The sequence below is a fragment of the Pleurodeles waltl genome, chromosome 6 (assembly GCF_031143425.1).
Source record: "Pleurodeles waltl isolate 20211129_DDA chromosome 6, aPleWal1.hap1.20221129, whole genome shotgun sequence".
Classification (NCBI taxonomy): domain Eukaryota; kingdom Metazoa; phylum Chordata; class Amphibia; order Caudata; family Salamandridae; genus Pleurodeles; species Pleurodeles waltl.
In genome coordinates, this window is record NC_090445.1 from 999,004,038 (window position 1) to 999,260,338 (window position 256,301).

Sequence of the window (256,301 nt, forward strand, 5' to 3'; positions counted from 1 at the left end):
CATAGGGCAGGGTGCTACGTAAACAAAAGTTAGGACATATACTTTTAATGTTCATGTTGGGGTAATGAAAAACTCCCCAAAGTCGCTTTTCATTATTCTGAGGCCTGCCCCTCTTATAGATCAGCATTGGAAATTTCTTATAACATCTTTAAGTTGTAATTCCTGATCTGAAAGGAGTAGCTGCATCATGTTTAGTACCATTGGAATAGTAATAATAAATCCTCTTTACTGAAAAAGTCAGCTTTATTATTACTTTTTTAGAAATTAGACTTTTAGAAAGTAGCCATTTTTCTGCACTCACTGCCCTGTGTGCCCACAGCCTATGTCCAATACACGTCTGACTTGGGCTAGGTGACAGCTACAGTTCCGTATTCCCCTAAGACAATTACAACACAGAATACTCAGCTACATCTGCATACTGATGGGTCTTCCTGTGGAGGAGGATGGGAAGGGCTCACACTTACACATAAAAGGGTAGTGACTAGAGTCCACACAAGGGGACTTATTACCTCCCACTGATAGTCTGGAGCTGACCTGAAAGGGGGACTGTGCACTTCACAAGAACTCTTTGTGGTCACCCCCTACAACAAAGGCACGTTTCAATATAAGTACTGGGTCCATGACCCACTCAAGTCAGATCACTCCTGGACCTGGATGAACCTCTGCTGGAGTGAAGGATGCTGCACTGAGAGGATTGCCCCATTTCAGGAACTGACTGCTCCACGAACCGCTGCCCTGCGAAGAGGGGCTACAGAACAGCACCCAGACTGACTCCAAAGGCATACTGGCTTGACCCCTGTTGAGGTCTCAGGGACATCAAAGACCTTGAGAGCTGCTCCTTTGGAAACACCGTACTAATTTTACCAGCTCCAGGAGCCTGTAGCCTTCATTTGTCAAATACCCCTGGAAGCAGCCTCGTTTGGGATTCTTTGACCCTTTCATCCCCCCATTCAGGGAGCAGCTTCATCTGAGCCTGCCGCCCTGCACAATTAACATCCAGAAAGCGGCTTCATTGTAACACGCACCCCAGCCATTCCAAAACCTGTGAACAGCTCCGCTGGCACTCACCTACTCCTAATCTGGGGAGAACCTGCAGGTGTGCCAGCCGGAGTGCAGCACGCAACCGACCTGCAGGACCCCACACTGAGGATTTCCCTGCAAAGCACAGCACCTGGACTACTCTTGTTTCTAGCTCTGCAGCCCGCAAGGCTGGTGCCTGGTCACCATACCAATGGGAATGCGCTGCATTCTATTAGCTAGAGAGCAGCATCCTCACATTGCTTTACTTTTCCTGGCACAGTGCTGGCCCCAGGGGTGTCTGTGTGTGGCCTTTGTCCCCATTCCCACAGAACTCGATCTGCAGTATCGGAGCAATTTGCATAACTACAAGTTACTTGTCAGTTTATTTTGTTTTTTAGTCGTGCTCACGGCGCTTTTATTTTTTATATAGCGGGAACTCGATCTGCAGTATTGGGGCACTTTATGCAAATCACTCCAATACTGCTGATTGAGTTACCACTGTATAAAAATGTAAAGTGCCATGAGCGCAATTCGAAAACAAAAGAAACAATAACAAGTAACGGTAGTTATGCACATCTCTCCAATACTTTTGATCGAGTTACCGGTAGGCAGTATTCAAGCGATTTGCATAAATACAAGTTACTTGTCAGTTTCTCTTTGTTTTGTAGCCACACTCATGGCGCATTTATTATTTATACAGCGGGAACTCGATCTGCAGTATTGGAGCGATTTATACAATTCACTCCAATACTGCTGATTGAGTATGTGCTGCATAAAAATTGAAAGCGCTATTAGTGCAACTCAAAAACAAAAGAAACAATATGAAGTGGTAGTTATGCACATTGCTCCAATACTGCTGATTGAGTTCCCGCTACTTGTCATTGTTTCTTTTTTTTTTTCAGTTGTGCTCATGACGGCCATGGCGCATTCGAGTTTTTCACAGGGCAAAGGGCAGTATTGGAGCGCTTTGCATGACTGCCAGTTACTTCTCATTATTTATTTTGTTCTCATTTGTTCTCATTGTGCTTTCAAGTTTTACACAGCGCAATAAGCACTTTTGGAGCACTTTGCATAACTATCAGTTACTTCAAATTTTTTTCTTTTGTTTTTCCTACGCGCTCATGGCTGCATTGGCACGTTTAAGTTTTACATATTGCGATGGGCTGTATTGGAGCACTTTACTTGACTACCAGTTACATCTTATTGTTTGCTTTGTTTTTCTTTTGTGCTCATGGTGCCCATGGCGCTTTCAGGTTTTGCACAGCGCAATGGACAGTATTGGAGCGATTTTCATAGGTAGTAGTTGCTTGTCATTGTTTGCTTTGTTTCTCCTTTCACGCTCATGGCGCTTTCAAGTTTTACACAGCGCAATAGGGAGTATTGGAGCATTTTGTATGTCTATCAGTTACTTCACATTGTTTCTTAGTTACCTCATGTCACAGGTATGGAGAGGACAGTGCATGCCGTTCGCACACAGCTAACAAAATGTCAGCACAAAGCTTCTTTAACTATAGTTAAGCACTTCAATTTTGTTCATCATTGTATAGAGCTGTGATACCTCATCCGACACAATTCGTTTCACTGTTTCTCAATAAAAGTTCACTTTTGTCACACATGATCTTGCAGAGCTGCTTGCTCAGTGATATTATATGGCAGGAAAGGACCAAATTATGTGGCAATAAAAGTCCACGTATCCATTTGAAATGCCAATAGCTCTAACTCTCACAAATGCAGGGCCTATTGCATTGCAAATGCTTTATTCATACATACCTGTACTAGATCACTTATATGTAAACGTACGCAGAATATCAAGTAACATGCAGAATGTATGTTCTTCTATGTGATAATGATCAATCATTGTTTCTGGACTATGTAAACCTTTATATATCTTTGTACGTGATTAGGGCTTGAATATTGTACATGATACATAAGAGATATACTTACTGGTACTTTGGAAAGAAATAACTGTCCCAGTATAAGGGATATACTTACTGGCAACATAGAAGCAAACAACTGTCCTAGAAACCCTGATATTATGGGTACTGGTATTGTGAGAAGAAATAATTGTCTGATTAAAAAGGTACTTGTATGTGATGTAAGGCAATTGACCTTTGAGGATTCTTGAAGCTTGTCTTTTCCACCTTTCTTTTATACTTTAGGGGAAGTATGGCTTACTCTACTGACTAATGTCACTAATACATCCGGGCACTCTCTCTGTTCATCATGGGTTTACTGATAAATTTAGGTACACTCTATATCATTCTACAATGACTACACATGTTGGACTCATATAACAATGGTAATGGACTCACACAGCTCTGATACTGGTTAATGATAGACGTTAGAAACCAATCGCATGTAGGTACAATATGTTATGATATAGGCAGAATTACTTTTAACATGCAGGATTTCCATGGATAATGCAAGGTATGAAGAATGTATGCAATTGCAATGTGGCATCTATGTAGACTCTGGTTGTGAAGTCCTTCCTCTACTGTGGGACTCATGACTGTGGAGTCCTCTTTGATTTTAATAGGACTTGTGGTCTAGTGCTTAATACAACATGTGGCTCTTTGGGTCCCAGGAATGTAGCATCCTTTCTTTATTTCTTTATTTTTAGTGAGCACATGGTATGCAAATGCAGTATGAATGGGTACTTTAATATGGCGCCCATCCGGAATGCGAGATAGCATCAGGGACTGGGAGTACTCTCCCCAGGTATGTTGATAATCTACTTATGATGCTTACAGATTAGTTTCACCTTGTATGTTTATATATATATATATATATATATATATATATATATATATACACCCACACACATTTAGTTAATTCCTGTGGTGCCGCGAATTTGGTGCCATTCGGATAGCATTAGCTACTGTCATTCAGTATAATCAGAGGGGGGTGAAAGAGAGCAGAGCAACGGTGTTGAGCTTTATCGGAACATGAGTTGTATTCAAATGGCAATAGGTCATCTCTGTTATATGGTACCCACACGTGGGGATTAGGTTATAATCCGGATGATGTGTCAGCAGTGCTTATGATTTGGGGGACTCCACTGTACAGTTGCTGTGCATAATAGATTTTATGCACCCCTAATTGGCTCACACAAACAAGCGAGTAGTACCACTATATTCAATATTACATTTCCTGTAATGCGGTTATGCCACACCGTGTATACAAACAAGATACTAGTGTTCAGTGGCCTCCCTACTTAGAGGGACAGGAAGGAGTCTAGGGAGGGACGCTTACCAATACTCGGGGAGATAATGTAATTTACTGAGTATGGGCTTTGTGGGACTGGGTAATGGGCTATATTGTTTCCCCAGACAAGAGTTGTTGAAGATATAAGACATTGCTACAAACGTTTTGAGAAACTCTTTCCTATGACTAGCACTCTGTGACACAAAGTATATCGTTCAGCATGGCATACATATATCTTGTGTATAGTGTTATTAGGATGATATAAGTGCAAAAATGAATTTGCTTACTCATCAGGGCATTCATTGATTTAGAGCAACTGACAACTGACCTTCAGAGTGAAACCTGCATAACACTCGAGGTACACAAGGTATGAGAAAAGCAGTTCAAGAATAGATGACTTGTTTTTACTATTTATGTTACAACTCAGTGGGCCCTTCTGTTTGGTTATAGGAGATCTTTTGTGTAGATGAGATGACAATCAATAATTACAGACAGAGGGAGACCTAATAGGTGAGCCCAACTGAAATCATGACATTGACACTGGTGGTTGTCTGTAATAATAATTCTATACGACTCAGCAAGAGGGAAGAATGGGTGACAGCTACATGTTATGGATGAACTGGTATTCCAGAAGGTTTTACTATCAGTACCAATACGTACAAATTTACACAGTGGGGTCAACTTTATTTCTTGTGCACCTGGTGTCTTGGGTCTCTTGGACCTGGGGAGGGCTCTTTCTACAATACTTGATATCCGGACTCCTCGTTAAAATCATGTATTTTTTCAGTTAAAACCTTCAAGAAGTCTGTTGAAACATTGGCAGGAAAAGACGAAACACATGTTGGCTTGAGTGAAATTGTGGAACTTTTGCGGAAATAAAGACTTCTGACATCATGAGCAGCAGACACTTGGGAGTAACATTGGATATAGATTATTTTGAGGGGTTTTGAGACTAAAGTGTGTGCACCTACATCCCCAGCCGCCAGCATTGTTTGTTCATATATCTGACGAAAGTGTTAGGAGTCAGCCTGCTGTGTGGATAGCAATCCTCTAAGGAAGCTGTTAGATTAGTGCCAGCAGAGCTGCATGTCAAAAACAGCATTCATTCCAGGACGGTTGCGGCTGGAATGCCCTCTGCCCCTTCTGGTACACTCCACTGTATATATTATGAAACTATACTGTGTTGAAAGTACAGCTCTGATGCAATACTGTGCCTAGATGTTAGAAGCTATCTCCTGAACAGCCAGCATAAGAAATAGTAGATTGCGTACAGTGTTCCTAACCTTGAACAGAAAGTACTGATTACATGTGCAAAGGCTAGCTAAACAAGCAACTCGTACCATGTTTTCCTAGATGAATATCATACAAGAAATATGTGTAAAAGTCATTGTCAAAAGCAGCTTAGCTAAAACAAATAAAATATCAAATGAAGCTAAAAACTGGGAGAACCAACTCAGGTCTAAGGGGTACTTATAATACCCTCCCCTTACCAGTGAGAGAGACAGATTCTAAAAGAATGTTCATATAAAATACTAAAAGGCATTAAAATGTTCACACCAACAAGCAGAGCAAGCAATTTTAAATGAGCCACTTAAAACAAACCATTTGCTTAAAGCAAAGGCCAGTTTTTAAACATCAGTGGAGGCAGCCATGATGTCATACAACACAACAGTGGGACTGGAATCCAAGACGTACCCCACATTTACAAATGACATAACCCCAAAAGCATTGGTGAGTAAATGAAGGAGCAGACATGGTCCAGAGCCTCAGCTTCTGCTGAGGAAGTAGCATCCTATGCAATGCCCACAGTTGTTGGGCCAGATAAAAACACTCTTCAAGCCACAGCCCTAGCCTCCATATCCATGTGTAATGGCTCATAAAAGGCATCACAGGACATAGTATTCTCATAGGACAACTCCAGAAATTAGTCCACAATGAGAACATTACCAGACTCATATCCATAGATAGCACCAATTGCATTGCAAGACACACATCCAGTGCACATTCTAAAGGGCACCAAAGACAGCAGAAAATGGGCTGTGTGCAGTAGAATTGAACTGGTTGGAAAGACAAAGGCCAGTTGTTGTTTAGTTCCTCCAATAAGGGGACACCAAAGTACTGTATCATACATTCATGACACAGCTGAACGTGCAGTAGTTCCAAAACCATTTGACTTTGAAGTGGGAAATCTATTGCGGAGCAGAAAGAGGAGTAGAAAAATACCAACAGAAAAAACAACACAAGTGGTATGCCTCTAAATACACTTGAAAACAGAGAGTTTATAGAAGATGGAAAGTGCTAACAAAGTCAGAGGCAATCATCTTTAAAAAAGTGCATAACACCAAAGGTGTTGGATGCATTAAAAATGCAACTCACAAGTTGACCGAAGTGTCTTGGAAAGTTGGTGTTTAAAAGTGACTTTATGTTGGCAAAAGATCTTGCCACTTGCAATTCAAAGGTTTCACTCCAGATGTAAGCAGCACATGTTTTTGAAACAATAATGCTTTTAGTCAGGTCAGCTCAGCTTGTCGAAGTTAACATTAAAGGTAGGAATAGAAGGCCACAAACTTGTTACCCTAATCGTATGCCTGGGCAAAAAACTACATTACCACAGCAGGTCACTATTTGAGAAACAGAAATCACATATGGGCTACCTGCTCTCATCCCACAACATCCTGCTTCCATCCCACAACAGCCTTCATCACTCAACATCAAGTAACTTCTGTTCGAAAGTAACTGAAACACTGGGTGAATCAAGGGGACAGGAACTTCCTTCAAGTAACGTTTCAAATTGGCCACTGACTCATTACACACTCTGTGCAATATTACCTGTATACAAATCATTGAGTGTCTCTCTTAAGTTTCACAATCACTTCCAATGAGAAAGACTTGTTCCCCCCCCCTCATATATTTGTAATCAAAAGGTAATTCCCACACCTCATGTATAAAGCTATCCCCTAAAGCTTCAAATCTGTTTATTGGAAAATGTCTCAAACATGATCTAAACTGAAATGTGGAGACTGGCAAAGAGATAACTCCATGTACTAACCGCAATGCTAATGGAGTTTCAGCCACTGTGAAAGGCAACTTTTTCAACTTTTCTATGTTAAGTATTGTGTATGTTGCATTCTTCTTTGCTATTATCTGTTGTTTGCATGTTAAATTGAAGGGCAAGAACAACTCTTTGGAATTCACATGCTTCCAAGGCACGTGGTTTGAACCTGTAATGTCCAACTCAACTGCATTATGGATCTCAGCTGACTCTGTCTATAAAAGGACATGTCCATAAAAGGACATGTCATTCTGCATGATATCAGTTGCAAAAGACACAATATTGTTTGTGTGTAAATATGAGTGGGCAATGTATTCATTCCGTTATCAATGACAGCCATTGTTTTCTCCAAATTGTGCTCATCTCTTTGCCTTAAACAGTCAGCAGCTTCCATTTGAGAAAACCTCCATATTTCATTGTAAATGGCGTTCAAAAATCCTTTGGAGCATGGTGATCTAGGACCTAACAAGAAAATCTTGCAAATCCATGTCATCAGAGAGAAGAGAGAGGTGCTCTTTTACATCTACCAAAGTGGAATGTTGTAGCCATTACTCACATAACTTACCTACGCTAAGAGTGGTGACAATCCCTGCATGTTATGTCTCAGTGTAACAAGGTTCCGATCTCCTTGCTTTAAAACCCTGCAAAGAGTTTATAAAAATGTCCATTGGCCACAATAACCACCCGTTGGGACCTGAAAGTGTCAAATTAAATGTAACATTCTTAACCATACAACTGAGCTGATCTTTGGTGTAATTTAACTAACTTTGCTAATTGTCAAATTTTGCAATCAAAGGGATACTGGGCACATTTAGGGCCTTATTTAGATCTTGGAGAATCGGTCCTGTTGTTTAATTTCTGTCAGCTTTCCCACGCACTGATCTGGCTGCCTGCCGCTCTGTTTAGATGCTGGCAGTTCCATAGATAAAAGTCCATTGACAAACCATTGTCACTGCCAGAATTGTACACCTGTGTCGATGACGCCATAGGCAAAGGTGCTGACGGGACGACTCCAGCTAGTTTTGCCACTGACCCAATCATTCTGTTCCTTTCCACCAACGTAACTGTGGTAGCTAAACCTCCACACATGAGTTGGCAGATTGGAAAGTATATAAGCACAAAACTTACCTTTTTTAGAGTTTTCTCATTTTCTGCTTGATGAGTCCAATCGTACAAGTCCTACCTTTGCTTCTGCTAATGGACCAATATCAAAATCAACCCCATTGCAGCTGGAACTGAAGGTAAGTGACTGTTTTACCTGTTATCCTCGGAATTTTCTTTGTACATTAGCTCTGGATGCATGTTTGAAAAATACTTGCAAGCAATAGTACAATGATGTGCAATGCATATGTGTGTAATGTTGGAAGTTATAAAAACTTAAAGACACACCTCAGTTTATCATTAACACTCACCAATCTGGCAGTAACTGCCTTCATGCCAATGGACATCTACACAAAAAGTCCCATCAATCTCTAAAACAAAATCTGTCCATACAGGTATGTAATCATTTTCTCTATACTAACATGTCACATACATTAACAGTACACATCATTGCAACTACATAAATTAATTGTAATGTAGTAATTGCACTACACAATGCAACAAGTGGGTTTCTACAGAATGTACAACCAATGTTACCTCTAAACTTCAGACATGTCAGAGTGTATTAAGGTCACATGTCCCCTTGTCTTGTGCAATTTCTGTTAAACATTAGAGGACCAATGTACTACCTTTTGTTCTGTGACTTGTAATTTGCAATCTGTTTGCAAATCACAAATTGCGAGTTGCAAAACAAGCTATACAATAGTGTGAACCACACTGTTTGTGATTCCCAAATGGGTCGCAAGGGACCTGCCTCATCAATATTAATGAAGCAGGTCGCAATTCGCGACCCATTTGGGAATGGTAGCACTCGCAGGGATGATGGTCTGCTGGGCTCAGCAGACCACCATTTCCGTGGCTGCTTTTCAATAAAGCCATTTTTTTTTAATGCAATCCGTTTTCCTTAAGGGAAAATGGGATGCATTTCAAAATGAAAAGTTTTCTTTTCATTTTTTCAGAGAGGGCAGTAGTCCTTGCAACTGCTGCCTACTCTGAAAAAATATTTTTGCATGCATTCACAAAGGGGACCCATGGGGACCCATTTTCATTTGCGAATGGGTTGACATCAATTTTGAAATGGGTGTTAACTGCGATTGTTTTGCAACCACATTCAGAGTCATGAAATAATCATACATACCACTGCAACTCACAATTAGGAAGGGACACCCTTGGGATGCCCCTTCCTAATTGCGAGTCGCAGTGCCTCTTTTGCAAGGCAGTAACTGAGTACCGACTCACAAAATAAGGATGGTACATTGTTCCTGGCCATTTTGTGGTCGCAAATTTTCTACTGCAAAAAGGCATCATACATCTGGCCCTTGATGTCATTTAACTCTAAAGTGTAATTTTCCCTGTGTGATGCATATGTGTATATTATTAACATGTCATGTTAAAATAAACACACCTGCATTCTCAAGTTACAGAAAAATAAGCATGTATAATTTTGGTGTAACTGTCCGGTATCATGATGAATGCTTGCACCAAAATTAACATGTCCATCACAAATGTACAACACTAAAGATACACTATAAAAATATGTCAAAAATCAAACCTGTGTTTGTCACTGTCAGAAATTAGAATAAGTGCATGTGACACACATTTGCAGGAATAACATTTTCAGCCATCAATTAGTAATAATCTAAAATTAAGGCCAGGACAAAAGTGTTGAAAATAAATGACATTTTAATACAACAATGAGATAAGTCTCTCATATAGAAGGATAGATAAAAAAAAATATTAATATTGTTCAAATAGCCCAGTATGAGAACTGTGGTCTGCAGCCTCAGAACTTGTCTCCTAATTGCATTGCCAAGTGCAACCTCCTCAGGGAGGGGGTATCTATTGGGCACAGAGAAGGCACCTCAGTGATTTTTCTTGGAGGGGTGTTTGGGGTGGGTGGGCTTCATTTTGGGAGGTCTGGTTCCTGATTTGGGAGGTGTACTTTTGGATTTGGGAGGGTTGATTTTACACATGGGAGAGGTGGCTTGGCCCTTGAAAGGAGTAAGCTTGTGTTTGGGATGTGGAAGGGATCAAGGTAAGGAGAAATAAAATATCTTCTAGGGAAAAGCGGGTAGGATGGTCGGGAGGGAGGGATTAGGGAGGTAGTAGAGGAGTTGTAGTGGGTGATGTGCGTGTGTCAGAGATTGCAGTTGCCTGTGGGTTTGATGTATGTTGTGCACATTTGGGTGTGTGTTTTTCCCTAGGTGTATGTTCTTCGGGTGAGTGTGGGCATTTGTTTTCAGTAGGTGTTGTTTCTAATGTATGTGTGTGTGTGTGTGTGTGTGTGTGTGTGTGTGTGTGTGTGTGTGTGTGGATGGGTGTGCTGTTGAGGTGCTGGGTATGGTTGTGGTGCTTGCAGATGTGGTGCATGCGGGTGTGGTGGTGTCTGTGGATGTGCTGGTGGTGGCTGTGCATGTGGGTGTGCTGGTGGTGGCTTTGGTCATACATGCAGGTTTGGTGGTGGGGTGGTGTTTATGGGTGTTCTGGTAGTGGTTGTGCATGTGGGTGTGATGGTGGGGGGTCTGTGGATTTGGTGGTGGGAGGTGTCTGTGGGTTTGTTAGTGATGGTGGTACATGTGGGTGTGGTGGTGGGGGTGTCTGTGGGTGTGTTTGTAGTGGTATTGGTGATGTTTGTATATTGTTCTGTTTTTTGGTGTGCTTGTGTTTATGTGTGGGTAGGCTACTTGTCAGTGTTGGAGTGGGTGCATGCCAAGGATTGAGTGTGCTTGGGACAGGGCTGTGAATAGGGAATTGGGATGGGGTGGGGGGGGAGTTGGGGCACAAAGTTGGAATGGTTGGGAGGTTGCGGTCAGTGAGAAGGCTAGACCTAGAAATGACCTTTGTAGGCCAGATATAGCAGTGTGAATGCCTTCCAGGTATGCTACCATTTGTTGCATATGACAACTAAACCCCTGGATGGCATTCAGCAGTGCAGTATGGCCTACAGAGATGTTCCTTAGGTGGTCAATAACCTGCTCACTCAGCGTAGCCAGGGGAACAGGACAGATGGAGGTGCCTTCAGCAAAGGAGACGCCACCACTTTTAGGGGAGGAGTGTGTTTGGCCAACTGGAGAGGGGTAGGAGGGAGGGTGGAGATTGGAATCTTGGTGGTGGACAAGGATACAGAAGGAACAGTAGCTGTAGGGTCCGCCATCTATAGGGACTGGTCGTCTGTTTCTTTGGAGGCCTCCGAAGATGAAGATATGAAACTTGTGGCCTCCGTGTCAGTTCCCTCAACCTCTGTGCCACTGGGTCCCTTGATGTAGGTGGTCACACTATGTGTGAACCATAGTGGCCAGCTGCTTCTCCACCTACATGGCCAATGTCTCCTCCGCATTCTCCTGATAATGCTGAAATGACAGATTCAATTGTTTTATTGTATATGTGTAAATGAAACTGATCATGAATTTTGATCAAAAAACATTTTCAGGTTTTCATATTTTACCTGCTTCAAGGCTATCAAACGTTGGTTCTTTATTATCATTATCTCATGCATGTAGGGCATATTTTCAGAAACCATTTGTTCATAGTTTTGTAATTCGCCATGATAGCTTCCTTATCATGTATGACCTTGACTGTCATATCCATTTTAATTTCTCTGCAGGAACTAGTTAACACCTCTGAATGGACCGACTTTGTTGTTTAGAATAGGGAACCTATGTCACCAAAAATTATTTTAACCAAAAATAAATTTGTACATTGTGCTTACAAGGCCTAAAAATTGGCATTATTTTCAATTACAAAAAATTCAACCATGAATCAATGTGTGTCAACAAATGCAGCAATGCTGTACCAATATTTGTATAAACTGAAAGCCTGTTTGCTTTGTTTCACAATTGTAACACTTACTTTAAGTAACTAAGGTACATTTCAGTTGTAAAAAAGATTATATGGATTCTGTACTGAAGTAGCTTATCAATATATCTATCAGTATGTAGATACCTATGTTGTTGAAGAAATACTATTTTGTGGTGGATTGACAAACGACTCATACAACATAAGTAAATACATAGATCTTGATACATATCTAATCTACTTCAATCCAGAGCAAAAACATTTTCACATTTGACTCTTAAACACCTCTAGTTATTTGAAGTCTGTTTTACCATTTTGTAATTGTTTTACAAAAATGCTGGCTTTCACTTTAGTCAAAAATTGGTATAACATCACAGTAAATATTACATACACTGATTCATTTGTAATTATTTCATCAAAGATTCACATGCAATTCACAATATGCTACAGATCACACCTTGATGCATTTATACATTTACAAAACGAGTCATGATTTGGACCCGATATTGAGTTTTCCAGATGAGATACAACAACATATATGTGATGGAAACTTCCATCTGTAAAAGTCCCTTTAAGTAGGCCATTTTTGCCCATCAATTATTTATCATCTGGACATATCAAGGGATGGTATGTGGTTCTCCGTCATCAATCTGTACACATTCCTGTCTGGCTTGTACCAAAAAATGTATGCCTATCATAATTATGTTTCTCAAAACAGACTCGCTTACATGCACATTTGTGAAGGAGTAAGACATCATGGAAGTCTGTCACTTTTAACAAGAATGAAATAGTATTTTTGTTTTAAAACCCATCTGGGATGTGTTTTTAATCAAACATGTAGCCACTTAACCTGATATTACTAGCTATTTTGGCTCCCATTCTCACTCTTGTTTTTGTATAAAACCAACCTAACAATATGACAATTGGAACATGCACTGTATCATGATAGCATTTTGTGCTATGTCACCTGTAATAGTTCTAATGTAACATCATTCATAATAGTGAAGAAGCATCACACCTGACACAATAAAGACCATTGGTCTGTTTGGTACCCCTTGTCCCTTACAACATCACACTATCTGGTGTATATTTGTTGTTTAGGCAGGCATGTGTCTGTTCATACCAGTACTTTGGTAGGAAGCACAAATCAGGTGGTATCTTTTCCCGAAATGTAATCTAAAAAACACATCAACATGCACTTTGTGCAAAACTTTCACCTTTAAGAACTCTTCTTCTGGGTTGGACATATGTCAACCTTAATGCTGATAGCAGTATTAGTTGCTGTAACAAAAATTAGTTATTTAGCATATTGAACTCACACTAGAACTTACCCTCTTGATGCTGCTGTTTGGCTCTTCACTGCTCATCAAGGACCGGATAGGCCACAGCAAAGATGCAGGTCGTTGGTGGGAAGTCAAGGTGGTGCAATGCACACGTTTCCCACATTGGGTGGACTGGCCGAGCATGACTTTCTGGTATAGCATCGTATGTCCTCTCACTTCTTATAACAATGGATGCTACGCTACTTTTAGACCTCCCCTCCTATCCACCCCCCGGTCCGCACACTCTTGGTGATGGCCTTCCACTATCCTTCCTCTGATGGACGATGACCTGAATGGATAAGAAAAGAGATAGAGAAAAAATGTTTTGTGAAGTCTTGTTTGTCTGTATTGCTGTAAGACAATTTTGTAACATCTCTCACAAGCATATCTAAAAGTCAATACAGATTATTTACCAATGTTGTATTTTTCCTATGAAATAGTAATTTGTAGTAACCTGTTGAGTACCCTCAACATTTTCGATGTCCTTATGATACTAATCCAGGCCACAAACATAATCTGGACCAGGGGTCTGAAACGTTTCTTGTAGTAAGAGCCACGCCTGAGCAGTAAAAATCATTGCGAGCTACTAAAGGCTGAACAACTTGTAACAATATTAGCACATACCTATACACACAGATACATTGGCTTAATGCCAATTTTTTTAGATGAAGATACTATGGTTTGAAACACATACAATGACTAAGGGCTGTGTGGAAAAGCTACCATATGTGTCAGTGAGAGAATGTTTTTGGTGCTGTATGAACAAGTGTGTGCAGTATTGGGACACACTTATAAGGGTGATTGAGAGCCTGTGTCATTTATACTTGCAGCACAGGGTATACCTTTCCCCATATGTCGCAGCATTGTATGGCAAAAATGTACAGACATTTCTCTTTCGGAAAATAGAATGTAGTTTTATTTGAAACTAAAACAGACAACTCCATTTCTTGAAAGTTTATATTGCACTTTACATTTCTCTCATTTCAATATAGGGCTGTATTTTTCACTTCTACTACTGGTATAGTGTCTACTGGCAACTTGAAGTAAGGGGCAGCAGTAAAATGAACTGAAAAGTCAGCTTATTCATTCCTATGATTTTCTATTTCAATTTACAGACATTTCAAACATTCTCAAACTTTCATTATGTCTCCTGCTAAATTATTCACTTCACTCATGCAAAAAGGGAGAACTTAGCCTGTGTATGAAGAAGAAACAAGTTACTTAGAAAATAATTCCAATTCAAACATGTCCCTGTTCTTCTGGCTTCCCATAGAGCTGGTTGTACAGGGACAGGGCCTCCATGGTGAAGAGTTCCAAATCCTGAGGGGAGAAGTTAGGGGCCCTGTCACCTGCTTAGCCCAGCATCCTGGCTCCTAGAGGTTGGTCACAGCAGCAAAAGTAGCTGAGGTGTTTTTGGCTGCTGTGTTAGGAGGCAAGTGAGCCTCTTCTGAGATGCTGTTTACAAGTACGCATTGTGCGTGATCTGTGACAGAGACAGTTACAGCTATTGGCTTTCATGCGTAGCTGTCAAACACGTTAGCCTGTGGTTGTGTCTGTTGTGCAGTGTTACACATACTACGCAGTCAACGTTTGCTGACGGCAGTCGGATATCCAATGTCCTAAAGTCAAGGTCAGGCGTCCACCATTTTAGGATGTGAAGCACTATATTTTTTAATTTGATGTGCAACACCACCAGTCAAAATGGTGGTTCGATTGGTTAACAATGTAAGATACGTACAAACAGTTTTTTTTCTAAATTTGACACATTAAAATGTAAAACATTACTGTGTTTAACATCAAAAGTGATGCAGTGTATTTTATACTTCCATTGACAGGTTTAAACAAAATAATAAAAACATGCAAATAATACATTTAAAATACATTATCTACACATTTTTTAAAAGTCAGACGTAAAAAATTGTTATTCAAAGTTGTAACATAACACAAACATGATGTGTACATATATGGCACAAAAGATATGTATTTTTAATGACATGAGATGTGTGTTGATTATCAAAGTATTGTAGGACCATTTCAAGTGATAATTTGTTTTTTTCAAATGCAGACATATGAACCCAGAGAGGGGTAGAAGACGACAGCCTAAAGTCTTCAGACCTTTGCCAGCATGGAAGAAAGGGACATCATAAATTTGTTTTGATTGGATAGGCAAACTTTTCTGGATTTATGTCGCCAGCTGGAGCCTGATCTTCTGCCCCATGACAGGAATATACCAGCAATAACAACAATCGTGAAAATCATGGCAGTACTTTATTTTGTGGCCAAGGGATCTTTCCAATACACTGTAACAGTATCTGGAGGCATGTCACAACCAACCTTTAGTGGTTTGCTACAAGAAGTCTTTTTCTTCAATGATGAGGCTCATCAATAGCTTCATCCAGTTTCCATGACATCAGGATTTTGCCAATGTGAAGGGAGATTTTTATGCTTTGGGTGGCATACAACATGTGGTTGGAGCAATTGGTGGGATACATATTGCCTTGGCGGCACCACATGCCAGGGAACAGGTCATCTGCAATCGGAAGAACTTCCTTTCAATTAATGTGCAAGTTGTCTGCTTACCTGATTTGTACATCTCAAGTGTGTGTGCCCATTTCCCAGGATCAAGAAACAGATTACTTTGTACTATGGAGCAGCACCATACACCTGCAAATGTCACAACTTGGACCTGAGAGGACCCAGCTTAATGGTAAGTACAATATGACATGAGGATCATTTGCTTTATTCGTAGTTTAAGAATGTACAATGGGATGAGATATTTTTACTCAATATATTTTTTACTTTCATATAGGAGACTCTGCTTATTCTAGCCAACCGTGGTTGTTAGCACTGCTGAGGAATCCAACAACAACAGGGGAAGCTCACTTCAATGAGGCCCATGGAAGAACCCAGAGGCCAGTACAGTAGAGTGGGCTTTTGGGCTCCTGAAGGCCAGATTTAGATGTCTGGACAAGACTGGTGGCTCTCTTCTTTATTCACCCAATAAGGTATGTCAAATCACAGATGCCTGCTACATGTTGCATAGCATAGCCTGGCGAAAGAACATCCCAATCATTGCAGAGGATGAAGACCATAAAGAGCCACCATGTGAGGATTTTGAAATGGCAAATAAAGATGACATTGGTGAAGAGGAAAGAATTGACATATGTCAAAATGTTACTGACAACTTCTTCATCTAAGTGTAAGTTTACTTTTACAAATTGGAATAGGAAATCACAGAACAAATTGTAAAATAGTGAACATATCAGTCTGTGACGGTAATTTAGTAGTAATGGTTAGTACAGGAAATTCCAGGGCTAAGATGTTTGTTGATCAAAGATTCCATACATTGACTACTACGTTTATTGACATTATCTTTGCTTGTGCTAAGTAGGTGTGTCCTTCTAACATATCATTTGAGTCTATTTTCTCATGTGAAATCATTAATTTCCCCTTGTTATTCTGTTTTAGGACCATTCACTATGTCATCTTCATTTGGACATTTCAAAGTTGTGTCCTTTGCAGTGATATGTTGCTGTTGGAAAGTACAATGGGGACACTGGTTGTTCCTGGGACACACACTTTGGATGTACAGACCTTGCACAGAGACAACTTGTACAGCGATTGAATGGACATTCTTGAGATTTTATTAGACCTGTTTTTTTTATAGAATGTTGCCACCAAGGCAATACGTGCTACTTAACCTGCACTAACCACATGTATATGTCAAGCCATAGCAAACTAACCTCCCTTCACATTGGCTAATTCTTCATTTTGCATTACGTTTATGAAGCTGTTGATGTGTTTCATCATTGTAGAAAGATCTTTTGGTAGCACGCCACTGAAGGTTAGTTGTAGCATGCCTCCAAATACTACCACAGTGTACTGAAATGATCCTGTGACCACAAAATGTAGTACTGCCATGATTTTGACTATTGGTATAATTTATGTGGCATTTCTATTGTGAGGCAGGATATCTGGCTCCAGCTGATGACATGAATCGACAATAGTTTGCATATTTAATATGTTTATTTGGATTATTTGTCCTTCAATTGTGTCAAGGTCTTGGAGCGTCAAATTCTAAATGGCACAGACTAATCTGGTTATGTATGGTTTATAAAAATTATCTAACTTTTGGGCAAAGATTTGTTACTTACAAATATATGACACCAATACATTGAGATTTTGGGTTTTTTAAAACATTTTTTGGAAATGGGAAACACATAACCTAATTGTTATATCTTATTTTAATTTGAATATTGTTGATTAATAGCTTTATAAAATGCTGGTAGAAGGAAGACATACAAAAAAGGAAACACCTCTATAAATACACCAGTCTTTGACCTTGTGTTGCGTCAATTTATTTTATTAACAAAAATTAAAGTCCATCATGGTGGATGAAACTATTTGTGATGAGCTGAAATTGTTTGAAGTGCAATGTACAAAGCAGATCTATCCTCAAAAAAGTTAAATATGTCCATGAATTAGTCCACAGAGTGAATGGTAGACACACACGCTGAAGGAAATTAGGTTCAGTGTCTCTTGGAGTTGGAGGTCTTGCCATCCTCTCCTGGTGGTCTGGTTGAATATACCCTCCACGGGGCCTCACAGTTGCAAGGGGTAGATAGTGCAGAAAAGCCCTACACATATGATGGTAAGTGTCAAACATTACCTGGCATCTCTACATTGTGCTCCCTCTGTACCTACTTCATGTCCTGAAGCTCTTTAAGGACCTGGTCTGTCATGTCCTGGGACTGCTGTAGTGCTCCCAAGACTCAATTGATGGAGGTCAGGGTGACAGTGTATACAGTGGCCTAACTTTGCTGGCCTACTGATTCCCTCACATTACCCCTACCCCCTACTACCCTGTGCCCTTGAGGCTGTGTACCCCAGTGGGTCCTGGCAGAACTAGAGGTGTTGGTGGTGTTTGCTCAACAGCAGCCAGGACTAGTGGCATTAAGTTGAATGTAGTATTTCCCTGGACAAAGGCAGTTGAGGTATCTATTGACTGAAATGTTGTTGCAGCTAGGATGGATGGTGTGGGTGTGAGCTGAGTGAGACTCAATAGAGCTGTCTGTCCATGCAGACCAGATAGACCAAGTAGGTCCACATCATCTGGACTTGCAGGAGTGGTGTCCTCTCTGAAGGCTTGATCCTGGTCTGGATAGGGTGACCAGATTTTGAAAAGAAAAAAACCAGGACACGTTAGACATGGAAGTAGGACTAAAGCATTTAGGGGGTCATTACGACCCTGGCGGCCGGCGGTAAGTTGGCGGTAACACCGCCAACAGGCTGGCGGTGTTCCGCCAGCAATTATGACCGTGGCGGAAAAGCCACGGCCATACAGCCGGCCCCTCCACTTTCCCGCCAGGTTTCCGCCTGGCGGTCATAATCCCCAGGGCAGCGGTGCAAGCACCGCTGCCCTGGGGATTATGAGTCCCCGACCGCCAGCCTGTCCGTGGTGGTAAACACCGCCATTGAAAGGCTGGCGGTAAGGGGACTTGGGGTGCCCCTGGGGGCCCCTGCACTGCCCATGCACTTGGCATGGGCAGTGCAGGGGCCCCCAGGCATAGCCCCGTCGCGCATTTCACTGCCCGAATTTCGGGCATTCGAATTTCCGCGGCCTCGGCGGTCTTTTTGCAAGACCGCCGAGGTCGTAATGACCCCCATAGTCTCACTTTTATATCTGGCCTGTCCTGTAAAAGGATAGGTATATATATATATATATATATATATATATATATATATATACACCCATACATATACAAAAAGCAGGCAGAGGAAGTATTTAAGACTCTAGGGGTGCATGTGAACAGAGAGCATACCTTTCACTTCTGAGTCGCAGGTTGACCAGGACATTTATTTCAAATTAACAAAAGCATTTGCAGGTTGACCTGACTTTTGCCTCCAAAACCCAGTCATTAATGTAAAATGAACAAAATCGTCGGACACCGGGACAGTCCTCTGAAAACGGGGCTGTCTGGGCAAATATGGGGTGTCTGGTCACCCTAGGTCTGGAGTTGAAGTGCCTTCAGTTGCAGATGGTGGTCAACTGGCCCTGGGTGTTGGACCTAAAATGAATCACAAACAGTATGAAATTAAAAGTCTGGAATGTACCTCAAATGCGACTTCAGCTACAAATGAAGCAACCTAAAAGTGAAAAGTATGATTAATGGAATAATTAGATATTTGTGTGTTTTTTCTTAATTTACACATGCAGGTTAATTTACACAGATACAAACTTCAGTAAAAATATTGAGAGCTGTCCTGAAATGAAAGATGGTATTCAGAAAGTGTACCTTACGTGTACCAGACAATCCAACACACTAGACAGGAGAATTGAGAACTGTACCATTCCAGGGCCTAGCAGGCTGAAAAAAAGACTATAGTAAAACTTATTGCAATTAATAGCATTGGTCATCATATGATCACTGCAAAGTAAATTGTGTATTAATACTACTTATATTCAGCATACCACAGAACATGATTTGAAATCTTTGATTCAACAAACTATGAATTATGTAAGCAATTGCATCAATTCAATGGAGTAGAAAGGCAGTGCCAACATACTAGATCAACACAAAAAATGACATTTTCATATGTAGCATGAAATGGTAAATGCCAAATGCTTAACACTTTGGCATATGTGCATATATGGAAGAAAGGGCAGGTTGACCAACATCACATTGCACTATTGTTTGAAAAGACAAAAACATCTGCAAGATCTTCTCCTTCCAGGGAAAGAGTTGTAAGGGGGTCTTGGAGAACCAAACTCAGTCCTTTGGGCCTCCAGGTGATCCTTGGGGACCAATGTATGCAATCTCCTGTGTTCACAGATTGTTTGCTACACAATTCACTCTGTCGACTGCTCTGGTCCACATTTGCATTTTCTGAGATATGGTTCTATTTTGTACTTTGGCTCCAAACAATTGTGACTCTACTCTAATAATTTCATCCACCATGACTGACAATTCTCCCTCTGTAAAATGTGGAGTCCCCCCCCCCGCCATAGTGAGTAGCTAAAAAATATTCTCTAGTGCCCCAAAGATGATGACAAAACAAAAAACGTGAAAGGAAAATAAACAGAAGGTGAAGAAAATAAGGAAAACCTCACTCCTAAGTGGCAAATTCAGCAGCAAAATAGTGTCCTATAGTGGAATGGCAAATGATCATTGTCTGAAATGGAGTGTGTTTTACCTTGTAGTTAGCAGATGTTGACAGTTGGCCAATATACATCAAGTGTGTACTGTTAGCATACATCCAATAGCACAATGCTAAACGGGCCCTACGACAGACTCCCAACATCAGTGGCCCACTGCTGGTATACCGCCAGAACTACTGTGTTATCTAAATATGTTCGGCACAATTCCGTTGTCATGACATCGACAGTGTGCAACACCAAGTTTGGAGAGCGCTGTGTCGGCTGCGGGATACCATTCATGGGACAGAGTACAGTCTGTAAACATGGATGGAGGTTGAAACCACCATATGGTGGTTGGAACTGTCAGTTTGACGGAGTTCTTGGGACTGCCGCCTCAATGGGACAGCGTTAGTCCTGCCAAGAGCTAAATCAGGCCCTGAGTTCTTCCATTTTTGCTCAAGCAAGTCATCTACTGAACTGTGTCATTCAAGAATATCTTCTGTGATGGAATTAGATACTCTTTAAATAAGACATCCATGCCCTGCACTTGCCAATCTTTTGTTCCCCAAACTGATTTTGAATCATTTGTTTCTTTCCAAAGAATCTGGAGCAAGAATCTACAGCAAGTAGAATGTACTTGAATGCGCCAATCGAATTCAGAGGGTCTCAATGGTCTAGGTATACACATCGTAGTGGCGTGTTGGAAATTAAGAGAGGTGTCTGCTGTGGGTGCTTAACAGTAAAACCTTTAATTTGTTGGCAAGTGTCACCACTAAGAACATATTGCTTTATCATTTTTGTAGGGACCATGCCACCAATAGTGTTTCTGTAGCAAGGAAACTGTAGCCGCCACACCAGCAGAGGCAGATGCGACCCGCTCGTTTGGTGCTTTCATTAATTAAGAGTAGCCTGCAGTCTAGGTTGGGGATCACCCACCCCTTGAATGATTACATGTGGAATGTTTTGGGCACTTAAGTGGTAGAAGTATTTTGCTGGATATGCGTTTGGTAGCGGTGTGCAATTAGCCGAAGCATTTATGGAAGCAGTACTTCTTCAGCCACCCTTGTATGGGAACAAGCAATTACAGCTACAGTTGCAATAATGACTGCAGATTTGGCTGCTTCATCAGCCAGTGAATTCTCTACAGTGTGCATTCAAACATGGTGATGACCCAATGTATGTGTTACAGGGCAGACGATCTTTAAGTTCTGTCACCTTTCCCCAAAGCACTTTATGCTTGATAGTATTTCCTTGAGAGTCTCTGAATCCATTGAGGCACCAGTAATGTAAATTTTAATTTAAAGACTGGACACAATAGCAGGAATCACACTTTAAGTGTTGGGAATTCCAGATCTGTACGTTCCAGTGGTAGAATCAATTCCTTTGGTTTAGCTAGCTGTGCTGTGCAATCCCCACAGGGTTGTATAAAGTTTTCTTGAAGGTGGAACTCTCCATCCCTCATTACTCCATAATCAGCTGCCCAAGCCACAGGGTATTGATGTTTGGTATCCACAGCAGGTTGAGCTGAACCGTCAGTGTAAATCATACATTTATACTGATCAAGAGATATGTTAGTGGGCATGGGGTGTTCCAGTTCATACTGGAGAAACTCTTGAGCTTTCAATTTAGTGTCAAACACATAGGCGGTCATTACAACATTTGCGCTAAAAGCCGCATACCGCTGTGCAGAAGACCGCCAACACACCGCCGCGGCCACGGAAAACCGCCACAGCCATTATGACCCACAGCACGGAATCCGCTAAAATTCAGACACCCACACAAGTCCGCCACACCAAAGGTCAGTGATAAACTGGCGGAAACAAAACCTCCACCATCACGCCAACAGAAATACGCCCACGCTATCACAACACACGAATCCACGCGCCGGTCTTTCAACCGCGGTATTCCATTGGCGGTACACACCGCTGCACTCAAAATACACATTCATTTACAAAACACAGCCACATTGGACAAATTGAAATACACACACCTGATACACATACACACACCACTCCCACACACCCAATACAATATATAACACACAACCACATCACCCAAAAAACCCTACGACCAAAAATCACGAACGAAGGTCAGAGAGAGACACCACCATCAACAATACTAGCATCCACAGGCATACAACACCATCACCCACATAACTTCCACGCACCTCACACTACACACCAATCCATATCAGCACACTTATCACCCCACACACCACCCCACACATCACCTACACCACCCCAGGGCACAGCAAAGACACCCCAGAATCTCGGAGGAGTAGCTCAGGGTCATGGTGGAGGAAATCATCCGGGTAGAGCCACAGCTATTCGGATCACTGGTGCAGCACACCTCAATTGCAAGGAAGATGGAGCTATGGTGAAGAATAGTGGACAGGGTCAACGCAGTGGGACAGCACCCAAGAAATCGGGAGGACATCAGGAAGAGGTGGAACGACCTACGGGGGAAGGTGCATTCCGTGGTCTCAAGACACCACCTGGCGGTTCAGCGGACTGGCGGCGGACCCACACCTCCTCCCCCACAACTAACAACATGGGAGGAGCAGGTCTTGGTGATTCTGCATCCTCAGGGCCTCGCAGGAGCAGGTGGAGGAATGGACTCTGGTAAGTAAAATCTTAACTATTACATCCCCCACCCTACCTACATGCCAGCATATACCCCCACCCTCACCCTCACCACCATCACTCTAACTCCTCACAAATGTCCCAACACCACAAACCACACATCCTAACCCCAAGCCCTGCATGCAACAACAAAGCATGGACACCCATCACTAAAGCATGCCCACTGCAGATACCCATACTCCCCCCTAAACCATCGTCACACAAGGTCCCACACAGGAATGCAAGCACTGGGGTACACGATCACCAACCCATTGCACACCATGCCACACACAGATGTAATAAACATCCTTTTATACCCTGCAGGACCCCTACCCAACTACACCGGACAGGAGGGTCCACACATGTCCACACCACCAACCGAAGAGGCCCACAGTGATGACAGCACCTCTGTCCAACTGGATCTAGATGACCAGCCCGGCCCATCTGGGACCTCGGGACAGTCCGTTCCCCACACCCAGTCACAGGCCACCACAGAGCTTCCCCCCTCTGAAAACACCAGCACAGTACCCACCCAGCAGGCCCATACCTCCGTCCCCAGGACACGTCAATCAGCAGTGTGTCCACCACTACAGGGAACCCAGGCTAACCCACCACCCCAACAACAAAAGGGACCTGGGGGCAGTGGTAGTGGGCACACGGTCCAGGGGACGGAGGCCCAGGAACACAGGGAAGCTGGGAGGGCTGCTGTGCGACAGGGGGCGGACAGGCCCAGGGAACCCACTCTCCACGAGGCCCTTTCCTCCATCATGGGAGCCTACCACCACTCCCAGGAGACGATGGCAACGATACTGGCCAAGTTTCAGGAGACCCAGCACCTGCAGGAGGAACAGTATATGGGCTTCAGGGAGGAACTCAGAACCATCAATTTCATCCTGGGCACCATCGTAGGGGTGCTGAAGGAAGTACTCCACACCAGGAGGGACACTGCGGCACTACAAGGGGCCCCTGACACTAGCCTGGACGATGAACTGGCCACCACCTCTGCCGGCGCTAGTGGACAGGAGGCACCGCCACAGGACCACTACACCAGCACCCCACCCCTGCAGAGGGAGAACCACCTCACAAACGGTCCCTGAGATCCAGGAACAAGACCGAGAACGATGCCAAGACCCCCGCCAAGAAATGAGACCACCCTGATTGTCATCCTGCTGTCCCACTTTGTCACCCTGTCCAACCTTAAACTGACCCAGCTCCACTTCCTATGCCCATTTGGGCAATGCACCTGTGAGACTAATAGACAGGACTCTGCCATGGACATTCCTCTGCCATCACCCCTCACCATTTTGCTACCCCCTCCAATTTTGAGCACTAAAATAAACACCCTTAAAGCACAAAACAATCTGGAGTCAGTCTGTGATTTCGGAATACTGTATTAGCAATTACTGTGGCAAAAAGCTCTTTCATTTGTAATGTCAACATACCTATGTCACACAGCTCTAGTCCATGAGGAATCAAAGCAGATGTCACACTGTGGGACCCAGATCTGTGAAATCGTAAGGGAAAGTGACAACTCAGTGACCATACACTGGGTGAAAATGACAGACAGTAGAGAGGTAGTAGTGTTTAAGTACATGTAGTATTCAGGTTTGTATTCTTACCTGTGTTTCACTGGAACTATTGCTGGATCACTGAGTCCCTGTTGTCCATGTCTTCTTCCTTTGCTTCCTCGTCTTCACTGCCCACAGGCTGCTCCACAGCTGCAACAACACTGCCATCTGGACCATCCTCCTGCAGAAAAGGCACCTGTCGTCGCAAAGCCAAGTTGTGAAGCATACAGCAGGCCACGATGATCTGGCACACCTTCTTTGGTGAGTAGAATAGGGATCCACCTGCCATATGGAGGCACCTGAACCTGGCCTTCAGGAGGCCGAAGGTCCGCTCGATCATTCTCCTAGTTCGCCCATGGGCCTCATTGTAGCATTCCTCTGCCCTTGTCCTAAGATTCCTCACTGGGGTCAGTAGCCATGACAGGTTGGGGTAACCAGAGTCACCTGCAAATGGCGAAGGACAACTGTTAGACACACACTAACCTGGAGGGATATCCCCAGACCCAGACAACCATTCCCACTGACTAGCTTCCAGATGCTCACCTAATAGCCACACACAGTGCCTCTGGAGTTGACCCATCACATAAGGGACGCTGCTATTCCGCAGGATGTAGGGATCATGCACTGAGCCAGGGAACTTGGCATTCACATGGGAGATGTACTGGTCGGCCAAACATACCATCTGTACATTCATCGAATGATAACTCTTCCAGTTTCTGTACACCTGTTCACTCCTGTGGGGGGGGTACCAAAGCCACATGTGTCCCATCAATGGCACCTATGATGTTGGGGATATGTCCCAGGGCATAGAAATCACCTTTCACTGTAGGCAAATCCTCCACCTGAGGCAAAACGATGTAGCTCCGCATGTGTTTTAGCAGGGCAGACAACACTCTGGACAACACGTTGGAAAACATGAGCTGGGACATCCCTGATGCTATGGCCACTGTTGTTTGAAATGACCCACTTGGAAGGAAATGGAGTACTGACAGCACCTGCACTTGAGGGGGGATTCCTGTGGGATGGCGGATAGCTGACATCAGGGCTGGCTCCAACTGGGTACACAGTTCCTGGATTGTGGCACGGTCAAGCCTGTATGGGATTATCACATGTCTTTCCTCCATTGTCGACGGGTCCACCAACGGTCGGTACACCGGAGGATGCCGCCATCTCCTCACATGTCCCAACGGACAGTGCCTATGAAGGACAACAGGGAGCACAGAGTCAAACAACTCAGAGGTACGTACCCACAGCTTACACAGAACACCAATCATAATAAAAAAAGTGGCCTGTATGTGTGTTGAGTCTAGGCCTAGGTATGTGTGACGCAGTTGGAAATGATGCCATGTGGGCCCCTGAAATGGCGGCTGCCTGACCTGTAAAGTGGGACAATGGGATGTGAGGTAACTGCGCTGGCGTTGGACACCATCGCGGTAGGCGGTCGAAGACCGCGGCACAATGCTGCATTGGTTAACATTGGACCCTATGGGTCCCAGGAGCCAATGACGATGTACGCCGGCGGTGACGGTACGCACCGCTGCGGACGTGACTGCCATTTTCTATCTGTTCAATCACTCAATACCTGATCTTTGACAGGAGAGGACCTGCACTGCAAGTGCTGCGGTGACCTTGGTCTGGAAGAGACAATGGCTCGAGTACCTGGGGAAAGGGCCCCTGCCTTCACATCAGAGGAGTTGGAGAAACTCGTGGATGGGGTCCTCCCCCAGTACACGCTACTCTATGGTCCTCCAGACAAACAGGTAAGTACACTGGGAGCATGCTGCATGGGCTATGCCTGTGTGGAGAGGGGTGGATGTAAGAAGGAAGGGGGGAGAGTGCGGCGTGCATGAAACAACGGTGAGTGCATGTGCCACATGGCAAGGGTAGGGATGGGGGTCAATCACTTTGACGGTGCAGTTGGTAATAAGTTTCTCTTCCCTCTGTACAACTCATGTAGGTCTGCGCCCATCAGAAAAAATATATTTGGCGTGCCATCGCCAAGGATGTCCGGACCCTGGGGGTCTACCACAGACGGAGCACCCACTGCCGGAAAAGATGGGAGGACATTTGCCGCTGGAGCAAGAAGACGGCGGAGGCTCAGCTGGGGCTGGCCTCCCAACGTGGGAGGGGTGCCCATCGCACCATGACCCCCCTGATGTTCAGGATCCTGGCAGTGGCGTACCCGGAGTTGGATGGGCGCTTGAGGGCATCACAGCAGCCACAAGGGGGTGAGTACACTCTCATTCTGCTGATTTTGTGCGCAGTGGAGGGGTCTGGATGGGGGAGGTGGGCTGTGGGTTTCCCTAGGCCAGGGCGAGTTCCGTAGGCAAGGTCCCTCCGTAAGGCAGGCCATGTGGCACCCCACCGCACCTCTGTAGAGTGCCAACTACACCTAGTCATGCCCCTGTGTCATCCATGTGTGCAGATGTTGTCCATAGCTTAGTAGGCCATTTCCCAGGAATTGAACAGTGGAGCCCAAGAGCGCGGCAGAGTGCAGGGGGCTTCTGTGTCTGTTGTGTCCGCCAACGGTAGCGGTAATGCATGCACTCAACATGTTTTTTTTCTGGCTTTCCCCCCCTTTTTGTGGTCTCCCTGTTCTTGTGTGTATTAGCATCATCAGGCGGAGGAGCAGTGGCACCGGAGCACGAGGGGGCTGCATCCCACATGGCCATGGAGGGCTACACTACGGAATTGGACTTCACCAGTGGGACGGAGGGCGAGGGGAGCTCCACGGCGGGGACAGGAGCTGAGACCAGTGACACGGACTCGTCCTCTGATGGGAGGTCCCTTGTGGTGGCGGCAACATCTGTGCCACCCCATCTACAGGTACAGCTGCCACCCCCCCTTCCAGCACCGCCCTCCCAGCAGCCCCTCAGCCTTTGCCCTGTGCCCGGTCACCCGGGAGGGTGGGCATCACCTTCGCCCCAGGCACCTCAGGCCCTGCCCCAGTCACCCCTGCTGACCTCAGTGAGGAGGCCATTGACCTCCTCAGGTCCCTCACTGTTGGGCAGTCTACCATTTTGAATGCCATCCAGGGTGTAGAAAGGCAGTTGTAACAAACAAATGCATTCCTGGAGGGAATTCATTCTGGTCAGGCGGCCCTTCAGCGAGCTTTTTAGACTCTGGCCTCAGCACTGATGGCAGCCACTGTCCCTGTGTCTAGCCTCCCCCTCCAACTTCCTCCACCCAGACCCAATCCCCTGTACCCCAGCCTATCCCAAGCACACCTCTAGACCAGCATGCGCACACATCAACACACAAGGGAAGCTCAAGCAAACATAAGCACCACACATCCCACAGGCACTCACGCAAGCATCACACACATGCAGACACACCAACATCCACTGCCTCCACTGTGTCCCCCTCCTCCTCGTCTCCCTCCTCCCTCCCAGTCTCGTCTACACTCACACCTGCATGCACTACCTCTACAGCCACTACTACCATCCCCAGCACACCCACCACCACACCCCGCTCACGTGCAGTCACCACCCCCACTACCATTCACACGTCCCCTGTGTCCTCTCCCAGTGTGTCTGTGACGCCCCCTCCCAAGATACACAAACGCAGGCACACACCCACCCAACAGCCATCCACCTCACGACAGCCTCCAGTGCATGCACCTTCACCCAAAGTCAGCAAACGAACACCTCCTACAACCACAACCTCTTCCTCCACTCCCAAACCCCCTCCAGCTACCCGTCCCAGTGTCTCCCAAAAACTTTTCCTGTCCAACCTTGCCCTCTTTCCCACACCTCCCCCACCCCGTCCGTCTCCTAGGTCCCGAACTAGCACCTCAGCCACAACATCTCCGGGACCAGTGGTGCCTGTAGTCACCGGAATCTGGAGTGTACCGGCCACCAGGGCAGCCAGTCTGGCACGGAGCCACAGCACAGACAGTACCCCACCTGTGAAGCATCATAAGTTGGCCAGTGCCCGGCGGGAGCGGGGGAAGACTCCAGCCACCAAAGCCGCTCCCAAGGGGTACATGTGGGAGTGTGGAGTCAGCTGCGACACCTTCCAAGGTGGGGAAGGGGCACAAGAAACTCAGCAGGTCTGGGAAGTGCAGCACGGTGGAGAAGACTGCCATCATCCCCGCTGCCCAGGAGGCCAACGCCACCAGCCCTTCTGCCCAGGAGGCCACCGCCAGCACCAGCCCTGCTGCCCAGGAGGCCACAGCCGTCATCCCTGCTGGGACAGTGAGGAACGCCAGCACAAGCCCCGCTGGGCTAGAGAGGACAACCAGCACAAGCCCCGCTGGGCCATGAAGGACCACCAGCACAAGCCCCGCTGAGCTAGAGAGGACTGCCAGGACAAGCCCCGCTGGGCCATGAAGGACCGCCAGCACAAGCCCCGCTGGGCTAAAGAGGACCTCCAGCACAAGCCCCTCTGGGACATGAAGGACCGCCAGCAGCTGAGTCACTGCAAAGGAGCCCGCCGCTCCAGGCACCGCTGAACAGGGCACCGCCGTCTCAAGCACCGCTGAACAGGGCACCGCCGTCTCAAGCACCGCTGAACAGGGCACCGCGCACTGCTGAACAGGGCACCGCCATCTCAAGCACCGCTGAACAGGGCACCGCCGCCTCAAGCACCGCTGGCCCATTAGCGTCAAGGGCCCTGACGTTACTGAGTCCGTCACGGGCAGAATGAAGCACTCTGGGCACCATGCCCCCTCCAGAACCAGTGGAGACTGTCATCCACTACCACTGTCCTTAGCAGGATGAAGCACTCTGGGCACCATGCCCCCTCCAGAACCAGTGGAAAGATCCATCCTCTGTCCTTAGCAGGATGAAGCACTCTGAGCACAAGGCCCCCTCCAGGACCAGTGGAGAGATACATCCACTACCTCTGTCCTTAGTAGGATGAAGCACTCTGGGCACCAAGCCCCCTCCAGAACTAGTGGAGAGATCCATCCACTACCTCTGTTCTTAGCAGGATGAAGCACTCTGGGCACAAGGCCCCCTCCAGAACCAGTGGACACTGTTATCCACTTGCGAGATTGTGGCTTTGCACTCCCCAGGATGGAACAGTGGGCAACCCACCCACTGTAGAGACTTGAGAGACTGTGGCTTTGCACTCCCCAGGATTGAACAGTGGGCAACCCACCCACTGCAGAGACTTGAGAGACTGTGGCTTTGCACTCCCCAGGATATGTCAGTGGGCAACCCACCCACTGTAGAGACTTGAGAGACTGTGGCTTTGCACTCCCCAGGATCTGGCAGTGGCCAACCCACCCACAGGAAAGACTTGAGAGACTGTGGATTTGCACTCACCAGGATATGGCAGTGGACAACCCACCCACTGGAAAGACTTGAGACTGTGGCTTTGCACTCCCCAGGATATGGCAGAGGGCAACCCACTCACTGGAAAGACTTGAGAGACTGTGGCTTTGCACTCCCCAGGATATGGCAGTGGGCAACCCACCCACTGGAAAGACTTGAGAGACTGTGGCTTTGCACTCCCCAGGATATGGCAGAGGGCAACCCACCCACTGAAAAGACTTGAGAGACTGTGGCCTTGCGCTCCCCAGGATTGAACAGTGGGCATGTGGCCCTCTCGTGGATTTGGCGATGTGCACTCAAGCGGCTGAGGTGCCCCCCTTTCCCTCCCCCTGAGGTGCCTGTTTTCTTGCTCTCTGATGCCCCTGCAGTGTTCTCTTCGTCATGGTCGGGGATCTTGTGTGGGCCCAGTGATCCACGGACTTAATTGGAGCACTGCCTGGACTACTATGCTTGGTGTATATTTTGTTAATGGTCTATATATATATATTTTTGCACACTTGATTTTAATATATTACAATGGTTACACTCATTTTCTATTGTCTTTGCATTCTTCTGGGGGGGTTAGGGGTTGTAACTGTGATGTATCAATATGTATTATTGTGTGTGTTGTCGTGGGTGAGGGTGGGGGTGGGGGTGTTGCGTGTTGCGTTCGTGTGTCCCTGTTCCCCCCCGTGTCGTAGGTGCAGTACTCACCGTGGTCTTCGCCACCGGCGTTCGTGCTCCTGGTAGAGGAGCAGGAAGACTATCGCAGGGAGAATTTGGAGTTCCGGGTCCATGGTGTCCTAATTCCTCATGGGGTGTGTCGAGGTGAGCATTTTCCCTTCGAAATCCTGTTTCCGCCATGTTTATATCCGCGGTGAATCCGCCCCGGAAAAGGTGGCGGATTGGTAGGTTGTGATACTGTGGGCGGTACATTGTCCTCCGCCTGTCTGTTGCCGGTACCGCCGCGTTGTTTGTTTGTACAGACGTGGCAGTCGGATTGTTAAAGTGGCCGTCTTTGTTGGCGGTTTCCGCCACGGTCGTAATTGAAAAAGTTTTACCGCCGGCCTGTTGTTGGTCTTACCGCCGCTTTAACACCGACTGCCAGGGTTGTAATGACCACCATAGTCTTCATCAGTGGCGTTCAAGAAAAAGCCCATTGTATCCACCTAGGATGTAAGGCTTTTGCATTTGGAACACTAGCCTTTGTGATATTAGCCTCTGTGGCTGGAACTGGGATGATGACAATGATGCATTATCCAGGAGCCAGTGGTCTTTCCTTAATTACAGCCATCTGAACTGCAGTCAGTATATTTTCAGTGGATGCAAACTGCATTTCAGCAATGGAATATAAATGCAATTTATATGCAATAGCCCCTCTGTCACCTTCATTGAGTGCGACATAGGTAAAGTCAATTGCACCTGGAATTATCTGGATGACTAGGTTTGTTTTGTTTACACATGTGTGTATATGTTTCAATATGTAGTGATTTAAGTAGTTGTGTGTGTTCTGGTGTACAATGTTTGCTGGAAAAATCTGGATGAACTAAATCATAAAATGATTTAGTGTGTTGTGCATATTCTGGTATGTACGTTTTGCAAAAATTTAAAAATTCTAACAAGGACTGCAGTTTTTTTTATGGTGTTTGGTGGTTGTCATTGAGCGCACTTCTCTAGGAAGTGTGGTGCCAGGCTCTTCCCCTTATTTGATATGTGGTATCCCAGTAGCAGGACACTGGGAAAGGCAATTGTTTTTGTAAAATGTAATCTATAGCCATGTTCTGCAAATTCCCAAACAAAGCAATCTACTCTCAGTGAGGTTTTTAATTCAACAACCATCAGATATATGTCAGACATAGGACAAGGTTTCTGGAGCAATACCGTGTATATTGATGTTACACTGGCAAAGAACAGCCCTTGACTGTTCTTTACCCCTGGGGGAGCTGGCAAAAGCAGCACTAGTAGCAAAACACAGAAAAAGCAGTTAGATCCCTGCTTTGAGGTGCTATGTTTTGGCTGAAAAATCCATTGGAAATATCCAGGGTTGTTTTGTACTTTTTAGGGACAATATTGTTCATTAGTGCTGTACTATATGAATTTTGCATTGCAAATGTGCATGTGTGGCTATTTAAATGTCTGTAATATAAAATTATTCTATAGGAGTGATACAGCTTAGCTACAGGGAACAAGGGTTTGATCACTGGAGATATGCAGGGTTCAATTACTCCCTGGTACTCTAGTTGTGAGAGAATTTCTTTCACTGGAGCTTTTGCTCCATTTGTTTGTGGGTATTGTGATTGCACTTGTGGGCTGAACTTTATGGGTATTACATGATAAAGAGAGTCCCTATCCCAGCCCACAAGGTAGTGGTATAGTGCTGGGGCTTGCCCAAGTGCCCATTCTGCAGCATATGCTTGCTTTACTTGCTCAGGAATGAGGACTGAGAAAAATGGTAAAATCATATCTTTCCCTTGTGGAAGGGTTCTGACAAACTCTGGAGGCCAGTCAAGAGAATGTCATAGCTCAGTGTTAGTGTTTCACAGAAAACTACTTTAATTGTGCATACTTTGTCCCCCTCAATATGCATATTTAATTTATAGACTCGGTCTGGAGGGGTGATTCACCAATTTTGGGTTTCGACTTCTATGTAATCATTAATTGCTCTCACATCCAAAAACCCTTGAAGAGTCTAGCGAACTGTTATGACATTTGCCGCACTGTCTGGCAGAGTCACTGCCCAAGTCCTGGGTTGCAGTCACGTTTTCAGATGTGTGGCATATTTCGCCGACATTCCCCCAACTTTTCTTTTTTAATTGGTGTTTTTGTTGAGGAAGTTTCTCTTCCTTTTTTATGATGTCAGATGAGCGTTGTGAGTCTTTTTACAGTTTCATGCACTCCTCTTGTCTGCGTCCTAACCACCCCATTCTCCTGGACCATTTGTTGGATGAGTCCTGAAAGGAACAAGACGGGTATCTATCAGTGTACTGATACTTGTCAGGCTGTTTCAAATTATCACTGATACGTAAAATATAATGTTTCTCAGAGCTCCCTGGCTGTGGAGATTTTCCCCATGATTTATTTTTATCTTTATTTAATATTTGTTTAGCCCAGCATTTTTTTAGGTGACTCCTGTGCCTGCTTGGTATCATCCTTTTCAGGATTACATTTAAACTGTGGTTTATTTAGTCTGGCTCGTAGATTATAGCCACCTATGGATGTTAGGTTTCTGCCATAATATTTGGTAACTTGTGTTGCTGATCTGTTAAAGGAACTTTGCAAGACATTGGTGAACTTCCAATGTTGCTGCTTCCTCTTATATGTTCCCTAAAATAACTGAGACCTGCCTGCTTTGACTCATGGTACCCCGACACTTGCCAATTTACCGGAAGTGTTAAAACAAATTCAAAATGGACTCGGGCTGCTCCAGCCCTAGATTTGGGAATGAAACTGATGCATAACTTTCACACAGTCTCCTCAATAATACTCAGTAAGATTAAAGGGGAAGCGATATCGCTGGCGTATGCTCCAGGAGATTACACAGTTAGAACAAGAGTGTTAACAACCGAAAATGATTTCCAAAACCTATAATAGTATACAACAGGATAGTTTGGGAGTCAAGCCAGAAATTCAGAGTACCATCCCTAAGGATAAGTTGAACAAGCACAAGAGGGTTCTAAAAAATGCTGAGATGAAAACAAAAAAAAAATAATAATAATAAAGACAGAAGAAGTCAGAGAGTAGACTCTCTGCATCCAGAGAGCTCTGAAAGGAGATATAATCTCAGAAAAATAGAATTTTGAAAAGCTTGTGACATTTATACTGATACACGTCCCTCTTGTTCCTTTTAGAACATGCTGGACGGGTAGAGTGAGAGAGTGGCTCGGTAAGAGCCGCTCTGACTACATGAAACAGAAGAAAGACTCACAGCGGTCTTCTTGCAAGAAAGAAGACAAATCCCACAACAAAAGACACATTTTAAAAAGAAAAGAGGTGGCAGCAATTTCAATAAAACATTCCAACAAGCTTGAGAACATTGCAGAGGAACAAGACATGGACAGTGAGTACCAAGGATTAATAGAGCCCTGTGTCTCTGCAATGGATCATTTTAGGATTCCCCTGCCTTAGCATGTAAATTCAATTTTAAGAAAACTAAAATAGACTTTCTCAGTGTATGTATTGTTCCTGGGATATGAGCTATCAGATGATGGCAAGAGCCTGGCTTGCATTTTTTTTTAAACCACCAGACACGATCAAGAAGCTGCAGTCTTTACTTGGTTTCCTTAACTTTGGCAGAACTTACATTCCAGATTATGCACAATGCATAAAACCACTCTATGATTGGATTTGGCCCGATTTCTCAAGCAGACACTGGCCAGTTGAACACACAGCCATCCTTAGAGGATTTCAGTAACACATGCTAGAAGCAAAACACTTACACACATGAGACAACAAAACAAATTTGGTCATCAGAATAACTTCTGGTGCCATTGGGTTCAAATATGTCACCTTTAATGAAGGTGACACGGGGCCCATAGCGTACGAATCACATTTGTACCCAAACGAAAAAATTCTGACTGCAGTACAGATAGCTGTCATTAAGGAGAGGCCACTTGCCCAAGGGAAATGCAATCATCATTGCCCCGGTGCCGGTCTTAGAGGCTGTCACCAAACCAAGCGTTCCTAATGCTAAAGCATTACATCCACATTCGATTCAATGGGCAACCTCCCTAACTGCCACTGATTTTGATTACATCTTTGACCTAAAACTTAAAACACAAGAATTTCTCCAATACGAACAGGAGTATCTCACACCTACTAACATCTTGACACTTGACAGATACCAAACTGTCAACTACACTGATGGTTCAGCACAACCAGCTATAGTTATGAAACATCAATATTCAGCCGCTTGCGCAGCTGTGAGCGGAGTGATGAAGGATGGTGTATTCCACCTGCAACATACCTACAGGCAGACCCTGGGGGACTGCACCGCTCAGTTGGCTGAGCTTAAAACTCCTATCTTGGCACTGGAAGATGCAGATCTAAAACAGCTCACATTCATTGCGTGCGATTTGTATTACTGTGTCCAGTCCTACAATGATTATTTCAATCATTGGTGTTTGAACAGGTTCAGAGACTCGAAAGGGAACACCATAAAACACAGAACTCTGTGGGGGAGGGTGGCCAATCTTAAGGATAACCTACCAGATGCTCATGTAGTATGTACACTGGGCCACCAACGTGTAGGAGTACACATTGTAGGAAACACTTTGGCTGATAAAACAGCTAAATCCACAGTAGCTACTGCTTCTGTTGCTGCAGTGACTCATTCCCACACGAGATTGGGTAATGGGGTTCAGGCTGCCGTGAAAGCTGGGGCAGAAGGCAAGCCTCTTCCAAAAAGTATACCTTACTAAATATTCCTACCATATCAGTGGAGAGAATGTCACCTTTGAAAACATTCCTGGGGTGGGAGATCAAGTGATCCTCAACCAAGATCAGAGATTAGATCTCAAAGCAGCGGATGAGGGTTTCGAATCTGCTCATGCTGGTGTCGTGGCCACAATATCACTCTTACAGAAACACTTTTGGTGGCTGGGTCTAAACAAACAGTCCAAGCAACGTGTCCTTTTCTGTGACATTTGCCAGCAAATAAAGGGACCCAGCATCAAACGCCCACCACAGGCAACCCTCTTAGTGACCAATAGGCCTCTATAATGTGTGTATCTGGACTATTGTGGCCCCTTGCAACCTGATGGTGCATACAAATACATATTAGTCACTGTTGATACTTGTTCTATATTCCTGTCAGTATACTCGAACTATTCTAAAAGACTTGCTGGTCTTTATGGGAACATATGCAGTTGCAGCATTCCACTCGCACAAGGGCCCTGCTTTTGCCTCTGGGGAATGCAGGGACACCACGAGGATGATGGGTGTTGAACTCCACTACTCTTCCCCTATCATCCCAAGGATAATTCTGTTGTGGAGAGGAGGAATCATGACCTAAAGCAGTTCTTAACAGCTAGAGTATTGGGTTCAGGCCGCAAGTAGCTTCATCACCTATATGGGGGTCCAAAGAGCACTGAATAATCTGCCAAGACGGTCCTTGTGGGGTTGCACTTCTTTTGCAGTCCTCTTTGGGATACCTATGTATGTCCCAGATATAAATGACCACATAAATGAGTGTCTCACTGTCTTACAGAAGCTTTAACAATTTTGTGATAATTCATCCACCAGTGCTTCCCCCTTAGGAATAAGGGATTTGCCAACAGCTTCAATAGGCTGGATTTCTAAAGTTGGGGATCGGGTTCATGAGAAGGTTGCTGTGAAGAAGGAATTTGACCCATCTTACAGAGCACTGGTTCCAGTCCTGGGGATCCAAGGGACCAGAACGGTCATTCTACCACCACTGCCAGGTTCCAAAGGGAACAGATTTGTCTCCATTGACAACATCAACTTGCATCATTTGGCCGATCCTGCACAGTAGAACCTGAGGCCCCTTGGGTAGTTATCGGTCCCCTCTCACTACCCAGTAGGACATACCTCTTCAAAGAAGAAACAATGATGCTTCTGAAAACACCATCATGTACAACAATGTTACAAATACCTCTTCGATCATGTGGAGGGTGGAGAATGAGCTTCTGCTGATTCCTCTCACCACTTCACTGACAAGAACTGTCCAAGATGTGGATATTTTTTATTCCAATGCAACACAAACTGACAACATCGTCTACTATGAACCTCCACAAGAAGTGGATCCAACAACCAGTAACGCACTGGCTCCTGTGTTTGCAGAGACTGCCTCTGGTTATTTCATCGACCTTGAAGGCTTTTCTTCAACTTCATCTTCGCCTACAACTGAAACTGTTTCAAAGATACATAAGCTGTATATATGATTTAAAAATAAGTATTTGGCTTATTCATGGTATTATCTGTGGATACTACTGACATTGCTTGCCTTTCTGTTATGGATTGGTTTTGTGACGGATTTCTTTCTCTTGCTAAATGGTCATTTTCTTCCTGAATGCTCCTCTGTCGAGCCAGTGGATGAAGTTTTAACACCATACCTTTCCTCACATAACGTCCGAAGAGGTTTCTCTCTTGTGAAAATGTCAGCAGTACCAATTACGGTTGGGATTATTTGGAGTAAAGTTCTATTTGATATATCTGGGCCTACTGAGGTTATCCAAATTCCATCTGTATTTAAAATTTCATTAACTGATGGAATTACACCTGGTGTTGTTTCTGATGACTGGGATGTTAAAACAGTTGATTATGTGCTGTCTAAACTGCAGGATTATACTATATTTGTAAGTGAAAATGTGCATATTAATCAGTGAATTATGGGGAAATGTTCTGTTATCATTGGGGACATTACTTTCTACGCCAAGCAACTAGACATAGAGCAGTATTTAATTACACACAGTGGGAACATTGTTCAACTCCACCTGTGGGGAGCCCCAAAACATATGTAGACACATTTGCATATTTCTCTGGGCATGACACTACAAATACAGAGCCATTATTTTAAATTACCACCTTCCAAAATGAGAAAATTGTTGCTAACAGACACCAAATTAATCCATTCAGATTCCTTTGTTTCCGGGCTTGCTGTTGAAGGTTATGAATACTGGAAGAGCACTATTGATGTGAAAAGCATATGGGGAACATAAGTTTGGCAAATTCAGGGTAGGGAAGCTTTGTTTAGAGCATGCTTTATTCCTGCCCAAATGATATTTTTAAATGACACAGTTCAACAAAAATCTGGCTTAGGGTTCGCAAAAGTAAAAGAAATGAAGGCGCCCAGTATCCCCACACCAGCCAAATTCACCAATTGACAAACATTCCTAAATGTCACTGAGGAAGAACTGAATGTTTGGGTTCAGAATGGGACCTATAATTCCACAGTTTCAAGTCCTTGTGGGTGGTTATCGTGGCCTTTGGACACAAATGGGTTTCAGGCACGTTTTGTTAATTCCTCAGGGGGTTTCAAGATTATTCGGCTAGACCCTTGCTATGTCTCAGGTCATCACTATGGTATAGTTACTACATACAGTGTGGGTAAACTGTGCCAACAATGGTTACACACTAACACTGTAGCAGCAGTTAAAGAACATCTTAGTCTCCTATCAGAAGAAATAGACTTGCAGGATTTCTTGCTAGGTCCAAGAAAACCATTCTCTAAATGATTCCTGTACGCCATATACAATGAGATTTGGAAGCTTTCTCAAATGGAAGTGGCTGCATATTTAAGGCAGATAGGTAAGGACAATATAGAAAAGGCTGTAGCTGTTATCGATAATGGAATGAATACTCTGTCCAACAGAATATACACTTAAAAATATTGTGTCTTCTGCAATTGACATCATTCAGAATGACATGTCCCTTTTACAACATGGGCAAAGTCAGCTGTGTTCCTTCACGCAGTTGGGTTGGACATTGCAGATTCTGAAAAATGGCAGTGTCCCTTGGAAACACATAAACAGTAGTGAATTGTTGGCTGCTTTTATCCAGGAAGCAACAGGTAATGGCTAAAAGGAAGCAAGTTATGATATGCTACACATTGAAAAGTTAGAAAAGCTGCCTTTCACTGTAGCAGAGACACCTTTAACAGTATGGCTAATAGATTGGGTCATAAACCTGCTGATTTTCACCTTTTGTTTCACAAAATGTTTACAGCTTTTTGCTGTGGGCAGATATGAGAGGCTAGGAGACAGCTATATAAAAGAAGAGAGGAAGTTGCCTTCTGAGTTAAAATGTCTGAATGATGAAACAGAGTTCTTTCTGAACAGAAGCAAATGTGAGACTACTGTTAGTCATTTAATGGTTTGCAAGCAGGTGTCACTTTACCGTCTCAGCAATGCAGAGGTCACCAACTTGGCATGCTCTCTGAAGGGTACTCCCATGCCTCTGATTCATCCAGCATTTCATATACTTTCAAATGGAAATTATGTGGTCCTGAATGATCAGAGTTGCTGCAGAATGAGACCAGTAATTGCCTACGCAATTTCAGTTTCTTAACTTGTAACTTGTTGTGAACATGTTTTATTCCCCCCCCCCACCACAAGAGATAAGAGTAGCAGAAATGTGGCCTCACATTGATACTACTAATGTAAATTTTGACAAGCTGAGCAGACTAAAGGCGCTACTTTTCCAAAAACAAGTAGCATTGACATCAGCCAAGGAGATGTATGCTGTCCAGATAGCGAGATCATCAGCCGAGGTACATTCTTCATTAAATACCAATCTCCCCAAGCTCTGTGGAGAGCTGGTCTGCAGAATTCTCAGCCTCAAGCACTGCAGGGATTGTACATTTCTTTAAGGCTGTTGGGTCTGGATTTGTTTCTACCTTCCAGACCGTCCTCTGAGTCATTCCTTCAGCTATCCATTCACTCTTTTCAAGTGTGTTTGGCAGATTTCAGGTAACTTTGGTGCCGATTGGCTGAAAAATGCTGCTGCTATTTCTAATACACAGTGGTTTTGCTTTCTCAGATAAGCAGAGACATGGAGCTACCACTGGCCCAGCTGTGTTGTGATCACATGGTACAGTTCTTTAGTGCACCGTTGCTGGAAAAATTGGAGCATGATTGGTCATTGTCATTCTGACCAGTCCTGTGGTACATGCAACCTGTCTTTCATTGCATCTGGTGCCTCTTTGAGTGTCTACCATTGGTGTATCTTGCTATTCAGCCAGTACCTCCTATGTGTGGACAAGGAACTGCTGATGTTCCTGATGAGGGCTCTTTCACAGTCGTGCCCCATGAGACTGAGGTTGAATCGCGAGGCCACTTATGAGCCACCGCCTGTGAAATAGTTGGCTCCAACCACATCTGGCACTATGGATGGTGCTGCCTACATGGGTGATTCTGCGTCTACATCTGTGCACTTCTGGATCGTTCTGCCAATCCTGTGATCAATCTGAGATCTGCTGATGTGGAGTCCTTCCTGGACACCCTCCCATTTGATGACTTCGGAGACATTCTTCAAGGTTATGATAATTGTTAAATGATTCAACCATTGGCGTTATTCAAAATTTAACACCAAATTGCCTTATTAATTCGGTTCACATTTGGCCTACTGTGCTTGTCGTGATTGACATTTTGGGGGTCATTCTAACCCTGGCGGTCCAAGACCGCCAGGGCTAAAATGACGGGGGCACCGCCAACAGGCTGGCGGTGCCCCGCTGGGCATTCTGACCGCGGCGGTTCGGCCGCGGTCAGAAGTGGAAAACCGGCGGTCTCCCGCCGGTTTTCCGCTGCCCAAATGAATCCTCCATGGCGGCGCAGCAAGCTGCGCCGCCATGGAGGATTCTGACACCCCATACCGCCATCCTGTTCCTGCCGGTTCTCCCGCCAGGAACAGGATGGCGGTATGGGGTGTCGCAGGGCCCTTGGGGGCCCCTGCAGTGCCCATGCCAATGGCATGGGCACTGCAGGGGCCCCCGTAAGAGGGCCCCAATAAGAATTTCAGTGTCTGCTTTGCAGACACTGAAATTCATGACGGGTGCAACTGCACCCGTCGCACCTTCCCACTCCGCCGGCTCAATTCTGAGCCGGCGTCCTCGTGGGAAGGGTGTTTTGCACTGGGCTGGTGGGCGGCCCGCCAGCCCAGTGCAAAACCCAAAATACCCTCAGCGGTCTTTCGACCGCGGAGCGGTATTTTGGAGGGGGGAACTCTGGCGGGTGGCCTCCGCCGCCCGCCAGGGTGAGAATCACCCCCTTTATCTCTTTGCTTATTTTTAGCCTAGTTTTTAATTTGATTTTAGATTTTTTTAGCTCAGAGCATTTTAGTTTTGGACTCATGCACCCTAACTAGCGAGTTAGCATCCGTGTTTCGTCAATGGGGAGGGTAGGGTGAATCCATTTTAGTTCTTATTGGTACTCAGGAGTTTAGCTTAGCCTTTGGCCTGCAGACCAGTGCCCCCATCATCTAGCTACTTTTTACCTACTTAGCTTGCTCTCTTTTATTCCATTTATTTTATTACTTCTTCTAGCTGTCATTGTTTGATTTGCATTATCCATGCCACTTTGGGAAGGTGTCATTATCAGCATCATGATCAGTGATGTACGTAGGTATTGTCATCATGTCCCTTTCTCACTCATGTGTGATAGGATCATAATGTGCACTTGCTGGGGATTGTTTATGTAATTGCCGCCACACGTCTGCCTCCTTATCAGTTGTTTAGGAACATACCTGTGTCAGGGATCACACATGAACTGTATAAATACATCTCACACGTACACAGTCATTAGAGGGGTCCTTTCCAGATGCCATCTATGCTGCACGTCACCTTGCTGCAGAACTCAGCCTTTGTGTCACCACGAAGTCTGACCTAGAGACCTCATTCCAAGGTAAGAAGGTTTAGGGGCGCTTCTCATGGACATGGTACTGGCAGATTTGGTTTAATATCTAACCTAATGAGAGCTAGGTATAACAGATTATCTTTGCTAGGAATTTTAAATTTCATGTTTATTGTAAGATGGTGGGGGGTTTTATATTCACAACTCTCATCTTCACAATTTTGCTTTTATACCTGTTTAGGATCCTAATCATTGCAGCACATGTGTTTTATCGTGGATTGCAGTCTTTTCAATAAATATATAGAAAACTCTCCTTCATTGCCTTTGTGTGACAGAGACATATTGCTTACGAGAGAAGAGGGTAAACTTCAGTTCCACCACAACTTCCCTAAGAGGTCTTATCTAGAGTCCTTGTATAAGGCTGCCAGAAATCACCTTTGCTTTCTGAGTTTTGGTGTGGTACTGCTTCTGAGCCAGGAGGGGTGGGCCAACCATTGCGACTTGTTGTAGGAGTGACTCAGTTGCCTACAAGCAAAAGTGCTGCCATCCCTAAACCAGCAGTCTCGATTAGGATGGAGAGTCCAATCTACGACAAAAGTGTATGTGAGAGCGTCTTTCTGGGTGTGAGAGTGGGTGTGAGAAAGTGTGATTGCGCTCCAATAGATCAAAGATGCATTCACCTCCATGAAGGATTTAAGATCATCTTTCAGTTTCAGTTGGGGAGAACACACTTGCTTTGCCTTCATCAGGCCCAGGAGTGAGGATCATTTGTGCTTACCAGAAGTGGAGCTTCAACAGTGGCATCTGCTATATTTATAATTGTAAGTGCTTCCTGTTAAGGTTTAATTTCTGTGAAATGAGCATCATGGCCAGAACGAAAGCTCACCTGCTGGTTTATTCAACAAAAGTACACAGTTTTGCACAAAATGTGAATCCAACTGGAGCACTTTCTACTGGTTAGTTGGTAAGTGCTACCTCATTGGTTCAAAGTTCATAGTGTGGAAGGGGGGCCATGCAGCCCCCCTCCCCAGGCCGATTTCAACCCCTGGGACCCCATTCCCCAAGACCCACTACAATTCAATGGGGGACAAGCAGCCCTCCTCCCCGGGCCGATTTCGGGCCTCACATATCAGTAAACATGAGGTCCATTTCCTTGATTTTACTTTAACTGTTTTTGATAACACCATTAAAAGTGCAATTCTTGCCAAGAATGCTCTTGTTATTTCTGGTCGCTCATTAGCAGATAAACTGGGTCGGTGGGCTATTATGGAGTGTAAAACGGGCCCCGTCCACTTCACGTTATGTGTGGTTTATGAATCTAATGTGGATAAACCCGCCGTTTTCGACACACTAAACTGTCTGCTCTCCCAATGGCCCTTACCGGTGGTGGTATGCAGGAATTTCAACATTTATATGAAGGTTAATAGCAAAGTCACAGGAAGTCAGGGCTGTGTGGGGCATAAAACAGGAATGTTTAAAGCTGTAGAGCAACTGGTGGGTGATCAGGGACTTGTGGACATTTGGACTAAGCACAATGCCGGTCCCGGATTTTACCTTCCATTCAGTGTCACAAAACTAGTTGGTTCGGTGGACTACTTTTTTGTCTCCATTTCAGGGGCGGTGGGAACAGATATAAAAAAAAAATACCCCGATTACTGTCAAACCATAACCCCCTAGTTCTTGAAATCTCAGTGGGGCTTTGTCGACCTCAGGGGTGTTTACTATCGACAGGAAACTATTGATGGATGAGCTTTATATTGACCATATGCAGTGTTGGCTAAAAGAGTTATTGGCGATTACTAGGGCTGCGCCCTCTCTGAATAATATGTGGGATGCCCTGAAGGCAGGTATAAGGGGAGAGACTCTGAACCTGGGCTTGTATATGCAAAAGAGAAAACAAGAGGATCTGCAGAGTCCCTACAGGGATCTCCAGGGTCTCTATAGGGAGCTGGCCCAAGCCAAGGAGGAACTAACGATGGAGGTGTCAGATAGGCGTATTACTTGTGAAACTCAATCACATATAGCTAAATGTACAGCCAAAATTAATCAATACTTTAAAGTGGAAACAGCACAGAAGTACCAAGTGTATAGGGCACAATGCTTTGAATATGGGGAATCCACTGGTAGGCTGTTTGCATTATGTATTAGGCAGAAGGAGGTGAGGGGTCTATCAAGCACTTTATTCAGAGGAAATAGACTGACTAGGGGCCAGGGTTGAGGAGTATCTTCATGGGACAGACAGGGGTATAGTATCTGAGGAAGATCAGGATTGGCTGGACTTGCCCATCACAATTGAAAAGGTTTTGTCAGCAATTGACTCATTGGCAATGGGGAGAGAAGCCAGCTTTACCACTGGAACTTTATAAAACATAATTTTCAGAGCTACAACATAACATTCTCCAAATGTTTTGATTAGCACGGCACGGCGAGGCTCCCGGACTCCTGGAGATGAGCAAACATAGCAATTTTTAAGAAGATAAATATCCTCTACTGCCCGAGTCTTATAGGCCTATATTCCTACTAAATGTTGACGGGAAGAACTATGCAAAGTTTCTTGCATCTAGGTTAGCTAGAGCTATTTCCCCATTAGTCTCAGATAGGAAGCACATGTTTATCTCCGGTAGAGGGACGATCGATCATATTAGTAGGGTGATTACATTATTGGACATTGCTACTGTTCAGGATACATCCCAGGCTTGATTTTATTGGATGTTGAGAAAGCATTTGATGGTGTGACATGACTTTTTCTATGGGCAGTGATGGAGCATAAAGGATTTGGGGAAGGATTTATAGGAGCAATTAGGATGTTATATAAAAATGTGGTGGCTAGGCTACGCATCGCAGGCTTGGATTCAGGAAAGATATGTATTGCGAGAGGAACAAGACAAGGCTGTCCTTGTTCACGCCTGTTTTTTGCTCTCTATATCGACTCCCTTATTGCTGTGACAGCTCCTACCAAGCAAAAGCAAACACTCTGCTTTCAGCAAGCGGGAGCTTTAAAAATGCTCCCACTTGCTGAAAGTGGGATTTCATCTCTCTCTGCTTGCAGACATGCGGAGAGAAAAAGAGAGGAAAGTATTGCTCCCACATGCAGGGAGCTGCATTTACAGCAGGTCCCTAGGTGTGGGAGAAATGCTGGCTCCTGCAGGATCAATAAATGTGGACACACAAAAGAATAATGCAAGACCAATTTACAAAAATACTTCACATTTTATAACATTTTTAAGACCAAGATCTTCAAAATCGGGTAAGTACTTTTTGATTTTATAAAGTTTAGCTAAAATAGTCTTTGTGTGTAATTACACACCATAGAAATCAATGGGAGACAACTTTAAAAATGCATGTAAAATCAGGTAATGCGTTTACCAATGTCTCCTTCAACTCTTAAGTCGAGCTCATTGAGGAATCCTGTGGGGCAGCCGGAGAGGTTCAGACAGTTCCCGGTTCAAGCGGGAGCAGCTGCTAAAGGTCTTGGAGCTGGTGCAGGACAAGCAAGGGGAACCACTTGGAAATGCACTGCATAGGTGGACTTCAAGGTGAGTCTGGTGGGTCCCCTTGGAGTGTAGAGGTTGCAAGGGGTGGGGGACCTTTATTGCACAGCTGGTTCTCCATTGCAGGGGCCAGGGAGGCCGGGTGCAGAGCAGATAGGTCAGCCAAGAGCTGTGTGCAAAAGTGCCCTTGGAACCAGGAGGCAGGTCACTTGGAGAGTGGATTGCAGGTCAGCAGGGCCACTCTGGGGGTGGTTCTTATGTGTCCTGAAGTCTCTTGACTGGTGCTTACTTCTGGCCCTTGGAGAGTCCAGAGTGGACTTTTCTTCTGGGTGTCTGATGTTGGGGATCCAGTACGATGGGCTACTGCATGATTCAGCCACAGGAGGTTGCAGCACCATCAAACTTGGCACACTTGCAGGGTTTGTTCTCTGGGTCAGTTGGGTGAAATTTGGTCTGGCTGGTTTGTCCGGTTCCTTCATCAGTGGCCGTTCAGTGAATTGGACTTCACTGGTTTCTGATTCCTGGTTGCAGGTAGTGATGTCTTCACCCTAGAGGGAGGTTTGTGGCACTTTTCAGAAGGTTGGAGGTCCTCTGGGTTTTTGTAGAGTCCGTCTGATGTTCAGTCAACCCCTCAGTGGCGATTTTCGAGTCCTGGGTGCAGCAGCCAGGGTTTGGCACCTCTTTCCTAATGCATCAGGACTTCAGTTCTCGAGCCTTGGGTCTTCTTTGTTGCTGGCCTTCTTGTGTCTGTCGAATCTGATCCACAGGTCTAGGGATGCCTGCTAAATATTGTATTTAGTGGGTGTTTAGCAGAGTACATGGTAGTGGCCAATGGGTCATCTATCTTAGGGTGGCTACATCCACTTTGTGACCACTCCCTGTGGCCAGGAGTCACATCCCTATCCATGATTGGCTATTTTCCTACCATGCAAGATAGGGGAAAATGAAATAGAGAGGTCACCTCGTCTGCAACCCCTTGGGGGTGGTGCAGGTCGGGGTGGCTACTCCTCCTGGTCTTTGTGCATTTTCCCGTTATTGCTGCTACCAAAAGTGGTGGTTTGCAATGGGGCGGCCATCTGCTGCTAGCAGCAGGGCTGGGGGTTGAGTTTCAAGGGCAGCAAGCACTTTGAAGCTTGCAGGCAGGACGGGCTTAGTTTTCTGGTCCCAGACAGCAAAGACCCTCACCCCAGCGATCCTGGTGGTGGCAGGCTGGTTACGACCATCCAGCAACCATTCCAGGGTTTATTAGCTTTTGCAGGGGTCACCTCTAAGGTGGCCTCTGTGTACATTTTGCAATAAATCCACAACTGGTACCAGTTTGGATTTATTGTTCTGAGTTGTTTGACACCAAACAACCCAGGGTTCAGAGTGGCCATCATGTAGCTGTGAAACTCGTACTGGCCAGTGTTCAGCACATGCATTTGAACAGGCATTTCTGTACACTTACTATGTCCCAGGTTTGGCAAGGATACAGTAGGGGCATATTGCTCATGCACCTATGCCCACACATGCAGTATAGTGCACCATGCCTTAGGGCTGGAAGGCCTGCCAGAGGGGTGGCTTACCTATGTTGCACGCAATGTGTAGTGGACAGGTCACACAGGCTGTGTGACATGTCATGTTTGCAGTTTAAGACAGCACAAGGACACTAGGATGCATGGTCCCTGAGGTTGGCACAATCTGTGCTGCTGCCTGCAGGGGCCTACCCTTAGTACCCCTGTGCCCTAGGTACCTAAGTACCTTTTACTAGGGACTTATTGTGGTAGCTAAAGGTGTTGCCTGTTGTGCCAATGCATCACAACAGTTTTGGAAAATAGATATGGCCCAGGGAACCTGTTTAGCAGGGTCCCAGGTCAATACAACTTTGAATTCACATCAAATACCATGTAAAAAGTGGGGTGCTAACCATGTGAAACGAAGCCCTTTCACACACTACCCCCTCTCCCAAATGAAAGAGGATGAGACTACCCTTTCCCTAGTGAGTCTTCATCATCTAAGTGGAAGAACCTGGAAAGGCCATCTGCATTGGCACGGGCAGCCCAAGGTCTGTATTCCACTTGAAAGTCCATTCCCTATAGAGATATGGACCACCTAAGCAGTTTAGGGTTTTCACCTTTCATTTGTTGAAGCCATGTGGTCTGTTTGAACTATGAAGTAAAGGCCGAACAGGTTTGGCCTAAGCTTCTTCAAGGCCCAGACCACAGCTTCCCTCTCTATGGTTCTCCATTTTTGTTTGTTCCCTAGGAAGTAGTCTTCTGCTTATACAAGCAACAGGCTGATCATGTCCCTAGGAACGCTCCTACCCCCAGTTCTGAGGCATCAGTTTAGACAATAAACTGCCTAGAGTAGTCTGGAGCTTGTAGGACTGGAGCAGAACACATTGCATTCTTCAGAGTGTCAAAGGCCCCTTGACAACTCAGTGTCCAATTGACCTTTTTCGGTATTTTCTTGGAGGTCAGTTCTGTGAGGAGGGGTACTATGGTGCCATAATCCTTCACACATTTCCTATAGTACCCAGTCAAACCAAGGAATGCCCTGACCTGAGTCTGGGTTGTGGGAGTTTCCCCAGGTCTGAATGGTCTGGATCTTGGGTTGAAGGGGTTGGACTTGGCCTCCACCTACCAGGTGGCCCAAGTAGACAACGTTTTCCCATCTTACCTGACACTTACTGGCCTTGATAGTGAGGTCTGCCTTTTGCGGGGCCTCAAGAACTTTTCCCAGTTGAATCAGGTGATCCTGCCAGGTGGAGCTGTAGACAGCTATACCATCCAAATAAACTGCACTAAAAGATTCCAGCCCAGCAAGGACTTGCTTCACCAAACTTTGGAAGGTTGCAGGTGCATTGTTTAATCCAAAGGGCATAACTGTAAACTGATAATGCCCACTTGGAGTGGAGGATGCAGACCTCTCTTTTGCTCCAGGGGTCAGGCCAATCTTTCAGTACCCAGATGTCAAATCAAAAGTATTCACATACTTGGCTGCCTCTAATCTATCTATGATCTCATCGGCTCTTGGAACTGGGTGTGCATCTGTTTTTGTAACTGAATTGAGGCCCCTGTTATCCACACAACATCTAATGTCCTTATTCTCTTCCTTGGAGTGAGGTTTAGGGACTAAAACTACTGGGCTAGCCCAGGGACTTTGATGGTTCAATGACACCCAAATCCAACATTTTCTTGACTTCTGTCTGGATGCTCTCTCTGACATGTATGACTGTCTGTAAATTTTGTTTTTGGCAGGCAAGCTGTCATCATTGTCCACATCATGGGCACACCAATCGGTCCTACCAAGCATCAAAGAGAAAAACTCAGCATACTGGTTGATGACTTGCCTGCAATCAATCAGCCTGCTGTTGTTCTGTGATAGTGTCTGACAAGCCTACTCCATCCACAGAACCATCTTGTGGGTTGCTGTAGAGGAGATCATGGAGACTCTGTCTCTTCCTCTTGTCCCCCCTCTGTAACCATGAGCATGGAACATCAGCTCTGTCATAGTAGTGCTTTATGCGGTTGATGTAATTCATCCGTTTGGGATTTTCCCAATTGCCAAAGTCAGCGAAGTAGGTGACCTCCCCTTTCTTTTCAAGTATTGGGTAGGGCCCAGACCACTCGTCTTAAGGAGAGACCTAGGTGCCACAGGCTCCAATACCCAAACTTTCTGCCCTGGTTGGAATTCCACCATAGCAGCTTTTTGGTCATACCAGTGCTTTTGAAGCTCCTGACTGGACCAAAGGTTTTGGCTTGTTTTTCCATGTACTCAGCCATTCTAGAGTGTAGGCAAGTACATAGTCCACCATTTCTTGCTTGGGCTCTTTGTGAGGTCTCTCTCAGCCTTCCCTTACAAGACTCATTGCTCCCCTTACAGGATGCCCAAACAAAAGCTTAAATAGAGGGAATCTTACTCCCTTTTGTGGTACTTCCCTGTAGGCAAAACGCAGACATGGAAGCAAGACATCCCATCTGCTCCTGTGTTTTTCAGGGAGTCCTCCAATCATGCTTTTTAGGGTTTGGTTAAATCTTTCAACCAACCCATTAGTCTTCGGATAGTATGGGGTATGTAGACATGAAGTTAGAACCTCTGCCTGATACTACCTCCTCAAGAAACCCAATTCTAATAAAAATAACTAGGAGGCCTTTGGCTACTGCAAGAGCAGTGATGGTCCTAAGAGGAATGGCCTCAGGGTATCTAGTGGCATAATCCACTACCACTAGAATATATCTATTTGCTGATGCTATATGAGGGTCAGGAGGCCAACAATATCAACCCCTACACTTCAAAGAGCATCTCAACCACAGGTAGCGGGATTGAGGGGGCCTTGAGGTGGCCACCTGCTTTGCAAATGGCTTGACAGGTGCCACAGGACTGGCAAATGTCCTTCACCTCCTGGGACATTTCAGGCCAGTAAAAATGATTGACTTGCCTGCTCCAAGTTTTATCTTGGCCAAGATGTCCACCTAGGGGAATGTCATAGGCTAGAGAGAGGAGAACTTCTGTACTGCTGAGGTACTACCACCCTCCTGGTTACACCAGGCTTAAGGTGTCTGCCCTCAGTGAACAGGAGTATATCCTTCCATTGACACTACCCTACTCTTCCTGTGAAGCTTGCTGCCTCAGGCCTTCAGGAGTGGGACAGGTTCTTTGTTTCTGGAACAGATCCTCCCTAGAGGGTGCCCCTGGTCCCAAGAGCTCTGCGTGGTAAGGCCCAAGCTCTGAAGGCTCAGTTCCCTCTGGGAATAACAAGTCATCTTCCTGGGAAGAGGGGTTCTGACCTGTGATCTGTATAGAATCTGGCTCCTCAGTCTTCTTGCCTTTTCTCTTTTCTACACACAACCACTTCTTTCTGTCCAACTACTCTCTCCAGTCAAAGGTTACCATTGCCGTGGGGTGGATCTTTGTCTCTTTTCAGCATTGGTGACAGGATAAGACCTCCCTACCGGGAACTGATTTGAGTGGACCAGGTACTGGGTCACCATGGTAACACTAGTCCCTGTGTCCTGCGGGGCTGCTACGTTGTCCCCATTAATCAAGGGGTGCTGCCTGTATTTGTACATATTACTAGGCCAGGCAGCACAGGATAAACCTACCCCTCCCTCTGTCACTAATGTTGCCTCTGTGGGTTCACTGACATGATCAGGCCACAACTGTGATCTCATATGGAGATTATAAACTGCAGTTACTGCTGGTTGACTAGAGGCATTTCTCTTGTTTTACAGCTAGGGTCTCTAGTTTGGTTCCCTCAATTCTTGCAGTCATGGCACCAAGACTCCACCCTTAGGCTGTAAAGAGTCTTTGGGTCCCCCCTCCTGACTAGGTTTTTGGGGGCCTTGAGAAGGTGCTTTGTTATTGCTCTGGATCCCACCTTTCCCTTAAGGGGCTTTTTGGCTTCTTTCTTTTGGTCTCCCCCTCCAGTGGTGCTATTGTTAACCCTTGTCTTGACTCAGTGGTCTGTCTTCTTCCCCAAATCAAGAGAAGAAAGTGAACCTAGGTCTAACAGGTATTGATGGAGCTTCTCATTGTAACAATTGCTTAATAGAAGCTCTTTTATGAATAGATTATACAACCCATCATGATCTTGCACCTTGTTACCAGCTAACCAACCACCCAGCAGTTTTACTTAATAGTTCACAAATTCTACCCAAGTTTGGCTCTAGGTTTTTCAAGCCTTCCTGAATTTTATTTAATAACTCGCGCCATGCACTGCTAATTACCCCAGTCATTACAGCAATCATGACAACTTTTATAATGTCAATAAAAATATCAATGAAACATTTGAACTAAAATTATTGAAGACAAAACTGTGCATTGCAGGGACACAGTTTATAGCTACCTTAGACCATGAGGTATAGTTACTTGAAATAGCTTTAACTGTAACTGCTGTTCTCTGATTTTCTGTGACTCAATATCCCTGCAATATTTGTTTTTTAAGTGAATATATATATTTAACTAATTTTATAATACTGAGACACATTAATACACTGAAGTACAGATTTGTTTGCAGTTCTGCTTTATTCTTTCTTTTGTGATTGTCAGTGGAATCTCTTTATAGAGGACATACAGGCAACATGTGTTTTGTGCATACCGCACTGCTTCACGGCTGTTTTTATAAAATACAATTATTAAAAATCATACGACCATATGTATGAAACAACTTAAAAACAACAAAAAAATGATTTTCAGAAAAGTGAAAAAATCACTAATAGAATCAAACCAAAGCCTTTTGATAATTCATCATATATTGCAAATTTAACCAGACTTATATACCACCCCATAATACAGGGGACAGAGAAAATTGTTATCGAGATTACAGTAACCATATACATAGAAATAACTTCCGGCTGGACACAGCAAATTTGGTCTCTTATCTCTCATCAAAATTAATTTCTTCCTATACACATAAACTAACAATTATCCTTTGGAAATGAGTTATCCTTGTTGAGCCACATCTTCACATCTCGAATTCAAATAGTTAATGCCTGCAAATGATTGTTCACAGCATGTTATACTCCCATAGATAGGTCTGAATCTATAACTCCATGAAAAAAGGCAATCTAAATAAATGTTTCACTGTCATCACGACCTTTTTCACACCTAAAAATTATTAGGAAAAACAAAGTTACTCTTAAAACTACAATATTCCTTTAAGTTGCTTCCTCCCCAAAACATAAAAAAAGCCATCTCAGCATATCCGTGTCTGTACTACTTATTCTAAATTCTTGATCATAATTGCCATTTAATTAAAATACTTCACAGGTTAAGGGATCGTACAGAATGTAAACAAATATTAATATATATATTTAAAAATGTTAAAAAATGAAGGCCAGCACTATTTTAACGTTTTCAGTCTCAAATTCAGTAGTATGCGCTCTATCCTACTAGGGATAAGAGACCCAGTCTAAAATATGTACTGGCACCTCCAGTGTCTCCTAACAGCGTGACCCTCACTGCCCCAGAAAAATTAGTGATTTATACAACAATATTACCAAAAAAAATCACCCGTGCCTACGATAAATCTGCAACCACGATGCCCATCACTCACCTTAGCTATAACTTCCAACGGCGTACCCTGCATCACAGTGTTAGTGCATAAAACACATGCGCTTTCACTTCAGTTTATACCCTGATCATTAGCTAAATTCAGCTCACCAGTATAAGACTTCCTGCACCTTCTACTCGATAATTAGAATGGAACAAAATGAGAAAAAAGAGAGAAAAATGAAAACCACAAAATTATGAATCTAAGAGTAGTGAAATTTAATGGACTGATTGTTTCCTCCATCTACTGCCATCCTTGACAATGATTCTTACATTAAGAAAAAAAATAGAAATAATTTATTTTGCATCTGCCATGATAGGCTACAAGAATCATAAGACGAAAACAAATAAATAAGAAATACTCTTTAATGACTCATTATCGTCCCCGTACAGCAGGTTCGAACCAATAAACTTAAGTGTGCTGTCCATGATGCGTCTTATTCCGAGTGCCAGTGTTACCGTTCTACTTGACAGAAAGAAACCTCTCATTACTCCTCAACACCACAACAAAAAACAATGAAGTTTGATGAACCAAACCCCCAACCCACACTGTGTACTCGAACCCGGAAACCCACATAACATTATGTTATGTAAGCTAAGAACATTAATTAGAATATAAATCAGCCTTGGTAGGCAACCGAAATCAAACAAATAAGAATAACTTGTGTTCTATAATTCCTAACTGTCTCCATACTACAGTCTCGAACCCATAAACCTACATGCGAGGCATAATGAGCATTGCCCCTTATGCTACCATCTCTCATTTTCGTTTTCCAAGACAAAACCTCTCAATACATCATTATACTACAAATCTCCCGCAAAAGGCATGAAACTTAATAAACCAAATCCCTCATTCGTGCTATGTCCACAAACCCATAAACCTACTCAAACCGCACACAACATGTCATTTCCGTTCTGCAGCCATCTCTCATGTTCACCTTGTCCTGCTGCAAAAGTACCTTTGGATAGAGGATGTATGAACATCGAAGACCCAATATGAGGAACAGAGGAGGTGATCCATCTGTATTGATCCCTTTGGATGCAGGAGAAGTGTTGGATCCGACCCGCATCATCCTTTGCAATGAAGGTGATGCCTCGTCATCTAGCCGCGCAGCCGTCGATGTGAAGTCCTCAAGCAGCAATGCGCTGGCATCGAAGGAGATGTGTTGGTTCTGCCCAGCACAATGGCAGTGATGTGTGGATTTTGGCAGTTACAGCAGTACATACCCACTTCGAAGGGCCCAGAACTTTATTGGCACCACTTGGCCTGGCAAGACCTGCAACAACAGAAATCCAGGTGCTGTGGGTGATGATGGGCCAAAGTCTTTTGTATCCCTGAGACTTCAAAAGAACAGGAGACAAGTCTGAAAGCCCTTGTAGTCACTCTGGGTTCAAGTGAGATGGGGCCAGATCTTCTTCAGCAGGGTAGCACAGCAAATAAGCGGTCATTCGGAGCAGCAGTCCAGAGTGGCAGTCCTTGTAGCAGCACAGCAGTCCTTCCTTGCAGAGTTCTCACAGCTCCAGTGGTGTACTGATTTGGTAGGGTCAGAGGTCCAGTACTTAAACCCAGTTGTGTCTTTGACGTGGGGTGGCTTCAAAGAGGGGTATTTGAAATGCATAGAGGTCTTCACGTCCTGCATTAGCTCTAGATTCACTACAGTCCTTTGTGTGTGAGCAGGACACAGCCTTCCCATCCTGCCCAGGATGACCTATCATTATGCAGATGGCCACTCAGTCACACCTACCCTTCATTTGTGTGAGGCTATCTAGAGGAAATGCAGGAGACAAGCTATCACCCTCGTCCAGAAGTGTATTGGAAACAGGTTGGAGACACAGGGCTAGGAGCAAGAAAATGTCAACTTTCTACAAGTTGAATTATCAAAATTATAATAGGAAACCCAACTTTACTATTGAAGAGGATTTATTATTACAATTCTATAGGTACTAAACATGACAGGTCTACTCCTCAATCAGGAATTACACTTTATTAAATGTAATAAGAAATCCCCATTGTTATACTATGAGCGGTGTAGGCCTCGCGGTAGGGAAAAATGAATTTGATAGTTTTTCACCACCAGGACATGTAAAACTTAAAAGTATATGTCTTGCCTTTTACTTACATAGCACCCTGCCCTATGGGCTACATAGACAAGTACATAATGAAAATATTTATGGCATTACTTTTTTGGGAATTGACAGGGTGATGTCGACTCCGAGAGGAGGAGACAGGGAATCCACTCTCAGGAAGATGGAATCTGAATACATTATCAGATTAAACAGTAGACATCTGCGGGGGACTGAACCAGGATGGACAACTTTTTGTACATGTGGGTTGAGAATTTAAATTCAGATGGTGTGGGATTAAGTATGGTGGCAAACATTAAATAGGTTACAAATGTGGGTCCTTTCTCTCAATATTCTTGTAGTCATGAATTTACATTTTTATTTCATTAATTTTTATTTCATTAGTTATTATGTACCCATCATTTCTCGTTTCAGATTTGATATAAGACTAGTAGATCATGGAAGGGTGGGAATGGTTTGTTGCCACTGGGCAGAGGAATAAATGTATTAATGTTAATATTACATACCAAGACCTATTCAATTTGAGATACAAAGCGAACTGAGTGGCTATTTTGCAAATAATTTTAGTTTATTTTGTTTTATCTATTAAGTTGTGATGTAAATAAATGCTGATATCTATTTATCTTTGGTAAAACTGTGGGTGGTGTTTTGGTTTAATATGTTGCTGCCACTTGGCAGAGCTAGGCTGAAGTCCACGTATTAATATTAATTTTAATCAAGACCTTCTCAATAAGCTATTTAAAAATCAAAGAGAATGGCTATATCGCAAGTAAATGTAGTTCATTTTATTTTATTTTTAATTTACATTTTTGGTATAAATTCTGATTGATTTCTGTCTATTCATGGCTATATTGTGGGTGGTGCTTTGGTTTAATATGTAGAAATGTAAATTGAGAACAGTAGACCTTACATATTGAAAGTGGAGTAGCTTTCCTTATAGGTTTATGAAATTTATGAAACTGAAGGATATAGTTTCTAAGGGAGATGGGTACTAATTTCCAGCTATGAGGAAGACTGTAAAGGTTGATACACATCAGCTGAGTTGAAATAAACACCTTTTGATTGCATCGCTTGGAGTGACGGGTTTTCCTTTTTTCAGTATTAACAGAAAGGCTTTTGAAAGATATTTAGCAGGTTCTGAGCCCGCTGCCATGCACCGACCCCGCTTGGTGGAAGAAGCCGGTTGAAGCTGGATGAATGTCAGTAAGTGTTCAGTATATTTATATATATTTTGCCCAAGCCCCCCCAGCAAACCTTTTTTAGGGTTTGGGCTCCCTCATCACCACCGGAGGAACATTTCTGGACGCTGGTGCTTTACATCATCTACAGCCATCCCTACCTGCATATCCAAGATTATATCTGGCAAATAATATTAAATATAGGAGGCCGTATTTAAGAACCCCTAGTGCCTCCTTGCGCTACATTAGCGTAATTTTTGTTTACTCCATTTCTGGCCCAATGAGCCCAAAATTGCTGCGCCAGATTTAAAAAGTGGCGCAATGCATGCATTGTGCCACTTTGTAACCCCTTGGCCACATTATGCCTCCGCCAGGCTTTATGTATGCAAGGGGGTATTCCCCCATTAGGGGGACTGAAAAAATGGTAAAAAGAAATCTTAAAGATTTCTTTGCGTCATATTTTTCGGCATTTTTAATTCCTGCTCGGAGCAGGTTTTAAAAGGGGGCATGCCATTGTTTCAATGGGCCCTTATCTACTATTAAGGGTTAGCGTCAACATTTTAGTGCTAACCCTAAACAGTACATCAATACCGTCGGAAATCCTGATGCTATTTCCACCTACCCTACACCTGTGTTTCAAAGGCTATGAAAAAATTAGGATGCATTATGTGTATTGAAGTATTGTACGCTAATTGCATGTGACTGAAAGAGATTTAAGCACTTTAACTCACAAATCACCTGTGAACAAGGCAGCTATGCTGAAACCTGTCAGGAAGGAAAGTGATCTTTGCTGCCAATACCATTGAGAAATAAATGTGTGGTTTTCCTGGAATCGGAGCTCCAGCACTTTGTTTGTTGTATGGAATAATTTCACTGGATTCTCTATCTCCGTGTTTTGGAGCCTTCCTGCAGGTTTGGAGCCCCCCTTTGATTAAGATTGCAGTGTGTATATAAATATATATATATATATATATATATATATATATATATATATATATCTCAAAACAAGTCCCTTTCAGGATTAGAGTGATGCATAAATTAGGCAAAAAAGAAGCGAGAATTGCGGGTAGTTCCCAAGTTTAGGTGGAGAGCAGCTCCAATAAGGAGCATCCTGCAACACCAGCAACACTCTAGATTTGCTCACCTCAAATGTCTGTTTATCTAGCAAAGATTTTAAGCATAGGATCAGCACAGTGCTATGCACGCTGAGCGACATAGGGTCAAAGTCTTTTGCCATTTGTAGAGCAAAGTCTTTAGGAATAGGTTTGACGCAGTGTCAACCTTGTTGAGCTGTAAAATGACAAAAGCCATTTACCACTCCAGGCACAGTATTACAGCTTTGTACTGGTAAAATACCATCTAAGCCAACCTGGAATGAGTAAAAGCAACCCCTGACACGTGTTTCGTTCTCATTAGAGCTCTTCAGAGAGGTTTAGCTTTGTCCAGACACAAGGGAGCACCCAGTATAAGTCAAAACAAATGACTTTCAGGATTAGAGTGATGCATAAATTATGCAAAAAAAGAAGAGAGAACTCCAGGTAGTTCCCAAGTTTAGGTGGACAGCAGCTCGGCGTGGATAGCACTGTGCTGATCCTATGCTCAAAAACTTTGCTAGATAAACAGGCATTTGAGGTGAGCAAATTTAGAGTGTCGCTGGTGTTTCAGGGTGCTCCTTACTGGAGCTGCTCGCCCCCTAAACTTGGGAACTACCAAGAGTTCTTTCTTCTTTTTTGCACATATATATTTATAGTTCTTAATAGTTATTTTAAGGAGATTATCAATTTACTTAACAGTAACAACAACCAGCTGGCCATTCCCAAATCTTGATTGAAAATTAATTCAAATAATTAGATTTACATCTCATTAAGTTTTGAGTACAGTAGGCTTAAGGTTAATATTTGTTTCCTTACCCTTCAGATACATTGTGAGAGCAGACACAATATTAAATAGCACTCTGTGAAGCTAGATTGAAAGACTATGGAATAACCTGCATGAACACTATTAAACACAGCCTGATGTGGAGATGGGGATCATGAGGAGCCACAAGAAAAGCAACAGTGGTAAGGACCATCCAGATTTCTCTCAGCATTAATGGGCATTCAGACAGTCAAGCATTTTCTGCTGGGCTTTTAGTTAGTGTGTGCCTTTTAGCAAAGACTGGGCAGCCAAGATCCAAACCTGGGAGTGCCCATGGCTCAATCTGGAGAACTGCCACTTGCACCCAACGTTATGGTCTGCTTGGTCTTTTGAACAAAACAGCACCCAATACACATTGGGCCGGAAAACTGCCACTCGGTAATCCGCCCACCGGTCCCATTATGTGTCTCCTGCTAGGCCGGCGGGCGGAAACAGCATTTCCGGCCAATGGCCCATTGGGACACACACCACAACATTGACACCGGCTTGTAATCGAGCCGGTGGCAATGTTGCGGTGCGTCAGGTGCTACAGCACTTGTCGCATTTTTCGCTGCCCATAGTTTGGGCAGTGAAAAGCGCAACAGGGCTGTCCATGGGGTGCCCCAACACTGCCCATGCCAAGTGCCTGGGCATTGCAGGGGTCACTATAGTGCACCCTACTCCCCCTTTCGCCAGCCTTTGAATGGCGGTGAGACTGCCATGCAATGGCTGGTGGAAAAGGGACTCGTAATCCCCAGGACAGCTCTGCCCTGGCCGATTGACACCTCTGGCATCACCAGTCCGTCGGCGACCTGGCGGTGTCGGTGGTCCAACCGTGGCGGTCGGACTGCCACTTGCACGGTGGTCTGACCGACCACCGCGGCCCTGGTAGTCCTAGAACCGCCAGGGTCGAAATAAGTTCCAATGTCTGTTTTCAATGGCTGGAACAGCATTGTGCATGTAAAATGGTGGTAGAGGGCAAGGGCACACCTTCATAGAAGAATTCATCAGTGAATGATCAAAGTAGGACCTTGTAGCAGGAGGTTATTTCTGTCTGCCTGTAAGAGCAATAACAGAAGTACGGAAGAGGAATTAGGAATCTCAGACTGCTCTGTTTACTGCAGTGGCCCTTAGGATAGTCATGAGTGAACTGAATGCATATCCAAGTGCACGCAGCTGAAGTTCCTCAGACTCGTTACATCCCAGTTCTCTTTTGTGGAGCAGGAGGAAATAGGAGAGGTGAAAGTTGTGATTCATAGCATGCTGTTCATTGTTCCTGCTTCTATAGGGGCATTACAAATCAGGACAATTTGGTTTCTGGAATGACAGAGGTGCTGAATGTAATTTGGCAATGTGGACTGGCATAGCTATTGTAATGTACAAACTATGGCTTGCTTATATTATAATGGTGCGCACTTAATAGAGAAACATGGCTGCTGGCTTGGCAATGGTGCTTTGCTTGGTGGGTCATTGTGGATTCGTTCAGGTCAATAATTCTTGGCATATGCAGTAAAATTAATTCTGGCATGTGAGTGGTGCTTTCATTTACTGCACAGTGAAGCTTCTGGAATTAGGGTGGGGCAGGATTAATAAAGTAGCAGTGTTTTTTCACTGTGCTAATTTTAACCTCTGCTGCCTGAAACACTTAGGGCCTGATTCACAAAGGGCCACCCACTTGTGGAGGAGGCCCCGGAGTCATTGGGGCGTCTCTGCACTCGGGGTGGAATCAGTGCCGGATTACCAAATAGGCAAAGTAGGCACCGGCCTATGGGCCCGCTCCTCTAAGGGGCCGCCGCTGGAAAGAAAATTACAATCAAGCTTTCTTAAATTGTTTCCAAAAGATAGAAAGAAAAGCGAAAACGTTACATTAAAGACTCTATAGAGAAAATACTGTATTAATGTAACGTACCCATTAACAACTTAAAGTACATAAACCACAGACATCATATTTACACAACAGCTTGTCTCTTAAAAGCTTATCTTCTGTCAGCTGTCAGTTTGTAAAACAATTTGGTGCAAACTAGGTACATGTAATGTTTAGTTTTGTATAATACAATTGGTTTATTAAAATTGTTGGTTGGCAAAATTAAAACCTTATTAGGAGATAATTTGCGAGGGAGGTGAAATTTCAACTGCCTAGGGGACTCCACAGGGTTTAATCCGACACTGGGCAGATACTCTGCAATGAGAATTCTCATAGCAGAGATTTTCGTCACGGGGCGGAGACTCCCCCATGAATGTGGAGGCCCTTTGTGAATCAGGCCCTTAATATTAAAAGAAGACCCTAAAGTCAAGTATGTTCATGTGTTAAGAGATAAGCAATTCTACCTTCAAGTAAGTGTCCATTTAGTGTGCCATTAGCACATAATCATACAAGAAAATGCTGTGTACTCAATTTGAAAAATGCATGCACGTATTTGGTTTAGTCACTTGTCAGATTTTCTTTCCAGAATTTCACTCCACTAAATAATCGCACTTTGTTGGATTATTCAGAGTTTATCTGCCAATACTCCTAGAGAAAACAAGTTGCAACTAGGAAGTAATATCCACCAGATAAATAAGCACTTTTTTAAACATTTTAATAGTAAATAAACCCTAAAACCCAAGTACAAAAATCAAATAACTAAATGTGTACCTAAGAAGAAGCACCAATTAGCTGCACCTTCTAAAGTGAACATTTGATGCTAAAATATATTACACTATGAAACAGCAGCACAGAGGAAGACTTTATACAAGAAACTCGTTATTACAGTCATGCAGATTTCTTCAAGGAAATGTTGATAACCTGCCTTTATCCCCTTAGCTGCTGAGGATTTTCCACCCCTTGTGCAGAGCCCTAATCTTTTAATGTTTGGAGGACTTCACGCTTAGGCATTCATAACCTTTTTTACCATAAAATGTAACCGGGCCAAATATTCACCTTTTCAAACATTGTGGGGATATTAAAAGTACCCAGGGTTTGTGGATACCCCTGGAGGAAACCAAAAGAAATAATCAAATCATAACTAATTTTTTTATTTTGTGGGAACCAAATTGGAAAAACTGCTGTGCAGCATGGCCTTGTTTTTTTATTTTTATTGCATCAATCAAAGGTTTGCTATGCTAGACTCACCTTCTTACAAGCTTTAAAGAACAAACGAAGTTGTATCAAGAAACATTTATCACACTATAGCATTTTCTAAGAAGTAGTCAATTTTTCCTCATTTACGTGGTTTTAACCTACTCGCAGTTTGTGGTGGATACAGGTGTGAACCCCATGCTTAATCCCAGAAATCTATACATTTCTGAAAAGTAGACAAAAGTTTGAAATCAGCAAGGGTTTTTTTGTGTAGATTCCTGAAAGCAACAAGTGATAACATTTCCATCTATAATTGTTTGCCATGATGGCTGATTTACAAAAGCAATATACTATTATGTCTGTAAGACCCTTGTAGTCTCAAGGATACATAGGGTTTGTAGATTTTCTTAAAACATGCGCTACCCAGACCCAAGAAATGAGCTGCAGTTCATAATGTTTTTTCATTGTGTACCGACCATAAAATTCATATAGAAAAATCTAATGAAAGAAAAATGGGCGCGAAGGAAATGTATGTAATTATGAAATGTGCACAAGATATTGAGTCAGAAACAGTGGTTATTTATACACCTCTGAATTTAAGGTTATCCATACTATCATGAGGAGAGGACGTGGTCTAACGCCAATGGAGTGAGATGCGGCTTGCAGGAGCTCTCGGCGGGGCTCCCACACCTAGTCCCAACCTGGCATGTTTTTACACCATTGAAGTCTGGGGACCCTGGAGATGTTTGGTGCTCCACTGCGGGCTCCCCTCGGCTACTGAGGGAGCCTGGCGAGAGCATTCTATACCAGCTGAACAACCTGGGCCCGGCTGCGCCTTGGGGCCTTGTTAAGATGGTGGCTTCCAGACCTGATTTCCTTTGCCCAGAGGCCTGCAGCCTCTGAGGATGGCGAGAGGGGAGTAGCACTGAGGCCCACATGCATAACAGAGAACAGCCCTCAACATCACCCATGGCTGTGGAGGTCATGCAGTGCCTGTGACCTGAGCACTGTAGTTAAGATCACGGAGCTGGGTGCCCACGCTAACATGTGATAAGCTGTGCGGCCCCTGGGGGAAGCTGCCCCTTCGATGCCCTGTTAGGTATGCACCAGTTCGGCCTACCCCAGACATTATTGATAGCAGGGAGCCTCAGGAGGCCTGTGGAGGTGAATTGAGGCCCGGGAGTGAAGAAGATCATGGATCCTGCATGTCTGGAGATGGGGGCTGAGAGAGGGAGCCACCCCAATTTGCTTTTGTATGTGGCAATGGCACCATACAGAGGACTTGGAGGCCCAAATAAACTGCCTCGATGTCTACTGTACCACTAGAGAGCCATCATGGGCCTGCCCTGGAGACCAGTGGGGTGGAGCCTCCTCCTCATACTGGACTACTTACTAATATTGGCCCACAGTGAAAAATCAAAGCTGAAAGACTGTGTGGTAGGGCACTGTAGCAGCTGCCTTGAAGGTTGGGCCCCTGTTGAATCTGAGTGTAGGGACGACCATTGACTGGTAGCCTGTTGGATCTGTGCACTATCGAACTATGACCGTTGCAACCTATGACTACTTACCCTTAGTGCTGCCTGAGGTTCCCGCCGGCCTCCTGGTTGCTGCTGCGAAGATGCCCTGGGGTGCTCTGATACCTGGCGTGGTCCCTCTTGCTCCAGGTGGAGCACCATTGGGCCTTTTGCATTGTCCCTGTTGTGCTGAGAGACAGCTGATGGACTTCCACTGGGTGGTGATTTGTGCATGGTCACAGGAGTGATTCACCAGTTGTGCCTAAAGGGATTGGTGGTGTTCTATCGCCTGCTGCTGGAAGGCCCCATGTTGTCCTACTCACCTGACACCTTGCCCTGCCACAGCTGCTGGAAATAGGTGCTGTGCTGGAGGCAGAGAACACCCCCTGTACTCAAAAGTGAGACTAGCTCACTAGGAGGGTCGGTGCAGGTCCCACAGCACAAGTTAGACTCTATGCTGTTCGCTATTAGAGAATCAAAGGTAACCCTGGAACACAAAATTGACAAGGTGTTGGCAAACACTGACCTCCTCATAACAGACCGCTGTAAATTGGGAGAGTGCATTACGGCTATTGAACTTACACTGCAGGAGGTGGTCGAGACAACTGTGGATTTGAAAACCATTAGGGACGATTTCCTTGGGAGGATCTGAGTCCTGGAGCCCAAAGCAGTGAGGGAATGCAATGTGACCCCAGAATCGCTCCTGGACTGGGTGAGACGGTGTGGTGCACCCACTTTGGCAGAGGTGTAGCAAGAATGGCAGAGCAGAGTTGAGGTGGCTGCTAAACTGACATTCTTGAGCTCGGAGTGGCACCTGCCAGAGACTGGGGGTGCATCAGATGATTTGGAGAGAGGCTGTGTGGAATTTGGGGATTCTTTGTTTCATGCTTACGTACTGTTTTTGCATTTCCTTAGAAGCCACCTGGGGGAACGCCTATGATTGGGGGTGCTCTTTTTTGCTTCTTACATGGACGAGTGTATTGATGGCTTGCTGGGGCTCTCTCCTCTTGTAGGGGACTGTGTCTCTCTTCTGTCACCCCACAGGTAGTGCTGCACGTGTATTTGTGGCCTATTGGTTTGTTCAGTTGAGTATGTTATTTTGGATGGGGGATGTTGCCTTGCTGTCCTGGAGAGGGGGAGCTGAGCTGTTTTTGTTGTTTTTTTGGGGGACTAGCAGATGTCTGCTCCTACTTTGATCTCCCTTGGCCATGGAGGCCATGCTGTCACCCCCTACTACAGTGTCTGGGAGGTTACAACTGGACTCAGATGTTGGCTGATGACATTAGTGCCTTTAAGCTTCTCTCCTGGAATGTGCGGGGTTTGAATAGTAAGGTAAGTGTTACAAGGTACAAGCCTACCTGCGACGAAGGGGAATACATATAGCCCTGTTGCAGGAAACTAGTTTGAATGCTAAGAAGGAGGCTGCCCTGTGCAAGCGCTGCCAAGGTCAAGGGGTTTCATACCACATTCTTCGCCTTTTCTAGGGGGACACAAATTTGGGTGTGACCAGACATCTCCTTTCAAATCACCAGGTTATTTTGTCCTACAAGGCTGTGGGCCCCGTATTCCTCTGGCTTCCCACATAGGACCCTCCTCATGCAGATTGGTGGAGTGGAGGGGAGTTGCCTGTGTTGCGACCTTTTGATGAAGTATGCGCAGGATTTCCCCTCCCAGTGGGGCAGTTTCTGTTGTATGGTACCCTGGCAGCAGCGGTGCGTAGGTTCTGGAAAGGTGAGAAGTGGAAGCACAGCTGCTTCATAGCTGTCAATTCCTATTTGATGCCACAAATACACGAAGTTTGGTCTCAGGGCTGTATGAGGCGCTTCGTGCAGAAGTACACTCCCCTTGCATTACTGTGCAAACGTTCGGAAACAGATTTGGGTTTGTCTATGATTGACGGGGACTGGACTAAAATGTTGGAGGTTTTGCCCAAGATATCCTGCAACGTCTGTTTCAAACTCATTCATTTTTATGTGTTGCATCGTGCATACCTCACACCCCAGAATCTTAGCATCCATTTACCACTGACTTCACCAGAATGCCAGCGTTGTCATAATGCTAGAGGAGATCGCCTCCATATGCTGTGGAGTTGTACCCATTTGACCTCTTACTGGTCTGAGGTGGTGCGCCTCTTGGTGAAGGTTACAGACTATCCCCTGACCCCCCATGCCTAGGTTCTGTCTGTTGGGCCTCTATCCCTGACCTGCTAAACACAAAATCACAACCCGGTTCATTGACTTGGCCCTGATACTCGCCAAACGTACACTGAAATATATTAGAAACATACTGTGGGACCGAGAGTTGAGTGCTGGAGGGTGGATTTGCTGTGCAGTGTGGACTGGGAGGGAACTGCATTGCTCCAGGAGGCACGCCAGGGCAAGAGGCCCATATAGTTTCTGAGAGCTTGGGTCGCGATACTGGCTGACCTGCATGGGGTTAGGCACATGGAGATGATGCTGTTTCACACCAGGTGACCAACTGGTGGGCTGTTTTGGTTGCTTGGGGCTGAGCCCCACCTGGGGGGCGGCCAGAGGCACGGCTCCAGCACTGGCTGTCCCCCCCCCCCCCCCCCCCCCTCACTACTTCATTATAGTACATCATCTAGAAAGAGGGAAAGAACGATACGGAGTGAACACGGGTGAATGTCTCACCTTTATTTAGATCCACTAAGTGACTCGGTGGGGAAGGGAGGGTGCAGACACCGCAGGGAGTGGAGGAAAGAGTAGGAAGCTCTTATTAGGTAGTTTTTACTTGTTAGCTGAATGAGGGAATTATCCTGTCAATACTTGGTTGATGCTTCTGCAAACCTTTTCTGCCTGCGGGCAATGTCTGCAATGTAATTATGGGTGCTTACTGTTGCTTACTCTCTGTTATGGACTGACTTATCAGAAACCGTGATCCACAGTTGTACAACCTATTATATTGGCTCTGTAGGCATCATGTGTGACAGTTGCAGGCTCACTGCATGGTAACAATAATAAAATTGTGTTTTTAAAAACAATCCACACTATCATGTGGTTCACACATCATTTTATACAATGTGTTCTTTCTTCCACACTGCTTTAACGTTGGAAGCCAAAAATGCAGGGAAAACCATGTGATAATAACAAATGTTTAACTATTCTGTGCTACTACATGTCTCACAATAAAAATAATATCCTGCTTGTGTGGCTGACCCAAGCACCCATGACACAATACACCACAAAACATGACTTGGAGACATCACATTCCACTCAGCAAAATCAAGTGTTTTGTCAAATTATCCGTCAGCCAAAGAACTCTTGTATCCAGCGGAAAACTGATCCCACATCAATCTACTGAAGTAGTGGTCCATTTAGCTGAAGCCAAAGGCTTTCCTACCTTCCATCAAGGGGAGGCTGGTTAATGTTGTCATGGATACCACCACCACCATGTAGTACTGCAACAAGCAGGGCAGAGTGGAGACCTATGCCTCTGGAGTTGGCTGGGGCATCAGGGCAGCTCCCTTATCATGAACCACCTGGCTGGATATCTAAATGCCAGGGCAGATAAGCTCAGTCGATGTACCTGGTAAATCACGAATGGCAATCACATTCTGAGTTAGCACACGACATCTTCTAACAGTGGGGAAAACCCTAGCTGGAGCTGATGGAGAACACAATGTCAATAGTTTTGCGGGTTTGAGATTCAAATAAGGCTCTCTCTGGGAGCCACATTCCGGCTAGAATGGAGCAGCGGATTGCTGCATGTCTTTCTGCCTTTGCTTCTCTTGCCCAACTTCTGAAGGTGGTCAAAAACAACAGGGTCTAACTCTTCCTAGTTGATCCACATTGGGCTAGGGGAATGTAATAACTGAATCTTCTGGGCAAGATAATCTGTCCTCTAATCAGGCTACTGCTTCGGAAATATTGCCTGTCATATCAGCAGGACAGAATTATGCACCAGAGGCTGCACAATCTACATCCCCATATCTGGAAATTGAGAAGTAGCAGTTGACTGCATTCGATCTACCACCTGAGGTTATGGATGATATCTTTGCTTCGAGGCATTCCTCTACAAAGTCCATTTAAGCAGGGTGCTGGGACAAATTTGTGGCTTGTGTGGAGTCCACAACACAGACTCCTTATGTCCAATGTGTTATTGTTTGTATTGTCTTTGGCACAGCAAAGTCTTGCAGTGGGCACTGTTAAAGGTTACTTGTCGGCTCTTTCAGAATTTTTGCATCTGCTGGACTAACTGCGCTTGTTTAAATTACCTGTTCTGATGTAATCTATTGAGAGTTTGACACAAATGTCCCCTCCCAGTCCATTTGTGATGCCACAGTGGTGTCTTATTTTTATTTGGATGTTCCTCATGGGCACCCCCTTTGAGCTGTGATCCTACTTTTTGTGACATCTGACTCTAAAAAAACTGTCTTCCACATTGCAGTCACTTCAGCTTGCCATGTGAATGAGCTCCAGGCTCTCTTGGTGCAGCAGCCGTACACCTCCTTTTTCCCCAGACAAACTAGTGTTGAGGACTCGAGCTGCCATCTTACAGAATGTAATGACTCCTTTTCATGTTGGACAATCCATCACGGTTCCAGTGTTCTTTGCCCTGCCTTACCCCTCGACAAGAAGGAGAGACTCAATTTGCTGGACACCAAAAGAGTCTTAAGCTTTTATTTTAATCACACAAAAGACCATGGGGTGGACAATTAGCTTTTTGTGTGGTTTTCTCAAAAGAAAAAAAGTAAACTAGTGTAGAAAATGACTTTGCCAAGGTGGATAGGCTTCTGCATAGGGATCTGCTAACCACTGGCCAAGAAGCAGCCTCTGGCGGGACTGAGGGCCCATTCTGCCAAGGCTAAGGCTGCTACTGCTGCCTTAGCATGCGGAGTTCCTGTTTCTGAAATCTGTCAGGCCACAATGTGGACATTCAGTGATAGGCAGGTCCAACTGGAAGGCCATTTTGCCCTCTCCATCCTGCAGGACCTTTGGTCTGAGCCAACTTCATAGATCCTCCGCATTGGGAGGCAGAGATTTGGTATCTATTCTAAAGATGAAGAATATGCAGTTAGAAATATCCATCAGCAGAACAATTTACTCACCTTTGGTAATGCATGCACTTTCTGGTGGATATTCGTTCTAACAACAGATTCCTAACTGCCCACCCACCTCATCATTCTGTGGAGTCTCTTTTCACCATCTAAAAAGTTTCCAACTTAGAGATTTGCTCTGGTACTGACAATTGTTTTCTGCTCTGCATCCAAAAGCACTGAAAGAGTCAAGCATGAAACTGACGTTGGAGCACAGGGGTAGTGCTTACATGTGGCTCTGCTCCATCACTTCATGGACAGGTCAAAGCCAACACTGAGCCACAGTGCGCCACATACCTGCACGTAGGAGCACTGCTGAGAAACTTTCCAGATCCAGTCTGGCACTTGGGAGTATTCTAAAGGGAAGGAATCTGTAGTTAGGTAGAGTACACACCAGAAAGTACATTACCAAAGTTAAGTAACTTTTTCTTTATGAACATGGCTCCTATGCCCTAAAGACTTGCACTATTTAATTTGTTCCCCCTTAGAACTGCCTGTAAATCATATGGCTTTAAACCCAATAAGAAAGTTTGTGGTGGAAAATCTGACCATTTGGACCAATTTTTCCTGAAATTTCCTTCGAAAAGAAAACTCACCTAGGCCCACTGAAGAGAGAAAATTAGCTTGCGAAAGTAAATCACACTATGCAATGTGGGTCTGGTTTGAAAATCTTGCCAGGAGTGACTTAGATTCCTGTTTCAGAAAGGCTTTCAAAGATGCCATAGGGTCAGGGCGAGAGAAGGAAGGAGAACAATGTATTAGGTAGTATTGACCTATAAGTGATACGAGAAGGCAAAGGAAATTATTTAATCAGGTATGCTATGAACAAAGAGAACAGGAGTGGTCGGAGGACTGAGCCTTAGTGGACAAACTTAAGATAAGGGTAAATATTTGGAAAGAGCACCATGGGGGCGTAGCTACTAGAGGTGGGCGAGCCAACAGATTACCAAGGGGAGGTGAGCCAGTTCTGAACTAAGGGTCTAGTTGAGCTCCACAAGCCCAAGTGCAAGCCAAGTCCTGAATATATTTGGCATGTAAGTCATACAACAAACTTCATTTATAATTACGATAAAGTTTCTTCAAAATTCAAAAAAGTTTATTTCTTTAAAATGCAGAAGTGTTTTATCTTATTACATCTAATTATATCATTGCATTGAGAGGCAATTAGTAAAACTGAGTTTTTTAACATTCCTGCCCTCTCGCCCACCCTGACAACAATGCCATTGGTGAACTAAGGGCCAAATCTCGTCTCACATGTACACTGTCATATGTGTATGCAATAATAGCTGACCTAGATTCTTAAATGGAGCAACACTATATTCTATTAAATCGATCAAGCGGTTTTCGTACAGCGCACATCGTATATTTGAAGGTGCTCTCATATACGATAATTAACATATTTGCCAAGGATCACAGATTTACTCAATTTTATAATGCAGGAAAGCTGGGATTGGTCTCAAATTTCCTAGGAACACCTTGTACAGGTTAGCCTCTAAATTAATCTCTCTCTTGTCCTTTTTATATCAAATGCTACTGCTTTGCCTAGAATTATTGCTCATGAGAATACGTCGGAGCAGGGCCCGCTTTAGGATGGTGCAACCGGTGCGGCCGCACTAGGCGCTGATCTCAAGGGAGGAGCTGTGTTGAGCAATAACACAATTTTAAAACACCTGCAGCAGGGTTCTTCGTGCGACCAGCTTTCAGGCAGCAATAAAAATGTCAAGATAGGTCCTGTGGTTAATGTTCGTGCTTGAGAGACAGAGATTGGAGTTTTGCCTAATGACAGTTTTGACTACCATAAAGTAGCACAGAGGGGAGGGAGCAGGATGTCATGGGACGGCGCCAAAAAGATTGTCGCACCGGGCGACACCAGCGCCAAAGCCGGCCCTGAGTGTAAGTGGCAGGCAGAAGCCACGTGAAAGCTCGACTTGCTTTGGGCTCAAAGGTCCAAGAGGGAATCGAGCCGAGCCAGAGCCTGGTATCTGGCACGGGCCTGGGTCAATCTTTCGGGGGCTTTCTCGTCTCTATTAGTCACAACTGGTGCATCTGGTGCAGTGGCACCCGGGGACATTGTACCCCACTAACTAATCAGTCAAGAGTTGTTTTTCGTGCTTACACCATAGCTCAGCGCATCCTTGCCAGGCAACTGGTCACTGCCTGGAGCATCAAGGTGCTCGCAGTACCACACTGTTATCGGGTGACCGTCATTTTGAGGCGCCTGATCCTAACTTTACCTTCAATTTAGTTTAAATTAGCAGGTGTCTGCTTTGTTCCACCAAAATATCGATCTAGCCACCTAAACTACAAAAGACAGTATAAATGCAAACACGATTCCAACGTTAGAGAACCCTAAAGTAATCGTAGCAGGCTATGAGCTATAAAACAAGCCCTCTCTCCCATAAACTCATGTCATTACTAAGAGCCTCATCAAGAACTCGGAAATTACAGAGGCAAATTCACCAGCACAAATAGTTTGCGCACTGGGTCTGGTACGCTTTTACAACTAATTATAACCTTCACAAAAAAAACAAAGAGGGACAGTGTGGATAAGTGCGAAACGTGCCCGAGGCAAAATGAGTGGGCAAACCGAGAGGATGGGACAGGGAGCGGGCAAGAGCAGAGCAACCGCACGAGTGAGCCAAGTGCCGGGGGGGCGCGTTGGCGCAGGTAGGTCATGCGGCGGGAGGGGCAGGTAAAGCGGGCAGGGAGCACGGCCGAGGAATGGGGACTGGGCAGACGAGGCGGAAACAGAGGACCGAAGCAGCGGCGGGCCGGCCCCCGTGGCGTCACGCTCCTCCCCGCCGGCTCGCCCCTCTCCTGGCCGCCCTGCCCCTTCCCCGTCCCGCTTGGAGCAGCGCCCCTCGCACGTCTATCTGCTGGCGGCGCTGGAGGGGCCGGGGCAAGAAGGGGCAGCGGGAGAGGGGGCGGGGAGCAGGGGAGGGGTTCGGTGCAGGAACTTTGCGACGTGTCCCGAGCTGAGCCCTTTTATACGTCCGTCCTGCGGGCTGCCAGGAGTAGAGCCGGGCAGAGAGAAGCCTCGTCCAACCCTCCCTGTGTGCAGCGCCGCATCCTCCGTCCACCATGTCCAACGGCAAGACGGTAGGGGCTCCTAAGACACTTCCCAAGACTTCTTATTTTCTGAAACATTCCCCACACACACGTGTGGAAGCTCTGAGCGGGGGGCGGGGGTGTCATTGTGGCAGAAAGAGGAACGTCGTGCTTGATAATGGACTTGAATTTTAATGAATACGTTTTTAATATAGAGTAAGTGAAAACACTTTAATATATATCAGGTTAAAACTTTTGAAAGAAAAGTAGCAACGATTTTCAGCTGAAAGGAGAACATAATCCTTCAGTGGAAAGAGTTTCCTTGTGAGTTAGTCAATGAAAGTTGCAACCATCGATTGGGTGTACGAAGCTGTGAGTGCATCAACTTTAATGCAAGAAACTTTAGTAGTAACCAACCTGCTCCGGCCTCACAGCTGATGCCGTGACTGCACTTCCTCATTTCATGCCTGAGAGAACAGTAGGGATGGGGACAGTCTGATGCCTGCCTCTTCTGGCTGCCCGTTTACTGGCCAGAGGGGTGACTTTTTCAGGTCCAGCACCCGGACCCAAGCAGCCAAGACATCTGGGCCAGCCGAACGGAGTGATGCACACGGAAGTCCCCCCCTCTCTCAGCTCAGTCCCTGGTTGTTGCATTCTGATCTCTCTCTCTCACGCTAGGAATGTGTAAGTGACGCCCGCAGCTATGACTTGGAACTATACCGAAGAGTATGTATTTTTTCCACTTTTCTGAAGTACATTGCAGCTTCTTTCCGAGTGGTCTGTGCGGGAGCGCTGGTGTAACCACTCATGAGACGTAGAGCTGCATGTCTCTTTATTTAAATTCGACACTTAAGTCATCCTCAGGACCTCATGACAGTCGCAGCGGTGCACCTTGTTTTTGTCTTCCAAACTTTTTCTTAAATGGAAGTGTTAAAAGATACAGCAAAAACGCGTTGTACATTGGTAATTTGATTAAAATAGCGTGAGGGTGATGGCTTGGTGATCAGAAGTGCCACCCTGGTGGTAAGGTTCCGTTCATTATTGTTGTATTACTTAATAACACTTGTACCCGTGCCCCCAAGGACCTGTTCTATGAGGATATAATACCCGATAGTAACTACAACCTGGTTTATCTCTGTTCTGCACCCATCTTCTTTTTAGCGTGGCACGGTAAGGGAACCGATGGCTCTTATTCAGGATTCCAGCGTGGGCTCTTAAGTAAGGATCCATATGGATGCCATGATTATTGTAAAAATAGGTGTGCGCAAAACCAACAATGCCCATCTCTAAAGGAATGCATATGGAAATGAATATCACACAAGAAAGCGGACACTCTATCAACAAAATTCCACAAGTATTTGAGAGTAATCAAGATATTAGAAAACATACTTCCAAATAGGGAAGATACGTGGCAACCTACTCACAGAACAGTAAAGTGGGCTTCTGGTAGACAGGAGTTTGGGTTATTGGTCCGGCAGTTTTCTCCAGAGAGACAGTGAATTAGAAAGTGAAATATTACCATGAGAAAGTGTTAGAGGAAGAGGTAGTCCTGGGTAAGTGACAGTGAAGAGAAGGTTATGAAATTCGATATTTCATTAAAGCTGTACAACCCTTTTATCCTTTTGGTGACAACAGTGGTTGTCCATAGATGTGCCTGTGCCCCATGATGCTCCTGACATTATTTTCTTAATGCTTTTTTTGTTTCTCATTTGCTTTTTTGGGATCACACAAGGGGAGCAGTGCTTTCACCTCTGTTCGCCACAGTGCCTCTATTTATCAGGACTAGATATGGCATTCACACTGTCATATGAGTAATGTATATTCCCCTACTCACCCACCGCTTATCATGCAGAGACTTTGGAACTGGTGGTGAGTCTAGCGACTCGGACAATGACTCCGTTTGCAGCAACAGCACATCAGGGCATTGAGTGCAGGAGGCAATAAATCCGGGAGTAGCAACTCCTTGACAGCAAAGACCACGTGGAAGTTACTGAATGCAGGTTGAAGATCCTTGAACAGTGAGAGAAGTGACGGTTCATTCACAAGAAAATGAGTAAAGGAGGGCAGAAATCCATAAAAAGGGGGAATCAAGGCCCGTGCAAACTGTGGGTAAAGGGTAAAGACACCAAGAAAGCAAATAGAGAGTGGGGCCAGATCAACCACCATGACCATGCTTCAACCCCTTCCAACCCCTGGGGTCTTCTGGACGGTAATGTGGGGGAGGGAGAGACACACTGCAAAATGGAAGGATAAAGTATCCTAAGGTGCAGATTGCGGCAGGAGGGCAGTCTTCAGTAGCCAGTTATCTTATCCCTTGTATCTGTGATTTCTTGAAGGTTGCTTTCGCTCTTAGCTACTGAACTCACACCCCAGCAGTCCAACGCTACCTTTGCTTAGGATGTCTGTGCTTACCAAGCCTCATCTTTCATCCAGCAGCCCCCGTTTACGAAGCACAGAATCGATCCATACAGATCTGACTGTTACTAGTGTCAGGGCAGCCCCATCAGTGCTGTTGTGGTGTCCGCTTTTGCACATCTGTCCAGTGTGGACGATATTGTGATGCGACCAGGACTTGTCTATGGGTGGTTTTGCACATTGATCTTTCTCTAGGTTATCAGCCGTTTTTCTCCTAAATGGGTGATCAGCGCTTATCTGGCTCACGCTCTTGAAAAAGTGGTCTCTACCCATGTTGCCTGTATGTCTTCATGGGTGGCTGACCACATCTGTCCTCCAATGCCTCACTTTAGAAATCCACAGCAGAGTTTGAATAGGGTTGGTACAGTTTTTAGAGAATGTTTTGCCAGGCTCACTAGACGCTCGTTTTAATGTCTGAGCACCCAGTCTGCGAGAAAGCCCTGAAACCACAAGAAGCATATATCTACGCAGTCCTCTGTGGTGGGAGGCCGTACTGACGACAGCCGTGCACAGCACAAGTGATGATAACGTAGCATAGCGTAAAGGTGGTGTGAAGGAATCTGCCAAACTGCCTGGAACAGCTCACGCAGTCCCAGGATTATGCTCTGATCCTTTCAGCTTTGCTGAGGTTGCTTTCAACTGATCGAGGGCTTTCTTCACATCTTTCAGTATTTGTGTGGAGAGAAAGGACAAAGCGTACTTTGTGCAGCATTTATATCACATCAACCTGACTAAATGTGATATCATGGAATGTACTCCTTGCAATTACAGCTTAGGCAGAAAGCTTTAGTTTGCTTTCAAGAGTGATGGCAGAGAATTCAGTTTGATACACGTAAGCGTGCATTTAAAGTATAATAACTTGCTTTTACAAACCTTGATACTCTAGCTGTGGCAGTGATGTCATCAACAGGCGCTACTTTGACCCGATTCAGTGGTAGGTGTTTTGTTGATCTATGAATAGTGATAGACTCCGCCAGACCCTCGGGGATAAACACTGTGACATGTAGGCTGCACACACATCTCAGGGATATGCGATCTTTCAATATCTTCCACGATTTAGACCTTCCATTAATGGGGAGAAAGAATAGGGTGGGCAATTGAGTCACCGAGTTCGATAGAGGCTGCCCAACACCAAACCTGTCCCTAACACGCGGAAAGGACATCTCAGGTCATTCCCACAGTACAGCAGTAACTTCAGTTTCTCAAATATCTCAACATATTGCCATCAAAGATACACTTTTTTAAACAGTGGTTCTCTTTATGTCTGAGAAACATAACAAATTTAGGTGACATTGAAAATCACACAAACCTTTGACCAATAAGTTTTAGTTTTGACATTTGTAGGGCTGCTACTGTGTTGCCTCTCGTCCCAGAGAGTTGTCTGCAGGCCAGTGACCTGCACCATAGCTGCAGTAGAAGTGTGTGGGTCAAATTCAATGCTCAAGTGATGCAAACATGTTTAGTGATTTCAGATCTAGGGTCATCAAAGAATTGCACCAAACACTTGGCAATATTTTGGAATTTATTGTGGGCAATGTGCAGTCATTAAACAAATCTTGTATAATTTGCGTGTACAGTGCATGCTGCATTGATGAACACATCGTAAGAGGCAAGGTCAACTGAAATTCTGGGGTTCCTTGCATAGTGAGCATTGACCCTCTGTATAGTTGATGTAAAAATGATATTGGGTTTAATCTTAATTGTTGGAATTATCATTGGATAAACACGAAAAACACATCATTTTGTTTTACATCTAATAAGTGAAAATTTTGACTCATTTTAATCATCTGTCTGAGAAAGCTGTGTACGCCATTTAGCACCAACTGTGCCTCATAGGGTAATAATTACTAGTCAGAAAAGAGCCAACGGTATTTTGAGGCATCATCTTTATAAAGACATAGAAGAGCAGTGTCAGAGAACTTTGCTATGTTAAGGCAAGGTTTGACAGACTGCACAGTACTATCACCTGTGGGTTAACCAGTCGACATAGCATGGAGGGGGGCGTGATTTTTTTGTCTATTACTGAGGTTTTCTGAGCTTCTAATGTGAATATGGATGGCTTTGTGCCATTTTCTGCTGAAGAGGTTTAGCATGCTCTATCCTTTCAGAAGGTCCTGTTTAAGACATCTTGGCTATGGACTTCTATAAAGCCAATGATTAAGTCTTGCCATATTTTTAGGTGGCAGGGTGCGGCAATGTTGACACACTGGGCCAGAACCCAGACAATGAAATTCCTTGGCGCTTTTATCCTACAAGCAAAGGGCTACATCTCAGATTTTCATGCCAGTTTTATAGCTTAGTCAGGGACTATTGACCAATCCTTCGTTTTCTATTTTTTTGTGGACAGATGATCAGTGATTAATAAGTGTAGGTTATTTATCACTTTTCTGTACCTCTGCACGGCTCTTGGTACTAATAATAGAGCTAAATTGTTTTCGACTCCTAAATGATAGCGGACCGCTGCGGGAGGCAGTTTGAATCGAGCTATGAAAAATCCTTTTGATTGTATCTCCAGGGTGCACCAAGGCTGCATCATGGCCCCTCTCTTCAATAACTTGTCCTTTATTGGGATGATTAAAATATTAGCAGCAGTCAAAGCAGACACTCCTAAGGTCCACGTCTGGGTACGGAGTTATTCTTACATCACAGAAAAACATCCATATTTCCATTCTCTTTTCAGCATCTTTTAAAACTTTGTGTGGAATCCTACCTCTGGCTGAAAGCTGTAAATCAAAAATGGTAGTTTCCCTTTGTCTTTGTTGTTGGCTGGGAGAAACTGCTGGTGATGACTTCAATTATTTTTTAGGACTTCTTAATTAAAACTGCAATATTGCTCAAACAGAATGTGATGTTTAGACTGAATATCGAAAGGAAAACTATCCAGGGGCAAAATATCATGTCAAGAATTTACAGGACAAAAATATCGAGTAGGTAAGTTTCTATAAGCAAGCAAAGTTTTACTATACGTAACTCCACGTATATTTATCTTCCATATATATATATCTTTAAGATTTATAGATGCAGAGTTAAGAATAGTAAATCTATACTTATCTATTTGCGCTTACCTTCTCAATATTTTCATCCTCGATATTTTAGACACAATATTCTGTCCACACGCTATTTTTGCTTACAATATTCTGTCAGTGATCCACAGAATGTGTACAAGCGATGATACATTTTAACTAGCAATAGAGGGAAGAATTATATTTAATTAACAAAGCTTTAATGCAAACTTGTAGTGAGGCAAAATATGGTGCCAAGTTCGAGATTGAACAGTGTCACTTGGCTCAGAGATGGAGGAACACATGTCATAAGCAGTGTTTGTGTCCCAATGTAAACCTATGATGATATAGTGAGTCTTTAACATGTTTACTACCATACGTTTGTCCTACGTAAAAGGATTATTCTTAACATGGTGGGCTATGATCTATTTCTTCGCATCCCATGGTTTGCTTATGTAAGGAAGGTGCCGACTTTTTTTTGGGGGGGTGTTTAAAAAGCTGAATGACATCTCTAAACACTGTTGGCAAATGCGACCATGAGGCCTATAAGTCAGAGCCTCTTAAAACAGCTTAGATGAGAGACACTGAAGTTCATTTTCATGATACCCAGCTTGCAGTTTGATCATAAATATTGAAGCATATCTTAAAGTAAGCTTTCTTACCATGTTACACATGTTGTTAACTATTGTTTTTACTACATACCGTATTCAAGTGTAGTAATGAAACAAATGAGTCAGCAGAACATATTATTTTTCACATGTTTCAATGTACCATGACAGAAGTGGATGGTTTAAGAGATTGTGCAGCTGTGCATACTCAGATCGGAAGGAACAGTTTAAACACGTACTTGTGTTATGGTCTGGAAGTTGATGGAGCTTCTGTAATAGAGCACAGTTTACTGGGGTCCTAGGTGTGTGAAGAAGAACATGAGGAAACTCTAAATTCGAACAGTATTATCTGGACAATGTTCGTAAAGGAGAGGATAACTATTATGGTCTTTCCACTTTCCCGAAGGGTAGTCTTAGATCTAACTTGCCAAGCTGAGATTGTAGTAGGTCGGACCAATTTATTTGAATGACTTTTCGAAAAAAAAGTATACTTGCCTGGAAAGTTAAAAGCTCCAAAAGTTAATTGAGGAATATTTGGAATTTATATTTTGACTTATTTAATGTTTAAATTATATTTACATTTTATGTACATATTTGTAAACTAATATTCTCTGCTACTCACAGGTTCATTACTATTCCAACCTTTTGTGCATGTGGGAAGAATGTTCATTATTGGCATCTCTTTGCAGAATGTTTTCTGTTACTGGAATTTAAACTTATTTTTACCTTCAAATAATACTTAAGCTGTGCTTCACTTTGTTTACTGTACAACTATTTCAGGTCTTTAAAATTTGAAAAGAACTGGGGTAAAATGCAGGACAATACATGTTCAGCTTTGCAAGGTATGTGGTAAACCTTTGATCTAGGATCATGCAGTACTGCACAGCCCTTCCAGCTGTTGCCATAAACAAAGCTAGGTGGGGCCAGATTTATTTCCAACTATGTTGTACTTACAACTTAAATCGTTTGTATCAGGTAGTTACTGATAAGGAACGCTTACTTTGCTGCTAAGAAACAGGCAGTTTAAGTTAATCATTAATTTATCTATGTCTTAAGTTTACCTAGGTTGACCTGATACTTTGAACCAGCACATTTCTTACTTACTCAGACGTGTTGTCAAATCTGTTATGGAGATCTCGCTTACAAAAAGCGACTATAAAATACAAGTGAGTGGTGAATATTATAGATTCCAGGCAGTGGGTGTCATACAATTTGCAAGATTAAAGAACATTAGAAGAAAATGATAAAAATGCCCACTCTAACTGTGTGGTAGGAAGAAATAAGAACCATTTATAATTGCTTGCATACTTTACAGCCTCAATGAATTGGTGCATAAGGCATGGGTGAGCTATTGTTGACCGAGAAAAACAAGAAAGTGATGGGTGAAATGCTTGAAAATGATCTAAGTTACTTGGTACCACATTCCAGTCTATCATTTTCTGTCCACCATGGCTCCTCTGAAAGGATCAAGCCATAATCAAATTATCCTTAGCCTGCTCTGATAGGAACATTCCAGCCTAATCTTTCCAAGCCAGGTTAACAGGAATACAAGCAACCCCAGACAGGTTTTGGCCAAGTTAGGCATTGTCCAGTGAGGTATAGCCAGAGTCCTGGGGCACAGTGAGCACTTGACAAGTGTCAGAGTACACCTGTCACACAGGGCATCTCATGGAGAAATATAAGAAAGTCATTCATTGTTCATTGAGAAGTGCTCCCTTTTTATGTTTCAAAGATGGCAAGCAAAACACTTAGGTACCAACACATCCTATTTCTAGACCAGGTGAATGCCATCCCATTCAATTTGGGTGACTTTGCCAACTGCCTGATAGATGTTGACATTGTGCTTCTCCCAAGATCCATACCTCTGCCCATTATAAGATTGATTCTCATTACCATCCACTTTACTGAATCTATTGATGTTGAATCACTACTTTCCAATAGCTAGCCGACATTGATCTTCCAAGCTGCCACGAAATGAACTGTGACAAACTATTTGTGTCATATTAGCAATAATTTTTATAACTACATAATCAAATTTTCTCCAGATCTGTTGTTGTGGTTGTCTCTTATATTAAGCTGCAGAAGTGTGGGGCTTAATGTATCTTTTTTTTAAACTTTTGTATATTTGTCCCCAACTGGGTCATTTCAGAGTTAGAAGTAGCACAGAAGTATACTTAGAGATCTCCTCAAACCAGCTCCTTGTAATGCCTGTGTGGTAACTCCCAATGATGAGTACAGATCAGGTGAATGGGTCTCTGAGAGTGCAGTAAGTCCATTTAACTGAAGCTGACACTTGACGTCTTGACCATTTGGAGACCCGAATGAATCACTCTATGGATATCTATTTTTAGAGGAATCTAGCTAAATAAACTATTGCATATGGATGGAGAGTCTCTAAAAGATTAACCTTTCTCTGTTCCTAATGGAATGTTAAGTGTAAACCTGGAAACCCACTACAGTAGGCGTGTTGTTTCTATGCATGACTTTAGTTATGTCAAAAGTAGAACTATGCCATCCATTTTGGCTGAAAGGACATAGACCTCAGTGGATATCTTGGGCTGGGTACTGGTGGTAGATTTTATTATCCATTTTATGTTCCTATTAATTCATTATTTAATATCATTAAATGCTAGACTACTGCAAAATGACCTGAAAGCAGTAGAAATCAGAATTCCGTATGGAATGTGCAAGATATTGGACGGTCTATTCCACCACACCCACATTGTCACACGTAACTGAGTATATTCAAAACATTGATGGCAGGGGAAGATTTTGTTCCATAGAAAATCATTGTCACCTAATTAAAGTGTTGTCACTCTGCAGTTATTGCTCATTTCAGATGTGTGGAAAGCCAGAATAGAGGACAACTCAATTAGTCATTCATGAATCCATGATCTACAGATCAATAACTTTATGTTGAGACGACTTGGCTTAGATATAAAGCAGTGAATAATATATCTAATATTGCCGTCTTAAAATTATATAGGAATGGTATGTTGGAGTAGATTTGAGACCACGTCTGCTAACCAGTGGACCTGGTGTCCTCATAGGTATGTCTCATTCTTACCTTTCAAATGTAGTTTAAGAACTTCCTGTCACTCCTTCAGTCACCAAAGACGTTGTCAGCTCATGACAAACAGTTGACTGCTGATACTCAGGGCATTTAGCTCACAGAATAGCAAGGATATGACTTGCCAATAATTGGTAGTAGAATTATTTATGATATTGGATGATGGGAATTCCAAGGATACATTGTTGTGCCTTGATAATGCGGATTACCTTTGTGCTGGCTTGTCTTATAAACTAAGAAGAGTTCAAAGGGCATGGAATGATTAGCTACCTTATCTTCTGCTTGTGTACATTGTAAACAGTGGCCATTTTGAAGATTTCTGCACTAACTACCAGTATGGCACATCACTTCGGTACATAGTGTACACGGCTTAGCACATAAATATATACACTGTAAGAAATAAATCTTACTCATTTACAGGGTTGTTTAACTTGTACACATGTGCATCTTTTCTTGTGATTCTTCTGTTCAGATGTGTTGAGGGTTGACACAGAAATTGAGCCAAGGACTTGGAATTAGTAAGTCTGGAAATAGTACACGAAATTGTCAGTTAGCTGTTACATTGCTGAGTGGAGCTTGTTAATTTCGGAATTGCTTTTTTTGTGCCCTTTATTTTAGTTTTTTTAATGGTTTTATTTTGTTGAGGCATGTAATGTCTTCCTAAAACCGCTCAGAAGAGCTGTGCTGTAGAAACAACTCCCACGGTTTGTAAAGAGCATAAATCTGTAATCTTATTGGCATATCTCATTCTATTATTATTGTTTGTATACTGCATAGTCTACCACTAGTATTTCATCATAGTGGTATTGGCTGTCAGTGGGCTTTCATTACAGACCAAAGCCATCCTGTTAAGGTGGTTTGGATGCTGCATAGTAGACCACTCGTACAGTGCAAAGCCGCACACACCCATTCAGATATAGTAACTGCTAGCAGTGCGTTATAATAGCATTGAAAATGGAGAACTCATTCTGATTCAGGTTCCAATCCTAATCAATGAAATATAAAGTAACAAATACTATGTATTGGATACTGCCAGCATCCAAATGCATGGTATGGCATGTTGATGCACGTGCTGATTCCGTCCTTAAACCATAGCAGCTAATGAAGGGAGGAGAGCGTTTTAGCAAGGAGAAAAACATCAGAGGTAATCTGAATCCTCTTGCAAGAACATGTCATTATATGAAAAAGCACCTTGGTAATGCTTGCAGAATGACATGCTAATTATGTAAAGCTACCTTTAATAATTATAGCATTAAGGAACGATTGTCCACCTGATTGAGGGAGTGAATTAGCTGTTCTGCGTGTGTCTGGGAATGCTCATGGAATCAATCATCCGACGAGCTGCGAGCCCAAACTGAATCACACATTAGCATAAATGTAGAATCCTCGGCAGTCCTGTAGTCAAGAATAACAAGCAAGTTACAGAGCCGATTCGATAGATCAGCAAGACTTAGATCTATTAAAGTATCAAGTGATCTACACCCAAGAACATCAGATTCTGAGAATCCTTAGTAACTTCTCGGGTCTCCTGCGCCATTAGCTGGAAGGTGTTTACAAGTGCCTCCCTCCCAGGACTGATAGTTCGAGGCCATTCTGTGTTTGGCCCCAGTGGGGGTGGGGTATCCTTATCCTTTTCTTACAAAGCACTGCTTTGTTTTAGGGTCTACTTAAGAGTGGTATGGATTGTCACTATTAGGGGAAAAAGTAAGGGTGGGAGTGGGGAGGACCACCGACTTTAAAAAAGGGGGAATGCGTCCTTAAAAGGGCTTGGTGAATGACAGTGCTCCATAGTTAGAACATCGATAACCCGGTGAAGTCAATACCTTCAGGCAACAAAAGCTCGCAGCTCACTGGTGATGATCGAATATTAAGAATTCATCCAGATTCTGACTTTTAAGCACATGCATAAAGTGCTCTAGTACTTTACTTAAAAGCTTAATCTGTCCCTCAAGTTGTTGCCTTAATTTTGGAATACAAACAGTGTCATAGTCCAAGATCCTGACCTTTCACAACCAGCCATTTTGGGCAGTAATAATAAGGATATTCCAGCAGAGAGCGGACGACTCTAACAGCAATATAACCGTAATATGACTGAATAGGAGTCAGCTCGAGTTACTGGTGAAACTTCTAAGGTTCTGATGATGACAACGATACTTTTAACTTCCTCTAGTACTAGTTGTGGAATCTAATGCTCCAATGTACTTATTATTAAACTGAGGTGACACGGTGTGCAGAATAACAATTAACTGGTATGCCCCAGAGTAATTACCAGTGACTGAGATTACTTCAAGTATTCCATCCATCACTTTTTTGTATATTTTAGTGTGTGGCCTTAAGTGGGGTGTGTATGCCTAGATGTGGGCCCTGTACACTGTGTCCCACTGGAACCTAGCTATACCTGGCCTAGGGCAAAGTTGGTCCTGTGTGCTTGCATTCTGGTTCAGGGAGGACCTGACATGGCTGTTTGGGCTGAACTGTTCCCATTGGAGCAGCGTCAAGGCTGATTTGCAAATGTGGAATATAAATATGGTATACACTGAAGGGGTCACCAGCCTTTTCTGTAATAAGAGCTACTTCGGTTCATTGAAACTCAACCCGAGCTACTAATATTATTAGTGTTGTAAAAGCGACCACATCATTCCATTAGTGCCATCATATGTAAGATAAGTACCAGTGATCTTCTTGGTGCGTCAGGGCATTGCCAGCAGTAAGGTTAAAACAAGTCTTTGTCAATTGCCTCCTCATTGGTAATACATAATAGCCAGTGCTGCAATGCCCCTGGTAGTAGCATAGTTATGTCAGTTACAGGCATTCAAGTACCTCATGCACATTCAAATATGAGCTTTAAATATGTTATGGAAATTCAGACATTTTTCTGCAAACATCAACTTTTGAAAATACACAAAATGTCTTCTTAAATACGCATTCTGAGTTTTGGTATACATATATTATTTCAACCAAACAAAAGCTTCTAAGTTAGTAGGCTGGGCTCCTCAGAGGAGAGCTACTTATAGGTAGCTGGAAAGCTACCAGTAGTTCACAAGCTACTCATTGTAGAAGCCTACTATACAGGATGTGCAAAATGTTTGGTTGCATTTAAAGTTGCTCACATGACTCCAAGCAGCAGGGCCCATCCACTCTGTTAGCTCTATCCTCTACCCTTGGTGGCGGGTTTTTGCCTCTCCTGGAGGGTTTCCTGGATGGTCCTATGAACATATTGTGCCATAGCTTTGATTGATTGGGGATCGGGCAAAGATTGTGTTGATTGGTTAAATTCCATGAAATAGATAATGATCTGTTAATTTACCTTCTGATTTAGGCATCGTTTTGAGGTCTTGCCTAGCTGTCTGTAGCCAAAAGTCATATTGTGGACTATACCAGTTCTAACAATGGGCTTTGGGCAAGCCCATTTCATATCAATGGGTGTCTTTATTATCAGTCTTATTTGGTAGTTGCTTGCTTCATGGCTTTCTTTTCTCCTCATGTGTTTGTCCCTTCCCTGGATCATTGCTTCTGAGCTATCCTCTTGATTGGATGACTAGTTTCTTTCTATTGCTTACGTTCAGGCAACAATTTTTTTTTTGCTTCGAGCAGTCAGTGGGAATGTGTGTGTGTTTTTGCATTCTCACAGTCTCTGATGTGCTACTCCCCACTTCACACCCCGACCCCTGCATTCTTTTTTGCTGTCCTAACTTTGCATTCCTCAATGCCACGCTTTTGTTTTTTATTTTTTTGTAACCTTTCCCTTTCCATTGCTTTCCTGATCACAACTGTTGTTTGTCGGCGGAGTTTACTTGTTTCGCCAGCGCCTGTATTTTTCCCACATCCATATGTTTTTTGTGTGTGTGTTTTTTTTAAACATTTTAAGAGGGCCTTCCACCTGCAGTTTGCTCCTGTGGTTGTTTCTTTATGTAAATGCTTGCCTTGTGGTTGAAATGCTTGTCTGCCGTCTTGGAATGGTAATTTTTTTTTTTAAATGGCTGCTGCATCTTGATGTATGTACATGCATGTGTGGTGATGCATGTTCACATATACCTCATCACTCTGGGGACGCCATAGCATCATGAGACATATATGCGTATACATCATCGGACTGGACTTGTTTTTTCTTTTTTTCCTTTTTTGGCCCATGTTGGTCAGACAAAAATCCATATTTTCCTTTATTGCCAGTGCTAATTAGCACTAGCAAGAAGCAGTAGCAAAGCCAAAGGTGAGATGCAATGACTTAGCCAATGCTTGTTTTTCCATTGCTCTTTTCCTTGTCCAGGGATATAGTAAAATCTTTTTTTGCTTTAACGAGTTGTGGTAGAGAGTAAAAACATGCCATTCAAATAAGCCTATTGATTGAATTTAGAAGCCTCTTTCATAAAACCAATGTCGCAGTTGCTCCCAGTGCCTGCATATTATTCAGAGGCGTTCTGTTCAAACTATGAACGCCTTCTGTGCATGCATTATAAAATCAGATTTATTAACTGTGAAGTGGCGCTGGTTTCTACATTCGGCATAGGAATACATAATATGTGGGCATGCAAGCATACTTCACATTAACACCTTGAGCTAGGCGCATAATCACCTTATTTTGTAGTGTGTGCCAAATGAATAAATAAATGAATCCTTTACTCATTTGTAAAACTTTAGTAACATTAAAATATAACCCTCGGGAGCGTGGAGTTGAAGCAGCACCTTCGTATTTGAGGCCTGATATGGTGTATATTTGTTGAGAAAGAAATTGAACTTTATCAATTTTGTTGTGCTGTTTTAATCATTGCATTTCAGAAGTAAATATTATTGGAATGTACCTTTTGAGTTTTGAAAAGCTTACTGAAATCATTCTTGATTGGAAATGCAGTAACTGAAACTTATTTTGACAACAAACGTATTCACGGCTTGACCAGTGTGGACATTTCCCTGCCCAGGATCTCTTCACGGACTTGTAATAAGCGCTCTTCCGAACGTTTGCATTTCTCTGTTAATATTTTTCGAAAAGTCTTGAAAAAGCTTGTTGGGAAACTAAGCTTGAGCAAAATACGCAGTGGCAAAAATGGGGGCTTTTAATTTTCTGGTTAAAGCTACTCCAAACAGCAAAACAAATGTGCACACTTTTCAAACCTCAAAAGAAAACCACAATAATTTCCAACAGTATGTAGTTTTCAATTGTAACACATGAAATAGGCATAGCAATTTTAATGAGAGTTTATTTCTTAACAAATAACAAACCAGAATCAAATATGATTGTTCTGCTTAGAGTATCATTTCTTGAGCTCAGTGTGTATACTCGGAAGGCAGATCATCCCTTAAATTCAGTATAGCACCAGTCACAATCTGCTGTCTGATACCTTAAAGGTATATATGTTAACATATTCAGGAGCTGATCTCGCATCAATTTTCCACCTTTCAAGAAGTAATTGCATGTTTTGCCAGTTACTAATGTGGTGGGAGTTATTGCCCAAAGTCAAGCATTAAAGGATATTTGACAAAAGGTCGTTAGTCAAGGGCTTTTGTCATTTGGGAAGTATTATGCAGTTCTTCAACCTGGGGCCCTATTATGTGTATGGCATACTTTCCCTGTTTGTGCCATGGCGCACATTTCAAGAGGTACACCAAGTGCAAACAGGGAAAGTGTGCCCTCTTAGAGTGATATTTTACTCTTCTAATAAAGGGTAGAAATCAGTTTTAGGAATTAAGGATATGTTATTTTCTTTAGTTGAAAATCCCTTAGTGTTGTTGATGTGTGAGCATGCACCTAACTTGTCCATGTATTTCTCCGCTATAGAAATGCACAAACATTTTGCTCCTGACAATCTGTGTTCTTGGACCTTAGCTACTTGTCAGTGTCGGGGCTTGATAACCTCCTCCCACCCCTTTATTTCTGATAATTCATTCACAGTAAGTTGTACTATAAAGGATCCTGTCTGGACATAGTACGGAAATGTGATTTATGCGCTACATGCACCTAATTCTTGGCCTTATTGGTATGAGAGAAACCCAGATCCATCTCCATTCTACCTGTGGGTGCATATCGTGTCTGTCACTGGCGAACTAGGTATTTGGAACGGAGTGCTTGGTGGTACTTGAGGGTCTATATGGGACATGACCTGAACACCACGGGATGAATACGCGTGCAGAGCGGGAGGAAATCTAATGTTGCACATAGGTTACTCTCCCTGCCCTGCGACTGATCTCCAGCAGTTAATAACTTTGTGATGTTCGGATAAGATTCAGATTACTATCTCAAACAATATTCCTTTCTTTAAAAAAAAAATCCCCTCTGCCTCGTTCCTGTGCCACCCTAAAGTGTTGAAATCCCTGCAAAGTTGTTAAAGTCACCATTAATCTCTAATCCCTTTCATTCCTCAGTAGCATGACCGATAGTTGTGCAAACAGGTTCCAAGCACCATTGTTATCAATTGTCAAGATTAAATATTTATTATATTCCTTAATTACACCTTGACTTCTTGCAACATACAAACCAATTGTTTCTTTAAATACAAATAACTTTTAAACACTCTCATGTTTGTGATCTTGTACATTCAAATCCACTTAGTGCTATACAATAAATCGAGCACCTTTATATTACCTGGTAATACATTAAAATGTGAAGTCTTGATGTAGTGTGACAAAAGTGCGATATTTACTGCTCTACATAATGAAAACACACCTATGTCATCACATATTTCTTGCCTTTTCGGATATGAAATTGTGTGACATTGATCACGTTGGAGCTTCTATTTTATCTTGTATCCAGGATCTGAGAATCATTAAATTAGTCTAATACACATTTTGTTCCCTTATAAGAAAACGCCTAATTGTTTCCAAAGTGCCTCTAAACCACCTAAATATACCTTTCTAGGTAAAGATTCCTAAAAATGTGCATAAGAAACTGAATAGTCAAAAGGTCAGTCGTGCTTAAAGGTACACCTCTTTGTTATGTCTTGTGCAAAGACAGCTTTTAGCTGTCTGTTGTCAAAAGACCTATTGCATACCATATCAGAACTTACTTTGGACTTTAGGTCAGCCCATTGCTTACCATTTGTTCAAGCAAATTCTTAATGGCATCAAGAAACACAACAGGGGCTCTGGAAGTCGGGTCAATTGTTTAGGTGTTGGCAAAATAGGTGCAAAGGTTATGGGCCATGGATCTGCCAGGCACAAACCCAGATTGGTCCGGACGAGCAATGAGCAGTAAGAGCGGTAGTAGGCAGGAGTCAATCATGCAAAGAAGGGGCTAGAACCCCTGTTTCCAAAGTTTTAGCATACATTTCTAACATGAGGTGCCAGGAGAGGGGCAAACTCCTTCTAAAAAAACAGCACTAAAGCCGTCTAATCACGGTGCCTTATCTCCTGGCATTCCTTTGATGACCTGAACAATATCCTCTATCATGAAAGGCGCATCTGAAGATTGCCTATGGCCGTCCTTGAGCCATAATGGTTATAGTGAGCCAACACATGCCGTACGGGTCTCAGATGAAGTGGAGTGAGTGGAAAAGTAAAGCGTGGAGTAGGACAAACTCATTACCTGTTAAATTGCCTCCGTGCCCCCCATTTAAATGTGCCTGGTGGTCCTCGAGTTCCACCACGTGGCCGTTTGCACAGGGCTTGTGCAGTAGGTTACCCAATGTTTTACCTGCCCGGTCACCTTCACTGTATCGCTGGGTTCAGACCTCATGCCCAAGATAGTAGATCTCCTTTTGCACTAGCCCCTCAAACTGACTAACTTTGGACCTGATTTTCACAAAGATAGCTAGATCGCAATGGGCAAAATATTCCTGTTCAAGGTCACGAATTTTGGCCTCATGAGCAGACAGATCTCTTCGGAGCATCCGCAAGATCCCTGATTGTTTTACAATGCAAACTCCCCTGAGGTCCACTTTAAATGCTTCCTACAGAGTGGAAGGGGACTGGACGGATGATCCACTCCGCTCAAAGAAATAAACTATGGCCTCTCTCACTTCCTCATGAAAAACCTGATCTCTGACGGCTCCAGGTGGGAGCCGTCAGGTGAACGCATGCAGTACCGCATCCAGGAGGCACAGTTCCACACAAACAGGAGCATGATCAGAAAGCGTACTTAAGTAGTGCTCTTCTCTGTGGGTCCAAGTGTCAACGTCTTTAATGGCTAACCACAAGTCAAAATGAGACCAATCATTATGACCTACTGTGATGCAGGTGCCCTCTTTACCAAAGATCCACTGGGTGATTATCTCCCATAAGCGAGTGCAGCAGGGAAGCAGCACCAGGATGTGTCAAGCGAGCGACACTGCCACGATCATTGTCAGGGTCTAGTACCACATTAAAATTCCCACCCCAGAGGAGCGCCCTGCAGCCCAGTGTTTTAGCAAAGCACCAGATTTCTGCAAAGAAAATAGGACAGTCGACATTTGGGCCATATACCGAGTGGAGGTGGATGGGTCCGTTGCATACAGTGGCAGCTAATAGCACGTACTGACCCTGAGGGTCACACAACACACTTCCGGTACGGATAATGATCGCCACTCCTCGAGCATAATTGGAGTAGAGTTCAGTGTAACATTCCCAAATCCAACCTTGTGGCTTCAGTGAGATGCAATTCATAGAGCAAACATATATCCACACCATGGCGTTGTAGATAAGCAACATCCTGACGGGCCTTGCATGCATCATTCATGCCCCTAATGCTCCAGGTGAAACAGGTAATGTTACGCATCAAGGGGTGAAAGATAGCAGCCGCAGTCAGGAGCACGAGACCAGTACATCTGAGGCGCACAAAAGGCAGAGGGAGCCTGAGTGCAGGAACAAGGGAAAGGTAAAATGAGGCAACAATAAACAATTTGAGAAACCACAAAACAATCCCAACATGTCCCCCACCAACCACCCCAACCTCCGAAGTGGCCTCGGCTACATTAACCTACCCAAGTATTAACCAAAAAGACATCCAGAGAAACAGTAATAAAAATGGTAACATTTGAATCATCCATCAGGGTTTAACCAGAGATCCAACTTCTCCTGTCCCAAGGCGGTAGGTCGAGTGGCCAAAGAAAAACAGTTTAGGGGATCAGCCCCCATTACACACCAAGCAAGAAAACCGTGAAATAGATGTTACAGAGGAGGACAAGCAGGATGGGGCCACTAAGTAGGCCAGCAAACATCAGTCATTTTCATCAAGCGGATCGTATCTTGCACCATGGTCACCTGTTGAGCCCTCGCCAGATTCTAGTAGTGTTTTAACAAATTTAGCGGCAGTCTTAGCATCAGTGAAGTAATGGGTTTTGCCTCACTGATGGATCTTCAATTTGGCAGGATAGATCAAGGAGAAGGAGGTGTCTGTTTTCAACAAGGAGCGCTTGACAGATAGAAAGTTGTGTCTCACTGCTTTAACGACAGGGGTGTAATTCGAATAATTGGTCAGTATATTGTTCTGATACATGAGCAACTTTTGATCCCATGCCAGTAAAGGACTATATTGTAATCCCTATAGTTCAGGAATTTAGCTATTATGGGGCATGCTGGGGTGCCCGGATGAGGCCTTCGGCCTAGAGATCTGTACGCCCTCTCGACCACCAGAAAAAGAGACATAACCTTACCAAATATTGCACATAACATATCCTCAACATTATCTTCCATGCGATCCATGGAGGTGGATTCAGGGACTTCCAGGATTCGGAGGTTATTTTGTCTACACCTCACTTCCAGATCTTCATTTTTCATTGCATATTACTTTCAGCACTTTTCCATCTGCAATATGTTTTCTCCCGCAGTGAGCTGTTCAACATCCAGGTCTGAAGTGCAGTGTTCCAACTGGTCAATTCTGCTCCCGTCCCCGTCAACCTCTTCCTTAAGATTGTCCATTATGTCAGTAAGTTGAAGTTTGGAGTCAATGGTGGTGAGGCTACGTTTCAGATCTAAAAATATAGCTTGAATGATTGGCGACTGGGAGGAGGGTTCACCATCAGTTGGATCTGGACAAGGATCTTCAGGAGGCCGCTCAGGGCCCCTAGCCTGCCGGGTCTTTTCAAAGGTGATTTGAGACTGCTTTGCATCTGCCTTCCACATGGCAGCCGGCCTGGAGGGCACCGATGTTCAAGCAGCCAGTCCACCAGTGAGGGTGAAAAATCAGGATAAAGGAAGTGTGAGGATATGTCCTGCCTCACCCCCCAAGCCACTCTGTTGGAGGGTCGGGGAACGAGCAGACCAACTGTCCCACTAATGCATGAGTCCACTAATGTGGATGGGTGATTTAGCCACTATGGTCACTGGCAGGTCAGGAGAAGCGGGGACAGCAGTTAGTCTGGCAGTGACGCCCCAGTCGTGCAGGCCCCACCACTACCTGAAACCTCCCGAGAGAGGCGCAGTGGCCACAAATTATCGTACCCGTGCTGTGGGGTCTCAGTCCTCAGGTGGCCTCACAGCTGGAGTGAAGCTAGCGGGCAGCACCCCTCTGGACCACAGTCGGCTCCCTCGAGTGGGCCAAAGCTCTCCCTCCATCTGGGCGCATGTTGGCAGTGTGGCAGCACCATTCCCCCTCAATGGGGGTGCAGTGATCAGACTACCAGGAGCCAGTCACCCAGATCCACAATGCGGGAGAGGTTGGGGGCCACCCCAGCAACTCCCTGACAAGTTCCAGTCAGGCAGCACTCACTGCAGCACATGTTCACCTCCACAAGCCAAGCCCCTCCTCAGCACTGGCAAGGCAGCGCTTCTGAACAAAATGCAGCCAAAGGCAGGGGCGGGAAAATAAAAAAATAGTGGCATGTCCCCGCTTTTGAGTGGGTGAGAAAGGTGTACCTCCTCCAGGTCGGCACCAAGTAGTGAGGATAAATGAACGGGGATCTTCTTCAGCCGGCAGAGTCTCACAAAGTGGTGGCCATCTTCCTGTCGTGCTCTCGGACATCCCTCTCCTTAGTGTGCTTCACTACCCACCCTCTGGTGCACCCTGTTTTCTTCTCTTTCACTAGTGTGATTCTCTCCTAACCCTGCTTTGTTGCTTTCTCATGTGTTTTCTCCCTGCCAACTCATGCTGCTCTCTTTTGAACTTTGAATCCTCATTTGCTCCTTTTACTTCTCACACCTGTGCTCCTCGTGTTACATCCACCCCCCACCCACACCCCTGTGTTGCACCCTTTCCTTGTTGCTTGCCCCACCAGCTTTAAGCACACATTAAACATGCATTTTGCTTCACTTTAAGCAATGCTGCACAGCAGCTAGTGCTGCTGTGCCACATGTCTAAAAATAATTGGCTAAGAAAATAGTCTGCCTTTGCAAGACCTATTGGCTTTGTCAGTGTTTTAGACATGTTGCACAGCAGTGAACAGCATGACCTAAAGTGAAAAATGACATGACCAACATTGACAGCATCATATCACTTTTTCCAAGCCATGTTGCACAGCAAATCATGCTGCTATGCAGTATGTTAAAAAGTGAGAGGTGAGGGGAAGTAGCACGGGGATAGAGCAGCAATAGTGGGCAGCAAGGGAGGAGGGTATGGTGAAAGCAAAACGAGGGAGGTGCAGAGAAAGGGGGAAGAAGCAAGAGGCAGGGAAGTGGTGGGGGGGAGAAATAATACCTGAATCAGAGAGTGAACAGTGGACAGGCACTAATTAAGTTGACTTAATTTGTGCTTGGTCCATACTCCACAGAAATCAATTCTTATATCCTGGACCTATGTAAAGAAGCAAGGAAGGCTGCATTATAAATGCCATTAAGGTTGAATAACATTAATTTAATACACAAGCTCCAAAAATAAAATAAACACTAAAGAAATATGCAGTATAGCGCTGTAAAGGGCATTTGTCCTGCTCAGCAAATTACACCTACTCAGGCCTTCACGGAAGACCTGCTGTCATAGACAACGAATTCTGTCCCTTCAACAGGAGAACAGCAGCCCTTCACTTCGAATAAGCCACCCTAAGACAAACACTTTTGAAAACATCTGTGCAGGAAAGATGCATTGTCGGTACATAGGTACTTTTATTGTCTTGTGCACTTTGTGTTTTTTTGTCAGCAGGGCCCCACAGAGTATTACACAGCTAACACTTGTCTATAAGACAAAGATCATTGGATACCCAGCCTAGTGACTGCTGTCAGACCTTGGTTGGATGCCTGCTAATGCACCACAGCCCACCTTCCGCTGCACTCTTCTTCCATACAAGATACGTTACAGAGACAGGTGTATCTGTGAACTAATGTACGGATAGAGATTGTATCTTAGCGAGCCAGTGAAACAGCAATAACTTGCTTATAAATGCCAGGTAATATATGTCAGCAGTGTCTGATCGCCAAAAAACGTGTAAATATTACCTATTTCAGCTGTGTATGATATTTAACCAACTGAAGCAGGTTGCAATAGTGCTTAGTTAAAGGCCCTTATTTCAATGTGATCTGTGCATGAAACGGAAAGCACATCCAGTTTTACTAGCACAGATTCTTTCTTAGAAATAAATGAAACAATTTGCTCTCTTCTCATAATCTTTATCTCATTCTGTCATTCTTACTTTCATCACAACTCTACTAGCAACAAAGCTTCTGCTTACTCCTAATGATATTCCTTCTTGGTCTTGCAGCTATTCACCTTCTGTTACTCTGATACAAACTTCTACTCTTAATTCTACTTCCTCCTTCTTACTCTTAATACACCTATTCTTACTCCTGCTGAGTCCCTCCCACCTGCAGCAGTCGTTCCTGTTCTAACCTTCATTTCAGCAAAGGGAGAGATGGGATCCTCAAATGCTACAGCTTTGCATGTGTGATAAGTGCAAGGATGGGAGCGGGGCGCAGGGCTTGGATAGCCATCTTAAAAGGTGCTCAGAGGTTTGTGCTGCCTTTCTTCTACTTTAAGGAAAACAGTGACCTGCCTGCAGCTGGAGGAAGGTTGGCTTCCTCAGTGTCAGGTTCATGTCTGAGGGGATATCATCTTCTTAGTGTCCTGGCGCTGAGATAGATGGCTCGAATAGGAAGTTACTTCCATTGGATTTCGGTTATAGCTCAGCTATATATGGCATAAGGACGCCATCTGCAACAGACTTTTCTATTGAAGGTCCTTCTGCGAATGTAGCCAACACTGCCCTTTTCAGATTGCTGACGTTAATGGCAGAATTCCCAAGAAAATAAATGTTTAAGTTAGATGCTCTGTGGTTGTGTCCTATTTGTTGTTAAGGATTGGCAGAGATTTGCATTCTATTTCATTCCATGACATGCAGAATATGATGCAAGCTGCTGCCACTGAAGAAGATGCGTTCATGGTAGGAATGTGTGGGTTCAGGCTTCCAGGCCTGGAGTAAAAAGTAGAGGTGGTAAAGTGAGTATACGCTGCTGTTAAAGTGCTTGATAACAGCATCAGTTCAGTGACACAATAAAGCACATCTACGATGATAATACCTTCATCGCAATTATTTTCAGGGAGCAAAATGGAAGTACACCCAATGCCGGGCTTACATCCTCCCACCTGCCCAAAAAAGTAACATAATGGGGAGCTGCGGCCAATGGCCAACAGGGCAAGGGAGCCGCGGGTCGAAAAGTTTTGGGAACCATTTTACTAGAGAGAGTGCATCCTGCGATTGTGCTATTGCAGGTTCGACAACAAAAAAAAACACCCCACCGAAGCACTAGTGTTGCCCCCCTATCCTTGTGTTGCTCCCCCCACCCGCTTTTGAAGAAAATAACATTTTCATGCTTTTTCTTTTTTAGTTCTCGATCCAACTTGGTGGATGCATGCATGCATGGTTGGTGTGGCTGTCTATAAAAAGATGAGCCTGCTGTGTTCAAAGCTGTTTTTTTTATTACTAAGCCATGCAGCACATCCTCAAGGATGTGTAAATGATTTAGAAACTCTGAACAAACGTGTTCGTCTTTCTACATTCTCCCTGCTGTACAGAATCCCATATATATATATACATTCACAATGACAAGATAACTCGGTATTTATTTTTTAACTGAGTGTGGGACGTTTACCAGGGCCAAGTAGGGGCTGCTGATGGACACATCTAGAAAGCTTTCCGAGAAACACTTATCACAAATCTTCCCATGACACACTATTCTCTAAACCACTGCCCTTTGATTTCCAAATTGTATATGGTTGCAGCCTTGACAAAAACTTTGATTGCCACATATTCTTTACAGAGAAAGAACTGCACCAGGAAATCGAACCCTTTCCGAAAGCGTCTGTACCACTCTTTGTTCAGTCGTCCTGATTGTCGGAAAGTCTCGCACTAATGTAATTGCAGCACATCCCAGCTCTCCTGAACGTGTTTAATAAGGGCTGCACTTTGAAGATGCTTCGTTTAACCTGTGTATTCCTTTGCCTAAGGTATGGCTGCTTGATGTGATTCCTCATTGCTGCACTTGTAACAGTTCTGAATGCGGCTATCACCATAGTTTGTGAGGAAGCTCTGAACAAGCGTGCAAAAGCCAACTAGTGGCACAGCTCGCTGTTAATAAAATGCATATGAGAACTGTGTTGGTGTCCCTGAAAAAACACTTGTGAAAACCCACAATTTTTCCCACGTTTGTTGATTCTTGAATTGGTCCCTCTAATGTGACTGCCGGGGAGATGTATAGTGTGTAAATTCTTAGGAGGAATTGTCTAATTGCAGGGCATTCACTTTTTTTTTGTTTGACATACCTTTGTCACCCTATACATGTTAAATCATATATCCAGGGCAGTTTTCAAACTACAGCTTTGATGATGCTTTTTAAGTTTTTACGTACGCTGCATTGTGTATACAAGAATGATCAATTTAAACAAAAAATAGGTACATGTAAAGGATATAGTTGAGCTCTGAGAACTATGTGCTATGATTCTGACGTAAAAGCAGGACACAGAAAGTCAATTTTGCTGCACACACCTGCCTTAAGCTGGATATGGCGATACGTGTCCCACTTATCTACTAATGCTCAAGGTCACAACGATGAGGTGGTATAATTGCTGTTTTTGGTAAACTGGCTTTTTTGCTACATAAAAAATGTTTTAGACCTGATATCAGGAAGACTGATTGATAGTCGTGCAAATTTGATGAGAGCTAGACTTTGAGTTTGGACTGGAGCTGTGCAAGAACTACAAGCTTCATAGAAGATTTGTAACCGGGCGCCTCCGGACGCCGGTTCTTTGTCGGAGCGAACGAGCGCCGGGGGATACCCCGGGGGCACCCGAGGGATTTCTGACGTGATGACGTCCAACGTCATCCGTCAGACAAAAACAGGAAGGACGACCGACGGAGGAGAAGCACCGCGCGACCCAGAGAGAGACGCCGACGTCAGGGAGAGCCGGAGAGACGAACGCCACGGACCGCCAAGAGAGAAGGGAAACCCCGCCGTGGACGAGGAACAACGGACGGAGAGCGGAAACCCTTGGGCGCCTCCCGCCCCTGCCGAGACGAAGTCGGGAGATCCCCTACAAGCCGGCCGCGTCCCTGGAGGGGCGTGGCCAAGTCAGGTACGAGCGTACCGGGGTTGGGACTGGGGTTCTGGGTGGTTGGCTGGGTTTAAGGGGGCTAAGAAGGGAGGGCTGAGGTCGTGTAAGGAAGGGGAGCCAATTTGAACAGGACCACAGTTAACTGAAGAATAATCACACCAGGACCGTACCCAGACCAGTGAATAAAACTGTAAGGGGATCACAGAAAGGGCACAACAAAGGAAGTCACAAGAGAAAAGTAACCCCGCATTCCTCCACCTCCACAGAATCCCCCCCCCCTTTTCACTCCTTACTAACCCCAATTAACCGTATATAAATAGTTTTCCCCACTTACCTGTTCCTTTCTCCTTCTTTGTTTTGGGAAATCCTGGGACCATGAGAGCCGGGTGAACAAGACCTCTCCCTCCGAACCGGACCAGGCCGTCCCGGGAACACCAAGGAACCCTGAAAAGAAAAGGGATTTATATGAGTTTTGGACTTGGAATATAACAGTTTGGCGGAAAAGCTAGTGCTACAATCCCAACGAACAAGAAAATAAACGTACTACACCCTTAAGTGCCGCGTCTGTCACCTTCTTCCAATATCCCCTCGACTCGGGATAAAAGACCCCGTCACAGTGGTGTCAGAAGTGGGATATTGGAATAGGCGACAGAGACTTCCCAACCATGGAGGAGAAGTGTACCATATCCGATATGATGCAACAGTTGGCCTCCGGACAAAGACACCTACAATTAGTGTGGGAAGAGCAACAAAAAGAGGCCAAATTGGAAAGAGAGGCACTACAAAATGCCCTTAAGAGTCAGGCCACCATAATGGCCAACAACCAGTTGGTTCATGAAACCGCCATTAAGAATCTCACAGATACCATCGCTGCTACCCGCGTACACCTGAATGTGCCCAGTTCGGTCTTACAACGATATCAAGAAGGTGAAGACCCCGATGCCTTTTTCAACAATTTTGAACGAGTTGCTACTTCCGCTACTTGGCCTCAGGAGCGATGGGGCCAATATATCGCCCCCTTATTGACGGGGACTCTCCAAGCCGCCTATCAAGCGGTAAACCCCGGTGGAATAACCCCCTACAAGGATATTAAAAAGAGCATCTTAGAACGGGTGGGTTTTGATTCTGAACATTATCGCGTCCGGTTTAGAAAAGCTAAGTGGGGACCCAACGAAAATCCCCGGGCCCTATATTTTAGGATCAAAGATCTGGGTCTCAAATGGTTGGGTCCCATAGGGACAAATCGGGAAGACATTATTGAGATCGTGCTCTTAGAGCAATACCTAGACGCTCTGCCTCCGTCTACACGCAACTGGATCAAACAACATCCAAACCCGGATACCAATACTACCATCGAGTTGGCCTGCGCCTTTCATCGCTCCCTTGAGTTCAAAGTAACCCCCCCCCCCGATCAACACCTAGTCCCCTGCGTCTGGGTTCGGGAACATCCTCGACAGTGGGACGAAGAATCAATGAGGACATAGGGAAAACCCGGGGACTGGATAGGCCCTATATACAACAACCTCAGTGTTTCAGTTGCGGGGAATGGGGCCACATAGCTCGAGGTTGCCCCCTGAAAACAGAAAAACCGGAACCCATGGAAATAGGGGTCACTAGGGGAAGAGTCTTTTATACAGGGAGAAGAGACACCCCTTATAAAAAGAGACTGATTATCAATGGGAAAAGCACAGTGGCCCTCATCGATTCAGGGTGCAGCCAATCTGTGGTCAGGGCCGGGTTGTTCGAGGCACATTACTACACTTCGGGACTCACGGTATCAATCTGTTGTATCCATGGAGAAACCAGAGAATATCCCCTAATCTGGACAACCCTCACCTGGGGAGGAAAAGAAATACCCATAAGAGTGGGTTTAGTAGAGCAACTGGTTGAAGAAGCTATTATAGGAACTGACTTTTCGGAATTCCCGCAACTCCTAGACAGCCTTAGACAGCTCGAAGAAACTAACAACTGGTGGAAGGACGCTCCTTTCTCCAATATGCCTCTATCACCTCCGAGGGTACGACCTAAACTCTCCCGGAAGGAGAAAAGAATAATTAAGAAAGCCTATACTCAAGACCACTCCAGCAGGCCCCGGGTAATTACAAAGGTCCTCGCCCTCACTGCTCTTCCCAGCTTCCGGACTTCTCAAAGAGAAGACCCCAGTTTAATTCATGCATGGAAAAGTGCACAGCCACGGAACCCCCAGGATAAGGGTCCCTCGTTCACCATAGTTAAGGACCTATTATACCGAGTCACTTACAAAGACCAAGACGAAAAGAAACAGTTGATAGTTCCAGAACCTTATAGACAACAAGTTCTACACTTAGCACACAGCCAGCCAGGGGGTGGACACTATGGGAGGGAGAAAACAGAGGAGTATTTGTTGAGGAAATTTTACTGGCCGGGGGTATTTTCCCAGATTAGGAAGTTCTGTCAACAATGTCCAAAATGCCAATTGATTGACCCAGGCTCACGGAGAAAGGCCCCTTTACAACCCCTCCCCATCATTGATGTCCCCTTCTCCAGAATAGGGATGGACCTCGTTGGCCCTCTTCTGCCCTCGTCGAGAGGCTATCGTTATATATTGGTATTAGTGGATTACGCCACGAGATACCCTGAGGCTATTCCCCTCTCTAGTATTAACACCAAGAGTGTTGCACACGCCATGATAGGGTTCTTTTCCCGAATTGGGTTTCCTCGAGAAATCCTAACGGACCAAGGTACCCAATTTATGTCCAACCTGATGACACAAATATGTCAGCTATTGGGGATTAAACAGTTAAGGACGTCGGTCTATCATCCATAAACCGATGGTTTGGTGGAGAGATACAACCGTACCCTCAAAACACTACTAAAGAAAGCTCTCTCGGAGACAGGTAAGGACTGGGATAGGAAACTCCCCTTAGTATTATACGCAATCAGGACACACGAACAAGCCTCTACGGGCCATAGTCCGTTTGAGCTGTTGTTTGGGCGACAACCACGGACCCTACTAGATATGGCCGCTGAGATGTGGGAAGAAGAAGACGGGGAAAAAATCATTCTAAAATACGCCTGTGAGTTAAAAACCCACCTGCATACAGTATGGGAAAGCGTAAGGGAACACATGGAGAGGGCCCAAGACAAGCAGAAAAGGAATTATGATCGGAATACCCAATTGAGGTCCTTTTCCCTAGGAGATAAAGTGCTAGTTCTCCTTCCCAGTTCAGACAACAAATTGTTGGCCAAGTGGCAGGGACCCTACACCGTAACAGGACTAGTAACCCCCGTGACTTATAAAATTCAGCTTAACGATACTCCCCCGAGGTCACAGATCTTCCATGTTAACTTATTAAAAAGATGGGAAGAACCTCCGAACGACCCAAGGCATGGCTGCCTAGTTAATACCGTTAAGGAACAAGAGATAGGGTGGTGCCCCACTGATCCCCCTGGCGAGAGGGAGGTTCCTATCATTAATACAGAGATCTCGATTCAGCAAAATAGACAATTGAAGAATCTCTTCGATAAACACGTTCGGGTGTTCTCCTCGATACCCGGTAGGACACGAGTGGTACATCATCAAATCCTCACACCACCTGGGAAGACCGTACGACTAAAACCTTATCGTATCCCTGAAGCTAGGAAAACCCTCGTAGAAAACGAAATCGAAAAGATGTTAGATCTAGACATCATAGAACCTTCCCACAGCCCCTGGTGTTCGCCCGTGGTATTGGTGCCCAAACCTGATGGGTCTATACGTTTTTGTATTGATTTTAGACAGCTCAATTCCATATCACAGTTTGACACATATCCCCTTCCAAGGATAGACGAGCTCTTAGAAAGATTGGGGAAAGCGAAATACATGTCTACCCTTGACTTGACCAAGGGATATTGGCAGATCCCGTTGGGTCCCGAAGACAAGGAAAAGACGGCTTTCGCTACTCCCTTCGGATTGTATAACTTTAAGGTTCTCCCTTTCGGGTTACATGGCGCCCCCGCCACCTTCCAACGTCTCATTGACACCATATTACGACCTCATACCAGATACGCGGCGGCCTATCTGGATGACATCGTTATTTTCAGTGAGACCTGGGAAGACCATGTGGTCCACATAGACCACATCTTCTCGGCTTTAGGGAAGGCTGGACTGACAGCCAACCCCGCCAAGAGCCGACTGGCTTTTAGTGAGATCTCCTACCTCGGTTATCACATTGGCAACGGTATACTTCGACCCCAAAAGAATAAAATCGAAGCCATCCTACACACCAATGCTCCCACCACGAAGAAGGGAGTTCGTTCCTTTTTAGGTCTAGTGGGGTACTATCGAAGGTTCATTCCCCACTATTCCAGTTTGGCTGCCCCCCTAACCAATCTTTTAAGAAAAGGACAGCCCAACAACATCCCACAACTAGACCCGACTCAACTTCATAGTTATCATACCTTGCAAAGGTGTCTCACCACTCAACCGATATGGAAATGTCCTGAGTTTGACAAACCCTTTCATCTCCAAACGGATGCCTCCGATGTGGGGGTAGGGGCCGTTCTTTTTCAAAAGGATGAAGACGGAGTGAGCCATCCCGTCGTCTTTATTAGCCGTAAACTATTTCCCAGGGAGCAAAGATACCCCATTATAGAGCGGGAATGTCTTGCCATTAAGTGGGCTATCGAAAGCCTCCAATACTATCTTTTGGGCAGACCTTTCCTACTGTATACGGACCATGCACCCCTTACGTGGCTCTCAAGATACAAGAATACCAACAATCGTATATTGAGATGGTTCATAGAACTCCAACCTTTCTCCTTCCAGGTTTGCCACCTCCCTGGTGACCTTATGGGTCAGGCTGACTATTTGTCCCGGTTTCCGGATCTGGTGGGGCTCGATCAGCCCCATTCATGTGAGGGGATGTGTAACCGGGTGCCTCCGGACGCCGGTTCTTTGTCGGAGCGAACGACCGCCGGGGGATACCCCGGGGGCACCCGAGGGATTTCTGACGTGATGACGTCCAACGTCATCCATCAGACAAAAACAGGAAGGACGACCGACGGAGGAGAAGCACCGCGCGACCCAGAGAGAGACGCCGACGTCAGGGAGAGCCGGAGAGACGAACGCCACGGACCGCCAAGAGAGAATGGAAACCCCGCCGTGGACGAGGAACAACGGACGGAGAGCGGAAACCCTTGGGCGCCTCCCGCCCCTGCAGAGACGAAGTCGGGAGATCCCCTACAAGCCGGCCGCGTCCCTGGAGGGGCGTGGCCAAGTCAGGTACGAGCGTACCGGCGCTGGGACTGGGGTTCTGGGTGGTTGGCTGGGTTTAAGGGGGCTAAGAAGGGAGGGCTGAGGTCGTGTAAGGAAGGGGAGCCAATTTGAACAGGACCACAGTTAACTGAAGAATAATCACACCAGGACCGTACCCAGACCAGTGAATAAAACTGTAAGGGGATCACAGAAAGAGCACAACGAAAGGAAGTCACAAGAGAAAAGTAACCCCGCATTCCTCCACCTCCACAGAATCCCCCCCCCCCCTTTTCACTCCTTACTAACCCCAATTAACCGTATATAAATAGTTTTCCCCACTTACCTGTTCCTTTCTCCTTCTTTGTTTTGGGAAATCCTGGGACCATGAGAGCCGGGTGAACAAGACCTCTCCCTCCGAACCGGACCAGGCCGTCCCGGGAACACCAAGGAACCCTGAAAAGAAAAGGGATTTATATGAGTTTTGGACTTGGAATATAACAGTTTGGCGGAAAAGCTAGTGCTACAATCCCAACGAACAAGAAAATAAACGTACTACACCCTTAAGTGCCACGTCTGTCACCTTCTTCCAATATCCCCTCGACTCGGGATAAAAGACCCCGTCACAAGATTGTTTAAAACAATCCTCTGGCCATTTATTTAAGTTTGGAAGTATTTGGTGGTGTAAATGGTGTGTGCGGTGATTAGTATTTGGTATAGGAGTGGGCGAAAGCAGGGCTGTCTATTCTTGAAACATGGCTCTAATAGGTTTGTTTGGCGTTTTGTACAACTGTTGGTCTAAGATGATGATGTTCCCTTGTATACAAATAATATGCAGTACTTGGATCTCAGTCATCGTGTGCAGTTAAATGGGGAAGGTAATGAGGCTTTTGATAGATATGTACTGTAGGTTACTTTACTACCACCTTTGCAATTGGAGATCTAGGAGGGAGATGGACAGTGCCTGATGACATCCTGAGGCCGTAGTACATTGTGCCCTGGGGTCGCAACAGGCACGTGTGACCACTTTGCGTGCCCCTGGGGCACAATGTCATTACAGAAGGGGTAACAGACGCTGTGAGTCCCCTTCTGCAATACTGATAGCACTGGTGCACGTTTCGCTATGGCTATCATGAGAGGCTGCTCCCTCATTTGCATGGGGCGCTGCCCATGCAAATGAGGGCATCACTTTGCCTCTGTGCCTGTGCCATATTATGAACGGGGGTGCAAAGGCAAATATGCCCTTAAGTAGGAGGTGCACTGAAAGTGCAGCACAAAAAGGTGGTGCACTTTCAGTGTGCCTCCTAAAGTCATCCCTCTGGGGGTGGGGGAGCAGAAAGAGAGACCTGTAGACCTCCCAGAAAGCCCCCTGCAGGCTGCCGATCCACTCATTCACTGTACCCGCCTTCAAGGGGATCTCTCTCCTCTCTTCCAAGTACAGGCTGCTTGCCACCTGCACTGTGAAACACCGAGCAGCTTTTAAATAGGTGCTCTGTATGTCACTTGAATGCGTTGCCCAGGGGGCAGCACATTCTTTCCCATACGGCACACTGCCCCTGTTTGCACCCGGTGCACCTTTTGAAAGGTGTGCCATGGCGCAAACAGGGAAAGTACACCGTGCACATATTACAACCCCAGGTCTACTCTTTGGAATGTGGGAGACAGTTTACACTATTTTGTAAAATGTACTGCATTTTCGAATATTGCATTGAATCAGGTGACCTACCGAATGGCTGTTAACCTTCACTGTAGACAAAATCGGTAGTGATGTCCATAATGGATGATCTGAATCTGCGTTATCCATCCTTATCCTGTTCCATTACTCTGTGGCTTTCGACACAGTTCAACAACGAGATTTCATACTAATAGCTGCTCCATGCCCAAGATCTAACTCTGCTCATCCTCTGACCACCTAGTTTGCAGTTGGCACCTTTTTACCCAGAGTGCCTGCTGCTGCAGTTCACTGCTATTCAGTTGTGTCTTCCCTCCCTTATCCATCTTGCTGTCTTCTATATCCTATTCACTACGACTGCTTTTCCCACATATTCATGGACGATAGTTTCGGAATGACGGTGAATGTTTGGGACATCAGTTTTTTTTCAGAAGTCTAACATCGCTGTTCTATTCAGATGACTCCCGTGGAGGTCCTTTCCATCGTGGATGTCTATCGTAGTTCTGAGAGGGCGTGATCTATGCCAAAACCTAAGAGTATCCCTAAGTAAATGAGTTGCATTTTAGTTCTGTGTAGGTTAATGTATGTTACATGGGTACCCTCAAAATATGGCAGACCTACGTTAGACACTACTGATTTAAACAAAGGTGCATATTTAGTGAAGAGTAAACTGTCTCCTGAGACCCTTAAGCCATCCCTGGGGCTGTGTGATCTGACAGCTGTATAGCGCACAACTACAATGGGTTGGCCACCTGGCTCTCAACATAGAGCGATTACAGCCGGACCTGTATATTTGGCCGGCGAGTGGGCGTGGTCTGTGAGATCCTGACAGGTCACGTGCTGCGGGTACGCTGTCTAGTGTTTAGAGTGGTGGGCAGCGTGAGCTACGGCGGTGTTTGGGTGCGCGTGGGCGTCCTTCATTGGAAACAGCGTGTTCTTGCGAGGCCCGCCATGGTAGCCACACCAGGGGCATGGTGCACCCATCCACCCTGAAGACTGTGGAACATTATCTAGTCTCCATTACGGGCTGTTCTCTGCTCGCACGTGCTGATCTCTGGTGACCCCTCCCTTATCAGTCCCTACTACGGACTTCAGAATCTGGCAGCAATGAACCTTGACTCCCCTGTTCGTGTCTAGGAAGGCAAACGATGAGCTGAAAAACCTACGTTGCTCAATTTTGTTGTAGTTTGGCGGAGCTACAAGTTGTTTAATAATTCCCCTTTCAAGGTCTTGTTCAAAGGGCCCTAAATGAAATCTGGAAACAGGCAGGTATTTTGTGTCGAATGTGTACTTGTTCTTGCTCTAAAAGTCAAAAATTTGATTGCAAATATAGTTGTGAAAACTCAAAGCAACGATGCATAAAATGAATTCCAAACATACGTCAACTTCCTACGATTTGCTCCAACTAGCATTCATTAGATGACATTAAAATAAAATACTTTCCCTAAAAACGCACTACTGCAGTTAAACTATTACAGTGGAGATTGTAGCAGTAACAGTTTAAAAACACACGCAGGTCTACATTGACTAATAAAAGAATATTTCAAGATGATATTTAGATGCCTCTTATATCTACTATACAAAGCACAGAAAAATAAAAAGTTAATCGTAGTGTACATTGATAAAGCGTCTCACTTCCATGGGGTACATACAATTCAGAAGGCGGAGGCCATGCCTGAGAAATACTCGGCGAACTCAGAACTAAACCTGTCCTCACCTTCACATTCTAAAACTGGTTAGAAAGTTGTGTCTGCTGAAATTAAGTAGAAGGGCATCTTTTTCAGGTAACTAAATGGTACCGTTTTTCGGGAGATATTATGCAGTACTTAAATAGTTAATGTTTGCCGTCTTATGTGCTGTAATAAGACATTGTGATGATATGTAAGCCGGTGGTTTTTAACCTGTGGACCACAGACTTTTGGGGGACACGATGCCGACTTAGCTGGCTGTTTAGAAAATTAAATAGCAGTGGATGAAGAATGTATATACGCATAGAAAATTAAACATTCTGAAATGCTCTGTAAATGAGAAGGAATTAGAGACTGGATGCTAAAAATTAATTTGGTATCCTTATTTTCATACGTGGCAGCAGCAGGAATACAAGAAAAGGAACCAAGTGTGGGCGATTGGTGGCCTCTCCTAAAACATTGGTACTCACCCTCAAAAGGAAAGCATGCATTGGAGGAAAAAAGACGAAACCATGTGCTAAAGAAGAGCATTTTGCATTGTCTTTTAGAAATACAACTACATTTTTTGAAATACTACAACCTTACGATTAGAAAATTCGATTTTTGAATGTGTTTTTGTTTGTGAATTAAATAAAGTATTTCATAATTTGTGCATTTGTTTGACCGACACTTGTTTGTGTGTTTTTGTGAATAGTTTTGAGTTTCAAAGCATATAAATTACTTAGATAGGGTCCCCGACTTCAAGGAGTGATTCATTGGGGGTCCTCAGAAGTCAAAAGCTGATGTAAGCAATAATGCTTGGGTACAAATATAACATCCTGAGAGAGTTTCAGTGACATTGATACAGAAGAGTTAAACGGCCACAAAGTTGGGGTTTTGTAGTTCAGCCTAGATAGTTACACTGTACATGTAAAAACAACTTTCACATCAGAACCCACGTCTCTTGGCTTTAAAAACAGTGGCTCCTTCACCGAGGCACAGATTCCTTCTAGACCAAAAACATGTCTCACTTTTATAAGCATTACCTGTACTCACAGTTGCATGGTTACATTCAGTGTTCCTTGTTGGCTTTAAATACATGGAGCTTGCCTTAAATCATAAAAGCCATATTAAACAAACATGGTAGAACTAGTAAGCCTCGCCCTAGTGACTTGCTGGCTTTGCCAATGCTTGCAAACACAAAAAAGCACAAATACAGGGCTACATGGCTGTTCGTTTCAGCAGCTGTGAGCACTATTTCCCTTTTTTACATCTCTGAGATGGCAGGCATCATTTAGATCAGTAAACAGAAGAAAATTAAAATGCATTTTTATTTGCCCAAAAGTGGCTTTAGTAGTGGAGTGATCAGGCAACAAATGGGAGCTCCTGGGTCCTCCAAAAAAGTAAAAGAAACCAAATCAAATCCAATGACTGCGAGGGATGGGCGGGTGAGGTGGATCACTGGGAAGAGGGTGGGGCCCAGGGAGCAATGTTGGTGCCCGAAGGCACATTTTAGAATGCAGAGCGGCCACGGAACTACCGGGCCCTCCAGGAAAAATAAAATAAATAATAAAACGTTTATTACAGGGACCGCAAGTTGTAGTTGGGCAACAGAAGAGGATTTGCAAGGAAGCAGTGGGATTGGGGGTGTTATTTGCGAGGGTGTAAGCAGCACACAGGAGAGACAAACACACGTACACTGTCGTGGAGTGCTGAATGAAAAAAGAAAAAAAAGTAGTTTCCTGAATGTAAGTAGCAGGAGCATATAAATTAGCCAATTCAACGATGGTTCAAAGGTCATGCTCCAAGGGGAGGGACAAACACAAGAAGAGAAAGACAAGCCATCAAATAAGAAGCACGCAAGTGACAGTAAAGCCAATCAATGGCAACTAATGGGCGGGCTCTTAGCTCAATGTAATTTTTTTGTATAGTTCACAAGAGGCTTTCGCTTATAGATGGACAGATAAAAGCTATCTGGTAGGGGAGACCTAAAAATTAAAAACCAACGTAATCAAAGAAAAGCACCAATGAACAACCCTAAATCCACTTTGAAATACAACCCTGCTATGAGCCAAAGTTGAAGCCGCAGGGAGGTGCGATTAGCAGCATTTTGCAGAAAAATCTAAATAAATAATAATAAAAACATAAAAATAAATTTCGCCCTAAACATGTATGTCCGGAAAATGCACAATATATTTTTAAATGCAACCCCTGTTCCCCTGCTAACTTACTCCCCCTTTCTCAATCGCAGTTCAATTGAGCATTGTAGCAGTTTCAAAAGTTAAAAGGTTCGCTGTATGCCACCACGTGATTTAGAACAAGCCTATTTATGCCATTAGGATAATGGCTGTGCAAGCAAATGTACCATATTCCGGCACACACACAAACACTCAACCCTGTTTTTTTCAATGAGTAAATACTCATTGATTCCTTGACATTATTTGCGTTAGTTTGGCTCTTAAATGAAGCCTGTAGATCTATTTTAGAAAATGTTGTTTGGATTTTTTTTGGCAATTTAGAAGACAATATAAATCGTAGCATTGACCTAGAATGAAAATGCGTCACTTATTGCGTTAAATCAGAGGATGACATGTGTTAAGGCAACTGCATTAGTCAATTGGGCTTTGATTATTACTTGGGTCTGATCTACACTGTCCAATATATGTAATGTAATTTTTTCCCCATCTGCTTTTTTTGGTGGAATTCAAAAATAGAGGGCACAAACTGACTGGTGTGCTGTCACTGAAAACTACTCTTTTCAGGAAACTTTTGATTGGGACATTTCTTAATCTCCACACCAACATAATTTTTTATAGGTGGGAGTGATTTTTTTTTCACCGCATGGAAATTGGAAATGGATCACTGCGTTAAGCTGAGAATTTTTATTAATCCATTGCCGCGGATGGAAAAAAGCCAGAAGGTCACCAACTATCTTGCTGTGAACCACAAACTGCCAACCGCGAAACGCTTTGTTCATGGACAGTTCATGCTGGGCATAGAGTATCATATTAAATGTGTGAAATAGCCAAAATCGACATATTTCTCTGTTTCACAGTGAAGCAGATTTGGGTTTCTTTTTTTGCTCAAATTCGTTCTGCAGGCGAACTGGGGTTAAAAAGTGTGGGTTTTGCAGTCCAGCAAAACATTTTTGTCAGGTACAAAAAATGATTGTGAGGTCGACAGACACTTTTTTCGGAAGTGTAACTTGCCCCCATTTTAGATGTGCCATTAGCTCATAAATTTCCTGAAGTGTGTCACTAGGAAAATCTTTGTCACTGGGGCCCCTAGTGACTATTGCAGAACATAAGAAAACCATTTTTCCATTTACTATGTGGTTGAGATTAGGCATACCCAGAGAAGTGATTAACCAGACCTGACCAGTGGGAGTAGGCATGTCTTGTATTTGTTGCTCACAGGTTAATTAGGTTTCAATCAATCAATCAATGGATTTGTAAAGTGTGGCTTATCACTCTAGGGGGTATCCAGGCACTCTGGAAAGTTGTTGTGCACCGGTGGCTACTCCTCCATTAGCCAAGTCTTGAACTTTTTCAAAAGTCGAGGACGGTGTGCGATGTGCGCTGTGGGGGGAGTATGTTCCAGTACTTTGCAGCGAGGCACGAGAAGGATCGACCTCTGCTGCAGCTGGGTAAGATTCTCGAGACCTGCAAGAGGGCGAGAGTTGTAGAGTGAAGCCCCCTAGTTGGCTGGTGGAAGGAGAGTCTGCAGTTGACAAACTTGGGTCCGATGTTGTGGAGGGTTTGAATGCGATGATGAGAACCTTGAATTTGCATCTCTTGTGTACCGGCTGCCAGTGTAGCTCTTTGAGGTGGGGGGTGATGTGGGTGCTTCCGGGAAGGTCTAGGATGAGTCTCACAGCTGCCTTTTCAATGATCGGGAGACGGTGATGGAGCTGGGCGGGAAGTCCGACGTATAGGGCGTTTCCATAGTCTAGTCTGCTGGTGATGAAGGCTCGGATGACTGTCTTTCTGGTTTTTATGGGGATCAATTTGAATATCTTACGTAGCATGAGGAGGTTATGGAAGCAGGAGAAAGCCACTGAGTTTATCTGGGGTTTGAAGGTAAGTTTGCTGTCGATGATGATGCCAACGTTGCATGCGTGGTCTGTAGGGGTCAGGGGTTGTCTGAGTGTGGATGGCCACCAGAAATTGTCCAGGCAGAGGGGTTGCTTCCAAAGATGATCACCTTCGTTTTGTCTGTGTTTAGTTTCAGGCAGTTGGATCATATCCATTCGATGACATGTGTTTTGGCGTTGCTGAAGTTGTCTCTGGGGGTGGTGTGGTCTTTGGAGTATTAGTTGCGTGTCAGTGTAGAAGATGACATTGAGTCCATGGGAGCAGACGAGCAAGACTAATGGTGTCACGTAGACATTGAAGATGGTGGGGCTGAGGGAGGATCCCTGAGGGACGCTGCAAAGGTTGTTCTTTGGTTCTGACGTGAAGGGTGGGAGGCGGACCCTCTGGGTGTAGCTTGTGATGAAGGCATGGATCCATTTGAGGGCATTGCTTTGGATTTAGTTGTGGTGGTGTCTGGAGGTGAGTGTGAAGTCGGAGATGTTGAATGCAGTGGAGAAGTCTAGGAGGATCAGGGCCACTTTCTCTCCGTGGTTCAGGAGGGTCATGATGTAGTTCGCTGCAGCAATGAGGGCGTTCTCTGTGCTGTGGTTGGAGCGGGAACCACATGAGGAGGAGTTTAGCAGGTTGTGTCTTTCCAGGTGTTCGGAGAGTTGCTTGTTGATAGCTTTTTTCAGGACATTGGCTGAAAAGGGGAGCAGAGAGATGGGGTGATAATTTTTTAGCTCACTGGTGTTGGCAGAAGGTTTCTTCAGGAGAGGTTTGACCTGTGCTTGTTTCCAAGCTTCTGGGATGGTGGCAGTCTTGATGGAGGTATTGCAGATGTGAGTGAGAAGCTGCTGAGCTCCTTCTGACCCAGGTTGAAGATGTAATGTGGGGAGGGGCCATTGGATGGGCTGTAGTGGGTTGAGGTCATGAAGGCAGCTCTTTCCTGTATGGATAGTGCCATCCAGGCTGTGATGAGGTGGCTGGGGGAGTTCTCAGGCGGGTTCAGAAGGTGATCTATGAAGGGTGGGTTGTGGAGGAAAGTTGCTGTAGTTGGCTGTGATCCTCTCTGGATCACAGTGGTGAGTACCTTCATCTCTGACATGTTATAGCTAATGTGTTGACAAAGCCTTTTTTTGCTTCTCACATTGGCTAATTTGAAAACCTGAGCATTGCAATCTCTTCTCCTTTTTCCTTTGTTGAGGGTTAGCCTTGTCTTTTTGTTTTAGTAAAATATGAAGTACATTTTATGTTCTCTACTGTCCAGCAATCTTCTTTGCATGCATTTATGTCTGGTGTCACATTTTTGGAAAGCATTCAGATCCATACATCAAAAAAAAGTTTTCCGTGTTCTAGAAGTTGAGGTTTCTAGTTTTTCCTTCTCGGCTAGAGTAGCCCCCTCCATCCAGTGCTTCAGCAATAGAGATCTGGTGCCATCAGCATCAGAATAAATAAAATAAAGGAGTAAAAAGTCATTCGTATTTTAGGCCCTTAGGATAATAGTGACAATGTCATATCTCCTAGTCAGTTCAATTCCTTTGTACAATCCGTATTGAAAAAAATACTTAGTTCTGTTCAAACTGTGCAATAAAATACAATGTTGAAGGGAATTTCCATGCAATGAATAATTGTAGCTTTGTCCCACATACCTCAGTTCCGAAAACCAGATTGGCCATGTCACCAATCAAACCAGCACCATCGAGGACGATCTTAGTTAACCTCTTTGCCTCGTTAAACCCCCTCACTTTAGCTGCTGTTTATAAACTTTGAGTTACATTTTATACGATCAGATAGGTTGAAACAAAAAAGAGATTTTTTTTTTAAATGGGCTCGAGCCTTCACTAGGTTTAGCAGTGCGTGTGTACCAGTAAGCAAGGCCTATCTGCCAGCTAGTGCCTGCTCATGTTGAACTAGTTGCATTTAGGTGCACAGCATCAGTTGACTCTTGGCACAATTTCCCACGTTAATGAATTTCAGAAACTGTCTAACGTGTTCACTATTTCATGAACTGCTAGTATTCCAGCACATATTCAGTTAAATACAGTGAGAATCAAAGAATCTATTCCCTCTCTTTTCCCTAAGCCGGCCCCTTCTCCAGAAGATAAAAGGTACGGAAACGCCAATTCTGTTATTTTCCGTTCTAACTATGTTGTTCTACAAACAGCTCGCCAATTATTTCCAGTTGTGTGTCCATGCCTCACATTTTTTTATCCAGCTGCCTCCCATCGCATGGTAACCTCTGTCATCATCACGCACAACATGTAAACACTTGCACAAAGGATCAAAACAAGAGCCAACATTCTTCCAACCACACATCCTACACCGAGTTGTGCATTACCCATGTAGACAAGTGCTTCAGTGCCCCACATGGGCAGAGTAAAGCACTATATAAATTGCACAATGCAATACACTGCTGACTTAACACAGCACCAAAAATGGGATGTTGTTTTGCTCTCGTCATCTAGTTGCCCCCTAGTTCTAGATAATATTTTTTGGGTCCAGGCGTACTCTGCTGCTTTTGTTTAATTTGATGTGATGACAAACGAAACAGACAGGGTAAAGTCGTGTGAAGGATGACTGTCCAAGCTGTGGGTACTTCTGCCCCTCTTGCCAGCTGTGCATTGCCATATATAACGTAAAGTTGAACGATTACAAAATGGAGAGATGGGAAACAGCGTAGAATGTGAAAGCTAGGCACACTTTGGCATATATCTATAGTAAAGTGTATACACCTCTACTGAAAATTTGCTGATTGGCTGTAAGGCGGAGACTCCTCTTACATTTGGGTTCAAGCATGACAGGCAGCCCAGTTGTCTGCTCGTGAAAGGCTCAATGAGGACATGTCGATACTTGGCCTGGAAAGGAACTCTACCCATTGCTTTCTTTCGGCTTTTTGTTTTGCCACTTTACTTTCTTGCGTTCTATTCAATGGTTTTATTAGTTTTAGCACATCCATCTAGTCTTTTTCCCTCCCATGAAGCACAACATGTTTACAACATCTCTGACTGGCTCTTCTTATCCTTCCACGTGTCTGCGTTTGGGGAACTTTTTTTCTATTTCTAGAAGCACACGACGAGAGTGTTTCCATTATTCTGTTTCCCACTTCTCCCAGTACATTTCCTTTCATAACATTATAAGAATTTTATTTTTCACAACTTTATTGCTCGAGTTGCACTTACATACGCCTTGTTTTATACAGCTTTGCCCTTTGAACCACTCTTCCATGAACTTTAACTTCATGTGGCGTGCTTCCTTGTTTATTCGCTTCTGTGACCCTCCACATGGCTTTGTATCCCTCTGCTTTCCTCCCTGTGTCCTCTGAGTTGCTTATTCTACCTGTATCCTAAATGTGGCCCTCCCATGTACCTCTCTGTTGCTTCCTCCCACCCTCCGAATTGCTTCCCTGCCGTCCTGTTGCTTCCCCACCCTACATTTTGTTTCCCGCACCTGCGTTTGTTCCACTTACTTGTGTTCTTTCCTCCCCACCTGCTAACGCTCGGTCACAAAAAAAGAAAAAAAATGCTTGTGTCATTTTGTTGATGGGCTCATGCCTACAAAATGAAGCAGCTAGAATCGTAGGCTTTTCCCCTCCTGTTTATTAGTTATGCTGCAGAGCTTCTGGGATGCTGTGGAGCATGGCTAGAACCATTGGCAAAGCCAATAGGTCCTGAAGATGAGACAAGTTGGCTTTGTCAATGCTTGTTACTCATTGCACAACTTGATCCCCTCTCATCCAGTTTGCCACTTAGCTCTACCCCACCTTAGGATACTTAAGCGCAGTGAAGTTCAGGATATTTGCTTTTCAGAAAACAATTAGGAATGCAAAGGCAGCCCTCACTACCACTCAGACCATTTATTTTACCTTGTAGGAGTATCACTACGGTCCTGTGTAGGTCTTTGCCTAGAGGTCACAAAGGACATTGTGATTTTACCACATCTCTAGGTATTCTGTAGAAAATCATGTCCGGTGTTCGCATATTCAAAAGCATTATCCTGTTTTTATGTGCAATTAGTGCGCAGCTGGAATCAGTCAAATCAACAAGCTAACAAGGGCTTGTAGTATGAAAGTGTGGATGGACTAAGGGCCAGATGTAGCAAGCAGTTTTGCCCATTCTGTGTCTATGGGAAAATGTGTTCGTACATATGGCCCTAACTGTGGAGAAGGTTTGCTGGGTCGTTGTTTGGGGTGGCAGTGGATGGGGCAGCAGACTGTGCATTAACAGATTTTGGAAACTGGTTTGGTTTTGGAAACTGGTTTGCATTGGAACGGACTCCGGTTGGTTGTAAACCCGCGCCGTAGTTGCAGTGCTTTAAGACTTTTTCTTAGGTTTGTAGTGCCTTTTCTGTAACGCTTTTTTTACCAGATCAGCAGCGCTTGCATACCTCTTGCATGTATAACTCTGAGTTGCTCAAATCTGAGCTAACACTGTTACACTTTGTACTTGAGATTACACAAATTCCCTTTTGTATATTCATCACCAACTAATAATAATAAGAAAAAGTACTCAGGAGACTGAAGTCAACCTATTTCATTTTCCCTGAGATTCATCAAACCTGAAAGAGCCAGCAATAAGTCGAGGCATCCCTTGGTGGAACAAGGGCTGATTCAGAGCCAAGCGCCAGTGTTGTAGTGATCATAAAAGCCCATTGAGGCCGCTGCAGAAAATGCAGCGTTACCAGAGGGAGGTTGGACACCGGCCAGCTCTTGTTTATGAATGGGTGTATTTGTTGTATTTTTTTCTTTTTGCCAATGTGCCGCTTTGGATTGACTGGGCCTGAACGCTTGAAATGTGTGACTGTGCAAATTACAGTTTAGAGAGGAATAACAAGCTGGGACACAGAAGGCTTTATTTACCTCAGCACTTCAGATCCACCCGTCAGAAGTCGAGAAAGAGCTTATGTGTTTATATCGTCTCATGAACACTTTTCCACACAGTATTATTTTGAAAAAATATTGATATATTTTAAAACCTTAATTTAGAGTTATTTTGGAGTTTGCAGGTGGAGTTTCTTACTTTTAAAGTCGTATTTTCTCTTAAATGTCCTCGAATTTGGAAAACCCAGAGCATGTGATGTTTCTATAGGGAGTAATGCAGCTAAATATGTGTTTGCTAAATTGTGAGCTGTGTGGCCACCGTATCCTCATTTTGTTTTGTGTACATTAACTTGGAACATAGTGCCCTGCGTATTAAAACAGCTTTATCACTAACTGCCCCTGCTCACCTGCAAAACTGCATACCTGTGAAACGCCAGTGCAGCAAGCAGTAGTGTCTTTCCCTTGTAGAAAGGGAAACTTTCTTTTTCATCAAGGCTTTGGGCTCTGGCAAATGCCAGGTATCTGTCCTTTAGGGATGGAGCCTAACAACATGGTGACAACATGGCTGCCTTTGGAAGATCTGCAGGAAAGCCAATACATTTGTGGGAGGACCTGTAATAGATCTGTTGTACTGAGAATGCTACTTTTTTAGAATGATGCACAATATTACAACTTGAGCAGATGTGAGTGAAAGCAAATCTTTGATATGGAAGGGATTCGCTAGATGGGAAAACAGTTATGAGGTTGTGGGCACAATAAAGAAACTTTTTTGTTATTTAATGAAAGAGATATGCTTGCACTGAAAGAGTGCAAGATTTATCTGTACGAGTAATTGTATATGATTCAATTCTTCTACACATTATATGCTAAGAGTGAATAGTTGGGAAAACACAGAATCAGGATATAAAACGTAGCACAGTGAATGTGGTTGTCTGTACTATCAAGACTTGACTACTTCCCAAAGATACATTTTTTGCAATATTAGAATAACAAAGGGTTGAGACAAAAACAATGAGGATCTAAGCCCATGACCTACAGTTTGTCTGCAGCTCCTTGATGCCACAAAATAGTTGATTTTGCTATAATAGAAGGCTTGCAATTTATGAACTGGAAGTAACAAAATAATCTCACTATCAAAAGCGATAGCCCACTTACTCATCGAAATAAAATATGAATCTTTGATCTGCATGTTACACAAAGTGCTTTGCGGTATGCACATTAACCCTCTATGCTACTTTATAAGTCAGAACTGGAATTGAATAAAACACAGAACACCCGGAGTTGCATTAAGTACCAGAGTTATCTTACTGCTATTATAATCCCCACAAAATTGCCAGTCAGTCACACAATGATCTCAGCCGCAGGTGTCATATCCCTGTAAAATATTAGAAAATGCAGGCTCTTTATGACCAGTTAAGTAATCTAGAATAGATTTACTGTCACATATTTCCTTGTTGCCAGTTATCGCAGCAGACTTTTAAAAAAATACTTATATAATTTGACTATCAGACTCTGCTTTTCAAGCTCCTCCTATTGTGACTCCACCCCCTGTCATCTGCTACACTTTGACCCTCAAATGATGGGTTCCTAAAGTATTTTTTTCCAATTCCAGCACTGCTTGTCAATCAATAATAGCACTTAGTGAATAAGTGCTGTTTCTATAACAACCCGAGCTGTCGACTTTGTACATGGGTAACCAGATTTGAGTCCCGCATCAGCTCAACATCCTGTGATTCTGAGCAAATTACTTAACCTGACCCTATGTTTGAGAAAAAACCTGCTCTTGTTTAATGTAACATGGGGTTAAAACGTGGGGAGTGCTTCAAATGCTATAATGCTTTTGAGCCAAGTATGCAGAATGCATAAAAACTGCACAAAAATGTATATAGAACTGAAGTCACAGGAAGCCGTAATCTGGAAAGGCTGAATTAACTAAAAGAGCGGTCCGTAAATTTGCCTGCTGTAGCATGAAGTGGTGTTTATTTTACAACCACCCAATCCGGGAGAAGAAAAAATGTTGTTAAATATAATTAAAATATATGTTAATTGAAAATTACAAAGTGTAAACCGCGTGCCCTCATTGAGGCTCCAATCATGACCTTCAGATTGGAGACTGACGTGCTGCCTGCTGCGCTAAAGAAGAGCTGAAATAAACCCCCTTCAAAACTGTGTTTGGTGCAGATCACCAGACCGTTTCACTCTTTTTAGTTATTTATGTTTACATATTTCTTGTTCACAACAGTGGGCGGCTTCTCCGCTAGGGTGCAGAAGCGTCACCCAACAGGGGCGGCTCTTCCGCTAGGGCGCAGGAGCGTGGTCCTCCACACCAGCAGCAGCATCTGCTGGAGGGCAGATAGACTCTCCCAATCTGCCTGGGAGCGCTCTGGCTCGGCGCTCCGACCAATCGGAATGCTGCTGCATTTAGGCTGGTCGCTGGGCAGGCTGGGAGCCTGTACCTGTGGCAAAGGAAAGAGGAGCTGCGCGGTGGTGGCGGCGGACTCAGGTAAATTCTTTTTTTTTTTTAATTAATTTTTCCTCCCAGAACTGCCCCGCCATGCGCCGTGAGCCGCACCTGGTTCACAAATGCATTAACTCATCATATGCTCTGTTTCCAGTTCCCAGTTTTGCTTGCTACTTCATACTCAAACATATTCAAAGCTAATAAAAAAATGAAATCCTAAGCTAGTTTATTGATGTTGCAAACAACCGTGATTCACTGTGCAGCACAAATGTGGAAGACAGACTATCTGCATTGTGCTGCAGAGCTGAGCTGGTGTGCGAGATACCAAGTCTATCGTGCAAGATAAGCACAAAGAAGAAAGAGAGAGCCATGCCCATGCTAGCCCAACTGCACCTCTGACACCCTTCCTCACACCGGACTTAGCACTCTGTGTGATGCCAAGAACACTGAAATCAGAGGTTGACCTGAACAAGCACTGGCAAAGTCATTAGGTCTGGGTTTAAGAACCTATTGACTTTGCTAATGCTAACCATGCATGTACGACTACAAAGGCATCACAACTTTTTTAAAATTTATTTAGTGATCCAAATGGATCAGTAGGAGAAGAGGATGAGGCGAAACGGCCAGAGCTGCCGACATTGGAGCTGGGGCATAACGGCCAGAGCTGCTGACTTTGGAGCTGTAGAACCGGGTTCGAGTCTCGGCATCGGCTCAACACCGTGTGATTCTGGGCAAATCTCTTAATCTCTCTGTGCCTACCAAAAATGAATGTGTCCTTGTGTGATGCAAGTGGTGCTCATGTAAAGTGCTCCAATACCTTTGGGTTGAGTTTGCGCAATACAAAACCATTAAAAAAAAAGAGACGTGCAAAACAGTTGGGGGAAGGCTTGAAGCAACCGCAGGGTGTTGAGAAAAACACGGACAAAACAGAAAAATACAGCAAGGGGGGGATGGGATGGCAGAGAACCACAAGGGCTAGAGATAGTAATATGGGTTTGGATAGCCCTGAAGCACATTGCAGTGTTGGGCGCTGGCGTTACACAGACTCCCATAGTGAGAGGGCGGGGGGAGACAGCCTACAAACACATGCACTCTTATGGAGTGTGGCAACTGAAAGAAAGAAGTAGCTCCGAAAGCACGGGGAGTGGAAGGAAGCTGGGCAAGGAAGGAGTACTTGGGCCTTTCTCCAGGGGATGTACAAACAAATAAAAAGGAAGTAAGCTGACACGCGTGAAACCTAAAATCGAACTCTTTGAAGGAAATGGAAATCATTTGGCCGTAAATGCGAATAGCCCTTATATCGCAGGGGTTGTTTCCTAGCACTACCTGCTTTTTAGAGTCTTTGCAAAATGAGACTTTTAGTTGATGTCCCTACATGTCCCAGCATGTAAAATGCAGTAGGTTAAAAAGCCAGGGCTCTGTTAACCCAGTGTAGTTCACAAATGTTGTGCAATGCCTCAAGAGAAGCCCCACACTTACCCGGGAAGTATCACACGACCACACTTTGGACCCTGCCCGCCCAACTCAAATGAGAACGTGCTGTCCGCGCTCGGAGAAATGCAAAAAGAAGAAAAAGTAATCTTTGAGATACTACTGCATAGTTTTGTTTTTTTTTGCAATTTACTTTCCGGGTTTGCTCCTTGAACTGTACGAGATTCAAATCTAATGTGGCTACTCATGGGAGAATAGCTGCAAGTCTGTTTCATTAGTTAAGGGTCGAAACGTTCCTTTCATGGTTCATGCTGTGCTAACACTACGCTGTTAAAGTAAATTAGGCAAAATATTACCGACGCGAAGTAGAGACAGAGCTCATTATCCAAAGGAGAGCTTTACCTAGAAGGGACTGTCAGACTGATGTCACAATAGGTCTCAAAATCCCAAAAGACGTCATCAGCAGAACCACTTTCTAGAAGGCCTATTGCCAGTGATTGTAACAAATACAGGACTTTTTTCTCTGCTTGGTTTGGCCCCTTTAAGGGCTGAACTATGAATGGTGTAATGTAAATGTCATCCTTTTAAAGGTCACCATTGAAACATTGCTTTTTACCCAGCCTTATTCTATCTCTGAATGTCTTGTGACATAACTATTTGACCTGTCAAAAACTGCCACTGGCGTTTCCCTTCGCGTCGCTTTCAGACAAGAAATGTGACTGCAGTTTCTACCTTTATATAGCATCAACAGAAATATCTGATCATGCTTATTGGTGACAGGTAAAAAGAGCTTTCCGGCAGTAAGTTGAAGATATGTAATTTCTCAGTGCCCTAAAATACCAGCCATCATCTCCCATGACTAAGGATGTGCGAGAGACTTGAACGATTATTAATGTAATCAGACAGGGAGTCTCCTGGTAACAGTATACAAGTTTCTACTAAAGGATAAGGAATAAAATAAAAATAAGCTCTCTCCTGCTCGTGCATCACAGGCAATGCTTATTTTGTGCCGGTGGTTGCGGCTAGTGGGCACTGGCTCTCATTTCTGGGGGCTGGGACTTCAAGATCATCCCCAGAGCAATGGAGAGATTCAAAACAGGATGAAAGAAGAATGAGGAGAAAGTTGGGAAAAGAGTGACAACTGAGGATAGCAAGGATCTGGGAGCATGAAATAAAGCAACACCAAGTGAAGAGATGTAGAAGAAGGAGGCATGGGGGAATTAAGGCTGAACAGACTTGTTGTTGACCAGCTCCAGATTTTAGCTTGTTGGTGTTGGTCTCCTCATAAACCATTGGGCCCCAGCGTTTATTTTCTTTTCAGAAATTAAGATAACATCCATTTTTTTTCTAAGGAACACTTTTACCAGAAACACCTTACAAACGTCCATCATGTACATAAGCAAACTTAACACTGGCAGTAAACACGTCCATGGGAAAGTGTGAAATGATCTGGGTGAGTGGGCTTGAATATGGAGCATTTCATACATATGTGGCTGGGGTTTGAGAGGTCTTTACTACTTGGAGGTTTTTAGGCTGCCTTGAGTGTTTAGGGGTTTTTGATTCAGCAGGAAGGCCTTGAAAGTACTGAGGCAAGTGATTATTCAGCAGTTGTTAGGTGCCAGAAGCATGAAAGTAGATGCTTAGCAGCTAATGTTGGATTTCTGACCAAAGGGGAGCAGTAGGGGTTTTAAGCATTTTTTCGTTGTGAGAGTGTGAACTTCTTCCAGCTAGAGAAGTTCAAGCGGTTCCTGGTTCAAGCGGGAGCAGCTGCTGAATGTCTTGGAACTGGTGCAGGACAGGCGAGGGGGACAACTTGGAAATGCATTGCACAGGCAGACTTCAATCAATCAATCAAAAAATGTATTAAGCACTATTCACCCGGTAGGGTCTCAAGGCGCTGTGGGAGGGGTGAAGAGGAAGACGATTTACTGCTCAAAAAGCAATGTCTTGAGGTGTTTTCTGAAAGTCAGGAGGTCCTGGGTCTTGCATAGGTTGGTGGGGAGGGAGTTCCAGGTACTGGAGGCAAGGTAGGAGAAGGATCTGCCTCCTGAGGTGGTGTGTTGGATGCGGGGGACAGTGGCGAGGGCGAGGTATGAGTATGACTTCAAGATGATTCTGGTGGGTCCTCTTGGAGTGTAGGGGTTACAAGGGGTGGGGGACCCTTAGAGCACAGCTGGTTCTCCAATGCAGGGGCCAGGGAGGCCGAGTGCAGAGCAGATAGGTCAGTCATGAGCTGTGTGCAAAGGTGCCCTTGGAAGTAGGGGCAGGTCACTTGGAGGGTGATTTGAAGGGCAGCAGTGTCACTCTGGAGGTGGTTCTTGGGTGTCCTGAAGTCCCTCAACTAGTGCTTGCTTCTGGTCCTTGGAGAGTCCGGAGTGGACTTTTCTTCGAGGTATTCGAAGCTGGGGGTCCAGTACCCCTGGCTATTGCACGGTTTAGCCACTGGAAGTCACAGTGCCACCAAACTAGGCACACTTGCAGGAGTTGTCCTTTGGGTTCATCAGATGGAATTTGGACTGGCTGCTGTGTCTGGTTCCTTGGTCATTGGCCGGTCAGTGAACTGGAATTCACTGGTTTCTGCTTCTTTCTTGCAGGGAGTGATGCCTTCAATGTGGAGGGAGGTCCTTTGGCAATTTTTAGAAAATTGGAGGTCCTCTGGGGTTTCTCAGCGTCTGTCCGATGTCCACTCAACCCTCCAGCGGCGATTGTCGAGTCCTGTGTGCAGCAGGCAGGGTTTTGTGCCTTTTTCTTGGTGGAGCAGGACTTCAGTTCTCGAGCCTTGGGTCTTCTTTGCTGCTGGTCTTCTTGTGTCCATCAAATCTAATCTGCAGGTCTAGGGATGCCCACTAAATACTGCATTTAGGGGGCGTTTAGGGGGGGTACTTACTAGTGGCCAAAGGCCATATACTGCATGGTGGCTACACCCATTATTAGACCACTTCCTCTGGGCAGAGGTCACATCCCTATTCCTGACTGGCTATTTTCCTACCATGCAAGATGGAGGAAAATGAAATGGAGAGGTCTTGGGGGTGGTGCAGATTAGGGCTGGCCCCACCTCCTGGTCTTTGTGCATTTTCCCACCGGCGGCCATCGGCTGCTAGCAGCAGGGCTGGGGATCGGGTTTCAAGGGAGGCAAGCCATTTGAAGCTTACAGGCAGGACATTGTGGGAGGAGGTGTAGGGCTTTGTTTCTGATCCCAGAGAGCGAGTGCCCTCACCCCAGGGATCCATAATCTTGTCTGGTGGTGGCAGGCTGGCTAGGACTGGCCAGCAACCATGTTAGAGTTATTTAGCTTTTGTAGGGGTCACCGCTAAGGTGGCCACTGGGTACATTTTGCAATACATCTAGTAGTGGTACCAGTTTGGATTTATTATTCTGAGTTGTTTGATACCAAACAACCCAGGGTTTAGAGTGGCTTTCATGTAGCTATGAAACTTGTACTGACCAGGGTCCAGCACTTGCATTTAATCTGACTGCCCTGTAAACTTACAATGTCCCAAGTTTGGCACGGACAAAGTAGGGGCATATTGCTCATGCACTTATACCCACACATGTGGTATAGTGCACCCTGCCTTAGGGCTGAAAGGCCTGCCAGAGGAGTGGCTTACCTACATTGCATGCAGTGTGTAGTGCACACAGCACACAAGCTGTGTGCCATGTCATATTTGCATTCTGGGATTGCACGGGGACGCTCAGCCTGCAGTGGCAGTGCTGCGTCCACTTGGGTGCTAGGTCCCTGAGGGTGGCACAGTCTGTGCTGCTGCTCTCAGGGGCCTACCCTTCGTAGCCCATGCCCTAAGTACTTAAGTAACTTTTATAAGGAACTTATAGTGGCAGCTAAAGATGTTGCCAGTTGTGCCAATGCATCACAACAGTTTTGGGAAAGTGATCTGGCCCAGGGAACCTGTTTAGCAGGGGCCCAGGGCACTACAACGTTTAAGCCAGATCAAATACCAGGCAAAATGTAGGGGGCTAACCATGTCAAAAGAGGCACTTTCCTACAGAGAGGCACAATGGTTATATGCCCTTGTTATTAGTATACGCTGTTTGCACCACGCATCTTTCACCTGACAGCTAATCACCCTGACCAAACATTGCACATAGCCCCTCTCCTTTCCTAAAGCTTCAGAGTAGCTGAGGCATCTCTAAATTGCCTGGCTAGCTCAAAGGATAGCGTGATCCAGTGACACCAGCGTTCATGTCATCCCCTGCCAAATCACCACCTTTCTATCACTCAGACGTGAAACACCAGCACTGAAGCTCTGGGTCAGAAAAGAGCCCTGTGGCAAGCTACCTCCCAGTCATACAGCATCCCAGCACCTGAAGAACATTTTCCTTCTTAGGTCCTCCCTTCCCTATTCCTAGAAATTGATCTCATCTGAAAACAAAGCTTACTTTTCCTTACACCGCTATAATCGTTAGATTAGCTGACAAGAGTCTTTTATCTCCTGCCCTTTTGAGTTCTGTATCTTAGGTAGCCTAACGTTTCCCTTTGGACTAATCTTGTCACAAATAGTAATTCAGTTATGCACCCGCAGTGAACTGGTGACTGACAGATCCTACTGCAGGGCTTGTCCTGTGCATGCTAGGATTTTTCAGCAACTACTGAGCAGATTTTAGTAAAACATATTCTAACGACATGGAACTTGCTTTTTGTGATATAGTTAAAAAGTACAGTGCACCAGTCAGTAAAACTCAGTGTAAACGTGAAAACTGTAGCAGTTGGACCATGTTACTTTTTTTGTGGTGTTGCAGTTTTTCCACATGTTTTTGATATGTCACCCACCCATTGGACAATCCCAAAGATGTGAATGTGTCTTTTATATTCCCTCAATATGTCTGAAACCTCATCCTCCTGTAGATACCAAGCCTCTTTGTAGAAGGTCAGCTGAACCGGTAGTAGCACATTACTGCATTATGTGACGGCGTGCTGGGTGTTTAAGTGCACAATAATGCATTAGTTGCAAAGTTGTATCATTTAAAGTGCATTGATGATTTGGAGGCACCACCTCCCATCCACTCAATGCCCCATTCGGAAACGCTTCAGGGCAACACAGAGTCTACAAATTTCAAATGAAAACATCATTTTTGTTCAGGCAGGAAGTTCTGTGGACCAGGTACCAGTTGTTCACTCTTACCTTTGTTTGCAGTTCCTTCCCTCTGACAGTCTTTTGGGCTAAGCCATATTCGATGCCTCCTACCCAGTTCCTCTTTTGTGTGGGTTTCTGTGGTCACTGATGGAAAGTAATGTACTGTGGCATTAATTTCAACAGGTGAAGGCTTTCTATACCTGGTTTTTCATTTGAGTGCACCCACTACTGTCACTTTTCAACGTTCCCTCCTCTTCTGCCATCCATTACCATTGAAGAGAAAATGGTGCAAGTCTAGAGTGTGAAACAATTTATGAAAGATTCAGCAAGCCCCATTCTGTATCCTCTAGCTAGAACTAAGCACACATTCCTATAACCTCTGTAGCATGTAGAGCAGGCCAGCACTTCTCTGTGGCAGATCCTTTGTGGTTGAAGACAGAGCACCTGACAACTATGTTTTTTCCTTTTTCTTAGAAAAGATTAGGACATCCAGCCCAGACGTCCAGGTAAAGGGCCACTGGTTAAAAGTGCTGTCTGTTTGGGACTGTTAGAGCCTAGAAAGACTAGGTCCACACACTTGGTGACTCTACGTGCAGACCATCTGGTAAGTTGCCACACCTCACTACAGGGCATAACAGGTATTGGGTTCTAGGGGAATAGTGTATCTGAATACAAGCTCTCCTATACAACCACATGGTGAGGATTGATGGTACTGGGCTCTGTAGGGTTTCACCACTGGGTAAAACATCCCTTAAAAGTTCTAAGAGCATGTAAACATAAATACAGCCCACCAGTAGATCCATTGGAGATATATCCGCTCCAGGTGAAACTCACCTCTAATTCCATAGAGAGAAGGCAGCCACCCCTCGGACACCAACTCGCTATTCAGACATCAGCACCAGGATGAACCCACTCTACCTCTAACCAAAGAATCAAGCACAATAACTCTAGACTTCCTGGTGGCCCTTCCAGTCTCAACCTGATGTAATGTGTGTCACAGTTTTGATGCCATTTACCAGTTCATGACCTTAAGCCTCATCCTCAACAGGACATGCATATGAGGTATGAAAGGTCCTGTTGAGCATTACTGGCTAATGGAGACTAGAGACACAGGTTGTACCAGTCCAACTAACTAACCACCCAGTGCCACCCATAAAAGTCTGCAAAGACTAGAGAGATCTGCACACGTTCTTTGTCTTCCAGAGGACTCTAATATGGTCACCTCATTACTCCCAAATAGTCACACACCCTGAACATGAATATCTTATTATCACAAATGGATGATTATAACTTAGTGCACCTTGACAAATCATCTTAATTGACCTCTCGTAATCACAATCATATAAAAGAAAACTGTAATGCAGTCTATATGGGCTCAGCTGTGGTTCCCACCCACTCCTTCTCCTTATGTGCTAGCGCCCCAGACCTTATAAGATCAGAGGAGGGGACCATTTACACAACCATCTTGGGATATGGAATTTTAAAAAATTACCCACACAATAGAGTGACCTTTAAACCTAATCCATGCTGCCACCACGCCACAAACTATAAAACATTAATGTCTAACTCTAACACTTCCTCATCCATCAAAACGCCAAGCTCTGCTTCCCATAACATGATAACCACCCTTCTGTTGTTCTCGCACCACATGACATGGAAACACTTTCATCACAGGCAAAAGAAAACACACTTCCAATCATCCCTCCCCATGATGTAGCGTGCTATCCCTGTGAATAAGTGCTTCGGATATTAGTGGTAGCAGTTATTAGTAAGCTCTATACAAATTCTACTGTACAATGCATTATATCATAGTCAGAAAATATTGTTTATTTCTACAGTTTTATGTACTCCAGATTGTAGGCTATCTCGAAAGTTCTCCTCTCACTGTATTAAAAAAAGCCTAAATGAAAAATCGCTCTTGACTTAAAACTATCTATTGTTTTTCTCTAATTTTTTGATGAAATGTCCCTCTCTGTACCTCTCATCCTCTCCACGCCCCCTCTCTGAGTATGGCCTACTTTAGGTATCATGACTTTCTACCTTATTCCTTGTTGTTGAATGTTTGCTAATTACCCACACCTCTTTTCAAAGATCGCAACTTCTTCTTTGAAACCATATCCTTGTAACCTAACCAGGGGCGTCAATTCACCAAAATAGCAGGGGTAGCGGCAGTGGCATCACGCATCCTTTGACCTCCACTTTCGTTCAGACACTTACACATACACACAAGCTCGCACTTACACACACTCACTCACATGAACACACTCTCACCCACAAGCATGCACACAACATACATTTAAAGGCATTTTTACTTACCTCAGCTCCCCTGGAAGGGCATAATCATATTTTCATTACACTAATAGTGAATAATATTTTGTTGTTCACTATTAGTGTTGTAAACAAATTGCTAGAAAACAAAGAGAACAGGGCCCCAATTGACGTCCATAAGGACGAGCTGCCGCTGTGTTCCTGGCACTGGATTTGCCACCTCTGGAGCCAGGGGTTGCAAAGGGCCAGCCAGGGGACAGTGATGCAACCCCTAAATGACGTCCATGAACCTAACACACTTCATTCCCACTCGCCTCTGTATTGAACCCACCAACTATCTGCTTGAAAATACTTACACCCCACTACTGATCACATCTAGCTCTTAATTTCATCCTTTGCAAAAACTGGACTACATGTAGATAATGATTTTCTCGAGAGCAGAAGACCAATAACCAGTAGATTAACCACTAACCTTGGATTCTGGAGTAATGTGCCAGTTGTGACAGAATGCGTCAGTGCCTCGCAACGAGTAGTTAATTCTGTGTACATGCAATTACAATACAACACCCGTCTGCCACACATTATACTCCGCAACAGCTGCCTTCAACTGAGAAAACTAAACCCTTCTATTCGACCGACAGCAGCAATATACTACTCATGTCATTTCAGACTCAAAATGTCCTTAGTTGGTTTATTTCAGTGTGGGGCTTTATAACTTTAATGTACAAGAAACATATTTTAACCAGTCAACCTTCTCAATGCGTTTTCATCTTAAGGCATTCTGTAAAAATTATTTTCAAGTGGCCCTGGATAAAAAACAATCCCTAGCAAAGCCAATAAGTCTGGAGATGGCTGCCAGCCTTTAAGCATTCTAAATGCTTGCCTTGTTTTTTCATGGCTTTTCCTAAAATTGTTTTGATAGGGGAGCTGCTGACCCCTCACCAATATCAAAAATGGCTAAAAGCAAAAAATATTTATTGGTCCCAAAAAGCGCACATGACGGTAATAGTCCTTGGCACTAAAGGGAACTACTTTGTGTGTTAATGTATCCATGGAAAAGAGCAGAATGCCTCCGCTCACAGTAAGCTCAGTGAATAGCTGAAGTGGGTTGACCTTTTGCTGCATGCTTTATGCGGCAGAGGGTGGAACAAGAGGACAAATGGCTGAAGAGGGCTGCCTGAAAGCCTGCATAACTGTATTATATGCTAAATATGACTCTAGTAAAAATCAAAAGGCCTTGCTTTGTGCCAGACTTAAATTAAGCAGCAGGCCAAACTTGCTCATCCTCTAAATGTCTGCAGTAGTTGTTCCAGGAATCGTTCCTCTAGTGAGGACCTAAAAGCATCTGCTGCTACAAAACAGACCTCTAACGCTAATAGTGAATGAAACATTTTAAAGGCAGAGGAGTTGTAGTTAAAACAAAAAAAAGAACGATCTCTCTGGGGTCATGAGATCAGGTTACATTATTTCTATATCTATTGCCACCATTCCACGCGATCTTGCTAGAACCAGGTTTTATTTAATAAATATATATTTTGGACGCTCCCACTTCTTGTTCCTTCCTCCTGTAGCATGTCTATAACCCTGCCATCTCTCGGGTGGCCTGTTTTCCTGTCTCTGACTTTCAGAATGATGGTTGTTGCAGGTAAGGTGGCAACGATGGGTAGTTTCAGAACGGTAAAGATACAAGGAAGGAAGACGAGAAGGATTGGTGCTTGGTAACGTACCAGATATGGTCGCTTTAGGGCCCCATCGGCACAACGTCTTTCGCTAATTTACTGGCGTCACAAGATGCACGTCTGTTTGATTTGACGTATCGACATCCTGTTCATAACAAGCACTGTGCACCGTTGTCACGCACTATTGAACTGGTTTGCCCAGATTAACAGCGGGAGCTGCTCCTCGGTTGTGATTTGTTTAGGATTTAGCGTACCCACTCTAGCTGGTATGCCTGAGATCATAAGATTTTGTAGTTCTATTTACGTGCTCTACTCTGATTCTAACCCAGCTCTAGCTGGTGGGCCAGGCCCACCCAAACATGACCTCTGGCCCTCCCAGTAACAGCAAAAGAGGCCTCAGAGAAAGCACCTGTTAAGTGCTTCCTCCATGTCGGTAAATGTGATTTTTTCCCCCTCTTTTGTTTACTTTAATTATCAGTCAGTGGTCAACGAGAAATCCCTAGAATACATTTTATAGTGCATTGTTTTAATAATAGCTGTTTTATTTGTGTACTGATAGGGAGAAAAATACCATTAGATGATTTTCCCTATTTTTCTACTGTCTGAGCTCATGTTTGAGGCACGCTGCAGTGAGGAGGTGTGTGTTGGGGAAGAGGAGACAGAGGTTTACCTGCCAGTGATGCAGCAGGTGCAGTGGCACCAGAGCCCAGGTTGTAGGCTACCTCCAAAATTGTCGAAAATTGGGCACACATTGGCCCACCCAAACGCACCCTCGGCCCATCCAGATATAAATTCCTGGAACGGGGCCTGTTCTGATGTCCCTTGAAGCTCCCTGTAGGCAGCCCTGGGTGAGGAGAGAACGCGGCCAGTCTTCCCGAGCGCGCGCGGCAGTGTGCTCAGAAGCGCGTGCAGTCTGCCGGGGGCGCGTGAAAGCCTTCTTGTCCCTCTTCACCGTGGAAGCCTCTGTGCTCGCTAAAGAAAATCCCGCTTTCCACGGTTTTGGGAGAAGGCATGAATCGGTGTAACGCAGCCAAAAGAAACATGAGCAAAAGGTGCGATTGTATTTCGAGCAGAGGCCTGGCCTCAGACTGTGGCCTTCTTCAGACGGCAGCCCTGGTTTTGATGAGTAATGGTACTGTAACTTTGTTGACAAAAGGAGTTTGTCTAGGTTAGAAACAGAGCGTTTTCGTTTTCTGAGCCAAGTCACTATGAAACTCTACTGACGCGAATAGACGTTGTATTGGCAAAAAGCGGGCGATATATTTGTTTTGCCAGCCTTTTTGTACTTTACTGAAGGTGGTGCAGTTCACCGGCTTTGAATGACAAAGGGCAAAGAACCCCTATCTTTTTCTGAACTATATTTTTGTTATAAACTTTTACTGACAAAATAATTCTACAATAAAAAAAGTTTGTGCTTCAAATATACAATGAAACGAGCTTTTATGAATCAAAACATTAAAAGATAAACACACTTTAAAGCATATAATACCATTTTAAACATAAGTCAGTTGAATGAAGCAGTGGCCGATGTAAATTAAAAGTGGTGGGGTGAGTGGAGGAGGTGTGGGGGAGTGCAGGGGAGGGGCGGAGCACCGTGGTGGGCGTGCAAAGGAGGTATGGGGGTGTTAATAAAATAAAAAAAACACTTACCTGGTGCTAACAGCCGCCTCGCCCTCCTCTGCTTCCTGGTCCCAGCATCAAAGACTCCCTGTGCAATCCCTACGCTGCTCTCATGCTATCACCTAGCATGAGAGCAGCGCAAGGATTGGCCTGAGCGGGCTGGTGTGCCGCTCTCTCAGGCACAGGGAGTCTGTGCTTTTCTTCAACCTGGCTGTCAAATAAAGCTGGTTTGAAGAAACCTAACTGCGCATGTCCGTTTGGCCAGCCCAGAACGGCCATCCAAACAGACATGCGCAGTTAAGGGCACACTCCACTCCCCCCCCCCCCCCCCCCCATCTATGGTCCTGCCCTGCCCCTTCCTGCACAGGATGGCTCAGCCAGCAGCAGAAAAATAAAACAATAATGAAATATCGTTTTCATTTTCTGCTGCTGGCTCCGAGCCAGTGGGGCGGTGCTCCTTCTCCAGTATGGAGCAGCCTTCGCTGTTTGAATGCACAACAAATAACCAATACGTGCAATACTGACTTTCCTTGATACAACAGACGTTTGCAGGAAATTATGAATGTGTCAATATATTAATCAGTCTTCCATGTAATGACACTATATATTGCTGAACAAGTGTTCTTTCTGTTCCGTGAAGTGCCACCTTTTAATTTGCAGTGTTAAACTGGAAATGAATCTTGAATCATGTAACAGCCCAGACCGAAAAAAAATGTGTAGTCTGAATGGATTTGAGAAGAGGAGTCTTAGAAAGTTACTCTGTGTGCAGTCAGTGCAGTACACAGTGTCCAAAAATGAATTAGCCACAACTGCATTTCCCTGTAGCTGAATGATTTTTTGATGCTGTCAGATAATCTAAGAAACATTTCTAAGTACATTGCACAGAGTTAGATGTGCATGCTTTTTAGGTCTCGGCTAGACCGTGCATGCGCTGTCTCTCCGAGACATTTTGCTTACAGTTAGTGGGCTACAGCCTGCCCACAAGCTTACCATGCCCACAAGCTCACCATTTGTTAGCTGTAACGTCACTCTCTTTTCCTTTGGTGCAATTTGTCACGGCATGGATACGTCATGCCTATTCTTGTGTTTCGCCCTCCCCTAGAACATGAGACAAGTACTCGTTTCCATCCTCTGCTCCGGTTTTTGGATCTACTTTTTTATTTGTCGTTAAGCACTGCGTGTGAGTGCTTGTTCTTTCAGTCACCCCTTTCCCCTCTCACCTGCCCCTCCATTCATGTTGCTTCTTTTCTCCTCCCACCCGCCCCGTCCCTGTTGCTTCTTTTCCCTCTCACCCCCTGCCCCCGTCTGTGTCTTTACCAATGCTCTCAATCCCTCTTGCTCTCCTTTGTGTTGGCCGTACTCCCCCGCACGTCACATCTGCAAGCAAATCACAGCCTCCTCAGTCAGAGTCCTACTTTTGTGTGACTTAAATAGAGAGTAGTATTTGCACGTCTTTGGCACTAATGTGAGCGCGGCTGTGCTGCGCCTGAGGCAGCCTCGCCTCCTGGACTGACGTCAGTAGGGCGGTGACGTCATGCTGCAGTCAGCAGCCTCCTGCAGGACTGAAGGGGGAGCTGCTGCGGGCACGCGGCCCCAGCGGCTGCTTGCACTTCTGCCTTCCACAGAAGGACTGAGACAAGGGCCGCGAACCATGGGGACAAGAAGGGTGAACAGACACAGCTCTAGAAAAATCATTTATTTTATGTTGACATACCTTTTTCCGGTTCATTGTTTTTTTTTTTCTTTCCCACTCATATTCCTCCTTTTCTTACTTTGTTTCCCTGGCTTTATTTATTTGCTGCAACAGGTTCAGGTTTACCGACTCCCCACAGAGTTCTCAACTTTCACAGATCTATGCATGAGTAGTTAATACAGGCCAGCTCTATTTTTCTTTGCAATCTGATGCATTTTATGACCCAATAGAGAAAAAAATAGAATTTCCATAATGCAAAGTAAAAAAAAAACTGGACTGGATGAACTACTCCACGATAGACGGAGGAAACTTGGGAGATCTGTGCTCCACCCTTCCTCTATTAACCTGACAGACCAGTTCCAGATGCTCGGGAGCGTCACATGGGGCCAATAAGCTAGGAAACTAGCAGGAATCCAAGGTACATGAACTGCCAGGAGAGCGTCCTAATCATGTGTTCTGTAAACATGGAATACTTTGCACTCTATGCGCCTTTGTGCAATGTTACCAACCAACTTGACATAAAACATGATACAGTCTCATCAAAATCCAAAAATTGATTTCTGTAACACATGATAACTTTGACATTAATAGGGCACCTTATAGCACTGCACTGAAAAGTACTTATTAAAAGTGCTATTTTTGTACAACTGGAAGTTTGAACTCCCATAGTTGAGAGTGCTTCCATGCGTGATGAAGAAGAAAAAGAGTTTTGGTGAAATGAAACATTTGCCTGATAACACAATTTAAGCAGGGAAGCTGCGATGCATCCAGGATTTCTGGTTTCACCTTGCGCAACTCAGCCATAAATAAAAGGGTATCTGTTTGTCTTCCCTTAGGGTGGGACTTTGTTTTCACCTTAGTGCACTTTCAGAAATATAGCGCAAACTTGACCCCTTGGTTATTGGAGCGCTTTACATGAGCACCATTTACATTACACAAGTAAGGTCGCACTCCTTGGTTGTAGGCATGGGAGACTAGGTGCTTTGTCCCGGATCACAGGATGTTGAGCCAACGCAGAGATTTGAATACCACTCCCCACTTCCACAGTTAGCAGCTCTGAGCGTAAAGTCACATCCTAGGTAGAGGAAGGCTCGCAGAAGCCACGTGAAAACTCAGCTCATTAGGGGCTCAAGGTTCCAGAAGGACCTCGAGTTGAGCTAGTCAGGCTTCAGCCTCGAGCCTGACTAGAGCTTTCAGTGGCTCACCAACCTTTAACCTCCTGTTGTCTATGTTGCTTCTTCCCTTCCATTCCCTACCCTCCTGTTGTGTGCGTTACCCCTGCCCCCCGCCAGCAATTAGAAATACAAGCAGTGGCAAAGCCAATAGACCTTGGCGATGTAGGAGCTATTTGGTTTGTAAATGTCTTTTAGCCATGTTACATAGGAGCATGGCTGCTGTTCAACATGGCTGAGAGTCACGTAAGAAAGTGCTATGAGGCGGCTATAAAACATTGCTAAAATACATGGACATTGACAAAGCCAATAGCGCATGCTTTGCTGAAACCTATTAGCTTTGCCAATACATGTTTATCCACGCCGTTGCTTCACAAAATAAACGTTATTTCCAGGAATGTACAGAGGAAATTTTATCAATGCAGGCAGCTTTGCTGTGAACCCCTTTTTAGGAAGAAATGAATTAAGTGGGGTTCTTGTAGTGCTCGTCTCCCTACTTTTCCTTCTCACCCACAACAACCCTAAAGTATCCAAACAATCATAAGGGCTGCGTAAAGGTGATATCGTGATAGCAACCCTTCAATTCATGGGACTTACGTCTGAGACTTCCTCTGTCTGACTGTGTGGCGTGCAGTATCTCAGGTCCTCCGAGCTGCCCACATAAGCCGTGGTGCCTGCTTCTGAGTGAGGAGTGACAAGCGCAACAGTAACATCGCCCCTCCATTGAAGGAATGCTGCAGGATGCGCAGCCAGCAATGCCTGAACGGGAAGCATGTAATCACATACTCAGTTCACCAATTTCAACAATGATCGATAGGCATCCAGGGTAAGACTGAGATCTCCTTATTTGAATTGTGTCCAGCGGGTCTGCAATATTGTCTGAGCCCGGTGCATTGCGGAAAGCCCTTGATCGGGGGACATATATTTTAAGCAACTCTGTGGAGCAGGGATGTCTGCACAGAGACTGTCTTGTGCTCTGACAGAAGGAAAGCTCCCTGCTGGGCGAGCCTTGGACAGACTGGGTAACAGGTACTCTTTTGTGCCAGGGTAGGGCGACGGATGGGGTCAGCGCTGTACTGTTGCTGTCTAGAGTTCTCATTTCCGCTTCTGACCACTAGCCTCACACTCATTCCTTCCACAATTCTAATTTTTCATGCCAGACCATTCACTCCTACGGGTTTGTCTTATATAAACAGGCCACAAACCTCAGCCCTCGGCTTCTTCCTCACAGACCTTGCCTCTTCCACGTTCTGACAGGGAGCGGCGTTTTAGGGAAACAGCCTAACAAGGTTTAGCAGATCTGTGAGGGTTCGAACGTCACTGGCTTTGTTAGCATGACACCAGCAGGGCCGGAGTAAGCAGATACTGTGTCTTGTTTTTCACCCCTAGCCCTGACGCTCTGCGGGATTGCTGAAAGAGAGCTGGGCTGATTTTTTAATATTACTTGGATTCAGTGCTTAGTTTGTAAAATAATGCTCGGGCCCAAAGATTTTTCAGTACCATGCAACCCACGCTATCATAATACCAAACCTGTGTAGTCTTGAATTCACCTCATGCCTCTTTAATCCAATACGCCATTCCCTGCCCCTTTATCTGACGCTTGCCAATTCTTTTAAATCCCTGCTTTCTTCCTTTGTCCCCATTTTTCTGTCTTTAACCTCCTTCCTTTACCCCCTTTTATGCTTTTCTGTCTCTTGTTCTGGATCAAAATTAGTACAGGAAAAATAATGATCGCCAATGAGCCTCTCCTGCCACTACTGGCTCAGATCAAGCACTGCTTCGATTCTATGTGGAGCCAATGGCATAACAAAGGCCCATGCAGCTCCCGCAGTGCGAGGGCCCATAAGCTCCAGGGGGGTTTCCTCATCACAGTACCCGTACCGAGAGCTTCTGGCTGAGTCAGGAGAGGGACCCTCCACGTACTTTGCGGGGGACCCTCAAGTTTCGTTACGCCACTGTGTGAAGCGCGTGTGTCTTGGAGTTCTGGCAGTCTGCGACCTCAATCCTCATTATATAGCATTATTTCTTTCTTTAATGCTTTGGGTTTTCTATGTTGCACATTCTTGAAATTTAGGCAGCTCGAAGAAAAAAAAACGTTACACTGCTTGTCATGGAGGATGAAGAGGAAGAATATAAAAAAGATAGTTTATATGGGATTGGTTTTCAATTCCTTGTGAAGTGAAGATGCATGAATCAGAAGCTTAGCTTACCAGAGAGGTTAAGCAAAGCTCGGACCATCCTCTGTTAACAGCCATGTATGTCCCCTAGATGTAAGAAGTTTGTAGGACGCGTGCCGATATGCAAGTGCTGGTCTTACTTCAGGGGTTGTTGCTTACGATAAAATATTCTTTCCCAGGCACATAACACCTTTCTGTTTTGTAGAATGTGGTGGTGAGGCTGGAAGTGCGTTGCTCCCTGCTGTAAGGATTCATATGTTTGGAAGGCGGAAGCCCAGGTGGTGTTATTGCTGAAATTGACTCTGCCTACGTTCTTTGCTGAAATCTATTACTTGGTTAAATCCATGTATCTTCAGCATCACCATAGGATTCCCTGTCATCAAAGACACCTTGGAGTTCAGGTTCTTTAAAAACTGTTGTAATGTCAAACTTTAGTCCAGGACTACAACCCACAGAATGGAAAGCCTGGAACTTGTTGACCCAAAAACTACATCTCTAGGCGCCTTAGGCATTTGTGACTTCCATTTAATATATGCAGATCACATGCATCTCTCCGCTGCAGCCAAATTAGAGCCCTTGAAGCACATTGCTTGGATTTTTTAGTGGCTTAACTTTCTCCTTGTGACTGCATGCAGCAATACACTAGTTTTTGTTTAAGAGATGTAGCTGTTTCCTTAAGGATGAGTATTTCCATTGCCCTCACTGCCTCTGATTCATAGCTCACTGCGTATATGTATTTATGTATGCACTATTTGTATAGTTTAAACCTAGACCAAAGGCAGCGGAGCGCAGTACAGAGTCAAACTTTAGTCATGTAGTCAACAAGTGATAGGAGAGGTGGCTGGTTTGTGGACTGTTAATGCCATGTGAAGCAGTGTTTTTTAAAGAGGTGCATCTTCAGCTTTCTCTTAAATTGGAGCAGCGTTAGGGCAGAACCTAATGGATACAGCAACTTTGTTCCAGATCCTGGGTGTATTTCTTTTGTTTTTACACTTCATTAGGCTCCAGTTTGATGGTGTCCTGACTGCAAGAGTGCCGAAAGTCGCAGGATATGGCGATCTTGTCTGCAAGATAAATGGGGGTGTTCATTGTCATGGCTTTGTAAATGATGTCGTTGGTTTTGAAGATGATGTGGGCTGGCAAGGCGAGCCAGTGGCTAGGGCTGATGTAGCCATGTTTCTTTACAGCCTGGATGAGACATACTACAGCATGTAGGATTTTCTTAAGGTATGCCAGTGTGGAGTCTGGGAGACCATGGGCCATGGAGGATGGAGTTACCACCATTGAGAAACAAGAATAAAGGACAGAACAACAGTTCTGGAGTCGCTTTCTGGAAGTACCAATTTCATGTTCTTTAGAAGTGAGAGCTGGTGTCCAGCTGTCTTTTGGGTTTATTTTGGTAACATGTTCCTTGAAGTGGAAGTTGGTGTCTAGGCGGAATCCAAGTGACTTGGCATTCGGTACAAGTTGGAGTTTGAGGCCATAACTGCTCTCTAGCTGCCACTCTTGTCAATAAACTAGCAGTAAATTGTCCTTCTCTACTATCGTTTACATCTAATTATATTTGTTTCCAAATGCTATTAAGCTCAACCATCAGCCCTTAAAATGAGGGAAGTGTTGTACAATACGTAAAAACAAAAAGGTCCACAGGCTACCGTTGCAAAGACACAAGGCAAGTAAAAAGAATATATTTAAAATTAAAAAAGAGACAATGAAAATTCAAAATGTAAATCAGTGTTAGTGATTTGATATGATCGTTTGCAGGCCTGCTAATGCAATTCTAGGTTAGTTTACTATCTTGGGATAGAGACTGTAAGATGTTTTTACATTAAAGATTTCACGTTATTTTCAAAGGTTTGTATGTCAGACCATTGATGTGAAAAGTATCAACCTACACAAATAACAACTACCACTATGTTGAAGTGTAGATATACTATTTGTAACACCACATCTTCTTCTCTTGATGATATTGATAATCAAAGTAAGTAGATGCAGGTAGAAGAGGAGTAAATCAGGAATCAATATTGTTGCAGGTGGATATTAAAACCACCCTTACGAAGGCGATATCCCATCAATAAAGGCCCTCTCTCATACTTCCCTGCCATTCCGAGCATTTGTACTCTAATAGCCTGGGGTACTGTGGTGACTTTGTGATGGCAGCCGCTCAGTGGAAGCACTTTCCAAGTAGGTGGGGGCGAGGGGGCTGAGGTTGGGATTGCACTTCTGCTTGAATTCTCATAAGCTGTTAATTATCTTAGCCTAAGAGTTCTGTTGTAAATTCTCATATGCTAATAACATTGTCTTTTATATTTACTCAAGCTGAGGCTTTTTTTTTTTTACTGTGGGTGTTGTTTATAGTAGTTACCTGTAAGTATTTGTATAAAACAAGTATATGCAGTGGGTTGGTGGGAGGCAGTCAAGAATTGATGCTTACCTCCAGAGCTCCTTAGATCAGGTGGAGGCCCATGGTCTAAGGTTAAGGTCTGTGGTCTGAGTTTAAGGGTGTGGATTGGGTGGGGGGACACCGCAAGCAAGACCTGTCCAAATGCAACAGTGGTGAGTCGTTTGGACATAGTAGTGTTGCCAGAGATGGAGAGGTAGGATAACCCGGGGCAATGACTTAAAGCCAAGAAAGCAGGTGATTATCTTACCCATCACCCATGGTAAGAGTACTGGCACTGTGTCCTGGCTGCGTGCTGTGAGGGGTAGGGCTCTCCTAAAGTCAAGTGATGCTAGCATAGACAGGGCGGCTTGTGCTGCAGGGATAATGGCCTGCCTTACAAGCTAAAAATCAACCTGGTGGTAGGGGAGAAACATTTGGCATGTGATGTTTCTCATCAGTCCTTCAAATGGGCCCTGCTACTGTGTGAGGGTGGCCTTTGGTGGCACAGATTCGTGATGGCTGGTAAGGCATGGGTGTAGTGTAGCAAGACCCAGGCTACGGACATAGAGGTGGAGACAGCAAAGCTGAAGGCATAAATGTGACTGAAATGGCAAGAGAGCAGAAGGCAATAGTGGCAGTTTTGAACTCAATTACAACAAATTGGAAACGGTGGTGGAGGCATGCTTGGTGAATCTGGATTTAGGGTGTCTGCTTTGAGAGATGTTTTGGTTGATATTTCAACTGATAAGGTGCAGGGTTTAGAGGGCAAAACTGAAGGTGTGGAGGAGCAATCCATAAAACAGGCATCTTGCCAGCACAATGTGATAATGCCATGAGTATTTTGGATACAACTATGGAGGCTCTTGAAAATATGTATTGGGGGGGAAGTGCCTTCCAAAATATGTCTGCTGGGCTAGCCCCATTTGGGCCTTGAAATGACTATTTCTAAACGTGCTGCATATGTATTACAGTATGTGAGGTGGTGATGAAGGCTTGTAGGCTTCCATGTAAAGTCAGGTGGTGTGAGAATTATAATGATTGTAGTGTAATTATTGATATTGTATTGTCTGTACCTCCTAAACCCATTGTCCATAAGGCCCCTATCTTGAAGGGGTCCTTCAAAATGGCAGGGCAAGCCAATGATTCTTTCTCCTGACTTTGGTGACGTGAGACAACAAATGCAGATCTTGCGTAAGAACTTTTAGGATCTTTCCATTACTGCAGCAGCAGCCTAAACTAACTAAAAATCTGGCATGCCAACAAGTCTTACATCTTTTCCCTTTTCGATCCAGCAAAACGTATCCTGAAGAGCCTTAAGCTGAAAATAGATGTGGGTTGAAATTACTTGGTGTCTCCGAATGGTTTGGTGGAACAATGTCTGTGCTGCTGGTACTGCATGTTTTCCTGACCAGCCACAAATTAGAGTGGGTGTGAGTGTGTAGGTATGAATGCATGTGTATTTGTATATGGGTATTTGTATGTAGATGTGTGAGTGTGAGTATGTGTGTGTGGAATGCCCACCCCAAACCTCTCCTGCGCAGATTACCAGTCGCCACTGGTTGTGGGGATGAAGTGGATGTGGATGTGGCTGTCTTGGGACTTGATGAGATAAAGGGTGGGGAGCTGAACAAGGCAACAGGAAGCAATGTGATGAGTTCAGAGCTGAATACCATGCTTGGTGGGTGGACCAAAGATGAGGAGTAAGGGAAGATCCATGAAGTCATACACAATCCCTGCCTGTGCAAACAGAGGTGTGGATCCTGCACAGAAACTCCATGACCAGGAGTAGCAGCCTGGAGCTTTCTGCGCTAAGACAATGAGCAGTGTGTCTTTATCAGGGGGTGATGGTTGGAGTGCAGTTCCTCCCTTTCCAGTACGCTGATTACTCCATTTGCCTCCAAAGAGTAATTATTATCTATTTGTCACTATGATGCAAATGGATGTGATTCCTTACTCCCATTCCAACATTTTGATGCATGCATATGTGTAAAATTAACACGCCATGTTGAATTGAAGGGCTCTTTTGTAGGATGAATTGAGTGGTGGATCGGTGTCTCATATTCAGCCCTTTGTGCCCGCTTCAGATATCCACTTCATGAAATGCTTCCTTTAGTTACAGTGCAACAGACCTTAAAATGTTAAAGGAGCACGTGCATACAATCTTTCACTCCCTTTACATTCAGAGCATGCTGGACATTTCTTCCATTGGCTCAAATGTGTTCTGAGTATTCAGTGTGTGTATTGTACTGTGGTTGCTTTTTAAGATGGTGCTTCATAGCCCTAACGAGGCATCAAACCATATTTGTGAATGGGTAGCGCACAACTCTGGGAATTCGTGGGTGGCTGAAGTACGAGTTTGTCATGCGCCGTTTGTTATTAGCGTCTTCATGTTTTGTGTCCTCACCGGAGTCATGCTCTTCATGTATTTTTGGTTGCTGCACCTTGGGGACTAGTGAAGCAAAAGGAGTGAAATATGGGATGCCAAGGATTCTAAATCGCTGGTGTATGGATAGAGGAAACTGTGTGGAGATGTGTCACCTGTATGGAAGGAGCTGTGATGTTGTGTGGTTGACAGGCTGCTCAGATGGTCCTTCTGCGAACAAGTAGCTGCACTTATTCATGTAGGGGAGCAAAACGCACTGGAAATAGCTAGGATGTACCTACCATTCTGAGTGGTTACTGTTTCAACACCGTAACTTCCTGAGTTCTGTTTTGTCCATTTGACCCTTGTGGTGGGATGTGGGATGGTCCTTTCGTTGTGCAATCAGGTCTTTGCTGCCTTCCTGAATTTCAGGTGGAAATGGGAAAGAGTTCCATTGTTCTGCTGCTTGTATGGGGAGGAGCTTACACTAATGGATTTCTTTTTTTGTCACCGAAGTGCCAATCTATAGGGGAAGGTTCTCTTCTGTGAATGTTCTTGCCGCTTTATGTTTATGGAGGTGCTTTAGGCTGTTGCCATGGATGACCCCCGTGGATGGTGAAGAGGGACTTGAAAACTCAGCATTAGACGGTGGCAAGACTTGCAAACCTTAGAGAACCAATGATGTGGTTATGTAGATGGACATATAGGGCTTGTCTTTCTGCAGCTTTCTGGATTCTTTGTACCTGGCTGAGCCGAAACAGGCCCAGAGGTAGAGTTATTTTTTTATGTAGTCAATGCCTAACATGACAGGATTATGGAAATAGTGCCCTCGTACTTTTCGCAGGCATCCTAGATAAAGGAATATATTTGCCTAGAGGAAGCTTGGTGTGAAAGGAGATTTTTGTGACTCTGTTTACTTAAGGTTACCAGGAATTGGCTGGATCCATGATAATGCCGAATGTATGTCGGAACAACGCATGCTGGAACAACGTATGCCTGAACAACGCAGTCAGAACAATGACTGCGTTGTTACCACTAATGCCTTTAACACGAACACTTTAACAACGATTTGTTGTTGTTAAGGCATTCCTGGTAAAGGCATTAGTGAATGGCATGCATGGTTCCAGCATGCGTCCCCTCTGGCCCCCCTCTCCCAAAAATTACAGCGAGCCCCCCACCCCCACCCCTAAAACCACCCCAAGCCCCTACCTGCCCCTAAAATTACAGCGATCCTCACCCCACCCCTAAAATCTAAAACCACCCCAACCCCCCACCCTACCCCTAAAACAACCCCGACCACCCAACCTGTCCCTAAAACCTAAACTACCCCAACCCACCACCCAACCTCTAAAACCTAAAATCACCCCAACCCCCTCCTCACCCCTAAAATTAGCCTGACCCCCCACCCCACCCCTAAAACCGAAAAACACCCCCACCCGCCCCTAAAACTACCCTACTGTCCAACCCTGCCCCTAAAACCACCCCAACCCCCCACCCCACCCCTAAAGTTACTGCAACCCCCCCACGCCCACCCCTAAAACCCAAAACCACCCCAACCCCCACCACGCTCCCTAAAATTACCGCGACCCACCACCCCGCCTCAAAAACCTAAAACCACCCCACCCCCGCCCCTGAAACCTAAACCAACCCGACCCCCAAAAACTAAAAATACCCTGCCCCCCACCTCTGCCCCTAAAACTAAAAATGCCCCGACCCCATCTCCTCTGCCCCTAAACCAAAACCACCCCGACCCCCCACCCCTAAAACTAAAAATACCAGGACCCCCCTCCCCTCTCCTTACACAAAAAATACCCAGACCCCCCACCCCTGCCCCTAAAACTAAAAATACCTGAACCCCCTTCCCCTACCCCTAAACCTAAACGGCCCCTAAAACTAAAAATACCCCTCCTCCTCCCCCGCACCTAAACCACCCCGACCCCCACCCCCTAAAACTAAAAATACCCCGACCCCCCCACCTCTAAAACAGCCCCACTTACCTGATCACATTGTCCTCCCAGCCGACTCCCTTCTTCTGTGCCTTAACTACGCATATGAGTGGTTAAGGCACCAAACAAGGAAGTTGTGGTTAACAAAAGCGTTGTTCCTCTTTCGTTGTCCACGACTTCGTTGTTAGGGAGTCATGGTTAAGGTTGCTTCCCGATAATGTCTACATTCCTCACTTCTGTTGATATAGCTAGTAGCACACCACGTTTTGGGAGCCAAATGGTTGTAGTTTGATAGATCTGTCAATCTCTGTGTGTCATGAGCACTTTTTTAGGCAAGTTAAATTCTAGGCGATTTCTCATTTTGAATTAGTCAATGACTTGGGTTAATTGGTTTAGTCCTGAGGTGTCAAAAACCTTTAGCTTTTCCAGTTTTAGGATTATTTGGATTGTAATAGTAGTAACATAACAGGCTGATTTTTTATGACATCCAGTAGAGGGCTGAGGTAGGCTTTGAAGAGTAGGGGTGCCATGATTGAGCTTTGAAGTAAGCTGAAAAACTTCGAAGTGAATGAGGGCAGCAACGTAACACTGTCTAACGGAGAGTTAAGTGAAGAGCCAGTCAAAGATGATTCCTATGATGCCAGTTTCCACTAGTCTCCCGTGTGGTTCGGGTGACAGGCCCTTTGTATGCAGTTGACAGGTTCAATAGAATAGTTGAGCCACTCCCTTCCTGCTCATCATGATAGTCTTCAGATTTTTCCACAAGGAGGTCAGAGGAGGTTTGGTGACTCTCAGAGAGCAGAACCCAATTTGCTGACCTGAGTGTAAGTTGTTTTCTTCAGGAAGCCATAGATCTATGTGAAATCTGCTCTTTTGATCCGCTTTTCAAAGAATGGTTCTTTTAAGGTAGGCCTTTAGGTGGCAGGGCATAGACTGTTCTTCTTGATGAGTGGTGGTACATAGGGTAGGATATCAGGCGGTCTGAGGTGAAGATGCCTGGTAATAGAGAGCTGTTGATTGCGCTCCTAGCTGGGTCTGTGGCTGTTATGGAGAGAAGGATGTTTCAGAAGGTTTGTGGTGGTCTCTCAGTGATCCTAAAGGTTCACTAGTCTTGACTAGAGCATATATTTTGGGGGCTTAGAGTTGTTTGAAGGAAACAAGTGTTTACTGGGTCAGTCAGCATAGTCTTCTCATTTTGGCCGTGGTGGTCTCAGAGATGGGTGCCCTGTTAGTAGGGAGTAATTCTGGCATCTTTACATTGGCCAAAGGGGGATCTGCAGAGGTGTCAAGGAACGCTTGAGACTAAGGAGTCTTTACAGTGGTGCACGCTGAATTGCATTAATTGGCAAGGATGCACTGGTGTTTATTGGTAGGTCTACTGCTATTGGCAATCTGGTTGAAGTAATTTAGTCTTTTTGTTTGTCTTCTTGTTAAGTCCCTGGAGGCAGATTTTGGGGTTGCTCTATTTCTTCCATCGGTATTGAAGTACAATGATTTCTGATTTTATCTACCCCTGTTTTATTTTAAGGAGTCCTAAGTTAGCATTTGAAGTGATTACTTTTTGAGAAGAATGATTTTTTCAAAGCCACTTGTACAGATAGTTCACTTCTGTTATTTAGTCGGTGATGAGATTGTTGAGAGTCGAGTGCTCAGATGTTGAGCTTGTTCCGCTGTATATCGATAGCTGAGGGCACCGTTGTAGGGCTTATTCTTGTGCAAGACTTGGTGGTGAAGGAGATGAGATGATGGGTGCTCCTGAAGGTTGGTAAGTTCCCATTTACCACGATGAGCCTAGACAAGATGAAGAGGGGATGAAGGTAACAAATTGGCTGCATTCGGAGACCCAGTGGTTAAGTGACAGAAGCTAAGAACTTCCAGGTTTGTCATGATGTTTTAGTATACACAGGAGGTGAAGAGGCAAAGGAGGAGGCGGGGTTTGTTTTGGGGATGGGGTAGGGCAAGTAGATGTGTGCAGAGACGTTACACAGCGTGTTATTTTGGACACATTCATGTGCATATGCCTTTCACTCACTCCACCAATCTCTTTCGTGAATGTGCTAAACTGAGTAACCAGTGACCGTAGGGAACAATAAACGGAACTGACATCAGCTCTTAGATGACAAACTGCAGGAAGTACAGTCCCAGCGCGTGTTCAGTGGACTGCTAATATACCCGGCCGTTTACTAACTAATCTTATTATTATTCTAGATTGCAATAAGAATGGCGCAGAGAGATTCCTCTTGACTGTCTGGATATTTCTCAGATAACCACAGAGGGACGACTGAGGGATATCATTGCATCAGTTATCACTGTTGGCACAGCATTTCTACTGACATTTAATGAGTTTGCATCCATCAGTTTTTGGTTATGAAGTGTGATTACATTGACTGGAAGTAGATGTGAGGCACTGTGAAAACACATCCAAATAGGTACCAGTCAGAGAATCTTCAGCTAATTTTGGGATCGGTTGTATTTAATTACTACATTTTGTGTGCATTACGTCGTGGAGGAGGAGGCACTTATTGCATTGTAATGTTTGATATTCTACAGGTGCATATTTCGGGTGTTTTAAGGTTTACATCCTGTACCTATGTTGTTTTGGCGCCTCCATCTATCGTACTCAACATATTTCTTCCTTTCTCTCTCCATCTCAGACACTCTTGATCTCCATTGTTTCAGTCACATTCACTTTATCTCACCATGCCCCCCATTTTCGCATGCTGCTCAGCCCTCTGTCTTCGGCTTTCACTTGTTTGACTTTTTCTTTCATATGTGCGTCATTTTTATTTCGAATTAGAGTTCGCTTTTTTTTTACTCTCTCTTGCCCCCTTTCTCTGGAAATACCTCTGCCATTCTCTCTAGCAGAAACATTTCTACTTCTCGTTTTCTGTTTGGAATATTTACACTTTCCCCCTGTCTTATTTATGATAACCGTATGTGAGCGTTTGTAATCTCCCTATACCCTATCAACCGGAACGTTCTTCCTTCAGAATCTGTTATACAATTGCATCAGTGCTCGCTTGTAATAATTTATTACAAAGTGTGTAGTGACATCACATTGCTACCTTCGCCAACGTTCTGTGGCTGCTGGATTTGGGGGACCCCTCCTGTTCCCTCTGTGAGCTCACCCTTAAGAGAAGGGAGCTCTGTCATAGAAACCTAGACAGCAGTACCAACCCTTCTATCACAGCCTCGGAACGCCATGCTACGGTGCTGTCTACAGCGCCGATCCGGGGGTAGTCACTAGCCAGGCTGCATTTGTTCCCGTCAAACTCCTTTTAGTCTTGTGGCATGCCAGGGCAAATGGCCTGTGTCCTTTCCCGCCTAGGGTGACCAGACGTCCCGGATTTCCCCGGACAGTCCCGGTTTTTAGAGGACTGCCCCGGTGTCCCGACGCTTCCCTTAACTTTAAATAAATGTCCCGCTTTTTGGGACAAAGGTCAGATTATTAAATAAATGTCCCCCTTTTTGGGACAAAGTTCAGATCATTAAGGGAAGCATAAATTAAAGACGCCTCCGAAGTATGAAATAATTAAAGTAATTTATCTGTTACTGTAAGGCAACACAGACTCCTGTCTGCTCCCAGCAGAGAGACATGGATGGGGGCGGGTTGGTGGTGCAGGGTGGGAAGACAAGCCATAGTTAATTTTATATATGTAGTCTTGTAAATGTATGTATATGGTGTGTGTGTGTGTACACACACACACGTACCTATAGGCAGTGCTTGAAATGGAAAAAAAGAAGTGCAGGTACTCTGTACCAGAGTACCTGCTTATTTCCGAGAAGTGCCGGTACTCTCCAATTAAAAGTATTACGTTTTTCTTGAAAAGTGCAGGTACTCTCCCTCTTAAAATCAAAAAAGTGCTGGTACTCCGTACCGGACAGTACCGGCCCATTTAAAGCAGTGCCTATAGGCACACATTCACAAAGCTACGTAAAACAACGGGACAGGCCAGATATAAAAGTGAGCGTAATGTATTTAGTCCTTCTTTTATGTCTGACTTGTCCCGGTTTTTGCTCCTCAAATCTGGTCACCCTATTCCCGCCTCCCCGTGGTTCAGCCGACAGGTTATTGCCAACAAGTACGACAAGTGAAAAAGCGTAGTAGTGAACGCTTTGGTCACGTTTCCGCCACTTCTCAGCCACCTGTGATTACAGAGCTGGCTTTAAGAAAGTGGATGTTCCCATCCCCTACGGGGCTGTTCAGCTACCCGCTGCCAGGCACGATTGGTCTGTGTTTATTAATTGCACTTTGGGAACTTGGGAAAGCTGAAAATCTGGACAAACAGTTGTTTTTCAGTTTGTAGGCAATAGTGCGGCAGCCTCGGTCTCGCCTTTGGAATGCGAGCATCCTCCTTGCATGTCACATCCGCCTCAGTCGCGGGAGGGCAAGGATACGATCCATGACCAGGAACCGAGGCACGAGCGGCCTGTCCTGTACTAGCAGAGTACAACTTGAATGCCTGCGGCGATCATCTGTCTCTTACTGCCAAAGCCCAGGGTTCTTTGTTCTGGAAAAATAAACTAAAGGCCATATTTATGACCCTAGTTGCATCGCACTTGCAGCACGCAACCTAATGCATGTGCAACACAACTCAAAACTGAGATTTATGAAGCCATTTCATGGCAACCTTGGTGGCTCTGAGTAGCTTCATAAATCTGGAGTTAAGCAACGCTGCGTTACCTTACTCTGCACCAGGGAGGCGTTCCCTGGGAGTTGCATGGGTGTTCCCATGCAGCATCCATGGATTTTGACGCATTCCTAGATGCAGCAGAAGTGGTAGACCTGGGAATGTGCCAAAAACCTATGCCTCCACAGGTGAGGCATAACAAGGAGAAATATCTTTAGTTTTCCTAGTTTTTTCCTCTTTCTATGTGTGCTGTACCCTGCAGCACCCATAGAAAGATGAAAAGGCCCTCAGCAAATTGTTTTTGCGAAGGAAAGTGCCCCTTCCTGCACAAAAACAATCCTACGTGCAACAGAGGCACCCCTGCACCATGGTGCAAGGTTGCATGCATTGCCGCTAGGCTGCCCAATGTGTGCCTGGGGGAAAGGACAGGAATGCCCCATACTGTGATAAATACAGCACATCTCTGCCCTTTCCCTCTGATGCAACGCAGCAGGGTGTGCACTGTGCTGCGCCACACCTTCATAAATATGCCCCTAAGTAAGGCAAAGAGTCGCATTTGAAGTTGATGTGATTTTTAAAGCTCTGTAACCCATGGTACGTCTGGTAAACGCTGGCTGCAGGACTGCCCATCTACAGATACATGCACAGGAAACTGAATGGGAATAGGACTCCTGGGGATTATTACTCACTTTCTGGCTCTATGAAGCATATATTGCACACTAACCACACCAATAACTTAGGTTTTTTAAGCACCCATCACTAGCCCCCGAGGTAAGGTAACCAGAGCAATACTTGATCTAACACTGAATCAACAGATCAAGTTATGAAATGTGTCTTGCCCTAGCTTATTGTGCAAAAGTGGGCTTTCATGCTGTTCATCTCTTTGGGTTCTGATGGTGAACAAGGCAGCTTCGTCGAGTTTTCACTAGAGGTTGTGGGATTTTGCAAAATGCCTCGTGAATTTGTAGTGAACGTTGTAAGGCCGCCCAGTGTGAACAGGCTAGTGGTGTAGGGTTCAACATTCTTTGCTGCAGCTCCTAAACCCTCTGTATCCCTGCTGGCCTGGCTGTTTCTAGCTTACTGTGGGAGCTTGTGGCTGAACTCACTTTTCCACTTATTCACCAAGAACGTGCAGCCTGAGGGCCCATTACCACAGATGCCTACCAATTAACATTAACCTGGGGTAACCTCTCCAAAAAATGTCTCCACTTTGCCTCCAGACATCCATTCTGATGCACTGCTGTTAATGACCCTGGTTAGAGGCATCACTGGGGCACTGATATTATGGCCCACACTGATGGCTTCAGACTTGCCATCAACAACGGGGTCCATGGGTGAACCATGCAGTTAGCAACCCAACTTTTATTCCACTTTTTTTCATTCAATTTCTAAATGTGGAGCACAGTGCGACTTGTCTTTTGCCTATATTGAAAAGCTGCTGCTGATGGTCTCTGGAAGTGTTTGAAGACCAGTGGCCATGGAGTGCCCAAACCCACTGGCTTCTTAGGTGCAAGCTAATGTTACCTAATGGCAAATGTACCCAGCAAGACTTTTGAGTGTCCTGCTTTGAGCACCCTTTCCGTTAAGCAACAAAGCACATTTGATGTGCATGCCTGTTGTAGGACATGCTCTCAATTCTGTGGTTCTCACTGTAAATCAAGGATCTACCCATTAGGGTCTGACGCTCACTGGTATGCTCAGAAACTATGTTCACCTCAGGGACTAAACCTCGCTGAAGAGTTGGACAGAATGAGCAGCAATTGATGCCTGTTTGATCTTTGAGACTGCTGGAGTGTACCAAATCGCTGCAGTCCCCGCATTGCATCTCTATTTACCCTGGGCCCAGCCCAGTGCAAAACTATTTTCTTTCTGGATGGGACATGCTGCCCAAAGAGCCCAATGAGAATCAAAGGAGTGTGTTTGTTCTGCATAGATGTTCATGAACATCACTGCATTATAACAGGTTTGTGTTGGCAGCAGTTCTACCCACCAAGCTCGCTTCTTTAGATGTTATTCATAATCCATCATCTGCTGCATAATCTGCAGAATTCAGAAAAAATGTTTCTGGCTCAAATGGGTCAAAAGTTACTAAAAACTGCACCACGTTATATGCAGGTGAAGGCTCTTAATAGAGGTTGACTGATCACCTTTCTTTTGCTTATTGCTGTATTTGGTTGTTAGGCTGGTACTAATGAGGTGAAAGCTTTGCCCAGATAGTGTTAAGGTATTTAAAAAAAAACTAAATAATGAAGGAAGACCATCACAAAATGTCGGATTAAGCTGCGTAGTTTTTTTTTTTTGCTGCATAGTTTAGTGAACCCTGCAGCATAATTGAAATAATGAAATTATTAAAATGAAGAATTTCTAAACCAGGGTCTTTTAATAGAATATCACTGCAAATGTATCAAACTTTATCGAAGTGACTGCTATTGGAACTTTTATTTTATGTATGCCATATTCGGAAACGTGGTAGGTTTTAGAGCTTCATGTAACTGTATTTCATACATTAACGTGCTCAAAAACAAGTGCGTTGTAGTAAAAACGTCCACATCTGCTGCGGCTTAAAATTCATGAAATAGACTGGTCGTGTTTTTTTAAACACTCCCTCATGTCAGTCTGCATAGGTTTGGACTGGCATCATGATTTGCTGCACCGAGAGTCATTTGACAAAAAAACACCTATTTTCTGATTTTTCCATATTTAAAAATTGGTACAGACTGGGAGATATGTGGTTTTCTGCCTATATTTACTATTTAAAAATTAGTAAAATCGTAATGGACCTCGGTTCGAACCTCGACGTTGGCGCAACGTCCTGTGATTTTGGGCAAATCACTTAATCTCCCATGTACAGCGCCATGAGACCCTCACAGGTGATAATTAAAAAACAAAATACCTGTCCTGCCACGATGCTGCCGGCCACCTCACTCCTCTTCTTTTCTGCTCCTGATGGTGTCCCAACAGTCCCTGGGACACCAGCACAGGCTCCCCATGCAATCCTGGTGCTGCTCTTATGCTATACCTGGTGCTGCTCTCATGATATACGTTGCTCTCATGATATACCTACCATGCGAGCAGCACCAGGATTGGTCTGAAGGGCGTGATCTGACGCTCATACAGTGCATGGGAGTCTGTTTCTCCAACCTGGCTGGGCAACACAGCTGGGCTGGAGAAACCTAAGTCTACATGTCTGTTTGGCCAGCCTAAGATGGCTGGTCAAACTGACATGCGCACTTTTAAGTGCACTCCAGTGATTCTAGTCCACTCCTCCTCCCCCCTCCCATGGCACAGCCCCACCCCGCCATGCACACTCTAGATCAGCCAGCTGCTGAAAAATAAAAAGATAGAAAAATATTGTTTTATTTTTTAGCTGCTGGCTCTGAGCCAGTGGGGCAACGCTCCTCCGCCAATGCGGAGGAGCAGCCACTGCTTCAGACTGCCTGCATAGTCTAGTCATTGGCTAGCTTTGAGGGCCCACAAGCAACATTAGTTTCTGTAGTCATACTTCTCATAAACCTTGACACTTTCACTGGGCTCTTTTCTGCCTTTGATGCTTTGTGGCCTGTGTGCGCGTTTCCTGGATGCTTCTTATCATGTGTATTTCAACACGTGACACCCATATCACACTGAGGCGCAGTGGTGACCTGGTGTCCTTTGGGCACTCAGGGTGATTAGGCACCAGTCAGAAGCTAAACAATAACCTGAAATGAGTTGCTCACAAAACAGATTTAATAGCATTAAATCATGAGCTCTGCTCTTTTCATTTGATACCTCGAGATCAGGCCATTAGATGTGACACTGCGTTACTCCAGGACAGGCTGCGGCAGCATATCTCTGGAACTTACTCTCATATGTGCATTCTGTGCCCCCGAGGGCAATTTAACCTTGCTCAAAAACTGTAAAAAAAACTTGTTGTTTGTGAGAGAAGGTCAGGCAAGAGGGCACTTTGTTGGTATATGAACCCTGTGCAAGACAGAATGAAGTTGAACTGGCACGTGCTGCAAAAAGTTCGTTTAGTTAGAAAAGCTGAAAATCTGAAGGTCGCGTGACAGTATTTATCAGCTGTACCAGAGATAGCACAGCAACATTACGGTGACACTGGCTACTTTAAAACAAAGGCTGTTCAGTAAAACGCTCAAATAGTTGTGACCGTTTAAAGTGGGAAAATACAAATTGCGCGTAGAAGAATATATATATATATATATATATATATATATATATATATATATAATGTTTGTTTGCAAAACGTCTGTAAACCTGCTCAACCCACGCATTACCCGAAAAGCTGCTGTCCTGCAAGCAATTTATTTTGTGTGTATGTAGCACATACGAACAAGCATATAGAAGATAGCCTCACAACCCGGCTGTCTTGGGGATGGTATAACTTTTTAGAATTTGTAATGCTTGCTCATTTCTGTAATTAATTAAAGAATTAAAGTTTCAACAAAAAGCTTCAAATTCGGAAAGCCACTGGTGGGCGAACAGAGAGATTCCTTACTGGCTTCTTCAAGATGGCCGCCATCTCCATGTTTGGACTTTCATACCTCTCCCTTCATAATCACAAGCGGCCCTGGGGGTTCTCAAAATGAAGAATTTGCCCTCACATTTCAAGGCAAGCCCTATAGGAAGCACAGCGTTAAGCTCAGATTGCATAGCAGTCTTACCTCCAGGAAGACATTTATGTAGGACTGATGGATAAACTGCAAAATCTGAGAAAAACAAACTGCTGAGATAAAACCTCCCCTAAGAAAAGAACCACCTAGTCCGGTGTTTAGACTTCATGCCAGTTATGCGAAACCTGATTCCCGAACAGCCACAACTTCTAAAAATAAAAAGTCCTGGATAGCGTTGCACAGGGCCAGTGTACTAAAGTATTTTGGGGTAGCAAACCATGCAATTCGCAAAATCACATGATTTACATCCGTAAAATGACATCTTAGCATTTACGAAAGACCTTTTACAATTCGGAAAAGGTTTCCCAATTGCAAAAGGTGTTTTGGGACTCATTCCGAAGCTAAATTAGGAAGGGGTGTGCCATATGAAATATATTAATTGTTTGGAAGTGCTCAGGAGAAGGAGGCCCAAAGAATTGAGTCATGCAGTGGTTCTAGGATTGATGGTTGCAAAGAAAAATCTAGCTAGGAGACTGAGGGGTGGGGAGGAGAACAAGCTACCCGCCAGCCAGGCATACATAACTGGAAAACACACATGGACTGGAGACTGTCAGCCGAGAAACAAGCGTTGTGAGGGCAGAAGGTGTCCTATGAAATGAGAACAAAAATTTACAACCCAGGCAACAATACAGGGGAATACAGAAATAATCAAAATTAAGCCTCACTGGTGGCTGTTTGGCAGCCAAAGCCCACTATGTAACGAGCTGTTTGAGCTGAGGCGAGAGATTGTGTATTTTTTAATTGAAAGAAATCAATAGGAATATCAAAAATATATAGAATGTGGTGGTAACTGAATCGTCTTCCAAATAAGAATTTGATTTTATAAAAAAAAAAAGCAGCAGTTCCTTTAGGGAACACCAGCTGGTTTAAAAAAAATGTTTCCCATTTGGGAACACAAACTCAAGGATGGTGGTCTGCTTTCTCTCACAAGCCACCAATATGGTATTTGTACCCAGCGACAGGAGATCGCAAATAGCTACCTGCCTAATTAATGCTCTTTAAGTACGTCATTTTGCCACCCATTGCAATTGGAGATTTTACGTGACATTGATACATAGGTCGTATCCAGCAGCAGCTCCTTATAAGGTGCTTCTGGGTGCACCCTCCCCCTGCCCCCCCCTTCCTGCTTCTTGTGAGGTAGGTCCTGCACATTATTTAATTTAGCATTATTCATGAAAACACAACTTTTTTGTTTTCCTAAACAGTGCCATTGCAGAGGTCAGCCCTCTCGCCTCACTTCCAGGCTCATGATGACTGAAAGAGTAAGAGGGGCGAGAAGGCTGAGGCATGATCCAGTAACAGAGTGCTGATAAAATACATCACAGTAAATCTGCTAAAATGTGGCTGTCAGGGCTCACATCATTGCGTTCCAGAAGCCAATGCAATACCATGCAGGTATAGCAGGTCTCCAGCACTATCCCAGCTTCTTCTAGAGCAGTGCTTCCAGTCCTATCAAGAAGCTGAGAGAGGGATTGAGGTGGGCCTTCCCCTTTTCAGTCCTGCCCTTGGTGCTCCGTATGGCTCCTCGTTGGGAATCATGGCTTGGTGGTTTCAATGCCCAGCACCGGATTCCTCTCCGCTGCTGCCATGGAGTCTTTGAGATGACAGTAAAGTAAACAGGGCAAGTAAAGGTATTTCTCTATGGATGTGTGTTTGTGAGTGATTGGGAGTGAATGGGATTGAGTGAAAATGTGTGTCTGAGAGTGCCAATGACAGTGAAAGTGAGTGAGAATCTAAGTTTGAGAGTGTGCATGAATGAGGGAAAGTGAATAGGACGCAGTGAGTGAAGGAGGGTGAGTGTGTTAGAATGAGTGATTTATTGGAGGTTGTGAGGGGCAGTGGAAGTGTGTCAGAGGTGTTGCTGTGAATTGCACTGCAGGTACAGTTGCACTAGGTCCCAGAGTCAGTGAGTGTGTGTAGGTGTATTAGTAAGTAAGAATGAGAAGCAGTAAGTATGAGTATTTTGTATATGAGTAACTGAGTGGATGTGAGAGTGAGTGAGAATGAGTAAGTGAGAGAATGCAGGTTAGAGTTCATGATTGATAAGAGAGTGAATGTGAGAAGAGGGAGTGAGTATGAGTGAGGCAAATTTTGAAAAAAGGGGGGTGAATTCTTCACCGGAATTATGTCCACCACATGCAAAGATCACCAGCCTCCCAGTGGTCTCATGGCAGAATCAGAGACTGATTGCAAAACGTTTGTGTGCAGTTTGTGACCACTTTTTGTGAGTTGTCTTAGTACATTGGGCCTCATGTAAGGTAATGTAGGCATCCTCCTGGGTTTCAACCAGAAGGTGGTGCTATTACAGAAGCCAGAGATTATTTTGTAGTCCTGCAGTTCCAGGGGGGCAGGGGGAGTGGTGAAGGGTAATAGGACTGGGGCATGTGCAAGATTTATTGGCTGGCGACTATCACCGTACAGTAGACAGTAACTCCGGGAAGCAAGCTAATAAAGCCTTGCTAGCACATCTCACTCCCTTCTTAGGTTATGCAGGAGGTTTAAATTGATTTTCTTCCTAGACAGTATTGAAAAATATCCATGTATTAAGTGGGGGCATATTCATTAATAATTCTAGGAAGAAAATATCACTCTGACCAAGAATATTATTTGATTGAGAGGATGAGACTAGGTTGAACATTGTTTTGTTACGAGTGTTGTCGATCTTGCTCGGTGCTATGAATTTTTATTGACCTGCCAAGCTAAAAATTCTCCTTGTCTAGGCCATGTGAGATGAGATCAGCCAAAGCTCACTGAAAGCTCACCTGGTGTGGGATACATGTTAGATGATGGATGTCTAATGTAGGTCTAGTGTGGCCAATTCCATGCCACATTTTCAGGATATCCACAACACAAATTTACTTGAAGTGAATCTAAATGGGACTCATTTGCATAGTGTTATTTTCAAAATCTGGAATGGATTAGCAGTCTTGATGATTGATGGGCACCAGTGTGCTAAACCTTTATGCCAGTTTATTTTAACTTTACAAATGCATAGGTCTTGGGCAGGGTAAGTCATTTATTGCCAGTGATGCCCTTCTTTGAGGCGCCTCATAGTTCTGGATTCACAAATACTTCCCTGAATCAACACCTAGACCCTTGCGTTCTGACATAAATGTCCTCCACTTTTAAAACTGTATAAATACGACCTAACAGATAACGAACAGTGCACCTTTTCGAATGTGAATGACAAATAAGCACAATTTAGACGTTGCCCGCGTTCTTCTGAATAAAAATTCCTGATCATAGTGACATCTGTAGATAGCAAGGTGGTGCTGCGTGTCGTCACATCCGGATGGAGATGCCTGCTCACGCTGACCTTGGCCAGGAAGAGTGAGGGTTCGCGCTAGCAGTGACCGTGCTGTGCAGTGACGTGGCAACGCTCCAGTGGAGCAGAGAACTTCGTTTTTACTCCCAGAACATTGTGTCGGATGAGAGGGACCGTCATTTATTGCAACTGCTCGAGCCGCCGCCTTACGTGACAAAGAATCGCTAGCTCGGAGCCAGTCTATTGAACCGTGCCTTCCTCCCTTGCATGCGACAGGTCGGACACAATGAAGCAATTGTGATTGCAGTTTTATTGATGACCTTTAGTACGAACAGATCGGGACATCAAAGGATGTATAGTCAGCAGGGGACATTATATCTGGGAGAGAGTATCCTCAATCCTCACAAGGATACGGCAAGTCACAGAGAAATTCCGAAGCCGTAAAGAGCCCATGAGTACCTTTGTTGACCATGGAGCTCCGAGGTGACTCTCAGGATCCTTATTAATGTAGCCTAAAGGGACATTTTAGCACATTTGTTTGGTGTTTAAAAATGTTGAACTCCTTTTGCTTCCTAGCCTAAAAGGATATTTTAGAACATTTATTTTGTGTTGAAAAATGTTTGACTCCTTTTCTCTCCGTATCTGGTAACTTATCCCTTACGATGTGTGACACGTTCAGGTACAACCAGCTTTTATAGCCAACATCACTTTGTTTGTTGGGATCTTTGAGCCCATACTTTGATGTTAAAATGAAATCTATATGCCCCACAACTCACAATGCTGCAGTCTAAACGGACAGGATCTCTTGTGAGCTGTAACACCGTTTTCGTCTGCTGTTCAAGTAGTGCTTCACCAGCAACCCCAAGCTGCTCTGAAAAAATCAAAAAAAATTTAAATCTTCAAGGCTGTGGTTAATTTGTAAATAAAAACGTGCAGGTGCCCAAAGCCCTCCTCTAAATCTCGCGGCTGCTGCATTTAAGTGTGCGAGCACGGAATACTGAGGCAGCTTAATCCTAAAGCCATTTTGGCCTTCCTTAACCATTTCCAGCCACTCCCTGCCCCTTCAGCTCACTCTTGCAGCTTTCTGCGTTCTTCTTTTGTGACGCTTTTCCGTCTTTCTCTTCCTTCTTTGTTCCGATTGGTGTCTTTTGCTCACTTGATGTAAAAAAAAAAAAGGGCTGGCTCCCAAAAATAAGTACCAGTCCCCGGCAATGGCCGGCCCAAATTAAGCATTGCTTGGATGGCAGCTTCAGGGCTACTGTTTGATGGAGGCTGCCTATGAGAGCCTGCATTCCTAATTTAATGAGGAAAACTGGAGTGCGGAAGACCGAACACGGTCTCTGTGTACCAGAAAAAGTATAACATACATTTTTATCAGATCACACAAACAGTTTTTGTGCTGCCCCACACCACAGCTTCCTCTCACTAGCAGAAGGCAGTCCTGGTGCAGTGACCTCACTCTTCACCTGTAATAAGCTATTGCAAACTGCTACTGACCTTATGGTTGACGCAATTCCTCCCAAGCCTCATCCTATTACTATAAACTCTCTGGATTCTTCCCTCCATTACTCTAGTTTATCCAACTAACAAACTGACATAACTTCTGCTCAAATTAACTCATACTAATACTGTACTCATATTTCCCTATACTAACCCACCACTAATACTTTTGGGTTCCGGCGTAGCGTGCTCCACACCAAAAAGGTGCTTTGACGCCTCATTAGGGGTAGTAGGCGCTACATAAATACAATTATAATTACAATATTACATGGTTTAATGTGATATAAGGTTGCTTTTGCCGACCAAGTACAGTGAGCAACTTACCCCAAACTGGATACAATAAAGGCATAACACTCCTCACTTTAGAGTACCATGACGTTATAAAGGCACTTGGCTCTTGGTCCTCATGTTGGTTAGAAATAATTTTGATATGTCACCAGTAGTAACTCTACATGCATAAAACAAATAGCACCTCTTTTCTTACCTGTGCCCACTTGCCTTTATTTGGCTTCAATATAGCCATGTCTACCGACAATGTCATCTAAATTATTATGAATATATAGAAGAGGCACACGGGTTATGTGCTGGTGCAGGGGTGTGGCAGTGACAAAACTCACACTTGGGTGACTACGGAGATATATATTTTGGGTTCTGCCACTGGCTGGATTTCGCCCGGGTACCAAAGGAAATGGATGAAGGGTAATGGACGAAGAATGCTAAAGCTACTACATGGGAGTTAGTCAGTTTGAATTATATTACCATGCATAACTTTAATTTCCTTCTTTACATATCTTTCTCTGTGCTTGCCTACCATCTTATCAATGAGCATCACACAAGGTGTCTCAAAGCATGGCATAGTTCTGTACTGTGATCATAGCAAAGGTAGCAGTCAATGGATGTGTGTATATGTGTGTGTGTATATATATATATATATATCTCTTACTGGCAGTCAAATGTAGGTAGTTATACTTAGGACCTAGTTTCAATAGGAAAAGTAGTTTTTGTTTTGATAATAACTTTGGCGCTGTTTGAAAAATCTTCATGAAATTTTAAAAACTAGTTTGCCACTCACTTCAGCTGGTATTTGGAAAGTTCCACAGTGATTCGTCAAGCAGGGCTGAGAAAAAAGGGAGTCCAAAATGTTTGTCCTCATGCAATTTCCCAGAGTGATTTTAGACACCACTACAGCCCGAACCACTGAACGGAATTACACTAAATTTGGCAGAAAGCTAGATCTTGGTCCAGAAAGAGTGTTTTTTGTAATTTGCTGTAAATCTGTTCAGTAGCTTGGAGTTATTGAAGAAAGAAGATGTATGTATATCCAGGAATGCAGATCAGGATCCACATACCAAGAGCAATGCCATGATTGGCAGGCCGCAACCTGAAAGGAAAGTTGTGGCTGCCATTTTTCATACCGGGACTCAGTCCCAGTGGGTGGGAGAATATGTTAAAACTGATAAACTGTTTCATGGTAGAGGTACCTTGACCCCATGGGAGTGATTGAGGGGTCTCTGAGGGACCCCTTATGGGTAAGAAATTGCCCAACAATGTTTTATTTGGGGAATGTGAGGATCTGCGGATCCTCCGTGGGACTCAGCGTGCCCCCCCCCCCCCAGTGTGAATCCATGATGGATCTGCACATCCAGAACTCAATAAAAAAAATTAAACTTGCTCACTCAGACACCCATTCACACACTAACACACCCACAAAACCACTATCACACCCAGTCACAGACCCACACAGCCACTTACATACACACTCAACGAACCACAGCATGGGGTTGGCTGCATGCAGGTGGTTGGCCACAGGGCCTGGCCACAGGCCAGACCCTGCAGTGAACCCCTCACTACGCACAGCAGTAGGCCGTGCATAGCGTGGGGTTGGGTGCATGAGACCAAACCCCTACTGCGCATGGCCAAAAGCCATGCGCGGGTGGTTGAATTAACATATGGTAATTAAATATTACTTTATGTTAAGAAGCCCTAGAAAGTCACTGAAAAAAACAAAGATTACAGGACATTACTGTTAGGAAATAGAATTTAAAAAAATAGAAATTCCCTAAAATACCAAAATACGGGGAAGTTATAGTTAGGTTCAGATACTACACACAAAACCATACAAATTCAGCAGTTATAGTTATACTTATCTCAAAAAACTACAACTCCTACCCTGAGGTAACTTTAGAAATTGGCTTTTTAGAACATTTTGGGTTGGGCATGAAAGGGTGAAAAAAATTAGAGATATCGGGACCCGAAAATTAATTGTGAAGGAGCCATAAGAGAGCGGGGGGAGCATTCACTGACCACTTGCCCAACTCAGAGTCCACAAAGGGTTCCCCTTATGTCAAAAATAAAAACCTGAACCTTGTTGCAGGGTTCACATGACCCAGTACTGCCCCAAAGGTCCATGAATCTTCTGTTGTAATCTGCAAACCAGAATGTGTGTGGGCCCTTGTTGAACCTTTCACAGAGTCCATAGACCCGAAACTTGGTCTGCAGAGCCATGAGGTCCAACAGGGACCTGCAAACCTGTGTGGGTTTATAAACCCAAACTGGGGTCTGCATCCTCCCCATTAAAAAAGGAAAAAAAACTAAAAGGAAAAAAGGAGGCCAGCCTCTGTTTGGCCTCCCAAAGAGTACCTGCAGTGGGATTTGGCCTCCCAAACCATAACTCCCAATCCAAATGCAGTGCTTATCATCTGGTAATATTTAAACTAATAAGTGCAACACCTAAAAGCACGTCAATAAATAGCTCATGCACAAACCAATAAATAATACTACATTGATAGTTGTCTCTTTCATAGCGGTAACAGTAACGGGGTTATGTAATCTCATATTTTAGATTATATACAGCATTTCTAATTGAATCTGGCACATCAGGGTTGAGGTCAAGCGCACTGTATTTGGTGTGCGAGATCTATCTATCTATCTATACTCATATATTCACATAAAAACCTAAAAAAATACAGTGAGTTTTTCAAATATGTTTTGATTACTATTATATGTTTGCCCATTTTATGAGGAAATTGGGTCACAGAAATGACTGAAAATCCTGATCTTGGAAAATAGACATAAATAATATGCAAGTTGTCCTTTGCCTTTATGCTTGTCTGACATACCTGGAAATAGTTTGCAGCAAGCCCACATCTGTGTCTGTTAGGCTAAACATGTATTTTTTCCACTTTCCCACAGAACCACGAACAAAGGTCCACCAATGTTGTTTACCAGGCTCATCACGTGAGCAGGAGCAAAAGAGGGCAGATTGTTGGCACAAGGGGAGGGTTCCGAGGCTGCACTGTTTGGCTCACAGGTACGTGGTTTACATCTGAGTGGTTGGAAATGTGTTTGTCATCGATGCAAGGCCCTGCACGTACATCTTAAGGAGACTAACAAGTTCATTGCATGGACAGTAAACGTGAAAACATATGAAAAGTGTCCATTCTTTAGGTTGTTTGCATTTGAGCCTGATTTTTGGCGAAGCCCTCGGTGAAAACCTGCCTAGATTTGTCGACAAAGATGCAAGTGCCAAATTTTAAAATGTGGGAGCTTGTAGCTCATGCACATAAAAGCCGTGCCCTCCTCCTAAAAGAAACACAACCTTTAACTATGGGATGAATCCTTTTCAGACTGTCTCCAATGTTCTCAGTGCTAAAGACATTCCACCTATAGGTGTCATAATGTTATTATTCCTTATTGCTTGCAGGAGGTTGTTAGTTGAGTAGTTATGCAGTTGAACTTTCTCTCATAGACGAATTATTCCCCTTTTCTCAATATACCCCGAATCTCTTTATATCCTTTGTAATTTGCAGTTATAGGGAACACACCTCTATCATAAAGATTGCTAGCAGTGCCACACACTGATTGTAATTAGTTCACATGATAGTAGAGGTGGGTGAGCTTACAAATTAATAGGGAGAGCCGAGCCAATGATCTGCCTCGGACCTTAGAGCCCGTTCACGAGCTGAGCCCTGAAAATGTTTGCTATGTAAATCATATAGCAAACACATACAATATGACAGTGCCTCACTAAAATTCAAAAAAGTGTTTTGACGTGGAAGCTTCAACATTAATGTGTTACATTATAGCACTGCACTGACGATACCAGTTAGATTACACCTGATCACATTTATTTTTTAAAGGCTCTAGGAGATTAAATGATTTGCCCATATTCGAAGTATGCTGAGCAGAAGCTGAGACTCGAACGTGGTTCCCCAGTTCCAAAGTCAGGAGCTCTGAACGTAATGACATTTTCTGGGTAGAGGTAGGGTGGCAGGTAAAAGGTACTTGTGGGCTCGGCTCGTTATGGGATCGAGGTTTCAGCAGGACCCCGAGCTGAGCTGGAGCCAGGCTTTAGGCTCGAGCCTGGCATGAGCTTTCAGTGGCTCACCCACCACTACATAATACGCATTCTCTATAGATCTGTGTTGACATTTAGTAATGAAATACCAAGCATCTCAGATAATTGTTTTGTTGCAGACTGTCTTCAGGTATCTTTAATTCGTTTTCTGTAGTTCGAGATGCTTCATTGTGGAATGATGTTAAACTACAAAGATGGCGCTGAACATGGCCTTTTGTTTCAGCTCTACTTTACTGATGTAAACCTGTGTGGTAATGGAAGTAGTGAATGAACCCCTCTACCAACTGAAAGATAGCACGACCTGCCAGAGAAGTATAAAAACACACTACATGGTCATTGGGATGCTACACAGCTTCTGTAACCCTGTGGCACTGTACAGAAGGTGTAGTTATGAAAACCATCAACGCAAATCAAACCTTTGGTTGCCTGTTACCTTTTAAGATGTGTCTTTCTTTGGCATACACAGCAATGGTTAAACCATTAGTATCCGTACTTATGGAAATTGTTTTGCGCCTTTATGTGGCACTGTTGAAGCAACATGGGTGTTGCGCTGTGAAAAGTGAACATTACTCACACTCACATAGGAAGCTTTGGATAGTCAAGGTGTGGAGATTCAAGCCCATTGCCTCAGTGCCCGACCTGTCCGTGCATCTTCAACTTTGCAACTAAGAAATGAAGTGATACATTCTGTCTTTGATGTTTCTTATAAAATGCACTTCTGTTTCAGACGCAAACCAAATCGATAGATGCTGAAGTCTTTGTCCTTTGTTTTCTACAGGTCTTTCAGGTGCTGGTAAGACCACGCTAGGCTTTGCTCTGGAAGAGTACCTGGTGACCCATGCCATCCCATGCTACTCTCTCGATGGAGACAATATTCGCCATGGCCTGAACAAAAATCTAGGCTTTTCAGACAGTGATCGAGAGGAAAACATCCGTCGTATTGCTGAAGTCGCACGGCTGTTTGCTGAAGCCGGTCTTGTTTGCATCACTAGTTTCATATCCCCATTTGAAAAGGTAAAACCGACAGATATACTTAATTAATAAATATGCTCTCATTTATATGGCACACTTCATAGCCATGACCTTCTTTGGGCATTAGTTTATACCTGAGGCATGCTCCTTTTCAGAGTAATGTGGGTGTTATCTGCTTGCAGGGCCACTGGAATTATGCGGCAGGGGAGGGCCAAATTATGCAGCAGGGTTGACTAAATTATGCAGTAAGAAAAGGCAAAACATGCAGCATAATGCAGTACATTCTGTAATACTATTATTTCATTATTTTGTCATTGCGCTGTCTATGGCACAGTTTTCATTCAATTAGTACCATTTTAACACCCAAAGATAACAATGAGCAACAGAAATGTGACAAGTCAGCCTTTGCAAAGGGCCTTCTACCGTGCTGCAACACGTTGCTACGTTATCATAACTTTTGATACGTGTGAGCTAGAAACTGTTTTTTAATCTGCAGATTATGCATCAAATGATAGACTAAGTGGCAAATGTGGCAAATCCATATTCATCTGGAAAATGCTGCTGCAGCAAAATCAAATCATTCCAGTCTCCCTGGATGCTTGCAGGGAATTTTAAGTGATTTTCACTCTAGTGAAACATGGACAAGGTGATTTGTTCGCTTCCATACATACTTGAAGTAGGAAATGGGCAAGAGTACCTGTTACTGGTGAACAACCTTCTCCTTTCGGTATATCTGCACACCTTATATTCGATTATATAGGGAGAGCTAGTGACAGCATTTCAATACTAGACATGCACGTTTGAAGCAAACTCACTTGTTCAGTGTTAGCTTATACAATGCCTTCTGTGCCCCAAACAAATGGTGTTGGCTTCTTTGTGAATGGCTTGGCTGATAACAACATTCTGCACCACCTGAGCATTCCTAGCTTTTGGAAGACCATAAGGAAGCAGACTGAGGCAACCCAGGTGAGTATATAGCAGTACTCACTTAGGGGGTCATTCTGACCCTGGCGGCCGGTGACCGCCAGGGTCACCGACCACGGGAGCACCGCCAACAGGCTGGCGGTGCTCCCGAGGGCATTTTGACCCATGGTTGCCCCCTGACTTTTTGCCTTTGCTGATGCTATGTTTACAATTGAAAGTGTGCTGAGGCCTGCTAACCAGGCCCCAGCACCAGTGTTCTTTCCCTAACCTGTACTTTTGTATCCACAATTGGCAGACCCTGGCATCCAGATAAGTCCCTTGTAACTGGTACTTCTAGTACCAAGGGCCCTGATGCCAAGGAAGGTCTCTAAGGGCTGCAGCATGTCTTATGCCACCCTGGAGACCTCTCACTCAGCACAGACACACTGCTTGCCAGCTTGTGTGTGCTAGTGAGGACAACACGAGTAAGTCGACATGGCACTCCCCTCAGGGTGCCATGCCAGCCTCTCACTGCCTATGCAGTATAGGTAAGACACCCCTCTAGCAGGCCTTACAGCCCTAAGGCAGGGTGCACTATACCATAGGTGAGGGTACCAGTGCATGAGCATGGTACCCCTACAGTGTCTAAATAAAACCTTAGACATTGTAAGTGCAGGGTAGCCATAAGAGTATATGGTCTGGGAGTCTGTCAAACACGAACTCCACAGCACCATAATGGCTACACTGAAAACTGGGAAGTTTGGTATCAAACTTCTCAGCACAATAAATGCACACTGATGCCAGTGTACATTTTATTGTAAAATACACCACAGAGGGCACCTTAGAGGTGCCCCCTGAAACTTAACCGACTATCTGTGTAGGCTGACTAGTTTTAGCAGCCTGCCACAAACCGAGACATGTTGCTGGCCCCATGGGGAGAGTGCCTTTGTCACTCTGAGGCCAGTAACAAAGCCTGCACTGGGTGGAGATGCTAACACCTCTCCCAGGCAGGAATTGTCACACCTGGCGGTGAGCCTCAAAGGCTCACCCCCTTTGTGCCAACCCAGCAGGACACTCCAGCTAGTGGAGTTGCCCGCCCCCTCCGGCCAGGCCCCACTTTTGGCGGCAAGGCCGGAGAAAATAATGAGAAAAACAAGGAGGAGTCACTGGCCAGTCAGGACAGCCCCTAAGGTGTCCTGAGCTGAGGTGACTCTAACTTTTAGAAATCCTCCATCTTGCAGATGGAGGATTCCCCCAATAGGGTTAGGATTGTGACCCCCTCCCCTTGGGAGGAGGCACAAAGAGGGTGTACCCACCCTCAGGGCTAGTAGCCATTGGCTACTAACCCCCCAGACCTAAACACGCCCTTAAATTTAGTATTTAAGGGCTACCCTGAACCCTAGAAAATTAGATTCCTGCAACTACAAGAAGAAGGACTGCCCAGCTGAAAAACCCCTGCAGCGGAAGACCAGAAGACGACAACTGCCTTGGCTCCAGAAACTCACCGGCCTGTCTCCTGCCTTCCAAAGATCCTGCTCCAGCGACGCCTTCCAAAGGGACCAGCGACCTCGACATCCTCTGAGGACTGCCCCTGCTTCGAAAAGACAAGAAACTCCCGAGGACAGCGGACCTGCTCCAAGAAAAGCTGCAACTTTGTTTCCAGCAGCTTTAAAGAACCCTGCAAGCTCCCCGCAAGAAGCGTGAGACTTGCAACACTGCACCCGGCGACCCCGACTCGGCTGGTGGCGATCCAACACCTCAGGAGGGACCCCAGGACTACTCTGATACTGTGAGTACCAAAACCTGTCCCCCCTGAGCCCCCACAGCGCCGCCTGCAGAGGGAATCCCGAGGCTTCCCCTGACCGCGACTCTTTGAACCTAAAGTCCCGACGCCTGGGAGAGACCCTGCACCCGCAGCCCCCAGGACCTGAAGGACCGGACTTTCACTGGAGGAGTGACCCCCAGGAGTCCCTCTCCCTCGCCCAAGTGGAGGTTTCCCCGAGGAAACCCCCCCTTGCCTGCCTGCAGCGCTGAAGAGATCCCGAGATCCCTCATAGACTAACATTGCGAACCCGACGCTTGTCTCTACACTGCACCCGGCCGCCCCCGCGCCGCTGAGGGTGAAATTTCTGTGTGGGCTTGTGTCCCCTCCGGTGCCCTACAAAACCCCCCTGGTCTGCCCTCCGACGACGCGGGTACTTACCTGCAAGCAGACCGGAACCGGGGCACCCCCTTCTCTCCATTCTAGCCTATGTGTTTTGGGCACCGCTTTGAACTCTGCACCTGACCGGCCCTGAGCTGCTGGTGTGGTGACTTTGGGGTTGCTCTGAACCCCCAACGGTGGGCTACCTTGGACCAAGAACTAAGCCCTGTAAGTGTCTTACTTACCTGGTTAAACTAACAAAAACTTACCTCCCCCAGGAACTGTGAAAATTGCACTAAGTGTCCACTTTTAAAACAGCTATTTGTCAATAACTTGAAAAGTATACATGCAATTTTGATGATTTGAAGTTCCTAAAGTACTTACTTGCAATACCTTTCGAATGAGATATTCCATGTAGAATTTGAACCTGTGGTTCTTAAAATAAACTAAGAAAATATATTTTTCTATATAAAAACCTATTGGCTGGATTTGTCTCTGAGTGTGTGTACCTCATTTATTGCCTTGTGTATGTACAACAAATGCTTAACACTACTCCTTGGATAAGCCTACTGCTCGACCACACTACCACAAAATAGAGCATTAGTATTATCTATTTTTACCACTATTTTACCTCTAAGGGGAACCCTTGGACTCTGTGCATGCTATTCCTTACTTTGAAATAGCACATACAGAGCCAACTTCCTACATTGGTGGATCAGCGGTGGGGTACAAGACTTTGCATTTGCTGGACTACTCAGCCAATACCTGATCACACGACAAATTCCAAAATTGTCATTAGAAATTGATTTTTGCAATTTGAAAAGTTTTCTAAATTCTTAAAAGACCTGCTAGGGCCTTGTGTTAGATCCTGTTTAGCATTTCTTTTAGAGTTTAAAAGTTTGTTAAAAGTTTGAATTAGATTCTAGAACCAGTTTTAGTTTCTTAAAAAGTATTCCAACTTTTAGAAGCATAATGTCTAGCACAGATGTGAATGTGGTGGAACTCGACACCACACCTTACCTCCATCTACAGATGAGAGAGCTAAGGTCACTCTGTAAACTAAAGAAAATAACAATGGGCCCCAAACCTACCAAAATACAGCTCCAGGAGCTTTTGGCAGAGTTTGAAAAGGCCAACCCCTCTGAGGGTGGCAACTCAGAGGAAGAGGATAGTGACTTGGAGGACAATTCCCCCCTACCAGTCCTATCTAGGGAGAACAGGGTCCCTCAAACCCTGACTCCTAAAATAATAGTCAGAGATGCTGGTTCCCTCACAGGAGAGACCAACACCTCTGAAATCACTGAGGATAGCCCCAGTGAAGAGGACATCCAGTTAGCCAGGATGGCCAAAAGATTGGCTTTGGAAAGACAGATCCTAGCCATAGAGAGGGAAAGACAAGAGATGGGCCTAGGACCCATCAATGGTGGCAGCAACATAAATAGGGTCAGAGATTCTCCTGACATGTTGAAAATCCCTAAAGGGATTGTAACTAAATATGAAGATGGTGATGACATCACCAAATGGTTCACAGCTTTTGAGAGGGCTTGTGTAACCAGAAAAGTGAACAGATCTCACTGGGGTGCTCTCCTTTGGGAAATGTTCACAGGAAAGTGTAGGGATAGACTCCTCACACTCTCTGGACAAGATGCAGAATCTTATGACCTCATGAAGGGTACCCTGATTGAGGGCTTTGGATTCTCCACTGAGGAGTACAGGATTAGGTTCAGGGGGGCTCAAAAATCCTCGAGCCAGACCTGGGTTGACTTTGTTGACTACTCAGTGAAAACACTAGATGGTTGGATTCAAGGCAGTGGTGTAAGTAATTATGATGGGCTGTACAATTTATTTGTGAAAGAACACCTGTTAAGTAATTGTTTCAATGATAAACTGCATCAGCATCTGGTAGACCTAGGACCAATTTCTCCCCAAGAATTGGGAAAGAAGGCGGACCATTGGGTCAAGACAAGGGTGTCCAAGACTTCAACAGGGGGTGACCAAAAGAAAGGGGTCACAAAGACTCCCCAGCAGAAGGGTGATGAGACAACCAAAACTAAAAATAGTAAAGAGTCTTCTACAGGCCCCCAAAAACCTGCACAGGAGGGTGGGCCCAGAGCCTCTTCACAAAACAATGGGTACAAGGGTAAAAACTTTGATCCCAAAAAGGCCTGGTGTCATAGCTGTAAACAGCATGGACACCAAACTGGAGACAAGGCCTGTCCCAAGAAAGGTTCCACTCCAAACTCCCATCCAGGTAACACTGGTATGGCTAGTCTCCAAGTGGGATCAACAGTGTGCCCAGAGCAAATCAGGGTCCACACTGAAGCTACTCTAGTTTCTGAGGGTGGGGTGGATTTAGCCACACTAGCTGTCTGGCCGCCTAACATGCAAAAATACAGACAGCAACTCTTAATTAATGGGACTAGAATAGAGGGCCTGAGGGATACCGGTGCCAGTGTCACCATGGTGACAGAGAAACTGGTTTCCCCTGGCCAATACCTGACTGGAAAAACCTACACAGTCACCAACGCTGACAATCAGAGAAAAGTACATCCCATGGCAATGGTTACTTTAGAATGGGGAGGGGTCAATGGCCTGAAACAGGTGGTGGTCTCCTCAAATATCCCAGTGGACTGTCTGCTTGGAAATGACCTGGAGTCCTCAGCATGGGCTGAGGTAGAGCTAAAAACCCATGCAGCAATGCTGGGTATCCCTGAACTGGTGTGTGTGAAAACAAGAGCACAGTGCAAGGCACGGGGTGAAAAAGTAGAGCTGGAGTCTGGAAAAATGGCCCAGCCTACCAAGAGAACAGGAAAGTCAGTTGGGAAACCAACTGCAACACAGCAAAAGAAAGGGGACCTCTCTTCTCCGGAAGAAGTTCTGCCCTCTGAGGGAACTGAGCCTTTGGAGCTTGAACCTTATCAGGTTGAGCTCTTGGGCCCAGGGGGACCCTCAAGGGAGGAGCTGTGTAAGGGACAAGAAACCTGTCCCTCTCTTGAAGGCCTTAGGCAGCAAGCTGCTGAAGAGTCCAAAGGCAAGAAAAATGGAACGCATAGGGTCTATTGGGAAGATGGACTCCTGTACACTGAGGCCAGAGACCCCAAACCTGGTGCCACTAGGAGAGTGGTAGTGCCTCAGCTGTTCAGAGAGTTCATCCTAACATTGGCCCATGACATTCCCCTTGCTGGACATTTGGGACAAACCAAGACGTGGGAGAGGTTAGTCAACCACTTCTACTGGCCCAATATGTCCAACATGGTTAAGGAGTTTTGCCTCTCCTGCCCCACCTGTCAAGCCAGTGGTAAGACAGGTGGGCATCCAAAGGCCCCCCTCATTCCACTTCCAGTGGTGGGGGTTCCCTTTGAAAGAGTGGGTGTGGACATAGTTGGTCCACTGGAACCTCCCACAGCCTCAGGAAATATGTATATCCTGGTAGTAGTGGATCATGCTACCAGGTATCCTGAAGCTATTCCCCTTAGGTCGACTACTGCCCCTGCAGTAGCCAAGGCCCTCATTGGTATCTTTACCAGAGTGGGTTTCCCTAAGGAGGTGGTGTCTGACAGAGGTACCAACTTCATGTCAGCATACCTAAAGCACATGTGGAATGAGTGTGGAGTGACTTATAAATTCACTACCCCATACCATCCACAAACTAATGGCTTGGTTGAGAGATTCAACAAGACATTAAAAGGCATGATCATGGGGCTCCCAGAAAAACTCAAAAGGAGATGGGATGTCCTCTTGCCATGTCTGCTTTTCGCTTACAGAGAGGTGCCACAGAAGGGAGTAGGATTCTCACCCTTTGAACTTCTGTTTGGTCATCCTGTAAGGGGACCACTTGCTCTTGTTAAAGAAGGCTGGGAGAGACCTCTCCATGAGCCAAAACAAGACATAGTGGACTATGTACTTGGCCTTCGCTCTAGAATGGCAGAGTACATGGAAAAGGCAACCAAAAACCTTGAGGCCAGCCAACAACTCCAGAAGTTTTGGTATGACCAAAAGGCTGCACTGGTTGAGTTCCAACCAGGGCAGAAAGTCTGGGTTCTGGAGCCTGTGGCTCCCAGGGCACTCCAGGACAAATGGAGTGGCCCTTACCCAGTGCTGGAGAGGAAGAGTCAGGTCACCTACTTGGTGGACCTGGGCACAAGCAGGAGCCCCAAGAGGGTGATCCATGTGAACCGCCTTAAGCTCTTCCATGACAGGGCTGATGTGAATCTGTTGATGGTAACAGATGAGGATCAGGAGGCAGAGAGTGAACCTCTCCCTGATCTTCTGTCATCAGACCCAAAAGATGGCACAGTAGATGGAGTGATCTACTCAGACACCCTCTCTGGCCAACAGCAAGCTGATTGTAGGAGAGTCCTACAACAGTTTCCTGAACTCTTCTCCTTAACCCCTGGTCAGACACACCTGTGTACCCATGATGTGGACACAGGAGACAGCATGCCTGTCAAGAACAAAATCTTTAGACAATCTGACCATGTTAAGGAAAGCATCAAGGTGGAAGTCCACAAGATGCTGGAATTGGGAGTAATTGAGCGCTCTGACAGCCCCTGGGCTAGCCCAGTGGTCTTAGTCCCCAAACCTCACACCAAAGATGGAAAGAAAGAGATGAGGTTTTGTGTGGACTACAGAGGGCTCAATTCTGTCACCAAGACAGATGCCCATCCAATTCCAAGAGCTGATGAGCTCATTGATAAATTAGGTGCTGCCAAATTTCTCAGTACCTTTGACTTGACAGCAGGGTACTGGCAAATAAAAATGGCACCTGGAGCAAAAGAAAAGACAGCATTCTCCACACCTGATGGGCATTATCAGTTTACTGTTATGCCCTTTGGTTTAAAGAATGCCCCTGCCACCTTCCAAAGGTTGGTGAATCAAGTCCTTGCTGGCTTGGAGTCCTTTAGCACAGCTTATCTTGATGATATTGCTGTCTTTAGCTCCACCTGGCAGGATCACCTGGTCCACCTGGGGAAGGTTTTGAAGGCTCTGCAATCTGCAGGCCTCTCTATCAAGGCATCCAAATGCCAGATAGGGCAGGGAACTGTGGTTTACTTGGGACACCTTGTAGGTGGAGGCCAAGTTCAGCCACTCCAACCCAAGATCCAGACTATTCTGGACTGGGTAGCTCCAAAAACCCAGACTCAAGTCAGGGCATTCCTTGGCTTGACTGGGTATTACAGGAGGTTTGTGAAGGGATATGGATCCATTGTGACAGCCCTCACTGAACTCACCTCCAAGAAAATGCCCAAGAAAGTGAACTGGACTGTGGAATGCCAACAGGCCTTTGACACCCTGAAACAGGCAATGTGCTCAGCACCAGTTCTCAAAGCTCCAGATTATTCTAAGCAGTTCATTGTGCAGACTGATGCCTCTGAACATGGGATAGGGGCAGTTTTGTCCCAAACAAATGATGATGGCCTTGACCAGCCTGTTGCTTTCATTAGCAGGAGGTTACTCCCCAGGGAGCAGCGTTGGAGTGCCATTGAGAGGGAGGCCTTTGCTGTGGTTTGGTCCCTGAAGAAGCTGAGACCATACCTCTTTGGGACTCACTTCCTAGTTCAAACTGACCACAGACCTCTCAAATGGCTGATGCAAATGAAAGGTGAAAATCCTAAACTGTTGAGGTGGTCCATCTCCCTACAGGGAATGGACTTTATAGTGGAACACAGACCTGGGACTGCCCATGCCAATGCTGATGGCCTTTCCAGGTTCTTCCACTTAGAAAATGAAGACTCTCTTGGGAAAGGTTAGTCTCATCCTCTTTCGTTTGGGGGGGGGTTGTGTAAGGAAATGCCTCCTTGGCATGGTTGCCCCCTGACTTTTTGCCTTTGCTGATGCTATGTTTACAATTGAAAGTGTGCTGAGGCCTGCTAACCAGGCCCCAGCACCAGTGTTCTTTCCCTAACCTGTACTTTTGTATCCACAATTGGCAGACCCTGGCATCCAGATAAGTCCCTTGTAACTGGTACTTCTAGTACCAAGGGCCCTGATGCCAAGGAAGGTCTCTAAGGGCTGCAGCATGTCTTATGCCACCCTGGAGACCTCTCACTCAGCACAGACACACTGCTTGCCAGCTTGTGTGTGCTAGTGAGGACAACACGAGTAAGTCGACATGGCACTCCCCTCAGGGTGCCATGCCAGCCTCTCACTGCCTATGCAGTATAGGTAAGACACCCCTCTAGCAGGCCTTACAGCCCTAAGGCAGGGTGCACTATACCATAGGTGAGGGTACCAGTGCATGAGCATGGTACCCCTACAGTGTCTAAATAAAACCTTAGACATTGTAAGTGCAGGGTAGCCATAAGAGTATATGGTCTGGGAGTCTGTCAAACACGAACTCCACAGCACCATAATGGCTACACTGAAAACTGGGAAGTTTGGTATCAAACTTCTCAGCACAATAAATGCACACTGATGCCAGTGTACATTTTATTGTAAAATACACCACAGAGGGCACCTTAGAGGTGCCCCCTGAAACTTAACCGACTATCTGTGTAGGCTGACTAGTTTTAGCAGCCTGCCACAAACCGAGACATGTTGCTGGCCCCATGGGGAGAGTGCCTTTGTCACTCTGAGGCCAGTAACAAAGCCTGCACTGGGTGGAGATGCTAACACCTCTCCCAGGCAGGAATTGTCACACCTGGCGGTGAGCCTCAAAGGCTCACCCCCTTTGTGCCAACCCAGCAGGACACTCCAGCTAGTGGAGTTGCCCGCCCCCTCCGGCCAGGCCCCACTTTTGGCGGCAAGGCCGGAGAAAATAATGAGAAAAACAAGGAGGAGTCACTGGCCAGTCAGGACAGCCCCTAAGGTGTCCTGAGCTGAGGTGACTCTAACTTTTAGAAATCCTCCATCTTGCAGATGGAGGATTCCCCCAATAGGGTTAGGATTGTGACCCCCTCCCCTTGGGAGGAGGCACAAAGAGGGTGTACCCACCCTCAGGGCTAGTAGCCATTGGCTACTAACCCCCCAGACCTAAACACGCCCTTAAATTTAGTATTTAAGGGCTACCCTGAACCCTAGAAAATCAGATTCCTGCAACTACAAGAAGAAGGACTGCCTAGCTGAAAACCCCTGCAGCGGAAGACCAGAAGACGACAACTGCCTTGGCTCCAGAAACTCACCGGCCTGTCTCCTGCCTTCCAAAGATCCTGCTCCAGCGACGCCTTCCAAAGGGACCAGCGACCTCGACATCCTCTGAGGACTGCCCCTGCTTCGAAAAGACAAGAAACTCCCGAGGACAGCGGACCTGCTCCAAGAAAAGCTGCAACTTTGTTTCCAGCAGCTTTAAAGAACCCTGCAAGCTCCCCGCAAGAAGCGTGAGACTTGCAACACTGCACCCGGCGACCCCGACTCGGCTGGTGGCGATCCAACACCTCAGGAGGGACCCCAGGACTACTCTGATACTGTGAGTACCAAAACCTGTCCCCCCTGAGCCCCCACAGCGCCGCCTGCAGAGGGAATCCCGAGGCTTCCCCTGACCGCGACTCTTTGAACCTAAAGTCCCGACGCCTGGGAGAGACCCTGCACCCGCAGCCCCCAGGACCTGAAGGACCGGACTTTCACTGGAGGAGTGACCCCCAGGAGTCCCTCTCCCTCGCCCAAGTGGAGGTTTCCCCGAGGAAACCCCCCCTTGCCTGCCTGCAGCGCTGAAGAGATCCCGAGATCCCTCATAGACTAACATTGCGAACCCGACGCTTGTCTCTACACTGCACCCGGCCGCCCCCGCGCCGCTGAGGGTGAAATTTCTGTGTGGGCTTGTGTCCCCTCCGGTGCCCTACAAAACCCCCCTGGTCTGCCCTCCGACGACGCGGGTACTTACCTGCAAGCAGACCGGAACCGGGGCACCCCCTTCTCTCCATTCTAGCCTATGTGTTTTGGGCACCGCTTTGAACTCTGCACCTGACCGGCCCTGAGCTGCTGGTGTGGTGACTTTGGGGTTGCTCTGAACCCCCAACGGTGGGCTACCTTGGACCAAGAACTAAGCCCTGTAAGTGTCTTACTTACCTGGTTAAACTAACAAAAACTTACCTCCCCCAGGAACTGTGAAAATTGCACTAAGTGTCCACTTTTAAAACAGCTATTTGTCAATAACTTGAAAAGTATACATGCAATTTTGATGATTTGAAGTTCCTAAAGTACTTACTTGCAATACCTTTCGAATGAGATATTCCATGTAGAATTTGAACCTGTGGTTCTTAAAATAAACTAAGAAAAGATATTTTTCTATATAAAAACCTATTGGCTGGATTTGTCTCTGAGTGTGTGTACCTCATTTATTGCCTTGTGTATGTACAACAAATGCTTAACACTACTCCTTGGATAAGCCTACTGCTCGACCACACTACCACAAAATAGAGCATTAGTATTATCTATTTTTACCACTATTTTACCTCTAAGGGGAACCCTTGGACTCTGTGCATGCTATTCCTTACTTTGAAATAGCACATACAGAGCCAACTTCCTACAGCTTTGCTCTGGAAGAGTACCTGGTGACCCATGCCATCCCATGCTACTCTCTCGATGGAGACAATATTCGCCATGGCCTGAACAAAAATCTAGGCTTTTCAGACAGTGATCGAGAGGAAAACATCCGTCGTATTGCTGAAGTCGCACGGCTGTTTGCTGAAGCCGGTCTTGTTTGCATCACTAGTTTCATATCCCCATTTGAAAAGGTAAAACCGACAGATATACTTAATTAATAAATATGCTCTCATTTATATGGCACACTTCATAGCCATGATCTTCTTTGGGCATTAGTTTATACCTGAGGCATGCTCCTTTTCAGAGTAATGTGGGTGTTATCTGCTTGCAGGGCCACTGGAATTATGCGGCAGGGGAGGGCCAAATTATGCAGCAGGGTTGACTAAATTATGCAGTAAGAAAAGGCAAAACATGCAGCATAATGCAGTACATTCTGTAATACTATTATTTCATTATTTTGTCATTGCGCTGTCTATGGCACAGTTTTCATTCAATTAGTACCATTTTAACACCCAAAGATAACAATGAGCAACAGAAATGTGACAAGTCAGCCTTTGCAAAGGGCCTTCTACCGTGCTGCAACACGTTGCTACGTTATCATAACTTTTGATACGTGTGAGCTAGAAACTGTTTTTTAATCTGCAGATTATGCATCAAATGATAGACTAAGTGGCAAATGTGGCAAATCCATATTCATCTGGAAAATGCTGCTGCAGCAAAATCAAATCATTCCAGTCTCCCTGGATGCTTGCAGGGAATTTTAAGTGATTTTCACTCTAGTGAAACATGGACAAGGTGATTTGTTCGCTTCCATACATACTTGAAGTAGGAAATGGGCAAGAGTACCTGTTACTGGTGAACAACCTTCTCCTTTCGGTATATCTGCACACCTTATATTCGATTATATAGGGAGAGCTAGTGACAGCATTTCAATACTAGACATGCACGTTTGAAGCAAACTCACTTGTTCAGTGTTAGCTTATACAATGCCTTCTGTGCCCCAAACAAATGGTGTTGGCTTCTTTGTGAATGGCTTGGCTGATAACAACATTCTGCACCACCTGAGCATTCCTAGCTTTTGGAAGACCATAAGGAAGCAGACTGAGGCAACCCAGGTGAGTATATAGCAGTACTCACTTAGGGGGTCATTCTGACCCTGGCGGCCGGTGACCGCCAGGGTCACCGACCACGGGAGCACCGCCAACAGGCTGGCGGTGCTCCCGAGGGCATTTTGACCGCGGCGGTTCAGCCGCGGTCAGAAAGGGTAAACCGGCGGTCTCCCGCCGGTTTACCGCTGCCCCAATGAATCCTCCATGGTGGCGGAGCGCGCTCCGCCGCCATGGGGATTCAGACACCCCCTACCGCCATCCTGTTCATGGCGGGAAACCCGGCATGAACAGGATGGCGGTAGGGGGTGCCGCGGGGCCCCCTTAAGAGGGCCCCGCAAAGTATTTCAGTGTCTGCTTTGCAGACACTGAAATACGCGACGGGTGCAACTGCACCCGTCGCACCCCTGCAACTACGCCGGCTCAATTCTGAGCCGGTGTCCTCGTTGCAGGGGCATTTCTGCTGGGCCGGCGGGCGCTCTTTTGGAGAGCGCCCACCGGCCCAGCGGAAATGTCTGAATGGCCGCCGCGGTCTTTTGACCGCGGTGCGGTCATTCGGCGGCGGAACCTTGGCGGACGCCCTCCGCCAAGGTCTGAATCACCCCCTTAATCTGTAATGATGGGAAGGTTTCACATTCCATAGGATGTGTAGCATAAATTGCTATTAGCTATTGCAGCTTCAGCTGTCTGGTTGATAAGATCATACCTTAATCCAAGTCACTTTAAGATTCTTAGTTTCAGTTTCCAGTATTATCTGTTTAAAAAAAAAAAAACAATGGGGGAATCTATACTAGAAAAAGGTATCTTCCAAGTCTGAACTGAAAAGAGTATCACCTCTTGGCAAATTGGAATAGAGGGTATTTTCTCAACTGAACCAATACACTTAGATGTGACTTATAATGCAAGGCTCACGGCACTCACAAAAGTGTGAGTGTTATTGGCATAGCAATGACACATAATCACAGAACTCACAATAGCAGCAATAAATGACGATGTAATGGGCAAATATTAATGGAAACCCTAGAAATATATGAGAGATACATCATGTTAAAAGAGAATCCCAAAAGAGGAAGGGGCTAAATTTAAACTAGTTGTAGGGTCTTGCAACAAGAGAGCAAACCACAGTGTAGCATTGTTGGAGACCAGTCTGTACATTTGTGGGTATCAATGCAGGGCATATTGATTACCCACATCAAATGTGGCTAGCAGGTCAAGAAATGTCAGCAGGGATATGCCCATGGGCATTAAGAATTTCCACTCCATCGTACACTGATGTACTATGTTGCAGGAATATTCTTTTTCCGATACATTTTCCTGCACTGAAATGGATTGGGGCTAGCTAGAAAGTGTTAAACTGAGTAGCTATAATTATCTCTTTTAAATTTGACAGAAGTGCACAAATGCTAGTTAACCAAGTTCATGGTTTTCATTAAGGGTTTATTTCAGCTGAGGGATAACAGCCCTTCGTAATAGAGCGAGCACATTAGTTGTGTGTTAAACAGAGAGGGTTATCAAACAGAGTGCAGATCATCAAAACACAGGTCCTCTCTGATAATCACGGCAGATGCAGGATCCAAAGGTCAATCCATTCTAATTCAGGCTGTGGGTACATGTGCCAAAACATTGGTGCCAAGAGGTCAAAAGTCAAATTTGTGATGGTGTTAGTAGTGCGTTGACACCAACGCTGTGTCATGCTCAGTCAGCATTCAAGGGTGTTATCATTCAGTTTCATTTACAAGGACAATGATTATAACATGGGATCAGGTTAAGAGTAGCCAAAAAACCTGACCTAGTGGTTAAGAACTTTTTTTTTTAAAGAGAAATAAGTATTCAATTTGGTACATGGATTCCACAAGAGGCAACGTTTGAACTGCAAATCTCCCAGAAGAGTTGAATCCCTGTTTGACGTTGTCAATTTGTTATGTTGAGTGTACTTGTTTAGGGCATAACTCACCCGCAGGGAATGGTGCTGGAGTAGAAGCTGTTAGGGGCGAGCCACAGTCAGGGCTAGGTGTAGAACTAGGTCGTCAGTTTCTTATGGAATTCAAGAACTGAGTTAGGGGCTCTGGTGTCAGGGGCAGGTCTTTCCAGACTTTAAGACGGAGACAGGGGAAGGCACACCCGAAGATCTGGTTCTACATTTGTGGGGCATGTGTGGGAATCAGCGACTGGCTGAGCGAAGGTGTCTGGTAGGTTTGTGGAAGTTCATGCAATCCTTGAGGTACATGGGGACAATGTTATGCTGTTATTAAAGGCTTTGTATGTGTTCATGAGGAGTTGAAAAGGGTTTGTGGCTTGAGAGCTAGAGGACCTCTATGAGGTATGGGATGGTGTGAGTGTGGATGGGAGGTTAAGGGTGAGCCTGGCCGCTGAGTTTTGCATGGTCTGGAGTTTTCTGGTCAGTTGAGCGTTGATTCCAGCATAGCGTGTGTGCTGCGGTAGTCCAGCTTGCTGGTGATGAGGACTTGGGTAAAGGTGCTGAGAGTGTTGGTGGGGATCCCTATGAAGATCTTCTTGAGATTCTTGTGTGTGTGGAAGAAGGAAATGGAGACTGCATTCACTTGCCATTATTGAGTTGTTTATCGGTTATTAATAGCATGTTTTGCAGGGAAGGGTGCAGGCCAGAATTAGGCAGGCCACCAGGGACCGTTTTATTGAAAGGGTGCCGCAGAGCACCTTTAAGCATGTGTGCCAGGCGCAAACAGGGGCAGTGCACCCTATTACAAAGAATGCGCTGCCCCAGGGCAGCAGTAAGCTCATGCTGCCCTTTCAAAAGCGCATTCAAGTGACATACAAAGTGGCCCTTTCAAAGCTGTTTCGTGTTTCTCTGTGTAGGCAGCAACCAACCTGAACTTTGAATAGGGATTAGAGATACCTCTTTGCAGGTGGGTTCAGTGAGTGATGGTACCCGCCAGCAAGAAGCTGTGTGAGGGGTCCATGGGACCTCTTTTCCTCCTCCAGAGGCTGCCTTCAGAAGATGCACTGACATTTCTGTAGCACACTGCGAGTGCACCTCCCAAGGGCCTGTTCGTGCCTGCGCAGTGTCTATAGTATAGCGTGGGCATCGAGGCAAAGAGATTCTCTGATTTGTATGGGGCCAAGAGCCCATGTAAATGAGGGATCATCCATTTATTATATAGCAGGAACTACATGTGTGTTTGTGCTGTCAGTATTACAGAAGGGGATGCACAAGCATCTGCACCCCTTCTATAATACCATTGTTCCGTGGTGGCACACAAAAAGGGCACACTCACCCTTTGGGCCTCCGGGACACAATGCATAATACTGCTACAGGTGGCATCCAAGACTTCAGTTATGCAAGCGGAGACATTAGTCCAGTTGTTTGACATCTCGTCAGAAAGATAGAGTATGGGCTGCATATCATCAACATATAATATGATGGTGATTCCGGGGGCGTGGATGATGCTGGCAAGTGGGATCATGTAGGCTTTTTTTTTTCTGGGTGGGGCTAAGTAAGGATCCTTGTGGAACTCAGCAGATGAGAGTGACGGTGTCCGAAGTGAAGTGAGCCAGTCTGAGTAGATGCAGCCTGTCAGGAAGGAACAAATCCAGTGAAGTGTGGGACCTCGGGGGTCAGATTCATGCAGTAATTGGAGAAAGATGGGGTGGGATACGGTTTCAAAGGCTGCAGTTAAATCCATTAGGATGAGGATCGCAATGTCACCTTTGTCCATAATCATCCAGATGTCGTCTGTGGCAGCAATAGAAGCCATCTCTTACTGTTGTTGGGCCTGCATCTGGATTGAGTGGTGTTAAGAAGGTGGTTGTCAGTGAGATGGTTGGCTGGGATTTGTTTATCATCTTTTCCATGGTTTTGTTGGGTATGGTAGCAGTGAGTTAAGTTGGTAGTTGGCTAGCATCTGTCCTGAAGAATTGGAGTACTGCCAGGTATTTTCATGGTTCTGTTCAGGATCAGGGTGAGATCTGCCCCGATTGGATTGATGAAAATTTAATGAGGGCAGGGTCCTAGAGGGCTCTGGAGTGTACTTCATGTTCTAAATATGCATGGATTAACCGTGAATACATCAGGATATGCATTTTCAAAAGGGTCTTCAAAGATGAAGAATGCTGAACTGTTACCGTCATTGGATTCTAAAACGGAGATAGGTGACCCTTGCAGAAGTGGTCATGGGAGTACTCTTCAGATGGGTGTTTCAGTGGTAAGAATTGATCTCGACTGAGTCGGGCCTTGGTTGGTTTAACAAAGACAATGTCTTTTCTGGAAATTATATAGGTAGTATTGTGTGCAGGTAGCTGGTTTATAACCATGAGAACGGTTAATTATTTTCCTTTCCTGAGCTATGTTACTCATAGTTTGGACTTTGCATTTGTTTCTTTTGGCTGGCCTATATCTATCGCTGCAAAACTGTGATATTAAGTGTGAGGGCTTCACATGTTGTATTTCACCAGGATCCTCCCCCTTCATTTATGAAAAAAATTGATTTGCCATGAATGCTGGGTAGAAAGGTTCCCATTGCAAACATATCATTTTGTACCTATCTGCCGTACAATCACTTAAAAGTTATGGTACAATTCGTGTAGCACCCAGTAATTAATAAAGTTGTGAACAATACTGTATGATTTGAAAGAAAATTACCCTCCAGAACAACAGCCCACTTTTAATTGCAGAATGTGATTTTCAGCACTTTATTCTGTGGACACAACAGAGTAAAACTACATGAAACATGTTTAAAATAGTAATAAAACATTTAAAAATCTTTAGCTCCCACGTGCAGATGAAATTAACTTATTGCAGCGCTAGTGTCTGTGAAATACCCTCCAATGCAGCATGAGTTCCCTTAAAATGTCCCTGTAGTTTCCTTAACATATCATTGGGAAATGCCTCACAATATCAAAGTGCAACTCCTTCAAAGCAATCACAAGCAAATGTTACGAAATCTAGGTGAAATGCCCCAGAACAGTTATCCTGGACAACACAGACCTAAAAGCTGCAATTTCTAAAAAGATATGTTGCCAGACAGTTTGCAAAAACAGAAGAATGTGTGATCAAAGTCTGTGTCTAGGCGACCGCCGTTGTGGAGTCTCTGTGTTAAAAAGAGTCCCCTTTATGAGGAAACTAAAATTACCCTACAATGTCAATTCTTTGGGATATACATGGAGTGGGCGTTGGCTCCTCCCAGGGTATGATTTTCTCTCCAAGTGCTATTCGCCTCGTGGAGTTCTTGTATGGCCATGCACCAGAGCTATTCCGCAACTCAAGCATACGCTGAATCTTCACGCATGAAATGATCTACCATATAGATTTAATGTATACAGAAAGCAATTACGTGCTAACACTTGTGCTGGCATTTTCAAGTGCTTAAGTCAGGACTGTAAATATAAAGCAGACCTTTTGTCATTGCCAGTGATTGTTTTCCATTCGTGGACCAGCTAGTGTAGCCAGGGACATCCTTTTACCTGCAGCCCTCAGGAGATGCGTTATGCTTCTCAGTTTTGGGGATCTCGGATTCAGCCTAGTACTAGCTAAGCCCCGTTATGAAAAGCTGATAGAAACCTGCAGGAGAATGCTAATCTCGTCAAACAAGTTGCTCGAGTACTGGTTCAAGGCAAGCACAAGATGGAGCCAAGTCAGCTGCAGGTACTGGCAAGGGTTTTACGCATACACTCCAATACGACTAGGAAGGTTCGGCGCGCTTGAAGCCTCTTACTTAAATTAAAATAGTACAGCCATCCGGTTTGGAGAAGCCCAGTTCACGTGTCCCAACAAATTATCACATGGGTGTTGGGGAAGCACGTGCAGTATTTTGTGAGTGTTTTTTCAGCATGATGCCCTCATACTGCTTATATTGAACTGAAGTCTTCTTCACTTCTATTGTGGTTGAACTGAAGGGACGCAATTTCGCACTGAGTACCGCGCATCTTTACAGACCCTATCACGTGTCTAGGGCAGGGACAGCCGTTTACAGGAGAAATGAAACATTTAGGGGTATATTTAAGAAAAGTGCAGCACCACTTTTCTTGCGCCCCACAGCGCCCACCATACAGCCACAATGTGCGCGCCGTATTTAAAATACGGTGAACCACGGTGCAAGGTATGGGGCAATAGCGTCATTTTTTTTACACTAATAATGTACTTTGCAGAAGTAGAGCCCAAAATTTGCTGCTAATCTTGCAGAGTACATAGTGGCCCAATGTAAACAATGTTGTGCCTCCCTTAAACAACTGCTCTGAGCAGGCATTAAAAGTGCACAAAAAACATGACACAAGTAAATCTGTTAGATTTCCTTCCGCCCTTTTTTCGCCCCCCCCAACGGGGGAATGCCCCCTTTGCATGCATTATGCCTGGTGCAGGCATAATGTAGCGCAAAGGGTTACGATGTGGCGCAATGCATACATTGCGCCACTTTGTAAATACGGCATGGCGCTTTTGGCCTTCTAACGCCACATTAGCATTAAAAAATGATGCTAATGTGGCGTTAGAGTGGCGGTAGGGGCTGTTAAATATGCTCCTTAATTTCAGAGGAGGTGGAGTTTACTGGTAACAAATATTGGGGCGCAGGGCCAGACTGAGAGCCAAAAGCAGCCCTGGCAAATTTTGTCAGCCACCCCCCTTACTGCATAGATATAGAGCGCATGGAAGCATGAGACTGCGGCCATTGCATGATGACCGGTTTGAGCTTTTCGTCTCATTTTTTTTCATATTGGGCAAAACGTGTGCTTGTGCATTTTGCAAGACATTATTCCTTATGTACTACCATGTTTTGCTTCTCTTTTTCCCTTATCTACTCTTTTCTTCTGCTCTCTCATTCGTTCGCTCTATCCTTCAACTTCTATTCTCTATCTATAACATGATTTGCCTGTGTGAGAGGAGGGGCTCCTCTTGTCTCTGAGTGCAAGAATTAGGGACTAACAAACACACATTAGTGCCGACTTTAAACGCGCACTTGGCTCATTTACAGAGCAGTTCTCACGCACAATGCAGTGAATGCAAGGCTTCACATTTCAAAGTGATATTTGGTTTTAATGAAAAATCACGAAGAGCAGTCTTTTTACCTGCGCGTTACAAAAAGGCACAGTAGCAATCTTTTCCTTTGTAAAGCCATGAGAACTGACCTTGAACTGGAGCCAGACAGCAATGCCAGAAACCAAGCCTTGCCACAGAGCCTCTCCCTGACAGGGCGCTGTACTGACTGGATGCAAGAGCTGCCCAATGCAGTCAGTCCAAGGCAGATCCGTGTGGCTACGCTCAGACTTGTATTTTCATTGCTCTGGTTGCTGGAATTACTGTGTCCCATCCAAGCCTTTAGTGAGAGTGGCTCTGGTAGCTGAACATCGGCCTCCTGTCCTCCAGCCCACCGGGGAAACACCCGATGCCTGGTCCGGCCAGCCCGGCCGTGGTTAGAGGTGAGTGGGTGTCCAATGATGGCTTCGGCACAGTGCTACATATGGCCCCTCTGACCAGTAGCGGCTTATTGACCAGCTTCACCTTGCATTGTGAGACTCATCATTTAACTTTTACGAGAATAGGAATGTTTAGTAGCCTCAGCATACATCATTCTGTTCTGTCCACAGCCGCATGTTTAAGAGGAGGACTTTGGGCACCGGCACGTTTTTATTTACCAAGTAAGCACTGCTCACCAACCAATGCCCAGCTTGTTTGCTTGCTTTGATTTAAAATGAAATGTGTCCATATAGATGGTTTGCCATGAGCAAAATCTCCAAATATCCTAACATACCAAAGCCACCTCAGAATGTGTAGTGCTGGCTAGAACAAGCTGTTTGCCTGGCACGCGTGGAACGTGACTAAATGCAGCAGCTTTATAGGTTAAACTTACTTTCTGATAGTTGCCCAGAGCAGTGGACTTCCAGCCTTCCCTACAAACTAGTTTACAAATCACATTGTCTTGCATGGAATTTGTCTCGGGTCACCTTCAAGACTCGGAGTAATCCTCTGTGCTCTACCCTAGCTGATACAAAAGGACCTCGGACATCAAAGGTAGTTTTCAGTGGCACAACGAGAGCAACTTTTCATCTTGATTCTGTCATGGCAGCAGGTGTGGCACATGCCACCACCACAAGAAGCCAGGGCACATGCAGTTCTCATCCAGTTTCCTTCTCCTGAAGCCCACAGCTTGCCCTTGAGTTTCGGCATGACATCTACCATCTTCCAAAGCGCAGGTCATAGGGTGACCCCACCCTTTCCAGCTTATTATAGGTTGAGGTAGGGGTCAGCAAGGAAGTTACCCATGACCCCTACTGAGCTAATGGGTCTACAATCTAGAGAAGTAAAACCCAAGTGGCAGTCACTTATTAAATCTCCGAACTGCAGACTTTGCACCTATAAAATATGAATATTTTAATAATCTACTATGTTGCTGCCCGGCACTCCTGAAGTCTCACCATACACTACTAAAACCACTTCTTTTAGCCTACGGCATAAGAACATGTATTAAGGCTACAAATCTGGTGTGCACCTTCACAGAGCCGATGGAGGTGGCAAAATTTGGCGAATGTATTGTCTTCATGCAACAATGCATAAATGAGGCGAACAAGGAGTGACATTGCCCTTACCCTTGGAATTGGTAGTCAAAAGCTGTGCACGAACAGGTTGCAATAAAAGTAGGTTTTTGGAGCAGAAAATACTTCTCTGGGTCAAGCATGTGCACTTTAAGCCCGGTTTGGCCTGTCAGCAGTACATCTCACGGTGGTGTCCTCTAACTGCAACTTGGGGGTCAACCTTACTGTGCCTGTCCTAAGAGATCCTACTATACTCGCACAGACATTCAAACAGTGGACCTCCTTATGCTGTACCTGCTTGAAACTCTGCACTTTATTGTGCAGTTTGCACTTCTCTTTAAAGCTGTTTTACCCGTCATACCTCCTCAAGTTGCTGATCTTATTGTTTTCCCATAATGAGCTCTGGCAACACAATTCTCATTTTTGAAAGAATCATGGTATTACTGGTTTTATGTATAATGTGTTGTAGAAAGTTCTTAATACTGTAAAGATTTTACTTAATCACACAATAAAGATCAGTTGCTAGTCTACAGGTTGAGGTGGGGTCAGCAAGGACGGTACCCAAGGCCCCTCTATGCCCCAGAATGAGCTCAGATTCAAGGTAGGGAGGACCAGGAATTAGCAATGTAGATGGCAGATGACAGTGTTCCGCCCTACACATGCACAAAAACGATGTGCTGTCAAAGACTCTGAATCTGAAAGAGACAGCACTTTGGCACTGGAGATAGAGACATCATTAATGTTCATGCCACCTGTCATTGCAGGGGCGGTGGCCAAATGCCCCAGTGAGGCAGTCACCACTGATGTAAAAAGTTGTAATGCTGACTAGTAACAGTACCTTATACCAATAAACACATCACTGTAATGCAAATCAAATTGGATAAAGGTGGCATATTAAAATGCAGTCATTAGCATTTGAAAAATGAATCAGAATGGTTGCCACCAGCGGAATCCCAATAAAAAGAGTCTACTGAAAAGAGGATTCTATCATTTTAACATCATTTTAATTGAAGTGGACGAATGGCGATGAGGGATTTAGGGCATCTCGGCAATGGTTACAATGTGTAATCTTCCACCAGCTTCTCCCATTGGCCCAAATTTCCACCAGCCCTTTAATTCCTACGAGAGCGAAAAATAGCAGAATGCGCTAAAATGGATACAGTATCTGGTTGACTCACAGTGCAAAATACACTGAAATGTAAAAAAAAAAAAAAATGCAAGCTACGTCGAGCTCTAAATTCGATCGCTTTTTGCAGGATCGTGACAATGCGCGTCGAATTCACGAAAGGGCAGGACTTCCGTTCTTTGAAGTGTTCGTGGATGCTCCCCTGGATATTTGTGAAAGCAGAGATGTTAAAGGACTTTATAAAAAAGCCAGAGCAGGAGAGATCAAAGGTAAAGTTACACTATTAATGTTTCTCTGGGAGCTATATTACTTCCTCTCTGAAATATCAAATACAAAAAACACTTGATTTCGTTACAGAACTTCTGTGCCCTGCTGTGAATTAAACAATAAAACATGTTATTCTTTATGTTGCTGTGCGAATTCCCACGAACGTGGAACCTTAAATTAGTTTTCTCAAGCTGCATCAGAACTTTCTGATTTATTTGTAATGCTAAGCAGGAGGCGGAAATGAATATATCAATTTCTGTAACTACTTTAATATTTTTAACATAGATAAATGACATTAACAGACTGACATTTTTAGGGAAATGCACTTTTCACCCACAGATGACCTTTTATTGCTTCCAAATTGTACACCTTGTATAATGTAACTGGGGATACAGTTCATGAGAGAGCAGGTCTGGTCAGATATCTTTAATTGTGACTGCCCTCTTTAGCTGTGAATTATTATAGAATTACCTACAATGCCACCTCCTGGACTTTAATCAATGTGTTGAATCGTATTTGCTTTAAAGCCCATTTGTATTTTTTTCCAGCACATCTCTGAACATTATCACCAACAATTCAACATTTTTGACCAATGTATACTGTTTATATCTACACCCATCTTCAACATTTCAAATATACAAAAAGAAGAGACTTCATCAAGCAAACCAATATACAGGCAGTATTTTGTTCCATGAGCTCCTGACAATTCCATAATCCCAAGCTCTTCTTGTAATCACTGTGTTTACATCATCTCACTAACAAATTTCCTTTACAGATGAATATGACAATGAATGTGATACCATATGAGGCAAACATCCGGTGAATGAATTTACATTGATTTCTCCTTTTGCAATTTTTTGAACAAAAACCAAGTGGTGCCCAGTTGCTCCTCATGTTATGCGCAAACGGGGGCATAATTCATAGGAATCTTCCTTGGAGCTAAGAATGTATTTCTCAGCTAGGGGAGAATTAGAGATTGTTCTTTAATGTTCATTGTACAAAAATATGGAATATCTTTTGAAAAGAATACCTTTTAGATGTAGCTGTAAAACACCTCCAACAGGTGCATTTTCTGGGTAAGTGGAACCTCGTAGTAAGGATGGCACCTATTCCCTCTGCTGTGCTGCTGGGTATGCATTTAGTCTTCTCAGAAAGGGCTCTGCAGGCTGTAGACTTTAGCGTTGTCCAGAGCTGTATGGGCTGTCTGCAGGGGTCGTTTCGGTCAATTCTCATTGTACTGTACTGCATATATAAGCGTCAACTTGAAAAAGTCCCTTCTTTTTGTTTGCGCATTTTAAATGTCAAAAATACATTTGGCTATAAATGCTATATGTTTGTCAGAATTGTTGAATGGTTGGTGGTCATGCCCACAGACTTCTTGGAAAAGATGCAAATTATTTCTAAATCAATTAAGATCCAATTAGTTGAATAAAGTCCGGGTGGTGACATTGTAAGTAATAATTCATGGCTAGTAAGGGCAATCACAATTATTGAATTTTGCACCTTGACACTGCCTTGCCATCCATTCCTCCTGATTTAGTAAGACGCTGCCTCCTAGCAGGGTTCTAGTGAGCATCAATATGGTAGGATAGCTTGTGGGAAACACACAGTCAATACGTTTTCAAGAGCTGAAAAAGCTTTGACTGTGGCAATAGAGCTGGCCAATGAAACAGAAGTCACATCTCAGAGTCGATGGAAGAACGTTGTCCTGATGCTCTGATAAAGTCAGTATCGTTTTAGCTTTTTAGTGCCATATTTCTACAACTCTGTGATTCTAGGCGTGAACTGTTTAATTTCGCGCTTGGCCTTTTGAAGAATTTGATTACTGCAAATAGTGCAGGTCTGTGTATGTAAGTTTCTCACTTCTTCAGTACCAAGCTCTCAAATATATATGAATGTTCATTTGAGTCCTTGACTTCCTGTTTTCCAGAGGCTTCGTAGGTCACAAGGGCTTCCAGGAAATCGATTCTACATCTTAGGCAGAGTATACAACTCACCCGAGGGTAATGTTGGCGAAATGGCTTGTCCAGCTCCCTCATTTATGCTGAATCAGGGCTTAATTTGAACCTTTGGTTGCCCGTGGAGCAACTGCCACTTATATTTGGGGACTGGCACATATTTTAAAGCATCAGAGATTTGCAAGAGAGACAAAAACCAGATGAAACAGAAAGACAGAGGAAGAGAATGACGGAAAAACCGTCACAAAAGGAGAAAGCAGGAACTTGCAAATGTTGAGATAAATGGATGGGGACTGTCTGGTAGTGGATTAAAATGTATGAGGTGGATTTAGGCTTATACATCCTTGGTATTGGGCATGCTGACATTTAACTGCACCGGCCATTGGCTTCTGAGCAGAGTCCTGGGCAACCACACTCGTTGTACAAGAAAAGCAGTGAGTTGAATCCATCAGTGACACATGCACAAAGGAGATGATCTTCTGTTCTTGCTTCACGAATCTGGAAAGCTTCCAAGATCTAAATCTGACCCAAGTCAAAGGGTTGCACCTAGACATTACTTACAGAAGCACCGTAATTTCTAAGCCTACAGTGCACCAATGGCAAGCTGTTTTTAAAGTAAACCTCTCGTAATGTAAAACAGCTTACCGAATACTGATGTTTAGAATGAAACACCAAAATCTGACATTTAAAAGTCTCTGAAACTAAAACTTGCATAGATCTTTGCTTTGGAATAAGAACTTTGTCAGTCTTTATTCTTTCTCCCCCCTCTTGCTTCACAGAAAACCTATTTTGTAAGAAAAAGGGCCACATCAAAGGCTTTGAGTGTGCACGACGTTCCTGGCCCCACATAACACAAGCAAGGCATCTGTTGTTTCATTAAAGCTAATAGTTCATCCTTGGACAGGGGTGATATTCTCCTAAGCCTCTTCAAGCAGGCCTAGTACCCATAAATAGTTCCATTCAAAGAAGATGTTGTGGATGCTGTATTTGATATATTTGTTTATTTCAGCTAGCTTGGGCCCAAGGAGAAGGAAAACGCTTTGCAGACTCATGACCCACTGCACAAAGTACTACGTACTCTGTGTGGGTCATGGGTCCAGATTATCAAATTCAAGATATGATGTAGAGAGAGACCGGATATCTTTTCGGCAACACAATGAACAGTTTTGTTTTTCATATATTTTCATTGCATACATTCATATTAGAGCCAGATAAACTGCTACTGAATTGGTGGCGGGTTAAACCTTACAAATGCACCTGTCTTGGACTACCATAAATATTAAAACTCTGTGACCTATATTGTTGCCCAATATCTATGGCTATACCTGTGCACAAATCACGGCACCTGCCACCACGGGCGCAATCCTGAAATGATTGCATGCAAAAAGATATGGATAGTGCACCACTGGGCAAAGTCAGTAAAGTCCAGTAACACAACGTTGTCTTTTAAAAATCATAATTTTTTATTATTGCTTTTTCTTGAACAAACGAGCAATCAGCCAACGCGTTTCGTCCTACACAAAAGGACTTCTTCAGGGCTTATATTTCCATGGTCTTTAAATTGATTGTCTTTCCATATTATTGGAATTAAATGTCCAACCTATTATTACCCATAACATAAGGGATCAGCCATGTCCGTCCCGGTCGGCAAAGAAAGTGAATTTAAGTTGTATTTTATACATTGTGAGACTTAAACTTTAGGAGAGACTTGCACAACTTATTCTTCACTGGTAGTTTCACGAAAAATGTGACCTTTTCCATTTAAATGTCATAATAATAGGCGCAGTTACCATGAAGAGCTGAAATTATACTTTAATTAGTTCTCAAGGGGTGTCTCAACTTGTGGCTTGTATGTCTTACATGTCTGACCGTTTTCCGGCACTAGGTAACACAAAATGTACAAGAAAAAAATATCATTCGTTTTTTAAAATGGCAGAAGGCTGACAGAAGCTGTGATGCCACCGTACAAGCAGGTATAAAGTGGCCTTTCACTATTGGATTTGCCTGATTCAGAAAGATAAGGGAAAAGGGTTACAAAAATGGATGGTAAATGTTCATAATATGTGTTTGCCTCTATTCACAAAGAAATTTGTAACTGAGAGGCAGCTAAATCTTTTTTGCAAAGTTACTCATTCATTCTGATGTCAGCACTACAATGTACCATGCATGTAAACCTACCAAGATAGTAGAGTTCCATGAGCAGCCCTGGCTCTAATTTGGGTGATTGGCCATTGGTGTATGGTTGAAGTTAAGGTGCAAGGGCATCCTATTTTTTCTAATTCCCCCCAAAGCAGACCTTTTTTCCTACTCTCCCAGAAAACACGAGACATTTTGCAGCTTAAACCATCTATTTTAGTTCTAAAGTTAGGTGCACCAATAAGATGTGAAAAAAATAATTCTGATAGTGTCTGATTTTGAGGTTGCTTATCACTTTCTCTATGCCCCCCCTTTATCGTCGCATGAAGAACCCATGCTCCTCTTCTAACCTTAAAGGACCCCTGGAATGCCCACCATACTTGCAGATGTACCTCAATTGTTGATTTTCCCTCTGCGCTAGCTGATGGAACATAAGTGACACCGGAGTGGTGAAATGAGTGTTGTGAATGGGCCCTTCTCAGCATTTCCACTGCACGGTGCAACCAGTAACGCCAACACCTATAAAAGGATATTTTAGACCCTTTTTTGTAATGTGGCACTTCCTTGGAGTAGCACGAATTCAAACTGTTGTATTAGAGTGGTGCATGGTTGTGCAAAGCATGTGCAGCTGGCACTGTCCGGCTCAAAATTACAATGTCTGAAGAGAGAGCATCAGTTTTATTGTTTCTTTTCACTCACAGGTTTCACTGGGATTGATGCGGACTATGAAAAACCCGGGGCCCCAGAGCTCGTACTGAAAACAAACATTCATTCTGTCAGTGAGTGCATCCAGCAGGTGGTGGAGCTTCTGCAGGAACAGGTACACACTGAGTAACCTGCCTGAGAATCAGTGTTTCTGATATTCTACGTACTTTAGTAGCTTTTGGCAACTGCGATTAAACATGCACACATCTCCCCATAGATGATCGTACCTACAGCTGCCGTGACCGAAGTTCAGGAACTCTTTGTGCCGGAGGCCAAGCTGGATGATGTACGGGCGGAGGCTGAGAAGTTACCCACACTGACAATAACAACGGTAGGACACTGAGGGGCATATTTATACTCTGTTTGCACCTAATTAGCATAATTTTTTTAACTCTAATTCGGTGCAAAACAAACTCCATATTTATACTTTGGCGCTAGACCCATCTGGCACCAAATTTATAGAGTTAAAGTCATTTTTGGGACATGGAAACCTACCTTGCCTTAATGAGATGCAAGGTAGGCGTTACTGTGCAAAAAAATGACTCTATGGCCTTAACCCCATATTTATACTCCTGTGCAAAAATGGTGCACTGGAGGGAGGAGGGGTCAAAAAATGGTGCAAAGCTTGCTGGCCATTGGGGTGGTGGGCATGACTCCTGCCTTTTCTATGTGGCATGATAGGTGTAGCGCCATAAAATGACGCTAATCTGGTTAGAGTCATTATTTTGACTCTAACCTGCCTAACGTCATTTTTTGGTACAAAATCCCCTTCTTCCATACTGCCAGCTCACCCGACTAACGCCATTTTTATTGACGCTAGCCTACCCTTTGCACAGGCTTGCACCATTCTTAAATATGGTGCTCGGCTGATGCACAGAAATGGTGCAAGCCGGTGCTAAACGTTTTGGTGCAAAACTGCGTTAGTGCAGTGTTGCACCAAAAAGTATAAATCAGGGCCTGAAAACTTTAGAAGAATACGAACCTTGCAAGTAAATATATATTTTTCAATTAGTGGAAGGACCTGAATACAATGGCACGTAATGTAGTTTTTGAATGCAGAATCAGGCTGGTCGACCACTCAAGTCCTTTACCAAGGTACGAGTTGATGGCAGTATTAATGTAGTTTTTGGATGCAGAAATTAGGTTTATGGATGGTGTGTTCTGGCCTTTCTGTATAAATTTGGTCGAGTGGTTGCTGAAAAATGAGCCCTTTTCTGTTTACATTTTTAAACTAATGGAAATGTTTGTGAATATTTTCATAGAATTAATTTCAAATAACATTAAGGTTACCATTAGGAGATCGCAGGCATTGTTCTTCAAACAGAGAAAGAAGGATGGAAGGAAGGCGACTTCTACCCACAGAGAAACAAAAAGATGGTCCATATGCCATTTATTCCTCCATCTTGATTCCTTATTCTTAGGCCCTGTCTGTAGGAAACCTCGAAGATTTCTTAAACAATGGACTCCTGGTGAATGTACCTGTATGGTGTATGCTGCAATGGAGGCACCAGCCTTCCAAGTGCATTTTGAAAACAGTGTAAGGCCTGCTATACACAACAAGTTCTCCTAGGATGAAAATTCTAGCCCAGCCCAAATAGCTGGGTTTTCAAATTGAAGGAATGCAGTTAATCTGATTTGCAGTGGACTGCTGCAGACCGTTGAACTCCATCGGCATCTGTAAACCCATACTAGCAATACTACTGGCATTCAGGTAAGGAAGCTCCTAAGTGCACCCATCTAACTTACCTCAAAATCCATCTCGATTTCAACTCCACACACCCCTCTGCCAGGCAGACAAACCACACATCTCCATTCTTCGCCTACCTCCTTTATCTCCCTCCTGTTCTTCACCTTTTAGCGTCAGTTTACAAAAGATCACAGACATCTTATTTTTCTGTTCCCGATCTTATTCAGAGTGCATGCCTTTAAAGTAGCCAGGCGACTGCAGTTAATAGTTTTAACATTATGTTCGAATACTTTCACTGATTCAGAGATCTTCAGAAGCTTGGGCCAGTCGTATTGCCCTCTGCTACTGATAATAGCATGTAGACCCACAAACACTCACCTAACTTAACACCTCTCAAGATGTTCTACCTTTGTGAGGGCATTGGCCATATTAGTTACACTACTGATACTCACATTTGGCTAATATATAATCTACATTTAAATTTACCTGATTCTGCAATTAATTAAAATTCAATTGTCATCATCTAAGCTTGTTTGGGAAACCCTTACCTTCAACTTCAGCCTTATCCACAAACCGGTCCCACTGATTGTATGTTATAGCCTACTGAAGCTGCTTCTTTCAAACTGTTTGTCATGAAACATATATTGGTAGAAAGATAGACAATCTTAGCAGGTGTTAAATTAATGGGAACAACTCCTTTGCTTAAAAACTTTAATTAAATTATTTTACCAATTATTATTTGAAGCTCTAGTGTGCCTCTAAAATGGGTTCTTATTTATTTCTGGTGCAGACATGTGGGAAGGGATGCTGCTTGAAGGAGTGCGCTATATGCTGGTCCATTATTTGTACTCACCTCTCCATTTCACTAAAACAATAACCTTAAGCCAGTAATTCTGCAGTTGGTGTTGTTTTCTTGTGCAATGCAACTGTGCATAGAATAACTGCAAAAGCTTAACTTGCAGAGAAAACTTCTGATAACACTTGCAATGTTCCTCAGTATGTAAATAAAATGGCCTTACATTAAAGTAATACGTTTCACACAGGCAAAAACCAGGCTAAATCAGGAGCTTGGAAATCTCTGCAAAGGGTGAAAATTGGGAACTTCACAAAACTTTGCTGGACAAAAGAGAGTTGCACATGTCTACCTATCATGATAGGTCGAGTGAATCTTTGGTCAAGATTTTGTTGTTATGCCTTCTTTAGAAAAGACCAGCGATTAAGTGGCAAGGGCTACTATTTTATGCACATGGAATCTGCAATGGCGCCACTGAAATAGCGTATTTATCATCTTTCCCATTATGGGCTAGATCCATAACTGCCTGCTAAAAGCAGATGCAGGTTGCCCTCCTGCTACTTGGTGACTGCCTGAGGTATGCAGATTAGCAAGAGTTTACGTGTTAGACGCCTTGGAGTGGTGGATTACAGACTAACAGTGCATGTTATTTTCCATTCCAAAGAAAACAAAGAGTGCAAAGGCGCTATTTGATCCTGAGATTAGCATCAGGTTTCGTCTGCTGCAAATCTGAAGAGAGCACCTGCTAGTTGCACCCCCATTGTAATCCCAGTTCGGAAATAACCCCTGGTCGCGCCTGCTTGCGCTGAAAACAGAATTGCCGACTCATTTGTGATCAAGGCCTATTTGTAGGTGATGGTTTTCGGTCACACACGACCTACAAATCATGAACTCCACATTTTGCTTCTATAGGACTCATGGAAAAGTAAACTACCACCACTGCCAAATGAGATTCGGTAAATGTAGCAAACGCACGTTTTACACTAAACACAGCAGTGGCTGGCAGAAGTTATAAACAGTGCAGAAGCCTTAAGATCGGTCGTTGATTGGCCCGTGGCCACTCCGCAAGAAGGCTTACCGTCAGACATTTTCTTTTGCCCGCAGCACATGGACAGATTAGATCTCGGATCCCGCAGCCCGTTCCTCCCATAGCACAACCTGCAGCACAGTCTACCTGCAAGAAAAATGACGTTTGGAAAATCACATTTGAGGTTCACAGGAAAAAAAACGTATTATGCCTAAACCAGCATGAACATTTGACCAGAAATAATAAAGTACAGGCGTCTGACAAATAATCCATGGCTATGACAGACGCCTGTGAAGCACCTGCCCTGATCTTTCCAAAACACCCAGAATACTTTGAATCTATCCAGGCAAAGTGAAGTTACCACTTACAAGATCAACCCACGTTAAAGACTTTGGTGCCTGAAGGTCTGAGACATGTAGCAAGCTACTAACCAATGAGAGCAAAACACAGCTGGCTAGGTTGCATAATAAATAAATAAATTAGCATAATGTTTTATTTTCACGCAATCTCATTCCCTCGGTCAATATTCCAAACAACACCCTGTTTCACCTTACTTAAAATCACATTAATACTGTAGGTGCAAATGAAATCATCTTTTCACCCCAGACCAATGTTTATGCTTATTTTGTAAAAAAAACCATACATATATATATATATCGAAAAACAAAATGGTCAAAGGGTTGCTGGGCGGCGCACTCCATTGCCGGTGCCCAGTGACAGAGAAGACCAATCTTGAAGTTATATAATGCAGAAGAATTTCACAACACTCCACGAGGTATAAATTAACGTATACTTTATTGCAGTCAACAACCACCTACGTGTTTCGACTCTCCAGGGAGTCTTGATCACGGTAAATGAGTCCCTTTTTACTTTCCATTTTCATACTCAATATAATTTCAGCATGCACAATGCATTCTGGATATTGTAGTTTACACAACTTAAAAACAATCTTGTTTCCATTTTAAAACACAAAAACCTAATCTCTTCTATTTTTCAGCAATTCTTCAATTCTTTATGGCTATTTACATTCATTATTCTTTGCACTATTTCTCATTATTATTTAGAATATTTCAATTGTTCCACTTCACGGTCAGAGGCATAACTTATTAACCATTTACTCAAAAACCACGGGCTTCTTTGTATATAGTTGTAACGTCAAAACGCGTAGGTGGTTGTTGACTGCAATAAAGTATACGTTCATTTATGCCTTGTGGAGTGCGGTGAAATTCTTCTGCATTTTATATATATATATATATATTATTATATATATGTAAATAAATGCTGGGGGCCAAACATTTTCTCAGAGACATGCGACCACCACTAGACCATGATTAATTTCCACCCGTGTGGTTACAAATGTTCTTTAACCCTTTCGCTGCCAGGCCTTTTCCCCTCGAGTGCTGGACTTTTTTTGGCTATTTGGGGCAGTTCGTGCTTAAGCCCTCATAACCTTTTGTCCACATAAGCTACCCACGTCAAACTTGCGTCCTTTCTTTGCAACACCCTAGGGGTTCTAAAGGTACCTAGAGTTTGTGAGTTCCCCTGGAGGAGACCAAGAAATTAGCCAAAATAAAGGTAAAATTTAGTTTTTTTCAAACAAATGGGAAAAAAGAGATGCAGGGAAAAGCATGTGTTTTTTTACCCTGAAAATGGCATCAACAAAGGGTTTGTGGTGCTAAAATCACCATCTTCCCAGCAGGAACAGGCAGACTTAAATCAGAAAACCACATTTTTTTACCCGGTTTTGCCATTTTACTGGAACATACCCCATTTTTAGTATTTTTTTGTGCTTTCAGCCTCCTTCCAGTTAGTGACATAAATGGGTTTGGAACCAATGCTGGATCCCGAACAGCTAAACAGTTTTGAAATGGAGACAAAATTCTGAATTCAGCAAGGGGTCATTTGTATAGATTCTTCGAGGTTTTCCTACAGAAAGTAACAGCTAAAATAAAATAAAATATATATTTTTTAAATTGAGATAAAAAAAGAGCCATTTCTGTCCACGTTTCTTTCTATAACTTTTGTCTGCTGTGGCAGATTTTTGAAAGCAATATATTGTTACGTCCGCTGGACTCTTCTGGTTGCAGGGATATATAGGGCTTGTAGGTTCATTAAGAACCTTAGGTACCCAGAGCCAATAAATGAGCTGCACCTTGCAGTGGGTTTTCATTGTATACTGGGCATACAGCAATTCATTTGGTGAAATATAAAGAGTGAAAAATAGGTATCAAGGAAACCTTTGTATTTCCAAAAGAGGCACAAGATAAGGTGTTGAGAAGCAGTGGTTATTTGCACATCTCTGAATTCCGGGGTCCCCATACCAACGTGTGAATTACAGGGTATTTCTCAAATAGACTACTTTTTTACACACAGTCTTACATTTGGAAGGAAAAAATGTAGAGAAAGACAAGAGGCAATAGCACTTGTTCTTCTATTCTGTTTTCCCGCAAGTCTCTTGATAAAAATGGTACCTCACTTGTGTGGGTAGGCCTAGTGCCCGTGACAGGAAACGCAACATGGACACATCACATTTTTACATTGAAAGCTGATGTGTTTTTTGGAAAGTGCCTAGTTGTGGATTTTGCCCTTTAGCTTAGCTAGCACCTAGGGAAACCTACCAAACCTGTACATTTTTGAAAACTAGACACCTAGTGGAATACAGGATGGGGTGACCTCACCAGGTTCTGTTGCCCAGAATCCTTTGGAAACCTAAAAATATGGCACAAAACACTTTTTCCTCACATTTTGGTGATAGAAAGTTCTCGAATCTGAGAGGAGACACAAATTTCCTTTTACGCAGCATTCCCCTAAGTCTCCCGATAAAAATGGTACCTCACTTGTGTTGGTAGGCCTTGTGCCCGCGACAGGAAATGCAGCAAAACGCAACATTGACACATTAACTTTTTACATTGAAAACTGACTTACTTTTTGGAAAGTGCCTTGCTGTGGATTTTGGTCTCTAGTTCAGCTGGCACCTACGAAAACCTACCAAACCTGTGCATTTTTTAAAACTAGACACCTAGGGGAACTCAGGATGGGGTACCTTGTGGCGCTCTGACCAGGTTCTGTTACCCAGAATCCTTTGCAAACCTCAAAATTTGGCAAAAAAACAATTTTCCTCACATTTCCGTGATAAAAAGTTCTGGAATCTGAGAGGAGCCACACATTTCCTTTCACTCAGCATTCCCCCAAGTCTCCCAATAAAAATTGTACCTCACTTGTGTGGGTAGGCCTAGTGCCTGCGACAGGAAATGCCCCCAAAACACAACATGGACACAACACATTTTCCCAAAGAAAACTGACCTGTTTTTTGCAAAGTGCCTAGCTGTGGATTTTGGCCTCTAGCTTATCCAGCACCTAGGAAAACCTAGCAAACCCGGACATTTCTGAAAACTAGACACATAGGGGAACCCAGGATGGAGTAACTTGTGGCGCTCTCACCAGGTTTTATTACCCAGAATCCTTAGCAAACCTCAACATTTTGCAAAAAACACGTTTTCCTTACATTTCGGTGCTGCAAAGTTCTGGAAACTGAGGGGAGCCACAAACTTCCTTCTACCAAGCATTCCCCCTCATCTCCGATAAAAATGGTACCTCACTTGTGTGGGTAGGCCTAGTGCCCGTGACAGTAAATGCACAAAAACACTATGTGGACACAGTCCCCCCCACATTTAATTAGAGTTAGCTCCGTGGAGGTGTTTGTCCCAGAGGCTGCGAAGGGGCCCCCCTCTCTGGTCTGATCCTGGCCCTAGGGACCCCATTCCCCAGGGCCCAACTAAAACATTTTATTTTTTGGGACTGAGGTGGGCTGCGTAGCCTCCTCTTTAGGCCAATCTCAGTCCTGCTGCATTTAATTAGATGTTAGCCCTGTGGAGATGGTGGTCCCCAAGGCTGCTGGGGGGCAGGCGCCCCCCTCACATTTTAGATATTAGCCCTGGGGAGGTGGTGGTCCCCGGGGCTGAGAAGGGGCCAGGAGGCCCAACGCATTTGATTATATCATCTTCCCCAGGAAGGTGGCAGTCCCTGAGGCTGCTGGGTGGCTGGGCACCCCCCATGCATTTCATACTGTGTTTGGCCCCAGGGAGATGACGGTCCCTGGGGCTGCAGGGTGGGGGGGCAGCTGCCCTTCCTTTGATTATATTTTCTGCCCCAGGGAGGTAACGGTCCCCTGGGCTGCGGGGGGCCGGGCACCCCCCACCCCACATTTAATACTGTGTTTGGCCCTGAGGAGGTAGCTGTCCCCTGGGCTTCAGGGGGCTGGGTGGTCCCTCCGCATTTAATACTGTTCTGCCCCGGGAGGTGGTGGTTCCTGGGGCTGCGGGGAGCTGCACAGCCCCCCTGCCTTCAAAATTTAAATGCCCCTAGCCCATCCAGGGGCTGTTTACAAAACAAGTACAGGAGTCTGTCCTTTTTAAAAAAAATGTTTGCGGATCTGCCACAGCTCTGGCCGATTTTTTTTTTTTTTAATGCTCTTTGCTCTCGTTGCTCGCTCTGGGACCCCAGCACTAGAACTGAGGGGTCAGGGTGTACATGCTCTGTCCCCTTCTCTTTTTTAAAATCTTATTTCTCTGGGACTCGACGGAAGTCTATTTCCAACAGGCTGCCAAAACTTCCTTGTTTAAGTGTTGTCAGCCAATCAGATCTCAGCACAAATTCGGCAGGGTTCACAGAGCCTTCACGTCCCTATATATACAAATTTGTTTTTTATTTAATTTCACAAAAACTACTAAATGGATTTACACCAAATAACAAATAGGTTGCTTTCTGAACCAAGAGCTACCTTTCTGTCCAGTGGTTGGGGCACTATTCATGTTCAATTTCCCTATGGAAAAATGCATGGGGGGACAAATATTTTTGGGACCCTCGCTTTTTCTCGGCCCTCACTTGACAGATCACCCCAGACAGCTGCTGAAGTGAGCGTTGTATATTTTTGCAAAATTTCTTGAAGATTCATCAAATGCCGCCAAAGTTAATTAGCAAAACAAAAAATGCTGTTTCTGTAGAAACTAGATCCTAACTATAACTACCTATAATATTTACATTGTGAACCGGTACTTTCTTTGCATAATTCTTGTACAAGAACTAGTGTGCCAACTCTGTGCAACAGCAGCATATCTACAGATGTATTTACAGATGTCTCTGCTCTTTTTCTAGCTGGATCTGCAGTGGGTTCAGGTTCTCAGTGAAGGATGGGCCACGCCTTTAAAGGGTTTCATGCGTGAGAAAGAGTACCTCCAAGTACTCCATTTTGATATCCTGCTAGAAGGTAAGATTTCCAGTTGCATACACATTTCCTAAACACTTTCTAGGTTTGTGGTCTGAATAAATATACTCAATCTTTTTTGATGTTGCCGAACTTGAAAAGACTGTTAAAAAGACGACCTGCAATATTGCTGAAAGTAGGTGAGACTCTATGATAAGCACATGTAATCCTACGCCCAGTATTGTTGTCAAGTGGTTTTCAGGATAAAGGCGATACATGTTTTTATGAAACTGATATGTTGCCAGCTAGGAATAGTTAACCTGCACCTTTGAATTCCTTTCAGGGCACTTCCATCTTTTGTCTGACAGAGCAGTTTTGCGGGTTTTCTGCTGTTAGCAAGAAATCTGTTTGTTAGTGTTGCAGGAGGTGACAAAGTTACACACAAAAATGTAATTCTCTCATCGTAAATCTCCTTTGTAATCCTTATTTTAACAAAGGTGGTTGTTTAAGGGACAATGTATAATTAATTCTAAATAATCCTCTGTCTTGACAATGTATTACTTTCCCCTCCATGATTTATATGTGCGCTCTGTGAGAGATTCTCCACTTTCCTGCCTCCTGAGAAGATTTTCGAAGTCCCAGAAACATCAGCAGGATGAACCAGCAATGTCCTGTCAGTCCATGTAAAAAGCACATGCAGCAAAATGGGTCTAGGACTGAGAGTGTCCCCTACATATGCTATTCCTTCAGGTAGACTGCAAGTGATGGTGTTACTTACAGTTGGTTTAATTGCAGAAGTGTCTGTTTAATGCAGAAGAAAGGCTCCGTGGTCTTTGTTCCTTTAGTAGGACTTACAGTTTAAAGAGAGTGGCAGAGTGAAGTCTTGGCACCCCTGTCACCATGGTCCATGCACCAGAACAGGGAGTCACACAGCAAGCCTTTCTATTCGTGATTTCCTCTAATAGTGAGTTTGACTTTTTTAACTCATTTCAAAGCCAATGGACTAGTGCTGATGCTAAAGGTCTAGTGTGAGAAGTAGTTCCCCTTTGATTGCTGATCCTGCTTGTATTTTTTCACAGGACTTCGAGTTGCTTACATTTAAAAAAGGTGTGGAAAGGATTCTCTTGGTCTATCTCATAGTTCATTGAAACAGCAACTTGACAACTCAACCCATGGTATAATCAGCCAAAAAAAGCTAAATAGCATGGCCAATTAATGATTTTCTGTAGCACTGCATTAACTAAAGCAAAATGGGAACGCCTTAAAACAGTACCTAAAAACTGAAAGGTACATTAACCTTGGCAGTACCGGTTGCATAATTGTACTGTATTGCATTTCAAAATTGCTTTCTTACCTCCTGTTGGAGCCAAGTAATGCTTATAAGGGGTATATAAATGCCATTCAGAGCGCCAGGCCAGCCCACAATAACAGCAGACTAAATATTGTTCCCAAGGAGAGTGACCATGTCTTCTGGTGATTTACATGTCTTAAAGGTGTCCAATAAATGTTTAGAAGTAGTGATCATGTTGCTTGTGTTAGAATTAAGGTAATGATTCTACACAAGTATAGAGAGCTGACAATATTAGAAAACATCTTACTAAATCGCAACCCTTTATTTATATGAAGTCACAAAAGGTCTGAACAAACAGGTCTGTTCTGTTTCCCCATTGGACATCTACCATGCAAAAATCATTAAAATGTCAAAAAATGAATCACTGCTTTTTGCATTATCATGTCCCTAAAAGTCTAAAGCGAGCAATAGTGGGATCATGTCAGACTCTAAAACATTAGGTACAGACCTACATCAGATTTATATATGTTGACCAACGTGATGGATCATGCATTTTTGCATCAGCTCTTGGGCAAGGAGAACACTGCCACTTACTGTATGACTAACCTGTATGCCATTTGTTTCTGAAGTCAAACGGGGGCATACTAGTTAATATCAGTTCATATCAGTGGCGCTCTGCCCTTTACCACTAGGGAGCAAAATACTACTTCTTGTTTTGTCTTTGGCTTTTGATAGTATTTATAAGAAGACATTGGATTCTAGTTATAGATTGGATGGAGTCATTAGGGCATCCTGCGGATGAACCTTAATTTTTGTAGACTGTTCAAGAATTCAAAATGGACCAATTTAAATCTGACTCTGTTTAGATCCAAAGGTTTTTTTTAACACTGAAGATCACTAGATGATTTGGTACTGTTGATGACTAGGGCCTGATTTAGATCTTGGGGAAGGGATTACTCCATCACAACGGTGATGGATATCCAGTCTGCCAAAATCTAAATACCATAGAAAACAATGGAATTTAGATTTTGGTGGACGGGATATCTGTCACTGTTGCAACAGAGTAACCCCTCTGCCAAGATCTAAATAGACCCTTAGACTTTGACATGACTATGAATGACACCAAAGTGTAGTACAAGGTTTGGGAAATGATGGGAGAAAATAATGCCATATTCTCTAACAGGGTAGTTGACTGAATGACCAAGATTTGGCTGTCTTAATGGGATTGTGTCAAATGTGTGTTTGGAATAAAACAAAGTCATCTGTTCTGTTCCCAGGCCTTGTTCTTTAGTCTCTGTTCATGTGCTTCTGTAAGTGGTCAAAAATAGATGGGTATTGTTTAATTTGATTTAGATTTCATTCCTGAGATTATCCGTTGGCAAACAAGAGTTCAGTACAGATGTAGATAATTTAAGAGGCTTATAAATACGCTTGGAATGCTGTAGTCTGCTATATTTTGGTATCCACGGCAAAACGTTTAATATATGATATAAAAGGTACAGATACAGCCAGGAAAGATTGCATATTATATTGCCAATTGGAAGTGGCAACATGGGAATAATGCTCCACTGCTGACTTGCACAGCTCAGTGAATGTTGATGCAAATTACTGTTTTAGCCTTTCACAAGAACACCTTATTATAGAGGAACAGATCTTTCTGCCAAGGCTACAACTCCTTGATGCTCTAAAAGTGAAAACGATTATAAAGGAAGGGACTATGCTAAATCATAGACCTTTTATAAGGCACTAAAGCAAATGGTGGCTATTTCCAGTGTTTTATTCCATGTCCTCTACTGTATTGCTCTTAGATTTAGAATTTTGAAATGTTTCCATTATGATGATCTGTTTTATTCTCAGTTACTACAGAGTAACGGCAGAAGCAGGTGGTTGATTATTACTCCCAGGTCCCCCTTGCTCTCATCACATTCATTACATACTGCGATACATATACCATCTCACAGACAGAAAAAAGAACAAAAGGAAGACTGGATTACCCAGCCGTCCTCCCTCCCCCCGGGAGTACTTAAGTTGTAGTTACCCAGCATTCCTTTGGTTCTAATTTCTGTCTGCTGACAGAATTAAAGGACAAGCATAATGAAGCTGCTCCTGCGGGGCTGGAGTCGCGGTGTTTCATTCGTTCTTCGCCCACCTTAGCAGCAGGATGGCTGTGACGGCTGGCTGGCTGGATGGTGTGTCTCCTTGACTGCAGGGCTTGCAGGAAGATGCATGTGACAACAGTGGTGTTTTGGCAGGATGGCACGAGACGTAGTGCACATATTCTGAGGTATCTAATTTCCTAGGAGGATATGCCGGGCCCTGCATAGGTGCACCACACAGGGAGTGCATGTCTGTGCATACCAGTGTTGCCATTTGCAGGTTGTTCACTGTGACTTGGGATGCTTAAGTATGCCGACCCTGTTTATGCCCATCTGTATATTCACGAGGTCCTTGAAAGGGAATTTAAGGATCCAGAAAAAATTATGCTTCCTAGATTCATGGCCAAATTGTACCCTTTACAAGACCTGCAGAATGAGTTGCCAGACTCTATTCTGATTGATTCTTTTGTGGCCAGTTTGGTGGAGAGAACATCCTTGGCAGAGGGTTCAGTGATAAAGGATGATGTTGACATGAAGGTTGATGCTTCCCAGCATAAGGTGCATTCTGGCTCACACCTGGCTCTATGGGCTGAGATCTATGGAACTCATGTAGCCCAGTCCCTGATCTCAGACATTAAGGCATTTTGTTGATCTTTGGATGATACGTCTGATTGTTCAGGTTTTGGAACAGATTGAAAGTCAGGTGGAATATTTGTCAGATGTCTCCTTTGATGTGGTAGGGGCATTGGCATTTTTAGTGGGCCTTGTGTAGCGGCCCGACATAACCTGGTTCTCAAATACTGGCAGACTGACTCTGCCCTGAAAGCATCAGTTTTCAGGTTGCCTTTTTAGGGTAACTGAAACTGTTTGAGGCAGAGTTGAAGGATAAACTTTGCAAGTTATTTAAGGAAACGATGCATTCCTCCTCCTTGAAGCTTGCTTCTTCTGACAAACAGTATGTGAAACCTAAATCCCCCTTTCTCGGAGACAGTATCCCTGATCTCACAGAGGGTTTCAAACTCGGAGGAGTAGAGATGTGAAAGCTAAGTCTCCCCTGAAACCTCATTCCTAAATATATGGTGGAGAATCAGGAGTGTGTCATTGGAGGTCAGATCCAACGGTTTCTCCAGGCCTGGGAGGGATCTACTTCAGACAACTAGGTTTTGAACATCTTGAGACAGGGTTACAGGATAGACTTTGTGAAGATTCCTCCTTCTTCGGGGGTCTATCTGACTCCGTGGCCCTCCAGGGGGAGAAGAGGTTGGCTCTGACTTACGGCATTTTCTCTCTTACGCAGAAGGGAGCCATTCTGGAAGTTCCTCGGAAGGAGATGGGCAGGGGGTTCTATTCCATAGTCTTTCTGGTTACAAAGTCCACAGGAGGTTTCAGGATTGTACTGGACCTGAAGGTGCTCAACAAAATTGAACAGTCCCTGCCCTTCAAGATGGAAACTCTGCAGAGGATGATCCCCTTAGTGATATGCACCCTGGATCTTCAGGAGGCATATTACCATGCTATGATTCATCCTCACTTCAAACAGCAACTATGGTTCAGAAGACCTGTTATCAATTTTAGGTACCGCCGTTCAGCCTCAGGTCAGCGCAGAGATTATTCACCAAGGTAGTGGCTCACGTGGTAGCTTTGGTTCATCTTCTGGGCATTCATATACATCCCTACCTGGACAATTGGCTTCTCCATGCTCCATCGGAGAAGCAGGTCCTTCATGATATGAAGTTGGTTTGCTCAGTGATCATGGATTTCTGCTCAATCGAGGGCAATGTCAGTTGGTTCCAACCAGGGATCTGACGTTTATTCGAGAAAGAGTTTTTCTTGTGGTTTCCAGAGCTTCTCTCTTGATGTCGCTGGCTTTGAGGGTGATGGGCTATGCTTCACTTACTATCCGGCAGTGGTTGCGGCTGCTGGGTCACATGGCGGCGGTGGTGGTCACGGTTCCTTGGGTAAGGTTTCATCTTTGACAGCTGTGGGTTCATTGTCTTTCCTTTTGGGATCCAGGGTGGGGGTATTTCGACTGTGTGTTCCCTGTGACTGCAGGGATCATCAAGGACCTGCTTTGGTGGATTCTGCAGGACAATCTTTCCAAGGGTATGCCTTTGCACCAGAATCTGCATTTGTTCGCATGATGGATGCCAGAGCTTTTGAGTGGGGGCAGGCTCAATGGTCTTTGCAGAAACACTCTTCCAATTGGAGGGAACTAATGGCTGTTCAGAGAGGTATTATGAGGTTCTGCCATGTTCTGGTGGGTCACAATCTTGTGCAGTAGTTAGACACCCAGGTGACAGTGGCATATCTGAATCATTGGGAAGATTCAGTCCAGTTCCCTGAATGCTGTGACTGTCCCATTTTTTAAGTGGGGGTGGTCATCTGCAGTCTCTCGTGGTGGTCCACATCAGGGGGATGGACATTGGGGTGGCGGATTCTCTAAGTCATTTTTTACCCCCGCCCAAGAAATGTCTCTCACGAGGAATGTCTTTCATCAGGTTTGCATGAGGATTAGTGTTACTTTCCTGGACCTCTTTGCTTCCCACCTCAAAGTGCAGATTCCCAGATTTTGTGCCTGAAGCCCTTAGGAGGGGGTCTGGATGCATTGACCATTGCTAGGCCAGACTAGCTGTTATATGCCTTTCTTCCAATTCCTTTCATTCCCAAGTGTCTGGCTTAGCTGTTGGGAGAGTCCTGGGCAGTGGTGATGGTGGTGCCATTTTGGCCCGATGCGCCTAGATTCCCAGGCTCAAATTTCTGTCAATTCTGGGTCCATGGATAATTCCATGCTCCCCCTCTCCTCTGTGGTTGGCTCAGTTCCTGTCCCTGCTGAGATTACGTCTCTCATTTTGGAAATTGAAAGGAAGGGGTTGAAAAGTAAGGGACTTCCCCATAATTTAGCTGTGGCCATCCAACATACATAAAGACCTTCCATTTTGAAATCATATGAAAGGCATAGGGGTAGTTTCCAGCACTGGTGTGGACTTCCTCAGCCGTCCCTCCTAGACTGTAATCTAAGTGATGTTCTACAGTTTTTGTAGGAAGGTTTGGAGAAGCAGATGGCAGTGTCTTCTCTGCGGGCCCAATGGGTGGCTATTAAGGCTTTCAGGCCCTTTGGGGGAACCTCGTCGATGTGGAAGACTTGGTGGCTAGTTTGCTGCTTAGCTTTTCCATTTCTCACCCTTTGGTGAAGCCTTTGTTTCGCTTGTGGGATTTGATTCTGGTGTTGAAAGCCCTGGCTTTGGGCCCTTAGAGCCTTTGGAGGTTGTTGATATCAAGTTTGTATTCCAAAGTGGTGTATCTGGTGGTGATCACTTCTGCAAGGTGCATTGGTGAACTGGCTACCCTGATGGCTAGGGAACTATTCTGGTCTTTTTTAGAGGGTGTGGGTCATACTGAAGTTGGATTCCTCCTTTGTGCTGAAGATGGTTCATAAGACTCAGGAGGTGATTCTCTCTGTGTTGTTGTCTGAGCCCAGTTCTTCTGAGGGAGACCAGTGGTCCTTGTTGGACATGACGTGAGCATTGTTGGTCTGTCTGGAGCAGATGAGTTTGTTCAGGAAGACAGACTCTTTCTTTTGGTTGGGGCTTCTTCCCTGTGGGATAAGGCTTCCTCCTTTTCCGTTAGTCAGTGGATCAAGCAGTTGATTGCTATTGCTTACTCTCTGTCAGGGTCTCCTCCTCCTGCTGGGGTTTAGGGAAGATTAATCCAGAGGGTGTCTGCTTCTTGGGCTGAGTTGAAAGGATTGTCCATCTCTGAGATTTGCAGGGCTGCTACTTGGGTGTTCTCTAATATCTTTGTCAGGGATTATCGTCTCCTAGAATGTGTTGTGTGATTAATTTTGGGTTGAGAGTTTAGCATTATGTGAAATCCTGAATTGCTTGGTTGCCTGTCTGAATAAATCACTTTGGGGTGCTGCAGTTATGGTGTTTGTCTCCTTTATGTGATGTCTTTATATATGAGTGCCGAGGTCTCGGCTTGGCTATTCTCAATATGTAATGAATGGGACGAGGACCGGGGACCTGAGGGTAATGTTCTATTATTTTCCGGTAATCTTCACTACTCCTGGTCCTGTTGTCCTCATCCCATTCATTATGCCCATCCCTACCTCCCAGATGGCTGGCCTTCATATGTGGGGCTTGGTAGTTCAGAAGGAATGCTGGGTAAGTATGACTTTAGTACTTCATGTAGGAGGGGGTGAGGTAGGGTATTCCAGTATTCCTTTAATCTGTCTGTTAGATAGTTCTGCTGTGATCCATCTCATTCCAAAGCATATTTAATTATGAAAATAATATAATATTTGGAGTTTGCAGTTTGTACACATCCATTGGTTGTTTTGTTTAGCTATCCTTTAATGGTATCAGACTAAGCCAGTTTTTGTCATTTTTCATAGGATGTCTCTTGTGGGGACACTTTCGTCTTATTTTATATATTGTCCTTAATTACCATGCTTTTGCTGTAAATGTTGTAATGTATAATTATTATATCAGTTGGTATTCTAGAAATGTAGTGGATTTTAACAATGATACGCAATTGAGAAACTAGGCCCAGGGTTTACTGAGGCTTTATGCTCGTGCAAAACGATGCAAAGTCTGGCACGAAAAGCTGTTTTGGGCTTAAAAGCTGCCCTTTTCCTAGTGCCTAAACTACTTTGCATCAAGGAGACATCAATGGGCCAGGTCAGTGTAAACTTTCATAGTTTTTTGCAAACATCGCCACTCTACTGAGATAGGTAGATAAAGCTTTGCGTAAAAAAGTAGCATCTAGAGAAGTAGGCATAAATAATGGTAACATAATAATTGTAATGAATGGGACAGGGATAACAGGACCAGGAGTAATGAAGATTACCTGTAAGTAATAAGTCATCAGACATTTGTATACTCGTTTAATGTGCACTTATATGTGCAATATAATCATTGCATTCGTTCGCCTGTTCAACCTGTATTGAATTAACATGGTTATGTGTTCCTGATAACTTTTTCTCAGATGAACATTCCTTTAGGTCAGATACACCACTCCAAATTTCCAGTGGTGAGTTGATGTTATTTGTTTTCTTCCTGATAATTTTTTGGAGTCCTTCCCCTTACGTTTCATATCCCACAAAATCAGTGTGAGACCAGTTTACTAAGGATTTTTTCCATTCGACAGAGAAGGGGAAAAAGCCTTACTAAATAGCCTCTGTGAGCTTCTCTAGAGCCTCACCTCGAATATCTTGATACCAAAACCCAACGCTGCTTACAACATGCTTTAAATGTAAGATTTTAATGAAAATTGAATTGCACTATTACCTTTTATGAAAATTAGATCAAAATCAATATGTGAACAGGCAGTGATCTGATCAGGCCAAGCTTTTTTGTGCATTTTTTTTGGTATTCGAGGAGATGCTTGTAACTGTTTAGGATGACGTCAACCAAAGACATCATGCTTGATGATCATTCTGAACTCCTAATCTTACTCTGTAGCCCACTGTAAAAAAAAAAAACCAATGGAGGCACACGTCTGATGAGGGTTTTAATTAACTCTCGTCACATAATTATATAAATGGGCCTAATGTGTAATGTGGAACTCATTTGGATATTTGCTGTGATCCATCTCATTTCAAAGCATATTTAATTATGAAAGTAATATAATATTTGGTGTTTGCAGTTTGTACACATCAATTGAATGATTTGTTTAGCTATCCTTAAATGGTATCTGACTAAGCCAGTTGTTTGTCATTTTCATAGGACGTCTCCTGTGGGGACCTTTTCGGCTTATTTTGCATATTATTCTTAATTACCATGCGTTTGCTGTAAATGTTGTAATGTTCAATGATTATATCAGTTGGTATTCTAGGAATGTAGTGGATTTTATAAATAACAACACAATCAAGAAACTAGCCCCGGGTTTACGAAGGCTTTATGCTGGTGCAAAGCGGTACAAAGTCTTGCACACAAAAACTGTTTTGAAGTGAACAGCTGCCCTTTCCCTAGTGCCTAGACTACTTTGCATAAAGGGGACAATTTTGGGGCCAGATCAGCGTAAACATTCATAGGTTTTTGCAAACAGCACCACTTTACTGAGATAGCTAGATAAAACTTTGCGTAAAAAAGTAGCATCAAGAGAAGTAGGCATAAATAAGGGTAACATGAAAATGTGTCTAAAAACTCCAACACATTTTATATGTGCAGCAGTTCACAACACACATCCAGAGCTTGAGATCCTTCTGAGTTTGTCTAGGCACAGGAGTTTGGACCTGAACGGTATAGTTGCAGCGCAAATTCTATGCTAAACTGCGCACATTCTGTGCCATTTTGTGAGGAAGTGTGACACACATGGCAATCTTTTGTGTGCAGCAGGCCCATTTTAATGAATGCTGTTCTCTACTGAGTTTCCTCTTGTGCAAAATAGCAAATCTGGTTGCTGGTGCTTATTGTTTGAAAAATGAGTAAATATAGACCTAAGTATTGAACGCATTGTACTCTGCTGTTACAAACAATGCAGAGTATTTCCTAAAGAGTCATTGTCTCTAGGGGTTATCACTGTAGGAATTGTAATTGATTATTGGGGAAGCGAGCAGGGGGAAAGGTAGAACACATAGTTATGATGGGGATAAGGCAGTCAAATGGAAACAGAGGCAGAACATAATTTGTAAAGTGTATATATATATATATATATATATATATATATATATATATATATATATATATATAGCTAGTAGGTAGTTATAGTTAAGACCATCTTTTTCCATAGACAGACCATTTTTTGTTTTGCCAATAACTTTGGCACCGTTTGAGGAATCTTCAAAAAAACTGAAAAGTTATAGGACACCCACTTTAGCTGTTGTCTTGAACGTTTCGGGGTGATCCGTAAAGCAGGGGCTGAGAAAAAAGGGTGGACCCAAAACACATTTTCCCTTTCTGTGTCTATGGGGATTTTGCATTCTTTAGACACGGCTACAGGCCAAACCGCTGAACGGAATTACACCAAATTTGGCAGGAAGCTAGATCTTGGTCCACAGATTGTGTTTTATGTGATTCGGTGAAAATCCAATCAGTAGATTCAGAAATATTTACGTAAAAAAAATATAGATATATTAGGACATGGATCCCCACAGATCCACCTATGGTGGATCTGCAGATCCAGGGAAAAAGCAAGGCCTGATTGGTTGGCCGCAACCTGACAGAAAAGTTGTGCCCACCATTCTGTTTGTCGTATCGGCTGGGGGGTGGGAAAAAAAAGGTGCAAAAACACATAAGGGGCCAGGATACATTATCCTGAACCCATAGGACACGTAGAGGGGTTCCTTAGGAACCCGTCGTGGGCAAAAAAACAGCCCAATTATTTTTTGTCAGATCCGTGAATCCTTCGCAGGACTCAGGGATGGCCCCCTATGTAAATTTGCAGTAGATCCTTGGATTCAAAGAAACATTTGAAAAGAAACACTCAAAGGCCATGCACAGCTTGGGTTTGGGTTCATATGGGATGGTTGCCCGCAGGAACTGGAGAAAGGCGGTGCATGGCACTGGTTATATTAACATATATGTTAAAAAAAACATAGAAATTCACTGAAAAAAACGAAGGTTACAGGAACATTATAGTTAAGCTGATATTTTACTCATTCAAAACCAAAAAAATTCAGCAGTTATAGTTATGCTTATAGTTATACTTATCTGAAGAAACTATAACTTGTGCCGGGAAATACCGTTAGACAGTGAGTGATAGTTTCTTAACATAAGTATAACTATAACTGTTGAATTTCTATGGTTTTGTGTTGGTAAAACATCAGCTTAACTATAACGTCCCTGTAACCTTTGTATTTTTTTTTATGGGAAATAAATCCCTCAATAGAAGAGTAGAGTAGTTGTTGGTAGATAATAATTTGTTTTTCATATAATGTTTCAACCAAACTTTTGCACCTTCTGAGCATTGTAAATTAGAGGTGTCATTAATACCCAACTGATTAGTACTGAGTTTACTGACCTCTGAAGGGTGTAAGGATGAACTGGACTTACTGAGATTCAAACATGCAGATATCTGTGGTGATTATTGAACCCACTAAGGTCTATAAGCACATATTTGGGTCCTGTTTCACAAAGGTAACTTTTGAGTATGTTTACACTTTGGAGTATGTTTACTATTTTCAGTATTCACAAACTCCAAGTATAAACTTAATACACATGGGTATGTTACAGGTCTTCATCCCCGGAGTGTAGCAGTTGGCTTACTCTTGTGTGGTAAGTGATGTTCCTCTTGAAACTACTCCTGGACCCTTCCTAAACCCCTCTTACTCCTCCATAATCCCATCGTCTTTTGTAGTAAATCTGCCCATTCTTTAAGCCACACCCCTGTTTGTCTCCCACATTTAATACTAAAACCTATACTTACATGTGCGTAGACTCCACAGTGGGGACAGAGATCTCTGCAAACATAATTTGAAGGCATAAAACTCTACATGTAGTTTGTGAATTGCAATTTGTAGTACGTTTTGTAATACTACTAAAAATACCACAAAGTACCGTTTGTAACCCAGATGTGTATGTTAGACTCTGGAGGCTGTGTTGAAGAAGTGAGTTATGTGAAGTCAATTAATAAAAGTGAATATGGGAGTCTGGATGCAAAAGAGTTAAAGGGGGACAGCATTTTCTATGTCAAAGTGGCCAAAAAAATAAAAAATGCTAGGAATACAGTATGAAAGATGGAGTACTTCAGTGCTCCCCCTTTCAGTTGCTGAGCCACTCGTGATCACAGCAGAAGTGGCCTCAAGTTTCCAGTTCCCTACTTCCTCAGCATAGTAAACTTTTTGCACATTGTCCAAAATCCCCTGAAGGAAGGGTGGTCACATTCGCAAGTTCTCTCACAGAGGTAAGAAATGAATTTGTTTCACATTAGAAGACACTTCATGTCTCATGTGGTACATCATATGGGTACTCAAGACATTTCTTTTTTTCAGAAATTGGAAAACGCCTTTTCATTCATCGCACTGCATTTATTTTGTACTGGTTGATAAGCATTTTAATTTCCAGTGCTTGTACAATGTTAACAGAAACTAATGAATATTAACAGAAACTAATGAATATTTTGAAGATTGGCCTGAGTCAATCTTTGAGCAGAAATCAGTTTGGAGCCATCACTTTGTATTTCGAGATGTTTTCTGTGTTTGTTAGTCCATTTCATTCCTCTCTCTATGTCTCTCTCTCTCTCTCTCTCTCTCTTTCTCTCTTTCTCTCTATCTCTCTATCTCTCTCTCTCTCCCTCTCAACCTCTCCCTCTCTCTCGCTCTATATATATATATATTCACTTTAAAAACTAAAGGTTAGGGGGACACTATAGTTAGGCTCACATTTTAAATGTACAAAACCATAGAAACTCACCAGTTATAGTTAGAGTTATCTAAATTAACTATCCAGCAAGAGCATGGACTAGCGCATGTGTCTCAGTTGCAAAAAAACTATTGTATATAGAAAAGGGTTCGTAGCCCACCCATTTCTTACCATTTGTTGGCTTCATATCACAGGCTCCTTAATTGGCCAGTGCACGAGAAACGTAATTTTCCTTCATGTCTGTGGAGCTGGGACCAAGCACAGATTAAATGATTTTAATCCATGCCCATCCGCTGCTCCCAACATGAATTGGGGTACTATTTCTCATGCCCCCCACTCTTACTGCCTGCTGCTCTATTCATAGTGCTTGCGCTTTTTAAATAATGTTTGCATTTTTTTAATTGTGTATTCTCGCCCTATTGTCCTTGCATCCTCTCCCACCCTCTCGTTGTTTAGGTTGCTTTTTCCTTCCACCTCCCCCACCCACCGCTGTCATTCAGCTTCTTCCCTCTCATACCCATCCTCCCACTACGCGTGTTGGTGTAGATACATATGGGCACATTGGTCCCTGTTAATTCAGAACCATTGTTTATAGCTTGCATTCATATCTTAATGAAAGTTCTTACCTCTGATAATGTTCCCTGGGGTATTTGGCTTTGCTAATTGTTTTAGATGGATCTGTTTTCGGATGGCAAATTGACCACTGCTTTTAGCTGAACGTGCCTACTTTACACAAGCGGCGCATGGAGGCTACCTGGATCCCTTAGATCAGATCGTTTGTGATTTCCTGTTCTAGAGTACTAGGGGAGTGAAAATAAAAAAACGTTTGCTTTGGCCAAAAGATAAAAGACCACTTTCCTTTACGAATGCACCCAGACATATTAATTCACAGTGCAAAGCACGGACAGTTGCCTGTATGTGGTGCATACATGGGAAATGTGAAGTCACAGCTTCTAACAGTTTAGTATTATACTTCTGAACATTCAAGAAAGAAAATGATGAAAGTGCAGTGCTCGCGCTTTGTGCACAGGCACGGTGGTGCTTCTAGTTAAACGCTCGCTGCTGAGCTATGCAGTGATCTTTAGGTCCTGATTTGGAATCCTAGCAAGTTCTACTCAGCTTTCAACATAAAGAGAGGGAGAAGCTCCAAATAAAACTCTGTCCATAAACAGGTTATTTCTTAAGTGTGAATTACATTTAAGGTACATTAACACAGACACCATAAAAACAAGACGAGTACAATCTCTTCCAAAATCCATTAAAACCAATATTTTTGGAAATCAGCAGGACTGAAATATATGTATGACTCAGCAAAACATGATAAATTCGATTTAAGTTGTGGCCTCGGATTGCGAGAATGAAATATTAAATGAAGAACAACATTGAAATGCAACCCTCTCAATTATTTCACTGCAAGATGATGGAAAAGGCTGCCACACATGGTCAAAGTAAGAACACTAAATGATGCCTTTCTCTTAGTATGCGGCTCTTCCCCCAAGCCTTTTGGCAGTAGAGCGGGGTAAAGCGATGCCTCCGTCCGAGGGGTAGATGAAAACACCACCATTTGCCTTCTCTAGCTTATAATGGAAAGACAATGAACCTTTTGAGAAGGCCAGTGATGTGATGCACTTTTGTGTATGTTACAAACGGGGAGAAGAGAGAATGAACCTTGTAAGAAGAATTACATAAAATGTGTAGCTTAATCCACCCTAGACCGCCCGCATATCCTCTTGACCCACCCCGTGCATCACAGGCTTCAGCGAGACCCCAAGTAGCAGACCACACCTCCACAGCTGGGTTTAGGTGGGGAACAGGAGATTTGCTTGTGTACCGTAGTCCCTGCAGGGTTAGGGGGTAGCCCAGATTTTCCCTAACGGAGCTATTGAGCGCCCCACTATATTCCTTGGGAATGATCCATTTTAAGTAAACGGCTTGAGGGTTTTTTCTCCTTCTCTGTTCTCCTGTTATGCATTACAGCTTTGACCAACATGCCCTCTTGTTCTTCTTGCATAGACCATACAGTGAACTTTTTGTGTAATTTTACTGTGATGATTGGTGCATGCAAGCTCTTGGGGGCATTTTGATGTGCGGGTTTGGATGAATAAAGACTTGTGCTGCGTGTTCTGAAAGAGATGAGTTAAATATCTGAGAGTGTATTTAGGGTGGTATCTTTCAGTGACCTATTTTGTGTGTTCTTTTCTATGTGTTTTATGATATGGGGGCATCCAAAAAAAGAACAAAGCCAAATAGTGCCACCAATTTTTTTATTCATGTTGTACAGCAGTGCAGCATGTTTAAAAAGTAAAACAAAACAAAAAACGCTCTGACATGGCGGGCGTTGGCCGCATCAAAGCAATTTGTTTTTTTACTTTCAGCCTTGCTGCAGACCAGCCGCCCTGCTGTACAACATGAATACAAAAATTGTAAAGCCAATAGATCTACACCCCACTGATAGGATTTAAAAAGGCTAAGGCCAATTTGGGGCCGCTTGTGTTTCTTAAAGGGGGCAAACACCTGCTGTTCATGCTGGACTGTTCCAAACGGACGACAGGCTCCTCCTGTCTGCAGTTTCATTGCGAGCACAAAATTAGGAATTCAAAGCAGTCCTGAGTTTCTAGCAGTGAAAGGAACCAACCTAAGCTTTTCATCCACTACCTTTTCTATTTTTTAAAGACTCTGTAGTATGACTAGTTAACTTATCAAATTGTGGGAAACCCTATTCATTTTTTTCGGTGGTTGCCATCATCAAATTTCCAATTAGGAAAACTCACATTGCATATTTCTACCCAAAAAAACAAAATATTTGTGTTACTTTAAAGGGCAGCCAATGCTTTACTAACAAACTCAAAATCAATTTACTCTTTTTTCCTATGGAGTATTAACTCCTGCTCAACCATGTGTTTGTGCAATTCTAACTATCCTACCCTTTTACCTAGGGTAAGAGCCTCGTTTCCAGCTCTGCCCCTGTGGAGGCAAACAGGTACAGGGCAACAATGGTTATCACATTATTAACTCTTAGAAGTTCCATTATTTTATTTTTTCCACAGGGCTTACTATATATATATAGTGATGTGTGTATGTGTTTGTCAGGCTCTTCAGTGGAACAATTTCATTTCGTGGTCTTGATGAAAAGAGAAGATTCACTGTTTTGGATCTTGAAGGTTCTATTCTGCCCGTGGTAGGGGCGATCCTTTCTGGTAGCCATGGTGCTGCTGACAATGGTACATTTGAGCAGACCGTGCTTTCCAGAAGGAGTCCTTCGAAAGGAAAAACCCCAAAGGGAAACTGACGGTAACTGGAGACTCCCACAAGGCAGCAAAGCTTGAAGCAGGGCTCAGACAGTTGCAGACAAAGTAGTGTAGAAGGGAATATGAAGGACCAGGACGAAAAACAGGAATCATAATCACCAGTAGATAGGATCACAACAAGGAATGAAGAATCAGCAAAGGACCGAAGACACAACAGAAGGAGCAAAGAGTGTTGTATTGCAAAGAGAAATACAGTTTTGACCCTTATGTACCCCAAAACAGGAAGTGATAAAAGAGGAAATAATAACCTGCCATATTGGATAGGGAAAAGCAACAAAGAAACATGGTTGCACCTTCATGATAGATAGCTGTAACAAAAAGTCCTCCTTAAGAATTCTGGCATGAAGAACTACAGAGGACAAAAACATGCCCCCCAAGGAAAAGAAAGTTTCCTAACCAACTGCCCAGCAAAGCTAAGAATGGGCTTCCATGGTCTTCCACAAGAAGAACATTTCCTAACCAACTGCCCAGAAAAGCTAGGAATGGGCTTCTACAGTCTACCACAAGATTCCCCAGGCTTCAGGTTTGGTGCAAGGGACATCCCACAGTACATCCCGGTGGCACCAAAAGGGCAACCGAGGGTTGCTGTGCAGCTCATCACACCGCGTGGGAGGTAGAGGGAAGAGTCACGGGTCGATTTTATGACCGCGGCGTAACAATGCTCTGTTGAACTCTCTTGTAAATGCACTGTCAAGTGGTCTTCTTTCAAAACCTCTGGCTTTAAATCTATCTCCTTTTGCATCTTTCCCTTGTGGAATCCTCTTACGTGGCACAGTGTTCGAGACCCTCAACATACCCCCACAAGGTACGCTATGAATATTTTAGTGGGTGTTTACTGCTGTCATTTAGGTTGGCATGCATGTATTTAAATCTAAGGGGGTTATTCCAACTTTGGAGGAAGTGGTAATCCGTCCCAAAAGTGACGGTAAAGTGAAGGATATACCACCAGCCGTATTACGAGTCCATTATATCCTATGGAACTCGTAATACGGCTGGTGGTAAATCCGTCACATTTGGGACGGATTACCACCTCCTCCAAAGTTGGAATAACCCCCCAAATTGACTTCACTTACTTTCGCTATGACACTTAAATATACAATTTTCAGGGCACAGCACTGCATGTTCAGCCACAAAATATTAGGATTATCGTTCAATTCTGACACTTTGAGCGTAAATTCAAATAGATTAGATGCTCTGCATATTTTAACTTCTTAGAGAATGCACGAGTCTGCTCTGCCTCCACATCTGGAAAATCTTACCACACTACAGTCACACAAGCTTTGCATGAGAAACTCTTTTGAGATTAAAGTATTCCCTTTCTAAGAGTGATTGTGAGCATACAACTTAACTCCCTGGCGAAAGATGCATGGCACCACTTAAATGGGTTCTCATGGCAGAGGAGTATGTGATTGTTAGATTAGATTTAGCACATTAAATAGATGGGTGTCTGAAAGTTATGTCTCTTTTGTGGTCTGCCACTTAGCTGCTGCCTCTTGCACTAAGTGAAAACGTCAAGGAACCCATAGTATTATAGCATTGAAAATAAGTGCTCACTCTCCAGCCATCTATTTACTCTTCCAGTACACATGACCTTCAGTCATTTAGTACAAGCAGATCTCCATATCCTCAGCCATCATTGGTACATGATCAACCACACTCTTCAGATAAGACACATTAAAAACAGCGACAGACAAGCTCTAACTCCATCAGCCATTCTTATCTGCTTCTGAGAGTGTCAGAGAGAACCTTTCTGCACCTGAGGGGAGAAACAAGATGTTTTTTTTCTTGTAATACACGAGCAAGAGAAACTGGCCAAGCAACGCATATTTGGGAGGAGGAAGGAGAGACCGAGGAAAATAAATGTGAGGTGGCAGTGCGGATAGGTAACAAAAAGAAATACACGCCCTCCTATATTAGTGCAGCTTTCAGGCAGGGTCTGCATCTGTAGGTTACAGGCTGTACATCCTAGATGCATCTCAGCATCAGCAAACAAAAGGCTTTTGAGCAGCACACACATATAGGCATTTCCAACCTGTTTTTCCATGTTGTTCCGTCACCTTGTGTCAACTACAACAAATGAAAAATGCAAGGTGTGTGCTGGGATACAAACCGAAGCACAACAAGAGGCTTGGCCTGAAATCCCAGAGCCCAGTGGCTTGGGGCACCTGCTAATTTTGAATTCTGTACATCATCATCATGTCTTTATTCAGTTTACACATGAAAAGCCATAAGTTCACAATAAAAATAACACTTAATATATTAACGATACATTTAAAACAGAGTACACAGTAAAAACAGCTCATTTAAAATGTTAACAATAAAATAAAAACACAAGTCTCAGTACCCACCCCAATGGCTAAACCCAAAAGTTTGAAAGTAGCAGCACAGGCTGTGTAAACCTAAACACAAACACCTAGCTAATGGTCTGCCATGTTAACGGTTATGATGTCCTGGCACCACCCTCACATATAACGGAGTCCAGGACATGTTAGCAGTACAGTGAGAAGAGATACATGTTTAAAAAGTAATACGATTAAACGCCCACAACTAGTACGTGACCCTCAAACATGAAGTAGCATGTATCACTAAGAACATGACAGACATACTCAACTGGATATAGTCATAGCATAAAAATCAGGAGAATGCTTCCTAATACACACAGCAGCGACTACATAATTTACAACGGATCAACTGGTTAGGAACGGATTGTAAGAACAAGGCCTGCCTACGCTGCCTAAAATTTAAAATATGGGTCCTTGTAAATCTCACTCTAATAGAGCGGGAAAAGTGCACAAAAAAAACAAAGTGCATAATGCATTGAACAGACCAACCATCACAAGGACAGACCCTATTTTCTCTAGTCCATTGACCTCTCAGTGGGTAAACCACTATCTAATGAACTAAATTGAGACGGAACCTGCTTAAAATGTTCCTATGGTGGGTAGATCAAATATGACTGCATGCTACACACTGTGGGAATAGATAAGTATGAGACCACCAGACTCTTCAAGAAGTTGTCAGTCCTTTGCAGCCCTTGCCACCCTATGTAATCTGGCCTTTAGTTCTACTTTCGAGCAGTCAAAGGTGAAACACCCTTACTAGGAATAAAAGGTATATTCAGAGACGAATACACCTCCCTGATGTAACACAGCCAGTGTATCTCGGCTACGATGTCCCTATTCAGTGCTGCTTCAGGCTTCGTTCACATCGAGTGACAGAGCAGAATAGGCGGTGCCTTTAAGATATCCTCAATAAAAGGCAGGTCTAGTTGGCTGTGGTAGATGGAGCCAGAAGGGAATTGAGGAACTGAAAGCATACTCCGCAAAATAACATTCTTAGTAGCTCGCACTTTATCTACCCATGAATATCCCCAAATGCTTGCCCCATCGGTTGCAGCTGGCACAACTTTTAACACTATATAGAGTGCATATTGCTTTCAAGGGGCATGAGCCAAGCCTGGCGGCAAATGTAGAGACCACCCCAGAATTTGCAAGCAAGTGCCGTGATTTGATATATATATCTGGGGAGTCCAGCTACCCTTGTGTTATAACAAAACACCAAGATAGCCAAACGTCATGTAGGGACAACTGGAATGCAGACCTTGTTGATACTAAAAATCACAGATATGGAACTTCTTTTTTCCCAGTAGTCATAACATATGTATTCTGGATATTTGTTACGATGTTTAGGTTTCCTATAAATTGAGTGAATGTATTTAGGAGAGACTGCAGTGCAAATGGCGTGTGTAAGAACAGCATCATCCAACTACATCATTACAGGAATGAACCTCTTATCTATCTTTGGTAGATACAGAGGTGGGGTCAAGCAAGGCCTTCTCCAGACTGTTTATATAAAGTGAGAAGAGAAAAGAGTTCAAGATGCAACCTTGTCTGACTCCCCCACTTGACTTGAAAGATTTTGGTACATTCTCCACCTGGGTTGTAGCAGACCCTAGGAGATGCATTTGAATAGATGTTGGACAGTAGATGTATAATTCTATGGTCAACGCTGTTAGCGCGTCGGACCTTAATAAGTAAACTTACATGGAGACGGGTATAGGTCGTTGGACCTTATGACTGCACGTCGAGTTTTTCCCACCATATAACCCCATACCAGTACAGATCAATAACAAATAACAATCAATGACATTAACAATCAATAGGAGTCAGTTATTCCACTCAACATGACCTTGCGGCCATGATTAACCACACCTTGATTTAAAAGTTAGAATGTTTATTTCCCTATATTAACACTGCTAATGTCACGTAACAATCTCAAGATCAAATGATAAACATACAGAAACAACACTGGCTGGCCAAAGCGGCGAAAGAATCGCAATCTAATCAAAGCTTGAGCCACTACACATTCTAAGGTTACAGTATAAATTAATAGCAAGAATAAATGTGCAAATGAAATAACATACATTTAGATTCAGCAAAGAAAATACATCAACTGTTATTACATGTAGCGAACCTCATCAGTGAGAACCCTAACTTACATCAGATTAGAATAGCATGTTTGGGCTTCATGCAAAACAATTGAGTCATTTGTCTCCCAATTTAGTGACAATTCTGTGACACGAGAACATGATGTTGTAGAATATAAATAATACTATCAAATCAGAGACTGTTGCATGCGTGTTATTTTTATAAAACTGAAAAGAAATGGAAATGTAATTATGCTGGTGACCTAATTCTCCATATGTAGGAAAATATAAAGGGTGCTAGAGACCCTGTACAGTTGTAGCGCAAAGTGCTTGCATTAACTGTAGTTGACATATTGTTACTTAATTGAAAACCTCAACAGTCAGATTTCTGGAATATATTTACCGGCATTTTGCAATTTCTCTACTACAGTAAATAAGCACGGACAGACACAGAGCCTAGCTCAGTGCCAGGAATGTCAGGTTATAGACAAATAGACATAGCAATCAATAACATTGTCGGTATAACTGTCCTCAATATGGATCAGCAAACTATGACAGTCTTCATCAACAGGACATCAGGCTGGTCAGCAAGGCATCAGAATTCAGCATTAGAGTTCAGAAAAAGCAAAGTCTCTTCATGCGGTTTGGAAAAGAATAAAACTAAACGCTCATTACAGCTAGGAAGAATATCAATGGCCTCTCTCCTTCTGGTGCAGTCTGGCTAAGTTAGATTTCCTAAAACTACTTCCCATGTCCCTATTGATTCAAAAATTGCATGTTTGCAGTTATTCCCCAAAAAATAAAACCCCAAATCAAAAGTTCTACTAGTACATGGTTCACAGGTCGATGATTGGCTCCTCTTCTTCCGTTCTCGTCAGTGCGCTCGTCAGGTAACAATATTGTTGCAGCTGATACTTCAGTCAGTACATCCATTGTCTTCTCCTGGGAAGGTCAGTTCTACACATACTACATTAAACATTGTTTACCTAGCTAGTACATCTTCTAGCAAGCAGTTCTCATGGGAACGGATTTCAGCTACGAGCACTTTGTCAGCACAGTGGAAATTCACAATTTAATTCTCTAATCAGCCATTTTATAAGTCACCTAAGAAATGCAGCTTGACATGAGGCCGTGCAGCTACGCCCAAGACCTCACTATGTTAAGGCCTAGGATTAATAAAGCTAGTACATAATGCGTAACCCTCAATATGACATATTACTACAGTAATCAAACATTTGCTCAATTTTTCATATTAATACGCCATTAATAAGTACACTTTGTGTACATTGATGGCCACTCAGGAGGGCGCATCTTCAAATGCGCGCATTATATTTCTCTAAGTTAATACATTTCCTATGTAAATTCAACACTCAGGATACAGGAATAATCATTAATAAATTCATTAATAAACTCAGCGTTAACAACTCCCATGTAAACCAATAGAGTCCACAGTTTACTATGGTTAATGCAATCAAACGCACTGCTAAGGTCCATAAAGCCCAGGTAGAGAGCTCTCTTTTTGACCCTGGTGCATTTTCTTATTACCAATTCCAGGTTAAAGCTCTACTCCAGAGTACCAATAAATACTCCTTCGAATTCTGTACTTATTTGAGCAATATGTCTTCTGAACAAACATTCTAATTACAGAGTTAATCTTCCCGTACATGTGTAAGCACAGCCAAGGTTCGATTAACAGTCCATTTCTTTGGCTTTAAAAACTCAAAAAAATATGAAGTCTTCAGAAACTTAACCAATCGTTCTCTTCCTTTCATCGGAACAAGTGGTCTTGGAAACTCCGATTTACCTTAAGCCCAGTCAAAAACCTAGGCATCTTTTTGACAGAGGGCTCTTGCTGGCTTCACAAGTGCATGGTTTTCAGTCAGAAAAGCAAAGGCGATCACCCATGCTGCAGTCCTCAAATTGGACTCTGTTAACTCACTGTAAATAACCTTCAAACTGAATAACAGGCTACATTTGTTGCAAACCTAGACACACTGCTAGTTTTAGTTTTTTGCTGTAGAAGTGGAGACAGAGGTCTCCCTTTCTACAACAACTGCATTTGCTTCCTATGGAAAGCTGTTAATCTTTCAGTGTACTCCATGTATAGCATAGCCAGATCCCTTAGGCCAAGGAAACCATAATTAAGAAAGACGAAGAAAAAAAGCAGAACATTCACTCCCAGAGGCGTTCAGAAACCTTTATAGATGAAGTGCAAATCTTCTTCTATATTAAATGAATGCCATGCTTGAGCAGACAACTGCTCTGTGCGAGTTGATACCTTATTGTCCTTAAGTGCTTAGTTTTCAAACAAACACCAGGGTGAATGTCATTTATTCCTCTTTTAGATTTCAAGAGCATCCACAAACTTTATCTCTTGACACTTTGTTCTCATTTTAACCTACTGGCCTGCAATCTTGAGGTTTCTACAGTTATGTCATCGCTCTGCTTTCTCCACTTCTACATGCAAATTGAGTAGATGCCCTCTGTTTTTTTAAATATTTTTATTGATATTTTAAACCAGCTCCACTGCTTTCAACTTGCATTTTCATTCATGTAGCATACTGGTTGAAAAGATCAGAGTTGCCCAATTCTTGAGGTTATTCGTGGATCAATATACTCATAAGTGCTAGCACTTGCCAGCTACACATGTTCTTGGCTACCTTTTGTCTCCCATCTTGGTTTATCTGAGCCGTTACCCTCTGTTTTATTCCATTGTTAACTTGGTATACATTGTGTTGTTTATGTAAATACTGTCAGTGGTTTATTCTTTTATTCACCCATTCTATGGTGGCAAGTGGTCGCTTTCTGCCACCTTCTTGATATCTGCTAAATCTGCCTCAAGCCTTCTCTTCCAAGTTTCTTAATATACACATTGGTAATGTTGCTTACTGAGCATTTTACCCATATTCCTTCCTTTCAGAGGAAAAGTTTCTTAGCCAACGGTACTTTGTTAAGCCTTAGCAGATTCATTTCTAGCTCCCCCCCCCCTTGCACCACATAGAAAGGTTCTTCAGTCTACCTCCCTCCACCCTTCACCATCCTCAAAACAGCATTGCCTTTGCTGCCCCAATTCCTCTGCACCATCAAGATTCAGCGATTTCTGTTGCTGCTCCTTCGTTGAATCCCCCACTTTTAAACCTGATTTGATTCTTTCTTCAACAGCTTGAACTCCACCCTCAAGCAATCCCCTCCTTCTGTTCAGTCCACATTAATCCCGTCTATCACTTTGCCAAGGTACATCATGGACCCTTCAGGGACTCCCAACTATCTTGTACAGTACCAGTTGCTCAGTATTATTCATTTCATAATCTGTGTACACCATTTATGTCTGAGATGTCCTACTGCTTACCAAATCTACAAATGAAGCTCTCAATTTCCCACCATGGTATATTTTCCGCAAGCACGATTGCAACAGATTTACCCTTCATGTCACGGGTCCCTTGTCGCAGAAAGCCAGCTATTTCCTGTTACTAAGAATGCCTCGAGTGTATAAGGAATTCTTCTCTCGCTACCCTACCCTGTCCTCGCCGTGTGCTCAGCAGCCACGCCTCCACTCACACTGGTGGACCTTTGACATGAGGTCGTGGTTCACACTGTGCTATGGATCATGAATTACTAACTGTAGCCAGGTTCAGTTGTGGTAAAGAGTCTTGTGCCTTGCACGGTGAATGCACATAACATAATACATGACCAACATTGAGGGGTTCGACAATCCAGATGCTGGGTGCAGTTTTCACCACAACTAGCTGGATATACTTTTCTGTTGGAGCTTTTAATGACGTGTTTCCTTGCAGCATAGATACTACTAAATCCAGAGGTAATTTGTTTTTCACTGTAGCACTACGCCACCCCACCGTTTACTCACTTGCGAACAGAGGTTGACACGTCACTCCGGGATGCTTAATGTGCAGAGTCAATATTTGTGAAGCAAATTGTTTAACCAGAGAAACGGTGCATCTGAAAGTGCATAAGTCTTTTAGATTCCTGCCAGAAATACAGAGGACATTGTTGAAATGTAACTAACAATGCAGGTGATAGTAAAGCAGTATCCAGGGGTGTGGTCGTACATAACTCCAAGTCCAACGAGACTGGTGAGGCTTGAGGCAGAAGAAACGCATCAGCTGCCAGGACGCCAAGTTGTCTCTACAAGAGCGCGTTGCGACTAGCCAAGTCGAATCGGTGTCAAAACCCGATCTTCCCTCAACTCAAAGCAGACGGAGACTTTGTGGATGCAAAGACGGATACTTTATCTCCGCTTCATCCAGCACGTGGGCCAGTGTCGGGTGATTCACTTGTGTTCTGAGGTCTTAGTAGTCCTTGCTGACCATGAGGGCAGATTTAAGGTTCACATGGGACTCGATCCCCATTGTAAAATCTGACCTGTAATGAGGAGAAGTAAATTGATTTTCATGGTCCAAATGGGAATGGATGATCCTGTATTAGGGGAAGGATTTTTCTCTTTTCCTTTGGGGAAAGTATTTTCCATGTGGAAAAACAATAAGTACAGAAGATGTTAAAGTGCAAGTGCGCGTCAGTGTGTCAGTGTGAAATGGACTTAAGAATACTTGTGTGCGCAAAAATAAATGCACATTTATGTAACAGAGTTCTGAAGTGGCAACCTGTATGGTTCTGACGAATCAACTCACATACATGATGATATTGGTCTATGCTATTCTCCTGGCATATTTTTGCTTATAAATCCACCAGGCCCTATGATAATCCGCTATTCACAACTTTTCTTGTGATGTGTTTTTGTGTACAGTTATTCACTTGTTCGTGGAATTTTTAGAGTGCCAGTGTCCATCTAAAGTTAGTATTTGGTGAGAAGGCATTCTGAGGTTGAATAATACAAGATTCTGACGCCTCGTTTGCATAGTTCTAGGGCACGTTCAGAATTTGAAGTGCTGACTGCTTGTTGGAAACAAATGAGTTTGAAAGCTTAGTATTGTTAGTTTGTGTTGGCAGGAATCTGTTTTATCCTCCTACCACCTCCTTTCTCCTCTTTTGTTCAAACATTGCCGCTGGGATAGGCAGATGTTTTGACAAGAAGATGTATATAAAGCATTGCACCTCAAAGGAACGAAGTGCATTGCCTCGTTAAATAAATATTAATAGGCTTCATTAAATAGATCAGTAAATTTATTTTTAAAGTAATGGCTCCATTGTATAAAGTCATAACCAGATTCGTTTTTATGCTGGTATCAGTCATAGGCATAACAATTTGTCATTTTTATGGAAGTTAAATAATTTCATTGAAGTAGAGTGATGGGGTTGATGATATGTCAAGGTGTGAAAATGACTTATGGTGACTGAAGTTATCAGTTGTCCGCATGCACCACAGACTGATATTGGTCTCCAGACCCCGGTTTCGTGGTAGGTTACCGACCATGAATTAGCTCTTGAGTGAGGATGATGTCCGACACCACGTGCTCGACACGGACGCGTCACACATTGACTTCTCCTTGCAGGTGGCCTCATCAACCAGAGCATCCCCATCGTGCTTCCAGTCACCACAGAAGACAAGGATCGGCTGGAAGGATCCGCAGCATTTGCACTGGTGCACAATGGCCGGAAGGTGGCCATCCTCAGCAACCCGGAATTCTACGAACACCGGAAGGAGGAGCGTTGTTGTCGTGTCTGGGGAACGACTTCGACGAAACACCCACATGTAGAGGTAGGTGGCAACGCATCGTGTCACAAATGGTGGTGATTTCTATGTAGTGTGTTATGTTGGTGCATTTATTTCATGTGTAGAAAGTTAGTTTAATAGTTCCCTTTTTTCTGAAACCTTGTTTCGGATTTTTATGGTATTTTATACACAGCAGCTGGATTTACTCACTGGCACGCAGTTACCCTCACATGACCACATTTGCCTCCTACCAATAACTACAGTGATTCCACGGCAGTCGTGCTTGACGCTGTATTGTGTGTTAGGAAGCAATGCAGAATTTTCTGTCAAAAATGAAAAAGCAAGCAGCCGACTTGGTGCCACAGGGGAAAACTGAAACGAGCTCCTTATTTGCTGTCCACTCCTCCTATCTAAGCTTATCTGAATATGTCTGGTCTGTGTAGAGGGCCAATTCCTTGCCTATACAGTACTCCTGTCTCCATAGTATTCTCCAAACAGGTTGGAGAGTGCATTTGATTGACACGGTAAACTCAGCAATCTCGCAAATATGACAAAGAGGAATGGCCTGAGGCTATTACAGAGCCGCGACGAGTCAGGGACCGTGGCAGCATCGACCTACAATTCAAGTACCCTAAGGTGTAATTAGGATGGTGTATGATTTGGGAGGGGGGTATATAAAATCAGAAAAAAAGCTGACCAAAACGTATTTCAGGGCTATAGAGAAGAAAACTATACACGGTAAGCAGACACAATTCTAGAAGTTATTCACCTACAACATTTTTTTCATACCTGGAAGTGCACGAAAATCAGTTTTATTTTTGCCGTCCTTTGTACCTACCTGAGGTTTATAGTAGGTGTAATATGTACAAACCATAAACATATTATGCATAAAAAGACGTAACCCGTGTGCACATCTTTTAATACAAGCTGTGCATCTTTCACTGTACACATAACTAGTTTTGCTTTCCTGTCTTTGGAAGCTCATATCTGGACTTATTTACTCCTTAGAGCATCTTGAAGTATCAAATGACAAGGCACAACCCTGCATATATTTAATTTTTCTCGAAAAGAAGCACGTTAACGTTTTCGACATCAAAGTAATGCAAAATGTTTGGGACTCTCCTAAATTCTGAATGTCGACTTGAAATAATTGCATTATTGAAGAAACAGCTGTGTAAACATGAATTTGCATAGTTAGTAAAAACAAAAGCTCTTCCCCTGCTTTTAGAAAATGTTAAGATGCTGCAGCATCCCAAGGAATCCCTATCTACAGCTTGCCTCCCACAGGTCTGCTTACGCGGGCGATGTGTTAATATTCTCATATTGCCTGAAACCCACGACTCAATGTGTGGAACATCTAACATCAGTTTTTTGCCAATATTCTGGGTACAGATTAATCATCCACAAAACGCAACCTGTTTTAGCACGTGGGGCAAGCAGTTGTGACAACTCGAGCCAGGTATCTGGCATCATGTTGACTTCTACCCTTAAACAATGTCATGATTATAACTATACCGTGCCGTTAGGCAGATTAGGCTCCTGTTAGAGAAGTGGACGCATCTACGGATCTCCTTAATTGGGAGAATCAATTTAATAAAATCAGCATTCTTCCCAAAATTCTGTTTCTTTTTTGCTCACTATCTTTTTATGTTCCCCGTATGCATTTTAAGATGCTAGATTCCGTTGTGATCAAATTTATTTGGAAGGGAAAGAAAGAGCATTGAAGAAGTTAAAATTGCCAATACTGGAAGGGGGATGGGCACGTCCTGACTGGTGCTTCTATTACTGGGCCAGCATGACCAATCGTATTTGCGTGAATTATGAGCCTTGTCCTGAAAACTGACACAAGACTATTTCATTTGTACAGGATCCTAAATCTAGTTGCACTAAGTTTCAAAGCAGGGAATTTTTCAAAAAAGTTAGACTCAAGACTACGCTTGCTCTTGACAAGATTTGGCCCAATATGAGGAGGTCTCTGGGAATCACAATCTTTCATGCCTTTGCACCATTGCTAGATAACCCAGAATCACCTGATTGCTTCATCCCCTCCCTACTTTGGGTCTAGGGGAAACTTGGGGGTTAAGAGGCTGGGAGACCTAATGGATGAATTCGGGGTCAAAACATTCTCAGATTTACAGATAGAATTTGCCATTCCCCGTCAAGACTTTAAAAAAAATATCTATAGATCTGGACCCACCTGCTAAGTAAAGACATGAACATCACAATCCCATTGCCTCAGCCTGATATTGCACGAATGATCTTTGGTAAACACCAGTACAGTGTCTCGGATAAGTACAGTTGTCGTACTCAATCTCTTTCCAATGACCTAGCTATGTGGACTGATAGGTGGAGCCAGAACCTAGGGGAGAAGGTCATGAAGCAAGAACTTATTAGTGTCTTGAGACAACTCTTTAAGGTCACTACTCCCACTAGACTGAGAGGTCAGATCTATCACGTGCTGTTTCATTTACATATTAGTCCTTATAGATTGAGCAAGTGGTACAATAGTATGTACAGTTGCCCTCTATGCTCTGCCAGTGCAGCCAGCACTGCTCACATGTTTGCTTCTTGTCCCAAACTTTCAGCATTTTGGTACTCTGTTGAGCGGCAAATATTTTTCGTACAAAATTTCCAAGTAAGTATTACCCTGAAAAAGATGTTGCTGGATATAGGCATTACCGATTGAGTCTTTTATGCCTCTGGCTAGATTGAATATTGGGAGATATTGGAAATCTGCTCACCCTTCATAATATGAGGAATGGTGGAAGGAGTTAATGGAAGCATATGAATTGGAGCATCAGATAGCTACGACTAGAGAATCTTTGGTGAAACACTGTTGTATCTGGGGGAACCTAAGAGATTATTTAGTGAGTGATTAGGGATTTTGCCTAGGTTTTTCATTATTAATATTATTATTATAATTGAATGATCAGCTCGAACATTTTTATCAGTGTATGAGATATGTGATGAATTTGTGCACCTCGTGTTTATTTTTTAAATATTTAATATGCAAAGTTTTCTTTATATTCAATAATGTATAAAATCAGTACTTAATCTCCATTGATTTCATGTTTTTGTATTGTTTGCTTGCACTCTAAACAAAAAAATAGAAAGTGTTGGGAGCTGTGTTGCAGTCATGAGCAGAGTTAAATAACATTTGCATCGCTTGAGCAAGAAAAACATCTTAGATATGAAAAATACAGTGAACTTGTGTAATTTCAGTGGCCTTTATTGTACAGAGTAAATCGACCCTTTCACTGTATGAAGTGGATTTTACATGTCATCTTGGAAACCCTTTACCATATAAAGGAAGTCAGCCTTCAGCATTTTTGCGCTTTGTCAAAGAACTCTTTTCTGACTTGCAATACCATTGCAACAGAGTTGTTAGAGTCATATTTAATAATTATGTAACTGTTAAATGTTGGAGGTGGTTCTGTACTTGTAAATGCCTTCAAAATTCACATATAGATTTGTATGCATATTGGGTGAAATTTCTATGGAACACAATAAAATGCTGAATAAATACAAGTGATTGGGGCATCATGTTCTATCCAAACTCTTTGAAAAGGCTGACAAGTGCATATTACTTTTAAAGATGATCTTGAAAAGTGGGGATTGGCTGGTTGGTGGCGACCTCCAGGTGCTGGAGAGAATAAAGTGGAACGATGGCCTGGATAAGTACAGATTAACCCCACTGGAGCTGAAAAAGAAGTTTGAACAGTTGACTGCAGGTGAGCGTTTCTGTAGTTGTATTGTGTACCAATCATCCTAGATATAGTGATACCATAGGTAATTACCTCTCTGTAACTGTTCGACATTTTTTATATATACTGGCTTCAGATTGTTCTTCATTTTTCTTTCCATCATTCTGGTGATAACGCATCGTTCATGTGTTTCTGCTGATATAGCTTTCTGGGCTCAACTAAGTAGTATTTTATTATCTAGTTACAAGATAAATTATTGTTTTCTACAGGGAGTGCAGAATTATTAGGCAAATGAGTATTTTGACCACATCATCCTCTTTATGCATGTTGTCTTACTCCAAGCTGTATAGGCTCGAAAGCCTACTACCAGTTAAGCATATTAGGTGATGTGCATCTCTGTAATGAGAAGGGGTGTGGTCTAATGACATCAACACCCTATATCAGGTGTGCATAATTATTAGGCAACTTCCTTTCCTTTGGCAAAATGGGTCAAAAGAAGGACTTGACAGGCTCAGAAAAGTCAAAAATAGTGAGATATCTTGCAGAGGGATGCAGCACTCTTAAAATTGCAAAGCTTCTGAAGCGTGATCATCGAACAATCAAGCGTTTCATTCAAAATAGTCAACAGGGTCGCAAGAAGCGTGTGGAAAAACCAAGGCGCAAAATAACTGCCCATGAACTGAGAAAAGTCAAGCGTGCAGCTGCCACGATGCCACTTGCCACCAGTATGGCCATATTTCAAAGCTGCAACATCACTGGAGTGCCCAAAAGCACAAGGTGTGCAATACTCAGAGACATGGCCAATGTAAGAAAGGCTGAAAGACGACCACCACTGAACAAGACACACAAGCTGAAACGTCAAGACTGGGCCAAGAAATATCTCAAGACTGATTTTTCTAAGGTTTTATGGACTGATGAAATGAGAGTGAGTCTTGATGGGCCAGATGGATGGGCCCGTGGCTGGATTGGTAAAGGGCAGAGAGCTCCAGTCCGACTCAGACGCCAGCAAGGTGGAGGTGGAGTACTGGTTTGGGCTGGTATCATCAAAGATGAGCTTGTGGGGCCTTTTCGGGTTGAGGATGGAGTCAAGCTCAACTCCCAGTCCTACTGCCAGTTCCTGGAAGACACCTTCTTCAAGCAGTGGTACAGGAAGAAGTCTGCATCCTTCAAGAAAAACATGATTTTCATGCAGGACAATGCTCCATCACACGCGTCCAAGTACTCCACAGCGTGGCTGGCAAGAAAGGGTATAAAAGAAGGAAATCTAATGACATGGCCTCCTTGTTCACCTGATCTGAACCCCATTGAGAACCTGTGGTCCATCATCAAATGTGAGATTTACAAGGAGGGAAAACAGTACACCTCTCTGAACAGTGTCTGGGAGGCTGTGGTTGCTGCTGCACGCAATGTTGATGGTGAACAGATCAAAACACTGACAGAATCCATGGATGGCAGGCTTTTGAGTGTCCTTGCAAAGAAAGGTGGCTATATTGGTCACTGATTTGTTTTTGTTGTGTTTTTGAATGTCAGAAATGTATATTTGTGAATGTTGAGATGTTATATTGGTTTCACTGGTAATAATAAATAATTGAAATGGGTATATATTTTTTTTTGTTAAGTTGCCTAATAATTATGCACAGTAATAGTCACCTGCACACACAGATATCCCCCTAACATAGCTAAAACTAAAAACAAACTACAAACTACTTCCAAAAATATTCAGCTTTGATATTAATGAGTTTTTTGGGTTCATTGAGAACATGGTTGTTGTTCAATAATAAAATTAATCCTCAAAAATACTACTTGCCTAATAATTCTGCACTCCCTGTATGTAGAAACCATATTAGGTGGGATAAAGTACCTTCTGATGTACATTATAAGGTTATTGCAAGTCACAGAGGGCTTCTGTGGCTGTATAGCGGAACTGAGGCAAAGGCAGAGTTCTTTTATAAGGTCATAGAATTCTGAGATAACTTGCAATACCTTTTTAAGGCACGTCAGAGGGTATTGTTTTTCATATCATACATGGTCACACCATTACTCATTCCCCAAAAAAGCTAAAATCATTGGTCTCTTACTCCCTGAGAATGAACATTGTTCAAATATACAGGAAGCGCTGTGGAACTGCAGCGCTGAATTAAACTCCCCAACACACAGCTAGTAATTTGTGATAAAACATTTTAGTATACAGTTACAAATTCTGTGGCTAATGTATGGTAACATGGAGTGTGTCATGCATTCCTGTAATAAAGTATAGCCAGCAAAAAAATAATCATGCTGTCTTAAATGTCACCATTCTGGGAATGAGTGTTCATTTTAGGAATACCATAAGAGCTTAAAAGCTTGTTGTCGTTTTCATTGTTTAAATAAAAGATGTAATTCTGCTCCTTGACCTGCCTTTCAATGTGTTATCTGGCTGAGTCAGACGGAATTATTACATCACAATTATAATGTAATGTCATTACAGTTGCGCAGCTACGTCATTTTCTTATTACAGGTCCCTAGTGATGTCACAACTGTCCTGTAAAAGGAAAATTAGAGGCAATTTTTTTAAGGGATTTAGGCTCTCAACTGTTATATATAGAAAAATAGATGGGTAACAGTGGATTGCGGGGATGCTTTTCATTGAGGGGTTCTGCGTGACATCAAATAGACAATGAGAGCAAAGCTCAAGTTGTCTATGGTGTCACTGAGAACCCAAAGGTGAAACACATCCCTATAATCTACCCCTGCTTGCAACTGCTAGACAAGTAATGGGGGAGCCATACATAACATGGCCTCTCCTCGCTGTACCAAATATAAAAAAAATACCTGGCCTCCTGCCAAACACTTCCACCATTCTGTGCTATTGCATCTTCTCCTCCGCCCCTCAAAGCTGTGTTCTGAGCCATCACGCTGCTCTGATAGGCTCTCGGATGCCTATCCATAGCAGCCTGGGGTTCCTTTATGACATAGCAACAGTGGTTAACAAGTTCTGTTACCTGCTATTGCAACGTCATAGTAGTAAAATGGTGGGTTTAGAATCCAGTCAGTCACGCTAATGGCTCTGTGTGGGAGCTATGCATAACAACATATTTAATGGCCAAGGAAGTAGATAAGTTAAGGGGAGCTCAAGAAAAAAAGAACTGTGGGAAGAGTGCAAGAGCATTTTTACATTCTGCTCAGGAACAGTGGAAAAAAAGGGTCCAGTAGTCCAAGCAGCATTATTTGTTTTTGCTTGATATTTTTAGTAAAGTAGGATGTCTTTCAAGAGTTTTGAATAGTTAACTAGGAAAACAAAATGCAGTTTACTAGTATGTTTTGCATTTTAATGTTTTCCGTGTGTTTTTTGCTTTTTTCATCATTTGAGTTGGTCTTCTTTTTGGTGGTACATACTTAAACTGTTTTTTTCCTTTCTTTTGATGTTCTCTTTCTTTTAGTTCGGGGGATTGGTTTCTTTTTCGTGGCCCGAGACACAAGAAACCTGTTGGTGACACATTTATGAAAGCACACCAGAGTATATCATTAGGATATAGAGCCTCATTTACAAGAATCTGATGAATCACCACTGATGCGTCAGATTCCTGCACTTCCCGCACATCCCCTAACAACACAATGGATGCGCTGTATTTGCAGTACAAAGCTCCATGGCGCATGTTTTCAAAGATGCATCAGAAATTGTGACGCATCTGTTGGTGTTAAACTCACACATTGCTAAAGTAGTGTTGTTAAACTGATGCAGATGGAGATAACTTGCACATCCTTCCTGTATGATCAGTGAAGGCTCCAAATTAGGACAGTGTTTCTCAAATTGTGGGTCAAGACCCACTGGTGGGTCAGAAGCTGATTTTTTGGTGGGTCATGGAAATCCACGCGATAAATAAAGATGCCTTTAAATTCTGCATATAAATTGACACATTTGTTGCGCTTTGCATACAGAGGTCAATGTCCCACCATGTCTTTTGACAAACTGCTTCTTATTTTTTTACCATGCGGATTGGAGTTTACAAACTGTTCTCGCTTTGCAGTCAGTGAAAGAAAAGTAAAATGAAATATGTGACAATTTTGCTGAGGGGCAGAGCGTGTGAAAGCAAAGGCGGTAGAATGACAATTGTTGTAACACATAATATGTAAATATCTGTAAAAGAACAGTACACATTCAGCAGTTAGGAAAGCAAAAATAAAACAATTTTTTTTGTAATTCTGAAGTATGATGGAAGCAAATATTTTAATAGGATCAAAACAAATCAAGACACTTTACTTGGTGATGCACAGATGATACACATTCACAGAAGCCCACACATCGTCATTTGTGTACAATATAGTTTTGTCAGTAAAAATGTATGTCAGTGTGAGGCTGTTTCGATGGAAAATGTGTGGTCTGTAAAATGACAGAATCCTGCAACACGATGATTTAGTTACACTGGCAAATCGCCCCCCTTAAATCCATTAAAACTGGAGAGGCCGTGAAAGCTTGTCTTTCTAAAAAGTTTGGGAAACACTAGATTAGGGTAAAACCCTTAGTATGTTATTGTACAGTTAACTAAATGTATTTGATCCATAAAGTTTAAATGAAAGGGAATTGAAGACATTATACATCCATATCACTAAAAAACACGTTAAATTAGCCTCAGTTTTGTACAGAAATCTACAATATAGCTTTACTGCAGGCAAATATTGCACCATCCCTTTTGGAATGTGTTACTTTTTGGCTCTGTTTATTATGTTCTTGACTCACTTTTGTTTGTTGACCAACATCAACGCTGAGTGAGGGTGATGTTTTTTAGTAGCACTGGCCATGAACCATGAAGGCACCGACATGTAGTCTGAGCAGAAATCATAACCATCAAAGAGGGAAATCTCAAGAGTGGAAGATTTAATATAAAAGATTGTGCAATTGTTCACTTCTACAAATTAGTGAAGTGGGGCACAACACAGAGGTGAGTTTAATCACATGGTTAAGGCACGATTAAGATATTTGAGAGGACGGTAAAGCTTGCCTTTCGGAGGCTCAACATCTTAGAAAATTATTAGACATCCTGGACTGTCCCAACTCCCAAGGTGAAGCAGAAGGTATGGGTGACCTCAAAGTTCGTGTCATAGCGTGATGAGGGTCAACCTGTGAAGAAATGGAGGAGAATGTCATATACCATGACACAGATGTTTTAGAAGTAGAGCTGCCCAATTAGAACACTGAAGTGTTGGAAATAAAAAAAGAAAAAGCTGCTAACCTGTTCTTAATGTGAAGCCTTGTAACACCATCCGAGCTGCATTACATGCATGGACGCTGCATTCCGTGCTTCAAAGCAAACTAGACTTGGCTCATCTTACTCTAGCAGGCTAGTGCTAAGAGTCCCTCTCGAGTATGCATGCACTTTATAAAATCCATTCATATGGCCTGTAACTCTTGCACCCCTAGTACTTAGGCCTGTACTGTTATTAGTAACACCTTATGTTATCTTGGAATACAAGCTTAAAGAATGTTTCAGGTTAGTTGTAAAGAAGCATTGGCGTGATGCACCTAGGTAGCCCACTGGTACAATATATATATTTTTTTTAAAGACTAAAGCACTGATTTAAGCCAAAGTGGCGCAGCGCAGTGCTTTGCCAAAAATAGCAGCGCTGCGCCACTTTTGAAACTCAGGGATGCGCCCTATTTACAGGACTTAGGCGCAGCCCTGCATTTCCACCTACATCGGTGCTAAATTAAGCTGTCTGCGCCAACGCAGTCATCCTTGCACTATAGTGCAAAAGTGTCTGCGTGGAGTGGATAGGTTGCTTTTGTGCAGGAAGGTGTCCTTTCCTGCACATAAACAATCTATTATGGTGATTTAGCACTTCTAAGTGTGCAGCAACATGCAGCACACATAGAAATACCAAAGCGTCATTTCGGAATTATTGTTTAAGTGCAGGAAGGGACACCTTCCTGCAAATAAGCAATTATCCATGGCATTTTGCTTTTTCTATGTGTGTGATTGCAGCACACATAGAAAAAACAAAAAATGACGAGGAATAAAAGCATTTCTTCTTGTTTTTCCATTAACGTCACCCATAGGGTGGCGTTAGGTTTTGGTGCTGCCTCAGGTTTACAACAACTCATAAATCTGAGGCAACGTCAAAAGCCATGGGTGTTGTGGTGGAACGCCCACTGCAACACCCATTGCACGCCCCACTGACGCAGAAAACTGCGTCAGAGGGACCCATATTTACAAGGAGGCGTAACACACACAAAGTGGTGTTACATCTCCTTGTAAGTATGGAGCAGTGGTTAGCGCCACCGGAGCGTCACGTGAAGTGACGCTTCAGTGGCACTAGGGGCTGTTAAATCTGCCCCTAAGGACCTTATGTATCAAAAGATTATCAATGTTTTGTCTATGGATAAATGTGTTCACACGTAAGGGCCTATAAATCTTAAGGTATTGGGAATGTTCTAACCAAAGGCTCCTTATCATTATCATACCTTACAATACCAGTTGGAAGAGTTTGTTAGATAGCCCATACTTTTCCATGTACTTCAAATGAAATGAAAATCTGCACCAGTGCTTGAACCTTTTCTTCAGGAAGGGTCACGCCTTTGGCAGTATCTCAGGGTTCGTGGCAAAGCATCCCCTTCTTCTGTCCCCCTCCTTATATCTGCCCTCTTAAAATATAAAGATTATCAGTAACAGCCTTTTTAGGTCGAGCATAGCTGCATGCAAGCGCTGCTTTTCCTATGTGTTGGTATGTATCTGCGCTTTAAACAACGCCCACGTTACGCCCATCACTACCACTTTTTTTGGACTTGCCCTTCAAAAATGCCTTTATGACATTTGTAAATGGTTTACGTTTGTCCCTCCTCGGGGAGGTTTTGTTACCGCCTCGGCCATCACCCCTCTTACATAGCTAATTGCACTTTTGCCGATAAGTTTGACTACCGGCGAACTTCTTTTCCTTTTGTGTCTCTCCTTATCGCTGATGCTCATGGCAGCCGTGGCGCTTTGAATCAGCTCGCTTATGTGAAACTGTTTTACTTTTCATTTTCAATTTATATGGCAAGAAAAGACTGGTTAGGAGTTTACAACGCCTATAGCTCCAACTCGAGCAAATGCGAGACCCATTGCACTGCAAATGCTTGTTTACTTGAAGCTGGCAGACTTCGCAGGTTTAAAGCAAAACAGTTACACGAAGAGGAATCTGATAAATAATTAACAATGTGGTCCTTGTGTGGATTTATGTACCTTGGTGCGGACTCGAACATAATTATGTTTTTTTAACCACAATGGCTGCGGTATTCGAAGCCCAGGTACTGGAGAAGGACCAACATGAATAATGTCAGAAATAAACAACTGTATTTGTTTTACGTTTCCCGCATTTGTAGAATGAGCGATTGTAGCAAAGCCTGCTTTGTGCAGAACCTTTATGCCCTGAATGGTTTTCTGTCCTAATAAGACTGGTTTCCAGTTTATTATCTTTTACTTCTTTCGGGTACTTCACGTTCTGTGGTAAATAATCCAGTATGTAACTATTTTAGCACCCTACTGCACTTTATGGGCCAAATAATGTTTTAAATATGTACTGGTAAATACTGTGCCTATCGGCAACAGGTCCAACACTCTGGGAACTCATTTTAATATTTAATATTTGTATCTGAAGGCTTGTTTTATGAGAAACTTACACTACAAAAGTCTATTGCCCCTTTTATTTCGTTTTGTTTGAACACTTTTTTTGTGAGGGGGGGTGTTTAGTGGTTGAAGACTTTGAAGTTTAATCCCGGCACACTGTGATTTATGTAAACATCAGATTATATGTCAGATGAAATAATTAAACATGTGCACTTTGCCTTTGAGTCCCGTGCTGTAAAATACAAATATTCCCTGTTGCCCTAAAAATCGAGGGATCTAGCCAAATTGTGTGTTTGGCTTTGTCAGGTAATGGGTTAAGAAATTGAATGACCGAAAAGTGGAAAATAATCGTTGGCACCGCGTTGGCACTGGCGATATTGTGTACCGGCTCCCACATACTTGGTGTTTTTTTTTTGCTTTCTGAAAAGATCACGGGTATTCCGAGCTAGAACATGCGAAAGGTACCTCTGCCTGAAACTATCTGTACGGTTTCTCCCCAGATGCTGTTTTTGCCTTTCAACTGCGTAACCCCGTCCACAACGGCCACGCGCTGCTGATGCAGGACACCAGACGACGCCTCTTGGAACGCGGGTACAAGTGCCCCGTTCTTCTGCTTCATCCCTTGGGAGGGTGGACCAAAGATGATGATGTGCCTTTGGAATGGCGCATGAAGCAGCATGCAGCCGTGCTGGAGGAGGGGATCCTGGACGCCAAGACGACCGTTGTTGCCATCTTCCCATCTCCCATGCTGTATGCTGGGCCGACTGAGGTAAACCGTTCCCTACGCTGCCTCCGATTATATAGGCCTAAACTATTTCCACTCTGGACGTCTTCACCAACATAATTCAGTATTTGTGATGTGATGCTAACTTAGATAATTCATGTGATTATATGAGGGAATCGGAGTGATGAGAGAGAGAGTGCGTGTTCAACCATGAAATGAATAAAATCTGACTTTAATGATATTAACAAGGAAAAAGGTGCACTATCAATACATTGTTTTTTTTTGTTTTATTTGCATTTATGTCACAATATATTCCTAGGTTAAGTCCCTATGTCCCCCGTTTATGCCTACGTTTTTGAGATATGGCTCATATACGTCATGCAGTATTGAGCCACGAGTTTACCTCTGTTGATTCTCGAGAAGTAGCTAATAGCTCGTACCAAGGACTTTCCCTCCCAGGCTGCCGCAAACTCTGAGCTCTTTAAAGAATCACCCGTGCAGTCTCACTTGTTGGCAGTCCCAAGCTCTGCTCAAATGGACCAGTCCCTCTCAAAGAGTAGAAGCCAGCACTGACAAAGCACTCTTCAACCCACTATATAACTCCAAACAAAAATGCAATATAAGAAAGCCAGATATTCTCCCTAAAACATTATTGGGTACCAAAAAACACAATTGAGCACCCAGTGCAATGTGTGATAATATGAACATCACAACTCTTTACACTACCCAAGACCTTCAAATTATTATATCCAGGGTGATTCAGTTTACCAATACAGAAATAATTATATTTTTATTAAGGTACACACTGGAATTCCACTATATTTGAACGTATTAATATTTTAAGTTGCTTAGAGACATGTTGTATAATATAGTGACAGAAACAGATGGAGGCAGTTTGCTTAAGAAAAAACAGCATAGCTGCACACCACATGAGAAACACTGTGTGTCACGAATATGGCGACATAGCCAGTTTTTAAATTCAAGACATAAGGGCCACATCAGTAATACAAAATATCTAGCAATTTAACATGCTTTCGTTTTATTCGCTTTTGCTTAAGGTTTGTGCTAAGAATGTTGTGCTCTTGCCTCTCATTTTGCAACCTTACGCATTCAAAGTTTTCTATTGTTCTATGGGCACTAGTAAGTTACTAGTGAGATACTACCAAACATATTTTCTTATGCATGTTAAGGATATTACAGTTACTTCGGCAGAGCAAATTACTGCACAGGAGATCTCAAATTGGTAAATCACAACCAGTTACCCTCTTTAGCATTCGCTTATTCTAAACTTAATGAGAGTAACAAATTGTGAGAAAACCCTTGGTTTTTCAAAATAACCATGATCTGATTGTCCGATATGTGGAATGTTTACCTCTTGTGTGCATTGGGTGGTGTTTGGAAGTGAAAGTTACACATTGCAGAAATCAGGAATTGCTTGCTTGACGTGACTGTAACCTATATTTTCGAATCAAAGAAAACGGCTTAATGATGCAGTGTGTTATCTTAACCTCCTGAAAACATTAGCAAGCAAGGAGTCATCCCTTATCTTCCTCAGGAGGAGATAACGGGAGTACATGTTTAGAATGCTTTTCTGGATTCTCCTGACCCAGAGGAGGAAAGAGTATCCAATATCTTTGGAGCGCTCTACAGATATGTAACAAGAATTATGCGACCAGGACTAACATATGATGCACTTTCGCTGACCGATGCCACCACTGATCTGTATGAATTAATGGAAAACAAAAACTGAGAAACCACATTGGAGGAAACCAAAAGTAGGACATGGAAATATTGCATTTACACTTAAAAAATAAGCATTCAAAAGCCAATTTCGACCAAAAAACATTCTATGAATTGGTTTCATGAAAAGGTAAATGCCATTCATAATGAAAATTCTTTATGAAAACACATACAATCGCCACTACGGCTGTGGTTCTGGTAGTGTATAGTATGGAATGAAAATTATAGACTTATAGGATTTAAAATGTTATTTTATCACAAAAATGGAAAAACTCAAATACTGTTTGGAAAAAAGATGAAGTTTAGGATTTCAGTACCTTTTTTCTATTGGTAATAATATTCATGGTTATAATGAGGCAGTCATTAGTTAAAGGAGTGGTTTTGGTAGCATCACTAGCACAATGTGTAGATCTTACTAAAAAGATGAGTGTTTTGGTGTGCAGCTGTACACAGCATTGAAAGCAATATAGATGTCTGCATGTATCACATATCCTCAAGCACTCTCATGGTTCCTCTCATTTACGGGATCTTCAATGGTTATCCATCGAGAAATGTATCAAGCCCTTTGCTATACTGATGGAGTTTTGACAAACACCAACCTCCTTTGTATCCTGAATTACCAGGAAAATAACGTGAATTCCGGAAATAGATGTAGATTGGTTTCCTGAAGCTTGTTAGTAGTTAGTGCCTTTTTTATAGATCAGCTACACCACACAAGTTATCCGCATCCTGGATAGACTAATAACATGTCGTCACGGTGAACAGAAATGTCTGATCAGGAAACCAATCTACAAAGAGCCAGGTACAACAAACAAGGTTTGAGCCTTGACAAAGAGGGATTTGTAGAAACACATGTTGGATGTTTTGTCCACCTTTCCTTCCCCACCTCATGCTCCATGAGCCCTCAGAATCCAACGGCTGCGCTATTACTATCCAAAACATGAATATAACTGAAATACGCTTTCACTGAAAAGATGCATGATCCATGCAGGCAAATATAACTGTTGGTTGAGTTCTGTGAAGAGATTGGCCAAGTGATTTGTTTTGTTAGACATGTTGTTCTTTCTTTGCAGGTTCAGTGGCACTGTAGGACCCGAATGATTGCTGGTGTTAACTTCTACATTGTGGGGCGGGACCCTGCAGGCATGCCCCATCCCGATACTAAGCAAGACTTGTATGAGCCCACACATGGTGCGAAGGTACTCGGCATGGCACCCGGCTTAACATCTGTGGAAATCATTCCTTTCCGAGTTGCCGCTTACAACACAGTCAAGAAAGCCATGGATTTTTATGACAAAGAAAGGTAATATGTTCAACTGTTGATTAACCACCATTCAGTGTTAATTAAGATGTATGTAAATATGTTTTAATATTTGTAGTAATGCAAAAACGCGTACATTGGACTCCCTAATCCAGTTCCCATGTCCTCTAATAGATATGTGCAAAGTTAGTGCAACCACATACCTTCCCAAATACTATCCATGCAATTCGATCTACTTACAAAAGCTAGAAGCCTTCCTGGTAATTCCTATAATGTGAGTACCTCCTATTGTGGCTCTTTCCATCCAGTTTGGTATTCTTGCTCTTGGGTGGGGTGGAGCGCCCTCCTCTGCGGCATTGTGGGCTGGTGGTCTTCCTTGAGTTAGTGATAGTGATTGTGGGTATGCAGATGCATACAGCAGCATTTGGGCACTATAGTTGAATGAGAGTAAGAAAAAGAAATCATGAGAATAGAAATTAAAATGCAGAACATTTCAGATTTAAGTCTTCCTTGCAGCAACCATCTGCTGTTTCACCTCATGCAGCTCCAAGAGGTTTGGCTGCAACGTCAACTTTTCACAGTAGGGTGCCAAAGATGATTTCATTGGTTTTGACATTTTTATTTTCGCATTGACTGAATCTTAAATTTTTATTCTCTGAATAAGGAGTGTATGTACAACCTCATATCACTGGTCCATGGAGCTGACCATAAACAGAAATGTGCTTTCTGCTTTTCAGACACTTTCACAGATATTTACAACGATCACTGACACCAGAAGTTATTGGTGTTACTAATTACTTGTGGTAGTATTATACAGGAATTTAATTGTGCTGATATATAAGACTTCCTAAAAAGTTCAAGCAGAAAATATGCCAAAAATAGGTTAAGTATACGTTTTACAAACTATACACAGTTCTACCTCTCAGGCCATACCTCCAAGCACTCATGTTTCCTCTCATTTAATGGATCTTCAATGGTTATCCATCGAGAAATGTATCAAGCCCTTTGCTTCACCTATAGAGTTTTGACACACATAGGACCCTATTATCTTGGTGCTTGGTCAGCCCATGCTGCATATCTAGAGCTTTGCATTCCTCAAACCAGAGATTAGCTTTGGTACCCCTGTTTCATCATGTTAGACAGGCAGACGAACTTGTTGAAATCTGGACCCTAAATTATGTAACATTCTTCCCCTGCATTTACGCCTCAGCTCTTCAGAAGATATTTTTCATAAACAACTCAGGACCTGGCTATTTTATCTGCCTGCTTGATTTTGGTGCTGAGGGTCTTTTCTGCTAGCGCTGGGAATCCATTTTTAGCCATGGGTAGCCATGCACTTTACAAATTGTTAAGATAGACTACAGGATATTGAGGCAGGTCCTGCGCAAGCAGGCATGTCTCACTGGGCTAAATGCATAGAAATCACTTGTGTACATTACCAGTCTGAGTGTCGGCTGTATTAGTCATGCAGTTCTGGCCACCAGTGGGAGTCTAGCGTTGCAGAGGCCCAATAGCAGATAAGTATTTCTCAAGTAGCACTTCCTGCCATCCACCACCAAGTCCCTTAAGTCACACTGAGTCACCCCTTCCATGTAACTTCATTAAAAAGTCACTCCAACTGGATCTTAAACATATACGTTTTTACCTTTATTCATTCCAATTCTATGTAGGTTGGTACATGGATCTTAAACATTGGGCTGTGTACCTTTGTTCATTGCAAATTTATGTAGATTGTGTAAGCTACTTAGAAGTGTGTGTTTCGCAAGCCTTTCTCTTTCAAAACCTGTGTACCCAAATCAAAATCATGCCAACTATCATAGGTGCGAAGACTACGATGGATAGAGTATTTGTTCTGTTTGATATGGTGTAAAAATGGTGCTGCTGTGCAGAAGAAATAGGCTTTATGGAGTGGCGTACCTTCAAGGGTGTTGTTTGGGGTGTTACATCCACCCCCCAATAAATGTATTTTCTTATCAATAATTAGTGGTGGCTGGTGACATTTGAAAGTGGTGGGGCTTAAAAGCTGGGTATGACTTTTATGTAGCGAGTGAAGCGAGCAAGCCTAATGCACAAACATAGGGTCCAGGGTTGGTTCATCCTCCCCCCAAAAAATGAAAAAAGATGAACAAATGGTGCATTTGAAAGCAAATTAATTTAGTGAAAAAGCAAGGTTTATTAAGCAGTGCGAATGAATAGCCTTGAAATATTAAACACAATAAAAACTGCCCCATATCTTACTGTAATAATAAGTTATTTTAATGTGCAAATTGTACTGCGTAACAACTTCAGCCCCGTTAAGGTGTGTGCTTGCCCACTATCTTGCACTGCATGCGGCATAAACTTTGGAAGAAAATGTTCTAACCAGGTATTGAAAAGCACCCATAGCTGCTGACTGCAATCAGTAATACAGAAATATGTGCAGACAGGTCTTTAAGTGGGATTTAAAAAAGTGGGGGCTCTCTAAAAGGGACATGTAAAATACATTTCTGATATTCCCTTAGTGTGCCACCTGACCTGTATTTTGGTTTCTCTCTGATATGTTATTGCATCCAGAAATATAACACAACTGACATACACCTAAAACTTGTCAGTCCTATTGGCTTTGTCAATGGTTGTTATCTGTTTAAGATAAATGAGTAAAAACAATGATTTGTTTTAAATAATTAACATTGGAAATGTTTGTGGTTCAATTCTGAAATTGTGAGAGTATGAATTAAGTAATACTGAGGCCTGTGGAGAAAGGAGTCTGGCATTCAGTTATGTGTGCTTTATGTTAGATATGTATGCCCTTTTTCTCTGCACATTTTCAATCTCCTCTCTTTCCTCTTCAGCACAACTTCTTTTCACTCTCACCTGAATGCACTTCCTTGCATCTCCCTCATTTTAACATCTCAAACATACACTGCACTCATACACATTTAAGCACTTTATTTCCTTTTGCCTTCTAAATATTTTGACCTCTTTGCACAACCTTCACATACATTTACACTGAATTTCAATTGTAACTGAAATACATGACTAGTGTTCTTTGTGCTCGGCAGAGGTGCCAACCTATTGACAGGCACTGTGCTTTGCCGACTTTAGCCACAGTGCCACGCGCCCAATCAAAGCCCTTCATAAACACCTGGCACAAGTCAAAGTAAGCACCATACAAAAGTAATAAGGTGCACAAACAAAATACAGAAACACAGCATGATGAAACAGCTGACTTTCTTGGGGAATGCAACATTAATTAAAACATGAAAAAAGAGAGTAACGAAATCACTGACACACTTTACCTTAACGTTTTTAACATAGATTGTATGCAAATCAATCCATGTTTTTGGCATTAATGTTAAGGAAATGAAAATAGGGCCCGTTTTAATGCCATGCACCAGATAACTGCCTTCCTGTAAGCACATATTTCTCACTTTGAGCTTGACTCAGATATGTGGATATTCTTCGCAAGGGAAATCAGAACCCTGCTCATCTTTTGGAACAATTTAGTGGGGGAACAACTATAGCGGCTCCACTTCTGAAGTGGTCAGTAATCTGCATACAGGGCCTGGGGTGTCACAGTAGGGGAAGTTAAGGTGACAAAGGGTCTCCCCACAATATAAATAACCCAAGATTAGCATTATAACACTTACCATTATCGAGGACAAAGCACTAAACCAGACATGCTTGCATTCAGTCCTACCGTGTGACGAATGGGGAAGGGTGGGACCTATGCCTGTAAAGATGGGATTCTACCAATTCTGACAAAGTTATCAAAGAAAGATCAAGGTACCAAGGGTTCTTCATAATTCAGCATTCATATTTTTTGTTGTCTAAAACTTTTTTTCCCAAACTGATAAAGCTGCAAAATGTCCGTCATAGGAGAAGGTATATATGTATTTAGGTGAAAGAGCATATTCTATCCTCCAACTTACCCCCAGCTTGCAGAGCAGAATTAATTTATCTTTAAGTTCAAATGTGAACCTTTTGTTGTGGAGACCGAAAATGTATAAGCTTCAAGAATTTCAACTTAGTTTTTAATATCGAATCTTCCAAAGTGTTTAGCACATGTGCAGGAAGTCTCAGTGGATCTGGCATGATTATTCTGAAAATCTGAAATTCCAACCGCGACAAGCTTATATTCCTGCCGTAAAGTCACAATTACTCATTCTTTCATTATTAATAAAAATTAGATTAGATCTAAGGTGTGGCTCCATATTATGAGGAGTCAACCACATATTGAATAAATTAAATGAGTCCCTGACTCCTAATAAAGTGAACACAGAGGGAATACTTTCATCTGCCACCCAAACATTAAATTCTCCTAGGACTGAAAATTCTTTGGATTTAGATGATTTAATAAAACTATATGTAACCTGTAGTTATGGTTAACTTTGAAGGAAAGTTACTAGTTTATTTCTACTTGGTGGTTTATTAACCCATGGAGTTGCTCAGGTGTTGGTATAAGTTTAAGTGAACTTATATTAAAGACTTCGGATTTAGTAGTATGAGCCCATTTTTAGTGTCTGGCGGCACACAACGTTAGCTACCTGTTCCACGGTAATGACATTAATACAAGGTAACAGACCTAGACATATCGCCAGTTGTTATGCTTTGCCCATGACTAACATTATGCCATTGGTAAATGGGCTGGAAAATGCAGTTTCTCACATGTATGTTGCGTCACCATTGTATGACTAATTTTGTGTATTACAAGCATACATGCAAGCCAAACAATTTGGCTTCGCCAGTGTTTGTTCAGGGCTTTGAGAAGTCATCATTACAAGTGGTAATTCAAAAGTATTTAAATGAAGGATCTGTTATATTTGTGGCAAATGTATTTTGGCTTGTGGAACTGATCTTTGGATAATGTCAAGAGACAGAAGAGAGGGGTTGAGTGGAATTACATTGTGTTTTTCCGTTGCTCTATTTTTCCACTGAGAACTGCAGCCGCATAGTGAACTCTGCATCCAGGTGCAGAGGAGATTAGAACTTCTTTTAAATGGAGTCTCCCTGTCTACAGTGCAGGCACTTGGGGGCATATGTATTAAGAAATCACGCAGCGAGTCACCTTGCTGCACTGTATGATAGGGAAAGGATAGGAATGTGCCGTACTTAATATTGCATGGCGCATTCCGGTCTTTTCCCTGCAGTGGCGCACAATGTGCTGCCTAGCGCCAATGCAAGCATCCTTACACCAAGTTGCAAGCGTGCCTGCGTTGTAAGCAGGATTGTTTTTTGTGCAGGAAGGATACCTTACCGGCACAAAAACATTCTTAAGAGGCATTTTCCGCTTTCTCTGAGCACACATAGAAAGAGGAAGTAATGTGAAGAAATAAAGATATTTCTCCTCGTTACGGATCACCTGGGAGGAGTATGGTTTTGACGCCTTCCCAGGTCTACCAGTATTGGTAAATCTGGGAAGGCGCCAAAATCCATGGGTGGATGCATGAGAACACCCATGCTGCACCCACGGAACGCCTTTCCAGGGCAGAGTAACGCAACGCAGCAATTTGCGCTACGTTGCATTAATCTAGATTTATCAAGCCAGGCAAGGCCGCCTTGGCTTGATAAATTTACCCTAAGAGTCGTATCGCTCTTGTGCTCCGTTGCATACCGCAAGGACGATACAGTTCTATAATAAGTATGCCCCTAACTTGTTAACAATACCAGTTTGTGAATGAACTTCAGACAGCAACTCTCAAACATGGAACACTGATTGCTGGTCCATGTTTCCAGGTCCATGGACTAACTTGCAGAATTACTGATTTAGTACATACATATGACGAACTGTAGGCGGCACTATTTTTTTTAAAGCGGGAGCACAGTGTAGTTGTGTGCCTGTGTGCAAATGTGTGATACTGCTCCCTAATAAATTAACTCATGGTGAGAAGCATAACTCTTTTAAAAACAAAATCTGGCTCATTCCATAAAGTGAAAAGCATGACTAAAATGTGTTCTTATTCCTATCTTTCTGAAAAGAAGGAAACAATTAACTCCAAGAGTACTGAAAAAGGTGTAATTTTCTCAGCACTTAAGGTTTTGCGTGAATACATTAGGAGGCAACAGAAAATTAAAATAAATGAAAACCATGCTTGTGAACATTGTTCTTGGAGAAAAAAACCCAATAAAAAACAAACCACTATTTTTCATGTACATCATCAAAGCCTGGACGTTTCCTGATTCGAACGTATATAATTAAAAACAAGAAAGTTGTTGCGGTTTGAACGTGCAACTGTTTGAAAATAGGACATTGCAGTGGGGACTACTGAGTGAAAACTCAGCGCACATGCGGTCTCTGAAACAGTCTGAAAAGTACAGCATGCAAAGAAAAAACACAATCGTTTATGTATTTCAGCATTTTTATTTTATTTTCATTTCCTCCACAGGCACAGTGAGTTTGACTTTATCTCAGGAACCCGTATGAGAAAACTGGCACGTGACGGTCAATTCCCACCCGATGGATTTATGGCACCAAAAGCTTGGAAAATCCTAACCGATTATTATTCTTCTTTGGAATACAGGAATTAACCGTGACGTCGAATTTCAAGGGCTAGATCCTAACTCCTTTCTCTTGCAGTAACTGCCCCTGCGGGTAATTGTGCACAGCATAGTGCCAGTACTAGGGGTTAGGATCTGGCCCTCACCCAGGGTCCTGTACTGATCAGTTTTACGTCTTTTTATGTATGTTGTATTGGAAAGAGTGAAAGTATGTGTATGTTATAGACTGGAAAGGATGTTTTCCTTTTTTTTTTAATCATGGAGAAAATGTGATATTTTTACAAACATAAGGCTAGAGGACCAATTTATTTCGTAAGGAAGCTGCACTTATACCTGTAGTGGCATTTAGTACTGTTATCCAGTACTTCACACTGCCAATACAACATAATAACAAAAACAAGTATGCATTGACATTTCAGTAACATCTACCCAATGCTTGACACCACACAGTACAACGCAGTGTGGGAGTTACTCATATGCCACTAGTGTACACATTCTCCCTCCCAAAGTAGTCAGTGAGTTACAGGTGCTGCGAATGTCAATCAGGTTGGATGTTGGTGAACACCAGCACTTTGCTCACTGGTGCAGACCGACTGAATTGTAATCAAGCACCACCTGCTGAGCTCACTAGTGGCGGAGATTAATTCAAGCATTCCATCCATCACTTTTTGTATACTTTAGTATGTCGCCCTAATTGGGACGGGTTATGCCCAGACATGGGCACTGCGTCACTGGAACCAAGCTAGATCTGGCTGATGAACCCATAACAAGGGGGAAACAGGTCTTGGGTTGCTTGTGTTCCTGTTCAGGGAGGACCTTCCTTTGCAGGATTGTTTCCATTGTAGCAGGGCCAAGACTGGTTTGCATACAGCTGGGTCCAAACTGAGATGGCATAGTGTGCAAAATAACAATAGATTGTGATGCAGCCCGAGTAAATACCAGTGGCTGAGATTATTTCAAGCATTCCATCTATCACTGTTTGTATACTTCAGCTCACCAGTATCTGCACATCTCAAGTGCGGGCATACAACAGTCAGTCTGCTAAACTCCCTTTCAATGATCTCACTTAATTACTAATTCGTACAATTTGCACATTAGTGTCAGAAAGTCAACGACCGCCCATTATTCTGTGCCAAACAGTAATTTTGTGTTGAAACATTTCGCAGGAGCACAAGTGCTCTTCTAAGAACTTCTGCCTTTGAGTACCTCTTTCACATAGCTATGTGATGACAGTCCTCGAGGGCAGAGCCCAGACTAGCATCCCAGTTTTTCAGAATGAATATTCATGAGATTATTTGGCATACGTTTTTATATAAGATCTTCTCACCTATTCAGTAGTTTCAGTGAAAACACAACATGTCGCGGCCCTTAAGGGTTGTCTGCGAGCACCCATGTTCTGTTAATTTTTTGTGAGAAGGCTCAAAAGTACTTCTATGCCTCCCTTTACGTAAGTAGTAAGTGGCTGTCTGCGTTCAGGATTCTCTTCGTGGTATCGTCATCTGGCCTTTCTCAGTTCTCTTTTAACTAATGTTCATTTACTAGAAGAAGGTTTTCATCCTACAAATGTGAGGATATGCAACATCCACCTGCAGCATTGAATGCTGAGGACTGGAACATGACTGAACATGTAAAAAATAATAATAATGAAGTTGTGCCTTTGCACGTATTTGGCTCCTCTGGGAGGATGCTGAATTAAAGAATCAAGTGTCTTTTTTATTAATGTTTGCTGGTAAAATGGGACAAAACATCTTATCAATTGAGCCTGTCTTGGTAATTTAGCCCTAAATAGTATCGGCTTGCTTTGCTGAAATGAAGGAACCTGAAATTGTTCCGCGATTGTACTGATGGAATTTTACCTTGTAAATAATTGTCTTTTGCAGGTTTTATTCTAAAATTTTAAACTGGGCAAACGTGGGAGAAATGGCGGCATTTTGCCCATCCACACTGGGCTCGCCCTCAATAGTTATTGATGGAATACTGGTGCTGAAATCCATATTTTCCACAACTGCCCACTGCTACGTCTCAATACATACATTCTTCCTTTCAAAATACTGTTTTAATTGACTGTGCTTTGTTTATTCCTGATTAGACTTTTATCAGTTACTAAGTGTATTTATTAACCGTAACAATGCCTTAATTACGTATCTCTTAAAATATATATGTAATATATTATGCTCTATCAATAGTGTATGGTAATTAAAATATTTCTTTATTCATTTTTTTAATGTAGCTCTTTCTTTCATAACGTGTCTTGTGTGCATTGTTTTTCGTACAACTTGACTAACAAGGTGGGGCACAGCAGACACTGAAATAGTTTCGTGCCGTCTTTTCCAAGTGTTCATGTATTGTGGCTTTTGTACATTTCCAAAGCTCTTGTATCTACAAAGCTAGATTTTGCAATATGTCGCAGTAAACTCCAATAAGGCTTCCAATCCTGACTCGCAGCTGGAATCCATGCAGCATAAAACAAAACCGGGACTACCCATGGCCTCAAAATTAGGCCTGGACAAATGTTTAATTTAGACCAGCAACATTCGTGAAATTCTAGAATTTTCCGAAATTAAAAAATGTCTCAAAATTCATCATAACTTGATCATTATTATGTTTTTTACCGGCGTACGCATCTCATGTTAAAATAAGTCTTGCGCGATACCAGCGAGAGTCTGGTTCGCACAGAAACGCCTCGCCGAGAGACATTTTCGGCTTCAAGCAGTGCGTGCTCAGGTAAAAAGTGATACTAGCTAAAAGGTCACTCATTCTGTACTTGTGCGCTTTTCACATAGCAGTTCTCTGGTTGAACATAGCTTCTATCCAAGACTCTGGAAAGCTAACCAGTCTGGACGTTACCCCGCTTTCACCATATTGTCTGTGAATGTCACCTGGCTACTGTCCTGAGATTCGAAGCAGGCTTCACCATGAAGTAACTATTACCCCTCTTCTAGTACCTTCAAGCTATGTTAGCTTCAGTGGGCCTATGACTGTACCCTGGCTTTTTGTCCCTGCCTCGACACAGCTTTCAGTTTACTGTTTCCGACTCTTAGCTCATAGTGCTGGGCTTTGACCCAGCGTTCTTTGCAGACACATGGTCATTCAGGGCACAAGTCGTGGGTACACGCAGACGTACAGCGTCCACCCACTCCTTCCACAGGGTGGACGCCAGCCACCCTTCCAAGAAGTTGGGTCCCAGTAAAATATTGTGCATTTGTCCCAGTGTAGCAAGACACTTTCAGCAGCGCCTGCACGTTGTATGCTTTTGTTCGTTCTGAGCAGCAACGTGCAGGACGGGGAGGGGGGTTTCTTAGTTTAAATTCCTGCTGGCTCACGACAAAGGACGAAATTAAGGGGCCACCAGGGCTTCTTTTGTTTGATTATCTTGGCGGGAAGCTGTCTGTAGCCTCCCACCTTGCTGCAACAGAGGAAACAAAGGCACACAGCTTGTTATAACTTCACAGGTACTTAAAAGAAGCTTGGTTTTCACTTTGTTTAGTCCCTGTATATGAGATATGAATGCACTGTAAGAATGTCTGATGTGTTGGTCTGTCCCAGTATTTACACAAATAACAAGTTAAATACCACTATTTTGCTTATTTCTTTTAATGTGCTACTCGGGCCGGACTGGGAACCCAAGGCTGTCCTGGCAAATTGTTTCAGACCAGCCCCTTAGGGTGTATAGCGAGCGACCCTGACCACTACAATGGGGCTTGAGGGGGTTCTCCCCCCCTTCAAGAACACTTGGGAAAATGGCCTAAATGGTGCATTCTACAACACTTTTTATTATATATTCAATTGTATTCATTGTTAAAGCATGGTAAATGATAACCATACTGTGCACCAGGATATGGCAATCTTTATTGGGGTTCTTCAATGATTCCTCCATCATCACCCTCTAACAGTGCCCCTTTTCTTGTGTATTTCATTTGTTTTGTAGCGCTTCTCTTACCAGCGTAGGGTGTTGGAGTACTTTACATTACACACACATACAGAGACAATGAGTCATAGGTGTAAATCAGTGTATAAAAGATGCTATGTAAGACAAAAAGGGACTACAAAGTGTAGGATTCACATTTCATCCATGCTGGTAGACATTTTTAAGAGTGCTTGACCTGGGAAAGCATTAACACGGGATTCAATATGTAACACAGTGGTTGAGGTTGAATTTACTAATAACAATGCATTTCTACCAAACAATCCCTTTATAGCATAATTAGGACAATCAAAAACTGGGAAAAACATAACTTTTTAACCTGTACCATGTAGTTTGCATTTAGCTCTTTGATGGCAGTTCATAGCATGTCGTGCTAGAATATGATTATAACTTATGACCTGAGCAGTAACAAAAGGATTTCTGTGACAAAAGCTGTATCCCACTGAGTTATGCACATAAAATACTGTTCTGTGATCTGCAAAGTACACGTTCTTTGCAGCAGAAATATTAACACTCTGTGCTACCTTAGATGAGTTAAAACTGCCACTAGACAAAACTCTGATCTCTCCCCAGTAGTTACATTAATCTCCAGAGTTATCCTGGCCTTTTTATTATTGCCTGAAAAGAAAACTGTTGGATATACAAGGAACTCTGCAATGCAACAGCCGTATTGCCACAAAACCGCCCCCCTAGTAACAAAAGCACCTACCATCTATGGTTTGCTTAGTTTCACCAGCGCACACCTGACAGATGTAGACATACAACTGCAGATTACTAGTAGCCATAGGACTACCATAAATACACAGTTGCATGTTTCACGCCTTTCTTGGGCAGCATTTTTCCACAGGCATCTCTTAACCAATACTGCCTAGTAAAATAGGTGTATGAAGACACCCCACATTGCTTGTTAAAACGCACGAAGTTCTGGCTTAGGGGTGTTCTCTATATTGACAACGTCCATTTCTGTGGCATCCCACCACAACGTAATTATTCCCTCCCTTCCTTGTGCCATTGTTATCACTGTGGAAATTTAGACAATTCACAAATGTCTACATTAGTTGCATCTGCACATCCAGAATCTGTGAAATAAGATCGGTAATTTGTGGTGGAGATTATTTTTTGTGTTCCAACTCGGGTGCATAAAAAGTTTCAATGTTGAGCCCTTTTTCATTTTTTTTAGAAATGAGAATCAAAGTTACTATGTAGAACTTTTCATATATGCAAAGGTCCAATTGCTCGGTTTTGCGTATTTGCACCCACAATCTTCTATCTCTCAATTGGGTCTCTCTCTCGCACTAGCCTCACACTCATGTGAAACCCCTGAACCCAGAGAAATAGTTACCTTGAGGAATGCATGATACTCATACACCTCGGCCTGTAGTATATGTGCCACATTGTTCTCTCGGTTTTCTTCTGCTATTTTTTGCGGAATGGATAGATATGCTACTCTAAACCCACTGTTTAAAACCTTTAGATTAATTTAGTTGTAAAATCAAACTGTTGGAGGAGGGGTGTAATCTTGCAGAGTTTAGCTCTGCAGAGAATATTTTCTGCTATTAGCATTCATGGAACGATTTTGCTAGTCGAGTGGAATATCTGCAGTCAGAAGGTTAGTATTAAGGGCCAGGAATAGCATAATGTTGGATGGAACACGTAAAGTGCATAGAACACCCTTAAGTCAGAGCATGGTAGTTGTTCACAAACATTTGCTTGTGCATTCCCACTTTAAAATCCTACAACTTCAAAGGATATGTGTGAATCAGACACATTGATCACAGTGCTATCTGCTAGGAAGTGACTGTGCAGTTCCATTACAAATATAGAAGGTCTGTTGAAAATTGTTGCATGTTTTCCAGTGAGGCTAGCTGCGTCCTGTATCACATGGAAAGGGGAAGCCCTTAAAACACCCCTGTGTGCCCCTGACTCATAGTTTCAACAAGGGTTCTCCAGAGGGATTAATCTACACAGACCACTACAACTCAACAGAGAATTGATGATTGTTTTCTCTCTTTTCAGACACTGTCCCAGCGATTTTTGCTCCCTCGCTCGGGTTTTTTCCATGATCTGCAAATTCGCCACTTTATAACAAGTCTCCAGGGGGGTTGATATTGATTGCTCTGCTAATACTTTCCTTGACAATCTGCAGAGGAGACCCACCAAGAAGGATATTAGCTGGGCTTACAAACTGATTCTGGCGGCAGAGGTTCAACATCAGCAGGAATTTATTCGGACCATGGCGGAAAAATTGAGCCATCTTCTAGGAGTCCTTTTTACCCCCAATAAAATGAGGCATACTAATGTCTTGTCTCATACAGTTTTGAATGTCACTTGGATCAAAATTCATCAGTTCAAATTCATTAATCATCTCTACTATACTCCCGACCATCTATCTATCATGAATCTGAGGGCACACCCCAAGTGCTTTCAATGCTCTGGTGACTGGGCTGACTGTTCATATTTTTGCCAGCTGCCCTACTATTTTTCATTATTGGTATAGAGTTTTCAATAAACATAGGCCCATATTTATACTTTTACACGCAAAACTGCGTTAGCGCAACAAATTAAGGTCAAAATATTAATAATATTGTATAAAGGTGCTCCTATTAGGCAATGGTGGAGTGCAAAGTGACAAGGTGAGTAAATAGGGCACTGGTGCTATATACAATAATATATACATGTGACTGAAAGGGATGGTATGATGTTTTTAGAGATACTCGCTTCTCGAGTATCACAATCCACATTCAAATTAAAAACAGTCCACATTTGAAATATTATCTACGTTTCGATCCAAAATGCCAAGTTAATCAGAACAGGGTCATAATCAGGACAATAGTTTTGAAGGAAATACCAGAGTATATTATAAGAGTCTCCACATCTCCTCACTCCATGTATTTACTATCAGAAGTGGCATCTGTGAAATTGCTAGACTCCCATTGATGACAACGATACAATAAAAAAAAATCAGGACCGTATATCCGGGTACTTTGCCATGCCAGAAACAAACCGGAGCTGGTGGCGTAAATCTTCATGAAGAGCAAAGTGGTAATAGTCCATGGTTGCGGCAGAACAGAACCAATTACATCAAAAGATGCTACTACTAATGGAGCGCCAATCGCATAGACCAACCAGGGTCGACCTGGGCAAAAAGGTTTTGCTTCTGGCTCGGTATATTAAGTCCTAATCCACCCCGGGAATGCATTTCTCAAGCTTCTGCAGGACTTCAAGAGAGGCACTTAGAGATACACATGGTGGTAGGCAGAGGATCACAGGAGAGTCCAGTCCGGGTCCAGTTGCTACTGGTCAGTTGCAGAAAAAGGCCTTGTGTAGCTTGTATCCTTGTAGCTTTAACAGACAGGCAGCTGTATGATCCTTGGAGTCCACTTCCTTGTCATAGGCACAAAAAAGAGCAAAAGTTCAGCCTTCAAGGCTCTTCTCAGCTCACAAACTGAAGGTCCAGTCCTCTTCTGTTCTTCCTTAGGTCCAGAAATAGTTCTTAAGTGGGTGCCTGGAGATGCCACGTTTATGCCTGGCACCAGCTGGTGGGTGGGAATGACTGCTGAGGCCGCCCTAGACAATGTATTAAAGGTTCTTAGGCACACCCTATCCACTAAAGGAATTTCCAAGATGGTCAAAGTTTTCAGCAACACTCAACTTGTGTGTGAGAAGTATATTATGGTACTCTGCATGTCCTCCAACAACTAACACTAAAACCAAGTTTGAGGCAGGTCATGAACCCACATCAATCTCTGGAAGAGCAAAAGCTGAGTTTTCATCACCTGGACAGTAGATATACATGGATTGCTTTTGCATCCTGTATCCCTCCTTTCAAGTATGCCCCAACTGTTATATGTAAACCCAGCAGATCTGTCAATCAGGCTTTGACACAGTAATGTCAAAAAGAGGCCCACTGTATTTGGTTCATGTCTGGCTGGTGGGACAAAAGAAGGTCCCTGACCAAGTGTCAGATATTAATTGCCTGTGACAGAGAAGGCCTCTTTGAAGTGCACCCCTAGTGTTATGTGAAAATCCCTAGCAGACCTGCCAAGCAGGATGTGAATATTCAAGCAGTATTTGACACTTTAATGTCAAAAAGGATCCTCGCAGCCCCACCCTGCATGTTATGTCATGTTCAGATGGGTCATCTAACCTCATTCAGGTCTGCCTATTCTTTGCTCCTGGGAGAAAGTTCACATCTCATTCACGTCAATTCAAATGCCAATTAATGGCTGGCAGAAGTGGCAGAGCAATATGAAGATTTAGCCTGCAGGGACTTTAGGCATGACAAAGATATTTTTCAAAACGTCTCCTTTTTTAAATATATCTATTACAAATCCAACTTCATCTGTGAATTGGGCTTGTAATAAATATTACAAAAATTCAAAAAGTAACATTTGTAGCTGCTTCCTAGCCAGAAATAACTAGTGGTGTAGCTCCAAGGGGGGTTGTGGGGTGTTACACACCCTAAAAGATGTATTCTGCAGTAAATAGTTGGGTTTAAGAGCTTTCAGCAGGGTAATGTGAAGTGTCTGTCAGATTGCTCCTGGGGGTTTTACATGCTCACACTGCCAAAAACACACACAAAGGGCCATATTTATACTTTTTGACGCACAACTGCGCCAACGCAGTTGTGCGTCAAAAGTTTTAACGCCGGCTAACGCCATTCCAAAGCGCCATGCGGGCGCCTTATTTATGGAATGACGTTAGCCGGCGGAGCTGACTGGTGTGCGTAAAAAAAAATGACCCACACCAGGCAGCGCCGGCGTAGGGGAAAATGGAGCTTGGGCGTCAAAAAATGGGGCAAGTCGGTCTGAGGCAAAAAATCTGCCTCAACCCGATTTGCGCAATTTTTTTTTACTGCCACCCTCCATTGACATGACTCCTGTCTTAGCAAAGTCAGGAGTCATGCCCCCTTGCCCAATGGCCATGCCCAGGGGACTTATGTCCCCTGGGCATGGTCATTGGGCATAGTGGCATGTAGGGGGGCACAAATCAGGTCCCCCTATGCCACAAAAAAATAAATAAAAAAATACTTACCTGAACTTACCTTAAGTTCCCTGGGATGGGTCCCTCCATCCTTGGGCGTCCTCCTGGGGTGGGCAAGGGTGGCAGGGGGTGTCCCTGCGGGCATGGTAGGGCACCTCTGGGCTCCTTCCGAGCCCACAGGTCCCTTAACGCCTGCCCTGACCAGGCGTTAAAAAATGACGCAAAAGCGGCTGGACGTCATTTTTTTTGACCCGCCCACTCCCGTGCGTCATTTTTGCACGGGAGTTTAAATAAGGCGCACATGCCTTGGAGTCATTTTTTAGACGGGAACGCCTACCTTGCATATCATTAACGCAAGGTAGGTATCCACGCTAAAAAATGACGCAAACTCCAAGATCTTTGGCTCTAGACGGGTCTAACGCCAAAGTATAAATATGGAGTTAGCTTTGCGTCGGATTTGCGTAAAAAAAAACGACGCAATTCTGGCTCAAACAGAGTATAAATATGCCCCAAAGTCTCATCTATGTTTTGAAGGCCTTAAAAAGTTGATTAGTGTAAAAAATATTGCCTTTTAAGTATCCCTGACAATTGCATTCCTCTCTTCAACTGCCCTTTAAGCCCTCTCTGCTTCTCATATAATGTGTTTTAACACAATGTCCCAGAGTGGTTGTTGGGAAATCCAAAGCTCACCCTGCCCAGTCATACTGACCAAGCTACGTCCCTGGAAACAACATGAAACTTAATATTGTATCCCAATGCTTTCCTATGAAACATTCAACCCTGCAACCGTTAAAATAGCTGTTATGGCCTTTTCACCATAAGGACATGTTTAATATTAAACTTTTACATGCCCTACGTTTTAATACCCTCCACCTGGCCTTAATGACAATAAGGCCTACTTAGTTGTGACTTATTAATATTTAATATGAAGCTTTAGGCCTGTCAAAAGGGGTTGTTTTGAAAGGTCAAATTTGCGGTTTTAAAATTGCACAGCCAGGCTACAATGGTAAACCGGAAGACATGCTTTACAGTGTCACCACGGCAAATGGCACAGTGAGTACAGTCCACTGTTAGCATTTAACTTAGGGGCCCTGGCTATACCTGGTACGATATACTAAGGCAAATTAAATGAATGAATGAATTAATGTTTTGTAAAGCATGCCAAAGGTGTCTTGGGGCTAGGACTGTCTTAGATGCACAGGAACACCCAACGGGAATTCAATTAGAAAGCAAACATGCTGTATGCGCTGTGCTAAAATGCATATAATTGGACAGTCTTTTAATCCACACAGGAAGGCTATTCCACAGTTCCCCAGCCCAGGATACCGTCTCAATGTAGGTAATGCCAAATTTCTTGCAGATGTGGCAAGAATAGATTTCTATGCTACCACTTGAATCTAGGGGGCAGAATTAAGAGGCCCTAGCTCCTTCTTGCACCACATTAGCATCACTGTTTTAACGTTAACGTTGCCCAACAAGGCCAAAATCGCTGCGCCAAATTTACAAAGTTGCGCAATGCATGCATTGCGGCACTTTATAAGCCTTTGCGCTACATTATGCCTATGCCTGTTATAATGTATGCAAAGGGGGCGTTCCCCAGTTAGGAGGGCCGAAAAAATGGTGCAAAGAAATCAAAGAGATTTCTTTACGTCATTTGTTCCAGCACTTTAAACGTCTGGTCAGAGCATGTGTTAAAAGGAGGCATGCCATTGTTTACAATGGGCCTCAATGGGCTTTGCCCATTGCGTCAACATTTTTTACGCTAATCCTGCAAAGCTCCGAACTAGCATAAAAAATTCTGACACTAGTTCACCCACTACCACTATGGTGCACTGTGTATCTTAGATACAGTGCACACATGTGGTGTTAGGGGAGTGCTAAGGGGTGCAAGAAAAGTGTTGTGCACTAGGTGTAGCACCACTTGTCTTAAATCAGGCCCTACATTTTATATATTCAGGACAGTGGCTATGTATGGCCTTGTGAGGTAAGCAAAGGGCCTTAAAAGCAGTATACTTTTTATAGGAAGCCTTTTTTGAAGAAAAATGTTAAATGTAATATGCAGATACTACCACCTTAGTCAACATGGTGATGTGGCCCATTCTGTGCCCTAGATGATATTTCTGTCCCTAACCTAAGAAAAGCTCTACCCTCTAGGACAGCAACTTATAGAGGACACTAACATATGCTGTGCCAAAAGCCAGGGCCCTGGCCATCTACAGCCAGGTGGAGGTTCCAGTTTGGGGCTTTGGGGAGGCCTCACGGCCAGCCGGGGGGCTTACAAGAAGTCCCTCACTTGCTCCTTAGGTCTCTCTGGCTTTGTGGGGTTTTCAGAGTGGGGGCTAACCCCTCAAGTAATAGACACTATCTTTCTCTCACTTTTTCGATCTAAGGTGTGGTTTCCTGAGACTGCTTTCTCAGCCTAGAGTCTGTACCCTGAGACTGACCGGTACCTGGCAGTCCAGGACTTTCAGTGGGAGCCACTGCCTGGGTCATGCATGGTTCTGCCTGGGGAGGGTATACTGTTCTCTGTGAAATACAGGCACTAGGACCACTCTTGGGGTCTTCTTGTCCCACAGCAGATAAATCCTAACCTATTCATCCTCCCACTGTAGAATGTCTCCATCTCCTCCTCCTTACTTTCCATCAGGGCCTCTGTTACTCCCCGCCTGGAGACAGTACTCCCAGAAAACTGGTGGGTTGGGGCACCGGGTGCAGCAACTCCACCGAACTCTTCTTTCACTGTGGAAGTTTATTGCTAAGGATGCAGTCAACTGGCATCAGAGAACTTACAGTGACCCTATTATGGGCCTCTACACCCCCCCCCCCAGCATTCCAGGGATACCAGAGCAATAAGGCAGTAAAAGTCCTTCCATGGGCTTGGGTTACTCTACATACCTGTTCTGGCAGAACCTGCTCTGGGGAAACCAGCTTTTCCATCATGGCCTGGCTGGCACTGGTATCTGTCACAACAGTGACCACATTCTCTGTGATCTCATGAAAGTGATGGCTCCCACCCTCAGGGACCACCAGCTTACTTTCTGTGCCCAACTCCCAACTTAGGGACACCAGATCATCCTCTACTCTCCCCTTCTGGGGACAAACTCCTCAATGCACCAATGGCCGGTCTTTGGGAGTGCAAACTTGTGGGTGGTTTCCTTGGACACACAGGTAGGAAAAAGGGTCTATGGGCTTCCACCAATCAGAATTTCCCCCTTTTGCTCAGAAACTCTTTTGGTTCGATCTGGAGAACATGTCTAATTTATCCTGACCTTCACCCTCCCTCCATTATCCAGAGCCTTTCTTTTGCTAATTATAGTGTTAATAAGCACAAACCCAGACACTCACTGTTACAGCTGAGTGAATCCAGGGCACCCCTAAGGACCTAGGGCCAAGAGGGGTGGCCCAGACCAGCCTCATCTGTGATTTAATGAGCCCAGAAGGGCCTACTTTTGGACTGGTCGTCACCAGGGCAAGTGTCAAGGCGCGTCTCATGCCATAGGGAATTGGAAGGCTTTAAATATCTCAGCTGTCAGTCAGGATCACCTGTGGTTGCCCTGCCGCAGTTCCCTCTGGTGATTGTAGGTACAACAAAGATGTCACGATGACCCCGCAGAGAGAGCTTGGAGATTAGACAACACCTAAGAGAGCTTCAAGGTCTGAGGGTCGCACAGATAATAACAGAGTATCTAGGAAAGACATGCTTATGGCATCACTAAAGGATGGTGCAAACAAGTAGCAGATTGATGGGATAGATACCAAAAGCTTGTGGGAGAAGTACTGTAAGTGAGGGCTGGAGAGAAAGGAAGGCAGCATGAAAGTTAACAAGCAAGATAATAAATGGGTGAATCACGGCCAGCCAGCGATGCAGGAGGAAGGAAAAGAGAGGGAGAAAAATGTTTCTTCACGAGGGAAAGAGGAGGGAGATTTGGACAGCAATAGGTTAACTGCTGAGAGCCAGGAAGGAGAGGAATCTCCTTCTAGATATGAGCATATATCCAGACTTGTCTTGGGCTAAAGTTGATAGGTTTAAATCAGATTAGGAAATAGCCCAAGCTCAAGTACAGGGATAGGCTCGTAAAGATAACAGACCCCATGTTAATTTAGAAATTCACTGGAAGCTCAAAAATGATCAAAGGGTCCGGGCATTAGTCGACACCAGAGCAGAGGCCTCTTTAATTTATGGAAATCCAAAAAAGTTGACAGGTCAGCACTACACCATCAAAGGGTTGAGTTGAAAACAAACCACGGCTCTGCAGACTACTGTTCAAATGAAAATAGGGAGACACCAAAGGGTATGTACATAGCCCCACCATCTGTTATCGGCTGGTGGCAGAACACCTGGATGAAGTATCTGTTATTCCAAGGGTGCAATTGTCTCATTATATTGATGATGTGATGATTCAGGGAGAGACACAAGAACAGGTGCAGACTCAGTTGGACAGGGTTGTGGAACTCTTGCAGAGCAAAGTGTGGATGATTAATCCAGTTAAGACACAATTAGCCTCCTAAAATATTAAGGGGCATATTTATACTCTGTTTGCGCCGGAATTGCGTCGTTTTTTTTAACGCAAATCCGACGCAAAGCTAACTCCATATTTATACTTTGGCGTTAGACCCGTCTAGCGCCAAAGATCTTGGAGTCTGCGTCATTTTTTAGCGTGGACACCTACCTTGCGTTAATGATATGCAAGGTAGGCGTTCCCGTCTAAAAAATGACTCCAAGGCATGTGCGCCTTATTTAAACTCCCGTGCAAAAATGACGCACGTGAGTGGGGGGGGGTCAAAAAAAATGACGTCCAGCCGCTTTTGCGTCATTTTTTAAAGCCTGGTCAGGGCAGGCGTTAAGGGACCTGTGGGCTCGGAAGGAGCCCAGAGGTGCCCTCCCATGCCCCCAGGGACACCCCCTGCCACCCTTGCCCACCCCAGGAGGACGCCCAAGGATGGAGGGACCCATCCCAGGGAACTTAAGGTAAGTTCAGGTAAGTAATTATTTATATTTTTTTTTTTTGTGGCATAGGGGGGCCTGATTTGTGCCCCCCTACATGCCACTATGCCCAATGACCATGCCCATGGGACATAAGTCCCCTGGGCATGGCCATTGGGCAAGGGGGCATGACTCCTGTCTGTGCTAAGACAGGAGTCATTTCATTGGGGGTTGGGAGTAAAAAAAAATGGCGCAAATCGGGTTGAGGCCAATATTTTGCCTCAGACCTGACTTGCCCCATTTTTTGACGCCCAAGCTCCATTTTCCCCTACGCCGGCGCTGCCTGGTGTGAGTCATTTTTTTTGACGCACACTGGTCAGCTGCGCCGGCTAACGTCATTCCATAAATAAGGCGCCCGCATGGCGCTTTGGAATGGCGTTAGCCAGCGTTAAATTTTTTGACGCACAACTGCGTTGGCGCAGTTGTGCGTCAAAAAGTATAAATATGGCCCTAAGTTTCTAGGAATTCAGGGGAATCAGGGACATAGGTGTTGCCACAGGCAAAACAAAAGATCTTAGCATTTGCCACTCACCACAATAAGCAGGAGACTCGGCGATTCATTGGATTGTTTCGTTTTTGGAGATAGCATATCCCTCACTTGAGTCTGATTTTGGCCCCTTCGTACAAAGTGACAAGAAAGAAACATGAGTTTGAATGGGGAGAGCAGCAGCAGTGTGCGTTTGACTTGGCAAAGGAGGCGATTCAACAGGCTTTAGACTTATGGCCAGTACAAGAAGGAGACATTGAGTTACATGTAACCGTTTTGGGGCAATATGCAAATTGGAGCATGTGGCAAAAAACAGGGAAGAACGAGGGTGCCACTGGGTTTCAGGACCAAAAAGCTAACTGATTTTAGAGAGCGATATACTCCCTTTGAGAAACAGTTAGTTGCTTGTTACTGGGCTCTAGTGGATACTGAGTGAATGACCCTAGGTCATAGTGTGATTCTGAGACATGATTTTCCAATAAAGCAGTGACTGATGAGTTCACCTAAAACTCACCACATAGGACATGCACAAGAGGCCAGTATAATTCGATGGAAATCGTACATACAGGACAGGACCCGAGTGGGACCAGCAGGGAAAGCAGCCCTGCATGAACAGTTGACACCAGCCCCTGTGCAGGATGATCAGAGGGTGCAGGAGGTTCCACAGATATGTCACTAGTGAGGTGGGGTGAGCCATTTGAGTCTCTGTTCCCTGAGGAAAGGAAGCATGTATGGTTTACTGATGGTTCAGCCAAGTATATGGGGCCAAAAGACATTGGAAGGCAGTGTCATATAACCCAGTCACCAAGAAGTTGTTATATACTACAGGAGAAGGGAAGAGTAGTCAATTGGCATAATTGTTTGCTGTATATCAGGCACTGAAACAAGAATTGCCTGGAACCTGTCACATTTATATTGATTCTTGGTCTACCGCAAATGGGTTAGCCACCTGGCTTCCCACATGGCATGCACATAACTGCCAAACACATTCTAAGGAGATGTGGGGGAAAGAG

At 43.7% G+C, this 256,301-nt stretch overlaps 1 protein-coding gene across 2 annotated transcripts; it reads left to right on the top strand.

The window, feature by feature from the left end:
* Positions 1-69,477: 69,477 nt before the first annotated feature.
* PAPSS2 (3'-phosphoadenosine 5'-phosphosulfate synthase 2) lies at positions 69,478-243,125 on the top strand. Of its 2 annotated transcripts, XM_069239887.1 has the most exons (13): positions 69,493-69,791; positions 155,201-155,318; positions 157,144-157,379; positions 179,726-179,864; positions 184,658-184,776; positions 184,879-184,992; positions 193,323-193,434; positions 201,745-201,789; positions 219,263-219,468; positions 223,019-223,154; positions 231,208-231,476; positions 234,245-234,474; positions 240,798-243,125. In XM_069239887.1, the coding sequence occupies exons 1-13, from the start codon at positions 69,774-69,776 to the stop codon at positions 240,937-240,939; spliced, it is 1,884 nt and encodes a 627-aa protein (XP_069095988.1). In that variant the 5' UTR covers positions 69,493-69,773; the 3' UTR covers positions 240,940-243,125. The 2 variants fall into 2 exon arrangements, with proteins under 2 accessions (XP_069095989.1, XP_069095988.1); XM_069239888.1 differs by lacking the exon at positions 201,745-201,789 and having other exon boundaries at positions 69,478-69,791.
* Positions 243,126-256,301: the final 13,176 nt, after the last annotated feature.

What these genes read in the sequence shown, in the direction of transcription:
- PAPSS2 (XM_069239887.1), top strand. An exon ending in TTTTGATATCCTGCTAGAAG is followed by an intron (nt 193,435 to 201,744) that starts GTAAGATTTCCA and finishes ACTTTTTCTCAG; the next exon opens with ATGAACATTCCTTTAGGTCA. An exon ending in GTTTGAACAGTTGACTGCAG is followed by an intron (nt 223,155 to 231,207) that starts GTGAGCGTTTCT and finishes GTTTCTCCCCAG; the next exon opens with ATGCTGTTTTTGCCTTTCAA.